Source organism: Lontra canadensis, unplaced genomic scaffold (assembly GCF_010015895.1).
Source record: "Lontra canadensis isolate GAN:19392208 unplaced genomic scaffold, GSC_riverotter_1.0 scaffold100, whole genome shotgun sequence".
In the NCBI taxonomy this organism is placed as follows: Eukaryota; Metazoa; Chordata; class Mammalia; order Carnivora; family Mustelidae; genus Lontra; species Lontra canadensis.
The window spans coordinates 2,699,913-2,988,270 of NW_022631094.1; the positions used below are offsets into that span (position 1 = coordinate 2,699,913).

The following is a 288,358-nucleotide window of genomic DNA, read 5'->3' on the forward strand; positions in this document are numbered from 1 at the left end:
ACAATGAATCATAATTATAGACAGGAGCTCTTGAAAGCAGCTAGGGCGAAGAAATTCCTTATGTACAGAGGAAAGCCCATCAGAATAACATCAGACCTGTCCACAGAAACCTGGCTTGCTTTTAAATGAATTTGTAATTATAACCCTTCTCACAAAGAAAATTCCAGGCTCAGACGGTTTCACAGGTTTTACATTTTTAAGGATGAAATAATACTCATGCTACACAAACTTCATCTGATAAAGGGTGTATATGAAATTATAACTACTATCACATTTAGTGATGAAAGACAATGTGTTGCCCCTAATATTGACAACAAGACAAAAATGTTCACTTTTTTAAAATTTTATTTTTATTTTTTGTGTGTGTTCCAAAATTCATTGTTTATGCATCACATCCAGTGCTCCATGCAATACATGCCCTCCTTAATACCCACCACCAGGCTCTTAATACATCTACTCAATATTAAATTGGAGTACCTAGCAAAGAATATTAAGCAACAAAAATAAATAAAATGCATATAGACAGTATGATTATCTTAGAGAAAAACCTATAAAATCTACCCAAAAAAGCTAACAGATACTTTAGCCAAGTGTCAAGAATAAAGGCCAATATACAAAATATAGGTGTTTACATTTGAAAATTAAAATTGAAAAACAATAACGTTTATAGTGGCATCAAAATGTATGAAGTACTTGGGGGAAAGACTTAACAAAATGTTTTCAAAATAAATGCACTAAAATCTATAAAACATTCTAAGAGGTATTAAAGATGACCCAAATATCATGAGATATCATGAGATATATCATGTTCATGGATCAGAAGATTTACCGTTAAGATATCAATTCTTGTGGCACCTGGGTGGTTCAGTCAGTTAAGCATCTACCTTCGGCTAAAGTCATGATCCCAGGGTTCTGAAATAGAGGCCTGAGTTAGGCTCCCTGCTCAGTGAGGAGTCTGCTTCTCCCTCTCCCTCTGCCTGCTGCTCCCCCCTTTTGTGCTCTCTCTTTCTCTGTCTTAAAAGAAAAAAAAAAAAAAAGATATCAATTCTCTCTGAATTAAGCTATCCAAGGCAATTCTAGTAAAATCCTGGAAGTCTTTTTTTTTTTTTTTTGGTAGAAATATATAAGCTGATTTCAATATTTATTTGGAGATGCAAAGGACCTGGAATAGCTCTAACATTTTTGAAAAAGAAAAAATATGTTCTCTATTTATAGGTTTGATTCTGTTTTTTGTTTGTTTATTTTTTTAAGATACTACGTATAAATGAAATATTATGGTATTTATTTTTTCAGTCTAACTTATTTCACTTAGCATAATATATACTAGGTTTATCCATGTTTTGCAAATGCCTCGATCTCATCCTTTTTTATGACTGTGCAATATATTGCCAGAGGGAAGGTGGGTGGAGGAATGGGGAAAATGGGTAAAGTGGAAGGGAGATTTAGGCTTCCAATTATGGGATGAATAAGTCACAGGAATAAAAGGCACAGCATAAGGGATATAGTCAATGATATTGTAATAGCATTGTATGGTGATAGAGGGCACTTATACTTGTGATATATAAACTTGTCAAATGTTGAACACCTGAAATTAATGAAATATTGTGTGTCAAATATATGGGGGGGTTGGGAGAAGCAGTTGAAAGAGTTCAACTACCTGACTTAAAGACTTACTATATAGCATATTAAAAAAGACAGTGTGGCGTTGACAAAGGATAAATATATATCAATCAATGAATGGGGACTCACAAAACTGACCTACACATCTATAGCCAATTAATTTAAGAAAAAGTAGTGAATTTAACCCAATGGAAAAATATAGGATTTTCAACAAATTGTGCTGAAACCATTGGACATCCATATGCAAGAAAATCAAACTTGACCCTTATATTACACCTTATACAAGCATTAACTTGAAATGAATCATATACCTAAATGTAGACCCAAAGGTAAAAAACTTCTAGAAGAAAATATAGGTCAAATGTTTATGACCCTGGGTTATGCTAAGACTTCTTAGGTAGTATATGAAAAGCAGAACTATAAGGAAATTCTTGAAAAATTAGACTTCACCAACTTTCACTTCTCAAAAGACAATGTTAAAAAAATTAAAAGGCAAGCCAGAAGCTGGGACAAATATTTATAAATCAGTTTATATCCAGAATATGTAAAGAACACAATGACAACTCACTAACAAAAAGATAAACCAGTTTAAAAAAAAAAAAAAGGAAACAACTGAATAGTGGCCTTACAAAAGAAAATATATAAATGATAAACAAGTGAAAATATGTTCAACATCATTAGTCACTAGGGAAAAGCAATTAAAACCACAATGAGATACTACTAATGACATGTCCACTAGAATGGCTAAAATTGAAAGTACTGAGCTCACTATAGAAGGCAGACTAATGGCCCCCAAAGATGTCCATGCTCTAATCCCTGGAACCTGAGACTATGTTACTATACATGGAAAATGGGCCTTTGCAGGTGCAATTAAGGGTTCAGATGTTAAGATGGGGAGATTTTGATGACTTTCTGGGTAGATCCAATCTAATCACATGGAGGGGAGAACATTTCCCTGTTTTGATCAGAGAGATGTAATAATGGAAGGTGGGTTAAAGAGATGTGATGTGATAAGGACTCTACTCACCACTGATACTTTGACTATGAGGAAGGGGGCCAGAAGCCAAGCCAAAATGAACGGGGAACAAAGAAACAGTTCCTCCCCAACAGCCTCATGAAAAGAACACAATCCTGCCAACACCTTAATCTTTAGTCTAATAAGACTTCATAGCCAACAAATTTGTATTGAAGATAGACTAAACTCCTGGTAAATTATCATCGGAGTACGCAGGTGTTGGTGAGAGTGTGGAACGGTTGGATCTCTCAATTGCTGATGAAAATTCAGAATGGTACAACCACCTTAGAAAACAGTTTGACAGCTTATTGTTAACATAAGCTTACTGTGCAACCCAGCAGTACCATTCCTTAGAGGATACCCCAACTGAAATAAAAACATATGTTTATAAAAAGACTTTTTGTGCCGCTCATTGCAGCTTTATTCATAATAGCTAAAAACTGGAAAAATCCAAATGTCCCTCAAGTGGTAAATAGGTAAAGCAAATGGAATACCTCTCACCAATAAAAAAGAAATGAACTACCCATACATACAAAGACATGGGTGAATCTTAAGGACCATTGTGCTAAGTGAAAAAAAAGCAGACAAAAAAAGAAAAAAAAAAAAAGAGTTCATGCTGTGATGCCATTTATATCCAATTCTAGAAAACTCAAGCTACAGTTATTGTAAGCAGATCACTAGTTACAAGGGTAGAAGAAGTGTATTAACTAAAAAGGCATAAAGGAAATTTTAGGGGGGATGGTCGTGTTCTGTTCTGTGATTGTGCTGATTGTACATCTCAAATTCTTCAAATTGTATACTTTAAGATTAGTTAATTTGTTGTCTATAATTTATGCATCAGTAGATGATTTAAAAAGTAAAGTTGATGAGCTTAAGTAAGTGAAAAATGAAAAAAACCTGGGGGCTTTCACATTTAACCCATTTAAATGTGTTGTGATTAGTGATATATTTGGATTTATTCTCACTATGTTATTTTATTAATTTTTATTTACCATGATTTGTTTTGGTTTCTTTTTCCCTTTGCCTGCCTTCTCTTGGTCTAATGAGATTTTCATTATTCTCCTTCCTCTCAACATATTCTAATTTTACTATTTTTGGTGTTTACTCTTAAAATTTTAACATATTGATTTAACAAGACCTAAAGCTGATTGATAGCTAACTTCCAGAGAAACAATACAAAAATCTTAAAATTCCTTAACTCTTAATGTCCCTATCCTGTCTCACTCATGACTGTGATCTACTGTTTCAATTCTTATCATTATAGTCCTCAAATATGTCATTACTATTGGTGTTCTTTTATACAGACAATATTTGTTCAGATCTGCCCGCATGTTTTCTGACTTATTTTCTCAACATTACTTCTCATAGCCTCCTTTCTTCCATCTATTTCCTTCTTACTTAGATACATTTTTTGGTGATTCTTTTAAGGAAGTTCTGTGAGAGGCAAATTCTCTACATTATTTGTCAACTGAACTGCCTTTATTTTTTCCCTGTCTTGATTAATATTATAATTCTAAGAAGATGTTATTATATTATCTTCTGATCTCTATTGTTGGTATTGAGAAATCTTGTCATTCTAACCCTTGTTACTAGGTATGCAGTCTCTTATCCCTCTTTGATTTGCAGATTTCCTCTTTTTACTTGGTGTTTAAATAGTTTCACTAAAAAATATCTAGGTGTGGATTTTTGTTTTTAGACTTACTTACCAGCTTGGGATTCCTTAGGATTCTTCCATTTGAGGGTTCATGACTTTAATCAGTTCAGAATTATCATCCATTTTCCTCTAAACTTTTCTCTCTATTATCTCTTTCTGGAACTCTTAATACCTTTGTGTTGGACTTTCTCATTATCATTATCTTGAACTCTTTTTCTTACTTTCTGTCTATCTCTGCTGTATTTTAGGTAAAATCCTCTAACATTTAGTTCAATCATTCTTTCTTGTAGTGTGCTAATGTATTGTGTAACCCATCAAAATGAGTTTTTCATTCAATGAATATATCTCTCATTTCTAGAAAGTTTATTTAGTTGTATTTCAACCTTCTTTTCTTTATTTAAAGTATCCTGATCTTTCCTCCAGAGTTTGATTCCTTCTATTATGTTTTAAAGCATTTTTAGCATACTTTCCCCTCTCTGATTGTTTCTCTGTTATCTCAAGTTCATGGGACTTGAATCTTACTGTTTGTTGTGTCTGCTGACTCTTGCTCACAGTGAATTATTTCACTGTATGTTTTTAATTTTTTAAACTCATGAGCTCATCTCTAATGGAGCTTATTTTCTGAGAAAATACAGTGAGGGCTGTGTTGCTGGAGAGTCACGTCAGGGTGATTCAGGATTACAGGCATTCCAGGGGTATCCACTCTGGGACAGATTGTTATGTTTATTTCTCTGCTAGGAGTTTCCTGAGACTTGCAGAGATATTTGCATGTTTTCTGGGTGCATTCAAGACATGTTTTGGACCCAAAATCCAAGGGTTAGCTTAGTGCTTAATTTTCTCTAGGGAGACTGTTTCCCTAGACTCAAGCTGAGACAGCTTCCTTGTCCTCTCCTTGTGCCAAGAGGTGGATTTTTTCTAATCTCCCTTCCCACTGAGAGTTCAGCTCTTCAGAAATCCTGATTTATACTTCTCGGTATTCCAAGTCCTTATCTCCAGTCCTCAAATAGGTGTTAAAACCCAAGCTCCTAGGTTTACTGGGACCAAAAGCAAGCTCCCAGGTCAATTCATGCACTTTTTGCTCTGATTTTCAGTTTCTTCCTCATTTCAGATATTCATGATCTCAGCTATGCAACTTTTAAGCATATATGTATCCAGCATTTCTGTGTGTTTGTGAGATTTCAAGTTTCTTAGTCCATCATCTTTCTGGAACTAGAGATCTCCTCCATCACTTATTCATGTGGCCACCTCCCAAGAAACATAATTTCAGAGTAATCTGTGACTGTTTACACAGCTCGAAAATATATTAGTTAAGTTGAAGTGTCCTGCCAATAATCCAGATGTTTTTGTCTATACAATGCAATGCCAGATAATCCAGATATGTGTATCCAATTCATCTGCTCTTTCAAAATATAACAAGCTGACATTATTAAGCACATTGCTATTTCACAAATTCAGGAATCCTGTGGGTAGAATCTTGTCCCTTATTTGCTGGGCCTAATTATATTAGAGTACATAACTTTTATAGTGCCACACAGATTTGCAATGCTGTGATTCTCTTCCTTGCTGTTATTTTTTATTTATTTATTTATTTATTTATTTATTTTGCAATACAGTATTGAGGTCAATAGGTATCTATTAACTCTTGGCTGAGGGTGAAAAGAATGAAAACCACTTTGTCCTTTGGGGATATTAGAATATAGTTATTTTTATTTATTCATTCCTTCATTCAAAACCTTCTTATTAAGCACACACCATGTTCCTGGGGAAACAGTGACAAACAAGAGAGCCCTGTCCTCATGAAGCAGATCATTTAGTGGGACACAAACAATGGGGTAACATATAATTACAATTGTAATAAACATTATGTAGAAAAGTAGGAGCACTATGATAGTCTATGGTACAGGGTCTCAATTTACTTTGGGTAAGTCAGGGAAGGCTCTGTTGGGAGTGACCTAAGCTAAGACCTAAAGGATACAAAGAATGAGGAACAGGAAGTTCCAGACAGGAACAGTGGGAAGGTGTGTGCCAGGGCCTGGAATGCAGGAACTCGAAAGTTTAAGGACACAAAGGTTGTCAGTGTGGGTGGGAGTGTCAGTAGGAGGCTGACAGGAAGGTAAGGCTGGAGAGGAAGCAGCTATCTCATCAGGTCTCAATAGGACAGAGTTTGGATTTTGGATTTCTTCTAAGTAGCAATAAATCACCATGAAACTATGGAGCAGAGGAATGATGTGGAAGGATGCCTGGCTGCTTGCTGGGAAATGGTGGGGAAGGGTGACCTGAAAGGAAGCAGGTAAGTTCAGGGGCTATTCTAGGTGAGAGGACATAATAGTGTACAGTGTGGCAGTGACAGGGGACATGGACAGAAATAGATGAACTCAAATGCTTTGGAACTGTTCTTTGGTGATGGAAATGGGTAGTGCGGGAGAGGAAAGTGTCAAGGTCTACCCTGATAAAAACAACTGGGGCCATTTACTCACATGGGAAGCCCTAAGAAAAACCACATTTCTGGGGAAAATTCACTTTTGGACCCTTTAACTTTGAGATATCTATGGGACATACAAGTAGAAATGTCAAATAAACAGTAGGATGTATATGTCTGGAGTAGAAAAATGTGTCAGCCAATGGCAGATAACTGGTATTTAAAACCATAGAACTGGTTAAGATTATGTGGGGAGAGGCTATAGACAGAAAGAAGGCAGATGAAAGAAGCTTTGTCCAAATGAAAGAGAAGGGATATATATATATCTTTTAAGATTTTTAAAATTTATTTGAGAGAAAGAGAGTGTGAGTGGGGGAGGGGCAGAGGGAGAGAGAGAATCTCAAGCAGATTCTACGTCTAGCCAAAGCATTTTGGGAAAGAGAAAGAGAAAGAAGCCAGAGCGAAATGGTTGAGAGTTATCCGTGGGAAATGAGAAGGTGGAAATAGAACGAGTGGTCTGCTCTCCCAGGGAAGGGCATGGGGAGGATAACAGAGATAAGACTCAATTCAGAAGACAGGAGCCGACAGAGTACAGGAGGAGTTTATCATTCCAAGTTTGGGGAAAGGAGATTGAAACAGGCTGGAACAGGTTGGGGAGAACTTCCTGATGAGATTCAGCCTTTGGGTAATGGGCAGGATTTGGATAAATAAAGGGAGGAGGTATTTGTGCCTGGGAACTAGTGTAAACAAAAGCACATGGACAAAGGTGGGCAGAGGACGAGGAGGACCAAAGAGGGACCAGTGTGAAGATGATGTATGTCTGAAGGAACTAAGAAACAAAGCTGGATGGGAAGAGCTGGATATATTTGTTTGTTTGTTTGTTTGTTTGTTTGTTTGAAATCTGCCCACTTCTGAGAAACACACTCCCCGCCTTTAGATAAACCTCCCCTGCATCCCATCTATGAGGTCGCCGGGGCCATCAGCTCCCCCACCCCCCGCTACTTACCAGGGATGCATCAGCCACGTCAGGCCAGCCAGGGGTCCCCATCCCCGCCCCAGGCACCCAGAGCCCTCGCTGGTGGAAGCCACAGAAATGTTCTAGTGGAGAGAAGGAAACAGGCCTTCAGAAAGCAGCAGAGACAAGAGGCAGTGGGCACACAGCCCCTGGCATCCGAGGCCCGCTGAGGCCCACCTGTACCACTGTCCTTGCTGTGATGTGAGTACAGGACACTCCCCAACACACTCTTCCCACTTATGCCCCAGCTGATTCTAACAAGTACTGGTCGCCACCAAGAGGGCCGAGAGCACACAGAGGAGATGGTGGCAGAGATCAGGAGGTTGAGTACAAGCTGGAAGGTAGCAGCCCACCGAGCCACCCAGGAGGCTAGAGGACCAGAAAGCACCCCAACACCCTACATCTCAGCAATAGGCAATCCTTGCTTGCTAGTAAACAACTTCTGAAATCTCTTGCTTCTGCATTCACAAATTCTAGTTAATTCCATTAGTATCATTTTGAAATGACATCAAAACCCTTTTCTCTGAAGCCCCAAGAGTTAGTTCGTATCAGAATCAAGACACCAAGTCTTGATGGTCTGATCTGAGCCAGCGCAAAAGCTCTTAAGAATGAGAGGAAGAGAGAGGTTGTGGATAAAATGAGCTCACCCATCTTTTATCCACAGGCTGGAGGTCTGGCTGCCAACAGCCCACAGAGGGAAATATGCTGCAGGTTCATGGTATGAGGGAGGTAAGAAGGTGGTGGAAAGAGCAGTTCCCTTGCCAAGGAAGTGACAAGTAAGCATTTCTCCGCCTCGCAGCTCTGTCACCCATTCTCGTCTTGGGTTTTGATGCCTTATTTGGATTGCAAATGTACACACACAGCAAAGGGTCCCCACAGGCTGAGATGTCAGGCAAGATTTGTTATTCCACTTTCACTTTTAGGAAGAAGCCGCAATAACTGGTTCTGATTTCGGGCCTCTGAAAGCTGCTTTCTTGCACGTGGGGCTCCCAGAGCCCACTCAAGCTCCCTGAATTCACAATATGCCCAAAGAGTAATCCCAGGGGCCAGGCCTCTTCAGAGGGCTTCCCTTTGCAGGGATGCCCCAAGGGTTGGATGATGGAGCCAGCTTCCGCTATAAAAGGATACAGTACCTCAAAGATTTCATAACTTGGAAAATGTTTATGAGATCGTATGTGAAGAATTCAGTATATAAAACTGTGTGTATAGAGCAATCCCATGTCTACAAACAAACACATGCATTTGTCTATATATGTGGGGTGTGTCTGTGTGTGTAGCTAAAAGATCCTGAAGTGATGCTCACCAACATGTTGACAATGGTCATCCTGAAGGAGAGAGAAAGGAGGCTTATCAGTAACTCCTTTCCTTTTCTTTATTTAACCATGTTTTCCCATATTTCTACAATAAACATATATTCCTTGGATTGTTTTTTAATATTATTTTTTAAATGAGCACTGGCAGGTTTCTTATAGACAAGTATTAAAAGCTTCCAATTGTAGGGTTCTGGTTTTTTGGGGGGAAGGGCTTGCTTTCCGTGGGCGGGGGGGCGGTTAGAGGAGGTTAGTTGTTGTTTATTCCTCTATTGCTTTACTGCAGTGTCCCAGTGGGACATGAGGTGCCCAACAGCGTCTGATAACACCGTATTACCCCTGCAAAACCACATAAAGTGTGGTTCTCTGGGTTGTCATTTTTCCTTGACTAACCATAAATAACCCCACTAGATAACAGCTCTCTGGTACTAGGGCACCTAATCCCAGCTGTTTTGTCCTTCAGGATCTTTGTAGATTCTACAAAATGGCCACCATGGGGGCCACCTAATCCCTCCCTATAAAATCAGTCTTTTATACTCAGTCCAGATAACTATATGCTCTCCACTTGCCATGGGAGTTTTGGGAGAAACCACTTAATCTCAAGGCTGCAACAGATCACCTTTCTGCCTTAGCAGGTGGAATCCCTGATTAAGTCAAGATGCCACATGTGCTCCAAATAGTGATTAGCATTTGTGAAAGGCCTTACATGCCCACCTCAACCTACTTGCTCTATCCTAAGACCCTCAGAACTGAAAAAAAACCTGAACAGATTTCTTTCTCAATCCAGCTCCATAACAGAAATCTATGCACAATCATCTATCTCTCAAGCAGAAACAAAAGTAAATGTATCTGCCTAACGCCTAAGAGCACGGATTTTGAAGTCAAATAGTCTTCAGTTGATTCACTTTACCTGCATGATCTTATTTATTACACTAACCCTACAAGGGCAGTAATATTATCTTCCACTTCACAGATGGGGAAATTGAGGCTCACAGAATTGAAGGAGCTTGCTCAAAGTCAGAGAATAAGTGAAAGATGGAAATTAGCCCAACATTTACCTGACTCCAGAGTCTGTTTTATTTTATTTTGTTTTGTTTTGTTTTTTCATCTCTTGCCATTGCTTCCACCACTCCTACAAATGTATGACTGTGAAAATGTGTACATCTTAAGGACCTATGTCACCAAGTCATTTGAGATAACTGGTTTTTCTTCCCAGCTAACTCCCTGAAGGACTGAACCAGACTGTCTCTTCCCTTTTTCTTGTATTTTCTCTCCCTCTGACTTCCTGCATGGGGTACACACACACACACACACACACACACACACACACACACACAGAGTCCTCCATAAATAACCATTTGGAATGAGACTAACGAGGGTTTCAGAACTCTCTCAGGCTGCAGGAGACCTCCTTCCAGGCAGCTGCAGAGAACTGGGCCCACTCACTGCTAGCAGTTATGAGTTAGTCTCCCCTCGAGAGTCTGATTTGAGGTCACTTCCTTCTTTGTTAGGATGGTCAATGGTTCAAAAGTCGTTCCTAAATCTCCTTGTAAACAACAGTTGGAGATGCCAACAGAGAGGCTGGAGGAGTGGCCATTTTTAAAGAGTCTCCAAGGAAACTCAAGTGAATTGACTTCCATGCTCTCAGTCTACTGCATAAAGTGGTTGTGAAACTCTCAGAAAGTTTCCAAGTATGTGGACAAAACAATGTGTGACACCTGCGGAGGTATACCTCTTGGTAGAAGCTCAACACAGTGGCGGCCATTTTCTAGAACCTGGCCCCTCTGGCAGCCATTTTGTAGAATCTACAAAGGTCCTGAAGGACAGAACAGCTGGAGCCCACAAACCTGGGGGAGAGTCCGCTGGGGGCGGCAGCACAGAGAACCTGGACGGGAATTCATAGGACATATATTTCCTCATCCGAAAAGTGGGGGTAATCATATTTGTGAGACTGCATCCAGGATAGGGCCTGACATATAATGAGCCTTCCAAGAATCTCTACTAGAGCAAATCTAACTTGATTTTTAAAAACTTAATATCAATCTCAAGAACCAAATATTAGCCTAGCCAGCTGCCCCTCCTGCCAGCAGGTTTGCTTGTACAAACAAATCATGTTCCCCCAGTAAGGAGGATCAAGCTGACACGTGCCATTGTTCAGAAGGCAATTATCGTAATGAGGGAAAGCAAACTGAATGGAGGGCTAATCCAGCGGCTATGTTGATAAAGCATTATAAAGGTGGCCGCTGCGGAGCGGGATGCTGAGTTAATTTGCACTTTTCGCCACAAGCCTGATGCTGCATACACCACAACCACTCTCATAACCAAACAGGAGCTAATTACTTGTGTTAATTACCCAGCCCTGGGTCAGATCCCAGGGCTGGTTAAAGGTGGCCAAGGGCTACGCGCATGGCTTCTTCCTCAGAGTGCTGCAGAGGCTAAATTTGGATGCCTCGATCTTCGGAATCAGTTCTCATGGCCTTTAAGATAGATTCTCTGCACAGATGAAAGTGATTCTGCAGAGGAGCCTGGCAACGTCCCCCACTCCCTCCTTCTTATCTTCTAGGATCCTGCGGAACCAGAACATTTTTCAGATTTTCTTTACTCTGGGCACGGACCACTGTATCCGTGAAAACTTTAGCAAAATTTAATACACCAATAATTAATAAACAAAAAAGACTACACATTTTATGGGATTCCATTCATATCACATTCTGAAAAAGGCAAAACTAGAGAGACAGAGGGCAAATCAGTGGTTGCCAGGGTGAGGCTGGAGGGAATCCAGGGGCTGATAGGGCTGTTTCCTAAAGATCGTGGTGATGGATGTATAATGCTATGCTTTTATCAAAACCCACACACCACAAGGAGCTAATTTTACTGTATTCTATTGTATATGATTTAAAAATACATTTAAAGGGCAGGCAATAAAACACGCACTCTTTCTCTCTGACAGTTTCTTGTTAATTTGTCTTTATTGCTAGAAATGGCTAAGATAACCTTTTCCTTGAAAAAGTGGAAATCTGTGAAACTCGAGCAAAAACCAGGAGAGGAGACACAACTGCTTGTTTCACTGCTTCGTAATAAGTTCCCTGTATCTATTGTTTTTGAAATGATTAAGCAGGTGTGGATATTTTTTCCCTGGGAATGCTCAACCCACGTCTACAAAAACAGAGTGTAGCAAAGGTTGGAACAATTTTCCAGTGAGATCAGTCAAGTCTTAATCTCCGTGACGCCAAAGTACTTGGCTGCAAAGTGGAAAGTTCAGTCAGTTACCCAGCTGTTTTGTCTCTGTGTGTCCCCCAATCTCTGTGACAACTCAGAGACCGGTTTCAGATTGTTCAGCCAATGCCAGGGAGACCCATCAGAGTTGGCGGCTTTCTTCCAGAACAGATTTTCTTTGCATTTCTCAACTCCCTTCACTCCCTTCAGCTACAGCCCGAAGTTCTTTGTCATGTCATTTCAACAACAGTTGCCTGGAAAAGACAAATTGGCGACTCGGAGATGTTGTAATCTGCATCTTGCTTTCTTCTTTTTTTTTTTTTTTCTCCTTGGAGCCCTCAGAGCGACTCTTCCGAAAAGGTTGATGGGAGTCTTAAATGTCACAAAGGTCATCCATTATCACAGCAACCTCAAAACTCACACCATTTCCAAAATAATCACACCAGCACTGATAGACAGTTTTGCATTCATTTGTAATGTTAAGTACTTAATCAACAAGTTAAATATTCTGCAGGTTCCCAAGAATGATGACAACCTCTGAATAGTTTTCGATCACTTAAGTGGGGTTTGTCTGATTAGGGCTGACAGATGTATATAAGAAAGCAAGGAGGTTTACCTACAGGCTTTTTTTTTCCTTGTTGGGAATATGATAATGTGATAAAATTAGATCTTCACATGCTTGCACATTTTTGCCTCGCAATTATACATGTACCTTTGTTGCAGAAACAAAAGCAGGACATGTAGTCTTAGAGATGGGGTCCTACTGCACCTGTTACCTGTCCGCAGTGGGAGGGGGGCCAACAGGGGAGTCATATCAGGGAGGTAGATGCTTAAATTCAATTTGTATAATCATAGACCTTCAGGTTAGTGGAGATAGTGGCTCTGATTAGCTTCTCTTGAGTGAGAGGACAAGAAAAATTGTAAAAAAAAAAAAAAATGCACAAAGCTGAAAAACTGTAAGGATCCAAGGCAGCTCTGAGGCCCAGTGTCTTAGCTTGTCTCTCTTGAGCCACAGGCTTTCCCTCTCAAGGTCTGTCTTTGCCTGTCTGTTCCCATGCTCCTTCCCAGCCCTATAAAAATGAATTCTTTTTAATTGCCTCACCCTTTCAACTTGCGCGTGGTCCTTTATGACTTTTCCAGCCTCTCCTTAACATCAAAACCATTGCAAACTCACTGGTTCACACCGTGTTTCTTAGTCTTAGAAGCTGAGAGAAAACATTTGATTGGTTCAGCAAATTTTTTCCATGCCAGGCCCAATTACGTGTTACTGCCACCCCGTGAACAGACAGCCCTGAGATCAGGTATCAACCCAAACTGCTCAGTCCAACATGGAGAAGCACAGTACAAAAAAGCCATCTTGGCAGCAGGGGTTCCGGGGGGGCTGTTCCCCCTAGAAGGGGATGTGGCAAAACTGTGGGGTCACTCTGCCCTTGTCTAAAAGTTGAGTTTCCTCTCCAATAGGGGTTTCAAATTCCAGTGCTGACAGTGGCCAGGAGATGATGGAACTGAGTTAAATCTCCTGGACGAGCACATGCGTTGTATGAGTGGGAAAGGTTTTGGGAAACTGGGAATACAGCCTGATATAAAGGGGAGGAGAAAAATAGCTCCTGTTGGTTGGCTGTCATGTAGAAAAAGAGGGTCCAGCATTGGCAGATCTTCTGATTCTTCAACAAAATCCAGACATTTAGTACTTTATTTTTTTAAGATTTTATTTATTTCTTTGAGAGAGAGTGAGAGAGAGAGAGCACAAGATGGGAGAGGGTCAGAGGGAGAAGCAGACTCCCTGCTGAGCTGGGATTCCCAATGAGGGACTTGATCCAGGGATTCTGGGATCACAAACTGAGCAGAAGGCTGACGCTTAACCCACTGAGCCACCTAGGGGCCCCAGACATTTGATACTTTGTTTAAAATCTCCCAAACTTTTATGTTCACCCAAACATTTTAAACAGTATGGGTCAACCAAAACATTCCCTTACCTCCTCTAACTTTCAGCCAACCATTGACCTTCAGTGTCCAGCTCCTCTCGAGGAGACACCACCATCTTTAAAGGAAGCCCATTCTGCTTTCCAACAGTTCTGCTCCTTTAAAATTCTTTGCTATATTTGAATCTAATTCTGTCTTCCCACAATCTGTCTTTTATGATGTGAAGGGAAAAACAACCAGAAAGCCCCTTCAACCTGGTAGCCCAAGACTTCCTTGAAGACAACTTCTGCAACACACCTACTTCTTCTCGTTCTTCTAAAGTACTTGGTGTGATTCACTTCTCCACCTCCCTGTTGGTGCTGCTCCAAACACACCCCATTGGTTAATGTCCCCCTAAGACTGTGGCAGTCAGACTAGAGCCCAGAACCCATTTGAGACTTTATACACCTCTTAAGATGACTGAATATTATTTTTGATGGCAAGTTCATACTAATAATTCATACTGCGTTTAAAGTAAACTTAAGTGTTTTACTGGTTGGTGGTTTTTCACATCAACACTTACTCAACCTGATTTTTATCACCCTGCCCTTATGAAGTTGGGTCTTGGGACCTGAGTAAATTCATTGTGCCTGTTGCATCTTATCTTGTTAGGTTTCTCCCAGTCCTTCAGCCTCTCCTTTATTTTTAGGCCTTTCTGTTGTTGTTGTTGTCGTCCAAACTATCAACTTACCTGTCTTTAACCATTATTTGTTATCTATACTCCAAAAAGAAATACCAAAAGGCATACTGGCATATCAGTCTATTTTTTAAATTTGCTTTTCTGTCTTTAAAATAATTTGTCATGAGAGGGAAATTCACTTTTTACAATAAAATTTCACTTTTACTCTGGGAGTCTTGATAATTCTGCACTTTTACTTAAACAGCCCTAGGAGTCTATATCTTTTCCTTGGAAGACTGAAATCTATATTGCTAAAGTCCAGGGCATAGAGCTGGCTATGCTCTGTACACCCCTTCCTAGGAGCCCTGCATAGTAAAAGACATCCAGGTCATTTCCTCCTCACATTCTCATCATTTCTGCATTTCCAACCAACTGTTCATTGTTGAACAGAATTAGGTCTGCTACAACAGTTTCCCTCATCCCTTCTTCTGGCTTCTGAGAATTAAAACAGTAAGCATGATCTGCTTCCAGCTATGATGGAATGGATGATATCAGATTAATCCCCCACTGAGAACAACTATAAAGCTGGATAAAATACAAAGGCCAACTGTTGTAAAGCATTGGAGAGCAACCAAGGCAACCAGGGCCCCAAAGGGGCCAAGAGCCTGAAGACACAGGAAATGCATTGATATGTGCCTAATATTTTGTGCATAATTTCCCCCAGAGGCATTTGCTGGCTTCTAAGTTGTGCTTATGTACAGGCCTAACATTGCAGGTTGGGTTCCCTAAAACAGAGATTAGTAAGCACAAAGCACACTAGAGTGTGTTTAGGATCAACATTTGTGATAAGGAGAAGAAGAAGGCAGGACTGTGTTGTAGGTACAGCCTCTGCTGATCCCACAGGGAGTTTTAGAATGAGAAGAAGCCTTCTCAGTTATCCTGAGTTGCTGAACAGGGTACAGCATGGAATGAGGTGGATCTTGGGGTGAATGAGTTTTCTTCAGAAGAGGCAATCCCCCAGGAAGGGTCACAATTGGAGGCTGCTTTCTCCTTTTTTTTTTCCTTTTAAGATTTATTTATTTGAGAGAAAGAGAGAGCATGTGCACGAGTTGGGGGAGAGGCAGAAGGAAAGACTCTTCAAGCTGACTCCCCACTGAGTAAGGAACCCCCCTGACATGGGCCTCGATCCCACAACCCATAAGATCATGACCTGTGCTGAAACCAAGAGTCAGAAACTCAACCAACTGAGCCACCCAAGCTGTCTTCTGATTAGACTCTAAGAAGTTGGGGGAATAAGTCTTTCATTCCTGAACGGTGACCTGGCCAGGGCATCACAGCATCCATAACATGTAGAGACTGAGAAACTAAGCAGAAATCAGCCCCTAAGAAGTTAAAAAGTCAAATATTAACTTCAGAGTCTTATAGTGCTAGAGACACAGAAATGAGTTCAGGATGAGGCAAGGAAAGAAAGTCACTGATAAACATCCAAGTGTTTAGTTGAGGACTTGGAAGAGCTAGCCCAGAGGAGTAAGAGAAAACCTGAAATAATCTCAAGGAGATAAGCAAATTATCAGCCTCTCAGAAGAAAAATAAATCTTAGGGTATCTGGGTGGCTCAGTTGGTTAAATGTCTGTCTTTGACTCAGGTCATGATCCCAGCATCCTGGGATCGAGCCCCACGCCGGGCTTCCTGCTCAAGGGGAGCCTGCTTCTCCCTTTCCTCACTTGTGCTCTCTCTTACTATCTCTGTCACTATCTATCTCTCTCTCAAACAAATAAATAAAAATAAAATCTTTAAAAAAAAAAAGAAAAGTAAATATTTTCTGAAGGAAGGTAACATCAGCCAAACTCTCCATGATTTTTTCTACATGATGTCTAACATCCAATTTAAAAATCACCTGACAGTCAGGAGATAGCAACAAATGGAGTGGGGTGAGGAGTGGGGCAGGGAGGGATAGAACCAGAGAGAGATGATCTAGATGCTAAACTTAACAAACATGGGTTTTAAATAGCTATGATCAACAGTTCAAAAAATAATGGAGAAGATGGGGAATTTCACCAGAGAACTGGAATCTCAAAGAAAGAACCAAATGGCACTTCCAGAACTGAAAACCACAATAATGGAAAATAAGAATCCAAGAGATTAAATGATGATAATACAGAGCAGGAGACAGTTTTTGTGACTTGGAAGACAGATGACTAAAAATATCTAGGATGAAGCAGTCAGGTGAAAAGATGCCTCTTTGAGCTTAACAAACTTAAGACAATCAGTAAAAATGTTTCAAATAAATGAAATTGGAGTCCTAAATGGACACAGAAGAGAAAATAGTAATATTTGAAGAAATAGAAGCTAAAAAAAAAATTGTCCAAACAGACATACTTGAGAATCTTGGGTTATTTCCCATTAGGAAATAACCCAAGATTATTGGGTGTTGAGTCCTACATTGCCTAGTAGCAAAGGGTCATTGATCTTCTAAGATGCCCACTCGGGAAAGCATGTAGATCCCTCCACGTCCTCTCCCACCTTCTCACCGCACTCTTATAACTGCATCGTCAACAGGGGTTCATTCCTCATCCAAGGTCACCAGCCTACAGTAGCTGGAACTCCAACCCTCTACCATTGACCTCTCTGCCATCCTCCTTGTAGTCATGCATTTATTAGTCCCTCTTCTAAAGTGTTGCTTGAATAATCCCAATAAACAAAATGAGAACTCTCGTAGGGTTGGGGAGGTTTGGGGGAGACAATTCTATGAATTCTGGAGTACAGGAATATCTGGCTAGGTGTTCCAAGGGCAGGCATGAAGCACAGGGAGGGTGACAGGTGAGGAAAGAGAGAACAGTAGATGGGAGAAGGTTCCAGAAGAAGAGATGGAAGCATATGCATTCAATCCTTTCAATATTTGGGGGGGGGGGTTGTTTTGTTTTTTTCCTGACAGTGGGTCTCATGCTGGGGAAGAATCAACTTTCCTGCATTCCCTTTGCTCTTGGATGACCTCCCCACCCCTCCAGGACACCAAACTCTGCTATGGTCTGGTTCAGTCATGTTAGGGGTTAAGTAGGCTTGTATGTGATGACCCAGCAGCCCACCCTCTGCTGCAAAGCAGTTTCTGTGGAAACATGTGTTCTGATTCCAACAGCACTTTCCATTGACCTGAGAACACAATTCATCCTAAACTGAGATAGGCCTGTACCTGAGAAGTTAACTAATGGCATCAAGTGAAGACTTAAGCCTCATCACAGAGTTGATTAATTATGATTAATTACCAAAAGAGCATGGGGAACCACAGGACATCCGGTTCTAAATACACAGAAAGAGAGAGACCTTTACAGTTTGCAGTGGGGTGGGGTGAGGGGTTTCCCTGGAGACGGGAGGCGTGTGGGATCCGCTTTGAAACCTAGGTGGACTTCTGACAACTGGATAAAGGAGAGCAAAGAAAAGCAGTTAAACAAGCTCCAGGACAGGTGGGAGAGGCAAGGAGCCTGCTTTCACTTTAGAGCCTCCCAGCAGTCCCCTCAGGCTGCTGGTCACTGTCGCTCTTGTTCAGGACCGAGTGTAAAGGGCGAAGTTCCCATGGCATTCGGGGTTCCGTGGGCAGCAGTTTGCTTTGCTGTGGGTCGGTGTTTGTGTCCCCTCCCCATCCCCCAGTGGACTTTTCTCTCCATTTCCCCAGAAACGCAGTGCAGGGCTTCAAGTCCCTGAGCCGGGAGACAGGTGGGCCCAGACAGAATCTAGTTTCTCCACCAGACATTTGACTTCAGGGTACTGCGCTTAGCAGTTCAGGCCAGTCCTGTCTAAACCTCCCCTTCCTCATCTTTAAGATGGAGATCAGAAAAATTATTTGACCATAGAGTTGAGGGTTCATATCTGGACTCTCTACTCTGTTCCATTTGTCTGCTATGTGTCTGTTTTTGATGCCCTTCAACAGATGAATGGATAAAGAAGACGGGACTGGAGGAGATTATGCTGCGTGAAATAAGTCAAGAAGAGAAAGTCAATTTCATATGGTTTCACCTACTTGTGAAACATAAGGAATAACATGGAGGACATTAGAATAAGGAAAGGAAAAGTGAATTGAGGTAAATCAGAGGGGAAGATGAAACATGAGAGACTATGGACTCTGAGAACAAAACTGAGGCTTTTGGAGGGGAGGGTGGGAGGGGATGGATGAGCCTGGTGGTGAGTATTAAGGAGGGCACATATTGCATGGAGCACTGGGTGTGGTGCATAAACAATGAATCTTGGAACACTGAAAAAATAATAATGAAAAAAAGAAAAGATGAAGATCACGATGCCATCAGTTCTGCCCCAATAGGGACATAGGTGTTCCTAAAAATTACTGTTCTGCAAAAATGCAAGATAGAAACCCCAAGGCTTATGGGGGAAAGGGGATTGGAGCACAACACCCAAACACTTAATCAATGATGCACAGAATAAGGTAATAACCTAAGGATCACAGTAGCACCATTTCACACATGCACATAATTTCTACAAATAAGTCTAGCACTCTCCCTTGCTGGAGACCTGGAGTTGTTGGCAGAAGTAGATATCTGTGTGTGAGTTCCCCTCACAGTGGAGGAAAGGCTACGGGGCACTGGGCAGAAAGTAAGGACACCAGAGGTGAGGGGGGCGTGGCCCCAGTGCAGGTGGACCCAGGTCAGTAGGAGGGGTTTGAGGTGCAGCTGGGTACAGGCTCTTGTATCCTGGTTTTGTCTGTGCGTGGGGACAAAATCAAACACAAAATTCACAGCATGATCACATTGCTCCCTAGTATATCAACTATGCGGAAACAAATTTTCATTTTTTAAAGCTAGTATGATAGCAAACCAGGCTGTGCTAAGTGCCTCAGGAGGGGATATTGTGAGGATGAAAGGAAATAATTCATAAAAGTGTTGAATCCAGTGCCTGAGACATGGTGAATCAGTGTGATGCTAGTGTGACGAATATACATCAGATGATTGTATTTCAAACAAATCCATAAATGAATCCGTGAATGCCAGAATGCCTATTGTGGAGTAGGAAGTGGTCATCTAGGGAGTGTGTGTTTGGGGAAGGGGAGGTGATAATTTATCTTGATGAAGAAAAAGGAGCAGGGGCACCTGGGTGGCTCAGTTGTTAAGCGCCTGCCTTCAGCTCAGGTCATTATCCCAAGGTCCTGGGATCGAGCCCCACATTGGGCTCCCTGCTCAGCGGGGAACCTCTTTCTCCCTCTGCTGCTCCTCCCCTTCCTTGTACTCTCTCTCTAATAAACAAATAAAATTTTAAAAAAGAGAGAGAGAAAGGAGCACATGATTGAGACACCCAGCAGCAAGCTACACTATGTCCTGCTGTCTTCATTAATATGAATCCGACCACAGGGACATGTTTTTCCACCCCCATATAGACCTTATCTCCTAGTACTTGCTTAATATTTTATAGACTAGGACCTGGGGCAAGGCTCAGCTGTGCGATTCTTCCGTTCCTCACGGTATCAACAGAAGTCATTCACTGTTACTCAGCTAGCAGGTGGGCTGGTCTGGGGAGTCCAAGAGAGCTTCATTCCTATGGCTGTGGCCTTAGCAAGGGTGGCTGGAAGGCTGGGCCCAGCTGGGACCATCAGTCAGAGTACCTGTTTGTCACCCCTCCAGGACTGTCAGACCACTTACAGGTTTCGAAAGCCAGCAAGTAAATGCAGCAAGACTTCTTATCTAGCGTTGGACATTCCAGAACATCACGTCTGCTGCATCCTATTGGTCAAGCAAGTTAGCCCATCCCAGATTCAAGGGCAGAAGAGGCAGAGGCTACTTCTCAGTGGGAGGAGGGGCAAAGACCTGCATCCATGGCTAATCGACCACACCGCCCTCAAAAACTCACTCCAGCATCATCACCAGAACACGGGACTGGAGCTTTCTGGTGTAGATGACCCTCCGGGGTGCCCCCACTATTTACTCTGCATACCTCCGCCCTAATCTGTGGCCTCCCGCCCTGTACACATTGGTTTATCCAATGTTGTCCTTGGGCTGCCAGCTTCTATGGAGTGGGGACTAGGTTTCATTCAGTTTGGGATCTGGGGTGTCCTTGAACCTGGCACCCAGAAGGCCCTAGTAAAGCTTGAGTGAACGAATGACCAACCTAATAACACAGGACCACCTCTACCCCTGTTGTTCCAACCCCTGATGCCTCAGGAGCAGGAACCATGGCTGTTCCTCGTGTAACCCCAGCACGTAACGCACTCCATGACACTTAGCTGATACTCAGTGCTTGTTGAAAACCCAAACACATATGCTTCCCCACGGGGCCCCCGGTGCAGCCCCAGCTGAGAGGCCTGGCGCTGGGGCCCAGCAGGTGAAGAGAGTATTTGCAGCTGTCGCCTGAGGCTGGGGCGGCGGGAGCTGAAAGCCAGCCCCGAGTGCTGGGACTTTGTGGCTGTGGTGGATGGGGCCGGGACTTAGCACAGGTGGCTATGGAGAGACAGACAAAAACTGGATGGGGACCAGGGGTGGGGAGGGGGATGCAAACGGGAACAGAAATGAGTTCTTCCGGGGCTGAAGCCTGTCTGTGAAGAGAGCCAGAGTGCACGGTCACACAGGGACCAACGTTCGTCACGCTGTTCTCCACAGACACGCTGACCACACCCAGCACAACAGAAAAACAGCTTCGGGTTCTTCGGAAAGTGGAGAACTGGGGAACCACGCTGAGTAACATGGGAGCTGTTGGCTACCAGATGCAGCAAACCAGGTCTTGACTGCGTGACTATTTTAAGTCTCATTTAATTTAGCACTTGGATTAGGTGAGTGCTATTTATAAGGAATGATCCCGACTGCGGCTTCGGTCCTGGAGCAGGTGGGGGTCCGGGAAGCCTTCGGATCTCCCGGGACAGGCCCTGTAGTTGGAGGCCCAGGGCCTGCCTCAGACAATTACTGGAGGCGAGCAGGCAGAAGCCTTCAGCCTCCAGATAATAGCTCGGCTTGAGCTCATGAATCAAGCGTGGAGGCCTCTGGATGACTACCACGGGAGGGGAAACCGTGGGCTTTGTCCTGCTCGGCCTCAGCCTCCAGGAAAGATGAGATGCGATGGTTCCTCCCAGCCGGGTGACCCCCTCCTCACACAGGCCTATGGTATCTTCCACTGGACACAAAGAAATGAGTCCATATGCCTCCGGGAACTGGAGAAGCCCAGGAGCCGAGATTTGAGACCGGCCCCAGCATTCCTGGAAGCCTGCGCTTTGGCAGCCCAGGCAGGCCCAGGTTGCCTGTGGGACTTTTTCCAGAACGAATGGAAGCTACACACCCTGACTTGAGAGGCAGCCATCGTGACCAGGGCCCAGCCATTCAGAGCCACCAGCCGGGCTGGAGGAGGGCCGAGGCCTGCGGAATCCCACCTGCTAGTAGCTGCCCATAAGGCAGCCAGGGGCAAACAGGCTAGTGGCAGCAGAGGACAGTTTCTTCAAACAAAACCAAATGACACAAAAATCAGGGCAGAACCTGCAAAAGAGTCAGCTTGGTGGCGGGAGTGGCAGTGTGGCATGGGAGCTGGGATCCAGAGGGGTCTGGCTGCACTAGATGCCAGTGGGGGGTTGGGAGGGGGGCGTGGGGGGGTCAGTCTTGAAGGCTTTCCCAGCTCTCCCGGTGCAGCAGTAAATCAGGTCAGCTCTGAGCCCATCCTCACCCCCACTCTGCAGGTAGAGACACCAGTCAGACACACCAACACAGTCCCTTCCAGAGGGAAATTGGCACCCCACCGCCCCCCCCCCCACTATGTTTGGTTTTGAGTAAGGCCAGCACCACAAGCGTCTGGAAAACAGCAGGGCCCACTACCTGGCAGGCAGCATATCATTTCCCGAGCCTCCCTGGCCCGGTGCCCTCCCCTCCCGTCAGCGCTGTCCCTCCCAGTCTGGGCATGGAGACAGTGACACATTTTAATTTGGAACTGTCCCTTTTCTGCGTGTGAGATGTCAGACTGTTCACAGGGGACCCAACCTTGCATTCTGTTTGGTGACGCAGTGACGAAGGTCTGCTGGACTTGTAGGCCCAGGTGGCCAGGGATCGATGGGACGGGGCCTCACTTTGGGGATTCCAGTGCCAGCTTCGGTTGTCCCAGGGCACGGGTGACAGAGGAGAAACAACTTTTCAGGGCAGAGCGGTTCTGACGGAAGCTTTCTTCTTGCCCAGGAGAAGGGCACGCCAGGGAGGTTTGTGTTGCCCTTGTCACCTTTAATTACATGGCGAAGATGCTTATATTTTTTGAAGAGCTTTTTATTTGTCCGTAAAGCATGGTAAGTGACACACCTTTCTGAGTACACACAAACAACACCGCATTGCCCCGCGGCACGGTTCCCAAAGTGGCACGTTGGCATGCCCAGGTCTTGCCCCCTGAGGGTCAGGGACACACTTCTTCTGTTTGGAAATGTTGGTCCGGTCTCCTTGGCTTCCCTTTTGTCCCCGTCCCTTCGGAAAAGGAGGTCTGGGAGGAAAGGCTGGGCATTCCAGAGCCTGCTGCCTTTCTCAGAAATGTTCCCTCACTGGAGACAGGCAAAACACCCTTTTGCTGTTACCTCATTTCTAGAGCCTACTTGTACCGGGGAAAGCAATCCTCTCTGCTTCTTGCAAGGGGGAGGTGGGAAAGGGTGGGCGGCCAAGAGCACACCCAAACTGGCCATTTCCTCCCTTCAGGAGAAGGGGGCTGCTGCCCTCCCAGCCAGCATTTACCTCTGGGGAAAATGTCCTTCCCATTCGCTTACATCCTTTTTCCTCCAGGCATGTGTGACAGTGTTTTCTAACACGTGATACACACACCTTACTCTTGGAGGATTTACAGAGCCCAGTGGCTTCTTCTTCCCCTCAGTGGGAATGGCTGGCCCAGAATGCTCTGTGTTGTTCCCATAAAACTGTGGGGACCTTCAGTGAACAATGGTCCTATATATCTGCAGGCCCCACCCCCTTCCTCCCATCCCTCTTCCCCAAAGAAAGCCTCTTTTCTCTCTTCCTCTCATCTTTTGAGTTAATACCTCAGGGGGGCTGTAACTGGGCCCCAGGCCCTGAGACATAGATCAATGGGAATCAGTGAATTCAGAGGAAGAGAGTGGAGTGTGTGTGTCTGTGTGTGTGTGTGTGTGTGTGTGTGTGCACTTGCACACAAGACAGACAACTACTCAGGGCTATTTGAACATTTATACCAAAAGAAAGAAAGAAAGAATAGATCCTTGCTAGCATTATATAATAATCATAATTTAACAAAAATGTGTACAAAAAAAAGGTCATTAACAAATGTCCTCAGGCAAGGAAAGAGAAAGGAAAGGAGAGGAGAGGAGAGGAAACGAGAGGAGAGGAGAGAAGAGGGCTCAGAACAACACTGGCGAACACGTATAGAGCTCACTTTGTGTCAGGAATTGTCCTGAGCACTTGATATACATGAGCATGTGTTAACTTCACCACAGTCCCTCAAATTTAGTACTGTTGGTATTTACTCCACTAAGGACGCTAGAGGAAGGTCTGAGATAAGACAGCAGATGGAGACTTCCAAATCTCTAAGAAACTAAGCTTTCAGGATCTCTGGGGACAATTTGGCAGAGCAGGATTGTCCTATTTGGGCTGTCTGAGTGGCCGCCATGTGCTGAGCTGAAGTTCTCATTTTTTCAAGGGTCCCAACTGATTGAAGCCCCCGGAACAAGGATGTGAACGGCTGCCATATTGTGTCTGACCAGAGAAAGATAGGGGAAGAGTGTAAGGGACACTTGCCAAAGGCCTGGCTCCAAAGTGGATTGTCCGAAGAAAAACAAGTTCTATGGTCAGTGAAGACTAGGAAATGCTGAGTTAAATAGATTGAAAGTTTCTTTATTATAGGTCTTCTCAGAGCTTTCCATGTACTAACATGCATTGTGACTCATATAACAGGAAACAGAAAATGGAGCATTTCTCTGACTTATTAAACCTCTTTCTGAGGAGATACTCATAACCAGAATTCATGAAATACACTTTGGGAAACCTTTGTGTCGACTTAATCAATCTCCCCACTTTTAAGGTTAATGTTGGCCTGATACATCTGGAACTTGCAATGTGTCTCTGATTGTCGGAAAGAGCCAAATGTCTGGAGATACCTAAAGAAGGATTTGGACCCTCCTTTTGGGAGACAGAGCAGCACAGGCAAGGGGGATCTCAGCACTGGCTGGGTCTGAGCAGATCTGCCCACACACAAACACCTACCTTTCGGCCTGAGTACCTAGAAAAGAGGTTCTGGTTATCAGTGATAACCCAGAAGGAAAGTGCCCCCACAAGCAAATGGATGACAAACTTACTGATTTTTTTTTTTTAATTAGGGGCCTCTATGATTCAAGAATTTCATGTGTTTACAGTCAAGCCTGGCTATATGGACACCAGCCGTGCCTCCCCACCAAGGAACAGAATATTTGGGGAAATTACCAGCCATGAACTTCAAGGTATGTCACTATTTCATTGGGAGGATCAGTCATGGAAGGCAGGCAGCATAACAGGGGGAGCCAGACCCCCCCTCACCCAGGAGCTATATCACTTTTCTGATCTAGCAGGAAGTAAATGAGGAGGTGCCATCTCACTGTCCAGAGCTCCAGAAAATAATTATATACACACATGTACTTTGAACCCCTCCTCTATAACCAGTCATTGAAGTTTTCCTTCAGAACCTTCTTCAGAATGCTCTCCACTAACCAATTTTTATTGCTCCTCCCAGGTACACAATTACTCCCTTCTCACTAAAGTAACTCATCTTCTTGCTTCTATCCTTGCTCACCTCCTAGTCTCCCTGCCAGATTAATCTTAAAACATTATTTTTACCGTGTTCACTTGTCTCCTCAAAAACTCTGGATGCCAATTGGGAAACAGCTTCAAGCTGTCCATCCTGTCTTCTTCCCACTCTCCCGAAGCACCGGTTGGGCCCCTGGTCCAACCAAACTGCATGTCCCCTGAAAATGCCAGGTGCATTCCCACTGAGTCAACTTTGTTCATTTCAATTTCCAGCCTCGAGTGTCCTTTCAAGAGCAATGGCAGAGGGAATGATGGAGTGAAGACCTCTGAAAATCCTCTCCTCGGTAAAAACAATGAGAACTGTAGCCAAAATCAGCAGAACCGACTTTCTCAGAACTCAGAAAATTAACCAAAGGGCAAGTGTTTGCTGGAGGAAAAAAATAGAAGTCAGAATCTCAGTAAGAACCTGAGCTTTATGGTGTTGTAATTTGTCGGATCTCGTCCTCCACTCCTCAGTTCCATAGTAGCCTTGAAAACCAGCAGCCTGCAATCTCAAAAAAGCCAGCAGCAGCCTGGCCCCATTCCCACACCTGACAGGTTCCCGGGAAGACCCCACTTGCAAGACTTGTCTTTGCTTGACCTGACAAGGAGCCCACCTAATGCAGTCTTCTCCTCTGCCTCCTTGGTGTTGAACGGATCAGGCACACTCTCATCTCAGGGCTGTCACCACTGCGTGGAGTGTCTTGGCCCTGGAATCCAAATGACCCCCTCCCTACCTGACTTGATACTCCTTCAAGTTCTTATTCAAATGTCACCTTCTCCATGAGGCTTTCTCTGACCCCGCTGTTGCAATGCAACCTGATCTACAGGCACTTCCCACTTCCTTTTCCTGCTTCATTTCCCTTCAGAACACTTATCATCTTCCAACGTGCGATATATCTCATTTATTTGTTACATTTGTCATATGTCTTCCTGGTAGAATGTTAGCCAGCATGAAGGCAGAGTTCTGTTTGTTTTCTTTGGTGCTGTATCTCCAGCACCTAGAACAGTGCCTGGCACAAAATACGTGTTCAGTAAATATTTGTTGAATGAGTAAAGGAATGATTGTTTAAAAAAGAAAACACTGGCAGAAATGCTGTACTTGTTAAATTTAGCCTGTAGGTGTTTGGTAACTAATTGTTATTTGCAAGTGAAGCTGGTCACTGAATCCTTAACAAACCTTCCAAGGTTAAAGCCAATGTTTTGCTTCCATCAATACAACACTTTTTTGTTGATTTATTAAAGCCCAGAGCCTGGCTTTTCTCCAGGAAGTTATAATAATACAGAAGCCCCCAGGAGTCCCTGTGACTCAGTGAAGGTAGAGGGGAGAGATTATGTCTGAAGGAAGGTGACTGGTTTCTGTTTGGTTTTGTTTGACAAACAATACCTTCAGAAGTGATACCCCAAATAAACAAGTTCTCTTGGAGGTCAGTGTGAACTCTAAGTACAGTGCTATAACTTTGCTTTTAGAAAAGTTTTCAAGGTCAGTAAGACTTTTTTTTTCTTTTAAATCTTACAATGGCAAATCTTCACTTTTAGAGGGGGGGGGGCTTGTTTCTGCAAAAAACAAAATCTAGAATAAAATGGCTGAACAGTTGAAAACATACTGAATGAATTGTACCAACATGAGTCGAAGGCTGAGAGCTCTCTGCTTAGCAAACAGTCTCTGCTCCCGTCTGGGTGGTCTGTCCATTGAGCTGCTGCTGCTGGGGCACTGACACTGGTCAAGACTAATCCTTCTCTTTGTGCTTTGGGATGGAGGGTTCTTTTCTTCTAAGATTAGATTTCCAGACCAAGATGGAGTATACACACTTTCTATGTTCCACCTGTTAAAAAAATATAAAAATCCTGGGGAAAATATATATTTATATTAATATATTTATATTTATATAAATAATAAATATATTTGTTTTGTATATTTATATACAAATATATAATATAAATGTAAATATATTTCCCTAGGTAAAGGAACAAGAAAAGGGACAACCTAGCAAGATGGAAAACTTTTAGACAATAGCCACTCCATCCCAGCCAAACACCAAGGAGAAAAATGTTGTCACACTGCCACTCCATTGGCACAGACAGGACAGGGAGCATCCATTTCCACCTGGCCTGCTGTAATGAGTGACCTTCCTTCTCCTGCCCACCAGTTTAGCATCAGAAAAGACTGAGTAGGGATCTGGAAACTTCAGTCTTACCCACCAGTTATAACCCTCTCCCTAGGGCCAGTGGAGACCCCGTGAGGAACCTGAACTTCCACATTCACCCAGTGGTAATGAGGTAGCACCTCCCCCTCCCCCAGAGTCAGAGGAAGGTGGGTGGGAAACCGCAATTTTCACCACCACACAGTGGGGCAGAGTCCTGCCTTGCCTTGACCCATGCAGTGTTAGTGGAAACTGCTAAAAAAGAAGATTTAAATAAAAGGCAGAGTCTTGTAACACAATATCCAGGTTCAGGATACAAACAAAAATGACTTACCACTCCAAGAAGCAGGAAAATCACAACAAGTGAGAAAAGACATTCAACAAACACCAACACCAAGACAACACAAATGTTAGAATTATATGACAAGGAATTTAAAAGAGCCATCATAAAAATGCTCCAACAGGCAATTACAAACCCTCTTACAAAAAAGAAAAATCTCTACCAAGAAACAGAAGATGCAAGGATGTAAATTCTCTAAATGGAAATTTCAGGACTAAAAAATAGATTATTACCAAAATTTTAAATACTTCATTGATGGGCTTGACAACAGAATGGAAAGGGCAAAGGAAAGGATAAATACAATTGAGCATAAAACAACAGAAACTCCCCAGTCTAAATAAGAAAGAAAATAGAATGAAAAAAAAAAAAAAATGAATGGAGCCTCAGGAACCTGTGGGTCTATCCTGTAAGATCTAACATTCATGTCATCAGAGTCCCAAAAGGAGAGGAAAAGGGCTGAAAAAGCATTAAAAGAAATATGGCTGGAAATTTCCAAAATTCAGCAAAAGACAAAAATTTATAGATCTGAGAAGCTGAATGGAACTAAACAGGATAAACACAGAGAAAACCATACCAAGACATATCATAGTAAAACGTCTAAAAACTAAAGACAAAAAAAAAATTATCTTTTCTAAAGATAGATAGATTTATTTATTTATTTATTTATTTATTTATTTATTTTAGAGAGGAAGAGAGTGCATGTGTGGTGGGGAGGGCAGAGGGTCAGGGAGAGAGAGAGAATCTCAAGCAGACTCCACACTGAACACAGAGCCTAAGATCATGACCTAAGCTGAAATCAAGAGTTAGATGCTTAACCAACTGAATCACTCAGGCATCCCCCACAAAAAAGTTCTTAGAAGCAGTCAGAGAGAAATAATACCTTAACTTGAGGGGGAAAACCATTTCAATAACAATGAATTTCTCATCAAAAACCACTGAGGCTGGGCTCCTGGATGGCTCACTTGTTAAGGGTCTGCCTTCAGCTCAAGTCATGATACTGAAGTCCTGGGATCAAGTTCCACATCGAGCTCCCTGCTCAATGGGGAATCTGCTTCTCCCTCTGACCTGTGCACTTTCTCTCTCTCAAATAAATAAAATCTTTCAAAAAAAATTGTCTAAAGAAAAGCACTGAGGCCAAATGGAAGTGGCACCACATTTTCCAAATGCCAAAAGAAAAGAACTGTTGACCCAGAGTCCTGTATCCAGTGAAAATATCCTTCATGAGTAAAGAGACATATTTTAAGATGAGTTAAACTGAGAGAAACTGTGGCCTGCAGACATAATCTAAAAGAGCTAAAGAAAATTCTTGAACAGCAAGAAATTTCTGGGAGGGAAAAAGAACAATGAGAAGAATATAAAAAAAATGAATACCATAGACTTCTTAAGTTTTCTGAATTGTTTGGTTGAAACAAAAATTACAACAGTATTCAATTGGTTCTAAATGCACGAAGAGGAAATACTTAAGGAAATTATATCATAAACAAGGGAGAGTAATAGGAACTGAAAAGGAGGGAGGTTTTCAGGGCTTTACTCAAACTGGTAAAATGCCAAGAGCCGTGGACTCTTACAAATTATGTCTGCATAATATAATACCTTAGCCGACCACTAAACCATCTATGCAAAGAGATACACTTGGAAACAGTATAGAAAAATCAAAATGGAATTCAGAAAAATGTTCCAGTAACCAACAGTAAGACAGAAAAACAAAAACAGAAGAAAGCAAAGGGAAAAAACAGAATACAAAATATGAAAAGGCCAACTTAGCCCCTAACATACCAACAGTTACATGAAAGGTAAATAGTCTATGCTTCTAGTTACATAACATTTTCAAATGACAAAATGAAAGAGATTGGTGGTGACCAGGGGATAGGAATGAGGAGGAAGAGGAGAAGGAGGGAGATCTTTGTCATGAGGAAAGAGTTCTGGATCTTGACTACGGTGCTGGTCACACAGACATGCACATGTAATAAAACAGCCTGATCTGTGACGCCACTGTACCAATGTCTGTCTTTCTCTTTGTTCTGTTTCTCTGTGAGATGTTACCTTTGGGGGGAAAGCTGGAGAAATTTTCCACAGGACATCTCTCTACTAACCTCACAACTTCTTGGGAATCTCTAACTACTTCAAAATAAAAAGTTGAAAGGAAAGAGATAAAGTCTGGTTCTAGGAGCCTGGTTTCTAATATCTGGTCTGACATTCTCTGTGGTCAGGATCTGTAGTGAAAGTCGGGGGTTGCCCTCTTTTCCCGTCCCCACGCCCCACACATGGCCTTGCCCACCACAGATTTGGTAGTTAGAAACTATCTCATTTTTACAGTTTTAGCCGTTTGGATCTTTCAAGGAGATACCAAGTCATCCTGGGACAAATGTTGCTTTCTCCTGAAGGAAAAAGAAAATCACCCTTATGGGCCAATGGTAGTAAAGAACCTGTTGAGAAACCTCAACATAGGAAAGTAGTGTGAAAAAGACCAGCAAGTTAAGGTTTCTCCTCAGTAGTGGGAATTCAGTGTATGTATTTATAATGAGGTTGTTTTCTCTGTATCACCTGGTGTTCTTAAGGTACTGGGTGTGTTCTGGAAGCAACTGTTTCCAAAAAGCATGGAGCTGAATGGAAAGGAGTTCAGGGAAGCCACAAAGACCTGTCATGGCTAAGTTACTAACATGTCTGTGCCTCAGTTTCCTCACCCATTAAATGGGAATAATAATAGTAACTCCCCCAGGCAGTTGTGAGCATTCAAAGAGTCACTCTTTGTACAGCACTTTGAATAGTGTCTGGCACCGAGCAGGCCTCAAGTAAGTTCTGCAATTTTATTATCATTCTAGTGTACTAGGAATGGCGGCCAAAGGACAAGAACACATCTTTGTGAGTGACCTGCGAAGATGTCAGTTTGGCGGTCAGAAATGAGACTGAAGTGTCTTCCTCTAGTTGAGGCCTCCTATCTGCTTTCCCTGGACCTATAGCATGGAGATTGCCATCTGGAAGTTTCCATGGTGAGGGCACAGAGAGCTAGGGTAAGAGGGGTTGGGAAAGGGGCCCCGGGGCCAGGTCTCAGTCTGTGGGCTCTAAGAGCAGTTCCTTCTTAGAGAAGTTGCAAGTTACTTTTTTGTTATGTGTCATTCCAATATTACTCGGGAAGCAGTTCTTTCTGCAACTGAAGGCTGGCTATTCCAAACCATAGAATATTCTGAGGACTGGGTGTTAACCTCCTCCCCCCACTTCCCCCTCATAGACTTTCTCTGGCACTGCAGGACTCCTGGCCTTTCTCCAGTGGCCACTCTTTCCACTCTCCTCCATCTGAGGGGCTTAGACCAGGAAAGAAGAAAGAATAGCCCCCTCCTATTTCCTAGGGCCACACAGTCCTATCGACCTAGGGCTGGCCGACGCCTGGGACTGCAATCCCTCTAAGAAATTCTCCACTGAACAATGGCAACAGTTCTAAAGGTAATATCTCTGGAGAAGGGACTTGGATTTTTCCTGTGCCTCACAGGGGAAGACACTTCACATTCTTACATCTTCATCAAGGGTCTCTTGAATATCTCTCCCCCACTGTTTCTTGGGCTCTGTGGCCCTGAGGTGCGTCGTTGGTCCAGCACGTGCTACCACATTTGTTTTACTTGGAGTTACCAGAGCAAATGAATGGCTCAGCCTGAATTCCTTCCGTGATCCTCCTGCGATGGATATCTGTTGCTTCTGTGTGTCGCATGTCTGTCCGTTCCCATCCCCTGGAATAGCCCCTAGGTCTTCTTCTGGGGACCCATCCTCGCCACAGGCTCATCCTCAACCTCGGGTCAATGAGAAGACTTCTAGAGAGTCGCAGGTGAGGTTTTGTGCTTTAAAAGATATATAAAGGGGGTGTCTGGGTGGCTCAGTGGGTTAAGTCTCTGCCTTCGGCTCAGGTCATGATCTCAGGGTCCTGGGATCGAGCCTCACAGCGGGCTCTCTGCTCAGTGAGGAGCCTGCTTCCCCCTCTTTCTCTGCCTGCCTCTCTGCCTACTTGTGATTTCATTCTCTCTGTCAAATAAATAAATAAAATCTTTAAAAAGAGAGAGAGAGAGAGAGAGAGATAAGAAAGAGCTTAAAGTCCTAACTTAAAGTCTTAGATCAGGTAGCCATTTCCCCTTTTTCAAAGTTATTTGGCTGTTCTAGTTCTCTGCATTTCTGTATGAATTTTATTTATTTATTTGTACTTGTTAAATTATTTTTTATTTTTTCAGCGTAACAGTATTCATTATTTTTGCACCGCACCCAGTGCTCCATGCAATCCGTGACCTCTCCAATACCCACCACATGGATCCCCCAATCTCCCAACCCCCACCCCTTCAAAACCCTCAGATTGTTTTTCAGAGTCCATAGTCTCTCATGGTTCACCTCCCCTTCCAATTTCCCTCAACTTCCTTCTCCTCTCCATCTCCCCTTGTCCTCCATGCTATTTGTTATGCTCCACAAATAAGTGAAACCATATGATAATTGACTTTCTCTGCTTGACTTATTTCACTCAGCATAATCTCTTCCAGCCCTGTCCATGTTGCTACAAAAGTTGGGTATTCATCCTTTCTGATGGATGCATAATACTCCATAGTGTATATGGACCACATCTTCCTTATCCATTCGTCCATTGAAGGGCATCTTGGTTCTTTCCATAGTCTGGCGACCATGGCCATTGCTGCTATAAACATTGGGGTACAGATGGCCCTTCTTTTCACTACATCTGTATCTTTGGGGTAAATACCCAGTAGTGCAATTGCAAGGTCATAGAGAAGCTCTATTTTTAATTTCTTGAGGAATCTCCACACTGTTCTCCAAAGTGGCTGCACCAACTTGCATTCCCACCAACAGTGTAAGAGGGTTCCCCTTTCTCCACATCCTCTCCAACACATATTGTTTCCTGTCTTGCTAATTTTGGCCATTCTAAGTGGTGTAAGGTGGTATCTCAATGTAGTTTTAATTTGAATCTCCCTGATAGCTAGTGATGATGAACATTTTTTCATGTGTCTGATAGCCATTTGTATGTCTTATACACTAACAATGAAAATACAGAAAGGGAAATTAGAGAATCGATTCCATTTACTATAGCACCAAGAACCATAAGATACCTGGGAATCAACCTAACCAAAGAGGTAAAGGAACTGTACTTGAGGAACTACAGAACACTCATGAAAGAAATTGAAGAAGACACAAAAAGATGGAAGACCATTCCATGCTCTTGGATCGGAAGAATAAACATTGTTAAAATGTCTATACTGCCTAGAGCAATCTATACTTTTAATGTCATTCCGATCAAAATTCCACCGGTATTTTTCAAAGAGATGGAGCAAATAATCCTAAAATTTGTATGGAATCAGAAGAGACCCTGAATTGCTAAGGAAATGTTGAAAAACAAAAATAAAACTGGGGGCATCACGTTACCTGATTTCAAGCTTTACTACAAAGCCGTGATCACCAAGACAGCATGGTACTGGCATAAAAACAGACACATAGACCAGTGGAACAGAGTAGAGATCCCAGATATGGACCCTCAACTCTATGGGCAAATAATCTTCGACAAAACAGGAAAAAATATATAGTGGAAAAAAGACAGTCTCTTCAATAAATGGTGCTGGGAAAACTGGACAGCTATATGCAGAAGAATGAAACTCGACCATTCTCTTACACCGTACACAGAGATAAACTCAAAATGGATAAAACACCTCAACGTGAGACAGGAATCCATCAGAATCCTAGAGGAGAACATAGGCAGTAACCTCTTCGATATCAGCCACAGCAACTTCTTTCAAGATATGTCTCCAAAGGCAAAGGAAACAAAAGCAAAGATGAACTTTTGGGACTTCATCAAGATCAAAAGCTTCTGCACAGCAAAGGAAACAGTCAAAAAAACAAAGAGGCAACCCACGGAATGGGAGAAGATATTTGCAAATGACAGTACAGACAAAAAGTTGATATCCAGGATCTATAAAGAACTCCTGAAACTCAACACACACAAAACAGACAATCATATCAAAAAATGGGCAGAAGAATTATGGACATTGGGGAGGGTATGTGCTATGGTGAGTGTGGTGAAGTGTGTAAACCTGGCGATTCACAGACTTGTACCCCTGGGGAAAAAAATATATGTTTATAAAAAATAAAATTTTAAAAAAATGGGCAGAAGATATGAACAGACACTTCTCCAATGAAGACATACAAATGGCTATCTGTATGAATTTTAGAATCAATTGACAGTTTCTACATTAAAACGACTGAGATTTTGGTAGGAATTGTGTTAAATCTAGTAATAGATCAATGTGGGGAGAACTGACATCTTAGCCATAGTGAGTCTGCTCACCCAGGACAAGGTATCTTTTCCATTTATTTAGGTCTTCTTCAACTTCCCTCAGCAATGATTCACAGTTTGCAGAGTACAGATCTTGCCTATCTCTTGTCAAATTTACTCCAATTTCATATTTTGGACGCTATTGTAAATGATATATTTTTTTCTTAATTCCAACTCCTGGTTGGTCATTGCCAGGATACAGAAATAAATGTGATTTGGGGGGGTTGGGCAGGTACCTAGATAGCTCAGTTGGTTAAGCATCTGCCTCTTGATTTCAGCTCAGGTCATGATCTCAGGGTTGTGAGACAGAGCAAAGCATCGTGCTCCAAGCTGGACATGGAGCCTGCTTAAGATTCCCTCTCTCCCTCTCCCTTGGCCCCTACCTTCTTTCTTCCTCTCTAAAAACAATACAGTGCAAAGCAAAACCAAGCCAAACCAAAAACAAGGAAAAAAGGATTTTTGGATATTGATACTGTACCCTGCAGGCTTGCAATAATCCACTTCTTAGTTGACCACTTTGATCATCGATGACCATATCGTCTGCAAGTTAAGAGAGCTTTGCTTCTCCCTTTCCATCTCAATGTCTCTTATGCCTTTATCTTTCCCAATTTCCTCAGTTAGTGCCTCCAGTACAATGTCAAACAGAAGCTGTAAAGCAGACATCTCTATTCCGGACCTTAGGGGAGGGAAAGGATTTAGTCTCCCACGGTCAGTTAGGATGTTAGTTATACACTTTCTGTAGATGCCTTTTAAGAAATAAAGGCTAGTTACTACTAGTTTTCTACATTGTGTGTGTGTGTGTGTGTGTGTTTATTCAGGAACAATGGTTGGACTTCGTAAGTGCTTTTTATATGGCTATTAAGATAATCATATAGGGCGCCTGGGTGGCTCAGTGGGTTAAGCCTCTGCCTTTGGCTCAGGTCATGATCTCGGGGTCCTGGGATCAAGCCCCGCATCAGGCTGTCTGCTCAGCAGGGAGCCTGCTTCCTCCTCTCTCTCTCTCTGCCTGCCTCTCTGCCTACTTGTGATCTCTCTCTGTCAAATAAATAAATAAAACTTTTAAAAAAAAATAATCATATAATTTCTTCTTTGACTCACTGGGTAGGCACCCACGTGCTGTTTAATTTACAATTATTTGGAGATTGTCCAAATATTGGCTATTGATTTGCAATTTACTCTCACCATGGCTAGAGGATGTACTTTATATGACTTGAATCTGCTTAAATATATTAAGACTTGTTTTATAGACCAGAGTATGAAGTAGTTCGTAAATCTTCTGTGTGTACTTGCAAAAAATGTGTGATCCACTCTTGCTGATGGAAGAGATCAATGAATGTCAATCAAGCCGAGTTCGTGGACAGTGTTGTCCCAGTCTTCTGTGTCCTTGCTAATCCTCAGCCCACCTGTTCTAGCAATTACGGAGAGATGGTATTGAAGTCTTGGACTGTAATTGTGGATTTGTCTATTTCCTCTTGCCGTTCTGTCAGTTTTTGCTTTGTGTACTTTGAAGGACTGTCACTCAGTACATAAACATTCAGAATTGTTACGTCCTCTTGATTAATTGATCCCTTTAAAATTACGAAATGACGATTCCCCCCCCACCAGAAATGCTGTTTGTTCTGTAATCTACTTTGTCTTAGATGAATATCCTCTCTCCGGTTTTCTTTTGATTAATGGTTAGCAGGGTGTATCTTTTTTCACCCTTTTTCGCTTAACTTACTTGTGTCTTATTAAAATCGCATTTCCGTAGGGGACATAGAGTCTGCTTCAGGTCACAGTCCTCGGCTTCCTCGCATTACAGAATGGTGAACCATCCTGTCAGTCTTGCTTCTCCCTAATGCCCAGGATCCTCCTTTGTCCTTGAAGATGGGGGGCAGGAGGGGCGGGGAAGAACATGGTGGGATGGAGCAGGGTTTACAGAGAGAAGGTCCAGTTCACCCTGCCACGAATACTATCTTATAGGTGAGGTCAAATTCCAGCCTACTCATCTCAGCTGTGTGACCTTGGGCACGTGCCCTCAGCACTCTGAGCCTCAGTTTCTCCATCAGTAAAATGAACTGACTAACATTGGCCTGGCAGGGTTATAAATAACCTCTGTCTAATTCCTCCCCTCCCCCCACCCCCCAGTCTGGAACTCATTTAGTGATAGACGCTCTCATCATTATTATTACTTTTCTATCAATGCATGTACCATACAAACGCATATATTTACATTACAAATCAACCTCTTAAGTGAGCACCAGGCAGCAATCATATTTTTTTTTTAATTAACTTGCTGTGCTAGGGAGGTAATAAAATGAATGAAATCAGCATTTTTTTTTCAACATGCCCATGATAAATTAAACATCTAGGTAAGTGCCTCTTTCCAAGGCTGCAAAGACTCTGGCCCTAGCCCCTGTTGGGGAGCAAGGCCAGATCGGGGGAGGCAGGGGGTAAATTCTCTGCTCCTCTGCCCCCGGACCTTCTCAGAGAGGAGCCTGCTCAGGGCACTCACCCCTTAGGTGTGTAATCGTGACTGTGCTTTGCAGGACCTTGACCAGGAGAAAGGTCCGGGACTTTTCGTTGAGGGCTGCCAGGGGGTCTTTTCCCTCTGATATATTGATTCCTGCCTCTTCCTGTAAAGAGAACTCGTGCCCCCTGGCAGCATTGCCGAATGCAGGAGGCCAGGCCGGGTTCAGGGACCTCCTGCAAACTTGGGCGGGGCTCCATTAATCCAGCCATCTAAAATGCATTCTTTAAGAGCCAAAGGTCTTTCCCATGAATAACCTGGCAAGTATTTGAGCTTCATTATAATTTCCCTCTAATGGAGTTTGGGGAAATGAAATGGGAGTTATTAGCCAGATTTATAAGACTGTCTCTTGAGAAAATAGGGTGGCTGGAGAGGGGCAGGCTTAGCAGATAAGGCATGGATTTAACTCCTTAGCCCAGGAAAAGGAGCAGACCCTCAGCTTGCAAAGATAAAAGTATTCCGACTCAACAGCCACTCTTTCTGCCCTTGGGCACTCTCAGTGGAGGGCTAGCGGTGCTCTGATAATCTGAGGCGGGGCAGTCCATGCAGTCCCCCCAGGGGCTCCCTCTCCCCGTCTTCAAAACCCTACCCTGAGATCCCAGGGCTGTGCATTCATCCTAAAGAACTAAAATCAAGATTTCGCACAGATGTTAGTGCTCTGGCCTTCGCTGCAGCATTATTCACGATAGCCCAGCTGTGGAACTAGCCTCATGTCCATCGACAGGTGAATGGATAACAAAAATTGGATGGATACATACCATGGAGTACTATTCCAACTTAACTGAAAGAAATTCTTTTTTTTTTTTTTGAAGATTTTATTTATATATTTGACACAGAGAAAGAGAAAGAGAGAGACAGCAGCAGAGGGAATACAAGCAGGAGGAATGGGAGAAGGAGAAGCAGGCTTTCCGCTGAGAAGGGAGCCAGATGCGGGGCTCGATCCCAGGACTCTGGGATCATGACCTGAACCAAAGGCAGATGCTTAACAACCTGAGCCACCAGGCACCCCATCAGGCTCCTATAAGACTGGTATCTTCATACAAAGAGATGGGGACCCAGACCCCCCAGAGGGGAGACCACACGAGGACCCCAAGTGAAGGATACCATCTACAAGCCCAACAGAGAGGCTTCAGAAGAAACCACTGAGCTCAGTGGGCAGTCTGCTTCTCCTTCTGCCCTGCCCCCCCAACCCCGTTCCCGTTCTCACTCTCAAAATAAATAAATAAATAAATAAATAAATAAGATGTTTAAAAAAAAAAAAACCCTGTGCCTACAAAACATCCAAGGGCCTGGGACCATGTCAATGAGTGCTGCATGTAAAAAGTCTGTTCCATAACAATACATGTAATATGAGCCCAGTCAAAGAAAGAGAAAAGAAAGAGAGACAAACCACAAGGGAAGGCGGCCAGTGGTAGGCCTCTGGCCACAGGACTGTGGGTGATACTAACGTTCCTCTTCTATCACCTACGTTTATTTCTTCTATTTCTCAAATGTGCTATAACGAGCACGTGGACAAGATGATCTCTGTGAGCAGAAAGGAAAGCAATAAATGTCATCAGAGAAAAATTAAACCGTGCTCCAATTCACTGATTCAGCCTGGATTCTGGAAGACTTCTCTGCGTGCATTCGGGGAGGCAAACAAAGGCAGCAGACAGAGTCTGTGAGGAAATCTACTGGAAACAACATCCTGAGTGAGAAAAGCGACAAAAGAACCACATCCCTAAAAGCGGCGCAAAGTGGCCGTTTAAATAGTAAAAATGACGCAGGGCTTTGAAAACAAAGTCCCGGCTTTCAGTCAGTTTCCTGAATCAGTGAAAACAGCAGGCGTGGAAGAGGAAGCCTGGGCTCCCCAGTGTCCCCAGGGGCCCTGTGGCTGCCACCTATGCCAAGACCCCTGAGAGCCCAGGGATCTCCATCTTGTCATTCCCAGGGTGTGGAGTTACCCCCAGGTCCCTCGTGATGGAGCAGAACCTGACCAATGCTCTGCTTCCCTCCCAGCAGCCTAGGGAGCCACCGCCACACTTTACTTTCTGGAAGCAGGGTGGCACTTGGAAGGGGACCCATGGTTGTCCAGGGAGGGGGCTGGGCACATGTCCCACCTCGGGCCACCTGCTTCCTGCCGGACTGAGCAGCCCGGAGCCAGCCAGGCAGACACAATGGGCAGGACCCACGTCAGATTCTTAGGGGAAGAAAATTACTCTTTGTGGACTGAGAGATCAGGACAGGATATCTATAACTGTTTAAAGAAAAGCCCGGTCTGCAACCCCCTCCCTCTTCAAGCACTTCCGAAATGGAGAGCAACACTCCCTGCTCTTTAAATATCCAAACCCAGAATAAATGTGCATGCAGCATTTCCCCCAGCAACTGGGTCCACGCGGCTGCCAGCTGAATCAGAGTCCGAAATGTTAGAGCGGGAGAGGTCCTTCCAGATCCACAAGTTCAGGCAGAGGCTAAGACGCCCACACACGGTGCCTTCGTCCCACATGTCACCTCTGGCTGTGGCTCCCTGCCCAGGACCGGCTCCCTGGGACTCAGTCTCCTGACCTCTGTGACCTCCGTATCCCGCTAAGTTGGCCATCTGGGTCACTCTGCTCTTTTGAGTGAGTGCAGAGCCTAAGGAGGTGAGAACTGGGACTGTTACCCAATGTGTTCACGGCACCCATGCCCACAACCTCCTCCTCTTCCCCTGGATGCTGGACATTTGGACGTGCTGGCTCTTTGCTGTGGGCTCCCTGTGATAACGCCCTGACTGCTCAGGAATGAAAGCCGTGGCATATGCTTCAGGACCCGTACAAATAGGTTTAGACAAGCATTCCTCTTAAGAGTTTTGGATTTTTACCCAGGACTCTATCTATGGTTTGATTTGGGTTTTCATTTAAAAAATAAAATTTAAAAAAAAAAAAAAAGGCCTCTAGTTGCCTTTGGCTTCTACCAGACCCCAAGGGGTGACACAGATATTAAGCAGACCTGATCTGGTGAAGTGGGGGCCCGAAGCTCCCTCAACCATGGCCCCTGCACCCTGGAGACAGGTCCGGGGGCTCAGGGCTTGGAGCGATGGCTTGGATGTTGGGGACTCATATACCTGAGAATCCCTGATTCACCTTTATGTGAGCCCAGATGTTGGTGGGAATGTCCTTCTTGTTCTACTCAATCCTTGTCTGCAGTCTACGAGCAAAGAAGGATGAGAAAAGACCTAACAGACGTGCCTGGATTTACTGCAAGTGGAGGCTAACAGTGAAATCTGGCAGACCTGAGCCCAGCACAAATCACCCACTCTTATTCGCGCAGCAGAAATTTACTGAGCATTTACTGTGGGCCATTCTGATTGCTAGGCACAGCAAATGATATACAGAAACATAATTCTGGTCTTTATCCTTAAGGAGGTTTGTGTTCTAACAAAATCTGACACATAAGCACAAAGAAATACTAAATACTCCAGATACAATTTTTTCCTGAGTCTTAGGAATAAGAACTAGCCTTTCTAGCAAGGGTGTCCATTAAAGGCTCAAGGAAGAAGTGGTACTTGACAATAGTGTAGTTTTGACCAGTGAAGCTGGGAGAGGAGGATGTCCTGGAATGAGGAAGCAGCATGTCCAAAGGCCCAGGGGCTCTCTGGTCCCATGGGCTGCACAACACCAAGAAGTACCCTCACAGAGTTTATTGGATAAGGGGCAAGCCCTGGACTCAGCCACATGGTGGCCCAGCTAGTAAGCTCAGATGTGGTCAGGAAATAGCCTGCCTGGGCCGTGGGAGAGATTTGTATAGGACAGTAGAGAGATCAGGTACAAAGTCAGGTTAGAATGGGAGTTTGGAGGGCCTAGCCTGGCAGGCAAGATGCTCTGTGACCCCGATGTGTGCACAGTGGGCAGTCAGTAAGGGGTTTTGAGCAGGAGTGACAGCAATGATGCTATGGGAAGCTGAGCCTAGCAGCATGTGGGAGGGAGCAATGGAAGGTGACGGGGACAATCTGGGACAGTGGTGGCAAGTTTCTGCCACAGTGAAAGGGACAGGTGATGGGGCCAACCGCATGGAGGCAGTGAGGATGGAGAACAGGAGATGGATGCCACAGATTAAAACGGCCCAGAAACATCAGCGGGACTTGGCAAAGCACAGACTTTGGAAGTCAAGGGAGAGGAATGTCAGAGGGGAGAGCAGACCAGGACCGGGTGCCTGCGCATACAGACGGTGGAGGCTTTTGTACATTTAGGGAAGTCGGAAGGGGCACCTGGGGCCGGGTGGGCACATGGGAAGTTTGATTTTAAGCCTGGAATGTTTGGGACGTTGGAGAGGGAGTTGGTTCAAATGACCAACTCCACCCCCACCCCAGTCCCCCCTCAATCCTGGCAAAAGCATGTACAGAAAATCCTGGTGGGATTGTGAAACAGGCCACGACTGCGGGAGAGTGATCAGCCCTGTAACACCCGCCCTGATACGCCTCTTCCATCTGACACTTTCCCCCTCCTCTACTCCTGGGAACACAAGGCTCCCACATGAAAAAAGCTGAAAAGACTCCCCCATGGCCAATATGGGCAACAATTACAAGAGCAAGAAAGGGGACGCCCCCCACCCCCCCCCCCGCGCCCTCGTGTTTTACAGCTGGACTGAGCTCGCCAGGATAAACAGCCACCAAAATAATCACAGTTGCTTGCCACTTGGAATATTATTATCTGAACAGTTGGTGGATATGAACTGTTTTTGAAACAAGCTATCAAAACAAAGCCGAGGAGAACATCTGCGAGGCCGGCCCGTGAGTCGCTGAGGAAGGAAGCCCGTAACCCATCCGCCTCTCCTCTCCATCGGGTGTCCTCCCGGCGCCTGGCAGGTCTCGGGGTGGGGTGGGGGGGAGAGCAGAAGCCTGGCAAGGGCATGGGAGGCTCTGGCGTGCGCCCGGACTCTGCAAGGTGCAGGGGCTCTGCCCCCAACGCCGGCGAGGCGTGGGGACCGGCCCTGAGCCAGCAAGGGGGGGACCCAGACGGCCACTTGTCCCGGCGCAGCCCTTCAGGGCCCGGGTAAACCCGGAGTGAAAACAGCGCAGGTTATTTATAGCCGTCGCTTCCAATCCGTGTTTTTTATTACGATGTTTATAAAAATAAATGGTAGGTGGCCTTTCCTTCCTTTGCCTCTCCAGCCCGGGTGTAGGCAGGTTTTTACGCGCAGACGTCTCCCCTTTGTGCGGCTTATTTTCCTTTTCTCAAAAAAATGTCACGAATGCGCGCAAGGATAACACATGTTTATTATTGAAGACCTGGGGCGAGGCCGAGGCACCTGAACTTCCCGGAGGGAAAGTCTGCGGCCAGAGGCGCTGGGTGCCGGTGTCCCACCGTCCCGCACAACCTTCTTTCCTTCACGGTGACCTGGGGCCGGGAGCAGCTTTCCAAAACAAAATTCTTCAGACGCTCTCACCAGGGTTTTGTCTGTAGTTTTCGTGAGGGGCGATTTTTTTTTTTTTTTTTTTTTTAGACTAGGAACAGGATTTCCACAGGCAGAATTTCTTCCTTCCCTTTGTTCCACTCCACTTATCCCCAAAATAAAACTTACGGGTGTTCCCCTGACTCTCTCTTCTTGCCTGCCGGCACCGGGTGCTGGTTGCTTGTGTGAAAACGAATTACTCTCTATGACTCAAGAATAAGGAGGAGGTTGGAAGTCTGGGGTGATGAGTTCAATTAAAGGAGGGAGTGGGAAATATTGGAAAGCTCTCCAATATCGGAGCTACCTCTTGGCTAGAGATCCATTCTCCCGGTAATACATAGGATATTTTGATCTTTAAACACACACACACACACACACACACACACACACACAATGAATCGCTCAGGGGTGAGTGTGCCAACTGCAGACTAGGGTGTTAACAAAGAGGACAGTGATTGGAAGCCTGGAGGGAAGCCTGTAATCCCGGATTCAGAGCCGGTGGCTCCAAAGTCGCCTTCCTGGTCTGCAGGCCTCTCCCAGAGGCTCTGCCTCTCCGTCTTGCTCTCCCAGCAATGAGAAACCCAAGGCTGGGGGCTTCCCAGGGGCCCAGCAAGGACAGAGCCCTCTCTAGCCAGAGTGGAGGGAATGGGCCGGGAGGGTGCTGAGGCCAGACGGCATCCTGAGGGACAAGGAGGCAGGAAGGCCTGTGAGGATTTCCTGGAAGCCTGGAGGCTTCCACTGTTTGGGGCCTCCCTGGCAGAGCAGAAGGGAAACCTCTTCTCTCAGGGAACACAGACTGTCGAGGTAACCCCGCCACCTTCAGGCAATGTTGCCAACGTGGGGAGGGATCTGGGGGCTGCCGGTGGGGGACGCAGAGATTGAGAGAGATGGAAATGGGGACCAGAAGAGGAGTCTTGGGTATTGTTTTGGGGGGAGGGGGGAACGGAGTGGAGTGTGGTTCTCAGAGTAGGGATGGAGTTACGCTGAGGGAAAGGTCTCAGAGGGGCAAGGGAGGACACGGACGAACAAGAGGATCCTGGAGAAGAGCTTTGCCAGAAAAAGCTCAGGAAATGGCGTCTGGAGGATGGTTCCCCTTCAGAAAACCTTGTGGCAGACAGGCCTCCGGCTCTGCCCAGACGCCCTCATACAGCCTGGAGCACTGATTCCTTGAGGGAGAAAAACCCAGGTCCAAACACCCTCCTCCAGGCGGCTGAGCAGGGCCCCATTCTCCTGGTGAAGAACGAGGAGGAAGTTTGGAGCACTTCAGGCCATCTCGGGGAAGCCAAGCAATTGAAAAAAATACAAGATGGTGCCTTTATTTTATTTACACCTTTTTTTTTTTTGACACCGTGGTAAGGATTTCCCACTAAATGGATAAAGGGTCTAAATTGCATGTGGAACAATGACAAGCAGCAACATGGCTGACTCTCACAGACATAATGCTGAAGGAAAGAAGCAAGACCATGAGCACCAGGGGCCTGCGTCCATTTACATGAAGTTCAAAAGCAAGCAAAAGGAAAACTAATCTCTGAGGACGGAAGAGTCCTCAGAGTGGTCAGAAGAGTGGTCACTCCTGGTGAGCTGACTGAGATGGACCACTAGAGAGGCTTCCGGGTGCTAGAACGTTCCATAGCTTGGTCTGGGGGATGGTTATACAGAGGATGATGTGTGGGAAGGCATGACGCTGTGTAAGGTAGACCCAGCCACTTCACTGCAGGTCGCCATACCTCAACAAAGATGTTTCAAGATAGAACGATATATAAGCCTCTCTGCTTCCTACTGCTGCTGTGACAAGTTACCACAAACTTAGTGGCTTAAAGCAACACAAATCTGTTATCTTGCAGGAGGTCAGAAGTTTACCACCAAAGCGTCAGCAGGGCTGAGCTCCTTCTGGAGGCTTCGGGGGAGAATCTGCTTCCTGTAGCTCTTGCAGCTTCTAGAAGCCACCTTCTCACATCATTCCAACCTCTTGCTTCTGTCATCATATTTCCTACTGTGGGGACTTTTACTCCCCAATCTCCCTCTGGTAAGAAACCTTGTGATAACTTTGGGCTCACCCAGATACTCCAGAATAAACTGAAAATCCTTGACTTAATCACATCTGCAAAGCCTCTTTTGCCATATAAGGTAACATTCACAATTCTGGGCATTAGGACATGGACATGGGGAGGCGGGGCATTACTGAGCCTATCACAATAACATGGAATGAAGGTCAAGTTCCTTAGGCAGGCAGGGTTCCCCTGTCCAGGTCAACAGATGTGATAGGATAATTAATGCTAGCTGCTGTTGGAACAGACTCCAAGGCTTTATATAATAAACAGTGGTTTGTTTTTTTTTTTTAAGATTTTATTTATTTAACAGAGGAGAGATCACAAGTAGGCAGAGAGAGGGAGAAGTAGGCTCCCTGCTGAGCAGAGAGCCCAATGTGGGGATCGATCCCAGGACCCTGAGATCATGGCCTGAGCCGAAGGCAGAGGTTTAACCCACTGAGCCACCCAGGCGCCCCAAATAGTGGTTCTTAACCTATGTCCAGCATCTCCAAAGGATCCTTAGAATTTAGGGGATCTGTGAACTTGGATAGGAAGAAAAGTACGTCTTTATTGTCTTTACAATTATCACTTTCTTCAATAATAAATGCAGTCAGTAATTCACATTAGTATTGACAGTACCTGTGATGTCTTCACCAATAGAAATCAAAGATCTTTTCAGTTGAATTTATATCAAAATATCACTTATACTCAGCAGTACTTCAAAAGCATGGTGGTTATGAAACCTTCCCCCTTATGATTTATTCTTATTATTTAGTAGTGGATTAATAGAATATGCATATGAAATTATTATTTTTATATTTTAATAACTGTATTTCAGTACAAATTTCAAACTAGTCTTTTATTTTATCCACTTAAAAACATTTCAAGGGACACCTGGGCGGCTCACACAGTTAAGTGTCTGCCTTCAGGTTGGGTCATGATCCCGGGGTCCTGGGATTGAGCCTTGCATCAGGGAAGGACAGACGAGTCTTCTTCTCCTTCTCTTTCTGCCCCTGCTTGTGAACTCTCCCTCTCTCTCCCTCTCTTTCTCCAATAAATAAATAAATAAAATCTTTACAAATAAAAAGCAAAAAATAAAATATCTTTACAAAGTAAAAAATCTTTAAAAAAAACTTTCCTAAGGAGTCTTGTTATAGGCTTTACCAAATTGACAAAGTGGTCCATAGCTCACACATACGCACACAAAAAACAGATTTTGCTTTATTTTTTTTAAAGAATTTTTCATTTATTTATTTGACACAGAGAGAAAGAGCAGGAGAGAGAGTACAAGCAGGAGGGGCAGAGGGAGAGGGAGAAGCAGACTCCCTGCTGAGCAAGGAAACGGAAGGTCCTGGGGCTTCCCTCGTCCTGCTTCTTCTTTATTCTTCCTTCACTCTCTCCCCCATCCTACCCAAATGGCCTTCCTCAACCATGCATTCTGCCCATGCTTCTGCCTTTGACCCCAAGATGCCCTTCCTTAGAGGAGGTGGCCCTGCCTTGTCTGGATATAGGTGCCCGTCCACTGGAGGGGAGAGAGGAGAGACCCCACCTGGACCACGCAGTGTTGTCCTTGGTTCTTCTCTCTTGTAGAGGCCCAAAGTCCTTCACAGGAAGCAGGAAAAGGCTTCGCTCCCACTCACAACCGTTGGCTCCAGGATCACAATGGTGTGAGCCATTCTGCTTTGCCCGAACTACCTCTTTGTCCCTTTTTTCTCCCCGGGAACCTGCTGCATCCAGTGCTCCATGGGGACGTGATGGAACCAGCCTCCCACCCTTGTCTGTGACACCCACCGGGGGAAGGAAGAATGACAGATTCTTAGGTGGATCCTGGCTGGCGCGTGACCCCCGAGCAGGTGAGCTGGCCATTGGTCTCCCTGCCCATAGGAGTGCCTGGAGCCCCCACCTCTCTGAGACCTCACTAATGGGCCCTCCTCAGCAACTCCCTCCCCCGTCTGGTGCCAGCTGCCCATCCCCGAGATGCTGCCCTTGACAGATGGTCTTTGGGGTAACTGCCGCTCCCCACTGGCAAGCTTATTGCCTCTAAAACCAGCATAAAATCCCTTCCTGCCTCCCAGCAGCACGGGTACCTGGAGATGAGTGGGCTCTGGAAGCAGAGCTGCCAGCACACATCTCCCCAACCCATTTCTCATCTGCTCCGGGTGCCCGACCTGTGGCGCGCTTGGACAACGCATTTGTTAGTGCCCTTGAAAACTCCCAGCTTTCCCGCCAGTCACCTTTCCCTCCTGTCCTCGAGCGGGGCTTTGAGGGACTTCCCCACCGAGATGTTTCCCACGACTTTGATGCGCTTTTCTGTGCATCTTCATCCTGGGAGGCGGAAACCAGAGGCGGGGCCAGGAACGCACAGCAGGCCACCTCCCACCCCCCACCCCACCCTGGGCAGCGGGTGGCACAGCTCCGAGGGAAAAACCAGACGACTGCGGGTCTCCCAGCTCACCACACTGGGAAGAGGGACAAGAAAACGGGTCCGGTTCCTACGGCTGCCCTTGCAAAGGACCACAAACTGGCTTAAAACAACAGCAAATTTCTCACCGCTCTAAGTCCGAAATCAAAGTGTGGGAAGGTTGCAGTCTTTTTTGGAGCTTTTTTGGAGGACTTGGTTCCATGCGCCCCAGCCTCTCGGGTGGTGGTGGGCCATCCTTGGCATTTCTCAGGGTAAAAGGTGTGCCCAACCTTTCCTCTCCTTGTAAGGACACCAGTCGTAATGGATTGAGGGCCATTCTAATGCCATGTGGCCTCGTCCTAACTGATGACATCTGTGAAAACTCCATTTCCAAATAAGGTCCTATTCACAGATTCTGGGTGGATATGAATTTGAGGAGTAGAGTAGGGGAAGGACCAGTACTCACCCCCATATAAGCAGGAAGGGATGGAGAGGAGTAGAAAGATAAAAAGAGAGAAGATGAGTGAGGGGCGGGGTGACGAGAAAGACAGAAGAAATGACACCAAGATGACAGAAAAGGTGCCAGGCAAAGGGAAAGAAATGGGGAACAGGAAAAACCATGGGAGAGAAAGAGAATGCACATTTATTCCATTTTTGCTGGTGTCCTGAGCCCGGACTCCCAAGTTGGGACCCTCAACTCATTCATGCGTCCATCAGGAAGCATTTCCTAGTGTCAGGCCCTGCTGTAAGCGGGCCACACAGCAAGACACAACCGAGAAAAATTTCTGTCTCCAGGGTCCTGGGCACGCTGTGCACTGGCACGTTCTGCTGGCACTCTCAGAAGACTGAGAATGCGGGACCCTTGCCTGAGGTCCCGGGGCCAGGAAGTGGCCGACAGAACATTCCAATGAGGGCTCCCCTGGTTTTACATCCAGGCCCAGTAAGAAAAGGAAAGCCTTGGGCTTTGAGAGGGTCATCATAGAAAGTGCTGCACGTTGTCATGTTACCTTACTGGAAGTGAGAAAATTCTTAGCCCTGGCCTGCAAAGAGCACACGGGCTGTGAGTGGCACACATCCCCCAGGTGGGCTCTCGGCTCCTCTCCAGCGGTGGGCGGGGCATCTCCCACAGGGTCCCTCCTGAAATAGGGACCCAGAGCCCAGGCCTTGGCTGTGGAGCTGACCTTGGGGTTTGGATGAACACGTGAGTGGATGCACATCCCCCCCACCCTAATCTGGCCCCCAACCTCTGCCCTCCACACACACCCTCCCCACCACCCCCACCAGCACCCTGCAGTATCTCTGTCCAAACCCAAGCCCAGAAGCAGGAGGGACCCAGAGCCATGGTTGTGAGGCCCATTCTGCTTCCCTTGGACCCCGCACCATCTGCCATCCTAGGCTGGCCCGCCCCTTGCTCCTCGCTGCTGCGGACCACTGGCTGTCCCCACTTTGCTCGCTTTTCTAGCTCTCTGGTTGGCTGCCTTCTCCTGGACTCGATGTGGAGGCTTCCTCCCCCGCCACGGGCACCTATCTCCTCCCTCTATGCTTGCTTCCTGTCCTTCCTCTCATCACTGCTGGGACATCTCCTTGTCTCCGGGGTCCTCATTGCCATGCTCTGCTTGGCCCTACTGCCCCTCAGAACCTGCGACTCAATGACATTGAACTCATCTCTTTTCCCTGGACCTGCGCTCCCGGTTCAGCACCTGATGAGGAGTCTAGATGTGGAGCCGGAAGCCTGAGGGTCCTGGTGGACTCCTGCCCTCCCCACGCTGCCCCCAGATGCTGGATGTCTCCAGCCCTGACTTCTGGATGTCTCTCTGCCTCCACTACCCCTCCCTGAGTCCCAGCAGCGCCTTGCCTTTCTTCCACACTCACTGCCTCATCAGTGTCCCTCCCACCCATCCCTGTACAACAGGCAGGATGAGCTTTTGGAAATACAGGTCTGATTATTACCTCCTAAAAGACTCTTATCTATTTAAGACATTAAAAACATTTTTCTAGGCTTCCCTTTGCCAATGGTCTTTTCATGGTCTGGTTCCAGCCCCTCTGTAAGCCTTGAGTCCTCTACTCCTCCACAGACCAGCTTCCACAGGCACACACACATGCACCTGCACTCACACTCACACACACGTGCACACACATGCACATGTGTACCTGCACACATGTGCACACATATACACACATGCACCTGCACAGTCGTGCACACATATACACACATGCACGCAAATGTGTACACACACCTGTACACTCATGCACACATGTACACTCACACACATGCACACTCACACACACGCACACCATGTTCTAGTCATGCCCAACTAGTCAATCATGTGCACAGTTATTTACAGAGTACCAACCATATGTGCTTGGGATACAACACAGACACTCGTACCATTTCTTAAACACATCACACCTATGTTTTCTATGCTTTTTCTATTACTCACGCTGTTGGAAATGTCTTCTTCCCTTCCAGCCTAATGTAGCCCTATCCCTTTTCTTTGAGATTTGGCTCAGTGGCCCCCTTTTGTGATATCGTGACTGCTTCCAGGTGGAGTGGATCCCCTGATGCATGTCTTATCCCCCTGGCTCAGTTAGAAATGACAGCCCGGCAGGTGGGGACCCGAGTCATTAATCGTGTGCATCCCAGGGCCTGCTATGAGGGTCCAGCACGCTTGCTGCATGAGCAAGTGAACACATGTCCCAGCGGCACTCGGAGTTCTCTCCATGTGTCTCTGTCATCCCTCCAAAGCTCTGGTTCCCAGAGCCACAAGTCGTGCACAGCCAGAGGTCGCATAGTCTTGATGTCCTTCGGGCCCAACAGCAGCTGGATGGTGTCCCCGGGAGAACAGGGGCTGTTTTGTCTTCTGCCACCACTGCATGGCAACTCAGCGGTCACTTATCCAAGGGAACTTGGCTTCCCTCCTAAATCCCTTACACTCAATTGGAGAAATGGTGAAAAAGCCAAAGTTAGGGACCAGCCTGAGGAAGTCCCTGGTAGGGGCATTGCCGAGGCCCCGCTTATCATCGGAGGCCACACGTGTCCCTCCCTGGTCCACCTTTCCTGGGGACAGATCATCGTGGCTCACTCCCGGTGAGTAACTGGACTTTCCTAGGGTGAGGGACAACGAATCAGAGCGTTGGGCATTTCGATTCTGGCCTGGGGGTTCTCACACTCTCCCTGTTTCCCTCTTGGAGGCAACATTGCAGTTAAATACTTAGGGACTTCTGCAAAAATGTAACGTGCAACCCGGGGAGCAATTCTGTTTCTTGGAATGAGTCTAGCTTGGCTTAGAGGGTTTGTTCTTTTTTTTTTCCTCCCAATTTAATGAACCAAGTATTTAGGAAATTAGCTCACAGAGTCATGCCACCAACACCAAATTAGAGCCATCTGTACAGATAAAACAGTTAGGAGGCTTTGTGCCACTGCGGGCTGAGATGTGTAGCTCATTCAGTCTCTGAGGACGCACTTTATCCCTGAGTTTCTTTTTTTTCCCCTTAACACAGAAGAAGCCTCAGTCAGCGCGTAGGAAACAGGAAGGAACCCGTTGTTTTAAATAGCAGGCAGCAGAGAATTGACTCATTATGGCCTGTTCATTCAGCTAGTGACAGCCAGAAGGCGGCCCTCTCAGTCCCCACATTCCCAAGATGCAGGTCAAGGGGCACGGCCCGGATTTTCTCAGATTCTGGAAGAAGCCAGGGTGAGCCCTTTCCAAGGGAATTGGTGAAGCCCGAGGTTTCTATCTGGCTACACTTCCCGCTTTACACGATGACTTTACAACAACTAATGTCTTAAAAAAAAAAAAAAAAAAGACAAAAACAAAAGCTCCAGTAAAATCCTACAAGAATACCTGGAAGTCAGACACCATCCTGTGTTTCCCTTCCCTATCCTGATTTACTCTGAATAAGGCAAACACGTTGTTCAAGCCTCCTTTCTGATCTTGACAACAGTCTATTTTCACTTTTCTGGGCTTTGGGCTGTGAGGCAGCAGGAGGGGGTGACTGCAGCAGGGACGGGGGACCCCATGTGAAGTCAGTCTTATGCAAGGAAAGGTGCCTCCCCCAAGGGCAATTGGGCCCAGGAGCTCAAGGCTTAATGTGCCGTGAATCCACCATTGTGACGGCCAAATGTACCCATTAGTCCAGCCCGAAGCTGTCCTGACCTCTGAATTTCCCCTTTTTTAAAGTGTGTTGTGTTGTTTCTGATATTCAGATTGGACCCCAGGTGTCACGATGGAACCTGAGGGAGAGGAGAGCGAGGCCATCCTGCACTACAGCCCATCCCTCCAGTGGCCCTTTCTTTTTGTTAGTATGGTCCCACATCACCTCCTTTCCAACAGATGAGCTGGGAGGCCTTGACACTGACCTACCTAAGTCCTTCTTCTAAGCCTCAAGGTTCATGTGGCTGTCCTCACCGAGCCCTTACCTGCCCTTTTCAGACAACTTCTTGTGCCCCAGAGGCGGGCCCGTGTATCACACCTCCTGACCGGTCATTATCTTTCCTAGCATAGAGCCATCTGACAAGAAACTGTTGTCATAGACAGAAGTGGTCCAAATGTCCTCTTCAGAGCATCGACATTGCTCCAACTGTTAGTATAACCCCGGACATTCGAGGTAGTGGAGTATGTAGCATCTTCAAGTGGAAATGTTTCCCTGCCATTGTCCTTTTCTGGAACATGCCAAACAATCAGCGTTCTCAGTATATGCAGGAGGTGGGCTAAAATCCTGGACATTGAGGATACAGAGTCTTCCACCTTTTCATTTTCTTCAAAGCCATTTTGCATCCTACAGGTGTCAGTATAAGCCAAAGAATGGGTCTCATGACAGATGAAAAGTTAGAGTACCCCATGATTTATTGTCAAAATCTGGACACTGTTGAGTGAAAAGGGGAGGTATTATGCCAAAACAACAAGTGTAGATGGTGACTGTCCCAGGAAAACTGGAACGTAGGGTCCCCCTATCAACTGTGAGTTCAAAGCTGGGGTCAGCTCCAAAACTAGACATTCACTTGGATCCAAGTGACTCTGGGCCCAACAGGGTAGAAGGGCTTGAGGAGGGGAAGGAAGGTGGCTGTCAGCAACCGTGACCATGACCAACTGAAACTATACAGGGGTGGGGAGTGGGGAAAGAAGGGATTAGTTCATCCCAGGGAAAGCAGGCTCAGCTGCAGACTTGAGGAAAGCCAGGCTCCTTTTCTTGTCTAAGCAGCTCACTACTCTCAGCAAAGTGACTGTGTTCTGCCAACTTCCTCTCCAAGGACAAAAGAGAGCAGATTCTTCAACAGTCCTGAGTTCAGAATTTCAAGCCCACTCTCCTCCCTCCAGCCTCTATGAACTCTATCCGAAGACAGACTCAGGTCGGCCATATTCATTCCTCTGTGGGTTCTAGGCAGAAGGAGCCGTGCTTTATCCATTCTAAACAGGCACAGTGACAGACCCACTGCTCCAGGTGCTTTCCCCACCCTGAACAAGGCTAGAGAGTCAGAAGCCATCTCCTTCTAGGTTCCCCACTTAGCCCAACCAGCCAGCAGTTTGGTAAGAAACAACTTCCCCTAGTTTCAAGGACAAAAGTATCTGGAGTAACCAAACTGTAACTATTCTCTCCTCAGACCCCAAAGAGGCAAAGTGTTCTTAACTATTTGATGGAAACTTCTTCATTCACTTAAAAAAGATTATTCCCTTCTAGAGTAGAAACTCAACTGGCCTACAAAATACTATTATACAATGGTGCTTATCCTGAACCTCTAGGCAAAAATTATATTGAAATTATATTGAAATATTGAGATGATCTGAAATGGCTACAAAGCTAAAATTTTCCTTCCAGAATCATGGTACACTGAGTAGAGGACTTAAGAAAACTCCTTTATATATCTAACATATCACTTGAAAGGGAAAAAAAAATCCTCTATGTAACCATAAAAAAGAACAAGGAACAAACATATATTTTGCATCCCTGTATAAATTCAACTAAATAACATAGAAGAACTGAAAATCCATTTTTCTTTAGAGTCAGTTCTCTCATTTCACTCTTTCATATTCCCTGGGTAAAATTATCAGTGGTAGTGGTGATCACTGTCTAGTAAAGACTGTGATCTCCCAAAAGGCAAAAATTTTGCTTCATTCACTTTTACCCCCTCCAAGAAGGTGTTAAACAAATATTTGTTAAATATGTAAATAAAAATTCATAATAAGCATCAAATTATGACAAAAAGTATAAATGGCTTCAATTTCTCCAAAGACTTGGATTAAGTTGTAAAACAAAATCTTAAAACTTTCCTGCTTGTAAGGTTATATCTAAAGCATAAAATAAATAAGATAAAGTGCTAAATATAAAAGGATTGTGGTAGTTAAAAATAAGAAACATGAGCAGAGAGAAAAGATTATTTAATATATAGTAGAAGTGGAATTTAAGACAAATCATTAAAACAACATAACAATTTCATATTGTAAAAGGTAAAATCAACTGAATCTGAGAGAACTATTTTTTTTGTGGGTTTTCATTTGTTTGTTTGTTTAGGGATATGCCAAAGAGCCATTTGGGGATTTATTTATTCAATACATTTCTTTCCTTACCAAGTATGGCAACAAATTATATAAAGTAATATATCTAGAAATACATAAAATAGTGACTGAAACAAAACTGCTATGGGATGTTTCAATGACTTTGTGATGTGCCAGTAGCAGATAAAAATGGAAGATTTGAACAGTGATTATAACAAATTATGTTATGTTGAGTTCTGCTTCTGATCAAGATGTAAAAAGTTGCAAGATATTCTCACTCTCATATTTACAACCAAAACAAACTAGATAAGTCACAAAAATCATAGCCTTTCAGAACCTATCAGAGAACTGAAAATGCAAAGTCACCTAAGTGGAGTCAACTACCAAAAGTGCCAGCCAATCTGTAGGAAATAAGATATCTGCAACTGTTCCTATGTCTGGTCTCCAGTAAAGTGGCAGGAGGAGGAAGAATCCTCCATAGTTGTGGAGAAACCAGCTGAAACTCCAAAAACTTTTAACAGCCATGTGTGGACTGGCATTCTAGGTAAGAGTTCCCCGGAATCCACAAAAATTCAGGCTATTCCCATCCACCAAGGATTTCCTACAGATTTTGCTGAATTTTCAGGAAGAGTATGCCAAAGGCTGAGAGGAAGAACGGAAGAGCTGAGATACTGCCTGAACTAACTATATGGGTTTTCCACCAAGTTCAAGGCAGCCAATCTATGAAGGTAGCAGAGCAAAATAGGAAAGCTGAGAAAAATCAATATGAGATACTCTGAACTTTTGACTGCCGCAAGATGAAGCAGGAAAGAATAGCTGAAGGAAATCGCTCCAGGAATTCTAGGCAGACAGGTACAGAAAATCTGGGGCAAGAGCAAAGAGAACTTGTCACCACTGAAAATGCTGGCAGTCCGGCTCCTAAGCCAAGTGACAGATCTCCTATGCCTCAGAAAGCTGTCAGCTCTCAGCCATAAAAACAAGTTCTCCAGAATCTTACTTACTCAGACCTCAAGATCCAGAAAAGGGAAAGTTCTGATTATACTCTCAAAACGTGTGTATCTACCAGTCCACCAAATCAAAATAAGGCTGCAATAAAATAGAGACCCAACTATACAAATTTTAACTCAGCTTCTCAATTCTAGTACCCCTTCCTGGAAGTAAATACTGTTTACTTCACCCGTCATTGTTCTTTTATGTGAAAGGGCTGGTAGCAATAAAAAAATTATAAGACACATAGAAAACCAAGAAAATATGATTTATGATCAAGAGAAGAAGTAACAAGAGCAGACAGATCATCTTTGGAATTATCAAGCAGGGAATTTTATGGTAACTATGACAGAAATGCTGAAGTGTCTCGTAGGGGGGTAGAAAATGTTCAGGGAATTTCAAGAGACATGGAAACTAGAACAGAATCAAATGGAAATGTTGGAAATGAAAAATGCAATATTACAAATAAAGGAGTCCATTGATGGCCTCTGTGGTAGACCGGACTCAGCAAAGGAAAGAATCAGTAAACTTACCTACAGAGCAATAGAAAATTCCCAAACTGAAACAAAGATAAAAGTGAATGAATGAAAAGAACAAAAGAAAGAATTTGAGATCTGTGAGACAATACTAAATATCAAACATTTTACTGTATGTGCAATTGGAGTCCCAGGGCAGAGGACAGAAAGAAATGGGCCAAAGAATATTTGAGCAGATAATGGCCAATAAATTTCCAGATCCAAAATCCAAAATCCAAAAAACTCGGCAAATCTCAAGCACAGGGAATTAAAAGAAAACCATACATGGCACAACATGATCAAACTACTGAAAATCAAATGCGAACATCAAATCTTAAAAGCAACCAGAAAAAAAGGATATGTTATCTCTTTTTTTTCTTTTTTAAAAATTATCATTTTTATTGTTTTAATTTAAATTCAATTAATTAATGTATAATGTATTATTAGTTTCAGAGGTAGAGGTCAAAGATTCATCCGTCTTAGATAATACCCAATGCTCATTATATTGAGTGCTCTCCTTTATGTCCATCACCCAGGTACCCCATACCCTCACCCCTTCCCATCTAGCAGCCCTCCTATGTTTCCTATGATTTGTTTGTTTGTTTGATATCTTTGTTTCTTATGATTAAGAGTCTCTTATGGTTTATCTCCCTCTCTGATTTCATCTTGTTTTATCTTATCCTCTCTTCCTCTATGATCCTGTTTTGTTTCTTAAATTCCACATATGAGTGAGATCATATGATAATTGTCTTTCTCTGATTGACTTATTTCACTTAGCATAATACCCTCTAGTTCCATCCATGTCATTGTAAATGGCAAGATTTCATTTTTTGGTGGCTGAATAGTATTCCATTGTGTGTATATATACATCACATCTTCTTTATTCATTCGGAAGGATATGTTATCTCTTGCCAGAAATAATGGAGAGCAAAGAGCAATAGAATGATATCTTTTTTAAAGTGCTGAAAGAAAAAAACAAATCCTTAACGTAAAATTCTATATTCAATACAAAGCTGCTTCAAAAATGAAGGCAACATGAAGATATGTTCAGACATACAAAAACTTATAGAAATCATTTCCAGCACACTGAATTACTACAAGAAGACATACAAGAAATGTTAAAAGGTTTTCCAGATTGAAAGAGTTATATGTTTCTGAGGAGAAACAACACAGCAGATGGAATACATGGAACATGCAATCTGCAGGGAGGGACAAAGAGCAATGGGAAGGGTGAATATCAGTGCAAACAATTAATATAAAAGATTTCATCTTTGTAGTTGCATGAGTGTATGTGTGTGTGTGTGTGTGTGTTCAAACGTGTATAATTTTTTAAAATAACTTAAAAAATATCACTGACCATTTAAATAAAAAATGATAATATGTATTGTGGGTTTCATAGTGTAAGACAATAACACAAAATACAAAATGGAGTAAAAGGAGTTCTTATACAGCTCAAGAAGTAGCATATTATTAGCAGGGAGATCATGAGCAGTCATTAAAAGAAATATCACAAAGAGATATAGTTAAAAAATCAATACAAGGGGAAAAATAGAAGACTAAAATATACACAGTTAACCTACCCACCCCTAAAAAAGACATGAAATAGGGGAAGGGACAAACAGGAAGATATTTGACAAAGAGTACAAGATGAGTTACATCCTAGAGATCTACTGTATAGCACAGAGCCTGTAGTTCACTGTTTCGTATTCTCCAAAATTTTCTAAGAGAGTAGATCTTGTGTTGAGTGTTCTTCACACACACACAGACACACATGAAGAAACAGAAGTAGAAGAAAAGAAGGTGGGAGGAAACTTTTGGAGGTGTTGAATAGCCCTATGACATAGATTGTAGTGATGGTTTCACAAATGTATACTTATCTCCAAATTCATCAAGTGTTGTATGCATTAAATACATACAGCCTTTTGTAGGTTAACAATACTTCAAAGGAGTGGGTTTTTTAAGTCAGGAAAGAAGAAACAAAGGAATACGGAGCTAATTAGATTAATAATAACCAGTTCACCTGGGAGACATAAATCTAATCATATAATAATTAAATTGAATGTAAATGAGACAAACATTCCAATTAAGGGTCAGAATTTGACAAACAGGATGCAAAAGCAAGATGAAATATATGCTGTTGTGTATAAAGACATGGGTTTAAAGCAAGGGGTAAGAAAAAATATATACCACGCAAGTTATAAGCATGAGAGAATTGGCATAGCTCTAATCAGTATCAAACGAAGTAGATTTTTAAGTCAAAGGATATTACTAGAGATAGAGGCTTACTTCCTAATTCATCAAGAGGACAGGCATATGCAACTCACAGCAGATCTTCAAAATACACTTAGAAAATTAAAAAAGCTAAAGGGAGAAATCAGGGTGCCTGGCTGGCTCAATCAGTGCAGCATGCAAATCCTGATCTCAGGGTGGGGAGCTGAAGCCTCACGGTGGGTGTGGAGCCCACATAAAATAAAATATTTTTTAAAAAAAAGAACTAATGGGAATGAGCTATGGTGACTGCTGTAAAGTGTGTAAACCTGGAGATTCACAGATCTGTACCCCTGGGGCTAATAATACATATTAATATTATTAATAAAAATATTATTAATAGAAAAATTTAAAAATTTTTTAAAAGAACTAATGGGAGAAATAGACAAAGCCACATATTTAGAGGAAGATTTCTTAACATCCATCTTTCAATAATCGATGGAAAAAATACTAGTGAAAATATAGAAGATGTGAACAAATAATCAACTAATTTTATCTACTTAACATTTATAGAAGAGCTCCCAACTTCGGAGTATATATTCTTTCTAAATGCACATGAACATTCGCCATAATAGACCACAGGCTGGGCAGTAAAATAAATCTCTGTGGATATCAAAGGACAGAAAACAATACATAGTATGTTTCCTGACCACAAGTTTGAATTATTTCATGGCTCCTAAAGAAACATTTAAGGTTATGTGAAACAGTTATAAAAATTGATGAAATGCAAATTAACAAAAGCAAATTTTCTCCCAATCAAATTTTGGCCAGAAATTTCTCAGCCCATGTTCTCTGATCTCAAATGGTAAAAACTGAAAATCAGGGACACCTGGGTGGCTCAGTCGGTTGAGTGTCCAACTCTTGATTTCAACTCGGGTCTTAGTCTTAGGATAGTGTGTTTAAAACCTGCATTGAACCCTGCTCTGGGTGTGGAGCCTACTTTAACGAAACAAATGAGAAAGAAAAACTAAAACTCAGTACTCTAGACAGAAACAATGATTTTTAAAATCCTAATCACTTGGATATTAAAAAACAGGAGTAATGATTTAAGAAAAAAATTAAGAATCTAGTGGTAGGCTGTTCTGAAAAAAAAACAAAACAATAAAATATGACCATTACTGAAACCAGCTGGGCACAAAGAAGAGTTAAAAGGGGAGAAGAGTGGAATGAATAGGAGGTGCACTGAGGATTCTTAGGGCCATGAAACTACTCTGTATGATACCATAATGGTGGAGACATGCCATCACAAACTTGTCCAAACCCATAGAATGAAGCCTTGGGGATGCCTAGATGCATAGCCTGTTAAGCATCCAGCTCTTGGTTTCAGCCCAGGTCGTGACCTCAGGGTCATGAAATCAAGCCCTGCATCAGGCTCTGCACTCAGCTTGGCATCTGCTTAAGACTCTCTCTCTCCATCTGCCCTTTCCCCCACATATTCTCTCTCTAAAATAATTAAATCTTAAAAAAAAAAAAAAGAAGAAGAAGACAGAAGCCTTAGGTAAGCTCTGGACTTCGGACAATTATGATAGATCAATGTAGGTTCACTGACTGTAACAAATGTACCAGTCTGGTGGAAGATTTTGATATGGGGGAGGCTGTGCACATGTGGAGGCAGGGAGTAGGGGTACCCCAATGTAGGTCTTTCATAAAAGCAAAATAGTAAAACATGAATTTCCAGAAAGCAGGGAGATACTCTGTTTTATGCCATTTTGCAGAAGTTTTCATGAAAACTCTTTACTTTTGGAGAGTAGGAGGAAATCATATATAGGAACTCTCTGTTGACCTTGCTGTCAGTTTTGCTGTCAACCTAAAACTGCTCTAAAAATTAAGTCTATTTTTTTAAAGAGCTAAACTCAAAGGAAATGTCATGGCCTTAAATGTTTTTATTTTTTAAAGTAGTAATAAAAAGAAATAAAAAGAAAGGAAATAAACTAAAATAAGTACATAAAAATAGAGAAAAATAAGTTAGTAGAAAAATGAATAAGTAAATTAAAAATCTAGTTCTTTGATGAGAGACAAAATTGCTTAACATTTGGCAAATATAATAAAGAAAACTGTTTTTATCCCTCCCCCCCAAAAAAGATGAGAAATGAGAAAATGATAAACATCAGACAAAAAGATCAAAACTATACATGATTTTATGGTCATAAATCTGGAGACCTTAAAAAAAATGCTTTTCCTTATAAATATAAATAGCCAAAATCAATGCAACCAGGTGTGGAAAGTTTGAAATCAACAAGATCTATAGACGTGAGGCAGGAACCACCTTCAAAGTAGACTTGGCACCTGATATTTCCCTGTGGATTTCTTTTTAAATTGTCAAGGTGACATTAACTCCTTTGTCACATACACCTTTTCAGAAGGTGTCAAAAAAGGAAAGAACGTTATCTAATTTATTTGACAAATCACATAACCCTGACACCAAAATCTGATGAGGATGGAAGGTGAAAGGGCAGAGAATCGTTGGCACAGGCCACGCCAGGTCAGAGAGAGCCAGGGGAACCATCCAGATCACTGATTTTTGGTGCTGGACGGAAAGAGCAAAAAATGCCAAGATAAAACCAGGAGGGTGGACCCAGGTAGACATGAGTCATTTCCATTTTTGAGCCTGTATGTGTGGAGATAAAAAAGAGAGAGAGAGAAATGACAAAACAATTTTTCAGATATAAAAACATTTAACAAAAACACTTTCAATACTTACAAAAATAAAGATAAAAACAACGGTGTTAGAGCATTATGTGGAGATTGGGCCATGCATGCATGTGAAGCTTATCAGGAAGGGAGACCCTGGGAGCCTGGGTGGCTCAGTCGGTTAAGCATCTGCCTTCAGCTCAGGTCATGATCCCAGAGTCCTGGGATTAAGGCCCACGTCGGGCTCCCTGTTCAGTGGAGAGTCTGCTTTTCCCTCTTCCTCTCCGCTTGCTTGTGTTCCCTCTCACTCACTCTCCTCTCAAATAACTAAACAAAATCTTTAAAAAAAAAAAAAAAAAAAGGAAGGAAGGAAGATCTTTCCAGCAACAGCCCCTACACACACCTTGTGTAGATCCCACTGAGGCCGAAAGCAAAGTAGATCCCACTGAGGCCGGGAGAGTAGAAACTGTAAATGTTCACGGAAACAACTCTTCCCATGTTTCTGCCTCCTGAGTGTAAGGCGCCATGCAGGGTGTGCCGGGGTTACCAACAGCATTACCATTTAGGATGAGAAAGTACCAGGACAAAGCAGTGTTTCTATTAGGTGCCATTACCTCCAAAGTTCCAAGCATGAACTCTGTGGAAGGAGACGTTGCTAACCTACCTTGATGACAGGCACCCGTCTCTGCCCGGGATTACCTGCCTCTCCTCAGTTTCTCCTTCCCAGGCTTGCAGAGGCCCAGGGCGAGGTTGAATGGGCCAAAGAGAGCCTTGCCTGGTGCGCATCCCAGAGCCCTCCTGCCTTCTTCCCCCAGGCCCTGTGCTTATTCTATCCCCCCTGCCCCTGACTCATTTGTCATTTACTGTAATTTTTATTCCCAGGGATCTCTTTTGTTTCATTTGGCAAACTGGCCACCTGGCTTCTTTGACAGCTTCTGGCCAATTCAATATTAACAGAAATAGTGTGTACAATTTCTAGATGTCATTAAAGGAAGAGGTAGGCCCTCGTCTTCTGTTTTTCTCCTTCCTGCCAGCTGGAATGCAGTCATGAGGGTAAAGCTGAGGCAGCCATCTTGGACCGTAAGGTAAACTGGAGGAACTGAGCCCAACACAGTGGAACAATAAAATATAAGGAGCAGAAGGAGCACCCCCAAAGGCTGTGTGACTCTGAAACACCAAAGAGAAGACACTGGCCCAGCACTGGCCTCCTCCTACCACCTAGGAGAGCTTGGGAGCCCAGCAGGATTGCATCCGTCTTTGCTAAGGAGGAAAGGCTGCCCATCTGAGCAAAGGCTGGGATGAGACACCGACCCTCCAAAGGTAGCACCATCAGCTGTCATTCTGCTCTGTATGGGCCAGAGTTCCTCACCACTTTCAACTTGCAGGAAGAAGCCAGAGAAATGATGCCAATGTTAAGCCAGGTAAAATTAGCACTCCTTCTTGCCTTTATCCCAGATTAGTTTAATAATTGTCTTTGTAGGGGCACCTGGGTGGCTCAGTGGGTCAAAGCCTCTGCCTTCGGCTCAGGTCATGATCCCAGGGTCCTGGGATCGAGCCCCGAATCGGGCTCTCTGCTCAGTGGGGAGTCTGCTTCCTCCTCTCTCTCTCTGCCTGCCTCTCTGCCTGCTTGTGATCTGTCTGTCAAATAAATAAAAATCTTTAATAAAAAAATAATAATAATAATTGTCTTTGTAGGTCTTATTCAGAGATCCGCACAATTGCTACCCAATAGCCCCTTTGGCTTTACACGCGAGAGAATCAAATACAACTAAGCCTCAGGAGCCCCAGTGGGAATTATCAACGGTGGATGGATGCGCCATGAGCTCCTTTTAGACCAAGGATTCAGTTTCAGAGAACTACATTGGTGTAGCGACCTCCCAACTCACACCCTCAGGACCACATCCTCCCAGCTGTGGACACCTAAATCTTATTCTCCACTCTCTCTCAGGGGGTCCCTCTAAGGGCAGAAGCTCTCTCTTCCATCCAGAGCTGGAAGGGGAATGGGACGCCACTCCTTCTCCCCCAGCTGGCGGGCTGGTCTGGGGAAGACTTGAGGGGCCATGGCTACACAGATCTCCCCCAAACCTTGATGGACTCCTGGAAGGGAGCAAGAAGAACCAGACAAGTGCAGAGAGATGAGGAGGAATGAGGCCAACTTAACAACACCCAAGGGAGGCTCCTGTGAGTCTTCTCTGAACATTCCTCAAAGCTGTATGTCCCGCTCTGCGGTAAGTGGGCAACACAGTTATAACCCACATGTCGGCTACATCTTCTGGACACTTAAAAATCTAGATGAGGTTGGCTCACACTTCTTTCCCAAGACTTGTGAGCATCCAAAGCGTTCCTCAAGATTTCACATATTCATTTGGGGACTTGAGTTATATGGTCATATCTGCCTCTGCGTTACGGCCTGGGTTCACGTTATGCTGACCAACATGTGAAAGTTACACCCTCCTTGATTTGCACACACCCAGGGAGACACTAGGAACATTTACCCATTGGGGCACCTGGGTGGCTCAGTCGGTTAAGTGTTGGACTCTTGATTTCGGCTCAGGTCATGATCTCAGTGTCGTGAGAGCCAGCTCCACATAGGGCTACACACTGGGTGCAGAGCCTGCTTAGGACTCTCTCTCTGCCCCTCCCCTGCCTCTCCCTCTCTAAAGAAAAAGCAAAACCAAAACACCTCATTTGGCTACACCTCCATCACCTCTTCACTTCTCCTCACCATTTGTTGTCTAACTAACAGCCGTCTTCTGCTTTCTCCCTGCTAATGAAAACTCATTTTATTCAACCATTGGGTCCATGCTTTCCAAAGGCGAGCCCTCCAACAGGACCAGAGGGTGAACTATGAGGTGCCCGTGGGATCATGACAACCCCATCGCCCTCTGCTGGGCCAAGTCTAGGTGTGGACACCTGAAATCAGAAATATCAGATTTGTGCAGGGGTCTGAAGGGAGGTGTCCTAGAAGCACCTGGAAAATATTTTCCTTCTTAGTAAAAATAAAATGATATGAAAGGAAAGCCTCTTGCTCCCTTCCCACCCTGCCTTTGAGGGCAGTCTCGTGAGGGCCTGTGTCCAGCGTTACACAGATGTGTCAAAACCAGAAGAGTGACAAAGAGAGGTGGGAGGAGCCGGGCCTAATGCAGAACCCCAGTCCTTGGGACCCCTCCTCACAATCTCCCATGGTTCCAGCCACTTCCTGAGAGCGCTTCTGCCTCTTCTGGTCAAAAGTTTGACCCCAAACAGCCTCTCCCCATCTGACAATCCTCTCATCTCCTCTCTCTGTTCCTTTCATTTGAAGATAAAAATTCTCCTCATTTTCTGCTGAAAGGCAGTTTAAACAGCTCTTCTCCTTGCTTGGGTCCCCGCCAAAACCACGCCTTCCACAGTCTCTTCTTGTATCCCAAAGAGCTCAGTCAAGATACTTTCTCCATCAAAGAAAATTCCCTCTCTAGGAATACTCTAAGAACATTCTTGTTTCTCTAGCTGTATTCTGAGAATACAGTATATAAGACATAGAACATACAAAATATGTGTTGATTGACAGTTTATCAGCGAAGCTTCCAGTCAGCAATAGGCTATTAGGAGTTAGGTGTTTGGGAAGTCCAAAGTTATACTCAGATTTTCACATGTTCAGTGCCCCAACCGCCATGTTGTTCAAGGGTGAGCTGTAATCAAAATAGGGAGTGATGTGTGTACTTAACTATACCTGAAAAAGAAAAGAAAGGAAGGACTGGAAGGAGGGGAGAATGATGGATAGAAAGAGGGAAAATGTCTTTATTTACCCCACTAAACTTTCCTATCCAACAGTATTTTCTCCCACTGGCCCAGGGAAAGTAGTCACAGCTGAATTGCAAAGAGGAATACAAATAGTTAATTCTCAGTTTCTGAGATTCTGGTGGCCTTGATGGATTAAGGCTGACTTAAAGGATTTTTTTAAGATTAATTTTACCTATACTCAGTTTTGGCTTTACACTTTGATTTTAAAGCTTAACCCCAGCTTCAGATGCAACTTCATTATACATAGATTGATGTACAAAGATATTAACTGAAGCAGTGTATATAACGGTGCAAAGATACTAGAAAAAAAAATCTAACCTAATTGTCCAAAAAGCATGTATTGATTAAGTAAACAATGCAGCCATTAAAGATGATGTTTACAAAGAGTTTTTAATGATCTGGAACAATACTCACCATATAATGTTGAGGCTGGAAAAAGGCAAGATGCAAAATTACATATATGGTATGATCTAGATCATATAAAAATGTGTAGGATAAAAGCTGGAGCAAAACATACCATTTAAAAATCTGCCTGAATTACGGAAACTTGGTGATGTTTCCTCCTTCATACTCATTTATATTTTCAGTTTCCAAAACGAGTAAATATTGCTTCCACGATCCAGGAAGGGAAAGCAGGTGTGTGCGTCGGGGGCATATCGAAGGGCAATGGGAAACCTTGAGTCCCCGCATCCCAGTCCGTGAGACCGCACCTGCAGAGTCCTGCCAATGTGGCTCTGTTCCCCTACAAAGTGACCTGCCAGGACTGTCCTGACTCATGAGTTGGTGTGTCAGTTGTCTACCTTCAACAAACGTCTGACAGCTTGGGTGAAATCCAGACCAGCCCCTCTCTCGATAAACTGGACAGTGTAGAAAATTATAAGGAAGCCTGGAGGGTGTCTGGCATGTCACTGGCTCAAGTTATCCTTGCAACAGCATCCCAGGGGCATGGGCTCTGGAATCCAATGGGCACTCCCTAGGTATATGTTGGCCTTCGAGGAATGATGGCCCCCCCAAAGTTGTTCACGTCCTAACCCCCAGAATCTGTAAATGTATTGCCTGACATGGCCAAAGTGACTTTGCAGCAGTGATTAGATTAAGGATGCCCAGGATGATTCAGAAGGACCAATGTAGCAAAGGGAGGCAGGAGGGTTGGAGGCAGAGGAGAAGGTGTGACAATAGACAAGAACCAAAAGTCTGTGAGAGTGAGAGACTGGTGGGGTCAGGAGGGTGGGGGGGCGGATTTGAAGATGCTGCAGCATGTGTTTGAAGAAGGGGCCCAAGCCAAGCACACCGGCAGTCTTCAGAAGCTGGAAAAGGCAAGGAAACAGATTGTCCCCCAGAGCTTCCAGAAGGAACACAGCCCTGCCGACGCCTTGATTTTAGGACTTTTGACATCCAGAACAAATATGAATGAATGAATGAATGAATGAATGAATGAATCTGAGCCACTACATTTGTGCTAGTTTGTTAGTGCAGCAATAGGAAATGGATACAACAGGACAAGCGCATTTCCTCATCTGTAAGGAGAAGCATGTCATTTGTGTCTCTCTGTGTCCCTACGAGCGTCAAACCAAATACTGCACATGCCACACTTACTGATAGGCATAAGGAGCATGCAGTAAGCTGTAGTTATTCTTTCTCACCTCTTGGGATATCTCCTGACACCTGAAGAACCCTTTAGAGCTCATTTAAGAAATATACAACATGGAATAAACTAACCAGTGACGTAGGGAAGGTAGCAGGCATGGAATGTCACCACTTCACACACGACACCGTCAGGGCTCAGGAAAGTCAAGGACATTGTCAGCGATCACACAGCTATTAGGTGGCAAATGGAATCAAAAGGTTTCACTCTTGACTTTTAGTTTGGGGCGCCATTTATTCCTCTTGTGCTTCTTGAACCCAGGAGCTCTGCGAAATACACAGGTGTCCCCAAGAATCTGCATGTTTCTCAAGCCCCGGAGTTACTTTGATCCAGGATGGCCCAGTGACCTGGGCTGAGCAGTGTTGCCCCACCCCGTGTTGCCAAACAGCTGTTCAGCTCCCGAACGCTTCCACCTGCTTCCACTTCTTTGAGGAAATGGGAGGCCAAACAGGTGCCCCATCATGTCATTGACTTTATATTTTGGAAAAATTTTGAACATAGCAAAGAAAGAGTAAATCTTTGACCACTCGTATACCCACCACCTAGATGAAAGAACTGCTAGCATTTGCCCCATCTCCTGCACCTCTGTGGGTCCACATATTTTCCTTTTTGGCTGAAGCATCTTAAAGTATATTACAGGCACCGTGCCCTTTTTTAAAACCGCATTTTTAGAATAAGGACAATTTCCTATCATCCACAAGAAATGATCCCACTTAATAATTTTTGGACATGGCTGAATATCAATTCTTATATTCAAATTTCCCCAATATTCCCTCCAACATGTTTAGTAGGTGACTTTTTTTTTCCCCCCAAATCAGGAAGTGTGCTCTATCAATTTTCATGTGGCTGGTCTACACCGCGCTCGAGGATTTCCAGGGTGATGTGCTGATGGGAGTCCCCTAGGTTTTCTGTTCCCAGATAAACACATGGGTGAGAGGCTGGTTTTCCCCTGGAGTCCAGACCTGATAACCCTGCAGCTTTCCCCTCCCAGCTCTTGCCCTTTAGGGCTGAGGATTGACAGTAAAGCCTTCTTCTTCCCAAGGTCCCATAGCCTCTTCTGTGCCTTCTTCCTACAACTACAGCTCCCTCTCCAGGTTCTAGTAACAACTCAGATAAGACTAGGGATCTCAGCTCTTTCCAACCCAAGAGTGCTATACCATAACCTTGTTGATTTGCCTTAAAGCTGCTCACAACTTTGTAAATATCTTTGTTAAACTCTCTGCAATCACCCTACTTCAGTGTGTCATCCCTTTCCCATTGGAACCTTGAGTGCTGAAGTAATGGTACCAGGGACGGCCCTACAGGAAAGTAACCCTCTGATAAGATTCTAGGATTGGATTGCTCACATACTTGAGATGCATGGCCCGGGACATAGAATGCAGGGAATCTGTAAAATATAGTGGCATCATAGTTGTTCTAATTATCATCATTTGTGACATTAAAAGAATGCAGATGAAAGATACAATGTTGGCAGATCCAGGAGCTTAGCCACGCTGACGATGGTGATTGCTGTGGTGTGGGGTGGCTTATAGAGAGGAGGGACAAATTGGAGGTCCTGAATATTTGGAACATGGATGGAAATGCAGAAAGCCTTGATGGTAGCTTTGAGAAAGTCACAGATCTCCTACTGGACAGCTATGCCCAGGGACTGATTATAAAATTGAGTCACCAGCAGAGTCAATTAAATAAATGTTCCATCCCACTAGAATTCGTATGCTTTCTACTGGTTGCAAAAGTGGGATCCTGATTCATAGATTGTGCATTTGAGCAGACACAGATGTAGCAAAGTCACCTCAGGACCTTGTTCCATAGCCCTCGTTATCTCCAGGCCAACAGCGAGGGTTATGTTCTAGTGTAGCCCATGATGGAGAAGGACAACGCCTGGTACAAGGACGGAGAGGCTATGCATCCGAAGGACACATAGCAGGAGTCCGTGCAGCATATATGGGGGGAGTTGTAAGGACATCGAATGGGAGAATTTAATGACACAGGATGTTCAGTCAAGACTCAGGACTTCGTGTGCTGGCTGGAGCAGCCGGGAGCGGCAGTTACAACCGGACCAGCCAACAGGAGCCTGGACTCAACGGTGGCTGGCCATTAATGAGGACTTTTCTAGCATTCTGAGGAGAGGGAAACTGAAGATTCAGGAGGTTTGGAATGTTGGAGGGGATCTATTCTGCACAACATGCACGGCCACACCTTAACCACATTCCCCAGGAGGCCAGAGGATACTCTCTTCCCAAGGCCAGAAGAATTCCATTGTGAAGTGTTCACAGACCTCCTTGAAAAGCTTTTGGCTGTTTTCTGTGAGCAGGAAATGACAATGGGAGAGGTTGCAGTGAAATTAGACTCCCTGATTTTAATGGGGAAAAAATGGGATCCCAGTGTTGCAGAGGCCAGGGGCCTCAAAGCCACAGTGGACACAATTACCATAATGAGCTGTAAAGCTGGAGTGCTAATTGGAATGCGTGAGCCTGTAGCGATCTCTGGCCCTGGCAACTCTTCATGGGGTCCCTAGGACTGCACTAGATGTACAAAGTCTTAAGGTGCTGCTTGACATAGACAAGCAGGAAAATTCTGGGTCTAATGGGAAAAATCACGGTGGAGAATTAGAATTATCCAGTGTTGGGGCCCAGAGGCCCAGAATTCCTTGAGTTGGGGGTGGGAGTGGAGGGAGGTCTCAGCAAGCACCTGAAATGTGGCCGAAATCTAGGCTGTGAATCTTCTCCAATCTTTCCCCCAGAAAGACCAGAGACCGTTAAACAGAATTGGGAAAGGGAACTATCCTGAACTTCCAGGGACCGTTAAATTCTGTTTCTGAACTCATGCTAACCACGGGAGACTCACATTGGTACAGCAACCCACAAGTCAGAGGGTGAGCTCATGGAGATCAGGTGATAAATGGAACAGTGGTCCAAGCCTGACTTACAGCAGGTCCAAGGGGACTGAGGAGCCATGCTCTTGTGACTTTCCCAGTCCCAGAATGTGTAGCAGTAAATATTACTAACTCACAGAAGCTCACACTGGCCCCCAAGCCATTGAATGAAAGCCATGATAGCAATTCCAAGTGGGAACTGTCCCCTTCCATTTGGAATGATTTGGAAAGTCCCTCTCCCCCACTGCCAAGATAGTGAACCCAAAGAAATAGCATATCCCAGGGGGTAACTCACAGATCAGTGTGTAATTGTCAACTACTTAAAAGATGCAGGAGTGGTAATTCCTACCACATTAACATTTAACTCATGCTTGGCTGAAACCAGATGGATGGTCAAGAATGACTAGAGACTATAGAGAATTCAGTCACATAGTGATGCCAATTGCAGCTATAATTCCAGATGCGTATCTTAACCAGAACAAATAAAAACACGCTTGACACCTGCTACACAGCTATTGGCCTAGAAAAGCCTTTCTTTCTTTTTTTTTTTTTTTCAATTCCCAGCAGCAAAGCTGGTTGTCTTCACGTGGCAGGGACCCCAGTACACTTTTCCCAGAAGCTTTAGGTCAAGGCTTTGTAGACTATCTTGTTCTCTATTGCACTGCAAACCACAGAACTTCATCACTTTGATATCATTTTAAAAAATCACTGTACTTCATTGGTGACATTGTGCTAGTTGGACCTGGTGAGTAGCCAGTGGCAAATATTTTAGGTGCCTTAATAAGAAACCTGCATTTCAGGGGGTGAGAGATAAACCCCACGAAAGTTTAGAGGTATTCCATATTGTGATGTTTTTAGGAACCCCCGGAGGGGTCTAAAAGACACCAGGAATGAATGAAAAATTGCTACATCTTGCACTTCCTACCACAATATGTGGCAGAACAGTGGGTTTTCAGGGTTAACATATACCACCCTTGTATATGCTGCTCCGGCCCATTCAAGGTGCCGGCTTTGAGGGATGCCAGTTCCAGAAATACTCTGTTCACCGTGTAAGATGCTCTGCGTCTGGGACTCCACGAGGAAGCAGACCCAGTCCTAGAGAAGATTCAGACATATAAAATGCTGTCGATAGGCTCAGGAGATCTCTAAGGTGGGCATGTATAGCCTCTTGCTGACAACTATTCTCCGTTTGCAAAGCAGTTCCCCGCCTGCCAGTAGGTTCTGATAGACCCTGAGTCCCTGGTCATCTGATACCAAGTGACCATGTGACCAGCGTCACCATCAGGAGCTGAGCGTTATCTTATCTACCAATTCAGGCACAAGTAAATGACATGAGCAGTGTGATGCTTAATTTATGTATCAACTTAGCCCGGCCACTGTACCCTGATAGTCAGTCAAACACTATTCTTGAAGTTTCTGTGAGGGCAAATTGGTGACAAGGAAGAATGGGGAGGGGGTTATGGATAGACTTCACTGAATGGGCCATGGTTGTGAAAAGATTTATGTGCCCAAGGGCAGACTGGGACTAAATCACTGGGACCATGTACAGAATAGCTTACCGCACCCCTTTCTGAGATGGAAACTGTGCTCCTCTCAACAACACAGACTCTACCTCACCAGGGTTCGCCCAAGCAGTACCACCACCGAACACCCTTGCTGCCATCAGCAGAGGTCATCGCTGAGTTCCCAGTGTGGTATTATTCCCTGAGCTGAATAGCCAGCCACCTAGTGACAGGCTGATGACACTGAATCCCTTCCAGCATGGGGGAAGGGGGGGGCCGCGGGGAGGGGTCACAGTGGTTCGTTCTTATATGAATAGATACATACTTCACATTTGTTTTCACTTTGTCTGCTCATAACACTCTACAAGCACCATCATTCCCTGCAGAATGCCTTATTCCTCACTAGAGATCACAGTGCCTATGACCAGGAGACCCATTTGGCAGAAGTGCAAAGAAAGTGCAATAGAGGGTTTATTCCAATTAAATTCTTTCCACATGCCCTGTCACCCAGAAATAGATGACTTCAGATCCCAGTGGAATAGTCCCTCAGGGACTCAGTTAGTGTGCCTTCTGGAAGACAACAGTCTGCAAAATTTGGGTGCTAGCCAGTAGGCTACGACATGGTACATTCCTTAACCCATCAGCCAATATGCAGTGCTGGCTCATAACCAGGACGCTCAAGTCCGGGAATCAAGTGTAGACGTAGGAGTGGCCCCTCACTATTGTACCCTCTTAAGGGATGTTTGCTTCTGATCCCAGCAACCTTGAGCTCAGTGGCCTCAGTGGAGGTCCTTGTGTGCAAGGGAAGAACCCGAAAAACGTGGCTGAGGTTCTGTTAAGACAGAAGCTGATTCTGCCTTCTAACCATTTTCATCTTCTCATTCTACTGATCCAACAGTCAGAAAAGAGGGTCATGTTACTCACCAAGGTGTTTGATCTGATTACCAAGGAGAAGCCGGTTTGCCACAATGAGGCTGGGAGGACTAGATGCGGAATCCAAGAATTCACAGGCCACTAGTGAGTATTCTCTTACTAGCTTAGTGGCCAGCGGGGAACTGAGGCAAACCAAAAAAGATAGTGCCACCGAGGACACAGATCATGAAGAAATGAGGGGAAGGAACCCGATGAGTTGAAGTGCTAGCAAAGAGTTAGGGAATGTGTGATGGGTGGTAGAAGAGGGAGGCCACCGTTATCAACTTGGGGCTCATGACCAGGTATAGAAGTGAGGATTATAGCAGCTTTTATGCTAATTAGATTCTTTCCCTCAATTTTACCCCTTACATGAAGAGCATTATGACTAACATTTTGGGTTTCAGGCGGGAGTATGATATCCTTTGGTATCTAATGATATTTTATACATCCTGGTGTTGGGGACTTGACGTCCTCATCTGGACAAGGTGGATGGTGAAGGGCAAAAGGTGTGAAAAGTACTGGATATTCTCTTTCCTCCACTCTGTGCTCTGTGCCAGAGAGCTGACCTCTGCACACCACACCTATGGGCTCCTTTGTCTTCAGCATCCTCTTGGGTTGGTGGGCTCTGGCTGCAGACTGGAGGCAGGAGGACAGTGAGGTCATAGCACATTTCCATCAGCTCCTTCTCATCCCATCACAGGTTGTCACGGGCCACATTCTTTTACCAAAGGTTATAGCCTCTGCTGCGTGGCTCTTTGGGCTCCAGGTTCTGGTACCCACCCCTCTTCCCCCTCTCTTTGGCCAAAAGGGTGTAATGGCATCTACTCCCAAGTTGATTCACTCACTGCTGCTCATTTCCCTTAATCCTGTCAATACACTTAATAAAGTCCCTTTATTAAATTCTTAGTTATTCCATCTGAATAACTGGGGCGCCTTGGTAGCTCAGTCGGTTGGGCATCTGACTCTTGATTTCAGCTCAGGTCATAATCTCAGGGTCCTAGGATCAGGCCCCACACCAGGGTGGGCTCTGTGCTCAGCCAGGAATCTGCTTGAGATCCTTGCTCCCTCTACCTCTGCTCCTTACCACCCCTGCCCCCCTTGCGTGCACTGTGCACTCGTGCTCGTGACTTCTCTCTCTCTCTCTCTCTCTCAAATAAATAAATCTTTGAGTAATCTATCATAACGCTCTGTGATACAGCCCAGTTTAGTCAGGCTGAATTTAGAATGGATATTTTCCCTCAGACCCAGAGTCAGTCCTCACCTGTTCTGCATGGGTCTGATTCGTAGCCCTTAAGCCTGTGATTAGCTTGTCCTTATCCTGTATAGAAGCCTTCAGCGCTACACACATGCAGACACAATTCACCAGCCTTCTCAAGAGATAATCAAGATGTCCAACGGGGCTTTCCTGGTCTCTCCTGCTGCAACCAGCTTGCTTGGCGGAGGGGGGCCATGGACTGAATGTTTGTGTCTCCCCAAATTTGTATGTTGAAATCCTAACCCCCATTGTGATGGTGTAAGGAGGTGAGACTTTGGGAGGTAAGTAGGTGATGACGGTGGAACCCCCGTGAATGGGATTAGTGACCTTAAAAAAAAAAAGGACCACAGAGACTGCCTTCTCTCTGTGGAGACTAGAGTGATAGAGAATAGAGAATAGAATCTGAGGATACAGTGAGAAGTCATCAGTCTACAACCGGCAAGAGGTCCTCACCAGAACCTGGCCATGCTGGCACCCTGACCTCAGACTTCCGGCCTCCAAACCTGGGAGAAATGCGTGTCTCCTGTTTAGAAGGCACCCAGCCTCCCGTACTTTGTGATAGCAGTCCAATGGACTAAGGCGATGGTTCTAGAGCATCGGGCTAACACATCTGTCATTAACACATCTTAGGAAGAGTGTCCCAAATGGTGAGCCAGATGGAAGGCCGCAGACGAGTTCCAGAAATGCCATGGGAGATGATCCCCTCACCATTCAGGGCAGCTGAGTGGGGTCCGAACAGCTGGAGCAGCCCCACTTCCGGCTCCTGGGAGGGCAGCCTGGGAGAGTGGCGTCTGATGGCAGCACGCACAATGAGAAACACCCCACACCTGTAGTTTGCCTCCACCACCTGGCCATGGCCTCCGCGGCCTGCCACAGTCTGCAGCTGCTGTTCATGAGCAAGGAGTCCATGAGCTGCCGCAGGACTTTCGGTTCCAGGTGCCCACGGGTGTGTCCCATGTTGGGGTGACAGCAGCTCCCCCAGGCTCAGCTCTATCTCCAGCTTTCTGCATATTGGATACTTTCATTGAGATTTTGGTTGATATGCATTTTAGTGGTGCCCAAGCCGGTTGAAAACAATGCATATTTATTCTGCAAATTAGAATGTCTTTGTTCTGAAGTAGACCATATGAAATAAATAAGTTTGGATTTGAAATTCTATTTACATCATCAAACATGCACAAATCAACATTACATATGACACAAAGAAAAGGAAGAGCTATTAGAGTCCTTCAATATAAATATATACAACAAATACATGTATTATATATTTACTCAATATATTTAAATATGTTATAGATTTAAATATAAAATATATACATAAATGGAACTGTTTTAAGTATCTGAATGGTGGAAAACATGGTCTCATGTTTTGTCACCCATTATACAAAACTGTGTTCTCCACTGACCCCGGTTTGCCATACAAATGTCATTTCCGTGGTACCACTTTGTGACAAAGGCTGGGGAGTCTTAGCTCTAAGATATCAGCCCCTGTGACTTCCCCACCTCCCATACCTGTCACACCCACAGCATATTATCACAAACCACAACTAGGGATTAAAGGCTGAATTGAACATCTGAGTTAAAGTCTTCTCTAAACAAAGACACAACTCTCCATAATCTTTTCCCTCATAAACACAGAAGTCACTCCCCATAGGGCTACTGCAGAAACACACACACACACACACACACACACACACACAGTGTCCTGAGATTACCCCAAAAAGAGTGCGAATTGACGTGGGGAGGAGAGTGTTGATTCTGAGGAGTAAAAGGGACAAAATAACCGGTAAATGGTTCAAGTAAAATTCTAACTCCGAGCCTGGCATGTCACAGGGAGTATGTTACTTTGCTGCAGTCCACACTGATAGGCCCGTGCTCGAAATGCCCTGGTTCTCAGGCCCCAAGATCCTTCTAGGCCTCCTAATGAAAAAGGAAAGTTTGATAGAGGACAGTGGAAGTGAATGAACCAACACGAGTGAACCAGACACAAAATAGTGCACACTCTGGGATTGTGTTTTATAAAGAATAAAAACAGGCTACCTTAATCTATGGTATTAGCAATCAAGGTAGTGGTTAAGGGAGGGGGGTGGGGCCAATGGTGGTAAAGCCACACAGAGAGACTTCCTCTCTTGCTTCATCCGAATGTTGGTTACATGGGCTGCAATTGTGAAATGTATCAAGTTCTGTGTGTGTTTATTATGCTTCAGAGGAAACATGCTAAATAGAATGGCAGAGGGCTCCTACTAACACAAAAATACTTGGTAGTTCAACGCAGGTGCAGAAAACAGAAAACCATAACAAAAATCCAGAGGCCCTTTCTGACCACAAGCTGAACATGAAATAACAAGTTAGGGCTATTAAACATTTATTATTTATTTATTTATTTGAGAGAGAGAGAGAGCACAAGCACACACACAAATGGGGACAAGGGGCAGAGGGAGAGAGAGAAAGAATCTCAAGGAGACTCCCCTGCTGAGTGCAGAGCCCAACTGAGGACTTGATCTCATAACCCATGAGATCATGACCCATGAGCACATGACCTGAGCTGAAATCACGAGCTGGATGATAACACACTGAGCCACTCAGGTGCCCCCAAAAGTTGGGCTTATTAGAAGTGAAGGAAGAGCGACACCTGATCACTTGGGCTATGATAAAGGATACTTGTCTAACTTACTGAGATTGGAAAGTGATTTCTCTAGGATACAGTGTAGCTACTTGAGTCCTGATCAGAATAATGGGTACTTCTGATTAACATCCCTTGAAAAGGACATTGAAAACTAGAAAGGATTCAGAGAAGAGCAATAGAGATGATTAAAGGAAACAGACCCTCGAAAAAGGTTAAAAGTAGTGCATTTTTTGAAAAGTTGGGTGCTGGATCTCTTCTCCTGATCAAGGGTCCCATGACTCGCCAGCTCTCTCCTCTAATGTTTTGCTCCTCTTCCTCTTCTTTATAGGTGAGTGGACTTCTAAAAGCCAAATAAGTGAGCCGATGGTACTTTCTTGAGCAGATATGTTAATGTCATTGTAAAAGAAAAAAAATATATTCGGTCATTATGTAGCCACAGTTGGAATAATTGGGGTTGCTCCACGTGAGGAAGAGAAGCCTTGATCAGCCGTGAAACAGCCAGAGATTTGTGAGAAGGGCGTCTCTGTGCCGTTCTTCACCTCCGATGCACTGAAAGCAAATGATCTTCAAATAAAGCAAAGATTTCAGCAGACCAGAAAGACTCATTATACGAATGAATCACTAGGCGGGGACACCGACACTCAAGAACAGAATTAAGATACTCTGACTCGACCAGGTTCTTTCTCAACATCCTAATTTTTATTATCTCCCGAATAATGAGTTGATTTTATTTGCAGCAACAGTACCTTACATTTGTAATGCCTCAGAGTTCTCCCGGGACACTCTGAGCCCGTTTGCCTCAACTTAGAACCCTGCTTTTGTATTGAGGCTGCTGGAGGGAAATGCTTGGCTGAAAGGAGGCCCCTGGGGCAGCCGGTGGGCAGGCCCCAAGGTCCCGAGTCTCCCTGGGGGCTGGAGGCTGGGGCCTGGCTGCGGGGTGGAGGCAGGGGCTGCCAGCTGTCACCAGTCACCATGGTGACCTCCCAGCGGCAGCTGCTCTCCCCACCATCTGAAGATGTCTGAAGGGTTTGGGAGGCAGGTCCGGGCGGTGGGCGGTCCCAGGAGTGGCCAGGCCTGGGGAAGTCCTGGCCACTGGCTCAGAATCGCCTCTTCCGGGGCTCCCAGCAGAGTTCAGGGTCAGCTTCAGAGCAGGCTGTGCCAGAACAGCCCGAGAAATGTCTCCTGGCACTTAAGTGCTCCTTCCTCCACCACTCGCTGCCCTGGGAAAGTCTGAGGCCTGGAAAGGAGACCTTGACTGGAGGCCATTTTTTTTTCCAAGAGAAAACAGAATCGCGTGGGATCTTCGGTTTGGGCCAAGACTGGATGGGCTTGTCCAACCAGTACTTTGTCCATCCTGTAGGCCTGTCCAGCTATAGGCTGGTGGAAGACCTTCGCGAGAGGCTCTAGGTTTGAATCCCCAACAGGCAGCTGCCCTTCCTCTCAACAACCTGCTGCCCGTCCCCGCCCCAGCAGCCCCTTATCACCGACACCCCCTCCACCCCCTCCCTGCGCACCCCCGCCCCTAGACTCAAGCTGTAGGGGGCAGCACCCTGCATGGCACCTGCCGCCTGGCACACACGAGGCAGGGCCAGGGCCAGCGCCCGAGGGAGCCAACAGCTGGCAGGCCATCTCTCAGCCTGGCGCCCGCCCTGCTGCGCTTCAGGGAGGAGGGGAGGCCCAGGGCGGCGGATGGGGGGGGGTTGTTCTTGATGGGGGTCGCTCCGGCAAGACATCTGCTCCCCTGGCCACGAGATCTGAAGGGCGGATGCAAGAGATCCGAGGGGGCGGGGTGTCGAAGCGGCCCCTAGCCCGCAGCTGTGCCAAGCCCCGGCTCCCACTCTCCGTGGCCACAGTCTGTCCTTTTCAAGCCTGGTTCTGCTCCCCTCCCCCCCTCAGCTGGCGTCTGGGGAAATAGAAGTATCACAAGCAAACTGCCACGGAGAAACAAAGCTGTCTGCTGGCGGCTGTCCCAGGCTGCCCGGGCTCCCCTGCCTCCCCCCACTCCCCACCCCCGCTCCGGCCCCTTCCTGACACAGGGCTCCCTCCGGCCCCAGAGGCTCTGGGCCCCCGGCCAGGGCAGTGCAGGACACCTCCTGGTTCTCGGGTCTGGTCCGATGCCCCTGTCAAATGCTGGGAGGAGTGCTGGGCTGCAGGACTCGGGGCACGGGGCCCTCGGGGACAGAAGTGACAGATGAACAAGGGGACTTCTTCTCACTAATCACCAGGCTGGAGCCTCCCTGGCGGCTCTTGGAAGGGCAGCCCCTCCACCCCTGTCGTAGGCTTTTCTATCTCCCTTGGCCAAAGCTCCTGGACTGGATGGGGCGGGGGGGGGGGGGGGGGCCTTCAGGCCAGTGAGCCGGGGGAGTTGGCTTTTGGGCAAAAGCTCTATCACGGACCCAACGCCAGTTCTACCACCCCCTTTGGAAGCAAAGAAAGAGCCTGTCATCACACCTTGATTAGCATACGGATTTAAAAACCAACAAACAAGCGGTTCTGCCCTCCGCCTTGCCAGAGAGAACGGTTTACAGACTGACTAAGGGGCCCAGACATTTATGTTGCCCAAGAATTTCAGGCAACCTGGGGTTTCCTTTTCTCTGGGCACACTGCTGATTGCGCCCAGAATACGAAGCAGAGATCACAGAGGAGGCGACAGGAATGGGACCTCCAGGCCCAGTCACCGTGGGAAACTTCTCCCCAGCTCCTAGTGGAATCTTCTCTGCAGGAAGGGACTCTCCTGCTGGCCCAAGTGATCCAAGGAGGCTCCTTTTTGGAAGTCCCCAAGTCAGAATACAACAGCAGAGTGACAAGATGGTCGTACACAAGCCCCACACAGGCCACCCTTTGATGGTTTGTGATCGGTGTCCACTTGCTTCTGGTTTCTGCTTCTTGCAGATTGGGTGTTAACTTTCCTTCCCAAGGTCCTGGTGACTCAGAGATGCATCTGAAAACTCATAGGCAGTTGAGCTTGCCTTCTAGGTGGCCACAGGCCAGGGAGCCCTGTGACAAGTTAGCCCCATGTCGTTTCTCCCCACTGGTCATCAGCCACCTGCAGCATACTGGTCTCAGCACCTTGGGGCTGGCTGAGGGCTGGCAGGCAGCCTGGAAATTCTGGGGCTCCCACAGAGATCCCATGGAGAATGCAGACCAGAACATGCACTGTGCCTCACAAGAGCCAGTGTGTGTGCATGCACACACACACATATACACAACAGTGTGTGCATGCGCACCCGGACAGGAATAACCAGCACTCCCAGCCAACTCCTTCTTTAGCCCCCAGCTCCCTCCCCCTTCCCTTTCAGTGGCCCCATTTCTCCAGCCCTTAGCACAGCCTTGCTGTGCACCTTCTCCACCACCCTGCTCACAGCACTGTCCTGGTATCATCCTTTCATCTGACTGTTTCCCTCTCTAGCTCCATATAATGACAGAAGTGACTGTGGCTTGTCTGTGGCCTAGGACTGCAAGCACCCCAGTGTTTGTGGAATGAATCGACTCCTCCAGAGCGTTCTCTAATTCCCAGCTCGGCCATCCACCCCCTCAGACTCTGCTCCCCCAGGCCCCTCGACAAGAGTCTGGTCTCCTTGGCTCCTCAGCCATCTCGCCATCCACACCCAAGCAATGGAACATGGATTCTTAATAAATTAGGCAAGTCCCATGCTTGTAATGGGGGCCAAAAAGGGAAAAACATTGAACTGTATACACAGAATAGACTTTATTCCCCCAGGAGCCCCATTAGAGAATAGAATGTAAGAAGTGATCAAACAACAACAAAAGCTGAAAAAAGAAGAAGAAAAAGAAAGGGAAGGGAAGGAAGGAATGAAAAGAAAGAAAGAAAGAAAGAAGAAAGAAAGAAAGAAAGATAGAAAAAGGAAGGAAGGAAGGAAAGAAGGAAAAAAGGGAAAAGAAAAGAAAGGAAAGGAAAGGAAAAGAAAAGAAAAAGAAAAAGAAAAAGAGAAAAGGAAGGAAGGAAGGAGGGGGGAGGGACGGAGGGAGACACAGAATCTCTCTTTGCACCCTCCCTTGCCAGCTTTCAGCCCTGCTCAGATATTGCACCCAAGTTCTGGGAAGCCAAGGACACAGAGTGTGCACAGCAGGTGCCCAGTGCACCTGCATAAAGAATATTATTCTGGGTGCCAGAAAATCTGGGTGCCAATCATGACATCCTGGTATACACCATTTAACTTCTCTGAACTCGGGCTTTCCTGCAAAATAATGATAAACAGGCCCTGCCTGCTTCATAGGAGGTTGTGAGGAATAAATGAGATCAGAACCACGAGAGGGAGAGCCCAGTGCTCTCTTCCAAGGAAAGCGTGGAGGCGGTGAGCCTGCAGAGGCCAGTGCAGAGACAGGCCAGCTGGGCCCTGGGGCAAGCCTGGAAACAGGAAACACTGCCCCTCATTCCCCTCCTCTTCTCCACACTGCCCCTGTGTGTTCATGCTATGGAATCAATCATGTCCCCCAAAATTCATCTGTTGAAACCCTAACCCCTGGTACCTCAGAATGTGGGGTTATCTGGAGACAGGATCTTTACAGAGGTAATCAAGTTACAATGTGGTCATCAGGGTAGGCCGCAATCCAATATGACTGGTGCCCTTTGAAGAAGAGGAGATTGGGGCACAGCCCCATAGGAAGGGAAGATCGTGCTAAAACACTGGAAGGAGGCAGACAGCTACAAGCCGAGAGAGAGGTCTCAGTAGAAACCAACCCTGCTGACTCCCACCTCCAGAACTGTGAGGAAATAGGTTTGTGTTGTTTAAGCTACTCAGCATGTCGTACTTGGTGATGGCAGCCCGAGTGAACTCACACAGCCTCTTCCTGCCTTTATCCTCATCCTCTTGCCCTACGGGGTGGTGTCCCACAAAGAGCCGCTCCCCCAGTTGGCCTAGCAAAGCGCCAGAGAAGCAAGTCACAACGCCTGGTCACTGTGCTCACATCTGTGGGGGGCGGGACCTGTCAACTGAGCGACACTTTCAGTCAAGATGTCGCCTCCAGGGTTCCTGGGTGGCTCAGTGGGTTAAACCTCTGCCTTTGGCTCAGATCATGGTCTCAGGGTCCTGAGATCAAGCCCCGAATTGGGCTCTCTGCTCAGCAGGGAGCCTGCTTCCCCCTCTCTCTCTGCCTGCCTCTCTGGCTCCCTGTGATCTCTGTCTGTCAAATAAATAAATAAAACCTTAAAAAAAAATTCCCCTTCTGTCATCACACTGTGAAGACATTAAGGAGAATGTGTGTCCTGTCCATTTCACAGCCTACATGACAGGAGATCACCTACTCCAGTGGGTCCTTATATAGCTATCAGTATCCCCTAGGGAAACTGATAAAAATATGGGCGCCTGAGCTTGCCCACAGAGATTTAAACCAATAGGCATGAGGTGAGGCCTGAGAATCTACTTTTAGGTGAACCTGAAGCCCAGCCAGTCTCAAGACTCACTGATCCGGCAGCCACTGTGTGAGCGATGTGCCTGTTTCCTTTGCCAGACTGAGGCCGGGTCCTCTGTGTGAGGGACCATGCACTTAGGATTTCAGCAGAGCTCCTCGAAGTTCGCTGTGTGCTAACACCCAAACGCCCACCAGCTCTGGAGAAGGCCTCGGAGAAGGCCGCTGGCGAAGTCTGATGGGCCCTTGCCTCCTATTTCCTCCCTTCGGTGGAGCCCAATTAAAACCCATCTTTGCCCTGAGCCCCTCATGACAGAATCCTGGAGGTGGGAGGCACCGCAGGGGTCGTGGAGTTCAAGTTCCTCCATTTTCCTACAGAGACTGCTGTGGGGAGTGGAGAAGCCTGCCCAGGACACAGAACCAGCGGAAGCCCGAGCCCAGAGCAGCTTCTTAGATTCCCTGTCGCGGACTTGCTTTCACGAGTGCACTGTTAAACACCATCCCAGCTTCTGAATGTGACTCTGGCAGAATAGAAAATAGGGATCTGATGGGACTTCTTCAGCGCCTGGATGCTGGGCACTTCATATATTATGGCATTACTTCCCCCAACTGCCTGCTCTCATTAGACCTCATTTTTTACCCTTTTTATTAAAGAGACCTTCTCAATATCACACGCAGAGTAAAGTTAGCGTCAGGACTCATCTCAGGCCTGTGTAACTCCAAGTCCCAGATAGCCCATAATCTGGGGTCAAGAAGCCTGTACTTTTCTAAAAATAAATTTGACATATGAAACTGCATAAGTTTAAGGCATACAGCCCGTTTCTTTGATACATTTTATCTATTTTAATAGGCTTGCCAATGTAGCAATATTTATTACACTAAATAATTATGGTATAATTTTATTGTCTAGATTCATTATATTGTACACTAGATTTCTATGGCTTATTTACTACATACTACCAGTATGTACCTTAAATACCCACTCTCTGTACCACCACCAGCCACCAACCACCCCGCCTCAGTCCCCAGGAAACCATTTTACTCTGTTTTTTTACAGGCTTAACTTTTTTAGATTCAAAACATTAGTGAGATCGTATCATACTTGTCTTTCTGTCTGACTTATCTCACTTGGCATCATGTGCTGATGAGCCATCCTTGTCGTCTCTAAGGACAGGCTATCCTCCTTTCTCATAGCTGAATAATATTCCATTCTGTGTATGCACCATGTCTTTTCTACCTATTCATTCACTGATAAGCATTTGGTTTGTTTCCGGACCTTAAGCTTATACTTTCTAAACTACTGCCAAGAGCTAGAAGCATACTAGGATTCTCCTGCTGGGCCCCGAGATCTTACCTGGCAGGTCTCAGGTGACACCCCTGATGAGGTGGGCAGGGCAGCAACACCTGTGCCAGGAGCCAGGGTAGCCCCACCAGAGGAGAGACACTTCCTGCCCTGATGCCATGGCATCTGGTTTCCACAAGACTCCTTGGCTTTCTCCTGGCCTCGTGCTCCTTAAGATGGAGCCCCTTCATACCAGCTCAACAGTTGAAGTTACATTCCACACACTGAAGTTTCTGACGTATCTCATTCTATTCCTAAGTCTCCAGGAGTGCTTCCTGTGGGACTCCCCAAGCTGATACCAGGTGCTAGGGCCCCATCACAATGACCCAGTAGATAATGGAGGAGAGGGGGTAGGTGACACAGAAGGAGATGTCCCTTAATGACATCCATCTTTGCTCTCATCTTTCCATATGGCCTCCTTCATGTCTCCTCCAACCGCCCTCCTCTCCTCACCCTTCCCCCATCCTCCTGTCCTATCAAAGGTTCTAGCTCCTTCTGAAGACATGGGATAAATTGCAGGACTCATTCATTCGTCTGTTTGTTCAGCAAATATTTGTTAAGTTCATAACATGTGCCAGCCCGTGTTCCAGGCACAGGGAATACAGCAGTGAATTAAAGAAACCAACCAAACAACACAGACAGAAACCCCTGCCCTCATGGAGCTTCCACTCTAGCTAGGGAGAGAGAAAGCAAATAAGAAAAATAAGAAAGTATAAAGTAAGGAAGCGATAAGGAGAAAAAGAAGACAAAAGGAAGATATGAGGTGTGAGGGGTGGTTTAAATTTCAGAGAAGGGGGCCAGGGAAACCTTACTCAAGTTACTTTTTAGTAAAAACATGAAGAGGTGAGGAAACAACCATGTGGCTACGGGGGATGGGGGTATGATTCTAGTTGGAGAGAAGAGCAAATGCCAAGTCTTTGAGGCAGGAGCAGAGGGAGCGACAAAGACAGTGGTAGAAGATGAGATCAGTCAGGTGGGGAGGGGGAAGGAGACAATTCACGTAGAGGAAATCCTGGAGGATTTGGCAGAGGAATGACCCAATCTGATTCTAACTGGATGTCTGTGGCAGCGTTGTTGAACTCAGATTAAAGGAGGGTAAGGATGAGAGCACAAGACGGACTCTGGGGCCTCAGCAGTCCTGGGGAGGTTTCACAGTGGCTCAACTACAGTACTGAGGTGATAGAGAGTGATTGAAAACGAGGATAGTACCAATATCAACTGTCAACTGCCTGGGGCCTGAGCAAAGGAGACTTGTTTCATTGCCTTCCCCACCCCATGGCAGGCCACCGGGTACTTATAAGCACAGATAAGCCCCCACATCCCCACACTCCTTTCTTCCTGACGGAGCCCAACAGTCCACAACTCTTCTGACTCCTCTCCCATCCCCAAAGCTTGCATGTCCTGTCAAGGTAGGTCGAATTCAACTGACACCTCCCAGCAGAATGACATTGTGCTAGTTATTTTACCCTCTTTGGCTCCCTCTCCCTCTGAAAAATAGAAATAAGGATTATATACCCCACCCCACCCCCCAATCCCAGCCAGGGTTGTTGTGGGGTTAAGCAAGAAACTATAAAGGCAAAGTACACGGAAAGCACTCCATCATGGCTAATCACTCTTCCTGCGATGGGCCTACCCTACCACATTTGCCTCCCAGTCACCCCCACGCGGCCCAAGCCACTGCCCAGTATGCTCTGGTCAGGAACCAGGAGCTGGGTGCTCAGCCCCCATGGGAAACAGAAACGGGCTCAGGCCCGGGGACGAATTCACTTCGCCGCCTTCCTAGATCGCCAGAGAGGGGACCAGCCGCACATCAGAGAGCCCAGGGAGCAAGGCCGGCGGCGGGAGAATCCGCAGCTGTGAGGCCCTTGGAGCATCGGTCACAGGGAGGGGGCGATGGAGCCCAGATCCTGGCCACCGCCCAAAGCCCCACGCTCAGCCACCACTGGGAAGCTGTGTGGCCTTGAGTAGGATACTTAACCCTCCCAGCCTCCCGTTTTTCTTCCATTAGAGGGCGAAGATCGCCCATTGGAGCAGTCAGGGGGATAAAATGAAAATGAAATAAAATATAAAATAAAATAATAAAATGAAATGAAATAAAAATGAAACTCTGCATACAAAGCACTGGGGCCAGAGTCTGTCTCTGGTAAAAGCTCAAATGATGGATGGCTTTGTTAGAATGAGTATAATGTAGGCTAGCAGGACTTACCACCCATATTCTATAAACAAAATCAGTATGAAAATGAAAAAAATCCTATCCTCTTTATCACCAAATAAATGTTGACTAAGTTTGCGTCCTGTACCTTCAGCTCCGAGTTTCCAGCCTTCTCAAGACAGCAGGCGCTTTTTCGGTAATGAATACCTTCGGATGAGAAAGAGACAAACTCTCAAGGACACTATTTTAAACTCCCCCTTCATTTGGGGTCTGCAACAGACTCTGCCCAGATGCATTCAGGGGAGACCTTCCTCCTCTCTGCTGAGGACCTGCCTCCCACCAGCCTCCCTGAGTTTCCCTTCACCACAGGCAGCGCAGTCCTTCCAGAAGCAGGTGAGGACGGGTGACGACTCCCCCTTATCCCTGGCTGGGTATTCACAAGTCTTCGAGCCAAGGGGCTGTCTCGGGGCTGTCTGGGTGGGCGCCAGAGGATGGGTGAGACAATAGAGAACAAGCGCTGGGGCCATTTTCTTTTCTGAAAAGATCTTCATTTCCACGCTAATTGCAATTTCTGGCCTGCCTCAGTTTCAGACTCGGCCTTATTTGCTGAGTTGTCTGGCAGATGAAATGGCTCCTGGCGTGCTTCCTCCACCTCCTTTTTCTTGGCCAGACAGGGCCAGTCATAAATTGACAGGGAAAAACACAGCTCTCCAAATTATTTTAGTGTCTTGTCTAGGGTTATTATGGAGCTTGGGACAAATCCCAAACAGGTCTCAGCTGCCACGGATACTGACCTCAACTTTCCTAGCTCACCTGCATTCCTCTTTGCTGACCACAGATGAATTCCCTCTTCCTCAAACCTTCCCACGCTGCTCCACAAACCAAAGACCACATGAATGCTAGAACCAGGCCCTGTGGAAACCAGCAGCCTCTTACCCAAAACCGGACTAACCCTCCCATTTGAAAGCCCCTTGTTCTGATACTTAACGAGGACACAAAAGCACTGAAGGCCTGAACTGCGGGACGACATGGAGATGGGGAATTTGCAGGTGGAGTTAGAGGCATGAAAGGAAGGTGTTCTGGAAAGGGCAAAGCCGGAAAGTAGGAACTACTTCAGCAGTCAGGCTGGTTTCATGAGATCTGTAGCTCCAGGCCTCAGACTATAGAGGGCAGAGGTTGTTTTTAGTACAATTAGGTCAAAATCAGGAGTCATCTCGCGTTTTTGAGCATGGAAATAAGGATAAAGCACATATTTTTCACAGGTAGGAATGAGAGTAGGTTCAGTGTACTGAAAGGCTCACTTTATCTGAAACAAAGGGACCCCACAGGTGTACCTTCCTGTCCCTCCAGCCCCTTCATCCTCGAACCTACTCTAACCTCTCACAAAATGTAAGATTACAAATTGATGTATTTCAAATGGATCTCCTTTTTTAAGATTGATTGATTGATTGATTGATTGGACACAGAGAGAAAGTACAAGCAGGGGGATTGGCAGGCAGAGGGAGAGGGAGAAGCAGGCTCCCAGCTGAGTAGAGAACATGGCGTGGGTCTCCACCCCAGGACCCTGAGATCATGACCTGAGCCCAACGAAGACACTTAACAGTCTGAGCTACCCAGGAGCACCAAATGGGTCCATTATCTACCTGGTGCAATTCATTAGGTGGTCTGTGTCTTGGTAACTAGCAGAGAAAAAAAGGAAATTATTTAAAATGATGAGGGAGACAAGCCTGGAATGCAAGGGATGTAGACAACTCATTTCATGAAGAATTGTGCTCACTTAAGAGTGACCTCTACATTCTAATAAAAAGAGTTCATTTTTATCGTCAGCTTTTTATTCTTTCCGCTGAGGGAAAGTCACATTTAGTGCTGACTGCCACGTTTTGTCCTGAGAACAAGGATTGTGAAGTCTGTCAATGATCTTGGGAAATGGGCATTACCTTGACCTTTAGAGATGACAGTATCCTGACCGGCTAGCTGCGCTGCCCTCGCCCCGCGGGTCAGCAGGGTCATAAATGCAGAAGAAATAGGGAAGCAGGTGATCAAACAAGCTCACCGCAGCCGCAGCTCCGGGCGCTGGATCCCGGCGGGGGCTGGGGGGGGAGGAACGGTGGGGGAGGTGCGGGGGAAGGAGGGAGCTTGGGTTTGGGTTGCATGGGTCAGTCGGCCCGCCTACCAGGGGGAACGTTGTCCCCGCTAGGGGGTGCTTTGGGGGTGGGAGGCCGCTGGAGCAGGACAGTGCGCGCAGGCCCGCGTGCGTGAGACAGGGCGTGGCCGTGGAGCGGCCCTGGCCTTCCCTGTGCACGCGTTTGTGTCCCCACCGCTCGTGGGTAGGACAGTGGGGACGGGGGACGGCTGGCTGGGGCAGAAGAGTCTGGGTATCCCAATGGGGCTCTACGTGCGTCCCCGGAAGGAAGCCACTCCCCAGCACCCCTGGCCTGGGGCAGATTTCTGGGGGAGGTGGCGCATGTGTCTCCGTGGCCGTCCACCTGGGCCATGACGGGCCGTCACACAAGAAACGATGTTTCTGTTCCATGAAGGACCACCCAAGCCCTTGCATCAGGTCCAGGCGGGCACAGTGGGGCTCGTCCATCGAGGCCTCCGGGGGAAGCCCTTCTCTGCCCGGGAGAGCAGCTTCCCTCCGGGCAACATCCATCAAAGTCCAGTCGGGAAACCTTGCACGTAATGCTAATGCGCTCGGACAGATTCGAGGACAGGAGCGGTACAGTTAAAAACCGTACCAAAGTGCCGGAGTGGGACTGAGGTGTTTTCAGTCTCCGACACGCCGCCCCGGCACCTGGGGGGCGGGCATAATTAGTGTTTACTGATCAACCGCAGCCGGGGTGCCGTAACCACGGCGACCGCGCGGGCCCTCGCGCCGCCCCCAGCCCGTCTGCCCGCAGTTCCGCGGCTCCGCCCCACCCCGGACTCCCCGCCTCCTCGCGCTTCCTATTGGTGGCCGGCTGCGGCGCTCCCCGAACCCACCAGTCACCGCACGCGTCTCCTTACAAAGGGTGGAGAGACACTTCCTTCCCTCAACCACGCTCTGTACGGGAAAGCTAGGCTGATGGCTTAATTGAGATTAACGTAAACTCCAATCAGAGAGGCAAAACGCCGGCAGGATTATCTAATCGTATTTACATAAAGGACCAATACGAGAGGCCGAACTGGCCCCGATAGCCGGCCTTGGAAGGGTGTCTGGAGCGAAGAGCCATCAGATTGCGCTCATCCTGTATGCACACCTGTGTAGGTTCGAGTTTGGGTTCCATCCCTAACTACTTCTATGTCACATCCCATCTGGGTATCTCTGTTTCCTCAATTTAGAGAGGACTGGATAGTCTGTCGGGACCCTTCCAATTCCAAATTTCCAGGAGCTGTGGAAGCTGAGTCACCCTCTCGGAGCCAATGCTGTTTAGCATTCAGGCCTGAACAGAAAATCATCGAATGGGAGTCTGGCTTGACTTTGTTTTTCTCTTTCCTTCTGTCTGCAGAGGAAGAAATAGCTGTCTCATTCCCTTTTGCCAGAGGGGGGAAAAATCAATAGGTGTTTAATCTGCAAGGGAGATGAATTTCCCATCCAACCCAAGGAGATGCGGACTGGCTCTGGGATGAGGATTGACTGAAGTGTCAGGTATCAAAGCCGGAAGGGGCGATAAACAATCTCCTTCAGCAACCCCTTGCTTTACAGATAACAAGTCTGAGGCCCAAACAGGCTAGGGTACTTGTCCAAGGCAGCCAAGCTTTCAGAGCAGAAATACTATGTCTTTTTTGCCCCACCATGCTGGACATCTCAGATCATTTGCTTCCCCCCTGGGGACTCTGGTTTTCTGTGCCTTCCTCCTCTTTTTCACCCTCTCATACTGTCCAATAATAATTGGCAACGTACAAATCCAGCCCTTAAAAACTGGAGTCAAGGACCAAGCTGAGTTTTCTGATACTAGCCAAGGTTGATGCCTTGAAAAAAGGAGCTGCCTTTAACTTGGCCACAATCTAAACTCTGAAGCATTCCAGTGATTCTGCAACACATAGGCTTTGACTCTGCAAGACTTGCAGATGATTTGACAAGCTTTCCAAATCTCCAAAGGCAGAGTGATGAAGCATTATAGTCAGCAGTATAGTGGCTAATGGCTGGATTCTCTTATTCCCCAAATATCCCAAACCCACAACACCAAATCAGTTGGATTTGGGACCTGTGAAGTCTTGCGGTCATCCAAGGATAGACTTCCTCATTTTACCAAACCCCCCTCACCTCATTCCCTGTACCTACATCTTCGACCACCTGCTGTAACCTCAGCAGCAGGCATTTACTGAGCTCCCCTACAAACTCATCAAACAATAAAGCTTTTGTGAGGCATGGGAAGAATCTCAGAAGCATTCCTCTGGCCTATCCTTGCCTGGCTGTCTCTGCCCACCGTCTGCCCCAGGATGCAGCTACCTGCCTCCCCCACCATGTGTACCCATTCAAAACAGCTTTCAGACTCCCCATAATTTTCTTGTAGTTTTCTTCTAGTTTAACTCCTAAAACCTAACTTTTCCTAATTTCTCCCACACTGTTCTGGTTAACCATCTGCACAGAAATTGGAAGTTCGTGGTGATGTCTAACCAAAGGAGGAAGGAGAAGGAGGAGGGAGAGAAGGGGGAGGGAGAGGGGGAGGAGGGGGAGGAGGAGAAAAGAAGAGAAAGGGCTAAAATGCATCTTTTCCCACCCTACAGAGCAGGGTTCAAAAATCTTTTCCACCATATTCAAAGCAGAGGCTACCCAGTTGGTAGTTGGTACGACTCATTCATTTAACGAACACTTTGAGACCTACTCCGTGCGGGCACTGGGGGTATACTGGCGAACAAGACAGACAAGGAAAGCCCTTGCCCCTAGAGCAAATCGGCTCCAAGCTACAGTGGGAGCTGCTGGCAGAGGTTCCCAGTGCAGGGATAATGTGAGAAATTCAGCTGGATCCCGAGGGAAAAGAAAGGAGGGCGGATGGCGGGGGCCAAGTGCTCAGAGGTAGGGGGTAGGAGATGGAGTTGGAAGGGGCCAGAGCTTGCAGAACTTTGTGCTCCTATGTAAGGAGCTGGAATTTTATTTTAAGCCCAATGAAAAACAATTGCAGGGTTTTAAGCAGGGGAGAAGCATGAGCTGGTTTACACTTGTAAACACCACTCTGGCTGCTCTGTGGCTAATGGAGCGTAGCATTATCTAGAGAGGAATCTTCTTGGCATGGAGAAAAGCAATGCATTCACTTATCTTGAGTCTACATTCCCATTCTGGACTTGAATTTGCCCCAGGAGGGAACACTGGTATTAGTTATCCCACCCAATCTAGCTTGGGGTACAACTGGGTTTTGGCCATTAGATTTACAAATCCAACTCTTATGGCTTCTTTGGAATGGACTTCTGCCAAGTGATCAAAAATTGGTTTCTAGACATGCACAGCTCTGAATTAGATTCTGTCCAAAGTCCTGCCGACCTGCGAGGTCGTATGAACGGTGGGTCAGAGCCTGCAAACCCGTCTCAGCGGCAACCATGTGCTTCAAAACACGCTCATGTTTATGGACTGAAGGAATGAGTGAATGAATGAACAAGTGAAAAAACAAATGGCTGGCTGATTGGCTGGAATGGGTGGACGGAAAGAACCTCCATGTGTGTGTACACATACATGCGTGGAGAGAGAGAGAGAAAGTTTGGACAAATTGGAGACAGACAGGGTAAGGTCTCGGAGGACAAGGAGAAGATGGATCAAGAGGCCCAGTAGAGAAGTTATTCTGGCCTCTAAAGCCACCTCCTATGTATTCTGGAAGATTCCCTCAATAAGCCTTCCAGTGTCTTTGGCTGCCTGGATGCCTACACAAATGACATGAAGGAGGGGGACACCATCTCCCCAAGTCCTTTGCTCCTGGAGGGCAAGTTCAATTACCATCTCTTCAGACCCCACAGCTGCATTCACCCCTCCGTGGGTCCACAAACTTCCCACCCCCCCAACCCCCCCCGCCCAAGCTCTGGGTAGGGTGAGGAGGAACCAGGAAGAAAGAAAAGGGAATGGGACTGCTGAGACCCCAGGTTAGGGTTCCCTGTGGAGCCAGAGAAAGATAGAAGCAGAGCCTTCCCACCCCCAGTGCAAGGCTGGTCCTCTGGCTCCCAAAGACCCCCCTGCACAAAGGTGGGGCACAAAGGTGGTGCCAGTGTGGTAAGAGGCAGAACCAAAGAGCTTCATCTGACCAAGTCATTGTTCCCCACTCCCAATCTGTGCCTCAGGAACGGAATCTAAGACCAACACACTAATGCCATCTGTGAGGTTAACACCTTCAGCTAGAATGGACTCTGTCTGAGCCTCCGGACAGAGAGAAAAGCTTCATACTGAACAACATGCTGGCTTAACGGGACCAGGAAACAGAACAAAATGCCACCATTTTGCTGTGAGCCCACCCTGCTGGGAAAATCTGGCTTCTCTGATTCCAGCGGGAAGTCCCACTCTGCTAAACGCTGAGACCAGTAACAAGAAGACACAGGGCCTTGAAAGCATTCTGCAAGATTTGCTTTTATTCTCCTGCAAGGCTTCCAGCAGGAGAGAAATGCTTTCCACATGGCTTGAGAGTGGAGGAGGCTTCTTTCCACCTGCTTTTGATCCTTAGACACCGTAGCACATAAACAATCATCATCCCACAGACAGTTTCCAGAAACAGAGCCTCACTCAGTGACCTCCTTTACCCACCTCTGAGTTGGGACAACCAAGTTCCCACACCATTCTGCATCCCACCCGGCTGACGACCCAAGATCCATGCCACTTCGTCCCCAGGGAGTTCATCATCCAGCGAGAACAGGCTGGAAGCAGAGGGTGCCCTTGATGGCCATTGTTTGTGGTCACTTGGGCTCCCTGCCCCAAAACTGTCTTCCCCAGAGCCCCTGGGCTCCCTGACTGCCCTGAGACAGACCACAGCCCACCCCTCCTACTAGCATGAAACCAGATTCCAACAAACCCAAGGATGGGGCATAAACATTCTCATTGATGACAGTGGACACATCAATTATTACAGATTTACTTGCTTCTGCTTTTCAATTTGTAATACATAAATATAAAAATATTCCCTTAAAATGAACATTGTCTTTGATTCAGCACTTCCAATTCTAGGAATCTATCCCAGAAAATAAGCAGGAATGTGACAAAAGGAAAACATTAGAAATAATTTAAGTGCCCAACAATAGAGGGTTGTCTCTTGTACTTTGAGTCAAACTTATGTACTCTTATCAGACAGAATTTTTGAGTTCACATCCTGCTAAGTGAAAACGTATTTGTTTATAATAAGTTATACATAGGTACTACTGAACTGAAAATGGTATGTGCACTACAAAACCTACAACATGGAAATTTTAACCAATACTCTACATTTTTTTATTTTTCTCATTAATACTACAGAAATATTTTGGCTTGGAGCAACATGGTATTGGACATGGGCCATTATTCCTTAAAATCTTATCTTAACTCTTGGTGATATAACAATTGAAAGGTCAATATATTTTTATACTTGGTTACAAGAGTCACCATAATTGGAAACAATCTTTTATAAAGACACAGATACAAATAGAAGAAAGGCATAAATGGGCACATTTCTTAATTAAGAAGTTAATTTTTCATCCTCATATGCTAAATATAGAGAGATTTTTATTGAAATTAGGCTAAGCAAATTTTCTACTGCTATAATATCAATCCATAGATCTTACATTTCTTACACTTTAAATGAATTGTATCCAAAACACTAAAAATTTCACTGGAAGATCTTTAAACAAGTTAATTAATTTGGTTTCTGCATTTTAAAGATGGTATAGGAGAATTTTTATATATAACCACACTTTTTACCAGCAATAGAGTCATATAAACATTGGAAATCAAAATGCTCCATTTCTTTCAAAAAGCTTTATGTTTTATTCATTTTTTAAAATACCCCCTTAGGGGTGCCTGGGTGGCTCAGTGAGTTAAAGCCTTTTCCTTTGGCTCAGGTCATGATCCCAGGGTCCTGGGATCGAGCCCCACATCATCATCATCATCATCATCATCATCATCGGGCTCTCTGCTCAGCAGGGAGCCTGCTTCCCTTCCCCTCTCTCTCTGTCTGCCTCTCTGCGTACTTGTGATCTCTGTCTGTCAAATAAATGAATAAAATCCTTAAAAAAAATTTAAAAATAATAAAAAAATAAAATATCACCTTAATTTGATGAGACAAATTCCATGTAATTATTTATATATTTTAAAAGTTAAATAACAGGAATGGGAAGTCATAAAAATTTCTAACTCATTTTTATATTTATTAACTCTTAAGTAATTTGCTACACAGTATGCATCTAACCCTTGTGTACATGAGAGATTTTTTTGCTCATCCTGCATCAGGCTCCCCGCTCAGTGGGGAGTCTGCTTTTCCCACTGCCCCTCCCCCTGGTCATGTTCTCTCTCTCACGTTCTCTCTCAAATAAATAAATAAAATCTTTAAAAAAAAAGAGTTTTTACTCATTCTCTATGTTCTTAATATTGTAACATATGATAAGTATTTGATATTATATAAACAGTATATATTATACAAATGATATATATTTATATAATCATGAACTACCATATGAAATATTATAAAGATTCTATTATATATTAAAAGTTTCATTTATTAACTGAACCATATCACTGATACTCAGTGTAGAACTTCCAGCTTCAAATTATTTGCTGTAATAGTTTGTAGGTAAATTTCAAATGTGGTATAAATTATCAGCTGATGTTTGTTGAGCACTTCTGATGTGTCCAGCATAGTTTAAGCACCCTACATACATGACTTCATTTGCTTTTTGCAACTCCCTGTCATGTAGATACAGTTTTTATCCCCATTTTACAGAGGAGGAAACTGAGCCACAGGGAGGTTAGGTAACTTGCAGAAGGTCACACAGCTAACAGGCAGCAGCACTGGATTTTGAACTGTGACATCCAGGATCCAGGGACAGTGCTATTCTATTCCCCACCATGCTAGACCATTATCTGTGCAATGATGCTCAAGAATCTTGTTGGGGCACCTGGGTGGTTCAGTCAGTTAAGCAGCTGACTCTCGATTTCAGTTCAGGTCATGATCTCAAGGTCATGGGATTGAGGTCTGCACCCGGCTCTGTGCTTAGCATGGAGTCTGCTTGACATTCTCTCTTCCTTTCCCTCTACCCCACCCCCCAAGATAGATAAATAAACAAGCAAATAAATAAACAAATAAAACCTTAATAAAAAAAGAATCCTATTGAAGTCAAAGCAGGTGCCCTATCTGTATCATTTTGTTGTTTTAACCATTACTGAAGACCTCATTTAATATTGAGAATTCATGTCTTTCAATTATCCTTCCTACAGTGGCTTACAGAAACATAATTCATGTTTTGTTTTTGAAGCAGAACTTGGCAACCACCACGACTAAATCATGTTGGAAACATATGGAGTTTCCTCCAACTCTGGGGGCAACACACCCACACCGCATTTAGTATTCTCACACTTATTTCTTCAAACATCCAGCAGTTGCTTTCCTTGCACCTTCCAGCATATTTTCTGACAAAATACTACATTTCAGTTCATCCCTACATCTTCGTCCATGTGTTTTTCTGGCCAGTTTTGCCATGGTATGTGGCTTTTAAGCTTCTAAACATTTGTTAATAGTAGTTTAGCAAAAATGTTTCAGTACCAGAATATTGTATGACTTTATTTTTTAAAGATTTTATTTATTTATTTGTCAGAGAGAGAGAGAGAGAGAGAGTACAAGCAGGCAGGGAGCCAGGCAGAGGAGGCAGAGAGAGAAGCAGGCTCCCCACTGAGTAAGGAAGCCAATGCGGACTCGATCCTAGGACACTGGGATCATGACCTGAGCCGAAGGCACCTACTTAACAGACTGAGCCAGCCAGGTGTCCCAAAATATTGTATGACTTTAAACATTGGGGTAATGTTGGGACTCACCCTTATATTCTCGATGTCTGTGTTTTCACATCTTGCCTGTGGTGATAATCTCATTAGCTACTATCTCTGTATATAATATACAATTAAGGTAAGGCCATCATGAATGAAATCACTATATATCCATTATTCACATAGTCTTCTCAAGATCTTAATACACTTTGGGCTGACTTTTCAGATCTGATGATATTGGGTTTTTTTTTTTTTTTCTTTCACATCTAGTAAGAATTATGATGAGCTCATGCTGGAAGTTGAAGAAGAACCGCTCTGCTAATTTCTCGTTCTCTTCTCATGCTCTACATTTGGTTTGCAGGAAGATTTTCAGGCCACCTGTTCATTTATGAAGGTTATTAGTTCAAAGAATATAATCTGGAAAAATCACCTTGACCTAGACTCACAACCTGCAGTAAACTGCAATTTACTCAAAGCAAACAATGCGGCGATGGGGGGCGGGGTGCTGTGGCCCACCTCCCAGGACCTGCTGGTGCCCCGGGTGGTTCTTTCTTAGGTTTGGATAAAAGCACCAATGAAAGGAAATTGCAGTATTTTCTTCCCTCAGCGGATTGTCTTGCTTGCATCCCGCCTTGGGGACCACAAGGGACAACTTTGAAGTTATTAAAAATTATGTGTTGGCAGATCATATATAAAGACATGAGAAAATAGTCACCACATACTGAATGGTAAAGGTTTCAAAAAGAGGATATATAGGATAATTTAATCTCATAAAAGTGGATACGCACGCATATGACAGTTATTCACGTACATGGCCAGAAGCAAATCAACATGTTTGTCTTCTACACCTGTGCCAAGCTGTACCCTTCTGGGTGAAGTGGGTGGGAAAGGCACACATCACCCTGGAAAAGAGTGAGCGAACACGCCTGACCATCAGCACGAACCCTCCAGCCGAGATAAGCTCCTGCGGTTGGGGGATGGATGGTGGAGGGCCGGAGTCAGGGCTCAGCTTTATGGGAGCAGCCCAGGTGAGCCATGGGCCGCCTGAGAATGAGACGGGCACCAGGTGCTGGGGCGGACAGAGCGGGAGGAGGAAGTGTGAGTGTGAGCCGGCGGCCCATTTCCCTGCTCCCAGCTCGGTCCTGGGGCTTTCTGTCTGTCGGCACGGCCTTAAGGAATGACCTGGGTCATTGTAACATGGTTCTTCCAAGGAACCTCAGGAGACTTCATGGCTTGTCCTAACACGCCAGACAACATGAGCTGGTATCCTCACATCAAGAGGAGAGACTTGCTCTTGACGTGCTGAACCAAAATGGAGTATCCAGCATCTGGGCAACATGAAGCCTTTGGTCCAAGGCAGTGGGGTCCCAGACTCCGTGTTCCTACAGGTTCTGCTTGGCACTCCCATCGCAGAGGTCCCTCATCTCCAGTCTTCCCTCCTCTGAAGGCAGGGGCTTGGTCTGGGGTCTTGCTAAGGCTGACACCAAATGGCTGGTTAGTGCGCCTGGCCTCTCTAGGCCTATTTCGCAGGTCTTCTAGGCCTGATGGGAGACCAGGGCAGATATCTGAGGTGACCCGGGACTGAGCGCCCACCCGTGGCGTCAGCCAGTCAGACTCCCACCTGTCTTCCTGTGCTCATCACAGAGGAGGGCTAGATCCCAGACCAAGACACACCAGCGCCAACGGGGAGCACGAGGAGCCCAAGAGAGTTAAGGAAGGCGCCAGAAGCCAGCCCCAAAGCTTTTCCTGGCCCTGCTGCTGAAATCAGTCCTGGGTCTGTCAGCCTCTGTGGCCCACTGCTGTTTCCTCTTCCCAGGACCAAAGCCTTGAGCCAAAGAGACAATAAAATAATAATAGTACTTATTAGAGCTGCCTTGTATCGAGCCCCAGTAAAACAATGGGCCCTTTACACACACTTTCTTTTAATCCTATTAGCAGCCCCTAGAGGGTAGTTTCTTTCATCTTCATTTTTTATAGATAAGGAAGCTGAGGCTCAGAGGTTAAATCATAATTTATACAAGGTCTCACGGCCAGGACCTGGCGAGCCCAGGTGCGTCTGTCTGGGAACCCCACCTTCCTTCCTCCAGGCAGCCCTGCCTATGTTCAGACCTGTCAGCAGGGGACTTTAGCTCCTGTCTCAAGACCCACTCCGTGGCCTCCAAGCACAGGACAGACTGGTGTGGCACTTGGTGACCCGCAGCTGGCAGCCCTCAGAGACACCTGCCACTGACCAACTCAGTGGGATTTCACTCTACAAGCCCAGCAGGGTTTACACCACGAGTGTCCCTGGACGAGGCCTTATCAAGTGATACCAGATGTTCTCCGAGAGGGGGTAGGGGACTAAGGAGATGGCCGGAGGTTGAAAAGTAGACAAGGAGCCATCCTGGAGGGAAAGAGGAGCCATTTGTGCATGTCTGCGGCCCACACACCAGCTGCCCAGGCCCTGATGCTCAGCCCACTGTGATATGGGACTTTGGATGCTGGCCAGGGACTGTGTGTGTGTGTGTGTGTGTGTGCGCGCGCGCGCGTGTGTGTTGTGTACGCGCGTGTGCAAGTGCATGGGGGAGAATGCATGAGTGTTCGTGTGTGAGTGAAAATGTATGCACGTGTGTTTGAGGGGCACAGAGATTCTCACCCGCCCAAACTGGGGGTCGTCCTCTCATTGGAGGCACCAAAGGCCAAACATGTGCTCTGTGCACTTGCCAACCCCAGGGCCTCTGTCTAAAGTAGCCTATTTTATGGATGAGAAGAAAAGCCCCACACACATTTAAGAGGCCACCAGGAGAGCTGATTATGATTTTTAAGAGCTAATGCTACCACCCACGACTCACTGTTTATGGACGACCTTTGCTCACTGTCGCTATCGTAAACTGTGTGTAAGACACTGTATATTCACGAGCCGACGGAAGCACTTGGCCAGGCTGAGACAGCCAGGACTAATCAAGGTGCCGGGAGGAGCAAGGGCCCCATGGCTGCTGGATGAGATGAGCGCGGAGACCAAACAAAGGCAGAGAAGCCTGCGGCCCCTGCGCACAGCTGTGTGGCATGCTATTGGAGGTGACAGATCCCCTTAAGTTATGCAGCCCGGCGCACACGGAGGAGCCCCGTCTCGGTAAATCAACAGCAGGCCCGCATCTCTGGGAAGGCTCCTGCAAGCCTGGGGGGTCTGAACAGGCCCACTGCCTGGGTAAAAAGGAAAAAAAAAATAATAAAGGAAGAGTGGGGAGGTCTGTGGCTATCCTACAACTCTGAAAGCCAGGCTTTGAGCACCAGGGGTGGGGCAAGAGCCCCAGGGATCCCCCGATCTACCAGTCCAGGGCCCCTGGGAGAATCTCTGGTCCTGGGGCTGCCGACTGGAGCCCAAGTCTGCCCCACCTGGTGCAAACAGGCCTGCAGTCTGGAGGGGACCCGAGTGTGCCCCGCGCTCTGCCTCGGCTGAAAGGCACTTCTCCCAGGACAGCCACAATCAACACGTCTGCAAAATGGGGCACCACATTGGCTCCGTCCGGTCCTCCCAGCGTTATCCATTCTGATTTCAAGACTGTGCAGAGCATGGGGGTGACATTTCTGCTAGAATGGTGGAAGAAAGGTGGTCCCACCACAGCAAGGAGCTGAGCCCACCATCTCTGTCACTTTGCAGAAGAGGACACTAGTCCCAGAGAAGTCACAGACAGGCCCAAGGTTGACGATGGAGCTGAGAGCAGAGCCCAGGCCCCTTGCTGGCCAGCCCAGGACTCAGTGCAACAAGCGAAGCAGGTCGGGTCTCCGCTTTGTGGCGGCAACATTTCCGAAATGGTACCTGCTCTGAGACGATGGCCCCGAGATAAAACCTCTAATAGGGCTAATTGCTTTAAAATGTGTTGTTTGGTAAAATAAATAAATAAATGCCTACATCAGGCCTTCAGCTCCAGCTCCTCAGTTTGCTTTGGCTCCCCTCCCCCCACCCCTGTCACCTGCTGCAGACAAAGGCAGGAATTAATCACTATTATTCACAGAGCAGGACTGTTCCTGCAGACACCATCCAAGAGGCTGGTGCCTTAGGGAGGAGGTGAACCACCTCAGTGGTATTGACTTCCAATACTATGGAAGCAAAGGGAAGAGGGAAGTGAGGAGAGAAGGGAAAGTAGACGAAGGAGGAAGGCAGGAGAAGGGAGAAGAGCTGTGGCTCCCCCGCTCTCTTCAAAAGCCCAGGGTCTGCCTTGTGGTGTGTACCTATTCCGTTTGTAATGCTGTGCACAGTCATGAAAAATCACGTACACTGGGGAGCATTCCGCTTCCCTAAGGGAAAACTCTTTTTGGCATTTAGAAAGGCAAAATCTCTCTTGCGATATTTTCAAAACTAATGTGAAAGTTGCACAATGCTGCAAATGTCCTAACGGTGCTGAGCCATACAATTAAAGATGGCTAAAATGATTGAGTTTATATTATTCCACCACAATTCCACCACAATTGTTAAAAAGGAAGAAAAACCTAATGGGAACAAAAGAGAAAAGTGCTCAATTGTTTCCAGATCTAGCCTCTGGAAAGACTGTCCAAGCCCACCGGTGCTCATCGGAGTAAGGAAAAGCATTCAGGCCAGCGCGAGCTCCCAGCCTTGGCCAGTGACTGGCACCCACCAGGATCACGCCCCGGCGTGGGGTTCCTGCTCCAGGTGGACCTGCCCGCAAACTTCCAATCCTCAGCCTTAGAAACCAGGGCAGAGCCGAGGCTCCTTTGTCCACAGGAGGTGGCTGAGCTCCGAGCCCTGGGGCCAAGCTGCTTCGACACTCAGTCCAGATGAAAGGAACTGAATCTCACAGGCTGCGTTCCAAGACCACAACCCTCGGAAGGGCAGAGGGTAAAAACACTCATCGAAGGGAATCCATTCAGCATGCCAGGCACGGTGCTGGACACAGACATGGACAGCCCCGTGAGATGCACAGAAATACTGATCTCTGTGGTCACCCGCCCGGCATGGGAGTTTTAGGAGCTTACGGGTAGGATGCTATCTTTGAGAAGCTCAGGTTTGAAGACCTATGCTGGGAGGGCCCCAGGGCATAAAGTTTATGTCATAAAAAGTGACTTGAAAAAATACATTATTGGTTCCTCCAAAAGTTAAACACAGCTGTGTCATATGACCCAGCTACTCCTGGGTATGTGCCCCAAAGAGCTGAAAGCAGGGGCTAGGACCCCTGTGCCTTAGTGTACACGGCGGCATCATCCACAAGGGCCTACAGGTGGAAATGAGCCAAGTGTCCATCAACAGAGGGAGGGACAAACAGAATGCGTATATACATGCTTAGTATTATTCAGCCATAAAATGGAAAGTTCTGACAAGCTACAAATGAACATGGATGAACCTCGGAAACATCATACTAAGCGAAATAAGCCAGACACAAAAGGATAGATATTGTATGATTCCACTTCAATGAGGTGCCTAGAAGAGTTACATTCATAGAGACAGTAGATTAGAGGTTAATAGGGGCTGGGGGTGGGGGCAATGGGAGGCGTGGCTTACTGGGCATAAAATTTCTGTTTGGAATGATGAAAAAGTTCTCGTGATGGCTGCCCAACATGGTACATGTGCTTAATGCCACTGAATTATACAATTAAAATGGTTAAGATGGTAAATTTTATGTTGTGTCTATTTTTCCATAATAACAAAAAGTTCTTCAGTTACTTAACTCCTCACGGGGGGCAAAAACCCATCTCACCCTCAGATTACAAAAGGCTTCCACGGGCTGAGAGAGAAGATGCCAGTAATAAGTGGACTTTTGGATTCCTTCAACAGCACACCGGATTTTCAGACCAAGCTGCCCACTGGGGGGAAAAAATACTGGATAAAATAGAAGCAAACTCCTTAAAAGCATCCCTAAGCTGACCAGATGGTAACCAGCAGGCTAGTCTCTAAGGGAGAATGGGAAACCAGAGAGGTAGCAGAACATCAGAGGATCTCAGGGCTTTTACGTGGAGGGGCTGTTGCTAAAAAGGGCAAACGAAACGGGTTTTGCTTTAACAGACTTTGGGGGCAAGGAAACGGAAACCAACGTCTGAGACTCCACCAAGACAGGGAATCCAACAGGACACCCTTCCCACATGGAAGCCTCCATAGGGGCCCAAACCCACCCTCCCCGCCCCACATGCACACACAGCTCAGGGGTCACAGGCAAGAGAGCTCTGCAGCTAGCAAGCAAGGCAAGGAAGACAACCAAAGAACAGCCTGTGCCTGGCCACTGGCCCTCAGATAGATTCGCAGCCGGGAAGTTTATGGTCCGACTATGGTAGAAGGTGGTCCCAGATGCGCCCAGCCTAGCTGGCAAGCACAGTCGGTGAGTGTTAGCAGCCACCATTACCGCCTGCCCAGTCTCTGCCTTCTCACCGCCTTCTGCGTCCTCCAGCTGCACTTTCCTGGAGGCTCCCACGCTCTCCTGCCCCTGGCCCTTCCCCGGGGGCTCTGCTTTCTCCCGGTGACCAGCTAACCTCTGCTCATCCTTTTGACCTTGGCTCCATGGACATTTCCTCGGGGAAGCTAGCTCGGCCCCTACGTCTCAGTCAGACCCCTTTATAAACATACCTTTTTAAAATTTCTTTCCTTGCTTAAATCAGTTTTGAATTAGACATTTATTAGTGGGATTATTGGATTAATATCTCTGTCCCTCACAAGTCTATAAACACATTGGTAGCAAGAAATCTATTTGGTAATATTCATCATAAATTCTAGCATTCGGCACATAGGAAATACTCACAATTATTTTTGAACAGCTGAATTGCAGGAGGTCGGAACGCAGAGTTGTCCCGACTTTGCCACTTGTCTTGTGCCCTTGGTCAGGCACTGATCTTTCTAAAATTTAGTTTCTCCTCTTATATAATGGAATAATGAGACCTAGCCACCACTTCCCAGGTAAGGTCCAAAGAAAACAATACATGAACAACGTAAGGAATGTTATTAGAGGACTGCAGCTGGAGCTGTATCAGAGTATGCACTTCTTGGGTCCTTACTATAAACCAGGCACTATGCAAAATGCTCCAAATACATCATCTCTTTTAAAAACTGCGAAGATGATACTAAGGTCTTTATTCTACAAACAAAGAACCTGAAGTCCTCAGAGGTCCAAGAAATTTGCTTCAACTCCAACTGAGAAATTTGGGATCTGAACTCAGGTATCTCTGAGCCCAGTGCCTGCACACTCTTAACCCCCATGCCTCCGTGTCCTCCCAGAGCCCCGCGTGGCCCAGCATGGCTCAGAGGCAGCGATGTCCGCCCTGGAGTTGGCTGGCTGGCTGGCTGGCTGGCTAGGAATCAAGGAGTGGACATCTGGGGTCCTCTCCTATTATTCATGTCCTTCCCAAATTCACTAGAACAAATGTGCCAGAGCATGGCACTCCCCAGTATAAAGAGCCTGGGTCTGCCGGGGACCCCCAGTTCTGCCTCCTGCCACCTTACAGAGGTGTTCCCATCACTTTGGCGATGGTACCCCTTGCCTCATCTCGTCCAACATCTGCCTGGTTCTTGATGGCTTTCCCCCTGCCCTCCGCTCACACACACACAGTTCAAACAGTCCTTGAGCTCCAAAAGATCATGGGAAGAGAGGCTGACACTAAAGAAAGTTCTTTCTCATTTAATGAAAGGTTTTTAAAAACAATCTTTCAACCTTAAGACAAAAAACAGCTTTAAATTTTTGCCACTTGGATCCAGATCCAAAAGTACCGTCTCCTAAGTCTTTGAAGAGAATTACACTCCAGTCCACTTTGGAATGAGTTTACAGTTTCCATTTTGTTTTTTTGGAAGACCTTCATGTAGTTATGACAAAGTTGCCTTCAACTTCAGTCACAGAAGGAGCGGGAAAACCCACTCTGTCCAGTGCCTCACATGGTGTGTGTACAGGTATGCCTTTAAAATCCCTCTGGGTAGTAAAGATGAAGAGTGACAACTGGAAGGGTTTCCACTGTTGTTTTCTAAGACCCTGAGATTAATTAATATAAACAAGAAAAATCCAAAACAGTAAGAGCTCGATGATTATATTTTGAACATCTAAACTAGGTTATGAGTAGATAGCTATTTTATTTTAAACATGCACACTAAGTTTACTTTCTGCAAAGAGGCATTTCCAGCTCCTACTCTAAGCTCAAGGAAATTAAAACAACACACACACACACATGAACGCACCATCTCAGACGTATTTTCACCAAAGATAATGAACAGAGCAGACAAATCAGTCTGACAGGTAATTTACCATTAACGGTTTGATTTCATCAGTCTAGCCACAATGCATTATGAACTTGGAAAATTAGACAAGTCAAGGGGATGATAGTATCAGTGTTTAATGTTTATTTTCCATTACCTGGCAGCACAATTATTCTCAATAAAATATAACCATTCTCTAAAAGAAAAAACTTGAAGCAGTTCGGCTCATAAAATAGTACTATTAAAGTTTCAAGCAGACTCAGCTACTTGGAGAAAGAGACCATGTGCCTTTTATTGATGACCAGTGTGACAAGCAGAAAACTATGTAGATTGATCTCTCTGTTTAGGTGAAATGAAGGGAGACAGGGCAGTCTCTGGATAAATGAGTTCCATATTCATTAAGTGAAAGATGTTTTTCCCCTTCCTTTTTGAATGTCATGCAAAATGTAGTCATTTTCAAAATGAGTTGACAGTTCTGGGTTGTTTATCCCAACCAAAAGCAATGTAGGACAGAGATCTTGAAATCTTATGTCAATACAGACTAGATCAATAAATATCACACATGCTCTGATGCCTTAAGCTTAGGTATAAACTCATCCAAAAGTGACTGAGATGAGGGTCTTAATAGATCTCACTGCCTATCAAACTTTCCAGAAATTGAGTTTTCAAAAATAGATAAGTTGTTTGAAATTAGCCTCAGATACCAATATCTCTGTCATATGGGGATGTTCTTCTTCCTAAAGATCTGTTTTGAAAAGAAGAGTGAAATACTGTTTGGAAAAAAAGAAATTTAGATTCCTTACATTTCGAGTGTAATTTTAATGTTCCTGGGACACCTGGGTGGCTCAGTGGGTTAAGCGTCTGCCTTTGGCTCAGGTCGTGATCACAGGGTCCTGGGATAGAGTTCCGCATTGGGTTCCTTGTTCAGCGGGGAGCTCTCCCTCTGCCTGCCGCCCCCCCAGCTTGTGCTCTCTGACAAATTTTTAAAAATCTTAAAAATAAATAAATAAATAAATATTCCAAATTTTACTCTTGTGTCCCCTTTAACCAATTACCAGCTGAGAATCCAAGAAGACTTCGAAGATAGCATCTTCTTGGGAGTGGAAGGAATTACAAGAACACCAAAGCAGAGTGTGGATAAAACAGTTACGAAGGTTCGGTAAGGTCAGTCTGGCTCCTTCTACCAGAAGAAGAGTAAATTGAGGGCTGATATGTAAGAAAAGCAGCGCAGTAGTAATAATAATAGAGCTGTAGCAAGGACTCCAGTCTGCAGAAACCAAAGCATTTATGGTGGGAATGACTGAGAGAAGAGCGTGGTGTGTATCCCGTTTCTCGTGTCTCTCTCACTCCCTGGTGTAGCACCCACTAATAATTAATCACTTATTACTTTCATGATTGCTATTCCCTTCCTTCATTTATGCTTCTACTGGCTTGCTGGTCTTCCACTTATGAATTTCTAAGTGCTCTTTAAATATTGGGGAGATTAGCCCTTTGTCTATGAGAGTCTCTCCTTTCTACTTCTTTTGTGTCAGTCTTGGGAAGTTATTTTTTTCCCTGGAATTTGTCCATGTTTTATAAATTTTCAATCTTATTGCCATTGTTCCATAAAATCCTTTTTTTTGATATTTTAAAAATTTTATTTGTACTTATTTTTGAGAGAGAGAGTGCACATGTGCACACAAGTGGGGGTGGGGCAGAAGGAGGGGGAGGCTGTCCAGCAGCTCCCCACCCAACTTGGAGCCTGATAACGGGCTCCAACTCACCACCCACAGATCATGACCTGAGCTGAAACCAAGAATCAGATGCTTAAACGACTAAACCACTTAGGCGTCCCTTCATAAAATCCCTATTATTTTTTGGATATCTCTAGAATTGTAATGGTACCCACCTCCCATTTTTGTGCTTGATATGGGCTATTTACTTTCTCACTCATCAGTTTTATTAGTTTTTTTTTTATGACTATTTTTTGGCTTTTTTAATCCTTACTCTTGTATACTATTTTTTTCTTTTAACGTTATGACTTCCGTCCTCCTACTTCTGTGGGTTTAATTTGCTATCTTTTGCTTATTTATAGGAGGTGAACCATCATGTTTTCAGTAACATTCAGTTATAATATTTTTAAATTTCTGTTGTAATTTCTTCTTGGACCTCTGGGTTATTTAAAAGTGTATGACTTAAACCCTGGAAAACAGCATAGAGGTTGCTCAAAAAGTTGAAAATAGAGCTACCTTATGACCCAGCAATCGCACTACTGGGTATTTAGCCTAAAGATACAAATGCAGTGATCTGAAGGGGCATGTGCCGAATGTTTTTAGCAACAATGTCCACAATAGCCACACTATGGAAAGAACCTAGATGTCCATCAACAGAGGAATGGAAAAAGATGTGGTATATATGTACAATGGAATACTATGCAACCATCAAAAGAAATGAAATCTTGCCATTTGCAATGACGTGAATGGAACTAGAGGGTATTATGCTGAGTGAAATAAGTCAATCAGAGAAAGACAATTACCATATGATCCCTCTGAGATGAGGAATTTGAGAGCCAGGGAGGGGGGTTGTGGGGAGGTAGGGAAGGAAAAAATGAAACAAGATGGGATCGGGAGGGAGACAAACCATAAGAGACTTTTAATCTCAAAAAACAAACTGAGGGTTGCTGCGGGGAGAGGGGTGTGGAGAGGGTGGTTGGGTTATGGACATTGGGAAGGGTATGTGCTATGGTGAGTGCTGTGAAATGTGTAAGTCTGACGATTCACAAACCTGTACCCCTGGGGCAAATAATATGCTACATGTTAATAAAAATCATTTTTTAAATGTCAAAAAAAAAGTGTATGGCTTAATTTTCAAACACATGTGACTTTTATTGTTCCCTTTGATGCCGATCTCTTGCTCAACTCCACACTAGTCAGAGAGCACTCTCTATACAAGTCCACTGAAAGTTGAATTTTTCTTTACTGCCCAGCATATAGTCAATATTGGTAAATATTCCATGTGCACTTCAAATGAACACACACTTCAACGTTGTGGGTGCAGTGTTCTACACAGGTCAATCAGAGCAAATGAATGGTGTTGTTTACTTTTCTAATATGCTTGCTGTTACATCAGTTATTAAGGGAGGTGTATTAAAGTTTCTTTTTCTTTCAGTTCTAGCTTTCCATAGTTTGAAGCTATGTAAGTAACTGGATGATGATATTTAGCCTTTTTAGACCTTTCTGGTACACTGGCTCTTTTATCAATATGAATATCTTTATCTCTGGTAATGCTTTTTTGCCTTAGGTCTAATTATAACTCCAACAGCTTCATTTTGTTAATGTTTACATGGTATATCTTTGCCATTCTTTTAGACTTTTTTGTATATTTGCACAACTCCTATAAATAGTATATTTGTAAGTTTTGGTTTTGTTTGGTCCAGTATAATAAACTTTTAAGTAAAGCATTTAATCTGTTTACATTTTCTGTATTGTTTCAATTTACCATTTAGTTTTCTATTTTTCCCACCTATCCTACATTACCATTTCTCTTGCCCCTTTTTTTTTAATCTTGTGGTTTCCAGTATTTCACTTCCTTTACTATAGCTTATTAGCTGTATATTCTTTTACTACTCTTTTGATTACGAGAGATCAGAGATTATAGCAAGTCTCTTGATTTATTAAATCTGATATAAATTAGTACTTTCACCACTTCCTAAACAATGTCAATACCTCAGAACATCTTGGCTCTATTTGACTCTCATCATTTGTATTATTATTGTAATATATTTTAGCCATGTGAGTACACACACGTATACACATGCATGCAAGCCCTACAAATCATACCTACATACTTAACTTTTTACACATTTTATTTCTTCCTTAGTCTCCATGGTTTCATTTGGATTTTTTTTGTTGTTGTTGTTCTGCTATTGCAATCAGTTATCATCTTATTTATCAAGAAAATACTAGTGACAAATTCTCTCCATTTTCATTCTTCTGAAAGTTGTCTTTATTTTTCCTCCTCTGTGAACAATATTATTATTAAGGGGGTTCTGGACACAAGTCCAATATATGGGACCAGGGGGGAGGGTTCCCTCACAGTAACAAACAATTCTTGGACACCAATGGGGTGTCCTACAGTTCAATTCAATTCTGACACTACTTATCAGGAGATCGTGTCAGATCCCATATATAAAGGGCTCAATCCTCCAAGACTCCCCACACTCCCAACTTTAAATGCCAGTTGGCAAGTCGAGGGTATCACCTGGGCTTCTGACAGACTGGCTATCAACTGGAGGTTCCAATGACCACCCTCTTCCTTTGGTTTAATTTGCTAGAGCAGCTCACAGATCTCTTGAGAAGCATTTTACTGGTTTATTTTAAAAGGATAGAAGTCAAGAACAGCTGGATGGAGGAGATGCGTAGGGCAGGGTATATGGGAGGGGACACAAAGCTTCCATGCCCTCTTCCTGGTGTGCCTCCGTCCCATCACCTCTACCTGTTCACCAACCTGGGAACTCCCCAAACCCAGCCTGCCCTTTTGGGTGGTTTTTTTTTTTTTTTTAATATTTTATTTATTTGACAGAGAGAGAGAGAGATCACAAGTAGGCAGAGAGGCAGGCAGAGAGGGAGGGGGGAAGCAGGCTCCCTGCTGAGCAGAGAGCCCGACGTAGGGCTCGATCCCAGGACCCTGAGATCATGACCCTGAGCCAAAGGCAGAGGCTTAACCCACTGAGCCACCCAGGCGCCCCTGCCCTTTTGGGTTTTTATGAAGGTGTCATTGCATAGGCATGAATGATCAAATCACTGGCCATTGGTGACTGATTTAACCTCCAACTCCTCTCCCCTCCGTGGAAATGAGGGTGGTGGGACTGAAAGTTCCAAACTTCTAATCACATGGTTGTTTCCCTTGGTAACCAGCCCCGTGCTCCAAAAGTCAATTCATTAACATAAACCCAGTTGTAGAGGAACTTCTTGCCATGAAGACCTCCATTTCACCTTTATGGCTCTGAAGCGATTGCAGGAACTGAGGACAAAAGACCAAATATTGTAACAACAAATGTTCCCATTGTTCAAGAAATCCCAAGGATTTTGGGAACCGTAAGCCAGGAATTGTAGGCAAAACCCAAATACACATGAGAAATATACATTTGATCCCTCAAATGACCAAACATATATTTCTCATATGTCACAAGTATAGAATTCTAGATTGGCAGTTTACTTCTAGCACTTTATAATTTTTATTGAGAAGTCCACAACCAATTTTACTATTGCTCATTTGGAAGTAATATGTCCTTTTTCTTTTCTTTTTAATTTCTGGCAGTTTCTCCTCAATGCTCTAAGATGCAGTTTTGTGTTTATTCAGTTTGTTTGTAGAGATTCCTCCATCTATGGGATTCCAATCTCTTTAATCTCTTCAAATAATTCTTCTACTATATCCTCTCTCACCTTGCCTGGAAATCCTACATGTATGCTAAACTTTTTTCACCATGTCCTGTATAACCCTTTTGCTCAATTTTTTATCTTCTATCCTTTTCTGAGTTTCAGTCTGGATATGTTCTTTTGACATATCTTCTGGTACAATTCTTTCTTTAGTTGTGTCTAATATATAAGCTTGCCTTTGAGCTCTTGATTTCAGTTTCTATATTTTTCAGTCCCAGAATTTCCATTTGAATCTTAGTAATTTCTAGTTCTATACTGAAATGCTGTATCTTTTCATTTAATGTCTTGAACTTGCTAATCACAGCTTATGTAAAGAAGGACAATGGCAGTATCTGGAACTCACATGTAACTGCTTCTATTATCTATTTTTTCTATTGATTTTCATCAATTACTGCTTTATTTTCTATTTTTAAGTTGAATGCCAAACATTGCTTCTGAAAATTGTGAAGTGGATATTCTGGATGATTCTATAGTCCAGCAAAGAGACTAAATTACTTTTAAAATAATAAACACATTCTTGCCCTTTTTAAAAAATTTTTTAATTTTTTATAAACATATAATGTATTAGCCCCAGGGGTACAGGTCTGTGAATTGCCAGGTTTACACACTTCACAGCACTCACCATAGCACATACCCTCCCCAATGTCCATAACCCCACCTCCCTCTCCCGACCCCCCTCCCCCCAGCAACCCCCAGTTTGTTTTGTGAGATTAAGAGTCTCTTATGGTTTGTTTCCCTCCCGATCCCATCTTGTTTCATTTCTTTTCCTACCCCTCAAACCCCCCATATTGCATCTCCACTTCCTCATATCAGGGAGATCATGATAGTTGTCCAACTGACTTATTTCGCTAAGCATAATACCTTCTAGTTCCATCCACATTGTCGCAAATCTTGCCCTCTTTTCTTATTGTGGCTTAATTTGCATACAGGGAAATTCAAAGACCTTAATAGTTTGAGGAACTTTGACAAATACATAACCCATGCCCCTATAAAAATATGGCACATTTTATCACTTCTTGTGTCTCCTTCCGAATAATTTCCCACTCCATGGAAAATAAATTCCAAGAGATGAATGAATAAACAAATTGTGGTTTAGACACACAACGGAACACTACTCAGCAATAAAAAGACTGTGGCACACACATCATAGGTTCTGGGTGAATCACAAAACATTCTGCTGAATCAAAGAAGATGAACAGAAAAGAGTGAATTAGTATGGTTATATTTACATGACTCAGGAAAAGTCAAATCTCATCTATAGTTATAGAAAGCCCATCAGTGTTTGCTTGGAGGCACATGGAATCTCTGGGAAAGAAGAAAACTGTGGTAGTGGTTTACACGGGTATATGCATTTGCCAAAACTAATCAAACTGTACACTTAAAGTGGGTGTGTTTTATTGTATGTAAATTATACTCCAGTAATATTTAAAAAGGTTATCCAGCTTTTCTAGTTGTTCTCAGCTGGAAGGTTCATCTGATGAAAGTTAATCTGTCATAGCAGCCAAAGCTTAAGTGTATTAATATAGTTTTGCATATTATGTCAGCCATACTGCTTAATATTCTCAGTTCTGTATTATCTACAGGTTTTAATGCCTAAGTCATTAACAGAAAATTTTTAACAACATGGTATTAAGACAACGTCTTAGGTCACTCAAAAGCATTCTGGTTGTCTATCACCAAGCTACTTTATTAGTACTCTCACTATGCAATGGCTGGATATTTCCCTAAAAATAATGGAAGATAACTTATTTTTATCTCTCTATCCCCAGGACATAGTGTACAATTTCACCAAAGTCTTTGCTGAATTCAAGATTATACTTACAGCATTCTTTTCATCAACCATTTTTTAACTTCAGAAAAAATTGTCCATTTTGAGACTTATGAATATTTTCTCTATTATCTATCAAACATCACTGACATATGTTCTTGGACTCCATCTGCAACTTCTTCAAGAACCAGAAGCATACTGGGATATAGCTGGCCTGGTCCTGGGGATAGAGTCATTTAAAACTTTTCATGGCTTTTCTTTGTTCTGCAATCATAACTCTATTTATTTAATACTTTCCTATTTAAAGACCATTTTGTTTACTGGAGATGTAGGCCTTGTATGTCGTAATCTGAATATAGCTTATAAGGCACTTTTAGCAGACGTCAGGACAGTTGAAGGCCTTAATTCAATGGATTATTTCTTGGTGTTATATAATTTGTATTAAGCAGACATCAAATTTTCTAAATAGGTAAGTGGCATCATGTAAATTATACTAAAGTGCTGCACATATCCTTTTATTTTCTCTTACTTTTCATCATGCTTCTAATTCTTAGATTCACATATTCCCTTACAAATAAATGCCTTATTTAGGTATCACACAACTTGCCTTTCCTATTCAATCTATTTCACTTGAATTGAATCAATATATTTCTCCATTTTCATCTGGTATAATGTGTTACTTTTGAAAATTCTGATAATCAAATAAAAATCAATGCCCTTTTTAAACAGATACCCAAAGGATTTGCTTTTTGTTATAGTCTAATAATTTCACTAGCCTATGTCTTGGTATTGGCTAATTTAGGTCAATATTAATTATTTGCTGCACTTTTCCAAAATGGGATTTCAATTCTTTCCTAATTTCAGGTTTCTTGAAATTTTTGTCTTTTACTTGTCTTGATTTTAGTTAATTCCATGTTTGATCTTCTTTGCCTATCTTCAACGACACTTTTTAATCTTTAAAAAACCTTTTCTTAAGTCTTTAAGGAAAATTTTTTAAGAAAAATTTTTTTAAAAAACAAAATTTTTTTTATACCTTCTGTTCCTTTTAGGGTATTGTTTTCTTTATATGCTCTTATGTTTCTATTTACAACTCTGAAATATTTCCTTCTATTTCTAATTCTTTTCTGAGTTGTCAAGCTATTTCTTTTAATTGTTTGTTGTTCTTTCATGTCTTATGTCATTTCTTAAAAACTTCGAGTTCTTTTTGCAATGATAGGTTACAGTTTTCTTTTGCGGGCATGTTTTCTGGCATGCTTCCATTTTCCACACAGATGTTATTCTGCTCTTTACTCTTTTTTCTTATAATTTTCTTTGGGATTTGGCCTTGATACTATTATTTTGCTCATTTTTGCATAAAATTAATTTTCTTGAACTTTTGAAATAGGATTCAGAAAAGCTTCATTAACAGATTCATTCTTGTGTTGTTTTGCTTTGTGTTAAAAAAAATAAATAAACATGAAAGCTTGATTTCTGGGATTTCCTAGCTTTACTTTCTTTCCACACTTGGAACGAGACAATCTTTTTGGTCTATTGTCCTAATCCTGTTCAATTTTGAGTCTACTCTCAGCAACTTTTCTTCAATGTGACTTGTCCTGGAAGAAAGCTCAGGCAAGTTGGTTTTGAGAATTCCCAAGGCCTAGAATGTTTTAGCCCCTTAAGTCCTGATGGTTATATTGTGGTTTTCCTGTTCTCAGTCCTAACAGATGCTACCCTGTTGCTTCTTTCTTGTTCCTCCCTCTGAGATACCAATATCATTGGAAATCTTGGTGGTGTTGGTGCTTTAATCCCACCCACTAGTATCTGGAGGGTTGTGAAGATACCTCATTACTTTGTTTTACTATCAATGTGATTATGTTGTTCTTTTAATGTGTGAACTGAAAAACTATGCTGTTGCCTCCACCATCTTCCCAGAATCCTCTCCATGTATTTAATTTTATACAGAAGTAGGGTGTGGATTTTTTGTGGAACCACTGTTGTCATTAAATCCATGCTTTTCCTAACACTTTCATTGAGAATGTTCCACTTCACATCTTATTGTTTCATGCCAAGATAATCCGTTTGTTTAAAACCAGGCCTCATCAATTCAAACAATGCTTCATCAAGGCCTTCAACACTTCTTATATTTGACAAACTCACCTTACTTCACCTCAACAAGTACTCAAGAATTATGTCACTCTTAACATGCTACCCAATTATGCAGCAATAATCTTAGCTCAATCTCAACAGACTGGCATGACCACAACACAAATAGCCAATGTGGAAGACACACTAATAAAACTACTTGAGATTGGTCATTTTGAAAGCACCTACTCAAACAGGTATATGTCAGAATTAAATATATACCAGTTGTCAGATTACCAATCTCAAAACTATAAACATAAAAGCAGGGATTCCATTGGTTTTGTTTACCATTTTATCCCCAAAGGTTAACACTGTGCTTAAACATCTTAAAAAAATACACTGAATCTGTTGAATGAATAAATGGGCTCTTAGCAGATTGTTGTATTAACTCTCTTCCCAACTTCAGTTGTTTCCGTTTAAAACAGCAATTGCATATTGTCTGCTACTGGCTTTGTAGAACCATTCATGCGAACTGAATACACAACAGTCCTTTAGAGTCAGAAGATGGGTAAAGAAGGTTGTCACTGTTTTGGCAATGCTCAGACAATCAATTTGGCTAATATAACAAGTCAGGAGACAAGGACATGATCAGAGAGGGCAGTCATAAGATGCAGCCGGATGTCAGGAATGTTACATCAGATCTGGTCATCTAACATAATGGGTTGAATTCCGGGAACCTCGCAGAACTAGGTCATCCAGAGACACTGAGATCGCTCCTTATAAAAGGTTTAGTTTCCTCCTTGACACAGCTGCGTTGGCTTCCCTAGAGGCCTTTGATTCCTCTTTAAGTCTAACTCTCCTCCAGGAAACCTGAACACTTTGGACACAAGAGCCTCAAATAAGTCTCAAAACAGCCTCTGTGAGTAGCCACTCATCTGATCGTCTAAAGCAAACAGCAACTACTGAGACAGAGGAGGGGAGGGACGAGAAAAGAAAGGCAGAAAACACAGAAAGAAGCATTTCATATTCCAATGTACTTCTTAATGAACAGATAGGAGGGCAGTTTTGTTAATTTTACTAGAATGGCAAAGCTTCTTCACCCTCTGATTTGCTTAAGTCTGAAGGGAAGCATTCTGTCAATGGGCTGCGTTAATGAAAATAAGTAACCGACTATTAAACTCACTACCTAGAAATACTAAGATACTTATTAACAGAAACCCTTCACAACAGGTTGAAAATACAACAGTAGCATCTTCTTCAACCAGGGCATTATATATGTCAACTATGCATAAAAGTACCATCTTTAAGAGAATCTGGCCTGGGACCCTTAAACATTTTGATAAAGACAAAAATGAAAAATGCTAATTACCATCTAGTCTATGGAATCTATGTACCATGTCACTGTCCATGCATGAGTAAGCATCTGGTGAAATCATGTGCAGATCGACTTACTCTCAGACTATCAAAAATTTCCCTATATCCACAGCTAGATGTCACTCTCATTTAAAGAGAAATTTTGTACACAGGCTCTTTAAGATCTCCATATCCCATAAAGGGCACTATTAAAAATCAAAAGTAGGGATACCTGAGTGGCTCAGTTGGCTAAGCATCTGCCTTTGGCTCAGGTCATGGTCCCAGGGTTCTGGGATGAAGTCCCCTATCAGGCTGGCTCCTGGCTCAGCTGGGAGCCTGCTTCTCTCTCAGCCTGCCACGACGCCCCCACCCCCTGCCACTTCTGCCGTCTCAAATAAATGGTAAAGAAAAAAAAAAGGTAAATACGAGGTGAAGGAACTTGGATCTCAAGGGAATGCACTAATTAGAACCATTTCTTTCATCAGTTATTCAGTCCCTAAAATATGATTTCAGAAAATCTTACCCAAGGTGAAAATTCCCAAAATCTCAGTAAGAATACTGTGACATAACCTCAGAAATATTATCTCAGTATAGCATTCCTACACTTCCCAGAGAACACTGTCACCTCAGGCTTTCCTTAAACTGCAGTTTCAAACAGACTTTTACCAAATTGCAAGCATTTTAATGGAGCTGTAATAGAAGTCAAATCACATTTACCACCTTTCCAGACACCCTCATGAGAGCATATTATGGGACAAATATTCAAAGTTTGGCAGACCTTTATAAAAATGTTCTTTGATTTTAAACTCTTCTGGTGTCATGTACTTGAGATAAGCATGCAGGAGAATTATGAAATATAATGTTTTAGAGCACATATTTTTTGAAAGAACTTTGTATTTTTAAGTTTCAATATGCCATACAAATAAAAATTAACTTAGCTTGAAAACAGATGCTTCCAATATGCAGAGAAGTTACTAGTTTCTTCCTCAAATGGTATTATTTGAACATGCCAGGATAGGCTTTACTTAAATCGATCACAAACTTTAGAGAGACATAATGTAACTAATCAAGATATTTCTTCCCTTCAGTTTTAGCCTTAACACTTTCTGCTTCCATTAAGTAAGGCTGTGAATGTGCGGGTCCCTATTGGTTCTGTCCTGCTTTATCAATCAATGAGACTCAGTTTTACTTGAGTGTCTAAGAGTCCCATTTCTCTTCCCTAAATATAAACAATCTCTCAAAATGCCAGGAGGAGAAAGAAGGCCTTGAATGTTATGCCGAATGCTCACTGGTCACTCCACAGTGAGCTTACGGAGTTTGAGGTCTACCTCTGCAAAGGCCCTGTTGATAAGAGCTTCCACAGCCTCTTTTGTTGCTCCGATGTCACCAGGAATTTTATCAACATTACAAGATCCATGACGTTGCAAGTTTCAATGCTACTTGCAGCGGGAGCCACTACCAATAGAACTATGTGATGTAGGAACCAGCATTAATAATTTTAAAATCTTTACCAGAAACAGTTTTTCTGAAAACATAGAGAGGAAGTAAAACAAAGCCGGGGGTGGGGAGGGGTGGATTGATGAGGGGGGAAAAAAAAGAAATCAAACTTTAGATTCTAAATACATTTTGTAGTGATTTGTTAAACAGTTACCTTGTTCCACAAGTGCTCTGTTTATGAGAGTACCATGAAAGTGCTTTTTTTTTTTCTTTCCTTTTTTTCCTGTGGGAGAAGGGAAGCAATGAAGGAAATGAAAGAGTTCATTTAAGTGCCATATTCACATAAGGCTAATTTGTAAAAACTCAATCCAGCTGAATATATTTACAGCCACCACTGGCCCACAAAACTGCAGTTGAGAAGACTAATTGAGATTCTTCAGGAGACGTCCCTTGTCTTTAGTAGTTACAGAATGTCTCATTAGGCATTCTGTGCCTCCCCCTTCTCTAGAATACGGAGTCTAACTCTGCTTGGCCTGGGTCTGCGGATTGTGAATTTCCAGTAGATTCTAATTCACCATTATTATAAGGCTGTTGATTTTGTTTTGCGGCCCCCTTTGCTTTCTGGTTTTTGGGGGATTTCTTGTTGTTGGTTTTTTGTTTTTTGGGGTTTTTTTTTAGTTTAAAATTGAAGTTTCATTTAAAAGAACTGTATTACTTATATTCCAATACTATTTAAAAAAACAAAAACAAAAACAGAACTGTGCCCCACATCCAGGAATGTAACATACAGGCTACAGTCCCTATTAAACACCATCTCTAGTCTTGTACTGGAAACGTGCTTCCTATAAAAGAGGATCATTAGAGCTGATGGCTAGAGTTCAGAGAGACTAGCAAAGTCCATAAAATCTTATTTTCTACCCATTTTCAATTCTCTATATAGATGCGATCTTTGAGCATTTGGCTTTTATTAGGCCAGCGAGAACATGACGCCCATGTGACTATTTTTATTTTCCTTGTTACTAAAATGACATGTTGTAGACTCCTCTGTGCTGCTTAAAGATGTTGGAGAAATTAATGTCATGGGAAACCACGTGTCTGCTTTAAATATTTAATTAGAGGGTCTCTCCCATAAGCTGGAAAAGAATCTCTTAGCAAAATTACGGAGTAACTCTTTTCCCTCTCACTGCTATCTTAACATCTAGTATCACAGGCTGACAAAGAAGCCTGGATGGAGCCGAACTAGCCCGAAGGTCTCCAGGTATCTGCCATCATGACTATTCTTCAGTTTTCACCGGTACGTTAAGCAGTGACTCACACGCACACATTTACATACACATCCACATGTACATGTACATACCCATCTGCCTAAGTCCAGTTTAGCTGAATTATTCCATTTGTGTTTTTCCCATAAGAAAAAAAAAAACTGCAGATTTGCTTCTAACTGAAAAGTAATGTCATTTTTCCAGAGTAAAGGTAAAATTCCCTACAGTTGTAAAATTTAAATAAGTGTTTTTCTTCTAATTAAATGTAATTACATATTTGAATATACTATTTCTTTTAATTTCTAACTACTTTTCTAAAATGACATTCTGAAGGAAGGTCTATTAGTAAATGAAACTCCACTGCCAATTTATTTCAGCCTTTAATATATTGTCTACTAAAAATCAAGTTGTCAAGACACGAAAATATTACTGGTTTTGTTATTACAAAAAAAAAGTGAGAATTTTTAATTCACAAAGGATGAAAACACAAGACATTGATCTCACTGTACATACAATATTACAATAAACTAATTAGCTGCAGACTAATAAAACATTTAAGACTCCACATACATACATATGTACTTTGAAACAAGAAACACAGGACAATTTTAATCTTTGTTATGTCCACAGCTACCAAGAGAAAGAGCATCACTGGTTTGAGTCTAATGGTTTTGCTGGCATACAATCACTATATAGGCCAGTTCTAAAGCATATTGTATTGTTCAGGACATTATTAGGCAAATATAAACGTTCTCATTTTGGGGCTTTTTCTCCCTGCCCAAAACAATCTGCTTTCCATAGCTATCAAGTAGCTTGGTTTGTTACCAATTCAATAAGACCACAACAACAAACAATATTTTTACCACAAAATTCACAAGAGATTTTTAGGCAGACTGTACAAAAACTACTTGTTCCCAAGGAAGGCAACCTGTTAATTACAAATGCAATTCTAAGAAAAGGAGTCTTGGTCACAAATCATTCACTTCCAAATATTGATGAAGAAATAAAAACTGGAGGGGGGAGAGTGGAGGAGGTATTGGCATGGCAGGGAGTAGAAAAGGTATGAAAAATGAAGAAAATATATTTACCACAAGAAATCTTGGATTCAGTTGATTTTTAAAAAATGAGGTATAAGAGTATGCCAGTAAATGCAAAAACAAGAAAAAAATTAAAAACCAAAATGCACATTTCCAATGAAAAATCTCTAAACCTCTTATAGTTTTCTTTATTCAGATTAGACATTTCATATACATCAGTTAATCTAGAAAAATACATCTTAAAATATCTTCAACAGACCATGCTCTCTGTAACAAAACCTTCCAAACCCTGTTTTATTATACAAATCAATCTACATTAGTAATGTAAAAAGAAATTCTCAAATTTAGCAATGTCATTTTCCATTTGACATCCATCTAATTTACATATGGGTTTCCACTATTCATACTGCAGTTAGAATTTTGTAATAAATTTTTTTCTAATGTATTCTGTACATATTAAATTATCTAAAAGGTTCCTCTTGTAGTGCATTTACCATTTAGCAAGTCTATTCAGTATTTTTCCAGTACCATTTGCATTACAGTGATTTGCCTGTAAATGTAATTAAAAATCTAAAAGTGCACACAGTTAAGTTTCTCAAATAACAGCCTATTTCTGGAGGAACCTAATATTCACGGAAAAGATTACCAATATCATGATTCGAAATGTCAGGTTAGGATGTACTCTGAGACTATACAACAAAATTATATACATAAGCTAAAGGACATTAAGTCTTTAGCTTATATTTACATCAAATAATGTCTATTTCCACAGGGTCATACCAAGAACTCAGTATGGCACTAGATATAATTAGGATTGTTAGCTACAAATCAGGGTAGCACAGACAGCCCCAAAATACCCTGAACTGACTTATGCTAAATTAAACTCCAGTATATCACAGTGTGTTAAGTAATATTAGTGTGCTGCCCAAACAAGCGACTAAGACACCCATCCAATACGGACAGTGTGCAACACAGTGAAGGTGGCAAGCCTTCGCCAAGGAATTACATCTGGTTATGATGAACTATAGTACTTAAGACTGCCACTGCATGCAGAACCTCTGAAAAAGAAATACACAGGTCTCAAAAAGGATATACTTCATTTTGTTTAGAATGCCCAAGAGCGTCTTCAAAATAACGGATAGTGAGTACTATTCTATCAAGTGATGAATCTAACAAATGATGAGAAGAAATTCTACGTTATCCAGTTCGAGAAAAAAAAACATGTTTTTCTTACCAAATTATCCAGTGTATATGACTGGTTAGAATTGCAAGTTTCAATTTTTACTGAAATTCAGAGTATGAAATGCAAACATTCAGGATAAAATTAATTCAAAATTACACACAGTTATATCAACTTGCAACAAAGCAGCAAATATGAGGGCCTAATACACATCTTGACTCCCATTCCCTTCTGATCCCTCAAAAAAGTGCAAAATCAAAGAGTCACTGCTTGGTCCAAAAATAAAATACATCATGTTTAAGGGCTTGAAATCTGATGGAATCCAGCTTCTATTCCACAGGTTGTCTTCTGTAAGAATCAACGCCCGAAGATGGAATTTATTTCCAGCAGAATTAATTCTACAATCTGATTTTGATAGACAGTATGAACTGCTATATTACCAGTCTCTTTCTCTGGCTTTAACAGAGTGGGACCAAAAACAATTGCTATACTCTGATAAGTCATTCGGTTTTTTTCTCCATTTTCTATAACTCTAAGGGGGGAAAAATAAATTGTTAAAGAGAATATAAAACATACAACAGGAAAAATTCTTCAAATTGCATTATAAACATAAACAGTTTGCACTTAGAAATGAGAAATAGTGCTCATCTTCCTAAGATACATTCAAGCTACTTAAAACCAAGTAGAATTCAGTCCAAACGTCATATGAAGGCTTCTCTTGGATAAACACAGCTGAAAGATGTAATTATATCCACTCTAACAAACTTTGTACGTGTAATATTTCAGCTTAGTGTTTAAAGTAAGACACAGACTTAAGTCTGAACTACAATTCAGGTTACAATAATTACTCCACTAGGGTGATGGGGGAAAATTTCATTAGTATACAGATTAAATTTTCATTTTACTAATTCTATATTTGTTTGATTTTCAATCTCCTTCACTGGCATAATTTGCTATTCTATTGTTCTGTCAGAAGGCAAAAATCAGTTATTTAAATGGCCATGTCACCTGAAAGCCATGATGGCTTTTTTTCCAAGGTAATTTAATAGTCCTCATTTCATAACCAAAATCTTATTTTCAGGTTAAGTTAAACAACAATTTCTGAACCCTTACATGCCAGGCATTATGTAAATGCCTTGCATATAATATTTACTTTAAGTATTTTTCATACCAGACCATTTTACCTATGAAGAACAAGGCCCAAAGGAATTCTCTTTCTCAAGCTACAAAGACAGCAAGTAGCACAGCTGGAATGTGAACCAGTGTCTGAGGGACCCTGGCTCATGACTACTATACCACACCTCATAACTGTGCACTTCTCTTACCTGTTTCTTTTTTTCTCCCTAATTACTATTTCTTTTCTGTGGTGAACCTCTTACCTTTTGAGATGTCTAAAAAGAATCTGCATTGTATCTTGATTTGGCTTTGGCAACTGTCTGATGAGGTCCTTAACAGCAGTAACTCGCTGTCTTGGTTCTTGTTCTTTTTAAAAAAAAAAAAAAGAGAGAGAGAGAGAGAGATAATGAGAGATTATGCATGAAATTGAAAACAGTGACATAGTCTAGAACCTAACATTTGGTAATACACAGTGACATCTGGTGGCCACATTTAAAACTTCTGAAGTAAAACAATCCTTTGAAGTAATTTAAAAGAAAGGATCAAACAATGTAGTTGCTTAATCGGTACAGAGGACTTTCAGCACATAGAAAAAACACTGAGTATAATGACATACTTACTAATTGCATTAACAAAATCATTAAAATGGTTAAATGTAAAAAGAGGTTCTGGTAATTCTCGAAAAAACATTTTGAGTGCTCCAGTAATAACATGAATATCTTCCCATTTACTATCATTCAAGTCCAATTTCTCATCTGAAAAACAGAACAGGAAATTTTTCTTAATAACTTTAAACCAATTCTAAAAGTTAAGAGTGCCCTTTTTTTTTGGACATAACAGGGAGTAAGATCTTACCATGATTGACAGCAAATCTCAGTTTCTGGATCACAGCAAGGTTGCCACTTACTCTGTATATCCCATCAATATCCAAACCTAAGAGAAAATTACAGTATTTTTGTGTTTAAAGTCGGTCTTTGCCTCTTCTAAAGATGCCTGCATGTTTCAGAATCCTTATTCATTAACATAAGCCTAAAATCAAATGGACAAATACTCTTTTCCTCTAACTGGCTTTTTTATAGATGCTTGGCAGAGGGAGAGGGGGTGGAGATACACTCTGAATTCTATTTAATAAACAGGAACAATTCTACTTTGTTTACCATGTAGACTATGGATCATCTCAAAAAAAATCATCCCATTAAACTTGAAATACTAACAATTTAAGATAAACTTCTAAACCTGGGGATAGTTCAGAAAGTAAAGGAAACAAAGATAAAACTATTCCATCCATTTTTGGGCACATTTCATAATGTAAATGTACATATTCAAACACACTCTTTTAAAAATGGTTGTCCTATTAAGTGCTTGTAATAAATAAACTTAATAATGAATTAAAATAAAAACTGATAAAAAAAATAAAATAAAAACTGATAATTTGATGTAGTTTACTCATTTTTTTTTAATATGTGGAACAGAATCATGTGGAATTCACCCACATAAGCCTAAAAAATCAAAATATTCATTAAATGATAATGCTGTACACATTTAAGAAAGCACATTATCTGATTTGCTATTCACAGAAATTCAAATAAAGGCACAGTATCTCCATTGTCATGTTGACAAGAAAGTCAAAGACAAGATCTGAAATTGACAGAAACTACAAATTATGCAAATGTTTTAATTTTATAAGATGTTTTTGATGATGCACAAGTTAATGTGATTCCCATCATGATAGTTATTTTCTAGTACAAATATTAGGTTAAGATCAACCAAAATATAAATTGATTTGTCTTACTTAAAAGGAAATGACATACGAAGGTTTGTCTCTTTAGACGTTTTATAGTTGATGTAACAAGTTTTAAAATGTCATCTCATTTTTATTATAAAGAGAAGCAATTTGCTCTTGGTAAGTAAACACAATCGCCTATTTTCTACACTGTCAAATCACTTTCTAATAAACTCAGTTTCATAATCACCACCTTCTTCATTTTAAGCAAAGGCCAACTCCAAGTGGCTTCAAAGAATACACTTAATCAGATGGAAGTGCTGAGTTTTAACAGGTGCCTGAAAAGGTCTTCATTTAAAACAGATATACGTAATCATTAAAACATGTAAGTTTTGCAAACGATGCCTTTCTTAACATCTACGACTCAAAATCATAAAAATCCCAAAGATTTTGATGGCAAAACAATGGGTTAGTGTGCGTAACATAAAAAAAAAAAAAAAATTCAATTCCTTACCATACGCTTCAACATGTTCAATGCATAACTTCACAAATTTTGGCACTGTGCCATTTTCTCTCTGACAAAGATTAGCAAGATTGGCTCCAAATACCTGATCTGAAAAGAGATTTTATTTTTTAAAATCAACCACCCTGCTAAAATTGAGTTTGCAAAACGGCAATCACTATTCACAGTGCTACAGAAGACATACAATGCACCCTGACGTGGTCTACTGTGACTCATGCCTTCTGTGAGCTGTCTACCCATTCCAATTCCACTTCAAACAATTTTCCTCCTTTACTCAACTCCACAAACACCCCATTTTCACCTGAAAGCCTTTTAGTTTTCTACACCTTTTGCAGAGATCCATCCTCTCCCCCCAAACTTAGCTCCTTTTATCACTCCCACCCTCAGCCAAATTGTCATCTCCTTAGAAAAACCTTATGATCAGCCTAAGGTAACCCAGTTACAGCCACTCCCTATTTCATTACCATGGTAGACTGTTCATAGTAGTCATAATTATCTGGTCTGTCTCTTATTCTTATGGAAAAGTTTCATGAGGGCAGGGACCTCGTAATTCTCAAACCAAAAGGTATTCATGGCACGCAGGCTCACACTCAGTACTTAGTAAACACCTAAATATTTTTTAAACTATTAAAACAAGCATGGTGCAAACCCGTCATGTGCCAACCCTTGATTTCACAAAGTATATTCCAAAGGCTGTTCTATTAATCTTTCAACCCAACACTTCTGAAATGCCACATTAGTGCTAACTATTCAGGAAAACAAAGTTTTTGAAGTCCTGAACAAATAAAAATAAATAAATAAAGCAGCAACAGTTCATATTTCTCAACAAAAGGCCTGGTAAAAACTTAATAGCAATTTCTATTCACTGATTTGTCAGTTGTTTTTTTTTTTTTTTAAGTTCAAAACATAATATCCTAAATTCTTACGTGTTATCTGGACATCCCTATTTACCTCTAACTCTTAAGGCTGTTAATCTGAATCACTTAATTAGCCAAACTCTACTGAGAAGTTTTAAATATCTTTTTAATGAAACCCATTTGCGTATTTTAATTTAGATGCTTTGCAAACAGATGTTCCAGCGATGGTCTTTTTTAGAAACTTTGAGGATATATTTATATATATGTTATATATTATTACCCTTATGTATGTCTTCATTTACTAATTAATGTCACTGAGTCCTTTATTAGAAAATTTCATCATTGAAATTAAAAGTGCTTGTAAAAACTAAAGGTATACAGGAAATGAGAGATGCTGGGGAGGATGCGGAGAAAGGGGAACCCTCCTAAACTGTTGGTGGGAATGCAAGCTGGTACAACCACTCTGGAAAACAGCATGGAGGTTCCTCAAAAAGTTGAAAGTAGAGCTACCTTATGACCCAGCAATTGCACTACTGGGTATTTACCCTAAAGATACAAACGTAGTGATCCGAAGGGGCACGTGCACCTGAATGTTTATAGCAGCAATGTCCAAAATAGCCAAACTATGGAAAGAACCTAGCTGTCCATCAACAGATGAATGGATAAAGAAGATGTGGCACATATACACAATGGAATACTATGCACCCATCAAAAGAAATGAAATCTTGCCATTTGCGACAACGTGGATGGAACTAGAGGGTATTATGCTTAGCGAAGTAAGTCAATCAGAGAAAGACAACTATCATATGATCTCCCTGATATGAGGAATTGGAGATGCAACATGGGGGGTTTGGGTGGTAGGAAAAGAATAAATGAAACAAGATGGGATCAGGAGGGAGATAAACCATAAGAGACTCTTATCTCACAAAACAAACTGAGGGTTGCTGGGGGGAGGGGAGCCGGGAGAGGGGGCTGGGGTTATGAACATTGGGGAGGGTATGTGCTATGGTGAGTGCTGTGAAGTGTGTAAACCTGGCGATTCACAGACCTGTACCCCTGGGGATAAAAATACATTATATGTTTATAAAAAAAATAAAATTTAATTAAAAAAAATAGACTATCTGCTCTGAAAAGCTGGGGGGGGAAAGGAACTAAAGGTATATACAAGTATATGTGATTTTAAAGAAGACTCTGCTATTAAGATCCTGTTAGTGCATTATTGCTATTGTTGCTTATAAATGAAATAATAAATATAAAAAATAATTAGGAAAAAACACCTTATACTAATTTTAGAATCATCTGGAATGAGAACTGAAGGCAAACAATCAAGATAAAATTGTTCATAGTTAAACTTTCTGTGTGCACTGAAAAATCAATTTTAATCATTCAAATGTATTTTAAACAAATGAACCTGGTAACTTCAAAGAATGAAAACATTTTTACCGTTAGAAATTTGTCAGTTTTTAATTTAAAATGTCTAACTTCTTATTTTGGTCAAAGTTCATTATTATAAACATCACTTCTACCTACCTTTAATGTAACCTTTTTCACGAACAGCTTGCAAAGTGGGGCGCCGTGTAAGAAACTTCTTCAAGTTTTTCTTGGTTTTTTTCTGTTCTGAAGAATCTATGCTAGACACTTTCGTGGCTTAAGACAAACGGATATTAAGCATTTCATAAAATAAAAACTTAACTGATGAAAATTGTTCCACCTAGCACTCAAAAATATTAATTTCATATGTAAAAATCAGTTATAAACTTATTCTAACTTTAATATAGTTTAAGAGTAGTATGTCAAGAATCAAGTTAACAAAGACCTAATTTCAAAGGGATAAACCATTATCACCAAACACTGAATACAAACTGTACCTTCTTTGATTTATGTGGTAAGACACTGGTTATTCTAATTTATAATCATTATTTCATAAATGATACTATTTATCTCCTTTGACTCTCCATCAGTTTTAGAAAGTAAAATGATGAGGGAAAAAAAAATGTCCATAAAACATAAAGAAGTCTATCCTGAAGTATCCTTACGGGACTAGGAGTCTAGAGATATATATATATCCATCACTATTATTTGTACTTTAAGTTAAACACACCTCATCATAATTACCTCCAAACTAAGAATGGGACCATCTGAAAAATTTCCTACATTGCCATAACTCTGATTTCTTTTTTGGTTCCAAAAAAAAAAAAAAAAAAAAAAAACCCAAAAAGTAAATTTCTTGAAAAGAACCATATTTGAAGAAAGTTGAGAGCATAAAGAATATATTAGTTAAGCATTAAAATAATCAAATTTTCATGTGTTTACACTGTTATATGTCAATGACAATGTCTGTTAATAGGCCTAACCTTCATTACAATGTGGAAGAACAAAAGTAGAAATGATTTTCTAATCATTCAGTTAATCCAAAAGTCAATTCAAGGTCAAAAATTCTCAGTTAAATGTGGACTTGTTAAAATATTTTTAACAAGTTCAGAGCCACAGCTAATTTCCTATTTAAACAATGTAATTCACAAGGGGCCTGCATCAGAAAATGCTATTCTCAAATATGCTGGCTTTAGCATACATATACACACACACACATACATATATATGAATGATCTGGGGATATGAATGCAGGCAGCTGCTCCTGCACACTCCTATCCTAGCCCAGAGATGGGTGCCCAGTGTCCTGTGTGTACTATGTATGGTACATGGCCCATGACTTTTGACGTCTTAAAGTATAAGATTCTATCTAGATCTTAAACAGTAATTATATATTTTTAAATCAATATAGTTCAGCTTCCTGGATACCTCAATAGAAGTGCATTCTAATACACTTTTTTTTCTCTTAAAGAATCACAACATCTTAAGATTAGTAAGATGCTGTATGGGTGCACACGATGAGGCTGAAAAGTAACAAGGAGTTAACAAGGAAGAGAGTACTCCTAAAACACTAAGATTGCAAATACCTGACCTTGGGATTTCCTGGTAACACTGGAGATTCCACTCAGCCTTTATATATTTAAAATACTCGAAAAGTAAGAGAAAATGCTCAAACAACTAACAAAACAGGTAAAGAATAACTTACAACGAAGTTTCTTAGGATCCTTATGGTCCTTCTCTTTATCATGCTTTTCTATTCCTGGGGAATCTGGTATCTCCTCTTCGATTGCTTCATCGGTTTCTGTCTATTGATTAGAGATTTCCCAAACACGTATTACTTTTGAGATTTATTTTAGCTGTAATAGCACAATTCTCAATATAATCAGTAACTGATCCTCCCAACTGATTTTAGGCACCCAATCAGTACATAGTATATATGATATGATTTAGATACTTGGTAAATCTTTAAAAATATTCTTTTTCCCCCTAAATAGGGGGAATTAATTCTGAATTCCAAAAAAGAAAAAAATGCTGATTTTTCACAGGATAGTGGGTTTATATACTGATGATGAGGCTATCTTCCCTCATGTAGATCAAACGCTTAAGAATGACAGTAACAAGGGATGCCTGGGTGGCTCAGTTGGTTGGACGACTGCCTTCGGCTCAGGTCATGATCCCGGAGTCCTGGGATCGAGTCCCGCATAGGGCTCCCAGCTCCATGGGGAGTCTGCTTCTCCCTCTGACCTTCTCCTTGCTCATGCTCTCTCTCACTGTCTCTCTCTCAAATAAATAAATAAAATCTTAAAAAAAAAAAAAAAAAAGAATGACAGTAACAAGAGTTAAAAGGTTCTGACCTACAAGCTATGGGGAGAGAACATGATGAAGCCCCATTCTGTGCTAACAGTACAAGGCTAACTAGCCAATGGCACATTAATTTTTCACACTAACTAGCTTTTCAAATTATATTTTGTATCAACAGCTAGTAATCGCACTCACAGATTTACGGATGTTAGGCACTGAAAGAAATCCTAGAGCTCATGTACAGCCTAACCGAAGTCTCTTCTGCAGGTTAAAAAATTGAAGTAAGTTCTCAAAGCTAAAATTATTGCTTTGCCTTTCACACTGATGTCTTTGCTCCACTCAGCACTTATTTTTGTGTGTAGTGTTAAGAAAGGTTCTAATTTCTTCCTGGATATCCAGTTGACCCAGCACCACTTAAAGTTTATTCTTCCTTACTTTTCTACAGTGCTACATCTGGCATGAAGTGTCCAAAGTAATGCTGGTTTCTAGGCTCTTTATTGTGCTCCACAGGTCTGTAGATCTCCCCTGATATGGAGAGCATGTTGTATTAATTAATACAGCTATAGAAGTCTTGACATCTGACAGAATAAGTCCTTACAGGTTCTTCTTCAAGAGTGTCCTGGATATTTTTACCCTTTATATTCTGATACGAATTTTAGAATAAGCTTACCAAGCTCCACCAGAAAACCTACTAGGATTTTGAAAGAGATTCAAGAATCTCAAGTCTATAAATTTAAAAATCATTTGGAAGAATATTTTATCTTTACACTATTGAATCATTTAATCCATGATATACTTCTCATCTAATTAGATTTTCTTTAGTGTTTTTCAATAAAGTTTTGCAATCTTCCCTGCGGAAGTCTCATGCATCTTTCTGCATTTATTGTGCATATTTCTACTGAATCTTTTGCTACTCTGTAAACAGTAAATGTTTTAAATTTCATAGTAATATGTTACTCTCTTTTCACGTGGGCTTATTCTCTGATCCTATGGGCTTCAATTAAAAACAAAACAAAACATACTTTCTCTGCAAAGCCTTCCTGGACCCCTAACACTAGGTTAGCCCCTACCTAAGTAGTAAGTCGTATACCCCTCACCATCATTAAACTCATCACATTTCATTGTATTAACTGCTCAGTTGTCTGTCTCCAGTCATCTTTTGCCTTTGGCTGTAAACTCCATGCAGAAAGGTATAGCACCTGGTTGCATGCTGCTCTATCTCCAGGGCAAAGCACTCCCACATGTGTTAAATGAATGCAGCCATACTTGCTTTCAAGGGACTGGGAACAGATTACAGTGACTAGAGTGGAAAGCCCATATTAGGTAGAACAGAAGATACATTTGAAAAGATAGATCAGGCTCAGGTTGTTGAATTTTAATGAGAGTCACAGAAGCTTTGCTGAGCAGGAGAGGATTATAAAGTTAACATAAGGAAGTTTCATATAGCAATGCTATTAGGAATAGACTGGTGGGGGATGAAATAAGAAAAACCATTTAGGAAGTGACTCTTGTCTAACATATAAAGTCCTGATGATGGTTTCAGGAATAAATGGAAAGGAAGAGACAAGATTCAGAAATACACAATATTACAAACTGCAAAAGAAGAATATTTACATAGATGGGTAAATAATGGGCTAGAAGAGTTAAAAAAGGAGGAAGAGTTGACACTCAAGATTCCAAATCTGGTTGTTCTGAACTGAGTACACCATAAGAATTTTGGAGTTTAAAAGGATACTTGGGAAAAAATCAAACCCAACGTTTCTATTTTGTAAGTGAAAACACGAAACCCACAGAGGTAGAATACTTCAGTAAGATCACAAACCTCATCCTAAGATTTCACCTATAGTCTCTGAAAGACCTCTCACTCTCCAGTAAAGCCTGTGATTCCCAACTTTTCTTCAATCTATTTAGTTTAAAATCATAACACGCTCCTGTAAGTATTCATTTTCCTTTTTGTCACTGACATAAGATCCTTAGGAGTCATGTCCCCCTATAGTGAGGGACAAGAAAATAGTCTCAAAAAGTATAGCCCTTATCTGTTTCTTCCTGCTCTTACTAACAGCAGAATAGCAGAATATAAGTTAGAGGTTCTTTTTGGTTGTTATACATATACACTACATATATTATATAACATATTCTGTATCTACTACATATACATATATATACACATTATACACACACATGTAAGAGGTTAATTTACCAGGAACATGAGGGTACTGAACACCTCCCCTGGCTGGGGGACAGGACAGAACTAGAACACCTCCAGAGGTAGCTAAAGAGCTGTCACAAGGAAAGAAAATGTGCTCATGAAGAAACTACAGCTTCATTCATTTCCTACCTTTACCTAGGACCTGTCTCCACCAAATAGTACTGTTCCCAACTCATTAGTCATTGAATAAATACTATGTACTAGGAATGGTTTGTCCCTCTTCTTGAATTACTTCTTTTTAGACCAATGCCTCATGGGAAAATTATTTAAAATCCACTACTAGCAAGTATTATATAACTGAGAATATTAAATCATTCACCAGCCCCTAGGAATTGCTAAACCACCATTGCCTTTCCCACCTCTTGTCAAAATACATATAAAAGAAGTGTTTATCACATACAAACTGAAACCAGATATGCAATAACCAATTAGAATGCAGAAAAGAAAAACAGCTCTGAAGGAAAAAAAATTTACATAACTCAAACACATACCTGATTACTGATAGTACTACTAAGAACTTTAAACCAATCGTTAATAACAGTGTCATTGTCAGACTGAATTAGCAGTTCTGTTCCTTGACGGGTCTTCAGCTTTAGAGAGAAAGAGAAAAAAAAAAAGAGGATGGTCAGTGCTTTCAACCAAATAAATGAAATTTATGTATTTTTAAGATTTTATTTTTAAGTAATCTCTACACCCAGCGTGGAGTTTGAACTCACAATCCCGAGATCAAGAGTTGTATGTTCCACTGACTGAGCCAGCCAGGAGCCCCTAAATAAACGAATATATTCAAGCCAAAGTCCACAAAACCACCGGCAGAAGACTAGATGCCATATTATATTGAGATGAAAGATTAATGCGCAGCAATGGAATACCTTTTAATATAAAATAATCCCAGAGGAATTATTTTATAAAACATGAAGTTTTCCTCACAAAAAATTCTCAGTGAAAATCTAATAATTTAAGGGTCCCAAATTCCAACACATAAATGCCATAAAACTGCTGAAATCTAGCATCCTGTATCATTAAAAAATTAGTTCAAGTAACAAAGCTGTGCATTTTCCATTAGAACTGAAACAAAATTCATTTGTAAAGAAATAAAATCTGTGATATTTTTATGTAAATCTGAGTGTTTTTCTCTCTCTAGTTAAAATTAAATATAGAAAAAATATATGATAGTGTTAAAACTTTCATTATTTCCTACTTAATAGGCAAATAAATATAACAGCCTAATACAAAGAGAAGGCCCAGACAATAAATGTTACATCACTTTTGGGCAGAAAGTACTAAATTGTGTCAAATCATGAGCTAACTCATGTAGCGTTGTACATAATACTCATGTATTATTCTATATGAGGGCAGAAACTAATTTATGTATAATTTCTTTGGTTCAAAGTTTCTTACATTGGATTGAGGAAAAATTCTGAGGTATTAAGAGAAAGCATTCCTCCTATTTTCTGGCTGGTAACTGTTTATTTTTCTTCCTTGTGGAACATATGGCAATGTTTCCCAAACAACATTCTCAGACATATGCCTCAAACATAGTTTCTAAAGTAATGTTTAAAAAAGGTATTCCACCAAAAAAAAAAAAAGAAAAAAAAAAGGAAAAAAACAGTTATATGATATTTATTTGGGAAATACTAGATTAAAGAAAGCTAAACACGATTCTCTTCTTCAAAATGTCTCAGGGCTTTGATATTCCAGGGTGCTCTGATTTTTTAAGGAAAGAAAAACATCTATACCACTACCTACATTTATTTGACCATGGATTTGTTTTCACTCTGAAATCATGTATTGAAACTGCAAGGCTAATTCAGGAAACACTGACTTCCTTTCTTGTACTTCTTTTAAGAGAGTGAGTCAAGCCAGTCAACCAATACTAAATATTCACTGCACATAAGATAATCTTGGTTAGAGGTTCTTCCTTAAAGATAAAGAAAAATACAGTCTCTCTGCTTAAAAAAAAAAAAATCATCTAGTGGGACAAGTAATTTACAGATGATGGTAATATAAAGTACACTAAATTAAATGCTATTTTAAAAGCATAAATAAAAAGGCAGCACCGGTGTTGTCGTAGCATTTCTGATGGGTCTTGGAAGATAGGTAACACTTGACAAGCAGAGACTGCCATGGGTCAGTACTAATGAAGAATAAAAAACACAGCAGGAAAACCTAGGTTTCACTTGGGAACCAGCAACTCATGAACAAGACGGGAAAGGATGGACACGTGAGGTTATAAAGGAAGGCTGGGTTCTGGAAGACTGTTTGCAAAGACAGTCTGAGTAATTCCTCCCATCTCCATATACACACCCTTCCGCAGCATGCCTTTACTGCGCCCCCATCAACAGGAGGGCTCTATTTCCCCACAGACCTGAATACTCAGCTGACCTTCTGACTGCTTTAGCCAACGGAATACAATGATGTGTGACTTTCTAAATCTAAGCCTCGGGAAGTGTCGTAGCTTCCACTCTCATCCTCTTGGAAGCCTGGCACTGCCTTGTGAAGAAGCCTGAAGCAGAATCCTTGAGGGAGAGATCTTATAAAGAAGGAGGCCTAGCAAACTGCTGGCACCGATATCAGACACGTGAACTAGACCATCCAGATCCGGGTGAGCCACGAAATGACTGAAGCCTCATGAATGGTCCCACGTTGAGATCAGAATCACTCAGCTCAGCACAAGCCAAGCGGAACAACAGAACGGCTCTTTTCCTAAGCTACTAAACCCTGAGGTAGTCTGATATGCTGCAATAAACAACTGATACAGAATCCTGTATTACAGGGAGAAGGAGGGGGACTGTATTATTTATTTATTTATTTTTATTTATTTGAGACAGACAACAGAGAGGGCACGAGGGAGCACAAGCAGAGGGGAGAGCAGAGGGAAGAGCCCACTCCCTGCTGAGCAGGCAGCCAGACACAGGGCTTGATCACAGGACCCCGAAATCATTACCTGAGCCAAAGATAGCCCCTTAACAGACTGAGCCACCCAGGTGCCCCTACGGTGGGGGGGGGGTGTTAATGACAAAATGGAAAGGGCTCAATTTATTTTCCAATATTAGATTTGGCGGTAAAGGAAACCCCCCCCCACCATTTTAAGATTTTATCTACTTGTCAGAGAGAGAGAGAGAGAGCACACTAAGGGGGAACAGAGAGAGCGAGAGGCAGACTCCCCACTGAGTAAGGAGCCTGATGTGGGGCTCAATCCCAGGACTCTGGGATCATGACCTAAGATGAGGTCAGACACTTAAGTGACTGAGCCACCCAGAAGATCCAAACGAAACCATACCCTTGTTATTGTCGGTAGGGAAAGGCGAGATTATGGAACAAAGGCTCTTCATCTAATAGTCTGAGATCCAATGACTTAAGCAAATGAAGCCAAACTCTTCATGCTAGCTTCTTCTTAAATTATGATACCAAACTGGCTTAATGACCACCTTTCCTTTAATCAGTCACATTGAAATACAACTCAAAAGAATTCAAAAAGAAGAACATCCAATTAGTATGGTTAAGAATGTGAGTCATACTTAGAAAACAAACGTATTACCTCAAATACATTCTTTTTGCTGGATTTATCCTTCGAAGCCATCTCCACTGTCGCCCCCTTTAGGTCCACTGTGAACTCTGGCTTGGACTGATTACTTCCAAACTTCATTTTAGAAAAAAGGAAAAACCTTTGTGATGTTCATGTACATGTGCATATCAAAAAGATTTAAGACCAATTATTAACAATAAACCAAATAGGTGATTACCCCAAATTTGTCTTTATTATAAAATAACAATTCCTACTTTAAAATTGAAATGTCTGTAAGACATGAATATACTGTTCATAGAAACGGAAATAAAATGGCTCAACTTCCATCTTAATAAGAAAAACATAAAATAAAGCCACACAAATCTTTTTTCACCCATCAGTATAGAAAAAAAAATTCCAGAAGTTAGATGAAAAACTCTGTTTTCAATGATGTACTATATACTGGCTAATTGAACATAATAATAATAAAAAAATCTATGTTTTTTCATACAGTATGGGGCCTTCACAGGCTGTAATAAAGCCTAGAGAGGGAAAATGGGTAATACTGTATTTGCAAATTTACAAACACAGGTATTGTTTGGTTTTAGCAATTTTACTTCTTAGAATTGATCCTAGACTATATATGACTATATGAAATAGTCATATACCTAATAAAATAAGTAAAATGATGTGTTCAAAAAGGCAAGGCAATATTCTTACATATGTATAAATGATATCTGGATTTGCCATATTTATGGATTATGCCACAAAACAAAAAATCTGGATATCTGCAGATATCAAGTGCTTTTCCACCTAATAAACATTCTCTAAACCTGATTCTGTGCTTTCAAGAGTTATTTCCTTATCGACTATTTATGTTGTCAACAACAGTAACTTGTAAAAACAGAAAACTCTAAGATCCATATTCTTTTATTCAGCCTTTCTTAGAAATTATAACTAAAGCCAGATGCTAATAAAGCCTCACCAATTTAATAAGGAACTGTGAAAAGAATAGGAAGGGAGCGGACATGGGCGGTTTGAAAAGAAAAAGCACTTAGCAAGCTATTACATTTTGTTAACCAGATAAGGAAAAGATTAGCAAGTAGCAGAAAATTATGTTAAATATAGACTTACTCTGTATCTTGCCATCGTTAAGTTAAATTTTTGTTTAGTCTCTTCACTAAGAATAGAAAATAGCATTCCTTTTTACTGAACGGTTTAGAGGTTTTAAGATCTTAAAGGGTTAATGAATTGTAACCTTAATGTCAAAGATTTATTTTAGGAAATTTCATTTCTTAAAGTATTTTCAAGTAAAATTGTGTTTGTCATTGAAAATGGATCTTACCCATCAACCTGGTGAAATCTTATGCACTATTTATAATGTCAATAACGACTCAGTAGCTTCGCATTTAATAAATGGTTCGACTTCCTCTGTTCCCTCTTACTTCATCTTTTCGGCTAGCAACGTGGTCTTAAATAATGTATTTGTTGTAACAAAACAACATTTAGGATATTATACTGAATTTATTAGTGAAATCAAAACAAAGTTTAGGATATTATATTAAATTTTCATTAGTGGAATCATAATAACAATCACAAAAATTTTAACTATTCTACAAAGTCTTGGCCTTTTTAAGTACTTTTGTCATTCAAAAGACATTTAATTAACCATAAAGCTACAATGGGCAAAGGTAAGTTTTTGAGTAAAAATGACATATCTCAAAAGTTATAAACCTCAAATGTGCACATTTAACGGAACTGAACTTGCCATCACATGCTCTGACAATGGTTAGCTATAAGCTAAGATACGAACAACTAACCAAGTATGACGGAGCAACCAAATATAAGTACAATGATAGGGCATGGAATGCTGATGAAAAATGCATTCAATAAGGTTGGCAAAATTTTGTGTTTGTTATTCATCCTTTTTCAAACTTTAGTCCCACTCTATCATACACCCTCCAACGTATTCAAGGCAAAAAAAAATGGAATTATTGTGGCAAGGGGCATGCAACAAGAACACATACAGTGACAGCTGAAACAGGAGCAGATTTTACATATGCAGGCCGTCGACTGACAGAATTTTTCCAAGAAGAAAGCAGTGAAAGCAAGAGCTCAGAGACTGAGCCCTGTTGGCAGAATGACTTGATGGAAAAAGGGAAGAAAATGATGTCATAATAATGCACAATGGCAAAATGACACACAAGAGAAAAGCATATGGAACCAAATGGGACACAAATACAATTCTACAAGCAGACACAACACAAAGCTTAACTTCCAAATATTTTTATAAAGGCCCTCGCATTTATATCTCAAAATATCTTCTGACTCTTAGTACATAAATTCATATTTGATTTTTAAGGTGAATGTTTTTTAGAAATTACATTAAACAGACTTGCCTTAGCCTATAATCACAACAGAAGACATGAGGGTTAATAGGGAGAATCATATCGGGCCCACTGCCACCTTGCTCAGCCCACTACTCAGAAAACCCTGAGCTTCCTCCTTGTGACCTGCCAGGCAATGTCCTCTGGTATCCCTTTCTAAGTTCTCTCTGGGGAGTGGCCCTACCATCCAATTTGCCTTCCCCTTCCTCTAGGACAGTGGTTCTCAACCACGGGCAATTTTGTCCTCTAGAGGCCATCTGACAATGTCTGGTGACATTTGTAGTTGTCACAACTGGAGGTGGGAATGCTTCTATCTCCCGCTAAATACCATACCATTTATAGGAGAGCCCCCAGAAGAAAGAATTATCTGACCCAAAAAGGAGACAAATTTTAGAAATTTTGAAGTACGTATTAGTAAACTTGAATAACTAGTGATATTTGTGAGGTGATTTTTGTAATACTCAAGGTATATGATGAATGATACCTGAAAGGGAGCACAATATATGTCGTGTCCTATTGTCACCATGCACTTGTCGGTCTTCCCCATTCCAGTGTATAAGTCATGAAGACAGAGACCATGTTACTTACTTCTAAACTTCCAAACTTAACACAATGCCTAGAACAAAACAGGCTTTTACGTCTGTTAAACAAACTGGTGAAATGAAGTAAGAAAAAAAGCAAGTATAATTTATGCTATTAATACCACAATCTAGTAGATAATATTACATAGAAAACCACTGGAATGTAACCAGCCTAAAGGAGAAAGACCGGCTCATGGGATGATACAGCATCTATGTAAAATGTATCTTACGTGCTCGAGTTGCACACTGCATATGTACATTTTGTTTACCTAATGTTAACTACCCATGGAACCAAACCTAAAATACAAAGCATGAATTATTTAAAAACAAAAACAACTTCAAATAGTGTGGATGCTTTTGCTCAGTCTTCAATGAATATATGAATATATGCTCTGGAGTGAGCAAAAGATTTGAACCCGCTCTTTTTTCAAGTGGACCAAGGTGTAGGTTTTGTACTACATATGAAAAATAATTTTTAAAGAACCAAACTTCTGCAACATGTCCCCTTAACATATACCAAACTCAAACTAATAATAATGATGATAATAACAACAACAACAGAAACCAAACTCAACTGGAGGAAAAGCAATCTCTTCCAACCTCAAAGGTAAAAAATGGCTCTGCTACAGATCAACTTCTAACTAACACCTTCCTAAGAGATACTCAAGGACAATTTTCACTTACAGGTGATTTCTGGGTTTTTTGGCTTTGATACCAGCCTTTAGAATCTCATCCTCAGGTGTGATTTCACTATACAAACAGGATACATTTTACCTACAATAAATATACTTGGTGACTGAGCAAAGAAACAAAACTATGATCTTCTTCCAAAATCCTTTTTAATAATCGTAATTACAGAGTTAATTAAGAAGTCTCTCACATATTTCATCAATTTTTAATATTTATGAATGTTGTATAATGCCAAAATACATTAGATACATTCATATACATTTTATTTGAATAATCTTACTTGCTTTTACTTAGACCATTTAAATTAGTTTTCATTCCCTTCATAATGTTACATATGGAAAGAAAAAGCAAGAAAGTCTGATCTTTAAATATGTCATAAAACAAAAATTAAGAATTGACTGCAATAACCAAACATTTTTTCACCTCTCACATTTGTTCAGTTTTTATTGAGACTATAAACACAGTATGACTATATTTTATTTATACTAATCTGAAATAATATATTGTATGATTCACAATATATTAATAAAATTTCATTTAAAGGCAAAAATTCAAATACTGTATGAATCTCCAAAATTAAAAATGCATTAAGAATTCTACAATTTCCAAATTGGCTAACTCAGTGAATTTTAAACTCTGCTTCCCTACTGCCACATGGCAACAAAGTGACACAACTCTGGCTGATGAACAGACATACCACACACCCTTTGTCAGGATCAGATTTAATTGTGAGTTCTCAATTATGTAAAACCCTCAAGAGTGAAAACCTTAAACAAAATGCAACCAGCCTCTACTAACAATCAACATCTTCACATTTAAAAAGAAGTTTCCATTTTCTTTTAAAAGCATACAAACCTGCCTACCTAAATGATGCCTCTTACCATAATGCTCTACTTTATCTGTACATACCACAACCTCCAATCTTTAAGTATCAGAAATTATCATATCAATGCCCATTATCCAACTTTCTTTAGGTACTTTTTTAAATTTATTAATCTCTAACTGTTCTCCATTCTTCTTCTTTCATTCATTTCCTGCACTCAATTCCAAACAGAAGTTGAGCCATAAGTAGGAAGAAATAATTACATAACCCTGTAGGAATGCATTAACACAAATGAAAGTACCATATGTTTTACCTCAAGGGGAAAAAAGGAGAAACATATAATTATCAATTTACTTTAAGATAAGTGAAACCAAAATTTCAATCTTTAAATATGGAAAGCATATTACAGGTCAGTTCCACTGTACTGGCTTAACAATGAAGCAAATCAAAGGTAAAGTAAAACAGAAGAATCATTCCAGAATGTTCATTTTAGTGCCCAACCCAGAGAATTTGGGGGCTGCCACATCAAAGTATTTGTGGACTAACATGCTCTGTGGCCTTCCTGGTTCAGAAGAATGTTAAATGGTTGCATTATAAATGCAGATGAGTAGAATTTGCTTGAATTTTATAAATAGATTTTTTCATCAAATGTAAGATCCGTAGGTCCTGTTAATTTTAAAGCAACTCAGTAAATGTAAGAAAATATTGGTTAAGGTAGGATATAAAGCAAGTTAAAGACATTAGATTGATTTCACTTTAAATTTTACTTAAGCACTGACCTTTCAAACTCAATTATCAAAAATTTTTTTTAAATATCCAGAGCATGGACTCTGGAGACAAAATACTACCTAGATCTGCCACTTAGTACTAGCTATACAAAATTCAGCAAGCTCCTTAACTGTTTTATACCTCATTCTCTCAACTACAAAAGGGGAACAGGGGATGATAAACAGTAGCTATATAGACTTAAGAGGGTAATATATACCTAATCTTCTGCCCTTAGAACAGTACCTGATACATGAAGCATTCAAAAAGTGTTAGCTGTTACATGTCACAAATTATAGTTTTTAATATTTGTTTTACAAATTAACCAAAGAGTAATAATAGTAAACATTCAGATACACAAAAACCTTCAAAATCCCATGAGTAATGGGACATTTACTTACTCTTCTAAAAGCGGGCTGACATTATCTACAAATACAGACACTGGAATCACCGACGGGTCTCCAAAGATCAGATCACAATTCAAGGTGGGGCTTGACATATTTCTTTGCTTATTTTCTAACTAAATAGCTGAATTAGCCAAGTCACAAGCACAAGAAAGCTTTATAGGTATCCCCTGCTTTTCGAAAGTTCGCATCACACCACTTTGCTTCTACAAAACACTGACATTATTGTTTTTGCTAGCCAAAACAAATCTGATGAGTATTTTCATTTTCATTAAAAAAGGTGAAAAGTGAAAACAGTGTTCAGCATTTGCTGTGCTGCGAGCAATTATGGAGCCAGCACATACCCTGAACAGTGAAAGTGGTCCACCAAGCTCCTTTTCAGGAAACCACACTCAGCATGTTAGCACCACAGTTTTAACTGTGTGAGTATCTGTGTTTTAAACTCCTTTGGTGCATCGGTTAGCAAGATATATCCTAAGGTATCAGAAAAGCCTAAAAGAGTTTTTTTTTTGGGGGGGGGTCTGGGAATGCTCAAAAATTTTCCCATATAGATTAATGATAACTGCTTCTTTGCTTCACAAAGGTTTCAGAAGAGCACCCTGCTTTCGGACAGCAGGGGAAACCTGTAATACCCTGGAGCTTATTCAAGAGATCTATTTTGTTCTCTAATGTCCAAGTAGTAACCCCATCTTTCAGTTCAATGGATAAAATAGACTTCGTTGATTTTAATAATACAACTAATCAAACTTCCAACTAGCCTTCCTCTTTTGTTTCAAGTCGAAGTGCATCTTTTAAAAAACTTCATTTACTTTTATTTGCATACCAGTTGTAGCTAGCTAGGACTCTGAAATACTTTGTGAAATTCAGGTACGATACCATCCACGCAGTTTAAACGTGTAAAGCCTTCAGAGAGAAGAAATACTTACCCAACTTGTGCTGCTTCCTTGCGTTTTGGTAAAGAGTAAAGATGAACCTTGCAACACGGCCCAAGAAGACAACCAGTTCTTTCTGTAATTATAAAGAGAACCAACTAGAGCTTTGCTATTCAGTTTTTCCAACCAAATTTAAAATATTACAATCTAGTTATCAATGTTGCCTACAATTTACATTCATTATTGACATTCTAATTGTTTTTATTGACGATATACTGCTAATGAAATTACATTCATTTTATGGTCCCAAACGGACCATAAAGGCCCCCAAACAAATGAAGGTAATAGAGACACCTTATCAAAATAACTATAGACCTAATTATGTTCACGTGGTAATCCAGCACACTTGTCATTAAAGGTACCAAACTACTTTGAAGGAACATGAATTGAACTCTGTATTTGGCAAGAATTATTCATGATTACAAATCAGGCAAATGTGTCCACCTCACCTAATTCTTTATAGATAGAGATTATTTTATATTTCTTGGATATCTCCCTTCCCCTAATAAGGCTATACCAGGTAAGTGGGAGATACTAGGCACCTAAGTAGATTGTAGGTATAATAAATTACATACATACTCATTGATCAGAGGTCACTAAGATGACGTTTCTTTTCTAATTTTGTATTTTTTGTTTTACGTTTTATATTTATATATGTTTATATATTTGTTTATAACAACATACACAAATTGATTTTTATTTATATTTATTTTTATATTTCTTGGTTATCACCCTTCCCCTGATAAGGTTATACTATGTAAATGGGAGATACTAGGTATAATAAATTACATACTCACTGATGATGAGGTTACTAAGCTGAGGGTTTAATTGTCTAAGTTATAAAAAAAAAAATCAAAACTCTAAATATAAAAATGTATAAAAAGGAAGGCCCCATTTCTTCTCCTTCAATTCACATTGTAGAAACAATCAATATTTACTTTATAAGGGAATTCAATTGTTGGAAGGCTAAAATGAATGTCAAATATATATATGCATACCTTACTGCCAAACATACTGACAGTTTTATGAAAACTCTATGGGCACTCAAAAGGAGCTCTCCACTTTCAGAATGTAGAATTCAGTAACTATCAATTAGACCTACTTTGTTATTTTTTATGTATACTTGAACTTCATGCATTAAAAGTGAAATAAAGTTCACTACTATTGAGTATTTTTCCTTTTACTTCCTGTTGGTTTTGCTTTTGGTTGTTAATGCTACTTATTTGGTGAATGGCTATTCTTAATGAATAGATCTTTACTATAGATTTATTCGTGGTTTTGACATGCCTGGTTTCTTTTTTTTAACTTCCCTGAATCTTTTAAGATTTTATTTATTGGACAGAGAGAGACACAGCAAGAGAGGGAACACAAAGAGGGGGAGTGGGAGAGGGAGAAGCAGGCTTCCCACTGAGCAGGGAGCCTGATGTGGGGCTGGATCCCAGGACCCTGAGATCATGACCTGAGCCGCAGGCAGATAATTAACAACTGAGCCACCCAGGTGCCACTGAATCATTTTTCTGATGTCTTTTTTTTAATATATATAATATTTAGGTGGGTTTTCTTTTGTGCTTCAATCTGAACATCTTTATCTTTCAACAGAGGAAGAGAGTCCATTTACATTTATTGACATTGATAAATGCTTGGGCCTTGTGTTATCATTTTGTTACATCTTCCTCTTATTATTTTGTTTCGTGTGGATCTTAAGATATTTAGAAGGGATTTATTTTTATTTGTAAGTTTATTTTATACTCAATCTTCTATTTCTATACAGAACATCTACTAACTCCCTCCTCTGAAAAATGCTAAAATAAGTATATTTCCACTTTAAATGAACTTTTTGAATTTAATTTTCAAAATTAAGAAAACTGTAGAACTAGTCAATGTATCTAAAAATACTGGATATTTGAATACTGAATTAACAACAGCTGCCTCAAAGACTGAAGTTCTTGTGTACCTGAGTTGCAAGCAGAATTAGTCACATTTTTTCCTGGAAAAAAATAAAAATGACTGACGGCCACACTATGGTTATTCAGACTTGTGTATCTGGCAGGTAGACATTATCTCAAAAATAAATGAAGTGAGTCTGTCATTTAAATGATAGTATTTGTTGACAAAAAATTGAAGCTTTCAAAGGGAAAACAGAATTTTGGAAAACTTGGCATATCTGCCACTGTGAGGTTGACAATTTTCCAATATCTAATGACTCTTCTGATGATGTTACTGATTTGTGATTCTTCGATATTGTAAAATATGTCAACATTTGAAAAATCAACAAACTTAGTGAACCAGTGTTTTCCAAATGATCTCCAAGATGCTACAAAATTATGTACAGGTAGAGATAGTAAAATGCACCACAGACCAATGGATTTTTTTTTTTTTTTAAGATTTTATGTATTTATTTGAGAGAGAGAGCACGAAAGCACAAGAGCAGGTGTGGGGCAGAGGGAGAAGCAGACTCTCTGCTGAGCAGGGAGCCCAATGTGGGGCTCAATCCTGGGATTCCAGGTGCCAAAAGCAGACATTTAACTGACTCAGCCACCCAGGCGCCCCAGACCAACGGATTTTGAGGTAACTAAGTATGAAAAGTTCAATAACGGTTTTTCTCAGTCTTAACTTGTGGCATTTTAGTGTAACAGAAAAATATATGCACTTATCTAAGAAGAGTATTAAAACACTCCTCCCTTTTCCAACTTTATATATGAAAGGGGGGATTCTCTTCATATACACTTCAGCCAAAATAATGTGTCACAGAAACTGACTGCCAGCAGAGATGAGGCTCCAGCTGTTTTCCATTAAGCTAAATATTAAAGATTAGCAAAAATGTGAAACAATGCCACACCTCTCATGGAAAATTTCTGTATTGGAAATACAGGGGTTTTTCTTCATAAAAATTTTACTTGCGTTAACATATAATGGGTTATCAGTTTTAAGAATTAAAAAACTTGAAATTTCTCAGTTTTATCTTCTCAAATCTACAGCTATAAACTATACACACAAAAGTTCTTTGCAAGGGGCTCCTGGGAGGCTCAGTGGGTTAAGCCTGTGCCTTCGGCCCAGGTCATGATATCAGGGTCCTGGGATCAAGCCCTGCTTCGGGCTCTCTGCTCAGTGGGGAGCCTGCTTCCCCCTTGCTCTCTGCCTGCCTCTCTGCCTACTTGTGGTATCTCTCTCTCTGTCCAATAAAAGTAAATAAAATCTTTAAAAAAAAAAAGTTCTTTGCAATAATCCAAATGAAACAAGATGGGATCGGGAGGGAGACAAACCATAAGAGACTCTTAATCTCACAAAACAAACGGAGGGTTGCTGGGGGTGCGGGGTTACGGAGAGGGTGATGGGGTTATGGACAGTGGGGAGGGTATGTGCTATGGTGAGTGCTGTAAACCTGGCGATTCACAGACCTGTATCCCTAGGGCTAATAATACATTATATGTTTATAGAAAAATAAAAATTATTTTTTAAAAAAAATTTTTAAAAAAGTTCTTCGCATTCTGCAAAAATTAATCAATAATTTTTAAGAGTTTTTTAATGGGGTCCTCAGATCAAAATGTTTAAGAACCACTAATAGGAAACTAAAAAACTGGTTTGCTCAACTCTACATAAATAAATTTAAAGATGATGAAATGGATGATATTCTTAGGAAAACATAAATCACCGAAAGTTTTCCAAATGAAGTAGAAAATCTAAAGGACTAATTACCACAGGAAAAACGACAACAATGAAAACAGAGAAAGTGGCCAAAGAACTATCTGCACTACAAATGCCCAAAAGGAAAAGAGAAGGAAAAACACACTCCATTCACAAATGACTTCAACCATAGAACAATTTAAGGAACAAATAACTGCAGTATTTGTAAAGGTATTCCAGAGCACTTAAAAGAAAAAATTTCCAAGTACTAAAATGTGACAAAGACAGTTCAGTTAAAGAAAATCTTAAAAACTATATGTAAATTTCAAACTCTTCTTTACACAACAGGCTGATCTCTGTTGACTATAAAATCATAGCATTTTGGCAGTTCTTAAAAACTGGGGAAAATGCAACTTGCTTACAATTTCCTTTTTTTTTTTTTTTTTAAGATTTTATTTATTTATTTGACAGAGATCACACGTAGGCAGAAAAGCAGGCAGCGAGAGAGGGGGAAGCAGGCTTCCTGCTGAGGAGAGACCCTGATATGGGGCTCGATCCCAGGAGCCTGAGCAGAAGGCAGAGGCTTAACTCACTGAGCCACCCAGGCAACCCACAGAGTTAATTTCCTTAATTCATCATGAGGTACCACACGTTAACCAAAAAAGCCAACAACACAACAGACAAACAGATAAAAGGGATGAACTGACAATTCACCAACAAAAAAAGACACACAAATGTCTTGGGATACTCTACCACACTGCAAAGTAATACAAATTAAAAATATCATTCTCTAATCTCTATTAGCAAAGGTAACAAAAGCAGACAACATATTGAACTGGCAAAGGTGTGGAGAAATCCACTGCTTCTGAAAGTATGAACTGATTCAGTGCCTTAGAGCATAATTTAGAACACTATCAAAATGACTGCTGCATATAGCTTAGCAATTCCACTTTTGTAAAATCTATTCAACAGGGATATTTATATACTTGCAAATGAACTATGTAAGATCTAAGTATAATACTGTTTGCAACAGCAAAAGAATGTAAACATTCTAAATGTCTAGCAACAGACAGGCATATTTACCTACCATATGGCTAAATAACTAGGACGCAGCTACACGGTATATAACCACGGAGCAGTTAGAAACAATGTGGCGGCTCCACATGCAACAAAATAGAACCATCTCCAAAATAAAACTGTTCAAAGACTATGTTTAAAAAATTAATCTATGCAGGGGTGCCTGCTTGGCTCAGCTATTTGAGCACTGGATCCTTGCTTTCGGCTCAGGTCACGACCTCAAGGCTGTGAGAGCTAGCCCTGTGTTGGGACTGGCACTCAGCTAAGAATCCACTCAAGATTCTCTCTCCCTCCCCATCTACTCTTCCCTCCAATGTGCACGCTCGCACTCTTTCTCTCAAATAAATAAAATCTTTAAAATATATATATAAAAAAATTAACCATGCATCTAGAAATATATATATCGCCTATCTCAAGGAAAACACTACATCTCATTCACTTAACTAGTTACCTCTGGATAATGGAAATCATGGTTGGGTGACTGATTTTTGGCTAAATATTTTGTATATTTTATTAAGTGTACACTTAATGCTTACTGAAACAAATTATTTATTTTTTATTTTAAATATTTCATTTATTTGAGAGACAGAGTATGACGATAAGCACGGGGAGGGGCAGAGAGAGAGGGAAAAGCAAAGAACCCCACTGAGCAAACAGCCTGATGTGGGGTTCAACCCCAGGACACTGGGATCACAACCTGAGCCAGAGGTAGACACCCAACCGACTGAGCCACACAAGCACCCCTGAAAAAATTTTTTCAAATAAAGCTAATGCTTGCTCAGAATCCTCTACTTTATCCCCCCTGCATTTAATATTACCTTAAAAAATATGTCAAGACAAAGACTTTCATATGTTTTATGACAATACTACATACATTTTAGAAAATTTGAAATTTGAAAATTATTTGACTTTTTATGAAACTTGCAATCATTTCTACTAGAATATAACATACTCATAATATATAACATACTCATAGCTTTTATTTATTTCAATCAAATAAAACATGCCAGAACGTTAATGGTTTTCGTACTTACCGAACCTTTTTCCCATTTTCAGTAATTTTTGTTACATTTAATAATCCGTATTTTTCTTGACCCTATGGAACAGAGTAATACCGTTTATAAATCATTCATATAGATAATGAGGTCCAAATTCTTATATATGATGGAATCAAAATGATCTGGTACTCTAAAAATTAGCTTGGAAAAAAAGATTAGTCACTAGGTAATATGATTAGTTCTAAAGTATATTAGGAATACAATTTCCTAATACTTCTATATAGTTATTTTCAGTAATTTTACAATTAGATCTTTCCTCTTCTCAAGTCCTGACAGCCATAAGGTACTCTGCTATCAACTCAAATTTCCACATGAATACCACTAATCAGCAGTAGAAAAATGATTTATGACTTCCTGCTCAAAGAAAGTAATATAATACCATAATGACAAATACCATAAAAAGCAATTACCTACTTTGCTGTTATTTTACAGCAATACAGTCTCGAAATTCTTTACGATGCTAACCTGCTTTGTCAAATGTAGAAATAACTAGATAGAACAAATGCAATAACTACATTAATAAGTTACTCAAAAGTAAATGTTATTATGCATAGAACTGGCCTTAGGGTGGCATTAAAAATTCAATAATGCTTCATTAAATGTATTATCAGATGTACAATGGGGCTCTGCATAAACCAGATACACTAGTTTGCTGATATCAAACACAGTGACACAGCTTTATCATCAAACCCCACATGAGGCACTTTGCTGAGGTTAACGGTCATCTTAAAATTCCTCCAGGTAGAAGAAAGGAAACACTTTCTCACTGCTTTAGCTTCTGACATGCAACTGAATGTAATCAAAATGAGTCGGTATCTACAGCAATCACCAATATCAGTAAGTACTGTGTGTACATGAAAGAGCAATTTTACTTCAACTGAAACACACAAACACACATACACACAGCACATAGAAAAAAATATCCCCAATTCAGAATTTATTTTTATTTAATCCATACCTCAGCTATTTTCTCAATGTATGTGCTTATGTGAGCTAAGGAGCATGGAAATTAAAAGAGCAGAAGAGTGGGAATCAAGTCTACAGAAAATGCCGAAGCTAGAATTGAACAGGACAAAAGAACTGAGGCATGAAGGGAATATAGAAGAAAAATGGAAGGGATAGCAGTAGTGACAGATAAGCTTAAGGATGAGAGAGACATTCTAAATCAGGGATTCTTACCTGAGTCAATGGATGGACTGAAACTGGTACAAAATTGTGCGTGGATAGTATACACATTGTTCAAGGGTCCAGAACGCTCATGAAATTCTCACAGGGATCAAGACCCCAGTACTACTGCTCTAAGTACTAAGCACTCTAATTGGAACATAAAATAAGGACAAAATTTGCCACATTCAAAATGTACAAACACAAAAATACTTAGCATACAACATGGTAAGTGTTATGAGAAAGGTGTATCTAACTTCACCCAAGAGACAGAGGGAGTGAAGAAGGTGGCTTCCTGGAGACTCCTGAGCTAAGGAATGGGGGTTAGCTAGATGATGACAGTAGGAGATGAAAACAACAAAGTACAAAGGTACAGAAGTGAAAGTGAGCCAATCATATCTGAGGGTCTTTAAGTTCCCTCAAAGTAACGGGTGAGGTGAAGTAGCAAATGAGGCAGTATAAAGAATGAACTAAGAAAGAGTGGAAAGACTGGGAACCAACCAGAATACATTCTAGTAATTACCACAGGAGATGGTGAAGGCCTGAGCTAGGGCAGTACCCAAAAGCAAGTGATGAGGAGCCAAATTTGAGAGATCTAGAAGACAGAATTAACTGGGACTGGGTAGGAGGATAAGAGGGAAGCTCTGAGGAAAACTCCCAAGCTTGAACAACTAGACAGATGGTGGTATCTCAGTTTTAATGAGACTTTTTTAGAGAAGTTTTCCCAGACCACTCTTAAGTGGGAGCTCCTCTACCCCTCCCATTATTTACCACTGCCCCCAATTTGGTTCCTTCATCGTTCTTAATGCAAAGTACAATTAGGTATCTTTTATTTTCTATTTCATAGGGCTATACACTGGGACCACATCTGCTGTGTTCATCGATGTATGACCAGTATCTACATCATGTAGTTGATGTTCAACACGATACATAGCTGTTAAAGTAATTAACCAACCTATTAGCAGTGCTATTCCAAGAAAGGAATACAAAAGAGTGCTACTCAGTGATGGAGAAAATAAAGCTTTAACTTTTAAACACTGAAGTTTCTGAATTTGATATAAAAAGTGCTGAATAGGCAGATGAATAATAGAGGTTTGGCTATACAGGTGAGAGATTTGGGGAAAAATTCAGACAGATTTTGAACATACTATTTGGTGTACTTTCACTACTTAATATGATTCAAAATCAACCAATGTTTTTGTGTTGCTTACTAAAAAAACTCCAAATATCTTGTTAAATCTTACAAAAAATGCCCGTATTTACACATGAATATTTCTTAGTCTAAATACATTTGCTACTCCAAAGGAAACTTCATACTGAAAATTAGCAGAAACGTTTTAATAAGGACTAGCAAAATATGGTCAAATTTTAATCAAAATGACTGTACTTAGATTACCCTATCCTAACAGGGTAAGAAAACAGTAAGATGTTAGTTCTATTAAGTAATCTGAGAAAACTTCTACAGGCTCATAATAACTTTGCAGGTTCTAGAATTTTTTTTTTTCAATGTGAGGCTTGGACTCATGACCCTGAGAGATCAAGACCTGAGCTGAGATCAAGAGTCGGCTGCTTAACCAACTGAGCCACCCAGGCGCCCCTGCAGATTCCAGAATTTCTAATCAATGTTGCATACATTTAGTAAAACAGGAATTTTCCCAATTTGGCTAACAATTATTATATACCAACATCAATGCAATCGAAATTCTTATCTTCAGTTAATCATGCAATCAATATTTTTTTTTTTAATAAAGAGTAAGAAACTTCGCACGGTGATATCATCTGAAGAACCACCAGGTGAAGAAACTTCCAGAAAACTTCAAGAACAGGTAAGTTGGCAGGGAGAGAAGACAAACTAGTGGCTGCCAGGGGAGAAGAAAAGGTGATAGGGAAATGTGGGGTGAATGCTTAATGGATATCGGTTGCCCTCTCAGGTAATGAAAATGTCCTGAAGCCAGGTAGAAGTGATCGCCGCACACCTTGTAAATATACTGTATGTCACTTGAATGTATACTTTAAAATGGTTAAAGCTAATTTTCCATTATAAGGATTTCACCCCAATAAAAAACATATATTTTAGGGGCACCTAGGTGGCTCAGTCAGTGAAGCATGTGGCTCCTGAATTAGGTTCAGACCATGATCTCAGAGTCATGAGATTCAGCCCTGTGTCAGGCTCTGTGCTGAGCGTGGAGCCTGCTTAAGATTCTGTCTCCCTTTCCCTCTCTCTCTACCCACCTCTTCTTTCTCTCTCTCTCTCCTCTCTAAAAAAAATAATTAAAAATAATATACTTTAAAGAACTAGTCTTTTAAAAAATTAGATGTTTAAATCACATTTTTAAAGAAGCCTTATAATGGTACTATTCAATGAAAAAAAATTAGCAAATATGTCCACACTTTTGCTAAAGGAAGTGTTAAAACATTCTTTTCTCCGATGCGTTTTTTTCTCTCCAATGCATTTTAATACCATAATTGGGGAATACAGGGTCAAAAACTCAAGTTTCCAAATTATATATTCTAAAATTTTATTCGGTATTCAATGACTAGAAGCTTCAAAATGCACATTTATCACGAGTATTACTCAGCCATAAAAAAAGAATGAAATCTTGCCATTTCCAAGGACACAGATGGAGCTAGAGAGTATGATGCTAAGCAAAATAAGTCAGAGGAAGACAAATACCATATGATTTCACTCATGTGAAGTTTAACAAAATAAAACAAAGGGGAAAAGAGAAAGGCAAACAAAGAAACAGACTCAACTGTAGAGAACTGATGGTTAGCAGAAGAGAGATAGGTGGGGAGATGGGTGAAACAGGTGATGGGGATGAAGGAGGGCACTTGTAATGAGCACCAGTGATGTATGGAAGTGTGGAATCACTATACTGCACACCTGAAACTAATATTACACTGTATGTTAACTGGAACTTAAAAACTTTAAAAAGATAAAATAAGATGCACATCTGTCACAGACACACTGGAACAAACGGAGACCAGGTTCTTAGATCAGTCCACAAAATCCTATTTAACCCACAGTATGCTCATACTGTACATAAATAGAACAATGAGCTTTTTAAAAAGTATATGCTGGGTATTTCAAAAAAGGATTTGAAGGGGCCATGAAAAATAACAATAATGCATCTGAAAACTGCAAATGAAACCAAAAAAATGAACATGTTTAAAATGTATGTTAAGGGACGAAATTTTAAATCTGGCTTGATTAGAAGAGATTACATGAAAACATCATGCTAAATGAACAAAGTCTGTCAAAAAAGACCACATATTATAGGATTCTATTCTCATGAAATGTCTAGAACAGGCAAATCTAGTGAGACAGAAAGTAGATTCCCGGTTGTTCAGGGTTTGGTGAGACATGGAGGTTAGGTGATACCAAACAGAATGTGGCTTCTTCCTGAGGCGATGAAAGTATTCTGAAATTGACTGTGATGATGGCTGCACGTATCTGAATATACCCACAACCATTTAACTGTACACTTACGTGGGTAAATCATACAGTATATGAATTACATTTCAATAAAGATTTTCATAAAAACAAAACAGAAAAGACTGAAGAGGCAGATGGGCAATTCGCAGAGATTTTAAGATGGCATCAGATAGTTAACACGGATTACACTATTTTTTTTTAATGACAGCCTTTTTGGACCTTTTTTTTTTTTTTTTTAAAGATTTTATTTATTTATTTGACAGAGAGACCACAAGCAGGCAGAGAGGCAGGAGGAAGCAGGCTCCCCACTGAGCAGAGAGCCCGATGCGGGGCTGGATCCCAGGACCCTGAGATCATGACCTGAGCCGAAGGTAGAGGCTTTAACCCATTGAGCCACCCAGGTGCCCCCGGATTACACTATTTTTATTCCTAAATTTGTAGCTTCCTTTTTCTTACCATGAAGGCTTAGGATCTTAACGCACAAAGAGGGAAAAGATATCTCCTTGTATTAACTGGGTAAGAGTGAGAAAAACAGGTGAGACTCGGGAAACACAGTACAAGTTGAGAAGAGGGAGAAGAGGGCCAAGAGAGGGAAAAGTCAAGGAGGGAAAAAGCCTCAACATGGAGGGGCAAGACAGCAGGGAAGAGGTGCCCTCTGCAGTGGGAAAGCAGAGTTGTATATTTATGTGAAAAAAAGAATGGACTCAGGTAGAATGAACAAAAGCTGTTTCATCTTTTCACTCTAAGACAAAAGAATCAAAGATACTGGTTAGGCAGTTCCCTGTGGTGGCCAGCAGGGGGTATCGTGAATCCAGGATGGTCTAGTTACTGTCAAATTTGAGAAAAGGGGTAAATGGTTTGGGAAATAAATTGCAAATTGTCTTTTTAACTCCATGTGGAACATCTGCAAATTCATGTTTCTAGGCGAACCTAGAGATTCCTTTTTACTGAAATGTAAATAAGTTATAAAAGTTTTCTTTTAGCAATTACGTATTACCTGTATTTAAAATACGCTGGAGAGGGTTTCTTCTTTTTTCTAGATGCACTGATAGAATATTGCAGTAACACCACCTTAGACTGATACAATTGTTGACAGCACCACTAAAAACATGTTCACTTTTATGTTTAATGTCTTTGTACCCAAAACAGTGTTAAATAATGCAAAAGACAAAAAAGAGAAAAAGAGTCACTATCTATCCTTTAGTAGGAGTTTAAAGCCTTAGGAGGGAGAAGAGGAGTCCCTGAGGTAACATTTACACTATCTGATAAGTGACTTAGAAACACAGGAAAAGGGGGTGCCTGCATGGCTCAGTGGGTTAAGCCTCTGCCTTCGGCTCAGGTCATGATCTCAGGGTCCTGGGATCCAGCTCCGCATCAGGCTCTCTGCTCGGCGGGGAGCCTGCTTCCCCCGCCCCCTCTGCCTGCCTCTCTGTCTACTTGTGATCTCTCTGTTAAATAAACAAATAAAAGCTTAAAAAAGAAAAAAAGAAAGAAATTCAGGAAAAGAAGAAGAGATCATTATTATGCTAAGGTTAGTCTGGCAAGGCCTCTTAAAGAATCAGTCTTAAAAACTTTTCTAACTTTGGGGTAGTTGGTGCCTCAGTCAGTTAAATGTCTGCCTTTAGCTCAGGTCCTCATCCCAGGGTCCTGGGATAGGGCCCTGCATTAGGCTCTCTGCTTAATGGGGATCCTACTTCTCCCTCTTCGTCTCCCTCTCCCTACTGCTCCCTCCTGCTTATACTCTGTGTCAAATATTAAAGAAATCTTTAAAAAAAATTTTTTTCTGAGTTTAAGTGTAGAAAAGCCAAGGACAATTGTAGACAGGGGGAACCACCTGAGCAATGTCAGAAGGAAATGTGTAAAACATGTGATATGAACCATAAAAGATCTGATTATGTTAGGGAAAGGACAGAGAGAAAAATAAAATGACTTCTGTGAAAACCTTTGCCTCTAAAAAAATCAGAAGTATCTCATAAATAACTCTATTACAGTTTTATAAAATGAGGAAGTAACAATAGAAGTTTGTCTTTTAAAAACCTTTAAAAGTTTCATTTATTCATTCAATATTTACTGAACAGCTAACATATGGTACACAGTAGTTATGGAGATTATTCCTGCTCTAATGAAGCTTTTCTTTGTCTAGTAGGGAAGACTGACACAAATAGAGGGTTTGAGGTTTCCACAAGAAATAAAAAATGAAAAGTGTTATTCTATTTCATATAATCAAGTAACATATAATTATATGCTATGAAGAGCGTTACAGAGAAAACTGACCAAATCTAGAAGATTCGAATAAAATTCTCTGGGGAAGCAAAGTCTGCACCGAACTCTAACGAACGAACAGAAGTTAACAGGCAAAGACGTGGGAGAGAAATGGTTCAGTGGGCAGAGGAATGACATGTGCCAGGACCTTGAGCTGAAAAGTAGGCTCTTTTGAGGAAAGAGATACAGTGTGGCTGGAGGAAAACAAGCAGGGAGGCAAGAAGAGGACACAAGAAGTACGAGGTGAGGCTGGAGAGGCAGTCGAGAGCCAGCGCATGCTCAGTCTTATAGTCCTCTTTAAAAATTCTGGCCTTCATTCTGAAAGAAAAGGAAAGCCACTGAGGGGGTATAGCAGAATCAGCCAACTATAGGAAAGATGCGAGGGACTACAAAGACACCAATCAAGTAAAGTTTCACCCAAGTTAAACCAGGTTTCTGAAGAGAAGTCAACTGGAGATTTTCAGTTTAGGGCAAACTTAGAGCTGAGCTACAGATCTCTAATATTCACCTGGCATGGACTGGGTACTGTATTTTAAAGTACAGAACAAAAGTGGTGCCATGGTCATTAGGAAGGAGGGAAACTGCTTACCTTTGGACTGCGGGCCTGAGGAAAAAAGATTAAAGTATAATATGATAGCATTTTCCAGGGATTTTATGTTTATTTTTAAAAACCAAATATGAATGTCACTTACAAATATGGTATATAAATTAATCACAGAGATACTTTATTTTGCATAAAAAGGGGCTTTTAAGTCTCTAAAACTGATTAAATTCTTAATTTAAACCTATCTTAATTGTTATTATTATCTGGAAAACCAATGAAAGTTAATAGAAGCCCAAGAAATATTTAAACATTACATTTAGAGAAAATTAACTTATTGAAACTGATTGAAATAACTGGACTATATTATACTATAGGCTATCATACTAACTGTATCTTGGTGCTTTGGTGAAGAGGGAGAAGACTCATTTTCAGGAAAGCAGGGTTTTGAGGCAGTTGGAGATTCCTACAAGAAATAAGTAATGAAAAATGTTACTCTATTTTATATCATTATAGTTCTCCCTCTAGTCACAGTGGGAGAGCTTAATAAGGGAAGCTCCAAAAATTTTTTCCCTAAATATTTCCTTTCAATATTAAGCTCTGAAACTATTATGGTACAGATTTGCAAACTACAGGTGTCTGAAGGTTTATGAAATATGGCGTATTTTACACTCATTATAGTTTAATTTAAATACTGCATACAGAATTACTCAACAAAAATAAGGCATGTTGCCTTAAAACCATGACGTTTTATCCTTGAACTGACAACATTTAAATGGGTAAAATCTAAACATTCAGGGATAAAAATGTAATGGTCACCATACGAACTGGGCTCTTGGTGTAGTATGAACACCAGGGACTAGGTAAGCCAACAGTCACGGAAATGACAGGCAACCACCAGAATGAGAACTTCATTTAAGTCAATGGCTAGGTAAGACACTTAATTAAATTGCTATTAATATTTAAAGTAATTTACAGATAACTTTCCAATTATTAGAAAAAGTGAGATTTTTTTCAAATGCGAAGAAGAAACTTTAAAGATTAATAAGTCACCAGAAAAAAAAAAAATCTTTATAGGAGCAAATCATTAATGTGTTTTTTAAAAGCAATTCTACCTTGTCAATATTAAAACACACTATGTGATTTCTACCAGATGTTTGTAAGATTCTTTATAAAGGACAAGGCTGAAAAAACACATTTTTGGCACCAACAGCCAAATCTTTTCCATTCCCCTAAATGCTTTGAATAATCTCATGAAAAGAGAATTAGAACAATCATAGGCCAACACCATTATTTTCTTATAAAACCAAATAATGTCTTTGCATATTCATCTCCACATCTTTATCAATCTACTCTACCATACTTATGAAACTGGACATGGTACTGTTAACAAATCTGGGTATTCATACTATATCACAATATACAAGCCATTAACACATCCATTCACTGGGAAAAAAGTCTTCAGGTTTATACGAATATAAAATTTGTAAACACAAAAACTAGATAGTAGTGCAAGTTTACTGGGAAATCCTTGAAGGTAAAACCTTACAAATCAAACATCCAAGGCCTATACTACTAGTGAAGAAAACATTAAAATCATATCAAATTATATCTTTACCAAAAAAATTATACATAATATCCAAATCTAGTATACCCTCATTTAAGTATTTTTTTTCTGACCACTTCAGATGTTTCACTTTTCAATTTCTTGACTTCTAAAAGTGCCTAATATTAAACGTTTGGAAAAAAGATGAAAGAAAGATTTGATGACCCACAAAGCAGAAAATAAGTGAATGGTAATCACAATTTATTTTTCATGGGATCATCAGTCCTACAGAAATAAAAACCACAGCAAATAGAGAATAATGCATGTACAATAATTATAATTACTATAAACAAAGATTTTACACATATATTTATGTATACTTATAATTGTATATGGATATATATCTTAAATGCCTACAACTAGCATATTTTAGTAAAAACAATACCTAGGCAGAAACAGATGCACCCACACATCTACACACACACACACACACACACACACACACACACACAGATACACACATCTACCTCCTCCAGTGTAGTCTGACAACTGAACTAGGACTTAGATAATCAGAACAATATTTGTTACATAGTATTAGGCTTATTACATTTCAAGGCACACACTCTTTAACCTTTATCATACATTAGTCAGCTAGTTTGTTCAGGTACAGTCCCTCTTTCATACCTCAAATCTTAAAAACATATATAGTAGGTGGTGATAATAAACAGAAAAGCTTGCTTGGTGAATAATCACCTAGGATTCCATTAAGGTTAAGGCACAGGTTTAAAAAAAAAAGAAAAAAGAAAAAAAGATATTTCTACCAAAAATAAGTAGAACTCTGGTCTCAAGAAAATCATGCTCTCATAACTCTGACTCAGATTTTTAAAAAAAAGGTCATGAGAACTTCAGGCAACTTATTCTAATAACACACTGAAAATAAATCTCAAAAAAGATTTTAAAAGAGTAAGAAATTTTAAGTCTACATCAGCAAAATAATCATCCTTTTTGTTCCAAAATGAAGAGGCAGTGGAATTAGAGTGGAATTTGCATTAGAACATTATATAGGACATTTACAAGCCTTCTGCATGCACTGAATTGTAATTTTGTTCTTGGAGTTAAATGAATTTTCTGTTAAAATCTCTAGGAATCTTAGCTACTCATGTTATTCTTAATGCTAAAATATTTTCAAGTTTTCTTCAATGTCAGATTCCAGAATTTATTTTCTTTGATATGCCCTCTACGTTCAAATCACAAAATATCCTTACAAAATATAAATTACAAACTGGTCTACTACTTTCATTGTTGTTCTATTAGTCTATCTCATATGTATAGATGGTTTCTACAGCTGCACAAAAAGTCTTCTATTTAATTTCACGAAAACCAACATTACAATCACTAAAAAACAAAACAAACTTGTTTTGACTATTTGAGATAATTTACAAAGGAATTTATAACTCAAAGTACCCAAACACAGAGAAATATGCCCTAAGAAAGTTCATTCTGTTTTCACTAACACCTGAAAATGCAAGAAACCTGCTCATTATGCCAGAAGAGAAGTCTGATGGTAAAACAAAGAGTCCCCAGTGACAGATATCTTTTTAAAATATACTTTTTAGAGCCACCGACCTCAAATTTTTACATATTAGTATGGCTAATGTTCTACAAATTCATACGAATTTCCTACTCCATCCCCCAAAATGAAGCTACAACATAAAGAAAAAACTCATAAGGAAGGTAAAAACTTTATGGGTTTTCCATTCTGATCTTTGCATCAAAATCTATCCCTTATTTGAAACAGAGAACATTACTTCTCAGATTCATAAAAGAAGTCCTTTGTGCAGAGAACAATTAAGGAAACAGAGGATTGGGATTCCAATTCTCCCACAGGATGAAGAAATTAATTAAATGTCTTTATTATTAAAACCTCCCAGAGGCCAAACAACAACAGATACAGAACTTTAAAACAGGGTTATCAAAAATATCTATCACCAGCTAGGCTCAAACATATACATTATCAAACCACAGATGAGTCAGTCCACTGTGCAAAACTCAATGAACTACAAAACCAAAACCCATTCCAGGACAAACTGATGCTACACACAATAAAACAATAGTTACCAAAGTATGGGATGCAGCTAAGGAAAAAATAAAAGCATAAAGAATAAAAAGAACTTCCGATATTCTTAGAAGATTTTCTCAAAAAGACCTACCTTGTCATTGGTGTCCAACACAATGGTGCTATGTCTCCACTTCGTTAATACAATTGGTTCTTGCAGCCGCCTGTCCAGGCTCCTACTTTTAATTATTTCTCTTTGCTGCTGGGATGAAGCATTATACTTTAAAAAAAAAAAATTACACCTTATAAATAATAGAAACGAAAGTGGAATCTAAACATGACATACGATGTTCTGCAAAGTTCATCACAGGAATTTTTCTGGCCTTGATATTCTCATCTTTGACCACACTGTGGCCCAACTGAGATGATCAAAGATTTTGGTGTTTGAGAGACCAAGTTAACATAACTTTGGCAAAATATTTAGTCTCCCTATGTCTGTTTCCTCAACTGTAAAACAGACATAACAGAAAAATCCTTTCATTCACAGACATATTAATAATTAATAATAACGTATTAATAAAACATATAACATATAATGTATTAATAATTAAGCAGTATAAAATGTCAATACTGCCCTAATAGTAGGTTCTCAATAGAATATTACTACCATAATTTCTAAAATTGGACAAACTTTTTTTAAGGTTCCTTCTACCTTGAAAATCTACATGAGTTCAATTTTTGATTTAGTTTTTAAAAATGATGATTACATATACAACAGTATCTTCACTTATTTAAAGGGTTGTTTGTTTTTGGTTTTGCTTTCATTTATAGGCCAAACACACTATTATTTGTTTCTCTGAAGTTGTAAAACATAACCATGTCCGAAGGGAGAGACAGTACTAGTTTGAAAAACCAATCCTGAATATATCAGTTGTGTACAAAGAATAGATAATAACTGCCCCTGAAAATAACATATAAAATTAAGAACAAATTATCAATAAGGTATTAAATCATACATTTGAAATTCAAGTAGATCACCAAGCACAAACATTTCAGCAATGTGAGATTTAACAGTTATGCTGTTCTATACAATTTTAATAAATTATAAATAAAATAATATTAAATGACAAAAGAAAATTAAAGGCTCTATTCTTCTGAAAGCAAAGGATACCTAATACCTATCTACCTCTCCCACTCCTAAAACGCCCAGTAAATCTTAAAATTTTAATGGTTCATGGGGTGCCTGGGTGGCTCAGTGGGTTTAAAGCCTCTGCCTTCAGCTCTGGTCGTGATTCCCAGAGTCCTGTGATCAAGCCTGGCAGGCTCTCTGCTCAGCAGGGAGCCTGCTTCCCCCTCTCTCTCTCTCCCCGCCTGCCTCTCTGCCTACTTGTGATCTCTGTCAAATAAATTTTAAAAATCTTAAAAAAAAATTTAATGATTCATTATACTTTCAGTAAAATTATAAGAATGTTTTTAATATTAAAAAAATTTTCCAACATCTTTCTCCACAATATGCCATTTCTTTACTCCCCAAAATGAGCCTGCACACACACCCCAACTATCTCCCAAATCTGTTACTTCATTCTTCACATTAAAATTTGCCAAAGCAAGGCAATCACATATGGCATCTGCTTTTAAATCACTGCTGCTTAACAAATAGCAATCTAAAAATTTGTCACAGAAGTTCACAGAGGGATCATTTCTAGGATGAACAAAGATGAAACTTAAAGACTATCCCCAAAAAAATTCTCTGCCAGAAAACTCTAAGAAAAGAGACCTAAACAGAGCTATACTTTCAACAGAATCATTAGCAATAATTAAAATGTATAGTTGTGTAAAAGCATGTGCATGAACTTTAACAGATACAACTACCTTTAGCTTATGAGCTTTGTAACTACTTCAATTGTTTAGAAATCCTTTCAATGAGGCAACAAAAATAATGTGAAACTAAACTGGGCAATAATCACAACTATAAATGTGCTGGTAGTTTTACCGGACAACAGTATGTTCACAAAAACAAAACATAAATAAAATGTCGATATAAAATATAGTCTAGTTAACAAGATGGCTAAGTTTAAAACTTTTCTAATCCCCCTGCAAAGAAACCAAACTTTTCTAATCCCTTTAAAAATACCTTTTTTAAGAATTTTAGATGAAAACATATACAAAAGAATAAGGACTATAATGAAAACCCACCAACAAGGTTTAACATATCTAATATAAAACAATAGCTTTAGGTAATATATATATATATATTATATATATATATATATTATATATATATATATATAATAAAATAAAAAGAGGGGCACCTGGGTGGCTCAGTGGGTTAAAGCCTCTGCCTTCAGCTCAGGTCGTGATCCCAGGGTGGGTTAAAGCCTCTGCCTTCAGCTCAGGTCGTGATCCCAGGGTCCTGGGATCCAGCTCCGCATCAGGCTCTCTGCTCAGCAGGGAGCCTACTTTCCCTCCCCCCACCCCTGCCTGTCTCTCTGCCTACTTGTGATCTCTCTGTCGAATAAATAATAAAATCTTTAAAAAAAAAAAAAAAACATAGACACATTAGATCCCCTCTGAATACATCTTCCAGATTCCATTCCTCTCCCTCTTTCCCCAGCAGCACCACACAACTCAGTGTTCATCACTGTAATCACACTTTGATACATACTTATTTATCTATAAATACACATACTTGTGGAGTTTTAAAAGTTATATAAATGGAGTCCTACCACATGCATCATTTTTCAACTTGCTTCTTGCATTCAATAAGTTAATTAAAAAACATATTCCATGCTGATGAGTATGCAGTTCTAACTCATATTTTCACTGCTATATATATTACATTGTAAATAGATGTAATTTAATAATTTTGCTATAAATGGACATGTCTAAGGTGGTTGTACTAATTTACATTTCTACCAGCAGAACAGATTGGTTTGCACAATCCTAGTTGGTACTGTTGAATTTACATGCATTCGAGTATATAAAATCTTAAGTACACACACATTAAAAAAAAAAAAAATGTGAGAAGTGAAATGTTAGCTCGTTGTTTTAATTTACGTTTTCTGATTACCTGTAAATTTGTACATTTTCTCATATACTTATTTCATGTATTTCCTCTTCTGGTTATTGCTTAGTCACGTATTTTACACAACTTCAACTGGGCTTTCTTCTAGTCTTACAGAAAGGACCAGGAAGTTCTTAATGTATTTTAACTTCAAAGCCTTTTTGTAAGCTACATGAGTTAAATATACCTTTTCCTAGTCTGTAGCTCAGCTTTTCCCCTTTGTGATGGTACTTTTTATATTAGAAAGTGTTTTATTTGATGTAATCACATCTGTCAATCTTTCCTTTTATAGTTTTTCCTGATTATAGTTTTAAGAAATCCTTCTCACTCTGAAGTCAATGATATTTTTTATATATCCTTCTGTAAACATTAAAGTTTGCTTATTACATTTATATCTCTCATCTACCTGGAATTAATCATTAAGTGGGAAGTGAGGTCAAGAGCTACACTTCATTTTTTTCATGTGAATAATAAATAATCTTAGCAACATTTATTGCAAACTCCAGACTCCATGCTTAACCCACTGATATGTAATGCTACATGTGAGCTTTCTATTCTGGTTTATTTCTCAACTAGTTTATTTCTCTGTACGTCTGCTCTTACTACCCCATCTTAATCACCATAGCAAGAACCCCACCCCCCACACACCCCACCTCCCATTTTCAGGAATACTTTAGTTCTTCATAGACCTTTGTTTACAAATAAAATTTAGCATCAGTTCCCAAAAACAAGGAGAAGGAGAAAGTAAATGGAAATGCAGTGAATTTATAGATTAATGCGGACACTGTTATAACACTGAGCCTCCCAATCCAAGATCATAATGGTATATTGCACCATTATTAAGGTTTTACATCCTTCAATTCTGCTCTGAAATTTTCTTAAGATCTTACAAACCGGGGTACCTGGGTGGCTCAGTCGGTTAAGTACTGGCCTTCAGTTCAGGTAATGATTTCAGGCTCCTTGCTCAGGGGGGAGTCTGCTTCTCTCTCTCCTTCTGCCCCTCACCCGACTCACGCTCGCAAGCATGAGCTCGCTCTCTCTTGCTAATAAATAAAATCTTTGGGGGAAAAAAAAAAGATCTTACAAACCTTTAACAGGCATATTCTTAGTTATACTTCTTCCTGTTGCTACTCCTGGTAATGAAAAGGAGATCTTTATTTCTGTCACAGCTCAAATCTGACTTTTTACTAGAGAGATGGGTAGTTTTTTGTTGTTGTTTTTTTAACATTTTATTTATTTGAGAGAGAGAAAGAGTGAGTGAGAGAGTACAAGCCAAGCAGAGAGGCAGAGAGAGAAACAAACTCCCCACTGAGCAGGGAGCCCAACATGGGGCTTGATCCCAGAACCTCGGGATCATGATCCGAGCTGAAAGCAGACACTTAGCAACTAAACCACCCACGTACCCCAAGAAATGGGTAGTTTTTATGCAGATTTTATATCCAGCAACTCAACAGCTTTGAGTTTGTAGATTCTCTTGATTTTTCTAATAATTAAAAGAACTGTACCTTTCCTCTCGACTTTTTTTTTACTTTATTGTTGAACAGAAGCAGTGATTTTAAAAAGTTCAAATCTAGTTTCTAATTCTAATGAGAAAGCTCCTATAATCCCACAATTAAGTATGAAATTTACTGTAGATGTGACAAATAACCTTGAGCATGATATAAGATCACATTACATTTGAAGTGATTTTCTTATGGAAGCAAATTGTTGGGTCATGGTTTTTTATGGTTTCTGAAAAAATTTTAACAGGTGCGTTTAGACCATTTATATTTAATGTAATTATATATGTTAGGATTCACGTCTGCCATTTTGTTTTCTAACCTATTATTCATTTGAGTTTCTCTTTTCCTGCCTTCCTGTGGGCTATTTGAAAAGTTTTTACTATTATATTTTATCTATAGTTTCTTGAGTCTTTTGTTGGCTTGTTAGTACTTGTTCTAGGGATTAAATTCACATGCTTAATTTATCACAGTTTACTAGTATCAATATTTCACTATTTCAAGTGAAATGCAGAAATCTTACCAACAATTATATCACTCTCCCCTCTTTATGGTATACAGCTGTTGAAAGTATCATCTCTACCTACAGTGAGTTATTTCAGAAATGTTTCAATTTTTGTTTTGAATGTCAAACATAATTTTTAAAACTCAAGACAAGTGTCCTCAGATATTCACCCTTTCCATTGTACTTTCTTCATTCCTAATGTTTTACCATTTCTCTTCTGTGTGAAGGACTTCCTATAGCAAGTCTTTGAAAATATGATGCTGGTAATAAATCTCTTAGTTTACTTTCATTTGAGAAGGTCTTTATTTACTTTCATTCCTGAGGGACATTTTTGTTGGATGTACAATTAATTATAGGTTTAGAGTTTTTTCTTTCAGCATTTGAAAAATGTTATACCACTTCCTTCTGGCTTCATGGTTTCTGGTAAGACATCCACTGCCATTCAAATCATTATCACCCTATAGGTACTTTCAAGATAGCTGCTTTCAAGATTTAGGGGGGAACGAAAGGGGAAGTCTTTACTTCTCAGAAATCTGACTACTATGTGTCAAGATGTGGATTTCTTTAGGTCTATCCTGTTTTTTAGGTGTTGCTCAACTTCTTGATTTTTGTTGGTCTTTTGCCAAATTTGGGATGTTTTCAAACATTGTTTTCTGCAAGTATTTTTCAACCTCACACTCTTTCTTCTCTTCCTCTAACAACTCCAATGAAATGTTAGATCTTCTGTATTTTCCCAAAGATCTCTGAGGCTCTGTTCATTTTTAAATTTTTAATTACATTTTTTGGTGCACATGCCCATTTCAATACTATACTTTGTGATACATTTACTAACAAATCATCAGGGAAAAGCAAGTCATTATGACTGAACTCAGGTAACAGCAGAATATACCCCCACACACAGTGGAAGGCCTCTACAAAGGTAAACATCAAAGAGCACTGATACAGGAATGGCTAAAGAATGGACCCAATGATGCAATCTACCACTGCAGGAAATCTGGTGTTTTACCCTTGTTAGCTGTTATAATTGTCTCCCTATAATGAAGTTCTGCACATCCAGGAAAATTTGTCAACATATAAATTTAATTTATCCTGCTCAGTATTTAATTTTTTTGTTGTTGTTATTTATTTGATAGACAGAGATCACAAGTAGGCAGAGAGGCAGGCAGAGAGAGAGAGAGAGAGAGAGAGAAAGGAGGAAGCAGGCTCCCCGCTGAACAGAGAGCCTGACTTGGGGCTCGATCCCAGAACCCTGGGATCATCACCTGAGCCAAAGGCAAAGGCTTTAACCCACTGAGCCTCCCAGGCACCTATCCTGGTCAGTATTTAAGGCATCTTTTCCAGTTATATGCTCATGCCTTCCTTCAATTTTAGAAAATTCCTAGAAATCACATTTTTAGATATTATTTCCCCATCTTTCCTCCATTCTTCTCTTCTGGAAATCCTAGTTTATGAATACAGGAAACTTCCCACCCATCTTCCATTTCTTTTAACTATGCTTTAGAGTATTAGTTATCTTTCTGCCCTTCTGTCTATAGTTTACACTACTGACTATACTTGATAATTCCAATGACTAGCTTTTTCATCTGAAATATTTCTATTTTTTATCATATTCACCTATTCAGATATCACTCGTTTTTATTTTTCATAATTTCTTGTTCTTTTTATTTTTCATTTATTTTTTTTGGTGCACAGCAAAGCAAAGTTTACTGAGTGATAGCACAAAGCTCCCAAAGAGGGAGGGTACCAGAGAGGGTTGCCCTTCTTGTTCTTTCTAAATGAAAGCCTTCATTTAACTCCAGACATCTACAACATTATTTAAAATCTGTATTAAGTTATTAACAAAATTAATTTCAACTGGAATACAATGTTCTGATTCTTAGATTTTTTCATGTTTATATTAGCATTGGGTTCTTCATATGTTTTACTTGGATTTTGAATACCAGATTCATTTTGAGTGGGAGATATTTTGTTTTGTTCTCTTTTCATTCATCCTTATCCCCTCCCCCCTACCCGCCCCAGTGCTTCCTCTAGTCCAGTTTTATGGTTCCCTTCACCTATAGCCAGGTATGCATAAATGTATATGTGTACATATTTTGTCTCACTTAGCTGTCACATATATACATGCTTCTGCTTTCCAGATTTATAGCAAACTCCTTGAGGATAAAGACCAAGCCCTGTGCATTTGATTTCATGACAATATCTATACAGTGCTGACCACCAAAGATGTACTCAAAAAACAATCGCTAAGTTTCTAATATTTGCACTGGGAGTTACAAAACCATCTGAGAGACTTATTTTGCACTTACTAAGTAGAGGTTCTAAAACATTTTGCCTTATTTCCTCATTCCCACTATACCCAAATCCAACCTTCTCCTCACATTCAGTTTAATTAGAAATTCAAAAAACTACCCATTCTGCCTTTATCCTAAGTGGCAAATCATGGCAAAAAATGAGATAATACCACCAAATGGCTCAACAATGATCATAATCAGCACCCATTCCCACTTTTGTGGAACTACCCTGAAAGGTTTTGATATGACTCAGTCCCCTCCCTTTCTTCTTTCTTTCACCCAGGACATCTCCACCAGTAGGTATTTTAATGTTGAACCTATAATTTTTCTGACCAGGGAAAGTATAGGAGTTAATACAAAAACAAATAGAGTATTAAGCTATGAGTTAAGTATAGATTCCAAATTACTCCTTGTATTGGGTCATCTGGGAAGCCTCTTCTTTCAGTGGACCCCGACCTGGGACAAATGGCTCAAAAGAAGTCTTATGTTCGATCCCATTACTCCAGGCAATCAGAAACTACTATGAAGGAAGATGCAATACAACAAAAGATTCCTCTATAACTCAAATGGTGAGGAACTGACAAGAGCTACAATTGGAATTTGTCAACTGTTAGAAAAATGTAGTATGTTTAAATTATGTAATTATTATATTAATAAAATATTTTTCTATAGTCTAAATCATTTTCAGTGACCTAAGCCTTCAGCAGATATATCCTTTGGTATCTTTTTTTTTAAAGATTTTATTATTTGTCAGAGAGAGAGAGCGCACAAGCAGGCAGAGTGGCAGGCAGAGGCAGAGAGAGAAGCAGGCTCTTTGCCGAGCAAGGAACCCGATGCAGGACTCAATCCCTGGACCCCGGGATCATGACCTGAGCTGAAGGCAGTGGCTTGTGCTCGCTTCGGCAGCACATATACTAAAATTGAAGGCAGTGGCTTAACCGACTGAGCCATCCAGAAGTCCCTCCTTTGGTATCTTTAAGTCGAAATCAGATTTCATATTTTGTAAGCCCAATAGCTCTGTCAATGTCACACAGTTTTCAATATTGAACAGTTATATACCAAAAACATACTCCTTTCCCAGCACATAGGTATTACGTATTTTGGCTCCCACTACCCATAAGATTTTTCTTTCCAATTTAATCACTAAATAGGATTTTATTTGTAAATGGTATCAGTTTTGAAAAACAAGAGCCGATGTAATCTATTTCTTCCCAGTACATTTACAAATACAAATATTGTTAATCTTATTAACAATAAGATTAACTAAAAGTTGATAATAATCATATTAAACTTGGAATATTATTTCCCACTAAAACATTTTATTAAAAGACACTTAGGGAAACTTAAGCCATTTCATATCTAATTCTTTGTAAAACAATCAACCCCCTCCCAAAAAACCCACAATGAAACAAAGCTAAACAAACACCTTACAAACAAAAAAACCCTAACTGTTACTACAGTATCATTCAACTGCCATTCTCTGGTTTATAAAATACTATAGGATTCCAAGGGGTTGGTACAACTTCAAAGTTTAAAAGGTAAATATGGTTTTATCTGAAGAATCAGATTCCAAAAGTACTAATTAATGATGAAAATGGAAAAAAAAACATGAATGTTTTACTGAATTATATTTCATAATTTTAAAGAGTGATAATAGAAAACTTCTACCCATGAAATATGTGAGGAGCAATTTATGGCATTTTTAATATATTTTTATTTGGATCTTTACTTATTCTCAGTACTATTTTAGATATATATTTTTAGATATATATATACTTAAATATATATATATTTAGATAAATATTATCTATGGTTAATTTTAAATAAAAACCATGTGACAGGGCACCTGGGTGGCTCAGTCAGTTAAGCCTCTGCCTTCAGCTCAGGTCATGATCCCAAGGTCCTGGGATCAAGCCCCACATCGGGCTCTCTGCTCAGTGGGAGCCTGCTTCTCCCTTTCCTTCTGCCTGCCACACTCCCCCTGCTTGTGCTCTCTATCGAATAAATAAATAAAATCTTTAAAAAAAAAAACAAAAACCAGAATGTGACATAACCATGAAGACAACAGAAAGATCAGCAGCTGCCAGGGGCTGAGGGAGGTAGTGAACAGAGGATCTTCAGGGCATTGAAAATACTTTGTATGATATTATAATGAAAGACATGTCAGTATACTTTTGTCCAAATCCACAGAATATACAACACCAAGAATGAACCCTAAGGTAGACTATGGACTTCAGGTGATTATGATTTGTCAATGCAGGTTCATCCTTAGTAAAGAATATACCACCCTGGGGGAGTGATGTTGATAATGAGGGAGGTTGCACATGTGTAGGAACCAGGGATATATGAGAAATCTCTATACCTTCCTCTCACTTTTATTAACTGTTCTAAAAAAAATTAAGCCTTAAAAAAAGAAAGCCCACAATGTGATAATGTCTTCATAATTCTTTGTATGTTGAGTTTTGAAATTAAAATATAGAAGTTATCATCATTAACACTAATGTTATGTTGCAAACAGCATTATTTTCAAAAAACAATCCTATTGTCTATATGTAAATTTTAATACAACTTCTCATTTTGAAAGTGTTAAAAATAGTTTCTTCTGCTGAGCTGGGTAAAAGAGAAAGTACTTGTGTAAAATACATGCTAAAATACATGTAAAATATGTAAATACAAATGCTTATTTGAAGATCTGACAAGGCTTTTTTTTTTTTTTTTTTAAAGACTATTTATGTATTTATTTATTTATTTCTTTGACAGACAGAGATCACAAGTAGGCAGAGAGGCAGGCAGAGAGAAAGGAAGGGAAGCAGGCTCCCTGCCAAGCAGAGAGCCTGATGCAGGGCTCTATCCCAGGACCCTGGGATCATGACCTGAGCCGAAAGCAGAGGCTTTAACCTACTGAGCCACCCAGGTGCCCCCTGACAAGGCTTTTTTAACACAAGAAAATTCTGGGGCTGTACCTGATAGCTAAATTAACTAAAAGAATTATTATTTCCTTTATCCTCACCCCTTACCCCCGAACCCTGAGTCAAGTTTGTATTATAGCCCTACATTATAGCCCTACATTGTTCCTTGATATCTTGGCATTTTAAAAGCTGTCAGATTTATAATGGAGTTCTTATGCTACTAGCTCAAGACAGGTCACAAAGGTGTTCTTAATAATCAAGTACTCACTGTATAGCTTATTACACTTATGTAATACACTTATTACACTATCAAACCTTATAATTTATTAAATAGAGGTCAGGTAACATTCACATAAGAAGAAACCACAATTATTACTTTACTAGACAGTGTTTTCCAACCTTCAAGTTATTAACATCCAGTGGTTTTTTTCTATATCCATGTATCTTTATAACAGCACTTTTCTTTAAATTGGTTTACTTTGGCAAAAAGACAAATTTCTTTAAAAATTAAAGTCTATCTAACACTACAGATATGTCTGCTAACATTGTCATTTTCTAAAACATCAAAATTAACTACCAATTAAAATTTAAACTTTTGCTCAGATATCATTTAAAATTATCTCAATAACTAATAGTGTGACAAGCACATGACCACTCTAAAGCCCACTGCCTTAAGATCAACTGAGCCCTGATGTACTCATCTGAAAAAAGACAGACCCAGTGAGACCCTAGAAGATTTTATCAGCACATGCTGCTAATGACTGACACAATTACAACACATATTCACATATGAGAATAAACGAATACTGAGTCACTTTTTTCTCTTAAAAAAAAAAAAAAGATTAAATGTTAAGACCAACCTCAAAAATTCAATATATGCAAGATGACTAGATATAAGATGGCTTTATTGGCACTGAAGGAAATTCTTATTTCCAGGAATGATGGAAAAACTGATTTCAACCAAAAGAACTTCTGAATAGGAATTATCAGTATTATATAGCAAAGATCATACACATCTTAGAGTATTTTGGCCAAAGGATTCTCAATGAATTCCGAAAAAAAAGTTCTGCTTTTTAAAAGTTGAATAAAAATTTTGAAGTAAATCTGCTGAGACTATTTTCAGATATTATTATATCTACTATTTCAAAATATAAATTCAATGTTAAGGTTTATTACCTTTGGCAATTCCCATTCTGAACGAGATCCATCTGCACTGTAGTAATACTGTCTACCTTGATCATCAACATGCTTGAGCCACTATAAAAACAAAACACGTGTAAAATAACAACAACAAAAAACAAAAAAAGTTTTATTTTTTTAATTTAAGTAAAAGTGAGTTTAAGCTTATACAACTGGAGATACTAGATGTTTTTCTTATGAACTTTACTCTACATCCTCAAGAACACCGCAAAAAAAAATTTACAAACTTAAACTAATAGATTTGTATTTTAAGTTTGGTAAAAGTAAATACACTCAATATTAAATGTGAATTTATTTCCTCCCTCTTCCAGTATCAAGCTAGTTCCAATGTGAGGCACCACTTAACACAAGAAAATGTAACATAAAGACACACAGATATACATATATACTGGACACAGGGTCACACTCACTTGAAAACAGGTTGGGAAAAGAACAAAAGAGAATATGTTTTAAATCTTCAAATATAAAACTACTGAACAATGTAAGCCAAACTTTGTGCAAACCCTTAGGAATTACCTCCTGTAGCCAACACATTCCTCATTCAATATCATTTAAGTAACACTAATAATAAAACTTCATATGATATAATATAGGGACTACTGAGGAGCAAAAGACTAAGTACTGCTAATTTAATATATGATCTTAATTGTGAAAAACTAATGTGTCATGTTCAAGTGTGAAGTAATTAAAGCAAGCACAACCAATCAGTTATCTTCTCTGATGATACCAGATGTTAATACATAAAATTTCAATATGCATTCCCCAACTAATTAATCATAAAGTACTAGATTCATGGTTTTTATTTTACATAACTTGATTATAAAAGAAAAAGGAGTATAGAAAGTGAGGTGGTATATCATAGTGACACATGCTGAGAAAACTATTCCTTAAAAACCATTCCTTAAGGAAAATATAAAGTAATATGTTTACTGACGAAGTCTTAACAGAATGACACTCAACAGGTCTACTCTTAAAAAGTTGTCTTAGATGGTTTTGACACCACAGAAATCACTGTAATTATAAGCAATTTAAAACCATGAATCAGTAGTTATATAATGAGTTTTCATGTTGTTGATTGGCATGATTTCAGAATTACAATAAAGAATATTTTCATGCGTTTTTCAACTACTACTAAAACTTCAGAGCACGACTATTTTATGCAAGGATTCTGCCCCAAAAAACTAGATGAGAAAAAAAAATGTACCTTTTCATTAGTATAGTCACTGGTATATAAGGTATGCCCACGTTCATCCAACTCTTCTGACCAACCCCTTGGAGGAGAACCACACTGACTATCTGACTGGCTGTAACAAATGCTGTGGTAGTTTTCTTCTGATGAAAGAAGCTATAAATAGTCAGAAACATAAGGATTTTTCTTCTTTGAATATATATATATACACACACATATGCAGCCGTTGCAAATCTAAACAATAAACTGTAATAGCTATAAGCACACTAAGATATCTTGACTATATCTGAAAATTTAATTCACAAATTGTTAGTCTTTCAAATGGTACAATGTTACGTGGTAAGGGGAAATTAATAATAGTTATTTTATCACAATGATGTAACCCTGGAAAAATTCACCATAATAAAATTGAAAACAATGTTTTCAGACTGAGAGATAAAATGCTACCTTCTATTATTTAATTCTGCTTTTGCACTGAAATCAGGTTAAAAACTGACAGAGGAGTGTGTATGGATATACACATCCATGTGTAAGCAAAATACAGGATGACTGTACTTCCTCAGACTGAGTTTCTTGAAAATTCTCATGCCTGGCAAACAACAGTGCTCAATAAATAGAATTATTATTTTTTTAATGTGTGGAACTGGGGGGGGGTCACTAGTCTTGTAATACTGTATTTTATGTTCTCATTTATTGCTTTTATTTGTCTAATTTATTTCCTCAATCACATGTTTATTAAAGATAGTTGGAAACTAAACTTCAAAACAGGAAAAATAATATTGAAAAAATTCAAACGATAGAGAGGTGAAAAATTCAGTATGGAAGTAACTTAGGTATGTTTTACTTTTAAAAGCATGACAAAATCCAGACATACAAGAGAAGCAAATAAGATGACAAAAGTCAATTTCTGCTTTTTCAAACAATAGGCACCATAATGTGAGTAAGCAGCAATTTGCTTACTGCACTTAAACTTCATTCACGAATATTTACGAGATTAGAGTTCTTGTAAATGACCCCTCCAGGATCACTTCTAGGTAAAATACTTCCTGCAATTAAATCTGACTCAAACTATATCTTCTATCATCATAATTTGGTCTAAAACACTTAACTGTGTAGATTCTCAATGTTGTAGGAAAAAGACAGAAACATACTAATAGTAACATGTTCACAAAAACTGACATAGACAACTTTACAGAAACCCTGAGTAAAGTGACCTACATACATTTTGTAAGAGTAATGTTAATGATGGAAAACCTATTTTAAAAATCAAGACTTGTTTTTAAATTTAGACCACTTAAGTACAGTACCATAAAATCTTCTAGAAACAGAGAAAAGAAATCTATACAATGGAATATTATTCAGCCATAAAAAAGAACAAAATTTTACCATTGGCAACGACACAGATGGCCACTACAGCCATTATGCTAAGTCAAATAAGTCAGAGAAAAACAAATACCATATGATCCCACTTATGGAATCTTCCAAACAGAACAAGCTAATAGATACAGAGAACAGACTGGTGGTTGCCAGAGGTGAGGGAGAAGGCAGGTTCACCCATTGGGAAAGGGGACAAAAAGCACAAACTTCCAGTTATAAAATAAGTAAGTCATGGGGATATAGATATAAAGTACTGCATGGAAAACACAATTAATAATACTGTATTACATATGTGAAAGTTGCTAAAAGAGTGGATCTTAAAACTTCTCACATGACAAAAAAATTCTTTACTAGACTTAATGTGATCATTTCACAATATACACAAATATAGAATCATTACATTGTACACCTGAAACTAACACGCCTTTATAATGGTAAAACTAATTTAGGAAACAAAGTCACTAAATCAGTATTTTCATAAACATGACTTTCTAGCTAATGAAATGCTCCCATAATTTCCCAATTTTTGTGCAGTAAGATGTTCCTTTTTTTCTTTTTAAGATTCCATTTATTTATTTGGCAGAGAGAGAGAGAGATTTCACAAGTAAGCAGAGAGAGAAAGGGAAGCAGGCTCCCCGCTGAGCAGAGAGCCCAACGCAGGGCTTGATCCCAAGACCTGAGATCATGACCTAAGCTGAAGGCAGTGGCTTTACCCACTGAGCCACCCAGGCACCCCAAGATGTTCCTTTTGTGCATGAAGAGAAACCTCTGTTATCTCAACATGTTTTATTATTTTATAGAACCAGAGGTACTGGGATGCTTGGATTGCTCAGTCAGTTGGGCATCTGCCTTCAACTTGGGTCATGACCCCACGGTCCTAGGATCCCACATCAGGCTCCTCATTCTTTTGGATGCCTGCTTCTTCCTCTACCTCTGCCTGCCTATGCTCACTCACGCACGCTCTCTCTCTCTCTGACAAATAAATAAATCTTTTTTTTTTTTTTTAAGGTAGAGGTACCTCTAAAATCTTGGTATATACAACTAGAAAAGAGCTATTTAGTGGCAATTAAATAAAATTAAGATTATTTTTGGTAAGCATTCTCTAAATGTTAGCTGTGCTATACTCATAACTCCATTCAGCAGGGTACTTGGCTCGGTAATTTTGGGGTATATATTTTGCAGCAAATATAGCCTTATAGAGTGGGCTACAGAGGTGTTCCATTTACAGGACAATGACACGTAGGTACTGAAATGACCACCTGGATTAAAACAATAATATATTACATAAATTTTTTAAGAATCATCAAGAAGCAAAAGGCTAAGAAATACTCAGAGGTCAAAAACTAAGTAGAATGTAATGACCAGCTTTCTCTTTGAAGGCATGTGTCAAACCTCAAACTAGAACATTAGTTTTCAAGGCATCAAGTACTGGGGAACAGGAATTGAGACTACCAAAAGTACAGAGTGTAACTGGATTTCCCCCGATAAAGAACTGATACCCCAAAGTAGTATACCCTCAGATTACCAGTGAGGCAGAAATAAGTCTTGTCCTTTTATTCCACACAATGGAAATAACAGGAATCTTCCCAGATAAGTGGGGGGAAATGGGAGAATCCCCAACCGCAAACCAGGCTTCACGCGATCAAAATTACTACTACTTAGATGGCCTAAAAAACTAAAGCTGAAAATTCAGTTTCAAATGTTTACAGGATGCTAGCTTCCTGGCAGAAACAAAAGCAAATCCTCTCTGACAGAACAAGCTTTCAACCCCAGCATTAAAGACTTCCTATATATAAAAATTTCTAAGCACTATATATAGTCACATATTAAAACACACATACAGGGACACCTGAGCGGCTCAGTCAAGTGTCTGCCTTCAGCTCAGGTCATGATCCCACGGTCTTGGGATCAAGTTCCACATTGGGCTCCCTGTTCAGCGGGAAACATGCTTTTCCCTCTGCCTGCTGTTCCCCCCTGCTTATGCACTCTCTCTCTTCCTCTCTCTGACAAATAAATAAAACCTTTAAAAATAAATAAATAAAACATATGTGGACATTATGTGAAACAAAACACCATGATTAAGAGTCACCAGAAAAGCAGAATAATTCAACTCTTAAAGACCTTATGTACTAGAATTATAAATATATATATATATATATATATATACACACACACACACATACACACACACACACGCCCAAGTGGCTCAGGTCACGATCTCAGGGTCCTGGGACTGAGTCCCACATCGGGCTTCCTACTCAGCACGGAGTCTGCTTCTCTCCCTCTGCCCAAAACAGCTCACCCTCTCCCCGACTCATGGGCTCTCTTGCTAATAAATAAAATATTTAAAAATAAATTAAATTAAATTAAATACAAAATAAGATAAAGAAAGATATGAAATACATTATCCTTCACTGGGTCTTTCAGTGCAGGAAAAAAAACTGTAAGGGACATTACTTGACAAGTGAGAAACACTGAATATTAACTGTGTATTAAATAACATATCAATATTAAACTTCTTGGGCATGATAATTTTTCACTAAAAACTGACAACAGTTTTGCTGGAAAACATCCTTATACTTAGACAACAAAATATTATGTTGCCTTAATCCAAATGGTTTAGAAAAGAAATTACTAGGAGGCAGAAGGAGGAAGAGAAGCAGCAAATGTGGCAAAATGTTAAAACAGTTAAATCTTAGATGAAGGTCTACCTAGTATGTGGATGTTCACTATACTGTTTTTTAGGTTTAAAACTTTTCAAAGTAATAAGATGAGAAGCTCTCCCAAATAAATAAAAACTAAGATGTTTTTAAAATTTAAGGACTGGGGTGCCTGGGTGGCTCAGTGGGTTAAGTCTCTGCCTTCAGCTCAGGTCATGATCTCAGGGTCCCTCATTGGGCTCTCTGCTCAGCGGGGAGCCTGCTTCTCCCTCTCTCTCTGCCTGCTTCTCTCACTACTTGTGATTTCTCTGTGTGTGTGTCAAATAAATAAATAAAATCTTAAAAAAAATAAAATAAAATTTAAGGACTGGTTTAATAATAAAGATGAAAAATAATGAACAACAACTACATCAAAAATCATTGAGAATGAAGCACAAAGAGAAACAGAGATAAAATTCACAAATAAAGGGAAATCAAAAGACATGACCAATGCAAGCAGATTAAATATTCATCTAATCAAAGTTCCAGAATGAGAGGAAACAGAAAGTGGGACAGAGGCTATATATAGACAAGTAGGAATTTTCTAGAACTAATCAAAGATAGGACTCCTCAAGTTCAAGAATCCCAACAAAAGGGGCACCTGGTGGCTCAACCGCTTAAGAGACTGCCTTCAGGGGGCGCCTGGGTGGCTCAGTGGGTTAAAGCCTCTGCCTTCGGCTCAGGTCATGATCCCAGGGTCCTGGGATCGAGCCCCACATCGGGCTCTCTGCTCAGCGGGGAGCCTGCTTCCTCCTCTCTCTCTGCCTGCCTCTCTGCCTCCTTGTGATTTCTGTCTGTCAAATAAATAAATAAATCTTTAAAAAAAAAAAAAAAGAGTCTGCCTTCAGTTCAGATCATGATGGGGGTGGGAGCGTGGTCCTTGGTTGGGCTCCTTGCTCAGTGGGGAGCCTGCTTCTCCCTGTCCTTTGGCCCCTCCCCCTGCTTGTGCTCTCTCACTCTCTCTCTCAAATAAATAAAATCTTAAAAAAAAAAAAAAAAAAAGAAAAGAACCCCAACAAAACCCTGGGCAGGAAATAAGATACCTTCACCTAATCATGTTATAGAAAAATTACAGATACAAGATCTTAAAAGCTGCCAGCCAGAAGGGACAAGATGTTCTTCAAGGAATGAAAAATCAAACTGAGCTGATTTCCAACATCAACAACGGAAGCCTGAAAACAGGAGAATAAAATCTTCAGTGAACCAGGAAAAAACAAACAAGTAAGCAGTCAACTTATAACTGTATATCAAGGGGCGCCTAGGTGGCTTAGCTGGTTGACTGACTCCCTTCAGCTCAGGTCATGATCCCAGGGTCCTGGGTTGGGCTCCTTGCTCATTGGGGAATCTGTTTCTCCCTCTCCCTGTTTGTGCTCTGTCAGATAAATAAGTTTTTAAAAATCCTTTAAAAAAGAACTGTATATCAAGTAAAGATATTCTTCAAAAATAAGGAAAAATAAATTTCTAGACAAAAACTAAGATTCTATCACTAACATCATCACTAAATTTTAAACTAAGATTCTATCACTAACAAATCCTCACTAAAAAAATTTAAAAGTATGTGCTTAAGACAGTAGTTATCCAAGATAAAAGTTATCCAAAATAATCTGATTTGCATAAAGGAGTGTGAGGGGGGAAAAAAGTACCAAATAGGAGGATGAATTTAAGAATCACCATGTACAACAATAAGGGGGCTAAAAACAGAAATAAAAGACAACAATAGCAAATGGCACATACAGTTCTCACTTGGCTCTAAAGAGCGAGAGGACACTGACTAGGCTCTGGTGAGTATGCACGTTAACAATTCTATGGCAGGGTTTGCAACAGCAGCACTACTGACATTTAGGGCCAGATGAGTCTTTGTTGTGGGAGCGATCTTGTGTATCGCAGGATGTGGAACAGCATCTCTGGCTTCTACCCATGAGATGCCAGTGGCCCTCCTTGAGTTTAACAACAAAAAAATGTCCCCATTGTCTAATGTCCCCCAGGAGGCAAAACTGTACCCAGTTGAGAACCATTGCTCTAGGATAACCACTAAGATAATAAGCTCTGAATTAGATGGAAGAGTTAACACTTATTCCCCTTCTCAAACCCCACTAAAAGTACTGAAATATGTTTTAAAAGGCTTATACTACCAAGAATAGGGAGAACGCAAGATGTGAGCAATCACAAAACTCTGGAAGCTGAGAAGCAAATGAACAAAAGACTAACTCATCTACAAAGAAAGCGGATTCTAAAATGGCGGAGGGAGGCTGTGGAGTTGGAGAGGGAAGTGAAATCTAACCACTTTACAGAGCAGAATCTTCAAATGGCTCAGGAAGTGACAGTATTAGGTCCTAGGGGTGAAGGCAGGGATACTGCAATGAGGACTAAAACTGCCAGAATCCCTTTCCTTCAGGCCTGCTTGCTAGGTGTGCACCCTTCCCTTTTCCCAGTTGAAGTAGAGGAATTCATTAAATCTTACGAGAGAAAAACAGTAAGATTCTGATTTGGAAGACAAGAGGCACAACTGGGACACAAGGTACCAAACAGAAACGAGGAGACTGAGGGACTATAAGCAAAACTAATACTGACTACCAACAGTCTGCAGCCCTGACTTTCCCGGCAGATTTTAAGACTTCTGTGAAGAGTGAAGACTGAGTAGTCTAAAAGAAAGACCTAATGGTCTTGACACTGGAGACTCCTGGCAAGCAGCTGATCTGTATCGCCATACACGGAAGTTCAAAATGCCCTCCAACTGTGAGGAAAAAGATATTTCCAACCTAGAACTCTATACTCAGCAAGCTACCAATTAAATGTAAGTGCAGAATATAAACATTTTTCACATAAAAAGTCTCAGTACCACCTCCTATATGCAACCTTTCTCAAGAAATTATTAGAAAATGTGCTCTAGCCACTTTGTAATTTTTTTTTTTAAAGATTTTATTTATTTATGAGAGAGAGAGAGAGAGAGCACAGGCAGACAGAATGGCAGGCAGAGGCAGAGGGAGAAGCAGGCTCCCTGCAGAGCAAGGAGCCCGATGTGGGACTCGATCCCAGGATGCTGGGATCATGACCTGAGCCGAAGGCAGCTGCTTAACCAACTGAGCCACCCAGGCGTCCCTGTAATTAACTATTTTTAAACAATGTGTGCAGAGGCCAAGTAAGCAGAGATTCTGATATACAAATCACTCTCATCTATTTATTAATATGGAAAGCCAAAAAGCATGCTTAAAGTTGCTGTACTTTAAATTTCCTTAAATTATTCTATAATTGAACTCTCTCTAGTTCTTCCAAATTATTAGATTTTTACTTTATTATTCACATACAATGTAATTTGATATCTTTCTAGATCTACAATTCAAATAACTTTCTCAACATTTTTCTTATTATAGTAACACAGGAACAAATTTCTCTCACTACTCTCGATTTCATTCTTGAACACTAAAAGTACAAGTTATCACCAAACCAAAGCTATAAATAACCAACTGAAAAATAGGACAAGAGGAGTCATTAACTACAAAAAGCTTTTTGATTCTGCTAAATACAGGATGCGCCACCTGATTTTTCCAGCTCCTACCTAACTGGAATTGTTTTTATTCCACATGCTTTCTGTAAGAGCAGTGTGTCCTATGCAGGCATAGGGGCCTCCCTCTATTAAACAGCAGGATTTAATTCCATTCTGTCAGTTCTACCCAAGCCTCTCCTGCATGTCCAAATGGTCCCAAGGAATCTCTCCAGACCTCTGACATGACTGTCTCTCAAAATATAGCTGGCCAAGTTCACTGCACCACCCTCTAAGAGGTGCAGGTAAAGGTGAAACAAAGGTTGGGGCGGGGTGGGGGGGGGAGTAGTAGTATGAACACTAGATACAGAAAATAATGATTTTAGACTGAACAGTCATACTTTACAAGATGGCCCATTTATAGCAAAGGAATTACATTATACTTATTTTCCTTACATATAAATAAAAAGTGATCTTGCACCTCTGACTGAAACACTGAAAAGCATCTCAGTAGTCACAGCAAACCAATACAGAAAAGTGTCTATTTTAACTAGTTCATAACTTTGTTTTTATTTATGTGGCTAAGTCACATCATATATTTTCTTTCCTTTTTCTAAAAAACATCCCTGATTTGGCAATAACTGTAACTATATTGGTATCTTCTATAATGTGAGGAAAGCCACTGGTACTAAGCAATTTTAAATTACTTAATTCAGGAACTAGTAAACACATTATAAGGTTAGCTACTGTCTATTAGTTAGATATTAGAATTAGCATTAATATAATGAAACTGGGAAAGAACATTTAATAGCTTAGAGATTTCAAGTGTTCTATCATATTAATACCAAGAAACAAACCTACTCACTTCCTTGGCCTTGAATAACGAAAAGAGAGAAAGTTTGGTAAGCCACTGTTGATTCCTTAATTATTCATACCTCTTGGTCTCCTGGACTCTGGAACTCTCCCTTGCTTATGCTTGTATCCCGAGTCCAACGAGGCGGTTTCCAGGTTCTTTCCTGGGTTCCTCTGTTATAGTAATAACAACGCCCTGAACTATCTTTATGAGTCTCCCATTCCCCATTAATCTGAATTGCTGGGCTCCCAGGAAGCGGAGGGAGAGCAGACTGGGATATTTTCAGTTCTTGTAGATTAGCATAGACAGGAGAATCTGGACGTCCTTGATTTGGAGGTGTTGTTGCCTACGAAAAATGTGAAATATTCATGCTTAAACTGGCATAACATTTACAAATAAAAATTAAATGAAACATGAGACATAAAGAATACATATAAGCTTATTTTAAAACACATATACAGGTATATATATTCTCTCTAAAGAAAAAACAATTTCACAGTATTAAAATTCATGATTTGGTTGAAGAAAACATAAAAGCTTCAAACACAATCCAAAGTATACTTAATAACTTTCCCTCACCCTGAAAGAATAGTCCACTAGAAGTCAGGAACTGTGAGCTCCAGTTCAAGATCTGGCACTAACAAGTTGTAGGACATTGGATTAGATCACCTCATTCTTCCTGAAATTGAATTTTAAATCTCTATAAATGAGGGAATCAGATTAAACCACAAAGGTCTTCTTTGTCTCTGAAAGTCTATGATTTTAGGCAATTTTTTTAAAACACGAAAAGTCTTACACATGCGTAATTCAACATGTATTCAGAAAACTATCAAAAGAAAGATTTTGATAGAAAACTATCAAATCAGGAATGTAAAAGTGAAAGATAAAGGAGATAAAACATTTCAGCTAAGAATTTACTACATTCCATTCTTTCTCAGCTAGAATTTCTCAATACCAATAAATCATATAATCTCCTCCTAGGTTCCTTATTTGTGAATTTCCTAACAGTGGAAAAATAAGAATCAGCAGTAACTGATTTAAATGCTTAATCTCAATCTACAGCTTTACTTATTATTTTTATATGTCTCACTAGATGTCAGTCAAGAGCAGAATATTCTTCATACACTTTGTATTCTCAACCTTCACACGGATAACATTTTGGGTCAGATAATTCTTTACTGCAGGGGGCTATTTTGTGTGTTTTAGAATGTTTACTAGCATCTCTACCCACTATATGTTAGTTGCATTTCCACTGTGCCTATTAAGAAGTATCCAGATGTTGGGGCGCCTGGGTGGCTCAGTGGTTTAAAGCCTCTGCCTTCGGCTCAGGTCATGAAATCAAGGTCCTGGGATCGAGCCCCGCATCGGGCTCTCTGCTCGGCAGTGAGCCTGCTTCCTCCTCTCTCCCTCTCGGCCTGCCTCTCTGCCTACTTGTGATCTCTGTCAAATAAATAAATAAAATCTTAAAAAAAAAAAAAAAAAAAAAGAAGTATCCAGATGTTGCCAAACATCCTCTGGGGACATAGCTGACCCTGGGCTGCTTTACTATATAAATCCTAGGGTTATATTCAGAAATTTAATTACTTCTATAATGTACCCAAGAGTTTTATGAATGCTTAAAAATACGGAATTTAAAAAAGGAAATGCGGATGGATACACTGAATCAGTCTTAATAAAATTAAAGTACTTAAACTTCCAAAATATTATTTTGTCTGTAAATAATTATAATGGATATAAATCACAGAATAAGATTTAAAAGAGAACACATTAAAAATAACTCCAAACATGAATACGTATGTAAAATGATTACATTCAGTCTTTTTACACATGGTAATTACCCAACTACTGTATTCAATGATACAAATGAGATGGTTTTCCTTGAAATGTTAGCTTTGAAATTAGACTACCACCAAGGAGCACCTTTCTATGAAGAAAATCTATCTAGGAAGACAGATTTCCATGTAGTATTCCTCTTCCAGACTAATTCCATATCCTGGTGAATTAGCCAAGGTAACAATGTTTCTCTTACTACAATGAAGTCTTTTAATATAACAAACAATTCTATACAGCAAATCATTTCCCAGAACCTTAACTAGAGAATATTTATTCAACAAGTGTTAAAAGAAGTTCTTACTTTGATCCTGATACTTTACTAGACTTGGAGAAATAAAGACACCAAGAAACGCCATTTTCTAAAAGCTGTTTATGGAAAATTATATTAAATCTTTAAGAAACAACCAATTTCTATTATTTAAACAGTTCAGTTTTTCTAATTTAAAAAACTGAAATGCTTCAACACAGTTTATGAGGCTAGCATAATTCTAAAACAAAACTGGAGAAGAATTAAATGAAAAAAATTATAAACCAACCTCACTTATAAATATAAATGAAAACATATGAAGTAAAACATTAGCAATCAAATCCAGCACTGCATTAAGTAATTCAGGAAAGAAGTAGAAATATTAAGAAAGTCTGTCTAAGCAAATAAAGCCTAAACCCAGCAGGGGAAGAGAAATAAAGATCAGAGCAGAAATCAATGAAATAGAAACCAAAAGAACAGTAGAACAGATCAACGAAACTAGGAGCTGGTTCTTTGAAAGAAATTAATAAGATTGATAAACCCCTGACCAGATTATCAAAAAGAAAAGAGAAAGGACCCAAGTTTAATAAAATCATGAATGAAAGAGGAAAGATCACAACCAACACCAAAGAAATAAAAACAATTTTAAGAACATACTATAAGCAACTATATGCCAGCAAATTAGATAATCTGGAAGAAATATATGCATTCCTAGAGACATATAAACTACCAGAACTGAACCAGGAAGATAGAGAAAACCTGAACAGACCCATAACCAGTAAGGAAACTGAAGCAGTCATCAAAAATCTCCCAAAAAAACAAGAGCCCATGGCCAACAGACACATGAAAAAGTGCTCATCAGCATCAACCGCATCACGGAAATACAAGTCAAAACCACAATGAGATACTGCCTCACGCCAGACAGAATGGCTAAAATTAACACGTTAGGAAACAACAGGTGTTGGCAAGGATGCAGAGAAAGTGGAACCCTTCTACACTGTTGGCGGAATGCAAGCTGGTGCAGCCACTTTGGAAAACAGTATGGAGGTTCCTCAAAAAGTTGAAAATAGAGCTACCCGACAACCCAGCAATTGCACTACTGGGTATTTACCCCAAAGATGCAAATGTAGTGATCTGAAGGGGCATGAGCACCCCAATGTTTATAGCAGCAATGTCCACAATAGCCAAACTATGGAGAGAGCCGAGATGTCCACCAACACAAGAATGAATGAAGATGTGATACACACGCAAGAATATTATGCAGCCATCAAAAATGAAATCTTGCCATTTGCAGTGATGTAGATGGAACTAGAGGGTATTATGCTAAGCGAAATAAGTCAATCAGAGAAAGTTACATATGATCTCACTGATATGTGGAATTTGAGAAACAAAACAGAGGATCATCGGGGAAGAGAAAAAGACAAGACGAAACCTGCTAGGGACACAAACCATAAGAAATTCTTAATCATAGGAAACAAACTGAGGGTTGCTGGAGGGAAGAGGGAGATGAAGGAGTGGGGTAACTAGGGGACAGCCATTAAGAAGGGCATGTGATGTAATGAGCACTGGATATTATATAAAGCTGATGAATCACAGAGCTGTACCTCTGAAACCAATAATACATGATATGTTAATTTTTTTTAATTAAGTAAAAAAAGAAACCATCTAAACATCCAGAAACAGGAATGGTTAAGTAAACAATGATATATGAGGCAATTTATATATATTTTTGAGTGGCAATAAAAATGGTGATGATTTTTAATAACATTATAAAAAATTATGAGCTTAATGGGAATAACAGAATATAAAACTGCTTCTAACTTCCAAATAAACTCCAACTAAAAATTTAAAAGTATGGAGAAAAACCAACTAAAACATTATCAGTCTTCTCTGGATAATGGGGTTATGTATAATTTTTTTTCTATGTGCTTTATTTCCCAATTTTATTGTTCCCAATTTTACAGTGAGAATTACTACCTTTAGAGTTTGATGAAGATAAGAATCCAGGGCACTTGCTCAGTCCAGGAGACTATATAAAAGTGACAATAAGAGTATTAACATGTAGTGTTGTTATGACTAGTCTTTCTTAACAGGTGGTCAGTGGATCATCTATATCAGACTCAGGAATGTTTTTCTTTAAACTTAAAATTCTTGAGTCATATCCCAGAGTCACTGGGGGTGGAAAATGGTGAAGGGTGATAGTCAAGAATCTGTATTTTTAAGTATTCTATGGGATCCTTATGTACACTATTATTTGGAACACACTGATAAAATTACATCTTGAATGCACTCCGAGCAAACTAGTCCCTCTGGTCCAATAAACTTCTATTATAAAAATCAAAGTACTTATAGACAATTCTGTTCATACCACCAGTTGTTTCTCTGCAGATAACTAAAAGAATTAAAATAATAACAGCCACTTTCAACATATGAATCACATAAAAATTAATTTTGGAAAATTTTTAAGACTTAAGTATTGTGCACTTAAACTGAACAAAGCACCTTGTTCATGAACTGTAGACAAGAGTAAGTGTTTTTTCAGACAAAAAAAAATTTTAAAAGGAGAGCACAGAAACAAAGTTAATTTTATGGGCCATATCTGTCATTAATTAACAACTGAATTGGGACTAGTACCTCTCCACATGACCCAATTTTATATTTAAAAAAAGCCCTGGCCTGTTCCACTTTATCTATACAGAGACTAAAATAGTCCTCCCACTATCCACAGAAAGAAAAAATTGGGGAACCATATATATAAGAAGGTAACTTTATTTTTTTTTTTTATCTTTTTAATTTTTGGAGGACATCAGGAAAAGGAAGGGAAAAATCAAGGGGGGGAAATCAGAGGAGGAAGATGAACCACGAGACTGTGGACTCCAAGAAACAAACTGAGGGTTTTAGAGGGGAGGGGCATGGGGGGATGGGTTGGGTTAGCCTGGTGATGGTAATTAAGGAGGGCACGTATTGCATGGAGCACTAGGTGTTATACATAAACAACGAATCTTGGAACACTACATTAAAAACTAATGACGTACCGTATGGTGACTAACATAATAAAAAATAATTAAAAAAAAATAACTCTAAACTTAGACTCTCCCTGAATCCCTACTTAATACCAAAAACACTGAGATTTGTCCTCTTTTTTCTTTAACATTAGTTCAAGAACTGCTTCTAAAATAAACATCAGAGAATAGCAGAATACATATTAACTAAGGAGCTAAGCCTACTGTTTCTTAAATAGCATATGCTACTCAGTATTAATACTCAGGTACCTACCTTTATAATAACCATTAAAAAAACAGTGACAATGATGAATTATATTTACATAAATATGTTTATGTTTATGTTACTGAATAATCACTTTAAGTCCCTGCAGCCTATAATCATATCTTTGATTTAGTTTACGGGTAAACAAACAAAGCAATTACCAAATATCAGACTCCAAAACAAAATTTAAATTATTTCTTAACTCTATTTTAATTCATGTGGAAAGAAGACATTTATGTGCCTTTGGTAATTTACATGCTTAAACTCTGCCTTACCATAATTGCTAATTATAACACTGGACCAGTTAACAGAATAGAGGACAAAATAATAACCAACAAGCCAATATTCAGTTAACAACACTAAAATTTGTTTTACTTTCACAACTGAAAATCATGTATCAATTTTAACTGGAAAATAGAACTTTTCAAAAGAAATCTTTTCGCTTAAGACGAAATTTTAGGGACAAAAACACATTAAAAAACAAACACCTTATTTGACAATTTTACAATATAAATTCTAATGTTTACGTCTTAAAGCATGACCGCACTAAGATTTCAGGGTCTGCAGAGCACAAGGACGTTTTCTCTGATTTTACTTACTTAGCTAACATATGAGAACTAATTTCGAGCTGTGCGGGAGATGTAAGTAAGACAGTTCCTGTCCTTAACGGCCAGCAACCCAAAAGAGAGAGACAGATAATAAAACGATTCCAATGGCATGACTACGTGCTGCAGAGAGCTGCAAGTACAGGACACTGTAGGGGCACAAAAAAGTGGCAATAAACAAGAAGACTGAGATGTGATGTGGAGGAAAGGTTCACAGCAGAGGTTTAACTGGATCTGTAAACGGAAGCAGGAGGAAGCCAAGGAAGTCCAATGGAAGTGGTGAAGGGCGCTTCAAGTACATTCAAATCTGTTTTTAGCTGACATAACACAAAGAAATAAAAAGCAGCCTTCCCATAATGAAACATAACTGGTGGTGAAGGAAAGTCAGCACTGTGAAAAGCTTTAATAAATATTATTTTCACGGTAAAAAAAGAACAACAACCCAAAAAAAAACCCTTTTTTTCTGTAGTTTTTCTATTTATTGCACTTGAGGTTGCTCAATTCCTATTGGGTTTGATACACCTTATATTCATATACTAAAACTTTTTCAGCCCCTCATCTTTCATCTTGTTTCTGTCCTCTTCCCCTCCTCTTTGATCACCTTGACCAACAATTGAACAACCCCTTTACATCGTCAGAGATGTGCCACCATTTCTGCCTCTCCCCTGACAGACAAGAAGGCAGGCCCCAAGTAGGAAAGCTGTGAGGTAACAAATGCTTATTTCTAGGAAGCCATGAACAAACATACCGATCAAGTCATTTCTGTGCTACCAACCTGCAAAATCAGATGCCAGCTGACAATACTGCAATCATGCCATGCTGTAAACTAGATTTACTGGAAGGTAAAGACCGTCTGTACCTAGAGGGTGTACAGGTAAGAGCTGACAGACACCACAGTGAAAAGACCCATGTAAAAGGGACCTATACATACATAGTCACGAGGGTGTGCACAATTAGGAAGTTTATCATAGGTACAAAGACTTGCCAAAGAAAGAAAAAAAGACAAACTTCCCCTTAAAGATTAAGCCCACACCCACGTCCTCCAGTAATTTTCTGTTGTGCCCTTACATGCACCTCTTCCTATAGCCTCACGATGCTGCAGCTTACTGTGGTACTTATTACACTGTACTGTAATCTCAGATTTACTCATCTGGCTTTTCTTCTAGAACTTGACTATCTTTAAGGTAGAAATGTTTGCCTCGTTTATCTCTTCATCTACAGTGCCTAGTATAGCACCTGCACATGGTAAACACAACACATCCCCGGATGAAAACTACTCTCATATAAACTAAGACGCTATCATGGAATTCATATACTGAATTTAATTCCTTACTCCTGTTTTATTGGGCCATGAATTTGAGCCCTCCAACATCCACCTCTCTCCCTTAAATGATGGACATGTATTTTGAAAGACCTACTAGAGAGGATCCTTCGCACACTCCTCAAATTCCTTATATCCTCAGACTGAACAACCATAAACAGCTGGTTCACCTTTTTGAAGTCACCTTCTCTTTGAGACGCTCTTCTCTATTCCTCAGTGTAGAATTCCCATCTATCTAGGGCAGCACCGACACAAATATAATGTGAGCCAGGTATGACATGTAAAATTTTCTAGTGGGGGCACCAGGGCGGCTCCGTCAGTTAAGCATCTGACTCCTGATCTCAGCTCAAGTCTTGATCTCAGGGTTTTGAGTTCAAGCACAACACTGGGCTCCATGCTAGGCATGGGGCCTACTTAAAAAAGAAGTTTCTAGTAGCCACATTAAAAAGGTAAAAAGAAGGAGGTGAATTGAATTCTAATAATATATTCGCTTAACCCAATACATCTAAAATATTAGCATTTTACTACATAATCAATATAAAAATTACAAGTCTTTAAAATCCAATGTATCCTTTATAGTGTATTTCAATTCAAATCCTAAAATTTTCATTGAAGTACTTGATCTATATTTAGATTTCATAAAATTTACAACTGAAAAAACAAATTCACATACTCAAATTATTCTTTAGCAGTTTTTAAATTTAACTTAAAATAACTGAACTAAAATAAATTCAGTTCTTCAGTCTATCAGCCACACATTCAAGTGCTTGATAACCACAAATGGCAACCGGCTGCTATACTGGACAGCATCAATCTATAGTATTTTGTGTTTACGTATTTCCCCTCATACTAAATTATGTTCAGTTGTTACTTTTCAGTCTCTCCAAAGAAACTCAAAGCCCAAGAGTTTAGAGCAAGATCATGTCTTAAACACACTGTATTTTCAAAGTCTAGAAACGAATAAACTGAAGATCTCTTCTCAAGCCCTGACTCAGATTCTGAAAAATTTTCCCAGAAACTACTTTCCCAATCCGTAGAAAATTTTTGAAAAAAGAAAGATAAATGCAACAGCTGACAGGAACTAATAATTTACTGATGAAACCTCATTGTTAAACGTGTACTGAAAGTATTCAACAAGATGTGCTTGTCCTTGGTCAGTTAAGCAAACAAAATTCTCCAATAGGACATTATGCTGAAAGAGCAAGACTTAGCTACAGTTTTATACTGATGAAGCAACATGCAATGGCCTGGTCCACTGCCATTCATTATCACAAATCTCTCTCCCTCTAGGAACCTGAATGCTAACTGTATGATCAGCATTCAGAGGATGACTAAATAATACTCTATGGCTTCTGAAAGTTCTAGAGACTAACAAGTTTATGGCACAATCACGAATGAAAAGAATGAATCTGTGTTTACTTGTTGAAAGCACATAGTACACGCAGAAGTCTAAGCTTAGACATTGAGGTTTCTGGTTACAGCCAAAAATAGAATAAACTTTAAAAAAAAAAAAAGTACACGGTACACATTTAATTGACTGATATACCATCCTTTCTGTCATTTTCTGAAAAAAAAAAAAAAAAAAACCATTCTTCTCTGTTTTTTGGGAAATATGATTCTGAAGTAAAATATTCTGAAAAAACTATCTAAGGAAAATATAAATAAAGAACCAAATAAATGGATTTCTAACTTACCACATGTACCAATTTGTTAACAAGCCCGCATGACAACACTGTAATAGTTGCTTGAATAACCTAATAAATTACAAACTCAGTGCATAATTTATAGTTTAAAGTATGATATCCTTAAAGCTGTACAGAAACCTTTTACCTATACAAAGCAAATATAAAATAGATGATTTTCCATCACTTTAATGGCCACTTTATACTAACAAAGAAATATTTAAGCCCTGAATTCCTTAAAAGATATTCAGAAAAGGTATTTAGACACATATAGATGAACCTAATATAAAAATATGTGTGTACATTCACCCATATATATGCAAGAAAAAAATCAAAAGACTATATATAAGTTCTTATAACTTGTTTCATGAAATTATGGCTGATTTGTTTACTTGTATTCTCTTATTTATTCTGAAGTGAGATTTAAAAAAAAAAATTGTAGAAGAGAAAAAGGCCATTAGTTTTTAACCTATGTAACTATTCTGAAATGAAATTCTACAGCCTAAGCTATAAAGGCAAGAACACACTGATGATACCCATGGAAGTCAATATCTAAAACTTTTAAGTTTACCTAGAAAATCTAGAGCAGGCAAGGAGAATGGGCTAGTTCACGTCATGAATACACTGGGTTCACTCTAAAATCAGAAATGTAGTCACTGTGCTTAGAACTAAAAGCCTCATAAGCCACAATGAGAATACGGTTCCCAATTAAAGCAAGTTCACCAAGTTGCCAAAGGACAAAACAGGACAGGGTAGAGAAAATAAAGGTAAAATGCATGAGGTAGAAGGAGGCTGTTTGTAACAACAGTGATCAAAAGTCTAACACCTGTCCAAATGAGCAGTTCATCCTCAAGTTTCACAAACTAAGGCCTGTCTAAACACTGGGTAATCTCTCTGCAACCATCAGCACCATCCATTTCCAGAACTTTTTTCATCTCATAAAACTGAAACTCTGTACACATCACACGGTAACTCTCCATTCCTGCACTCCTCAGCCCCCAGCAACCATTTCCATTTTCTGTCTATAATGAACCTTACCATGCTAGGTACTTCATGTAAGCAAAATCATACAATATTTGCCTTTTTGTGACTGGTTTATTTCATTGTATGTATTGTTCTCAAGATTTCATCCACGCTGTGGCATGTGTCAGAATGTCCTTTTTAAGGCTGCATAGTATCCCACGGATACTGTGGACAGCAGATTTGGGACTTTTCAGCCTCCATGATTGCATGAGACAAGTTCTATAAGTCTCTTACAAAGTGTATTTATAGATACCCTATTGGTTCTTTTTCTCTTGAGAAACCTAATAAGAGCCCTTTTCTCTTCAAACACCTCAAATAAAATTTACCATTAACTCTAAAAGTCATCATTCAAAAAAATAACCCTGATACCTTACATATTTTCCACATCTTGACATCTTACATATACATGGAAGACTATTAATCCAAAAGAGGGGGAAAAAATCAGCACCTAAGTTTAAAAGTAATTTTGTTTCTCTAGACCTCCTCATATATCCTTACTGCCAAGGAGAAAAATACAAAACATTCTACTTATATTTCAAAGTACATGAAATAAAACTCATCTATTAAGTACACTCGAAATCTACAGAGATAATGCTATCGAAAACTGCGGTTTATTTCCCAAATCCTCAGTCTCCTCTTAGGGCTCTTCAAAACTAGTTCAACTACAGTTTAGAAATTTTTTTAAAAGGCTCTTAGATACAATAAATATGGGGCGCCTGGGTGTCTCAGTTAAGTGTGTGCCTTCAGCTCAGGTCACGATCTCAGGATTCTGGCATCAAGTCCCACATCAAGCTCTCTGCTAAGCAGTGAGTCTGCTTCTCCCTCTCTCTCTCCATCTGCTCCCCCGCTCCCCGCTTGTGCTCTCTCTTTCAAATAAATAAATATTTTAAAAATATGTTTTTAAATAAATAAATACAAAAGATACGTTCCCCTAAGTCAAATTAACTACTGGCCCTCATCTAAAGACTCAGAATTACGCTATCCTGTCCTAATCCTGTTGGTCTCCTCTGATTCCAAATCGCTTATTTATACATGCTTGCAGCTTTTCATTAGGTATCTGAACATTCAAGAAGAAATAAAAAGGTTTTCATCCAGGGTTCAGAAGTCTCTGTGTGTAAAAACAAATGAGAAAATCTGTGATAGAGACCTAAATTAAGATTTACTAACTTCTTGTTTACTGTGTCTGTTTAGGATACTGTTGCTCTTCAGGATGAGACACACTGAACATGGCATAAAGATGCTTTGCTCCTTTTAACAAAGTGCTAACCATCGGAAGGAACAAGTCTGGTTATCACCGTTTTCAATCTTCATACTCTCTTTCAGTGAATGCACTAACATGAAAACTACTACGTAACAATAGTGATACAGCACAGGAAGTGACTACTATAAAAGTATCCGTATTTTTCTATTTATATTTAGTTACTAGAGGAACATTAAAATTTATTAATTCCCACTTCAATCATTAAATCTGTAGCTGAAAGTTTAAAAGATCACATTCTTTCCCACTTGATTATACCTAAAGAAAAGCTAGTTACTTAGTTGTTATAACTGATAAACACTATTTTTCCTTAACTCATTTAAATTACAGTAACAGAACTGTCAATGAAGAAAAAAAAATACTTGAAATATGAAATAGATGGTCTTTCTGTAAAAACAATCTAATCTTTAGGTATATGTTACATTACTGGACTGTTTAACAATACCACTGACATGACACGGGTGCTTAATAATTTTTTTTTAAGATTTATTTACTTGAGGGGACGCCTGGGTGGCTCAGTTGGTTGGGCAGCTGCCTTCGGCTCAGGTCATGATCCCAGCGTCCTGGGATCGAGTCCCACATCGGGCTCCTTGCTCTGCGGGGAGCCTGCTTCTCCCTCTGCCTACCACTCTGTCTGCCTGTGCTCATGCTCGCGCGCGCTCTCTCTCTCTCTCTCTCTCTAACAAGTAAATAAATAAAATCTTTAAAAAAAAAAAAAAGATTTATTTACTTGAGAAAGAGACAGTACTAGCAGGGGAAGCAGTAGAGGGAGATGACCGGGATCATGACCTGAGCTCAAGTCAGACGCTTAACCAACTGAGCCACCCAGGCACCCCAGCGCTTTTCAATAATAAGCATGACAAATCAAGTGAAGGAAAATCTGGCATACCTGAGAGAGATGTTTTATTAAACATCTTACTTACTAAACATATTACTTACTAATATGTTACTAACATATTACTTACTAAACTAAGTAATAGAACTTTAGTTTTACCATACTTTGCTGGCTAGAAAAGGGATGAACTAAGCTGAACAAAGTATTAGACTCTTTTTTAAATTATGAAATATAGTTACAAAAGGCAAAAAGAAAAGTAAACTATCTTCTAACAAAAAAGGAATTTTTCTGAAAACAGAAAATAGGATTAAAAAGAAAAAAATACCACAAAACAAAACTTCAGCAATCTACTACTCCAGTAGAACCCCTGTTGATGTCTTAAGTGAAGTTGTGAACACGTCACTTAAAATTTTTAACCTTCAAACATCTTGTACTTCTATAATTTCAAAATGAAACCCCTAAGCGTCCTTTAATACAAAAATCTGGACAGTCTTAAACCAGCTGATAAAGTTCTTGAGCAATCAAATAAGAGCAAAAGTTCTGTTTCAGATATTATCTGTAGGATAATGTTTCTGCAATTTTTATGAGCATTTTATTGTATTTCACACTTATTAGTGAGCCAAAAAAATAAAAACAGAAAAAAGTAGTACAGCACTCCCCTATATTTGATATAGAGACAACCAATCTATAGTCCAAATCCAGCTTGCAACACATTTTTGTAAATGAAGTTTTATTGAAACATAGCCATACAGTTTCCATATGGTCGATGGCTGCTTTTATGCTACAATGAGAGTTGGATACTTAACAGAAACCACATAAGCTCACAAAACCTAAAATATTTACTATCTGGTTCTTTATAGAAGAACTCAACAACTCCTATAAAGATGCCCTCCCCATATTCAGCTAGAGTTTACTAAAACCAAGTACATAAGAATTAGATGTATTATGTATTTCACTGCATTCTTCCTCAAATAAATACCTCAAATAAATTACAAAATTTAGGGGCGCCTGGGTGGCTCAGTGGGTTAAACCACTGCCTTCGGCTCAGGTCATGATCCCGGGGTACTGGGATCGAGCCCCGCATCGAGCCCCGCATCGGGTTCTCTGCACAGCAGGGAGCCTGCTTCCCTTCCTCTCTCTGCCTGCCTCTCTGCCTACTTGTGATCTCTGCCTGTCAAATAAATAAATAAAATCTTTAAAAAAAAAAAATTACAAAATTTACATCCATTCAGCATTGACATTCTCCTATAAATTTCAGAAAGGAGTAGCAGAAAATTCAATCCAGCTTTTACATTAATACTGAGTTTCAAACAACTTTCTTAATTCACACATAAGTTTTAATTCACACACAATAGTTTAAAAGACAAGAATAGTTCTCTTAACTACAGACTTAGTTAGGTATCACAAAGATCTTTAGAGACTGCCTTTAAAAGAATTTTATTTTAAAATAAAACTTCAGGGATACCTGAGTGGCTCAGTTGGTTAAGTGTCTGCCTTCAGCTCCAGTCATGATCCTGGAGGCCCAGGACTGAGCCCCATGTCTGGCTCTCTGCTCAGCCGGGAGTTTGCATCTCCCTCTCCCTCTGCCCTTCCCCCTGTGTGTGTGTGTGTGTGTGTGTATACACACACACACACACACACACACACACACACACACACAACTTTATTAGTAGCTAGCCAACTTCAAACAGACATACAATTAAATGCAGAATCTCTAGCTTTAAAAATTAACTTACTCGGGCCACCAGGGTTACTTAGTACATTAAGCTCTGCCTGCGGCTCAGGTCATGATCCCAGGGTCCTGGGACTGAGCCCTGCATCAGGCTCCCTGTTCAGTGGGGAGCCTGCTTCTCCCTCTCCCGCTCCCCCTGCTTATGTCCCGCTCCCCCTGCTTATGTGCCCTCTCTAATAAACCTAAAAAAAAAAAAAAAAAAAAAAAAAAAATTTTTAACTTATTTAACTTATTCTTCCCCACATATTTTCCCTCTGACCTCACAGGTCATCCTATTCATTGCCTTATCCTACTTATTACCTGCATTTCAACAAATCACCTAACATGCTCACACTTGGTTCTAGTTTAAAAAAATAAAGAAAAGAAAAAGTCAATACAGATTAATAGACTGATACTATAGGTTAGCAGGGTGTTTTCCTAGCTTATTTACTAAAATTATATTAAATGATATTGTTTATATTTCTTATGTGAAGTACATTAAAGACTAAATTGGAAAATCAAGAAAAGGACTTGTGCCAGAGAATAAAAGAACATTTCTGTTTGACAATGTATATATTAATTGGGAAATTAAACTGAGAAGTCCTACTCTACAATGTCCAGGTCTTTTGATTTCACTAGTAGCCTTTTATGCTCTTTCATTCACTTACTCATTCAACAAATGTTCAACACATCCCTAACTGATAGGATAGAAAAAGGTAACAGACAAATTGCTGCCCTTGAGAAGAGTGCCAACCCAGGAATAGGAAGCAAGACTCATAGCAGTTGAGTGTCCTTCCCAGACTTTACGTCTTAAGTTCCTCAAAAAAATGTATCATTATCAGTTTTCTAAAAGAATATTAAAATTGACAAAAGATTATCAAATGTAAGTGTAGTAAGCAATATTATGTTAAAAAAATAATAAAAACATGCCAAAAGTAGTAACATTGTCCATGTAGGTGAAAAACAAGAATGCATGCCCCGGGCCCACTGATACACTGCAAGAGGCCCAATACAGTACACAAAATACGTAAGTACAAACTCCAAATCAATTCTAAACTATAAATTTAAGAATTTTTGCTTGCCTCAGAAAAGCTCTTTTGAACTTTGTTTGAGCTTCTCAAACGGAAATCCACAAAGCTTCCAACGTTCTTTTTTTCCCCATAAACTTTTCCTTAAGCAGGAACAAAAATAATACATAGCAATTAATATTTATTAAGCATAAATTCCATTCACAGCACTTGACTTATCTGTTAATCTTCTCAACACCCAGGAGTTTAATTATTCCTCCTCATGAGGAAGTTGCTGAACTCAGATCAAAACTAGGGCTATTTGATTTCAAAGTCCGGGCTGTTACTCAGTACCTAGATTCTTGCTACCGAGAAGAAGTAAAACAAATCATTTCTTGGAGCTATGTTTAATAAACACTTTCACTACCACAGTGTAAAATATTTTAAAATTTAATAACTGGAACACTGTCTCTCCCTGAAACTACAAACAGAAAAACAACATCAAGAAATACTAAGTGCTTAAAAAAAAATTAAAAATAATTAAAAATTAAGTGCTAAGTTATTCAACTTTAATTCCAGTTTGCCTATCTTTTAATGAAAGGTCTGAATTTCATTACTGTTCCATACTTTCGAAAACACGCCTAGCATAGCATAAGTAATCAATAAAGAGTTTAAATAATTAAGTAATACTCTCCTGTCTATGAGCATGGCAACCATACAGTTCAGTTCAGATTTCAGTGCCTCCTGCTGTCCCCAGAAGTACATTCTCCACTTCCCATACATGGTCACAAGAAGTATGGGACAGACTTTGGTTCTGAAGTATGGTTGCCAGATCGACACCATCAAAAATACAAGCTCAAAAATTTTTTTCAACTGTCCAACTAATTTTCCTATGCACAATAAAAGTAGAATAATTAACAATGCAAAGTGTATCCCACTAGTAAACAGATTACTACTTTATTCAATACACAGAGTCATCCAACTTATTGAGTGCCTTTAAGTATGGTGCATGAGGTAGTTTTAAGCAGGAAAAGACAATTCTGAAAATTTATTTTCATGGCTCTGCAGTACTTTGGAAATTATAAAATAATGGTCATGACATAACAATTTATCAAAATAAGTTTCAAATACATTTCTATTTCTTTTAAGATTTTATTTATGTATTTGACGGAGAGAGACACAGTGAGAGAGGGAACACAAGCAGGGGGAGTGGGAGAGGGAGAAGCAGGCTTCCTGATGAGCAGGGAGCCCAATATGGGGCTCAATCCCAGGACCCTGGGATCATGACTTGAGCTGAAGGCAGACACTTAACAACTGAACCACCCAGGTACCCCTCAAATACATTTCTGACTGCAGCACCATACCTCTGTCTACTCTCCCAAAGTAAGGGACTGGATACCTTCCCACTCCATTAATTTCTCAATAGAGAAAGGGAGGCAAAACAATTCCCCATTGTGAACCATTCAGGTAGATTATGTGTGCAGGTACTTATGAGATTTTAACTAACGTCACCTATGGTCTTCATCTGTGGAAAAGTTACTAGATACAAAAACGAAGAAGGCCAGATGTATATATACTCTGGGCTCTAACTAAGAGGCAAAAAATGATTAGGCAGAATTGTGAGGATAGAGTCTCCAAAAATAAGACTCAGTCTACATCTATAGGACTTTAAATGAATGTCAGAAATAATAAACACACAAATGCATGCAGTAGGAGAAGTAAGTGTTCCAAACTTAGAGAGTAAGGGAAACAAGGTTTTTGTTTAGATTTTTTTTTTAAATCAGACAGAAAGCTGAATATCTACATTGAAAAAATTATAGTAATCACAGCCTACAGTAAACAAAACTATTACCTAGAATTTTTCAGCATTTTCATTTTAGGTTAATTAGGCAAATGATATCTAATAGCACAATTTTTTCCCCCCAAAAATTACACTGAGTATGTCCTGGAGAGACACTACAAACTAGCAAACTACTATAAAGACAACTAATAGTAATAATTATGAAGACTATAAAAGTCTTGGTCTCTTTAGAGAAAGGTACAATAATCTTTCAAATACTGTAAATAATGCTGGAGCATGGATTAAAATACATTTAAAAAAACTGCATATTATGCTTAAGGAAGAACCAATATAGTAGGCAGACTTTTTTTTTTTTTTTGGTGAGTTTTCCATTTTCTAACTTCAGCACAAAAGATATTTAAAGCAGTCTGATTCCTTCCTCTTTTCCATCCTTACTAGAGACGTAAGTCTTTCACTTCTTGTCATTTCTATTTTTGCATATTCAAGGTTTTCAGATCTTGAAACTGAGTATTTTCATATTGCACTTTCCTTGTGGGAATGTGACTTTATGCACAACAATTTTTGATTCAAGTATAAACTACTTCTAAGGCAAGAAATTTCCCAACACTTTAGTATTACTATAATTCATTATAGTTTATATGGGTTTACAACAAAAAAATTAATTTAATTCTATGTATTGTTAAAAGACCACTGAATATATGCTTTCTGATTGAACCAACACAGATTTTAACAAATCATTCACCTAATCAGTTGTCAAACTGAAAGAGTTTAGGAACGTCTGGGTGGCTCAGTTGGTTAAGCGACTGCCTTCGGCTCAGGTCATGATCCTGGAGTCCCGGGATCGAGTCCCACATCAGGCTCCCTGCTCAGCAGGGAGTCTGCTTCTCCCTCTGATCCTCCCACTTCTCATGCTCTCTTCTCGCTCACTCTCATTCTTTCTCTCTCAAATAAATAAATAAAATCTTAAAAAAAAAAAAAAACTGAAAGAGTTTAGCCAAAAAGTATATAGCCAACTTTTAAAATATTTTATCAAAAACTTTTATCATCGTGGGCACCTGGGTGGCTCAGCTGGTTGAGCGACTGCCTTCAGCTCAGGTCATGATCCTAGAGTCCAGGGATCCAGTCCTCCATCAGGCTCCCTACTCAGCAGACAGTCTGCTCCTGCCTCTGAGGAGCTCTCTCTTCTCGTGCTCTCTCTCTCTCTCCATCTCTTCTCTCACTCTCTCAAATAAATAAATAAATCTTTAAAAAAAATTTTTTATCATCATCAACCACAAACCACTAACACATACCATTTACCTACTACACAAAGGAGTACATTCCAAGGGGAAGAATCCTGCAATGCCTCAATCAAATGCCATTGTCACACAGCCAGATGTACACTTTCACCAAAACAGCAATTCTCAATCTGAACATTACTTGAGAGCACCAAAGAGCTTTTGTTCAAGTATGTTCCATCAATTGCTACCTAGTCATTACAAATTAAGGAAATTTTAAAATTATTTGTTCGCCTCATTTAAAAATAAGCCCATTATATGTTAGCATAAATATCTATTAATGAAAACTAATAATAGTCTCCCCAAAAACATTAATGAGAAAGATGACATTGTTGAACATTTACAATCTCTTTGTCCAGACTCACAAATCTACTTCAACATTAAGTCTTTTGTAATATGTTGTTTTGAACTACATAAAGGGAAAACGGTCTTATGAAGATATGCAGATAGAAAAGGGAGAAGTATTTTAATAGCCCTTCCAGATAATTGTGGACATTGTTCTGACATTCTACCAAAACTCAAAAAGTGGTAGTTTCTTCTCTTCCAAATATTAAAACATTTCATTAGGCAATATCAAAGACAAAGAACAAAACAAAATACTCAATATTACCAATGTTTCATCAGAAAAGTCTTAAGACTAAGAAGTTTGGGGGGGGGAAGACTAAGAAGTATAAGCTCAAGGTGGTAGCTATAAATTTTTAAAATTCTAATTTGTACTTTAAAGCTTGAATTTTAGCATTGCAACAAACACTGTTTTACTTAAAGCGATGTTTTACTTACTTTGTTCATATCTGAGAAAATATCTAACAAATGCCCTAGTTTCTCAAGCACTCCCTTAGGTAAAACTCGTGTTCTGTGGAAAGCAACTGGTTCAACTCCTAACTCAAGAATGTCAAATTTTTTATTTTGTCATATTTAAGTATTTTTGAAAAGATACAAGCACTCCCCCCGACTTTGCAAACTGAGAATATAGAATTGTTTCTTCAGTGTAATAAGAAAATCATCTCTACCTACCTTACATAGCCTGGGTGAAGCAACCACATACGTGAGCATCTCTTCTGGTGCCTGACACACGGAAATGCTCAGCAACAGCTAGTTGCCATTCACCTTCCTCTCCAGTTGTGGTTATTTTCATGAGTCCCCTCTAGTTATTTTTGTATCTCTCATCAGAAATCAAGTTGTTGGCCACTTTCCAACCACGTTCAAGTTATCGAATTTTACACTGCTATGAGTCAGAAAAGCAGGCAAATAAAGCAGTATTCAACCACAGGTTCCAGAAAGAGGGCTTAAGAAGTCACATATCTTGCAGAAAGGCCCTGAGACAAAAATTTCTCTGATTCAGAAGCCTATTCTGCACCTCCTTCCTTAATGTACCAAGTTACATTCATGGTTTTCCAGAAATCTGAGCTTATGTGTTACTATACCATACTTCAAAGTAATTATGGTGATAAAATTATTTGTTAGTCATTCTGAGTCTAAACCATCTGTCTGGCATTTACTGAAGCAATTGCTAAAGATAGTCTATGCATACAGATGAGATTTTTCTGAAGAAAAATGCAAAAATGTTTCCACATCTGTTGTTTTTGTTGATATGTCACCTAGATTAGCAAATTCTTTCCTAGGGTGAAAACATAGAATATTTATAATGTACACATTTTTTAATGACTCTATTATGTTATTTTTTCAACCATATTTTCTGTTACTACTCTACTATGATCCTACTACCATTATATATGTGTGTGTGTATACACATACATACATATATCAAGAGACAGAGAAATTTCCAATATCCCAAGTTAACTGATGCAGTGACTTTAAACATAATGTCTGACTTTTTTACATCATAGATTAGAATATTCATGCATTTAAAGTCTAACAGAATTTACCTACATATGTGAAAAAATTTGTGTGTAACTGACCTTACTGAGTATCCAAAAATTCTTAAACATATTAACTCCATATTCCAAAGGATAGATATATCCCAAGGTATAGCAATAACTGTGCTATATGAACATTCATTGTTTCTTATTGTCTAGCATTCTCCTTTTCACATACTAGCACTACCCCCCATTCCTTTCTTTGGTTATCTGCCCTCCCCCAAATGATGTGATTCTGATAGGACTGCTAATTACATTACCCCACTCACCTCACACCTTCTTTGTGAAGAGACTGGAAAAAATGCAGTTCTGACAAATCAGAGTACTCAACCTACCTAACAGAGTAATTGGCCCAGAGATGAGCACAAGACTTAATCAAGCTAGGCTAAGATGACCCTGCAAAGGATTTTTTTTTTTAGATTTTATTTATTTATTTGACAGAGAGCAGAGCAGAAGGAGCACCAGGCTGAGGGAGAGGGAGAAGCAGGCTCCTGCTGAGCAGGGAGCTCAATGCAGGGCTTGATCCCAGGACCCTGGCATCATGACCTGAGCCGAAGGCAGACACTTAACCAACTGAGCCACCCAGGAACCCCCGGCAAAGGATTTTACATATGAACTTCAGGTCTTCCTTTTGGATCTAACTGTGATGATAAAGACTGGAGTAGACAGTTACACATCCTGTGTAGTCGTCAGGGTTCTCCAGTGAAACAGATCCAACAGGATGTATGTGTATATATAGAGAGAAAGAGAAAGTAAATTATTTTAAGGAACTGGCTCATGCAATTGTGGAGGCTTGGCAAATCCAAAATCTGTGGAGTAGGCTGGAAGGCTGGAGACAAAGGGGAGAGTAGCAGTTTAGGTTCAAAGGCAGTCTGCAGGCAGAATTCCTTCTCGCTGAGGGGAAGGTCTATTCTGTACTCTATTAGTCTTTCTAATGAGACCCATCCACATTATGGAGAGAGTATCTGCTTTACTCAAAGTCCATCGACTTACATGTTAATCACATCCAAAATACACCTTCACAGAAACATTCAGAATAATATTTGACCAAATATCTGGGCTCCATGGTCCAGCCAAGTTGACATACAAAATTCAGTTCTTCATCACAAGTTCACCTCTCGTCATCTACAGGCATATCATATTAAGTGGTGTTTTCTTTTAAGTCAGTATTGTCTTCACTATACAGATTATTTACTAAATTATTTGCTGTCAGAAGTTTACTGGCATAAATAGAACATAATCTTGGGCTTTCAAGACTACATTCTGAAAAGGCCAAGATATGCACAAAAGGGAATATTACTTTGCTGTTCTAATTTTATAGCACAAAGAATCCTCTCTACTTGAAATCTGGATCTTCAAACCTTTCTTTGCTGAACTAGAATCAGTCTGGCGTTCCAACCTTGCCAGCTTCCTCTCTGGCCTTCAGAGCAGCTGGTGTCAATGAATGACTTGGTACAGAGAGGTATAATGTGGGAAGACCTCGAGAATCAATCTCAAAAACAGAGGATATGGTTGGTTAAGTACTATTTTGTCTCCCTGACATTTCTCCCTTATTCTGGGAACAGCACACTTACAATTTCTCTGGGGGAACAGTTTCTCTAAAATAAATTCCAAATATGCAGTTTGGGTACGGCCCAATCATGCCCCTCGCCATAAGTGTAAGCATGTCACAAGCTAAGCCCAATTCCTTCTCTGAGATATTCTGAATTAGAACTAAGGGAAGAAAATAAAATACCCTAATACAAAAACGAAGGACGTGAGCCTAGTAGTTACTAGCAACTCATCTATAGCCATGTGGAAGAAGTCTGTTGGGAAGTATAACAAAATCATGGAGACATAATCAGAGACAAGAGTCAAAAGCAATAAAAGGAATCCTGACAGTAAACCAGACCCTAGCTCCAATGAATAAACCCTTCCTGTAGTCTGGTTATATGAGCCAATAAATTCCCTTTTCCCTCACCACGGCACAGTTGGTTTCTGGCGCTTACAGCTAAGTTCTGATTAATCACCGGGCTTAAAGCAGAAAAAAGTAAGTGAAAGTAAAATAAAATAAGGCCAAATGCATTAGGAATCATAAAGGAAAGGATAGGTAACCTTTAGAAGAAAGTTAAAAGAGACTCTAGTTGTCTTAGAAAATGCAAAGGTGAGAAAAGGTCAGGTAAGAGGTAAAAGGAAGGTGGACATAAAAGGAGTTCTACATGGACAGTGAGCCCAATGCAACTGTAGGCACTGATGCAATGTAGGTCCCTTCTTGGTTAGACAGTTCATGGCTTTCACTAGATCCTCAAAAAGATCACAACCAAAAACAATTGAAGAGGAAGCGGCCTGATAAGCAGGTCAATACTAAAATAAAGCAGGTTCTTAGTTCCAGAAAGAACCTAGTAATACCAGTTATTCTAAAAGACCTCACTCAATTTTGCCTTTGGGATTAACCCAAATATAATTTCAAGCTGATCTAGCTCCTCTACCAAATTTCCATCTACCTAGACATTCATGCCTAAACTGGTAAAAGATTTATCAATCTTTACTCCTAATTACTCTGCCAAAAACTTTCACTTCAAGAATCTAGGTTTCTGGGGGCACCTTGGGCGACTCAGTCAGTTAAGTGTCCAGCTCTTGGTTTTGGCTCAGGTCACGACTGTGACATTTTGAGACTGAGCCCCACACAGGGCTGCAGGCTGGGTATGGAGCCTGCTTAAGATTCTCTCTCCCCCTCTGCCTCTCCACTCTTGTTTATGCTCTAAAAAACTAAAACCGGGGGGGGGGGGGGGGGGGGGGGGGGGAAAAGAAGAATCTAGGTTTCTGGATACCTTGAAATTTTAACAAAATTTGGTGCAAATGTGCATTTCTTGAGAAAAGGGTTGGTATTTTTCATCAAGTAGTCAATCAAATAAAACCAAATTTTTTAAAACTATTATTCTTTCCTGTTTTGGTTAAGGATAAAGATGTGATGGGAAGATAATCTTGGGAAGCAGAAACATAAGATGGAGCTTCCCAGATGTCATTCAGGGAGGAAAGTACAAAGGAAAGTTAAGGACACTGAATAGTTTTAAAACTTCAACATTTTGCCTAAATGTGGCTAAATAATGACTGCACTCGTTCCAGCAGTGTGACAAGGGGAGGACTTAACAAAAAGATACACTGAGCAAGGATTTGGATGACAGGGGACATTATTAGTTGTTGCTACGCAAAGCTAATTTATATCTGTTTTTAGATTCAGCACCATCTATGTGGAAACAGATTTAAGTAAATCTCTAACAAACACTGAAACCTTTTATACCTAATCTGTATTAGCCAGAAAATCCAATTAGCCTGAAAAATTACATCCCTCAAGCATTCTTCTTAGTATAACAGGTATAAGGCATAATTTTTAAAATGTTCCCTACAGTGAAATTGCACATACAGTATGATTTTTACTTTGTAAATATATATGTATGTATGTATGTATAGTTTAATTTTTATTTTTAAATACAATAAACATCTATACTAGCAGTCGACACAATTTCGGATTAAGGAAAGACTAAAAATAAATATTTAAATGCTTTTCAATTAGAAACAAAGTGTAAATCTGTAACAAATTAGGAAATTGATTTCATGAACCCAGTATAGAAGAGTAGTACCTTGAAATGCAGATGAACTATTCCATACATAAAATTTTCCCGATTAATTTAAGATTAGGTTCCAAATGCCAGAAATGCATCAGTTTATCATTATCAATGAAGATATTCTTTCTATAAATGTATCTACCACCTAAAAATCTAGAACTTAATTTTATACATTTCTAGATTTATGGCCATCATAAATATTCATATTATATTTTAAAATAATGATTCTAGGCATTAAAGTTGTTTGGCCTTCCTAAATTTATGTCAGGTTGTCAGTCCTCTAACTGACCTCTCTGTCTGGCGTTTTGTCAGGCTTATAGACAAAGATCTACCATACCATTTCTACTCTCCAGTTTTAGACAATACTTTCTAGTAATTATATGTAACTGAGAAACTCGATACTCAAGCCTGGTAAAATATGTATTAAAGTAGCATTAGTGAGATCATGAGAAGCAAACAGAGCATCAGGAGCAAAGTGTGTGGTATTTAAGGCTTTTTTTTTTTTTTTTTTAAGATTTTCTATTTATTTATTTATTTGAGAGAGAGACTAAGTGCATGAGCCGGGAGTTGGGGGGGTGAGGGGGGCCGAGGGCAGAGGGAGAGAGAAAAACAGACTCCCTGCTGTGCACAGACTGATATAGGGCTTGATGCCAGGATCCTGAGATCATGACCTGAGCTGAAGTCAACAGCTTAACTGAGCCACCAGGTGCCCCTTTTTTAAGGCTGTTTAAAGGTTTAGAGCTCTGAACTAACATACTGATTTTCAAAGTTTCATATTCTTTGCAACCATTAGTATGAACTTTGAAATGACCTAAAACTGTTGCTCTAAGGAAGACAATAAAATTATGTATCCATTTTACTGGGAGTGAAGGGCCAAACTCAATTTTATAATTTTTGACTCAAATTTTGGAATCTCTGCATTGAATTAGAACTTTTTACCTCCGACTCCATCTCCCTAATATTCTTTGATATGCCTGTAGGCAAGGATCACAGCACTTCTAGGTTACTGTTTTTCAAAAAGAAATATGCGTCTTTACCAGGACATTAACCTAGGTTTCCCTTTCCCCTTTAACTTGAAGTATTTGTTGCTAAACACTGGTCATCATTCCAGAAGCCTTTAGCCTATCTACTATATGCCAGGTACTATACTAAGTACTCGATATGCAGAAACAGACAAAGGCATGATAACTAGTATGGCTTGGAGATTACAGACTGACTAGCAAGAAGGAAGAAAATAATCATAAATGTGGTGAGCACAATGGAGGAGCACAGGATGTGATGAAAGCTTACGATGAGAGGATATCCCATAGGTGACCAGACTAACAACACTGTTAAAAGGTCAAGAAAATTAATACTTAAAAAGTACCACGAAAACTTATCAATCACTTCCAATTCTGGATAAAAGGAATATATGTAACATTCCCTATTCCTCAGACTAACTACAAATAAAAACACTGGACATAATACAAAGCAAAGAAAACATCTGTCCATCAGTAGATGAAAGGATAAAGAACATGTGGTACACACACACTGGACTATTACTCAGCCATAAGAAAGAGACTTGCCATTTATGACAATATGGATGAACCTAGAGGTTATAATGATAGGTGAAATAAACCAAGCACAGAAAGACAAATACCATATAACTTCACTTATATGTGGAATTTGAAAACCAAAACAAATGAATGAACAAATAAACCAGAAACAGACTCATAAATACAGACAACAAACTGGTTGTTCCAGAGGGGAGAGGGTAGGGGGATGGGTGAAATAGGTGAAAGTGATCACGAATTATTATTATTAAATAATTAAAACATACATACACACACACACACACACACACACACACACACACATATGAAGTCTCTGAAAGGTAAAGAGAAGGTAGACCAACTAGTGACCTCAGGACCCAATGAACAACAACATGGCGGATGAGTTTCCTATATTTAATTTTGGCTTCATATATCCCAGATTTAAAGGGGGAAGTCAGCAAAAACCAGAAACACTAACAGACACAGACCAAAAAGCCCCAACAAATTCCTGCTCTGTCTAGCAAAAGGACCAGAAAAGGGGAAGACTGAGCAAGACTGAAAACTTTTTTACATAACCACTCTACAACAGCCAAATGCTACAGAAAAAAAAAAACCCAACAGTCCTACCACATATCTCCAGCAATGGCAAACAGGTAACTTAGATTTACACACTTTCCAGGCTGTTACAGGGCACCCCAAAACCCCCATGAGAGTGGTGTCAGAAAAGGCAAAGAGAAAAGGACAGTCATTGCCAGACAGTAACAAGAAACCTTCAACCCCCAACACACACACACACACACAGCCTACTGGGAAAGTCAGAACTTTCACTACTGCCAAGTGGCAAGGAAGCCATCCTCTAAATGGTGTTAGTGGAAGCTATGTGGACCAAGTAATGAGGTACTTCACCCCTCCCTGACAGGGAGAGAACAAGGAGACCTAGTGGGGAACCACACATTAATGAGAAACTCTTAGAAAAGCCCCCAAACATGGGTATTTGAGAAATTTAAAGCCTCTGGTACCTAAAATCACAGCAAACAAACACAATTCAACTTCCTGCCAGATTAGTCTAACACCTCACACTAGTGGTCTATTCACTTTAGTTCCCGTTACCCAATAACACATGTCTGACTTCGACAAAAAAATCAGAAGATATGGCAAAAGGCACGAAAACATCTGAAGAGATAAAGAAAGTAAGACATAAAGAAAGAGATAAAGCACTGATGTTAGAATTATCAGGGAATTTAAATAATTATGTGTTAAGAACTATGAAAGAAAGACAACATTCAAAAACAATGTAGGCAGGCAGATGGAAAAGCTAAGACAGAATCAAAAAGAAATTCTAGAAATTAAAACACTATAACAAAAATAGAAAATGTCTTTGATATTTTTGATATTTGATCACTAAATATGCTGGGAAAGAATCAACAGCACAAAGATATGTCAAAAAAAGGTCCCAAAATGAAAACAAAATAAACATTTTCAAAACCTACAGAAAAGCAATTATACACAAACTGCAAAAAACCAAAGATGCAGAGAAAAGCTTGAAGAAGCCACAGGAAAAGACATCTGAACTATTGAAGTAAAGAGTAAGAAAGAAGTACATTTTCATGAGGAACCATGCAAACAAAAAGAGTGGGTAAAATACTTAAAAGTGTTGAAAGAAAAAAAAAATCAACAAAAATAATCAGTCTAAAGCCATGTGAGCACAATGCTCCATAATCTTTAGCAAAAGGTTTGTGGAAAAAGTGGGGGAAAGCAGATCTGAAGAGACTGCCCTTGGATAAGAGAGGCAATGCTTGCACTGTACGAGTGGGAAAGGGGACTGCTGATACAGGTGTACTTACAGATTTGATGGGGGAAATAACATTAGAAACGACGACAACAGCTCTTTGTAAGTAAATACTGAATACTTACTATGCTAGCCAGCCCCAAGATGGCCCCCAGTGATCCTCCTCTCCTGACATTCGTATCCCTATGTTGTCTCCTCCCACATGGAATACGGCTAAAACGTATAACCAAAAGGAAACGATAGTGTGCGACTTTCAAGACTCTGGCTTTTAAGACAATGCCTTGTCCCATCTTGGACTGCTCCCTCTGAGGGAAAGCTGGTCTACATTATTCCAGCACCTGTGAGGCGGCACAGCTAGCTCCCTGTGAACCAGATGGAACCAGAAGCAGCTTCTCCAGGCCCACCCAAGCCTTTGTAAGACCATACCCTCGTGAGCCCGAAGCCTCTAAAAGCACTCAATTAACTTGCTTCTGAGTTACTGAGCGCAGAAACTGAGATCATGTTTACTGTTTTAAGCCACCAGACTTAACAGTAATGTATCAAGGAGCAATAGATATGTAATGTATTTATGGTATATTAGCTACAGTGGCCCACATAACCCTCAACAACTCTGGGATCCCCATCTTAAGAGAAGGAAACTCTTCAGATGGAAACTCTCAAGAAACTCTGAGCCACACGGAGGTTAAGTACTTTGCCGCAGTTATGGCGCAGCTGGTAAGTGGTATGGAACCATATCCAAATCTAAAGCCAGCACTATCAACTGCTGTGCAATACTTCCTCCCCAAAACCAAAAATTTTTATCCCAAAGCTTTTATTTAGGCTGTGAGTAGAAGGTAAGGTTATCTGAGATAAGAGAGCAGGGAAAAACAGGTGAATGAGAGAGAACTGAAAAAAATGAAAAAGTTTTAAAACACTTGCAGTGAAGAGGTAGGAAAAGGACCGGCTAGAGAGATCTAATAGGATTTCCAAACAGTGTTAGGGGCTCAGGAGAGGCTAGGAGGCACGAACTTCCATGCAGTGAATTTACAATGAGCATGATGAAGAGAATCCAGGACTGCTAGCATGCCTAAAAATAAAACATAACCTGAAGCGCACAGTAACAATGATGGTTATCGGCAACAGAAAACATGTCCTTCCCAGGTCCCGCTCGTTCAATAAGGAGCACGAACAAGAAAAAATCCAAGAAACATTACATATCTTATGTCAAAGTATCACATAAAGACTATAAAGAAATAGAAGCCTGAAAGACACATGATAGTGAACTGGTAGTGCTACCTCATGTAACTGCCTTGATCTTAAACATCAGAAGTTTCTCTAAAGAATCTTTCCTTTTCCTTACTTTCATTCAAAATGTCACAAGAAAATTTAAAAGCTACAGGAAAAACAAACTGGTTCTATCACAATTAGACCACACCTACGAGCAGCCTCACAAATACTGACTCAACTGGATGACTAAATCTTACAACAGAGCTTTAGGCCAGAAATTTATCAATTTTCAATTTCACTTAAAATTAGACTTACCCAAATACATTCAAGTTCAACTTCCTGCATTTGCTTTTAAAATTATTTCACTTGACTTGACAAACTGGTAAAAACTAATCTCAAAATGAAGTTAGGTAAGGGAGAAAAAAAAAATAAAATCATGGACACAAAATTTTTTTCATGCTACTGTTCTAGGCAAGAACACTTAGACACTTAGGACACAAAGTGCAAGAATGAAGGTAGAGATTTAAATAAATATTCAAGGTCAATAAACCAGTTTCAAAAAACAAGTAGCTAACATTCCAGGGGTATCTTTCCTCAAATGCCCATTATTACCTGAAAACTTAATGGAAACAAGTCAAAATAAGTACAGTTAGAAAACAAATTTTGTCTAGTCAAAGAAATATCATCACTGGATAAGTTAAGTAAATTCAATAGAAAAGAAAAAAAACTTTTTCCACACATAAAGCCCCATAAAGGCATAAAAAGTATGGAAACCAAAGTCAACCTTTATGAACTTGACAATTTGTTATACATTCTCCATCTCATTAAATCAGGACAGAACCCGTGTAGTCTAAAAACAAAGCAAACAAACAATTCCTAACTCCTACAAAGATTTTGATTAAAATCTGTAGTATTTTTGTTATGATGGTATAAGTGTTGCATCATTCTACTTTTCATCTTACCCTTATTTGTTCAGTGGAGCTGCTGCTAAGTTCATCGCCAGACTCCGAATCCTGATGTACTCTTTCAGAGCCTTCTCCTGCTGAATCACAAGACTGCTCCTGGGAGAAGCTAGTTTTCTCTACATCCAAGAACTCTGGACCGGGAAAGTGACCAAATAAGCGCGTCCTATTCTGGCCAGAAACTTTAGGAGAATGTGAGTCACTGTTCAACTTTCCGTTATTATGGGTCAGGTCCAAGCTTAGGGTCACAGTCTGACCTGGATTATAGTTCGGTCCAAAATTCTGATTTGCATCACGAATAAGACCTGTTCCTTGAACAGACGATGATGGCTTTCCAAAACTTGAAAGCTCAGGCAATTTGTTCACATTTTCTGTTGACCTCTGAAGATGGAGACTCTGTATCATTTTCACAGAATTATTTGGCAGTCCAACTGCCTGTTTAACAGGCGGCATGAGAGCTTTGCGGGTGACCTCCTTAACATACTGGGCTGGCACATAAAACGCCTTGGAATTCTCATCGGGTTTGACTTGCCACCAATCATCATTGGTCTTCTTCACCAAGATGTATCGTTCCCCTTGTTTTATCACAATTTTTCTGTCCTTAGCTTCATATTCATAATCATATTCCACTTCAATATACACTTGTCCTGGAATAATCTTCCCACTTCTGTCCGCCATTTTTATTCAACAATGTTCACCTCTCAAACAGGATGGTATGCCACATTATGGCTTTAAAGCTTGTTGTATTAATAGAGCTATTTTTATTTAAGTGGAGGAAAAGAATGAAGAAAACGTTAACATAGCCTAGATTTTTTAAGATTTATTCATAAGCATCATATAATATAGGCCCTTAAAGAATATTACCTTCAAATCTCAAACCCCAGAAACTAAACATGTGTCTAGTATCATATGTATTGTCCTATATTAAAAACACTAATTCTAACTGTAATCTACATTCTCTAGTCATTTATGAACAAAAGCAAATCAATTATTGGAATAGTAAATACCCTAACCAGCCAGAGAGAAAAAAATTCAAAAATTAGAAGTGAGGGGCGCCTGGGTGGCTCAGTGGGTTAAAACCTCTGCCTTCGGCTCGGGTCATGATCCCAGGGTCCTGGGATCGAGTCCCGCATCGGGGTCTCTGCTCAGCAGGCAGCCTGCTTCCTCCTCTCTCTCTGCCTGCCTCTCTGCCTACTTGTGATCTTTGTCTGTCAAATAAATAAATAAAATCTTAAAAAAAAAAATTAGAAGTGAAAACTTTCCTTCTTTTCATGACTACCTCAAACCTCCTTCACTTTCTTAGAAAGGCTCACTAAATATGTCTCAGGCACTTACCAAGGGCCAGGCGCTGAGCTAGGTTCACTTACCTAAGAACTTTTTTGAAAGTGGAGCTGAATTTCAATAACCCTGTACCCCTTATTTTCTAAAATGATCAAGAGTACTAATGAGCTTTAAAAAAGCCAATTATACAAGTTTCCTTTCCTAACATAAACAGATAAAAAGGACAGTATTGTTATAGTTGGGCAAAGTACGCACACAAAGAAAAGAAACTCCTAGCTTACTTTGCTTCCCTCTTATGTCTACCTCAGGAGGGCCACAATTCTTGTCAGACTGAATCCCACAAATGCAAAGAAATAACGAGTCTTTATATCTGGATATGTTAAAAATTCTCACCCCCTCTGCCAAAGTCTGAAATAGATATAAGCTCTAAACTGGCTTGAGAAATCCAGGGATTCATTTTTATTTCTGTATCAATTCCAAAATAGTTCAGTACCTCAGAGAGAGTACTCAAGCCTCCAAGTGATCACAGCATCTCGATATTGCTACAACTCAAGTCAAATCCCAACCACGAATGTGTTGTGCTGAATTGTGTTTCCCAAAAAAGTATGTTCAAGTCCTAACCTCAGGACCTGTGAATGTGACCTTATTTGGAAATAGGATCTTTGCAGATGTAATCAATTTAAGTGAGGTCATACATGATTAGGGTGGGGCCAAAACCCAATGACTGGTGTTTTTATAAAGAGAAGGGGATTGGAAGCAGGGAGAGAAGACACACAGAGGAAAAAAGGCTACGTGACAGCAGAGGCAGAAACTAGAGTGAAGCAGCTTTAAGGACTGCCAACCGCTAGCTTGGCAAAGCTAGATCGCTTCCCAAAGCCTTCATAAAGGGAGGAGAACCCTGCCAATGTCTTTTATTTTGGACATCTAGCCTCCAGAACTGGGAGAGGATAAGTTTCTATTGTTTTAAGCCACCCAGTGTGTGGCACTTTGTTACAGCAGCCCTAGGAAACTAATATTCAACCCAGAGCTCAAGGCTCCCAAGGGAAACCTAAGCAATTCTGAATACTGAGATATACCAGACCTGTGTAAACCTAAGGTGCCGTGACAACCTACCAATCTTCAGCAGCCAACTGTTGGGCATCATATTGCGGAGTGCTATATGTGCAGTTAATCATTCCCCTCAAGACAATTTTTTCTCTGTAATAGACAAAGCCCATAAGCCCAGATGACAAATAAATTATTGATTCAATTTCAGTAACAGAAATTTACTTCCTAGACAAACTACCTGGATAACAAATTTAATATAGTAATGTTTCAAAAAAAAAGAAAGAAAGAAAGAAAGAAAGAAAGAAAAAGAAAAAACTTACCTTAAAAGAAATAAATATCCAGTATTACACTTAAACCTATAAAAAAAATAAAGTTCATTAATTTCAAGCAGGATTGCTTTAAAAAGGCTAATAATGTAACATTGCTCTTGCTTTAGAATAGCTGTAATGGATTGCTCACATTTTTATAATAGCTCCAATGTTATAGATCACAACTGTGTTGCATGCCATCCTCCAAACCGTACCCCCAAAAAAGGTATGCTTCAACACTACCCCCTTCTACTTCACTTACACGTAATTTCAACTTCATTTCTGCCCTTTATTTTTTATTCTAACAAATATCTTTTAAATTTTCTAGTAATATGAGAAACAACTTTTGTAAAATTGTTAAAGTGATGGAATACGTTTTCAAGTTTATGGTACTGAGCAGATAGACTGAAAACAAATACTAAAAGCTACTGGGAGTCATAACATATTTCCCCACAGACTATTTACTAATTATAAATAGAGGAATATGCCCCAAGTAAGAGAAATGCAGCAGTCATGAGCTTAACCAAGTGACAAACTTAATTACACCAACAGTGGAACAACCTGGATGATATATGCTTCCTAATGTGATGTACACAGTGTCACCTAAGTTGTACTCTTGTCAAAAACATTTTAGGGGCGCCTGGGTGGCTCAGCGGGTTAAAGCCTCTGCCTTCAGCTCAGGTCATGATCCCAAAGTCCTCGGATCGAGCCCCGCATTGGGCTCTCCGCTCAGCGGGGAGCCTGCTTCCTCCTCTCTCTCTGCCTGCCTCTCTGCCTACTTGTGATCTCTGTCAAATAAACAAATAAAATCTTAAAAAAACAAAAACAAAAACAAAACACTTTAAAGCTAAGCTAATTATTAGAAAACAATTCCAAAGTGTAAGACATCCTATTAGATAACAAATGTGAACTCCCCAAAAAATTCAATTTCATAAAAAATGAAAAAGGGAGGAAGATTCTTCTACATTAAAAGAGACCAATGGGGGCATCTGGGTGGCTCAGTAGGTTAAAGCCTCTGCCTTCGGCTCAGGTCATGATCCCAGGGTCCTGGGATAGAGCCCGGCATCGACTCTCTGCCCAGTGGGGAGCCTGCTTCCCTTTCTCTCTCTGCCTGCCTCTTTGCCTACTTGTGATCTCTGTCAAATAAATAAATAAAATCCTTTAATAAATAAATAAATAAAATAAAAAATAAAAGAGACCAATGAACCACAGAAACCAAATCCACCTAGTGTTCTACAAGGTACCTAAAACTTACCATATCCAAAAGCTACTTTCTGTCTTTAGTCCACCCGGGGCCCCGCCAAGTCTGCATGGTCTCCCATGGCATAGCAGTAATACAGATTCTAACCTTCCAAATGTTCAGCCTCTACTTTCGTTTCCAGGATGTCAATCACAATGTGCTTATGTGCACTACGTGCTTTTACCCAAATAAAAGTTTTTCGCTACAACTTTTCAAAATTCCACACTGAAGTACTTATCCTCAGGTGATTTTTTTCTTTTTCTTTTTCTTTCCAGGAAGTAATAAAATAACTTAAGCAACATCTCTGAGCTCAGACGTACTATAATTAGTCAGATATTTACCCACATGAATGGAGAAAAGGAAAGTATGAAGAATAACAAGAAAACCGTAAGTCACACTAGGAGCAGAGAAGCTAGGCAGTGGGGAGCAATGACAGGTTAAAAGGCAGTCTGAGTTCAGCCTCTTTCACTGCCAGGCTTTATGACTATACCTTGCCCAGTGACTAAAAAGCTAAGTATGAAGGAGGAGTTAGGGGGAAAGATAAGTCAATTCACTATGTTCAACATGAGACACGTAATCTAAAGCTTTAAAGAAAATGAGACTGGAAGGACAAGGAAAATGGAGACGTAGACAAAAACGTCTATACAGAAAAGGCAGCTGGGTATTAAGGCAAGCGATATGAGCAAGAGTGGACACAATGGGATAAGAATAGGAGAACTGGAGCCAAGATCATTTTCTAGTTATAATACTGGGGTGGTGAGATGGGGAATGAAACTGGGAAGCCCCTAGGAGACACTATTAAAATTATAAACTTCTAAAAAAATCACACAGCAGGAATTATGTATCACAACCCAAGATCTGGGAAAAGTTACATAAAACAAGAAAAAAGCCTTATTATAAGCTATGGGTTCAAAGAAAATTAAAATTGTGGGGTAGTTCTAGAAACTGAGATCTAAGTGAAAATCATCTGCAAATATCTAAGTTATGTTACCTAATTTTATTTAAAAATATAAGCTATATTAAAAAAATTTTTACCTTTTTAACTTTTCGTTTTTTTTTTTTTTTAACTTTTCATTTGTTTGTTTCTCTATTTTCCAAACTTGTGGAAACTAGTCCTCTCTTTAGACTAGGTTAACACTGTTTATCCTGATATCTTACCCTCTCAAGTATTTTGGTTAGATTCCTTACTGATCCAACTATAATGCTCTGAAGGCAACTCTCCTCCAGTTGAAATATGTTCTATACTCATCACCACACTCCTTTATCCATCTTCATCACGAGGTCACTTACAACTAATTACCCAAACACCAATACATATAAATTTTCTCATACCTACTGCCCAGTACCAACCACGGGTCTACTTGGGAGTTTCATAAATAGCCATGAAGGCTTTCCATGTCTCCTACCAGTCTACTCCTTCCTCATGTTTCAACAAGAACAGATATACACAGAGATAAACACACACACAACTGCTTACATCTTTTACTTCTCTTCCCCCACATCTGATTCAGAACTTCCTACCAGGCTATTTTAAAATCTAATGGCCTCCTCCTTTTTCTGCCATTTTTTCTCCTTTTCTTTCCTACCACAAATTACATAGCTCAGCACATGTTATCTTCCTCCCCCAGGACATCTGTTTTAATCAAGTACATCTCTCAGCATGATGTCCTTACTAGGTATATCCAAAAAGTAAACAAGTAAACACAATCTTAAGAGACATATAGTAAATGCACCCATAATTAATAAGTCTACAATTTTTTTGGAATGAATCTACACATTAAGCCTAATACACAGATGTACAACCAATTTAACAATTCTAGTGCTATTAGCAACAAAATATTAATATAGCCTCACACATAAATATTAACCAACTTAAAAATACAATTTAAGCCATTATTCTTGACATGAAGTTCTCCAAGAAGATTTAAAAGTACTTGTTTAAGGGGCGCCTGAGTGGCTCAGTGGGTTAAAGCCTCTGCCTTCGGCTCAGGTCATGATCCCAGGGTCCTGGGATAGAGCCCCGCATCGGGCTCTATGCTCAGCAGGGAGCCAACTTCCCCCTCTCTCTCTGCCTGCCTCTCTGCCTGGTGATCTCCGTCTGTCAAATAAATAAATAAAAAGTGAAATCTTTAAAAAAAAAAAAAAAAAAGCACTTGTTTAAAACGAAGAATCCCTCAACAGGCCTCTACTAAAGAAATCAATTAAACTTAATGAGCACAACAAATAGTTAAGGACAATTCCAGTATTAAGTTTCAGAATAAGAAATTACACTAAATAATTTTGTAAACCGTATCTTGTACAACAAGAAATCATAGGCCACTAGTGAGCACTTAGTTTTTCATCATGCATGATCCCTATTTTCTAAAAATAAAATAGTACAGAATATAAGACATTTATTAGGTCTAAAGAACAAAAGAAAAATACAGTAACTGATATTATCAACTATTCTAGACATAAGGAAATAGCAAAAATGGGGACAGCAGAGGGATACAGGAAATAATTGGGTAACTAGAAAGCAGGACAGAACACAAACATAAACTTACAAGGAAATTCAAAACCAAGATTTAAATCTGAAACAAAAATGAGGAAACAACAAAAGAAGCATTTGGGGAAGCAAGCATATTCTACTAAAAACGATATTTGTATGGGGTATTTTAAGGCAATTTGTGCCATGAAGTCTTAGTCAGAAATGAGGGTGGACATGACGACTTTTTTTTTAGTTGTTACAAGAATGGAGAAACTATTCTTATTTAAAGGAGAAGAAATATGACCTTGGGTTTGACAATGAGTTTCAAGATAAACCACCACACAATCCATTAAAAAAAAAAAAAAAAAAGGGGACGCCTGGGTGGCTCAAATGGTTAAGCATCTGCCTTCAGCTCAGGTCTTGATCCCAGGGTCCTGGGACTGAGTCCTGAATCAGGCTCCTGGCTCAGCAGGGAGTCCGTTTCTCCCTCTCCCCTTGCTCAAGCTCGCTCGCTCTCGCTCGTGCTCTCTCTCTCTGTCTCAAATAAATAAATAAAAAATCTTTTTAAAAAATTAGAACTTTATTAAAATTAAAAACTATTGCTTTGTGGAAGACACTGCTAAGAGAATGAAAACATCAACCACACCCAAGGAGAAGATACTTCCAAAGCACTTATCTGGCTAAGGATTTGTATACCAAGTAAACAAAGAACTCTTAAAAGTCAACAAAAAGAACTCAATATGGAATAGGTTCTGAATGGAATGGAAAAAGGATATGAAAAGATACCATGAAAGAAAACACAGATGGCAAATAAGCGCATGAAAAAGTGCTCAACATTATGTCATTAGGGAATTACAAATTAAAACAAGACACACAGCACACACCTATTATAATGGCTACAATCCAAAAAACTGACAACACCAAGTGCAAGTGAGGATGTAGAACAGAACTTCCATTCATAGCCTGTAGGAATGCAAAATGGTTCAGCCACTTTGAAGACAGCTGAGCAACTTCTTACAAAGCTAAACATGGTCTTCCCATCTGATCTAGCGGTCACCCTCCAAGGTATTTACCCAAATAAGTTGAAAATTTATGTTCACAAAAGGCCCTGCATGCAAATGTTTACAGTTGTTTTATTTATAACTACCAAAAACTGGAAGCAACCAAAATGTCCTTCAATAGGAGAAAAGATAAACTGTGAGACATCCATACAATGGAATATTATTCAGTGATAAAAAATAAGGTATCAAACTAAGAAAAGATACAAATTAATCTTAGATATATTTTGCAAAGTGAAAAAGGCCAGTCTGAAAATGCTACACACTGAATGACTTCAAGTGTATCACATTCTGGGGAAGTCAAAACCACAGAAAGAGTGATTGCCAGAATGGGAGTATGGGAAGGAGCATTCCGTAAGCGAAGCACAGGAGATTTTTTAGATCAATAAAACTATCTTGTATGATCCTGTAATGGTGGATATATGACACTGTACATTGTGAAAACCCATTAATCTTTATAACACAAAGCACGAACTTCCATGTACGCAAATTTTAAATTCAGGAGGTTGGGGGAATCACAGGATTTCCCAAGAAAGCAGGTGAGACAAGATAGTCTAACAATACGACAAATACATGGAACAACCTCTGGAGAAGGATGCTGGAATTATCTTGGAAATAAGTGAGGTCTATAAGAATATAGGCAAAAGAACACAAATACTCTATTCTAAGCTGATAAAAACATTTCCTATGGGGGTATAAGTCAAAAACTCTGGTACTGCCATATATGTACACTAAAATCAAATAATTAATTAAATGGAATTCGGATGATGGGAGTCAGGTTTCTCGATGATTGAGTGGGAATTTATAATCCCGTGGAAAAGATTAGAATGATCCATGGATTAGATTTGGAGACATCAATATGAACTCATTTTTAGCTTACTACAGATAAAGTTACATAAAGGTGATTTCATAAAGAAATATTACAGAGGGGTGGGAAGAAGGGGTAACAGGATGATGGGTATTAAGGAGGTCATGTGTTGTGATGAGCACTGGGTGTTATAAATAACTAATGAATCACCGAACACTACATCGAAAACTGATGATGTATAACTGAACATAATAAACAACAACAACAACAAAAAAAAGGAATATTACAGATATATATACCTCTATATATTGCTTAGTATACACATGCATATTTCCTTTCTGTCAGCAAAAATGACAGCCTAGCAGCAATAAGTATACCTAGCACCCAGATACAGTTTCTAATATCATTCCCCAAGGAACCAAGGCTCTTGGAGAAATGGCTGATCCAAGTACTGTGGAAGAAAATACACAAGATAAGCCCAGAGCACCTTATAATGACACACTGACCCTTCCCCTCTGGATTTTAAGGATTCGATTTAAATCCAAATTAAAAGTGATACCATGCATATTTTATACTCCTATTAAAATACCTTACATTATGCCGACATATGTTTGAATAATTTAAATAAACTCATGCTTCTTTAGTTACTTTATCACATTGCATTTATGGAGAATCTATGCCTGGTTTTCTTATCAAAACATGAATTACAATTATTTAACAGGTAGTAGGATTCTCTATTATCAATGGTTATTATATTTTCAAAATCACTCTAAAATAATCTCTATGTGGAGAATAAATACTGATCTAGCTGATATATGACAGTAGAAAGCTAGGAGCCTACTGTATTAAAAATTTCACACACACAGTACTTGAGTATAGCACCCTGATCAAGCCCTTTCAGACCAAAAAGGACTAAAGATTAAACTGGAATTTATTCCCTTCAGATCCATTTGCACACACTAAGAGTTTTAATGTGGTGGTGCAGGATACCAGGAAGATAGCCTATAAGGTAAAAACAAACAAACAGAACTTGTAAAGTCTAAGGAACAAAAAGGTTTTCTTGAGCCAGTAAGTTAACTTCCTCTCCCTTCAGATTCTCCTACTTCATAAGCACCTATATTGATAATGGTTCCATACTAACCTTTAAAACCACCCTTCTTTGATGATCAATTCTGCTTCCATATTTTTCAGTTTTGTTTTGTTTTTACTCTCTTCTAAATGCACTCCAACCAATGGATTCTTCTATACCCTCAACACCTGAGTCCCATTTTTTAAATTTCTTACTAAGTACTTTCAAAAATAATCATTTTTAATCGAAAATAAAAAACAAACAAAGATGGGCACATGCATGGCTCAGTTAACCATCTGCGTTCAGCTCAGATCATGACTGGGATCAAGCCCCATGTGGGGCTCTCTGCTCAGGGGGACCCTGCCTCTCTCTCTGCCTGCTGCTCCCCCTGAGTGTGCTCTCTCTTTCCCTACCAAATAAATAAAATCTTTAGGGAAAAAAAAAGAAAGAAAGAAAGAAATTAACTTTTTTTACAGTTCACATAAATTTGATCTTGCCTCTGTGGCATCTCACCTGCCCACATCTTTAGTAAGAACACCTTGATTTTCCTTTGGGGAAGCACCCACACTCATGATCTCAGACCATACCATTACACAAGTTGTCATACATTAATCAGAAAATCATAACCTTGGTCTTTATAAAGCTTAATAGGATTTCTAGCCCTCTAATAACTTACTCTAGAAGAAAAAGTTCATTTTCTTCACAACCCATTCAGATATTCCTCCAAAACTATACACATTACCCTCTTAAAGAAAATCTTTGAAATGACTATTTACATTCAATTACTTTCAAATGTTTACCAAATCCTTTGCTTTAAAAAAAGATATAATCTACAAAACAGAGGCAAATACAATTGTAGGGATTTAACATCTGGCCATTGCAAAGTTCTAGTCAGACATCAGTAACTTAAAATTTAAAAAAAGGAAAAAAAAACTATTCTTTTTAATGCTTAAATGATGCCAACCTACTCCAAATTAACAATGTGATAAGAGCCACTATAGGTAAAGGACTTGAATAGATATTTTTCCAAAGATGATACACAAATGGCCAATAAATACAAGGAAAGATGCTCAATGTCACTATCATTAGGGAAATGCAAATCAAAACTTCAATGACACCACTTCATACCAATCAGGATGGCTATTGTAAAGAACAAACAAAACAAAACAACAACCAAGGGGCACCTGGGTGGCTCAGTGGATTAAAGCCTCTGCCTTCAGCTCAGGTCATGATCCCGGGGCCCTGGGATCTAGCCCCAGCGTCGTCCTCGTCGTGTCGTGTCGTCGGGCTCTCTGCTCAGCAGGGAGCCTGCTTCCCTTCTTCTCTCTCCGCCTGCCTCTCTGCCTACTTGTGATTTCTATCTGTCAAATAAATAAATAAAATCTTTAAAAACAAAACAGACAAACAAACAAACAAAAAAAAAAACCAAAGTAAGTGTTGATGAGGATGTGGAGAAATTGCCCTTTAAAAAAAAAATTATTTATTAGAGAGAGCGAGCGCGCACGCACAGGAGAGAGAGAAGCAAATTCCCTGGTGAGCAAGGAGTCCAATGCAGGGCTCAATCCCAGGACCCCAGGATCATGACCGAGCCGAAGGCAGACGCTTAACTGACTGAGCCACCCAGGTGCCCCGGAAATTGCCATTCTTGTGCATTGCTGGTAGGAATGTAAAATGGTACAGTAACAGGGGTAAACAGTACAGTGGTTTTTCAAAACACCCAACAATTCCACTTTGGGTACACATCCAAAAGAACAGAAAGCAGGAACTTGAAAAGATGTATGTACATCCATGTTAACAGCAGCACTAATCACAACAGCCAAAAGGCGGAAGCAAACCAAATGCCCATAGATAAATGCCTAATCAAAATGTGGTATATACATACAATACTTTTGTCTATATATTACCAAAATAGTCACTACAGACTACAATTTAAATCACCTTATACCTGTCTACCCAAAAACCACAAAAGTCAATAAATCCTCACATAGGTTTTACAGATCCTCTTTCAAAGTAAATTTTAAAAGGCAAACATTCAAACTTTTAGAAAACCGAAAAGTAGCACTTATGTAGCACACAAATGATGACCTACTACTACTATCAATGCCTCAGAGCTTTCTGTCCTCTCCTGGGAAAGAAAACACACCATGATTCTTAATTTGTACTAAAATTTAAGTTATTTTACAAAACACTGAAAATCCAATAATGCAAGTTAAATCAAAACAAGATATCACATACCTACCACAATAAAGTTATTTTTACAAAACAAGACAATACAAAGTGCTGATACCAACAACTGGAACACTCATACAGTGCTAATGCAAGTGCTAAAAACGGGACAGCCAGTTCAGTAGTCTCCTACAAACATACATTTTCTGGGCCATGAGCCAAATCTCAATAAATTTAAAAGAACTGAAATCATACCAAGGTATATTCTCTAACAACTGAATTAAGTTATAAATTAACAAAACATAGCTTAAAGCCCACAAATTTGTTGGAATCTAAACAACATACTTCTAATTATCTCACAAGGAAAAGAAGAAATCAAATAGGAAATCTGAACTGAAATGTAAACGAAAACATGACATCTCAAAACTTGTGGGACGCAGCTAAAGTAGTGCTCAGAGAAAATTCATAGCACTAAATACCCACATTAGAAAAGAAAGGTCTCAAATCATTAATGTACACTTCCACTCTAAGAAACTAGATGAAGAGCAAATTAAACCCCAAATAAGCAGAAGAAAAGACATGATAAAGAGCAGAGAAAAAATCAATAAAAAAAAAAAGAGAGAAAAATGTTAGATGAAATCAGAAACTGGTTCTTAAAGAAGATCAATAATACTGATAACCCTCTAGTCAAACTGATCCAGAATAGAAGGGAAAAAAACACAAATTACCAATATCAGGAATGAGACAGGGGATATAACTATAGATCTAAAGACATCAAAAGGAAGATAAGAGAATATTATGAACAACTTTAAGCCAGTAAATCTAACAACTTAGATGACCAGACAAATTTCCTGAAAGACAAATTACCAGAACTTCAGAAGAAACTGATAACCTAAGTAGCCCTGTATCTAATAAAAAAATTGATCTGTCTTTAGAAATCTTTAAGATCTTCCCACAGGGCACCTGGGTGGGTCACCTGGTTAGGCATCGGCCTTCGGCTCAGGTCATGGTCCCTAGGTCCTGGGATCAAGCTGGACGGGGAGTCAAGCTCCCTGCTCCCTCTCCCTCTGTTGCTCCCCTGCTGTGTGCTCTCAAGCATGCACTCTCATGTTCTCTAATAAACAAAATCTTTAAAAATAAATAATAAATAATTTTCCCACAAAGTCCTGGCCCAGATGGCTTCACTAGAGAGTTTTACCAAAAATATAAGGAAGATAATACCTGTTACACAAAGCTTTTGAAGAAAATTGAAACAGAAGAAAAACATCCCAATTCATTCTATCTGGACACCATTATCCTCATACTAAAACCAGACAAAGACATAAGAAAAACTAAAGACCTACATCCCTCATAAATATAGACACAAACTTATCTTCAACAAAGGACTCATATTTAAATATACAGAGAACTGTACAAGTCAATAACACAACTCAATAAAAAATGGGCAAAAGATATGAACACTTATCCAAAGATCTACAGATGGTAAGACCATTAGAAGATGCCCAATATCTTTAGTTATTAGAGAAATGCAAACTGAAGTCACAAAGAAAAAACACTATGCATCCACTAGAAAAACTAATATTTAAGACTGACAATACACCAGTGTTTTCTAGAATGTGGAGCAATCAAAACTCTCACACACTGCTAGTGGACATATAAAATGGTAAAACCACTTAGGAAAAAGTTTGGCAGGTTCTTAAAATTTTAAATATATATCTACCATAGGACCCAGGGAATCTACCCTTGGTAGATTCAAGAGAAATGAAAGCATGTATCCATGCAAAGACATGTAGTTGAATGTTCACAGCAGCTTTATTTCTAATAACCCCAAATTGGAAACAATCCAAATGACCATCAAGAGGTGAATGGATAAACTAATTGTGGTATATCCACACAATGGGATATCACTCAGCAACAAAGAGGAATTAACTACTAATACACACAACAAACTGGAAAAATCTCACAATAATTTTCCTGAGTAGGAAAAAAAAAAAAAAAATCCAGACAAGAAAGTGCATACTATATGGTTCCATCTACACACAATTCTACGAAATGCAAACAAATCTATAGTGCTGGAAAGCACATCAAAATTGACCAGAAAACAAGGTGATGAATTACCCTTAAGCTTAAGGAAATTTGGAGGGCAAGGTGGGAGTTAGATACGTTCAAATTATACATTTAAAATATATGCAGCTTATTACACAGCAATTACACCTCAATAATACGGTTTTTAAAAAACCCTAATGATATAAATTCAAAGCACCAACTATCACTCCCACATACACACTAGAATGGCTTTAAATACATAAAAATACATAAAAATGATGTTTCATGTGGTAAGGACGCCAGCGACTGGGATTCTCGTTCACTGCTTGTGGAAATGCAGAATGTTAAAGCCACTTTGGAAAACATTTTGGCAGTTTCTTATAAAGTTATTAAGCATGCATTTACCTTACGATCTAGCCATTGCTTTTCAATACCTCTAGGTATTTACCCAAGAAAAATGAAAGCATAAGTCCACGCAAAGGCCTAATATGAACATTCACAACAGCTTTATTCATAAGTGCTAGAAATCAACTCAACTGGAATCAACTCAAAGGCTTATCAGCTAATGAATGCCTAAACTAATCGTACATCCATCTGTAAAACAGGAAAGAATACAAATCCTAAGAGATCCTGGGAAAGGGTTGGAGGGGGATGGGCAAAACGTAAGGTTAAGGGGACTGGGAGATACAAGCTTCCAGTTACGGAATGAATAGGTCATGGGAATAAAAGGCACAGTATAAGGAATATAATCAATGATATCGCAATAGTGTGTATGGTGACAGATGGTAGCTACACTTGTGGTGAGCAAAGCATAAGGAATAGAGAATGTTGATGGGCGCCTGGGTGGCTCAGTTGGTTGAGTGTCTGCCTTCGGCTCAGGTCATGATCCTGGTATCCTGGGATAGAGTCTCATCTTGGGCTCCCTGCTCAGCGGGGAGCCTGCTTCTCCCTCTCCCATTCCCCCTGCTTATATGCTCTCTGTCAAATAAATAAATAAAATCTTTTAAAAAGAGAGAGAGAGAGAGAGAAAGAATGTTGAAATGCTATGTTGTACACCTGAAACTAACATGACATTGCATGTCAATTATACTAAAAATAATTTTTTTAAGAGACACCCTTGTGAGAACAGATAGAGAAAATGTGAAAAAGTACTTAGTAAACTATAAAGCATGACACAGAGCATCTCATTAATCACTGCTTACTAAAGGAAGTAATGTGGTGATAGGAAAGTACCCACAAATACCATACCATATGAACCTTCTACATCTGGCTTATTTCACTTAGAACAACACTTTTGAGAGTCATCCATGTTGCTGTATGTAGCTGTAGTTCACTCCTTTCTATTACTGAGTATTACTCTATGTTAGTATACACATATTATAACTCAATAAAACTGATTTTTTTTAACAGATCAGTAATATGTAGCAAGATATTGGTATTTTAAAGATACCACTCGAACTGCAAAATGTAATCTAAATTCTTCTGTAGCAAAATAGCACAGAACTCAGGGTTAGGGACCTGAAATTTAAATCTAGGATTTGCCATTTCTTGGCGCTCAGATGCTGAGCCCCTTAACTTACCTGTAAAACAAAACAATATAAATCTCCAAAGATTCTTGTGAAAATGGAAAAGAGAAAAAGTATTCTGTAAACTGTAAGGCACAACACAGAGTATCCACACTAATCACTGCTTAACTCATAAAGGGGCACCTGGGTGGCAAAGTCATTTAGCATCCAATTCTTGGTTTCAGCTCGGGTCATGATTTCAGGGTTGTGAGATCGAGCCCCATGATGGGCTTCACACTCAGTGTAGAGTCTGCTTCAGACTCTCTCCCTCTGCCCCTCCCCACTGCATGCGTGCTCATTCTTGCCCCCTCTAAAATAAATCTTTAAAAAAAAAAAAAAGTTGTGAGTAGAAAAATAGTGACAAATTAACTAATGGCTTAAAAAAACAGTCCCTCCTCAAATGCACATGCCTTTGCCTCTTCCTAGCTATGTGATCTAAGACAAGTTACTAAACCTCTCTGAGCCTTGTTTTCTTCCATTTGTGAAACGGAGCTTATTAACAGCAGATACCACATATTGAGAGAATCAAATGAGTAAATACGTGTAAAGCACCTGGTATAATGCTTTACAGATTTTTAGATCTTCTTAGAAAATACTATTATTTCTATGCTACCAAATCTAAACTTAGCAGCCATCCTACCCATCCAAAGTACAATAGTGTAGGTAGTATTAGTGATCTAGATCAGGGCTTCTGAAACGTCTAGTGAGCAGAATCACCTGGAGAGCTTCTCTTTAAAAAAACAAAAAAGGGGAGCCTGGGTGGCTCAGTGGGTTAAAGCCTCTGCCTTCAGCTCAGGTCATGATTTCAGGGTCCTGGGATCGAACCCCGCATCGAGCCCCACATCGGGCTCTCTGCTCAGCGGGAGCCTGCTTCCCCCTCTCTCTCTCCACCTGCCTCTGCCTGCTTGTGATCTCTGTCAAATAAATAAAATCTTTAAAATAAATAAATAAATAAATAAAAATTTAAAAAAAAAAAAACTTTTTTAGATTAGTTCTAGACTTAGAAAATTATGCAAAAATAGTACAGAGAGTTCCCATATATCCTATACACAATTTCTCCTACCATTAACATCTTATGTTAGTATGGTACATTTATCATATTCAGTGATATATATGAACATATTATATATAGTAACATCCATGTTCTATTCAGTCTTCCTTAGTTTTCCCCTATGTTAGTATGGTACATTTATCATATTCAGTGATATATATGAACATATTATATATAGTAACATCCATGTTCTATTCAGTCTTCCTTAGTTTTCCCCTAATGGACTTCTTCTGTTCTAGGATCCCATCCAGAATAGCACATACACATTTTGTAGTCATCATCTGTAGTTTTTAAAACACAAGTTACTGAAACCCAGACATTCCTAATGAGAGCACTATTAGGTGGGGCCCAAAAATTTGCATTTCTAATAAGTTCCCAAAGGATGCTGATGTGGCCAATCTAAAAATACATGGAGAATAGCTCTGGTCTAGATTCTAGACTCCAGAAGTGATGCTCAATATAGTAGCCACTAGCCAAATGTGGCTACTGAGCACATTAAGTGTGTCTAATCTAAACTGAAATGCCCCGTATATGTAAAATACACCAAGGATTTGAAGACTTAGTCTGAATAAAAGAATCATGTTGATTACATGATGAGATGATAAAAAAAAAACTTATTTCACTTGGGTTTTTTCCCCCTATTTTTAATTTTTACCATATGAGTACTAAAAAGCTTGAAAATTACCCGAGTGAGGGGCACTTGGCTGGCTCAGTTGGAGGAACATGCAATTCTTGATCTCTGGGTTGAGTTCAAAACCCATGCTGGGTGTAGAGATTACTTAAATAAAAATAAAAATAAAATAAGGTTACACAGGTGACTGGCATTATATTTCTATCGGACTGCAGCGTAGTTTGTGGTCTGGGCAGTAGAGCACCAAGGGTATCACCTGGGGACTTGTTAGAAGTTCAGGTGATTCCCATGCACATTAAAGTTTGAGAAGCACTAATTATCAACAGGGGAGGGATACTTAGACACGTCAGCATTTGGCAGTCTGGTTCAAATAAAAAGCTAATCAACTGCAAACTGAAACTGCATGATATTTGTTAAGTCAATAGAAGTAATAGGGAAATGGCTGAATCACAGCAAAGGCATCCACAACTAAGGATGTGGCATAATTAGACCAGTTAACAACTGAAGAAAAGAAAAACCACAAAGATAGTGACCCAATGGGTTCCTCAAAAGAGGATGATATGAAAAGCATGATTTGAAATACAATGATGATATGTGATACCATCATACTTTTTCATGTCTGACTCATTCCACAAAACAGTGCATATTTGCAATTAAAACTAAAAATGTAAATACAAGAGAAAATAAAAGTTTAATTTCACTTTTCTCTCCCACTACTAGAGAACTGGAATGTCCATTTTGGGCAGATTCACCTGTTACCTTTTCTTAGTACCAATTTTCTCTGGTAAGCAAAATACTGGTAGTGCCACAAAGTAATTTTACACATCACTGTATTCAGTTTTATTTCAGTCAACTTCGAATTTTTATTACCCTATTATTCTCAGGAATGTCAACTGCACAACTTCAAGTACATAAATTTGTAAAGCCCACGGTCTATCCACCTATTTTTAAAAAGCACCAAACAGAAACTTTCTAAATGAAATGATAACCAAATGATTAACTACAAATAAGCAGCTATTCTTCTACAGCATTTATAGTACGTATTTTCACTTGTGCCTCACAACTGGTACAGAAAGTAAAAAATAAATAAACACCTAAAGATACATAATTGACTATATACGGATAACTAATCTTTACCAATAGCACCTTAAGAATCAACGAGTTATCGACCTTTTCCAACTTTTATGGCTGATAAAGTACGAACAGAAACCTATCAACAGATACCAGGCATACACATACACACATACTATCTGTTTCATTGCACTTAATTGTTTTTCCCCAAGAACAAACACCTCCAAAGCAGAAAGCTACATGCAACCACGGGTCACATATATGCATCCAAGTTGTCTGGCTCTTCAGGGTGTATGGCTCAAAGTTAACTCTTCAGATCCTGCGTTTAAGCACTCTGCTGGGCTCCCAATCCCTATTCTGAAACGTTTCCAAGGCATTTCAAAACAGAGCAAAAGAGAAAACTAATAGCACCAGTAGCCTAATGTCCACTCAGACAAGAAAAGGTACAGAAAGATGACCCATTCTGTAACACACCTTCCTATTGATCAGGTAAGGAACACCGGACACGGACAAATAACCGCTCTAGGCCACTGTTTCCCAAGTTTTCGGATGAAACAGGCGTGGCTAGGGGCTAAATACTTTTTAACAACCTTTCACTGAGTCTTCCGAGATCTCAGCTTCGAAAGTGTGGCAGAATCTCAACCAGAAGCCGAGCTTTCCTCCACATTTCCTTCCCTTTTGGAATATGTGCATAAATATTCGATAAAAGCTGCTCTCGTGTGTCATAACTAACCATAAAGCAATTCGAGTGTTAGCTGACTTTACCCATCATAAACACTTCACTTGGAATGACATCCGAACTTTCCTAAAGGTATGCTTTAAACATTTTGCTTTAACCTTTGCAAATGCATTGAAAACTGCTGCTACACTCAGAAGGAAAACATCACAAGCCTCTGAAACTGAAGGCTCTGCATTTTTCTGTAATGATGACCCTGCAGACATTTCTTCTCAGAGGGTCTGTAGTAACTAAAGATACAACACGTAAAGGACAGCCATTCTTGGAAGACAATCAACTACGCTGAAATGGGAGGAGGGCAGCACGCTTGTAAAGAGTTTTTTTGTTTGTTTTGTTTTTTAATTCAAGGACTTTGAGGAGATTGCTCCCAGAAGAGCTAGAGTAGCAAGTGTCCATTCAATGGGGCAGGGCACTTCTAAAGACTGCAGAGACAAAAGTACCCGTTTAAGGTCAGCAGTCCTCGAGGGGAGGCCTCAGGTAGGCTCCCTGGGGGGGCGGAGGTTTACACACCCAACAGCAGTTAGTGAGCGGGCACACGCAGCTGCAGAAGGCGAGGAAAGAGGGCGGCACCAGCCTGCCTTTTACACACACGCACACACACACACACACACACACACAAACACACTCCTTCCTAGGGGCGGGGCGGGCGGGCGCTGCCCTCACACAGGAAGTCAGGAAACCCGGGGGGCAGAGGAGCCACAACTTCGAGCCATTTAAACCCTCTCGCCCACGTCAGTCAATGGGCTGGCAACGGCTCCCCTTCCCCCCGCGCCCACCCTGCGCCCTGCGCCCCACCCCTCCCGAGACGCTCCCGGCCGCACCTCGCGCGCACCTCGGCGGCGACGCGCCTCCCGCACACACCTCCCCCTAACTCCGCCGCCCTCGGCGGGCACAGCCCCGACCGCTGACGCCTTTGTGCAGCACCTCACCAACCTGCCCTCTGTCCACGGGAACCCGCGTCCCGCCACCTTACCGAGAGCACGGCGGCCTCGCAGGAGGCAGCTCCCTCTTGTATTAGCACTGGGTCTGCGGGACGCCGAGGCGAGCCTGAAGGGCGCTCACACCGCGGCGGCTGCGGCCAGCCCGTCCCCGCAGGCTGGTCTCCGAGGGAGGGTAAGTTCCAGGGCACGTCGGAGCGCGCCGGCGCGGGGGCGGGGCGGGCCTGGCGGTTCACGTGACGGTAGGGGGCGGGACGAGGCGAGGTTCACGTGACTAACCGGGCGGGCGCCGGGTGAATCGGCGGGGGTGGATCCGGGAGGAGGGGAGGCAGGGGGCGGGGCGGAGGGACTGGATTAGGGACTCTGGCTGGCGAGGTTGCTGCCCGCCAAGTGGGCGTAAGCACTTTGTAAACATGAAGTGGGAAACGTTGAGAGAAAACGCTCAGGAGAAAACAAGTGAAAGGCATAGGGGAAACGGACCCAACAGTAGGATGGCAGGAATGGAGCCCAGGGAAAGAGGGGCGGTGGGCATTGCCTGCACCCTTTCTTGGCCCGCTGGCCTGCTGGGAGCTGCTGCCAGACAAGGTCAGTCAGTTGTTCACTGCCCCGGAAATCCCGCGGGGAGACTCGGAAAAAGTGTCACACGCCACTTCAAGGGGACGAAATGGAACTCTGGAGGCACTGAGTCCATTTAGTGGGGTCATGCGGAGCTGTCCTGCGCTGGGGCTACCAGGGCAGATTGCTTCACCAGCTGTGCACACTCAAGGATGACGGAGGCCCTGGGGATCCAGGAGTCGGCCGCTCCATGATCAGGCTGGTCCAAAGCAACATAACCACTCATTAAGCTGCCCACGGGGCCTGCTGTGTGTAAGCCCCAGGGCCACAGTGTCGTTGGCCAAAGTCATCACAGATCGCAGCGTTTGCAGTTTGGCAGCACAGAATCCAGAAGTCAGAGGCATTAAAGGTTTTTCATGTGGGGGTGAGCCTATGGCAGCAGTAGTACTGGACTGGGAATTTGGAAAAGACACCTAGCATCTGCCTTTGTCACTTCTTGACCTCAGCTGTCAACGGAGTGTTTTGACTGAGCGAAAAAGCTCCTCCTTCTTCTAGCCCCAAATTTAATGACTGTGAGGAAAACTAACTCATAAGTATTAGGTCCTAAGAAACCAGTCATTTAGTAATCAATTGTTGAGTGTGTCTGTTATGGTGCTGGATGAAATTTTAATGATACCAGATTTAAAAAAAAAAAAAAAAAGGCAAGGTATGGTTGGGGAGGCACTCTCCGGAATTGGCCCTTTTCTGTTCTTATCTCATACTTAAAGATGCCATTTGTGTCTGGTGTCCTCATAAGCTGAATTTCCTGTTGTTTTTTAATGACTGCAAAGAACCCACTGGGTTACTGGCAAGATTTTAAGAGCTGTAGTTTTCCACATTCTTATTAAATTAAATCTGAGGGGGGATAGTGCTTAAATTTAAAATATTTCCCTTTTAGAAAGGAAAGATACAAAAAAAAAAAAAAAAAAAGCCAAGACCATACTGTCTCTGTTATTGCACTCGCTTTATCACCCTTTCCTTGGCACTGATTTTTTTTTCCTGTGTTCCTCAGTTTCTACATGTTCTCTTTTCTATGCCCTTGTTCACGGTATGGAGTAGTGCTCCTGTATGCTTCTGAAACTATTTGCCATAGAATCCCTTGTGATCTCTTTCTAGAACCAAAACAAGGAAGACTGTGAAAAGTAAACTGTGCCTTGATGGGAATGTGCTGATAACTTTATCTTCCCTACTCCTCAACCCTGAACTTGGTTTCGGGAATAGATAGAACTGAACAGTTTGCACATACTTGCTGATCTGCCTGTGACTCTACTTCCTATTTCACAACATAATCTCAGATGATACCACAATGCCCACAGTATGCTGATCACTACCAACAGCAGATGGAGTCGGATAAAAAGAGCTCTCACCCATGTGTGTTGTTTGAAAAGGACCTGATGGAGAGCTATGCAATCATTTGCAACACTGCCTCTAGTTAGTTTTTAAATAACACCAGTAGCATATGTCTGGCGCCTGTGCTCAGGATCGCAACAGATCATTTTCAGGATATTGACATTTAACTGGCTCCTAATGAGGTAGCATAGAGTTCCAAAATGTAGAATTCAAATGTAAGCTCCACAAAGGCAGAGGTTTGCGTTTGATTTGTGTGTATGTATGAGTGTATGTGTCTCCAAAGTGCCTGAAACATAATACATTTCTGTTGAATGTATTTTTGAGTGAAAATGTACTCTGTAAATTGCTAGATATGCCCTGCTTTCTAATTCTTTAATAGGTAAACCTGCTTTTCATTGTGTATTTCTAAATGAAAAGGCATGAAATTATATCTGGCATCCCTGCTTTGGCTAGGCTCTAGAGGAAGGGAATTTGGCAGTATCTACCAGAATTACAAATGCATACATATTCTGAATTTACTTCTAGGGATTTATCCCGCAGATGTATTTCCACACATGAGAAATGATAAGGTATTTCTTATAGTATTGTTGAGAATACCAAATGATTGGGAAGAACCTTAATATCCATCCTCAGGACCCCTGGTTAAATTAGGATAAATCCATACATTCAAATGTGGCTAACAAAAGAAGCAAAGATCTCTATGTTTTAATATTATAATCTCCAATTTTTTTTGTTAAATGAGAAAATGGTGCAGAGTAATGTATTGGCTTGTATATGCATTAAACTAGGACAAACTAACTGTTGAGGTATAAGAAATCTGTGGATGGAAGTCATGGGAAAGAGCCTTTATTGTATTTGTATCTAAAGTTTTTGATACTCAAACCATGAGAGTGCTTTATCTAGTCAAAAAGTTAAGGGGCGCCTGGGTGGCTCAGTGGGTTAAAGCCTCTGCCTTTGGTTCAGGTCATGGTTTCGGGGTCCTGGGATTGAGTCCCGCATCAGGCTCTCTGCTCAGCAGGGAGCCTGCTTCCCCCTCTCTCTCTGCCTGCCTCTCTGCCTACTTGTGATCTCTGTCAAGTAAATAAATAAAATCCTAAAAAAAAAAGTTAAATAAAATATTTTATTTAAATTTTTCTGGTATCTTTATTTTGTTATTAAAACATCCAGGCTTCATCTATTTATCAAAGTTTACCTAATCAGAATAAGTATATCAAGTAAACTGGTACATACATCAAATAAACTTTTTAAAGATTCAGTTATTTTCATTAACTTCCGATTGAACAATAAATACTCCTTCTGAAATAATTTAAGATCCAGGTCCTACCCTTAGTTTGAAGCTTGGTATACAACATATCAAATATATGTACATTTTCAAAAGTACTTTATTTTTCTTGAAGTAGAGCCTGACTTGAACAAATTATAATGACTTGGATCCTCTGATTTAAGTAATAAAACTAGAATTTTATGGACCCTCTGTTCATCTCCTAATTAAGGTCAAGAAAAATATATTTGGGATAGAACCCTGAAGGCATATCTTTCTGTGTGTATCTGTTAACTCGCCCACTTTGGAATATCAACTGTCTCCTGTCTTCCACAGTTCACCGAGATGCCCTGGAAATTATTTTGCCTATGTTTCAGCATTTTACATATTTCTAGACTTAATTCCCAGAAATTTAAAATGAATTATAATTACAAACTACAGTAGCATTCAAATTTACATAACACCATCTACTTAAGGATTTCAAGGGCTTGTAAATATTTTCTTGTGAAATCTCAGTTTTCACCATATAAACTTATATGAACAGTGTTTTTACACTCTTGTGAAAGACAAATGCAAGCATAAATAATTAGGACTAAACGGCGAATTGCCACCTGGAAATTTTTCCAAAATTCCATAGGCTGCCTGATACCAGAAAATTCATAATGGGCTTTACAATTTAAACTATGTAACCAGTCAATCAATAATTAAAGACCTATTTTAATTTCTTCTGCTTATATCCTTTAAATTAAATATGAACTCTTTTAAGCTTTATATATAACTCAGATATAAGAAATGACCCTAAAGTTAATAAAAATCAATGATGAATAACTCATCATCTAAAACTCATGAAAAACCTTTGGTATTGTCACAAGTAAGCAGTAGAACAATGTTTCAACATGAAACACAGCTATGATAGAAATATTTCTTGCTTTAAAAACGAAGATACTTCTCTAACTTTGGGAATTAGGCAAAAATGTCTGCTTTCACCATTCCTAGTTAACATTGTACTGGTGGTTCAACCAAGTATCTGGCAATAAGTAAATTTGTAGATAAAACTTTATGTACATTTATATAATTTCGTACAGTAGATAAAACACACAAATCACGTTACTAAAATCCATGTGATTGGGCAAGGGGGATTAAATAATATAATATATATATATATAATATATATATAATATATATATATATAATATATATATGATAAAAGTACCTACCCCAAACCTGGCATTTGGTAGGTGGTCAGCAATGATAAACTTGAAGGTTTTTTTTTTTAAGATTTTATTTATTTATTTGACAGAGATCACAAGTAGGCAGAGAGGCAGGCAGAGAGAGAGGAAGGGGAGCAGACTCTCTGCTGAACAGAGAGCCCGATGCAGGGCTCGATCCCAGGACCCCGAGATCATGACCTGAGCCCAAGGGAGAGGCTTTAACACACTGCACCACCCAGGCGTCGTAAACTTGAAGTTCTGTGGAGTTTTTCAACTCTGCGAAAGAGTCATTTGTTCTAAAGTAGTGGAAGACAGACCTTTACAGGTTTACACAGGCAAGGGATGAAAATAGACTTCTTTCTGGGGTGCCTGGGTGGCTCAGTCGGTTAGTGCCTGACTCTTGGTTTCAGCTCAGGTCATGATCTCATGGGTCCTGATCTCATGCGTCGTGAGATCAAGCCCCACATCAGGCTCCACACTCCGCAGCAGTCCACTTGGGATTCTTTCTCTCTCCCTCCCCTTTTCCTCTCCCCCCACCGGCACTCTCTTTTTCTCTCAAATAAATGAATGAATAAATAAAATCTTTTAAAAAAGAAAAGCTATCTCTTTCTTAGTCTGGGCTTATCCAGAAGCTGATCTTGAGGCAAGGATTAAAGAGCAGAACGTTGATTTGGATGTGAGGGAAGGAGATAGAGAAGAGAGGAATTGGTAAAGAATGTCTGTGGTGGGCAGTTGGAGGTTAACCCCACCAGGGAAACTCTGGGAGCAGAGTGAGAATAACTTCTATTTTCAAATAAAACTGATAGCAGTCCTGAGCTCAAACACAAACTTCAGTTTGTGAGTTTTCTTTAAGATATACACAAGATGGAACCAGCCGCCATAATCCCATTTTCCTAACGATGCTGGCTGAAGCCTCCTCCTCCATGATGCAGGGGCCTTGGCTCCTTTTAGGTGAGTGTGTGAACTTTGCATTGCTTGCAGTGTATGTGCTGCCAATTCACTCTTATAATTGTGTATAGTATTGGTTTGAAGAGTCAGTCCTGGAGAATTTTCTCTGTTCCACGGTTAGGAAGAAACATTTGTTTTTGTGTGGCCAGAATTATGTTAAAAATACTAGAACATTAAAATGCATGTTGTCGGGACAGCTGGGGGGCTCATTCGTTAAGCGTCTGCCTTTGGCTCAGGTCATGATCCGAGGGTCCTGGGATCAAGCCCCACATCGGGATCCCTGCTCAGTTGGAAGCCTGCTTCTCCCTCTCCCACTCTGCCTGCTTGTGTTCCCTCTCTTGGCTGTGTCTCTCTCTGTCAAATTAAGTAAAATCTTTTAAAAAATAATAAAATGCATATTGTCCTCTTTACCGTTACATAAATTAGAACCCTATCATTTTCCGGAATCAATCCAAGTGTGATGCTATGACTACAAAACTCGAAGTCAGATCAACTATAAATCAGTTACTTGGCCATATATACTCCAAATAGCTGAGAACCAAGGAATTTTTTATTTTTTATTTTTTATTTATTTATTATTTTTTTTCCCAAGAAATTTTTTAAAAGCAGGGACACTGGTACATGCAACAGAATTCATGCACAAAACTTACCCAATTCGAAATTCTGAGTTCAATGGGCTGGTTATTCTCCTTACTAACCACCATCCCCAGATTCATTCTGTGCCCTTCTCTGTCCCGCTTTATGCCCTGGAAGCCAGTCCCTCGGAATTGTATCCAAACCAAGGCTTCCTTGTCCTGTTGGTTTTGGGTTGGGAAGCACTGACAAAGATAGAAGGTGCAAAGAGAGGAAGGTCTGGTGTTTCTTACCCCCATTCCCTGTCTTGCCAAGGTTCTGGTAGTAAGGTAGATGCTCACCTCCACAAATGCAGTTCCCTTTAGGCAGCTCTCCTCTCATGGTTCCTGCTCTCTCCAGGCGCGGGACCACGGACTGGTCTGTCCTGTCACACCTAGAGGTCAGGATGCTTTGAATGATTCTTGATTGTTCTAATCCTGGAGTGCCTAATCACCCACCCTCTTGTTGGCTCCTTTAACCCTACCCACACCTCTGTGAATGGTCCCATCATTAAATTTTCTTCCACTAAATTCATTTAAGTGGACCTTTTCCTGATTGGTCCCTGCCTGACATATTGGATTGACTGTGTTCCTAATCAGGAGCAGCTTAGTCGTTGATAAATTGTGATGATTTTTTCTGCCACTGAAATTAAAAGGATTCCAAAGACACCTCAGCAAAATAATAATAATAATAACAACAACAACAACAACAACAACATCAACGCCCCGAGGGCAGATGAAATGAAAGGAGAAAAACACTATCAAAAGCAGCAGCAAATGCTCAAGCCCAATTTTGAAAGCATTTAGTAAAGGCATTTCAAGAACCCTCAAGGTCATTGAACTTACTCTGATGTTCATTTTAATGACTCTAAGTGCTCCTAGTAATTGGGGCTTCATGGTAATCCTAAAAGATATTGTGAACCTCCCCAAAATTAAGATCTTTGAAATAAAAATAGGAACCTCTGCTCCTGTTTCTCTGTTCTTATTAATGGTTTAATCACTGGAACAGAGGGAAGGAGGGACAGAACATCTACCTAGCAAATACAAACCCTCCACAGGCAGGTTCTTACATGATATAATTTACATAAAAAGCTGGCACACATAAAAAAGAGTCCGTTACCACAAGATGCTGGCTAATGTTTAAGGTATTCAGATTTGTTTTTGTAAATTTGAGTTCCTAGACTTAAAGAAAATTGATAAAACTTTATTTTTATTTCACTTTAATATTCATTCCAATTTCTAAAAATACGATAGGCAACATCGTTTATCAATCACCACTCACTAGGAGAAATACTTTTTTTTTTTTTAAGATTTTATTTATTTATTTGACAGACAGAGATCACAAGCAGGCAGAGAGGCAGGCAGAGAGAGAGGAGGAAGCAGGCTCCCTGCTGAGCAGAGAGCCCGATCGGGGCTTGATCCCAGGACCCTGAGATCATGACCTGAGCCGAAGGCAGCGGCTTAACCCACTGAGCAACCCAGGCGCCCCGAAATACTTTTTTTTTTTTAAAGATTTATTTATTTGAGAGAGAGAGCACACAAGCATGAGTGTGGGGGAGGGCCAGAGGGAGAGAATCTCAAGCAGAATCTCCACTGAGTGCAGAGCCCCACAGAGGGCTTGATCCCATGACCCTGAGCTCATGACCTGAGCAGAAGCCAAGAGTCTGACGCTTAACCGATTGAGTCACCCAGGCGCCTCAGGAGAAGTAAATTTTAAGTAAAGAGATGAGTTGTATCTTAATACAGCAACCTATCTAGTTAAGTAAAGGATTTTACTGGGATGCCTGGGTGGCTCAGTCAGTTGGGCATCTGCCTTTGGCTCAGGTCATGATCCCAGGGTCCTGGGACTGAGTCCCGCATCAGGCTCCTTGCTCAGTGGAGAGCCTGCTGCTCCCTATGCGTGCCGCTCCCCCAGCTTGTACACTCTCTGTCTCTCTTTCTCTCTCTCTCTCTCTCTCTCACTCTGATGCATAAATAAACTCTTTTTTTAAAAAAAGAGATTTTACTAATTCTTTAGATCAACTTTGCATAGTTATTAAAGAACTTCAATGATTAAAATTACTGAAGTTTTGGAAGGGGAAAAATTCAGCTTTCAGGGAACACTGTACTACATCTGTTGATATTATCATGACAGCATTTAGGTAATTGTCATGGCAACCACAATTTAATCCTCCATTAGTGTCTTGGAACACTCAGGCACCCCGGGAAGTGAGGAGGGTGATTCAGCAGGCAGCACACTCCTGTCCTTGTGAGTCAGGAAAATACCAATGTTCTCACTCAGCATAGGAGATAGAAGATACAGCCACTACATGATCTGTGACAGTTTCCATAACCGCAAGGTACTGGTTTCCTTAAATATTCTTAATCATATTCTATGTTCATGGATTTTGAGACAGACTTTTCACTTTGGCTAATGTGCACCCTTTATTTGTCTTCCTTTCGTTTTCAGGCAATTCAAAACATATTCTTCACTTTTTTGGGGTGCAAGCTCGGTGGAAAGTGAAACAGTTCTTTTTACTGCCTTACCAGTTTTGTTTCAAAGTGAGAAAAGAGGGGCGCCTGGGTGGCACAGTATGTTAAGTGTCCAACTCTTGGTTTCAGCTCAGGTCATGATCTCAGGGTTGTAAACCCAGGGTTGTGGAATCAAACCCCCCTTTGGGCTCCCTGCTCAGCATCAAGTCGGCTTGAGATTCTCTCTCCCTCTGCCCCTCCCACTTGTACGCGTGTGTTCTCTCAGTCTCTCCCTAAAATAAACAAATAAATCTTTAAAAAAAAAAGTGAGTAAAGAGATTGAATTTAATGGTTAAAATGAGATAGTTTTTGTCTTCATTTCCTGGCACACCATCACAGAATCTCAAATTGTCAGGACTACTGAATTCAAATCCAGAATTGTGGTAAAGCTCCTATGTTTGTGTATTCAGTGAGATCTGCGAAATTAGAGCAAGTTATTTAATGAATCTTAAACATCAAGTATCCACAGCATGCTAAGTGGTAAAAAGAGGTTCTTTTTAAGATTTTCTTTATTTATTTGTCAGAAAGAGAGAGCGCACAAGCAGGGGAAGCAGCAGGCAGAGGGAGAGGCAAACTCCCTGCTGAGCTATGAGCCAGATATGGGACTCAATCCCAGGACCCTGGGATTATGGCCTGAGCCGAAGGCAGATGCTTAACCAACTGAGCCACCTAGGTATCCCTAAGTAGTAAAAGATTTACTTTAACAGTAAGAATAAAAGTAGGTAAATAATATGGCTACTTTGAAAAAAGCATCACAAAAGTTCTTGCCATGTAGAACTTCCTGGGTTTTTTTTCTGTCTGATTAACTCATAACATTTCACGTGTGTATGTATGTGCACACACAGAATGAAAGAGGAGAGATTCTTTTATATCTAAATATATATTAAATCCTACTTGGGTTGGGAGAAAATATATAAAAGAAAACAAAAGTTCCTTAACAGTTAAAGAAATTGGGGGGAAAAAGAGATTCTCTCTTGATTTGACAGTGTGTCTCCCCTCTCCATCTAAGCACCACTTATGATTACATGTCTGAATTTTTTTTTTTTTTAATTTGACAGAGAGAGAGACAGCAAGAGAGGGAACACAAGCAGGGGGAGTGAGAGAGGGAGAAGCAGGCTTCACGCCAAACAGGGAGCCCAATGCAGGGCTCGGTGCCAGGACCCCAGGATCATGACCGGAGCCCAAGGCAGATGCTTAACAGCTGAGCCATCCAGGCGCCCCAACATGTTTGAATTCTTGATCATTAGAAAGTATCTACTGGTATGATTGATTCCCCTTAGCCTCACACAAATAAATCAACTTGCGGCCTGTTTTCCCCGTCTTTGATGAAGAGGGTTCTCTGATGTATTGATACTTGATTTCCTCATTACAATCCACATCAATTCCATAGAGAGTTCGCACATTCCCTTATCTGATTAGCCGGAAAGAGGGGCATATACTGTTGAATCACAAAAATTCTGAAGCCCTCTTCCTTAGTGTAACAAATTTGTTTCTTTTGCTATTAATCAAACTGTTGAAACCGGATTGCAGGCTCTCTGTCAAACTGGTTCCACTTCATTTCTGTGACCTTTGTCCTCTTGTGTTTGCAGCTCTGCCCCAGCTGATAGACAATGGTATTGCATTGCAAGTGTAAGTTTAAAAAGATGCTTCTGTTGATTAAAACCTGCTCTTTGATGCCTATTTCTTAAACTTTCAGACATACAGTATTTTATGTTTCAATAAACACACATTCTTTGTCAGAAAACTTTACATACATATTTTAGCCTATTTTAAATAATCTTTTTTTTTTTTTTTTTTTTTTTTTAAGTAGGCTCTCCACCCAACATGGGGCTCGACTTACAACCCTGGGATCCAGAGTTGCATGCTCTACCGACTAAACCAGCCAGGTGCCCCTGAAATAATCATTTTTACTGTGAACAGAAATAAAGCTCTCACAATAAAGAAGGAGCTGGAAACAGTTCCTGTCAAAGATCACCAGGAAATAAAACAGAATTCTTTACTCAGTGGTGCTTTTAAGTTTTTACACACTGGATGAGGGGAGAGAGGCAGGACTAGCATGCTAGCTCTGACAGGAATTAGCAGCATCACTGTGGAGGCTGAGAAAAATCAAGGCCATCCCACCTCAGGTTTAGCCTTAGCATAGGTACAGCCATCTTAGCTCCGGCAGCCATCTCAGACCCCTGTGCCCAAGGGCTGAACTTTTTCCCACCCTGCTTTAGTAACTCCCACCCTGTTTTGGTTCCAGGAAGCCCCACCCTGCTTTGGTTCCAGAGACCCCCACCCTGCTTTAGTAACAGGAACCCATAAATACCCCTGCCTTAACTAAGTTCGGGGTCCAAGTCCTTATTCCCCTGTGCCGGGTATACTTGGGCCCAAGCTTAAGCTTGTCGAATAAACCCTCGTGTGATTGCATCGGTGCTTGGCTCCTTGGTGGTCTCTTGGACGCGAAAACTCAGGCATAACATCACTTTATACAAGTGTAATTTTGGATGAAACCTCTCAGAGCCTCAGTTTCTTCTGTCAGACAAGAGAATTCACTCTGATGATTCCATGATCCTTAATTCTCTTTATTGATCTCAGGATATTTGAGAGGAGAGACCATTTTTGAGTCTTGACTTATGTTAAAAAAATAACATTTATTGGGGCGTCTGGGAGGCTCAGTCATTCAGTGTGTGCCTTCAGCTCAGGTCATGATCCCAGGTCCTGGGATGGAGCCCTGCATAGGGCTCCCTGCTCAGCAGGAAGCCTACTTCTCCCTCTCCCACTCCCCCTGCTTGTGTTCCCTCTCTTGCTGTTTCTCTGTCAAATAAATAAAATCTTTTAAAAATAAGTAAATAAAATAAAAATAAAAATAACATTTACTACAATGTAATAAACACTTAATGCTAGTTCTTTCAACCTCAAAGATTTTTCTCTTATAATGTGATCTTCAAAATATCCATTGGATAAGAGGAGGAACTATGATTACCTGCATATTTCAGGTTGGGAATTTAGGGAGTTTCAAGTGCCTATCAGTATCCGAGCCCTGTTTATCTTGAGCCCCGTCATTGCCCATAGGAGGAATGTTCTCTGAGCCCGGGTCTGGATAGTTACCTGTGCAGAGAACAGTTCAGCATCACTTCTGGGCTAGGAGTCCGCATTTATGCCCCTTTCTGTACTTGCTCTAGTTGTATCCATGTAAGAAAAATGATACATGGAAGTGCCAGCCTCCCAGGAAGGGCTAGAGAATAAAGAATGACACTCCAAGTTAAATTAAATTAAATTATAGCTAATTAGATCATTTTAAAAGATGACCCTGGAATGGCAACATGTGTGGAACAGCCATGGCCCCACCGTGACTCATACTGACATATATTTCTGGTGTTATATAATACAGAACGTGACATTTGAAAAGTGGTCAAAACTTACTAGAACGCAGTTTTCAAGTGAGAGCTGGGTTCAGCAAAGGAACAGAATATTTTCACCATGGCAATGTGATCTTTTTTATTTCATTTGTACAGCAGAGGGAAATATATCTTTCCTACCCTTACTGGTTTCCCCCTCACAGTGCTATTCTGATGCTGCCTCTGACAAGACTTGAAAGACAAAGACTTGAGGCTCCTGGGTGGCTCAGTCGTCAAGTGTCTGCCTTTGGCTCAGGTCATGATCTCAGGGTCCTGGAATCAAGTTCCACATAGGGCTCCCTGCTTGTGTTTCCTCTCTCACTGTCAAATAAATAAACAAAATCTTAAAAAAAAAAAAAAAAGACTTGAAAGGGGAAGAATTCCACGGCATTGCATACAGAAGGCCTTTCTCTGGATGGGGCTTGGTAGTTCTCTTTGTAAATGGGGATTACAAAGACCCCGAGAGATGAAAAGACAAAGGGCATAAGTAAACAATTCATAAAAGAGGAAATTCAACTGTTTAACAAACAGTGGGAATAGGTTCCATCTCACTAGTAATCAAAGACATGCAAATGAAAGCACCAGTAAGAGGCCATTTAGCAAACTGTTCGGTTGCTTTTTTATCAGAATACACAGCAATGGCATCAGTGTGAAAGCTACATTCTGCACATTGTTATTAGCAGTGTAAACTGATTTGGCTCCATTAAAAAGAAAATTGACAGTGATAGAACTCAAAATTAAAGCATTAAAATATTTTATGCTTTTTGAATTAGTGATTCCAAGCTTGGGAATCCATTTTAAGAAAGTCTAAATAAATGTGGACAGTATTTTGAATACACCAATGTGTTCATCACTGTGCCATTTGTTGAACAAAAAAGGAGAAACAAAATCAATGTCCAGCAATAGGTTAATTAAAGCACAGCTTTATCTGGTAAGCTGGTAAGCTCAATCCTTACCAAAACATTATGAAGCAATTGAAATTATTTTATTGTTTCTAATCACATAGGAAAATACATATGTTATCATGAAATGTAAGAAATCAGGTCGTAAAAAGCATGAAATAATCAAGAAAACAAAGCTTTTCAAAAGATAAAAGGAAACTTATTTCTAGAAAAAAACTGTGGGAGAAAATATGCTAAAATGTTAATAGCAGTTGTCTTCAGATTGGTAACACTTTTCTGTTACCAGAATTTCAGGATTTCTATCCTTTCTTCTTCTTCTTCTTTTTTTTTTTTTTAGAATTTCAGGATTTCAATTTTTTCTATTGATCACTTATAATGAAGACAAAAACATATTTTAGAAAGGATAAAAGCTTTATCACAGCTCCCTTTATAAAAACATTGTCTAAAGGAAAAACAGAATTCCCTAGATTACATCTCTTCTCACTGTTGTCTTTTTTTCCCCCTTTATACTTTACCTGCATTAAATAGATAATTGTTCTGTTTAACAAAACAAAAGAAAAAAATGTTCCTAGCTGTTTCGTAAAAGTTTTGTATCATTGTGCTCTAATAAACAACTTCTTTTTGATTCTTTCCAGTTTCTTTTGAACTCTATTTAAAATTGTAACCTTTATCTCATAAGCTAGAGCTTCTTTTTAAAATTTGGGTGACTGTATTGTTATTTTTCAAAACAAAAGAAAGGAAAATGGTAAAAACAATGATAAAGGATAGTACTATTTAGTCTTCAGAAAGAACAGCCTGGCTGTTATCACAGGAATATTCAGTACTTAGAAAAAAGAACCCAGAGGAGGAGAAAATGACACATACCCAGTGAGAGAAAATTCCTTTCCCATGTAACCTGCCAAGGTATAGAACTGTACAGGAATTTTGCACTATAGCACCCTGGAAATTATATGCATAAGATAGTGTAGCAAAGCATTGGATTTGCATGCTTCCACCTAAAATCAAAAACAAGTAGGTATGCTCAATTAAACAGAGTTTGAAAGACTGGTGAAGAAATATCAGCAACTGGTTGCCTGGGTGGCTCAGTCAGCTAAGCGTCTGCCTTGGGCTCAGATCGTGATCTCGAGGTTCTGGGATCCAGCCTCTCATCATGCTATACCTTCTCCCTCTGCCACTCCCCCTGCTTGTGCAGCCGCTCCCCCTGCTTGTGCTTTCTCTCTCTCCCTCGCCAAATGGATAAATAAAATCTTGGAAGGAAGGAATGAAGGAAGGAAGGAAGGCAGGCAGGCAGACTGAAATGTTTAAAAAAAAAAAAAAGAGGGGTGCCTGAGTGGCTCAGTTGTTAAGCATCTGCCTTTGGCTCAGGTCATGATCCCACGGTCCTGGGATCGAGCTCCTCATGGAGCCCCACATGGGCTCCCTGCTTGGCGAGAAGACTGCTTCTCCCTCCTCCGCTCCTCCTGCCTGTATTCCCTCTCTCACTGTGTCTCTCTCTCTGTTACGTAAGTAAATAAAATCCTAAAAAAAAAAAAAAAGAAAGAAAAAGAAAAAAAGAAATGTCAGCAGTATTCCTCTTCAAGTCATGGTGGCAGGGAAGAGAAATGGCCTCCAGGTTTCAAGAGCAGTTCCTAAAGATTCCTGTCCTCTATCCTCTTCTGCAAATACTCTGAATTTGTGACTTTTGTTTTAAATGAAGGTAATGTTTAATTTATTTTTTAAGTAAACTCTATACCCAACGTGAGACTCAAACTCACCAACCCAAGATCAAGAGTCTCACGCTCTACTGACTGAGCCAGCCAGACACCCCTGAATTTGTGCCTTCAGTTAGGAATATACGGTGTCTTTTGGGTGCTGAATCTGATAAACCCTACTTGAAAATCAACAGCTTCTCCACTCTATTAGCTTGCCTTCCTATGTGATTCTGAAAACAAACAAAAAAGTAACAATGGTACAGCTTGCTGTATTCTTAAATTTTATACCGATAAAGATGAACGATGTGATTCCTTTTATGATGGCTGTGATGGCTGTGATGCCAGATTTAGCAACCCATTATTTATCGTCTTCTCCCGGGACTCATCATTTTTCCTACATTACCACATTGCAAGCTCATAGCCTCTGATGCTCACGCCCTTGTGTACATTCCATTCTGCCTGCTCGGCCGTTATGGATTATTGCCATCTGGTGGAAAAACAGGGTGGACTACCAGATGGTAGTTTTGAAATACCCGGAAGTTTTCATCAGGGGAAAATATGCATTTGTTTCTCTCATGCATATTCTGGGGTTCTGAAAAAGCAAGCATTTTCCTCTTCCATTTCATTTTGGGGGAGTATACAATATGTTCTGTGGCTGAGTAGACAAAAGATCTGACTTTCTATAACAATCACACAAGAACAGTGCTTGTGAAAAAGTTGGGCCACATTTTTAACCCTAGTACTATAAAACAAAAATGACAAGATGAAGCTAAAATGTCTCAAGTGCCTTTGCCTTTGCCAGGGAGGAATGCAGTATTAGATGTTTTCTACTTCTAATTTCTGTAATAGCATACTTGAGTCGTTGAGCAATTTTCAAGGATATTAGTGCTTAAAATGAGATTTATTCATATTCAAAATTTAGCATAGTCTTCAAAGTGATAGGATGAATATAATTCTAAAATAATGAGGAGTTTCTCTTTCCCAAATTGTCATAAAATTTACTAACACTATCACAATTTTTAAAGATCTAAATTGAGTAAGAGAGCAGGCCTGAGCTCCTCAAAAGTGTCAACATTATAAATAACAACAAATAGCAGGGGGTTTGTTTCAGAGAAAAAGAGATTAATAACACACAGTAACCAAATGCAGTAATTGTCAATTGGATTGTGATTCTGGAAAGAGAAAAGGATAATTAAAGAAATTTGAATGTGGGCTATGTAATAGATAATATTCTTGTATCAGTTTTAAATTCCTTAGGTAGAATAATGCTATTGTGGTTATGTAAGAGAATATCCTTTCGTTGGAAGTTGAAGGATAAATATTTCAGTGTGAAACTGACTTTCAATCAATTAAAAATATATGGAGATAAAGCATATGTAGTAAAATACTAATTTGTCAATCTAGATGGAAGGCTACGGATTTTCATTGTTCAATTTTTTCATATTCTCCAAAGCCTTCACATTTTTCAAAATCAAAAATTGGGAGAGAAAACACCCCAAACTGAGGAGAATAGTCTTTTAAAAAAACCTTAACGGGGAGGGTGCTTCTTTTTTTTTTTTTCAAGATTTTATTTATTTATTGGACAGACGGTGATCACTAGGCAGAGAGAGAGGGGGAAGCAGGCTCCCCACTGAGCAGAGAGCCCGATGCGGGGCTCTATCCCAGGACCCTGGAATCATGACCTGAGCCGAAGGCAGAGGCTTTAACCCACTGAGTCACCCAGGCGCCCGGGGAGTGCTTCTTTGTCAGCACATAATACTAAATGCCACTGATACACAGTGGATATTTGAGTGAGTGTTTTACTCTCATTATTAGGCTTATTTCTCTTATCACTAGATCTCAGACCATGAGTAAAGTCATTTAATAAAACCAAAACCATCAAGTGGTTATTTCTTTCAACTGTAATGGAATAGAAATTGGATTTATCTTCCCATCTTAAATAAGAAATTGGACAAAGCCTATGAAACATCCGTTCACTGACATTGGATAACAGAAAGCTTCCCCCTGGGAAGGAAAACAATTGAGGTGAGCACTACCATTGTCCCAGTTTACTGTCTACAGTTTCCAGACTATAGCTCAAAGATGGGGGAAACCAAGCAGAGCCTATGTTGAGGAAACAGTTGGAAATTATAGAATTGAGGTGAAGGTGGTTAGAATTTGGGGGGAGAGGGGTGGAGTACTGGACAGGAAGGAGCTGTATAGAAAGAGAGCTATGGGAGCTACAGGGTGTTCCCCTCAGGTTTCCAGTTGAGTTTTGATCAGTATATACCTGTAAGGAAACTACTTGAGGCTAGAGAAAGGACCACCAGAAGGGAAGAGGCAGAATGATCCTCAGAGATCAAACAGGGTTGGGAATGGCTATTGTTCCCACCAGCCAGAATGAAAACCTTGTAATTATTAGACATTAAATAGACATTATTAGACATTAATTCAGGTAAAGGGTCAAATCAGCTTTAGAGTAAAGCTAATTTTTGTTCTACCTCCTAAAGTATAAAAGTAAGCCTTGACAAGATCAGTTTCCAAGTGACTTGATTGTATCCAAGGGCAAAGTTCAAAAGATATTTATAGGCATTAAAAAAAAAAATCCAATACCTAACAATGTAAAATTCACAAAGTCTGGCATCTAAACAAAATCAAAGCATAAAAAGAAACAGGGAAATACAACCTATAGTGAGAGAAAAAATCAATCAATAGAAGCAGACCCACCTATGGAACATATGATAAAATTGGGAGACAAAGTTATTAAGACAGTTATTATAGGGGCACCTGGTTATCTCAGCTGGTTAAGTCTTGATCTCAGCTCAGGTCTTGATCTCAGAGTCATGAATTTAGGCCCCATTTTTTAAAAATATTTTTAAAAACAGTTATTATAAATATTCTCCATGTGCTAAAGAAGCATGGCAAAGAAACTATATAGAAGATATAACCCACATAAACTTCTTAATGTGGGAAAAAAAGGGGGGGGATTAACAGCAGATCAGACACCAGAGAAGAAACAATTAGTGAATTTGAAGACAAAGCAATAAAACCTATCCAAAATGAAAAACAAAGAGAAGAAAGATTGGATGTGAAAATGAACATTGTTCAGTGAGCTATGCGACAACATCAAGCAACCTAATATATGTGTGATTAGAGTTCCAAAGGGAGAGAATGTGGAATGGGTGAGTGGAAGTAGAAAGTCTACTTAAACAATAACGACCAAAAATTTTCCATATTTGATGAAAAGTATATACCCACAAGATCCATGTAGCTCAATGAACCCTAAGAACAAGAAAAATGATACAATTTATAATATAGACTTTATAACCAAATTGCTTAAAACTGTTAATAGAGAAAAAAAATCTTAAAAGCACAGAGAAATGACATTTAGTACACAAGCATCTCACTGAAAATAATGCAAACCAGAAAAGAGTAAAGTGATATCCTTAAAGTAATTAAATTAAAAAACAGCCAACCTAGAATACTTTAATTGCTAAAAATATCTTTCACAATTAAGGTAAAATAAAGACATTTGGAGGCATATAAATGCTGAAAGAATTCATCAGACCTTTGACCAACACCTCAAGGTAGGTGAAAGTCCTTCAGGCAGAGGGAAGTGAAACCAGATGGAAATCATCTGGATGTCAAAGGAATGAAGAGTACAGGCTATGGTAAATATGGGAATAACTACTTTCTACTCTTTAAAGAAAACATAGTGCTAATAATTTTGACGGTTTAATACATATTTGCATATACAATGAATAACTGCAATAGTGGAAAGACTAAGAAGAAAAAATGTAGGTAAATTCTAAGAGTCTTTAACTTCTATGAAATTCTATTTGGCAGTAGATTGTGATAACTGAAAGATGTAAATTGCAGCCCCTAATAGAAAACAGTAAACATATTTTTAGATCTGTTATATATTTTCTAATATTCCTTGTGATTTCTTCTTTGACCCATTGGTTGTTTAAGGGTGTGTTGTTGGGAGCCTGGGTAGCTGAGTAGGTTAATTATCAGACTCTTGCTTTCGGCTCAGGTCATGATCTCAGGGTAATGTGAGATCCGAGCCCCGCATCAGGCCCCATGCTGGGTGTGGAGCCTGCTTAAGATTCTCTCTCTTCCTCTCCCTCTGCCTCTACCCCCTGCTCACATGCTCCCTCACTCTTGCTCTTAAAGAAAAAAAAAATACTGTATTGTTAAATTCCCAAATCTTTGTAAATTTTCCCATTTTCTTTGGGCTCTTGATTTCTAGTTTTATTCTCTTGTATGCAGAAAACATACTTTGTGCAACTTCAGAATTCTTAAATTTTTTAAGACTTCTTTTGTGTCCTAACATGTGGTCTGTTCTGGAGAATACTCCATGTATACTTGAGAAGATGTATTCTGTTGTTGTTGGATGGATTATGTATATCCAGTATATATCTGTTCTTCACACTTGGTTTATAGTGTCATTCAAGTCCTCTGTTTTGTTATTTCTCTTCTGCCTGGTTTTTGCATCCATTATTAAAAATTAGGTATTGAAAAATCCTACTACTTTTATGTTGCTGTCTATTACTCCTTCTAATTCTGTCACTGTTTGCTTCTTATATTTAAGAGCTCCTCCTCTCTAACAAATAATATTTATTACAGAAAGAAAGAGCATGAGAGCAGGGGGAGCAGCCGGCAGAGGAAGAGGGAGAGAGAGAAGCAGGCTTCCCACCTAGCAGGAAGCCCGATGTGGGGCTCAATTCCGGGACCCCTGGATCATGACCTGAGCTGAAGGCAGATGCTTACTTGACTGAGCCACCCAGGCACCCCAATAAATAAAATCTTTAAAAAATTTGTTATATCCTCCTGGTGAATTGACCCTTTTATCACTATATAATGTGCTTTGTCTCTTGTGAGTTTTTACTTAAATTGTATTTTGTCTAATGTAACCACACTACCCCTGCTGTCTTTTGGTTACTATTTGCATGTAATATCTTTTTTCCATTCTTTCACTTTCATCCTATGTATCCTTAGATCTAAAGTGAGTCTCTCATGTAATTTTTTTTATCCATTTAGCCAATATATGTCATTTGATTGGGATTCAATACTTTCACATTTAAATAGTTACTGATAGACAAAGACTTAATATTGCCATTTTGTCAATTGTTCTATCTATGTCTGAAGCTATCCCTCTTTTATTGCCTGACTTTGTGTTGCATTGATTTTTTTCGCAGTCACATGCTTTGTCATTTTTGTTCTTTTTTATTTGTTTGGAAGGGGGTTAGATTTTTATGAAGTTTTTTAGGCTATGCTTTTATTTATTAAAAACTTTAATTTTTAGAGCATTTTTAGGTTCAGAGCAAAATTGAGTGGAAAGTACAGAGCATCCCCATATACTCCTGTCCGCACACAGGCTAAGTGCCCCTGCTATTGACATCCTGCACCACCATGATACATTGTTTATGACTGGTAAACCTACACTGATATTTTATCATCCAAAGTCCATAGTTTACATTAAGGCTCATTATTGGTTTTGCACATTCTGAGTTTTTTTTTTTTTTAAGATTTTATTTATTTATTTGAGAGAGAGACAGTGAGAGAGAGCATGAGCAAGGAGAAGGTCAGAGAGAGAAGCAGACTCCCTGCGGAGCCGGGAGCCCGATGCGGGACTCGATCCCGGGACTCCAGGATCATGACCTGAGCCGAAGGCAGTCATCCAACCAACTGAGCCACCCAGGCGTCCCGCACATTCTGAGTTTTGACAAGAGTATAATGATACCAATTTAGTGTCATCAGGAATAGTTTCACTGCCCTAGAAATCCTCTATTCTCTCTCTCTTCATTCCACTCTCTCCACACCCCTCCCTACCAGCTCTCAGTTACCACCAATCTTTTCACTGACTCCATACTATGGCCTTTTCCAGAATGTCATATACATGGAATCATATAGTTTGTAGTCTTTTAAAACTGGCTTCTTATATTTAGTATTATGCACTTAAGTTTCTTCCATATCTTATAAAGGCTTGAGAGCTCATTTCTTTTCAGCATTGAGTAATAGTCCATTGTCTGGATATACCACAGGTAGCTTATCTTTTCACGTACTGAAGGACAATCTTGGTTGCTTTTAAGTTTTGGCAATTATAAATAAAGTTGCTATAAATACCTGCGTGCAGGTTTTTGTGTGGACATACAATTTCAATACCAAAGAGCATGACTGCTGTATCATATGGTAAGAGTATATGTAGTTTTGTAGGAAACTCCCAAACTGTCTTCCAAAGTGGCCGCTCCACTTTGCATTCCCATCAGCAATAAATGAGAGCCCCTGTTTCTCCACATCTTTGTCAGCATAGGGTGGTGTCAGGTTTTTTTGCGGGGGGGAGTGGCCATTCTAACAGAAATGTAGTGGTGTCTCGTTGGGCTTTGGATTTTTTTTTTTTTATTTGTCTTTTAGAGGGGGAGGAGGGGCAGAGGGAGAAGGAAAGAGAATTTTAAGCAGGCGCCATGCCCAGTGTGGACCCGCATGCTGGGCTTGATCTCATGACCCTGAGATCATGACCTGAGCTGAAATCAAGAGTCAAACACTTAATTGACTGAGCCACCAAAGCATCCCGTACTGTTGTTTTAATTTTAATTCCCTAATGAGGTATAATGTTGAACATCTTTTCATATTCTTACCTGACATCTGTTTATCTTCTTTGATAGGTGTCTATTCAGGTCTTTAGCCTATTTTTTAAATCAAGTTTTTTTTTTTTTGTTCCCTATTATTGAGTTTTTAAGAGTTCTTTGTATATTTTGGATAATAGTACTTGATCTGATATGCCTTTTGCGAATATTTTTTTCCCAGTCTGTCCCTCATTTTCTTTTTCTCTTGGTGTTATGTTACAAAGTGCAGAAGTTTTTAATTTTAGTGAAGTCAGTTGTTTCTTTCACAGATTGTGTTTTTGCTGTTGCATTTGAAAAGTCACAAAGAAAATCATCTAGATTTTCTATGTTATCTTCCAGGAGTTTGATAGTTCTGGATTTTACATTTAGTTCTATGATCCGTATTGGATCATAGTTCTTATGAAGGGTGTGAGGCCTGTCTAGATTCTTTTATTTGCATGCAGATATCCAGTTTTTCCAGCTCCAATCGTTGAAAAAGACTGTTTTTGTCCATTGTATTACCTTTGCCCCTTAGTCAAAGATTAGTTAACTATATTGATGTGAGTCCACCTCTGGACTCTCCATTCTATTTCACGGATCTATTTGTCTATTCTTTCCCCAAATCTATACCATCTGGATTACTACAGCTTTTTAGTAAGTCTTGAAGTGTCAGTCCTTTGTTCTTCTCTCTCAGTATTGAGTTAGCTATTTTGGTTGGGGTATTTTTTTGTTGTTTGTTTGTTTGTTTGTTTGCTTCTCCACATAAACTTCAGAATTACTTTGTCAATAGTCACAGAATAATTTTCCTGGACTTTGGTTGCACTGAATCTTTGGATCAAGCTGGGAAGAACAGCCTGACAAGTTGAGGTTTCCTATCCAAGGATGTGGAATATCTTCCGATTTATTTAGTTCTCCTTTTGGTATCTGTTATGGATTGAATTATCCCACCGAAATTCATATGTTAAAGTTCTAATTGCCAACGTAGAGACATTAGGAGGTGGGGTCTTTGGGAGGTAATTAGGTTTAGATGACATCATGAGTTTGGAGCCTCATGAAGAGATTGGTGCCCTATAAGAAGAAACAGAAAATCAGACCTTTCTCTTTTTTGCATATGAGGATACAGCCAGAAGGCAGCTGGGAAAGCTGCCATCTGCAAACCAAGAAAAGGGCTCTTACCAAGAATCAAATCTGTTGGCACCTTGATGTTGGACTTCACATCTTCCAGAACTGTGAGAAATAAATCTGTTCACTTCTGATAGAGGCGTGCTAGACTCTCCAACAATAATAGTGGATTTATCTGTTTCTCTTTGTGCTTCTATCAGTTTTTGCCTCGCTTATTTTGATACTTTGTTGGTAGACATGTACAGGTTAAGGATATTTATGTATGTCTTCTTTAAGTACGGATCTCTTTATCATTATGTAGTGGTCTTCTTTATGCCTGATAACTTACCTTGCTCTGAAGTCTACTGTCTGAAATCAATGTTGTTACTCCCACTATCTTTTGATTAGTGTTAGCATAGTATATTTTTCTCCATACTTTTCTTTTTTTTTTTTGTTTCAAGTTTTTATTTAGATCCTAGTTAGTTAACATATAGTGTAATATTAGTTTCAGGAGTAGAATTTAGTGATTCTCACTTACATATAATACCCAGTGCTCATCACAACAAATGCTCTCCTTAATAATCATCCCCCATTTAGCCTATCCACCTGCCTACCTCCTCTCCAGCAGCCCTCAGTTTGTTCGGTCAAGAGTCTGTTTTATGGTTTGCCTCTCTTTTTTTTTTCCTCCTGTGGTCATCTGTGTTGTTTCTTAAATTCCACATATGATTTCAATCATATGGTTATCCCTTTCCTTTTAATCTATATGTGTCTTTATATTTAAAGTAGGTTTCTTGTAGACAACATATAGCTGGGTCTTGCTTTTTGACCCACTTCAACAATCTCAGTCTTTTTTTTTTTAAGATTTATTTATTTATTTGAGAAAGACAGAGAAAGAGAGCCGGGGTGGGGGGATCATAGGGAGGGAGAGAGGGAGAGAAGCTCAATCAGACTCCCTGCTGAGTGCAGAGCCCAACGCGGGGCTGAATCTCACGACCTTGACATAATGACCTGAGCTGAAGTCAAGAGTCAGATGCCTAACCGACTGAGCCCCCCAGGTGACTCTCCGTTGGTAATCTTAAAGAAGCTCCCTTACCTGTGACAAACCATTTTTCTCTTGGTAATTTTGGGATTTTCTTTTTGTGATCTTTGGCAGTTTCTTTTTTTTATTTTAATAATAATACTGCTAACACCGTGGAGGAAACTAACAGAAGAAAATCAGTGATTCTTACTTTTTTTTCTTACAAGTTTTTATTAAATTCCAGTTAGTTAACACACAGTGTAATATTGTGTCAGTTATATAATATAGTGATTCAGCACTTCCTTACATCACCCGGTGCTCATCACGAGTGCACTCCTTAATCCCCATCACCTATTTAACTCATCCCCCTGCCTCCCTGCCTCTTGCAACCATCATTTTGTTCTCTATACTTAATAATCTGTTTCTTGGTTTCCTTTCTTTTTCCCCCTTCTTTGTTCCTTTGTTTTGCTTCTTAAATTCCACATATGAATGAAATTGTATGGTATTTGTGTTTCTCTGACTGACTTATGTGGCTTAGCTTAATACTTTCTAGCTCCATCCATGTTGTTGCAAGTGACAAGATTTCATTCTTTTTAATGGCTTAATTCTCTTTATGTGACATCCCACCCCGGCAACTAAAAATGTCTGCCATCTTCAAAGGCAACAGCATGGCCATCCAGGAGCTGTTCAAGTGCATCTCGGAACAGTTCACTGCCATGTTCCAGCGCAAGGCCTTCCTTGTACATGGTACACGGGTGAGGGCAAGGATGAGATGGAGTTCACCAAGGCAGAGAGCAACATGAACATCCTGGTGTCCAAGTACCAACAGTACCAGGACACCGCAGCCAAGGATGAGGGCAAGTTTGAGGAGAAAGCTGTGTGAACTCTTTATTCAATTGCAACTTGTTCTCTGTGTGCACTTGTACTCCTTCCTGTCTTAATGTCACATGAGGTACAGATGCCACGATTAAAGAATTTTCATAGTGAAAAAAATTCATCAGTTGATAGACTTTGGGGCTCTTTAAATAATTTGGTTATAATTGATTATGCTACTATAAACATTGGGCTGCTTGTATCCCTTTAAGGCAGTATTTTTCTTTATCCTTTGGGTAAATACCCAATAGTGCAATTGTTGAGTTGTAGAATAGTTCTATTTTTAACTTTTTGAAGAACCTCCATACTGTTTCCCACAGTGGCTGCTCCTGTTTGTATTCCCACCAACAGTGTAAGAGTTCTTCCCTTTCTCTGCATCCTCACCAACATCTGTTGTTTCCTGAGTTGTTAATTTCAGCCATTCTGACAGATGTGAGTGATATCTCATTGTAGTTTTGATTTGTGTTTCCCTGAGGATGACTGATATGGAGCATCTTTTCATGTGTCCGTTGGCCATCTGTATGTCTGTTCATGTCTTCTGCCCATTTTTTAACTGCATTATTTGATTTTTGGGTGTTGAGCTTCATAAGTTCTTTATATATTTTGGAAACTAACCCTTTACCAAATAAGTCATTTGCAAATATCTTCTCCCATTCTGTAGGATACCTTTTAGTTTTGTTGATTGTTTCCTTTCTGTAGAGAAGCTTTTTTTTTTTTTTTATGAAGTCCCAATAGTTTTTTGGTTTTTTTTGTTTTGCTTTGCTTTTGTCTCCCTTGCCTCAGGAGACATATCTAATAAGAAGTTGCTCTGGTTGATGTCAAAGAGGTTACTGATGTTTTCTTCTCTCAGATTTCAATGGTTTCAAGTCTCACATTTAGGTGTTTCATCCATTTTTATTTTATTTTTGTGTATGTTGTAAGAAAGTGGTCCAGTTTCATTCTTTTGCATGTTGCTATCCAGTTTTATCCATACCTCTTATTGAAGAGACTGTCTTTTTCCCATGGGATATTCTTTCCTATTTCGTTGATTAGTTGACTATAAAGTTTTGGTTCCGTTTCTGGGTTTTCTATTCTGTTCTATTGATTTATGTGTCTATTTATGTGCCAGTGCCACACTTTCATGATCACTACAGCTTTGTAATATAACTTGAAGCCCAGAATTGTGATGTCTCCAGCTTTGTTTTTCTTTTTCAAGATTGCTTTTGTTATTGGGGTCTTTTGTGGTTAAATACAAATTCTAGGATTTTTTGTTCTAGCTCTGTGAAAAATACTGTTGGCCTTTTGATAGGGATTGCATTAAATGTGTAGATTGTTTTGTTAAAAATATTTATTATTCCAATCCATGACATGGAATGTTTTTCCATTTCTTTGTGTCATCTTCAATTTCTTTCATCAAAGTTTTATAGTTCTCAGAGTACAGATCTTTTACCTCTTTGGTTGGGTTTATTCCTAAGTATCTTACAGTTTTTGGTGCATTCATAAATGGGATCAATTCCTTGATTTCTCTCTGCTCCTTCATTTTTGGTGTACAGGGCTGCAACAGATATCTATACATTAATTTTTTATCCTGTGACTTTACTGTATTCATGTGTCTGTTCTAGTAATTTTTTGGTGGGTCTTTTGGGTTTTCTACATAGAGTATCATGTCATCTGCAAAAGTAAAAGTTTGACTTCTTTCTTACCAGTTTGGATGCATTTTATTTCTTTGTCTTTTCTGACTGCTGTGGCTAAGACTTCCAGTACTATCTTAAATAACAGTGTTGTGAGTGGTAGTTCCTGTCCTGTTCCTGACTGTAGAGGAAAAGCTCTCAGTTTTTCCCCATTAAGGATGATGTTAGGTGTGCGTTTTTCATATATAGCCTTTATTATGTTGAAGTATGTTCCCTCTAACCCTACTTTGTTGAGGGATTTTATCATGAATATGATAATGTCAAATTTGTCAAATGCTTTTTCTGCCACTATTGAAAGGATCATGTATTTCTTGTCCTTCTTTTATTAATGTGGTGTTATAGGTGGATTGACTTGAGAATATTGAACCATCCTTGCAGTCCAGGAATGAATCCCACTTGATTGTGATGAATGATTCTTTTAATGTACTGTTGAATTCAATTTTCTAGTATTTTATTGAGAATTTTTGCTTCCATGTTCATCAGGGATATTGGCCTGCAGTTCTCTTTTTTAGTGGAGTTTTTATCTCGTTTTGGTATTAAGGTAAGGCTGGCTCATAAAATGAATATGGAAGTTTTCCTTCCTCTTCTATTTTTTGGAATAGTTTGAGAAGAATAGGTATTAACTCTTCTTGAAATGTGTGGCAGAATTTCCCTGTGAAGCCATCTGGCCTTGAATTCTTGTTTTATTGGGAGATTTTTGATTACTAATTCAATTTCTTTGCTGATGATCAATCTGTTTAAGTTTTCTATTTCTTCCTGTTTCAATTTTGTTAGTTTATATGTTTCTCAGAATTTATCCATTTCTTCTAGGTTGTCCAATTTATGGGTATATCCTTTTTCATAATATTCTCTTACAATCATTTGTATTTCTGTGGTGTTGGTTGTTATTTCTCCTCTCTCATTTGTGGTTTTATTTATTTGGGTCTTTTTTCTTTTTGATAAATCGGGTCATGGGCTTACTAATATCATTATTTTTTTCAAAGAACTAGCTTCTGGTTTTATTGATCTGTTCTACTGGATTTGTTGCTGCTGCTGTTGTTGTTGTTTCTATAGCATTTATTTCTGCTTTAATCTTTATTATTTCTCTTCTTCTGCTGGCTTTAGGCTTTGTTTGTTGTTCTTTTTCTAACTCCTTTAGGTATAAGGTTAGGTTGTTTATTTGAGATTTTTCTTGCTACTTGAAGTAGGCTTGGATTGCTATATACTCCCTTTTAGGACCACTTTTGTTGCATCCCGAAGGTTTTATACCATTTTGATTTCATTTTCATTTGTTTCCATATATTTAAAAAAATTTATTCTTTGATTTCCTGGTTGACCCATTCATTGTTTAGTAGTACATTATTTAATCTCTATGTATTTGTGGTCTTTCCAAATTTTTTCTTGTGGTTGACTTCAAGTTCCATAGCATTGTGGTCAGAAAATACCCATGGTATGATCTTAGTCTTTTTGTACTTGTTGAGGCCTGATTTGTGACCTAGTATGTAATCTGTTCTGGAGAATAGCCCATGTGAACTTAAAAAGAATGTGTATGAACTGCTTTAGGATGGAATGTTCTGTTAAGTTCATCTGGTCCAGTGTGTCATGCAAAGTCATTGTTTCCTTGTTGATTTTCTGCTTAGATGATCTGTCCATTAAAATAAGTTGCATGTTAAAATCCCTTACTATTATTGTATTATTATCAATTAGTTCCTTTATGTTTGTTATGAATTGTTTATATTTGGGTGCTCCCATCTTGGGGGCGTAAATATTTACAATTGTTAGAGCTTCTTATTGGATAGTCCTATTTGTTATATACAGTGCCCTTCTTGTCTCTTGTTACAGTCTTTGCTTTAAAATCTAGTTTGGTGGATATAAGGATTGCAACTCTGGCCTTCTTTTGACTTCCATTTGCATGATAAATGTTTCTCCATCCCCACACTTTCTGGGTCTAAAATGAGTTTCATTTTAAAAAACAAGATGGGTCTTGGGGTTTTTTTAATCCATTCTGACACCCTATATCTTTTGATTAGAGTGTTTAGTCCATTTACATTCAGAGTAATTATTGATATATATGTATTTAGTGCCATTTTCTTACCTGTTTTATTGTTGTTCCTGGAGATTTTCTCTGTTCCTTTCTCATCTTTGTCACTTTTGGTCTTTCTTTTCCACTGAAAGTGTCCCCTTTAATATTTCTTGCAGGTCTGGTTTAGTGATCATGAACTCCTTTAGTTTTTGTTTGTCTGAGAAACTCTTTATCTCTCCTATTCTGAATGATAGCCTTGCTGGATAGAGAATTGTGGGCTATAGATTTTCCCATATAGCACTTTGAGTATATCATGACACTCTCTTCTGGCTTGCCCAAGTTTCTGTGGAGAGATCTACAGGTAGCCTTATGGGTCTTCCCTTGTAAGTTACAGACTTCCTTTGTCCTGCTTCTTTTAGGATTTTTCTTTATTACTGTATTTTGCAAATTTAATTACAATATGTCTTGACCTGCTTTTGTTGATTTTGGTGGGAGTTCTCTGTGCCTCCTTGATCTAGATGCCTGTTTCTTTCCCCAGATTAGGGAAGTTTTTAGCTATGATTTCCTCAAATAAATTTACTGCCCATTTTTCTCTCTTCTTCTTCTGGGTCTCTTATCATATGAATATTACTGTGTTTGATGGGGTCACTGAGTTCCCTAAGTCTATTTTTGTGTTCCATAATTCTTCTTTCTTTTGTTGGGCTTCATTATTTTCCATTCTTCTATCTTCTATATCATGTATTTGTTCCTCTGCTTTTTCCATCCTGGTGCTCATTGCATCCAGTCTTTTTTGTATATGTGCTGCCAAAGTGAGCACACATCCAGTCTTTTTTGAATCTCAGTTATTGTATTTTTCATTTTGGACTAATTGTTTTTATCTCTTTTATCTCTGTGGTAAGGGCTTCCTGAAGTCTTCCATTCTTTTCTCAAGCCCAGCAAGTATCCTTTTGATTGTTGCTTTAAATTCTCCATCAGGCATATTCCTTATATCTGTTTTGATTAGATCTCTGGACATGACCTTCTCTTGTTCTTTCCTTTGGGAAGAATTTCTTTGTCTTGGCATTTTGTCTAAAGTCTCTGTCTTCACCTTTGTGTTACAAGAGTCCATTACATTTCCTCCTCCTGAAAGTAATGACTTTATGAAGAAGACGTCATAGAGTGTCCAGGGCCTGGCACTTCCAGGAGTTTCTCTGGTGTGTACTGTGTGCACTGTGCTATTGTGTTTTTACTGCTCTATCCCTCAGGTCAGTCAGCTGCAGAGACGCTCCTTGCCTGCAGTGAGCAGTATTTGGTTCTTAGCCACAATGTAGTAAGTTTTAACTAGGTTTCCTCTGGTCTGCTTGTTAAATGAGACCTGATGTTACTTCCACTTGAACCAAATCCTTGCCAAACTTTCCGGTCAGGAGACATGGTCTGGTCAGTGGATTTCTGCTAGTCTTCTGGGAAAGGGGCTTGCTGCACTGAGACTGAGGTACACTTGACCAGCAGTGCCAGTAGAGCACAAGGGAGTGGGACCCAGTGTAAGCAGATTAGGCAGCATGTGTCAGTGCTGTGCTGTTTACTGAAGGTGTTTCCACATTTATGTTGAGAGAGGCCAGGGAGGGAAATGGTGCCAGCCAACTCCTTTGTCCCTGGAGAGGGGTCTTTATGTTTACTGCTCTGCATCTATGCTGAGATGTGCAGGAGGGAAATTAATGGCACCACCAGCTCTTTTGTCTCCAGAGAGGTATCTCTGTGAATGCCACATCTCACAGATATGTTCCAAGAAGAAAGAACAATATCCCACTCATGTGCCACAGGCATTCCTCAGATCGTGCTATCTGTCCCCTGGGTTGTCTGCTTACCTTCTTTCCAGGAATAGGGCAGTGAACTTGGTGCTCTATCCCAACCAAGCCCGCTAACTTTTAAAACTCAAGTTTTTGAGCTCTGCAAGTTGCAGAAACTCACAAAAATCATCCCCTCTTCTTTTCCCAGTCAATAACTTTAGGGATGTAGTCTCCTTGTGTGTATCCCAATATGCTCCACTCTCTCTTGCTTTTCTCCTCAACTATGGCTCCCAACCCTCCACAACACCTGCAATCTGTTTCTTCCCTAAATCACATCTCTGCACTTCCCACCCTCCTTGATGTGACCTCCTCTCTTCTTCTAGTTATGCAGTTTGTTCTGTCAGTCCTCAGGTTGATTTCTTGAGTATTCCAAATGATCTGATAGTTATCAGGTTGTGTTCAAGGGATGAGATAAACCTAGGGTCCTCTTACTATGGACTTTGGACAGTTTTATTATAATGTGCCTCATAGGTATCCTTGGGTTTTTCTTAGTTGAAATTGTTTGAGCTTCTTTAATTTGCATGTTCATTTTTTCCTCAAATTTGAGAAATTTCTGGCTATTTTTTTCTTGAGAAAAAAATCTTTTTTTCTTCTTCTTCTTCTTGAGAAAAAAATCTTTTTCTCAAAGAAAAAAATTTCTTTTTCTGACCTTTCTCTCTCTCTCTTCTCCTTCCAGGTCTCCAAAAATGCATATATTAGTCTGCTTATTGGTGCTCTATAAGTCCCCTAGGTTATCTTTACTTTTCTTCCTTTTTTTTTCTTTTTGCTCTTTTCACTCAATGATTTCAACATCTTCAAGTTCACAGATTCTTCCTTCTGCTTTTATGAAGTCTTCTGTTAAACCTCTCTAGTGAATTTTTCAATTTGGTTATTGTATTTTTCAGTTTAAGAATTTATATTCGGGTTCTTTCTTATACTTTCTATCTCTTTATTGATATTCTCATTTTTGTTTATGAATCCTTTTCCTGATTTTGTTGGTTGTCTGTTCTCTTTTACATTATTAAGCATCTTTAAAATGGTTATTTTGAATTCTTTGTCAGGTATTGTATTAATCTCTGATTATTTGGGATCAATTTCTGGAGATTTATTTTGGTCTTTTGATTCGACCATGTTTCCCTATTTTTTTGTGTACCTTGTAATCTTTTGTTGAGATTTTGGCATTTGAAAAAAACAGTCACCTCTTCCAGTCTTTATAGATTGCCTTCACGTAGGGGAAGACCATGACCAACCAGCCCAGCTGGAGATTCTGGGACCTCTCAAAATTTCTCTGGAGATATGTCTTCTTTGAGTTTGTGCATGTGATTGTCCAGTTAAGAAGTCTTGTTCCAGGGCACCTGGGTGGCTCAGTTGGCTGGTCATCTATCTGCCTTTGGCTCAGGTCATGATCTCAGGGTCCTGGGATCAAGCCCAACATTGGGCTTCCTGCTCAGCAGAGGATCTGCGCCTCCCCCTGCCTCTGCTCCTCCTCTCACTTTGCTCTCTCTCTCTAATGCTCTCTCTCAAATAAATAAAATCTTAAAAAAAAGAAAAGAAAGAAATATTGTTTCTATTTCTTTTCATGAGTCTATAATCTCTTTCTCTTGCTGCTATTTTCCTGAGGTAGTGCGGTCTCCCTAGTGCTGCAACATCTTGATGCTTGCCTTTCTTCTCAGTGGCTTCCAATCTGTCAAACAAATATGCCACTAGTTCGCATCAGCACTTAGTCAAGTGAAACAGTATATTCCCTCAAGGAGCCCTATAAAATCTTCAGACATATGTTCCAATATTCTCTTTCCTTCCTGAAGGAAAAACTAGACATTGGGAATTTTCTCCCAATTGCACCATGCTGTGGGATGAATGTGGTGGGTAGGGAGGAAGCTAGGGCAGGCAAAATGCAACAAACTTTCCTACACACTTCAGTGTGGTTCTCTGGGCTTTGTATTAGCCCAGGAGCTGCAGCCTCTTAACTTAGCTTTCTGGAGATCTGACAAAAGCAATTTGATCTGTATATTGTTGTTAAGTTGCTGTCTCTGTGGGAACAAAGGCCTCGGGCTTCCTATTTTGCCATCTTATTTTTGTCCCACCCTCTAGAGCTTTATTTTGAAGTATAATACAATATGCTTTTTTTCTGGACTGAGACTAATTTTGCTCACTTTGATGCAACCAAAAATTTACTCACCATTTCAGTTGCAAATAAGTGATCGAATTGGGGTGTTGTCATTCAGCTTCACAAATACAATGAGAAATCATTATTTTGAGAAGATACATAAAGAAAATTCCCAGACAACAGAGTATTTATTTTATGTCTATGTTTGTTGCTGCTGTTGCTTTACAGTCATATAAACTTGTGAGCACAGACTATCTGGATTCTCTCTCTCTCTCTCTCTCTCTTTTTTTAGGATTTATTTATTTATTTGAGAGAAAGAGAACAAACATGAGCAGGAGGAGGGTAGATAGACAAGGAGAGAGAGAATCCCAAGCAGACACTACACGGAGCACTGAGCCTGATATGGGACTCAATCTCACAACCCCAAGATAATGACCTGAGCCAAAATCAAGAGTTGGACATTTAACCACTTGAGCTACCCAGGCACCCCAGACTTCTAGACTCTTTCCCAAGCTCTACCACTTACTAGTTGAATATTCCTGAGCAGATCATGTAATCTTTCTTGCTATGGCCTCCTCATCTATAAAATGATAATAATAAAATACCTGTTTTATAAGGTTGAGGATTAAATTTTATGCTTTGGAAAGTACCTGGCAGAGGATAAATGCCATGTAAGTACAGTTAGTTGACCTCTAAACAATGTGAGGGTTAGGGGTGCCAACCCCCTACACAGTCAAAACTCCTGACTCCCCCAAAACTTAACTACTAATTACCTACCATTGACCAGAAGCCTTATTGATAACATAGAAAATCAATTAACACATATTTTGTATATTATATATGTCATATGTTATATTCTTACAATAAAGTAGTCTAAAGAATGTTATCAAGAGGGGCATCTGGGTGGCTCAGCCATTGGGCATCTGCCTTCGACCCGGGTCACCATACCAAAGTCCTGGGATCAAGCCCTACATCAGGCTCCTTGCTCTGCAGGAAGCCTGATTCTCCCTCTCCCACTCCCCCTTCTTGTGTTCCCTCACTCATTATCTCTTGCTGTCAAATAAAATCTTTTTTAAAAAGAATGTTATTAAGAAAAGCATAAGAGGAAATACATTTATAGTACTATACTATATTTATTTTTAAAAATCCACATATAATTGGACTTTGGCAGTTCAAACCCATGCTATTCAAGGGTCAATTATACTTTCTATTGTTCTTATTACTGTTCTGATTCACACAGAAAAAAAATAGTACCTGAAAAAGTGAATTTAAAAATTGCTTTTTAACTTGGGGAGAAGGAAACTGAGAATCTGTGACATCCATTGTGTTCTTTTCTCAAGAGTGCTTTTAATTTTAAAGTAATCTCTACACCCAACATGGGACTTGAACTCATGACCCAAAGATCAAGAGTCACATGCTCTATGCACTGAGCCAGCCAGGTGCCCCTTTGCTCATGAATTCTTAATTTTTTATTTACATTAAAGAAAAGAATGTAAGTATAAATCAAAAAGTGAGACAACTGTATATATCCAGTTTTATTTTATGTAAGCTAATCTTGAAATCAGTTTACTTTGCTTAGTATAAGTTAGTGGAATAGATTCACCAAGAATAATATGCAGCAAGGAAGGAGAAGAATGGGTCATATGGTATGAAAATGTGGTTACAATTGGTAGATATTAATAATATTGTTAAATTCACTAGGCATTCTTTGAGTGTCAATCATTCTTCTAGGTACTTGTGGTTAGTCTTTCAGTGTGACCACACATTTAGGAGTATATAGTAGTATTATCTCTATTTTGCAGATGAAAGAACTGAGGTCCTATGTGTATAAACTCTCTGCCCAAGATCATACAAGTCACTGGCAGAACCAGAAAAATCAAAGTATGGATCATTGAGAATTAACTTCTACGTGGTGAAGAAAACAAGAATGTCATTAATTAGGAAAAAAAAATCTGAATTTGAAGAAATTTAAATGTAATCTAACCAAATCACTAAGATATTGGTGTCTATTTGATTATAGATATTTTTCTTTTTTTTAAAGATTTTTTTATTTATTTGACGAATAGAAATCACAAGTAGGCAGAAGTAGGCAGAGAGGCAGGCAGAGAGAGGGGAGGGATCAGGCTCCCTGCCAAGCAGAGAGCCTGATGCGGGACTCGATCCCAGGACCCTGGGATCATGACCTGGGCTGAAGGCAGAGGCTTAACCCACTGAGCCACCCAGGCGCCCCATGATTATAGATATTTTTCTTAAAGTTCAAGTACATAAATAACTGGATGCATAAAATTAATGCCTTATTTCAAAAGGGCTGGGTTTTTTTACACGGCATGGGTCTTTCTAGTTTTCAGGATGCAGTTAATATTGTCAAGATAACTTGACACTTTTCTGCAAACTGAGGTAAATACTCCTTAAACTAATCTTTCCTTTTCTTTTAATTTTTATGTGCTCATTTATTTTTTTAAGCTGTTTATGTATTTATTTTAAAGTAAGCCCTATGCTCAACATGTGGCTGAAACTCATGACGCTGAGATCAAGGGTAGCGGGCCATACCAGCAGAGCTAGTCAGAAGCCCCAATAATCTTTCCTTTGAATGGATGTGTTGCTAGTAATATGTCATTTGAGTCATCTGCCCTTTTTTAAGGAGTCCTTGTAGTTGTTTCAGAACAATCCTGACTTCGTGTAGGTATGGGAATGTGTGTACATGTGCGATGTGTGTCTGTGTGTGTGACAGAGAGAGTGAGAGAGAAAGTCCTTCTCACCTGAAGGCAACCCCCCATCCAGGGGATATTTGGCAATGTCTGAAGACATTTTTGAGTGTCACAACTTGGTGGAGAGTGTTCTTTGTCAAGAACCATGGTAGACACTAGAGGTGGACATCATTCCTGCCATCGTGGAACTTAGTATATCTTTCCCAAGATCTGAATGTTGATGCTTTTATCTGGCTAGAACGCACTATCTCTAAGATTGATATTTTTCCCCAAAAGGGGGGAAGAAAATTGGCTGTAGACTGCCTCAAGATACAAATGTAAAATGGAATGAAATCACTTAATCTGCTCATTGTTGGCTTCAGTAGGTTGTTGGAAAAAATTGGAAATGTCAAGCCATTGATTTTTCTTTTTTCCTTTAGGTAGTAAAGTTTCACAGATATCATTGCTGTTACTAAAAGCAGCTGTCTCTTAGGACATAGTGGGACATTTACATTTGGAATTTTAAAAATGGTCTCTGCCGTTTTAATTTAGTGACAGTGTTATTGTGACTAATAACATGGCAGAGTTAGCCTTATGCATGAATGAATTGAGTATAGGAACTTAAAAACACTCAAAGTATCTATTGCCATCATGCCTGAAATTCCAGCACTTGAGAGTAATACCTTTATGTTAGACATTATGCCTTTAGCAGTTTTTCTTTTATTAAAATGCAGGTGCTCCAGAAAAAAAGAGGGTAGGAGAGAGAAGGTAACAAAGAGTAATGTTTGTAAAAGATTTTAAGTTTCACTGCTTTGGGGAATTAAAAAAGATATTCATTGTCTTGAAAAGATATGAGGGGATGAAAAGCAGATTACCATTTACGAAGCGGTGGGTACAATATAAAATATATAATGCGTATAATGTCTATATATGTATACAGTATGTATAATATATGGTATGTAGTACATCCTGACTGGCATGATTATAGGTGATATTTATTATTTGCTCATACACAAATATTTTGTTTCATTTACAGATATTACTTGGCTATATTTGTCAGGTTTTTTTTTTATAAAGTTAACATTTCAGGTCAAAAAAAGAAAGCACCGAGGCCTCACATAGTTTAGGCTCAGAATGCTCTGGAGATTTGGGGAGAGTGGAGTGGGGAGAGGTGTCACATTTTAGCAAAAGAGAGCACATGTGGCCCAGGAAGGGCCTATCACAGAATCTCAGAGATCTAACTCTTGACAAATCTAATGTAAAGTTTTACATCTATTTGCACAGAGCAGACCATGGAACTTACAAAGGATATAGCACACTGTTAGAGATTGTGATGTGACTGTCTGGAGTTTGGAGTCAGAGGTTTTGCTACATGAGATGCAAATAACGAGATTGTATGTTGAGCAGCCTTTGGTGGCATTCTGCTCAGCATGAGCTGTAAATACACAAACCCTTTTTCAGAACACACTGAAAAGATTTCATGCTCCGTATATGCAACCAAACCAAATGCACAGACATGTGCCAAACGTAATCTCCAACCCTCCTCAAAGAAAGGCTACAAATAGACACACTTCTCACTAGACCGCTTTTGTTGAGAAGCATCTGTCTAATGGCTCACAATTTTGCTAATGGCATACTTGATTCAAAGAAATGTAACATCAGAACTTCAGAATATAGCTATGTTTAAATGATAGCCCATTTTTCAGGTAACAGCTTATAACTTCTCTGAAGTAAATCGTGAGGATCGTTCTCTGTTTTGGTGTCATTGTATATGATGTTTTATGTATTTTGCCAGGCGTATGTGGAGCACCTGCTATGTTTCAGCTATGCTAAGTTAAAAGATATAAGATGAATAAGTGATGATCTGTGGACACAGGACGTAGAGTTTCATGAGGGGAACCAACCTGTATGGAGTGCTGGTGATGCTGTGGAGCCCAGAAGAGGGATGTTGGACACAAAAGAGCCCAGGCTTCTAAAAAACTGCTAATAGTTCTAAAAGATCGAATTGGACTTTGGCTTCTGACCAAGATGGATTGAGAAGGGGGTGAATATTCCTTCCTTGCATCGCAAACAACTTTAAAAACAGGAAGAATATAAAAAAAGAACTGTTCTCAGTCCCTGCGTGTCAGGCAACAGAGGACAGTGATCCCTGAGATTGGGAAAATAAATGAGGAGAGCCCTGTGATTGTCCTAGCTTACTGCCTGGAGAGAGTTGTCAGGGTACAGTTAAGAGAGTGGGAGTCTATGTGGGCCATGGGTGTCCAGGGAGGCTCTGGCACCTTGAGTTCTCAGGCGGAGTAGCAGGGAGAAGAGTGTTGCACAGGAAGAAAGTTCCAAAGACCTCCTGAAGGTCCCCAAGAGTCCTCAGCTGAGTACTGATCAGCACGTGTGTATGGAGAAACTACTTAAGGATAGGAGCGGAGGGAATAATCCTTGAATGAAAAGCCTTGTAATTTACAGGGCATTAGGGAGAGTATCCAAAAGAGCATTACCTCAAGTAATGTGGCAAAATTAGCTGAAATTAAAGCTGCTCCTCCTGCCTAACAAAGCCTTGAAAACATCAAATGATTTCCAAGTGATTTAACCGCTTCCTAGAATAAAGCTCAAGGAAATATTTATAGAGATTTAAAAAAAAAAACACCTAAGCAGGTAAAATTCGCAATTCTGGCATCCAGTGAAAAAGGATCAGGCATGCAAATAAGCAGGAAAATACAATGAATAAGGAGGAAAATAAATCAATCAATAGAAACAAACCCAGAAATGAGGCAGATATAAAAATATACAAAGATAAAATTAGTAGACAGAGACATTAAAGCTGTTATTATAACTTTATTCCGTAAGTACAAGAATCTAAAGGAAAGATTGAGCATGTTGAGTAGAGATATGGAAGGTATTCAGAAAAAAACTGGAACTTGAAAAATACATCTATGGTGAAAAATATACTGAATCAGATTGATGACAGATTAGACAACAGAAGAAAAGAGTAGTTAAATTGAATACATAGCGATAGAAACTATCGAAAATGAAGCAAATAGAGAAAAAGTGTTAAAGGGAAAATAACCAGAGCATCAGTGAGTTATGGGACAACTTCAAGCTTCATACATTATAACTCTGTACCTGAGGCCAACGTTGATTGATTTATGGGTGGACACCTTAACGAAGGACTTTCTGCCTTGGAATTTTGGATTTAGAACCCAAAGAAAATCAAGCCAGTCTCATTCTGCAGGACTGAAATAAGAACATAGAAATCTTCATTGTTTCTCACCAGGTAGACTGAGAAGCAGAAGTTAGTCTGTAACAAGGGTAAAAAGAGACTTACAGAGGAAAGTAGAGGTATAGCCTGGAGAGAGAAATCATCAGGTTTTCCAGGTCCTAGGTCCAGTAGTTTCTGAGTCTAGTTGTATCCCTATCTGTTCAGCTGCTTCTTAGATTCCATGAGATATGTTTTTGTCACATATAATGAAAAAAGTTCTTAAAATATAGAGAGATGATGCATTTGATTTTGGACATGTTGAAATGTTATTTGATTTGTGGGTGCATGTTTGGAGTATCTATGGAATATTGATGTGAAATATCAACAAGGCAGGTGAATAGACTTTTTCTGAAGCTCCAAGAAGAAGCATGTGCCCCGAATTTACATTTTGATTCTATAGAATAAATAGAGCACCTAAATCTATAAGAGTTTACCTGAATCCTAAGGATTATATGAAATCAGGAATGGAGAATATATAGAGGAGAACACAAAACCAATGATGGAACCTGGAAAACAAGCATATTAAAAAGACAAAAAGAGTTTCCAGGGAAAGACTCTGAGAAAGAATGTTTACCAAGTTAAGGTAAGACCTTGATGTTGAGAGAATCTAAAGAAGGGAGAATCTAAAGAAGGGAGAAATAAGTAACACTGTCAATTTCCCAAAGGACCTATAACATTCCTGACCTTTGGTTGGCTTCCTACATTTCTAAGCTTACTTCCTTTTTTCTGCCCATATTTACCACATATGAGTCCATATTTCCCTGTTTCTGACCTCAACATGCTAACTTAACCATAGTTATGAATCTCTTTGGGATAGTTTTTTTTTAATTAATAAATTTTATTTTTTTAACATATAATATATTTTTATCCCCAGGGGTACAGGTCTGTGAATCGCCAGGTTTACACACTTCACAGCACTCACCATAGCGCATACCCTCCCCAGTGTCCATAACCTCACCCCCCCCAACCCCCTCCCCCCATCAACCCTCGGTTTGTTTTGTGAGATTAAGAGTCACTTATGGTTTGTCTCCCTCCCAATCCCATCTTGTTTCATTTACTCTTCTCCTACCCCCTTAACCCCCCATGTTGCATCTCCACTTCCTCATATCAGGGAGATCATATGATAATTGTCTTTCTCTGATTGACTTACTTCGCTAAGCATGATACCCTCTAGTTCCATCCACGTCGTCGCAAATGGCAAGATTTCATTTCTTTTGATGGCTGCATAGTATTCCATTGTGTATATATGCCACATCTTCTTTGGGATAGCTTGATTTGGGCTATCTTAACACTACATTATTCCACAGCACCTAATAAGGATTAAAAACTCAGTCAGAACATACCAACAGAAAAGCTTTTCCTTCCAAAAGACAATTGTATGGCAATGACTGGGGGGGGCAAGGAAGGAGCTGGAGAAAAATGTATGGTTTTCATAAGTGGAAATGAGGCCTCATCAGTTTATTAAAGTTCTTGGAGGAGGGCACAAACGCACATGGACAAAGCTCATGAATGACGTCTATTTAGATTTTCAAAAAGCCTTTCACAAAGTTCCACACAAAAGGCTATTTTAAAAATTGATTCATCGTGGTATGATGGAGACTGGTGTAATGCACAGGGAAGTTGCTTAGAGACAAGAAACAAAGGTTTAGGATAAAAGGGTGCTTCTTGGAGGAAGAAGTGTAAACATTGCATTCTCCTCTAACTTGCTTTGTTTAATATTTCTATTCGTTATTTGGAGGAGGGAAGGCATAATGACACTAAGTTCTTCACAGTATGAAAAGTTTAAGTATGTGGGGATAACCTGAAGTTAGTATGAGGCTATGTGAGTAGGCTGAAAATGTTGAATTGAATGGACAAAAATAAAGAATTGGACTTAGGTCAAAATACTCTAAATTGTACTGAGAAGATTCATGTACTCATTCACTCATTAAATAGTTAATTGAGGATCGATTATGTGGCCAGATATTATGCCACAATTTGGGGAGGAAATTAATAATTAAGAAGGCACCTCTCGGGGCAGCTGGGTGGTACAGTGGGTTGAAGCCTCTGCCTTCGGCTCAGGTCATGATCCCAGGGTCCTGGGATCGAGCCCCGCATTGGGTTCTCTGCTCAGCAGGGAGCCTGCTTCCTCCTCTCTCTCTCTCTGCCTGCCTCTCTGCCTACCTGTGATCTCTGCCTGTCAAATAAGTGAATAAAATCTTAAAAAAAAAAAAAAAGATGAAGGCACCTCTCCCTGCTTTTAGAAAACCTAAATACAGTAAAAAGATTTTTCCTGAATCTTGAGAAAAGTAAATTTAGGGTGAATAAATGAAGTAGTTCACATAACAGAAAACACATGGAGCTTAGGTTTCTAACAGTTAAGCTGACAAGATTGAAAAATTTAAAGTCTCAATATTTAGATAATTTCATAAAAGGCACTGCTCTGTTGGTATTGTTAAGGTAACTTGGGATATTTGGAGCTCCAACAGTAACATCTGGGTATATTAGTGTATTAGGACCATTTTTGTTGGAAGTGACAAAATTCAAATCAAAACTAACTTAAAAAAAAAAGGTAAACTGGGCTTTAGGGGTAGCTGGGTATAGAGAGGCAGGAGATGTCAGGAAAACTTGGTGTAGCTCATTCATTTTTTTGCCTCTCAGCTCTGTTTTTCCTGTCTGATTTCATTCTAAGAATATTTTCTCTTGGAACAAAGGTAGCCTGTGTATAAGTATGGGAGATGGAAGAAATTCCAGTTTTCAATGTTCTGCACCTATGATGTTAAGAAACCCTTTTTCTCCCAGCCCCCATGTCAGTTCCTGAAAAGACATACCAAATGGCCCATCCTTGAACCACTCACTGCGGCCAAGAATTTGAAGTATTCTTACTGGCCAGGCCAGGGCACCACGGTGCCTCCCACAAAACTTAGGGTGAAGGGGAGTAGTCAGACTTTCAGAGCCACACAGACTGAGAATGAGGAAGAAGTCATTTCCCAAAAAGATGGTAGGCAGACAAAAAACAAGTGAGAACATCTACCCAGTTCTCTAAAAGATCATCGTAGACTGATTACAGTTATAACAGGAGCTTTAAAGCTACTCCCTCTGCCATGATCCTCACCTTCTGGTGTGCATGCACACTTGTAATCCCCTCTCTTTCAAATGTAGGCTAGATTTAGTGACTCACTTCTAAATAAAAGAGTATGATCGAAGTGATCGTATGTCACTTCTGAGTTAGGTTATAAAAGACTGCAGGTTCCATCTTGGATGTTCTGACTCTTTCTAGCTTTTTCTTGGATTGCTCACCTTGTGGGGAAACCAGTCACCATGTTGTGAGGCAGTCCCGTGGAGAAACTCATGTAAGTGAGCTTGGAAGTGGGTTTTCTTGATAATAACCAGGTGTGCAAGCTTGGAAGTGGATCCTTCTCTAGTCTAGCCTCTCTACCTGAGACAATAGACCTGGCTGACAGCTCAACTGCAACCTCATGAGACCTAGAGCCAGAGGCACCCAGCTAAGTGGTGCCCAGATGCCTGACCCACGGAAATGGAGAGATCATAAATTTCTGTTCTTAGAAGCCACAAAGTTTGGATGCAATTGTTAAACAGAAATAGTTAAGAAATACACTGGGGTTGGTATAAGAAGGTAATATTTATGGTCTTAGGTACAAATGACCAAAAATAGATAAATACATACAGGACAAGGTCAAAGAAAACCTGTTAAAATGTCAAATGTTATTTCTGTCATGTTTGAATATTTTCTATGTTAAATGTGAAGAAAACTAACTTTCTGCCCCTAGAAGAAACTATCAGGGGGGCGCCTGGGTGGCTCAGTGGGTTAAGCCGCTGCCTTTGGCTCGGGTCATGATCTCAGGGTCCTGGGATCGAGCTCCGCATCGGGCTCTCTGCTCAGCAGGGGGCCTGCTTCCTCCTCTCTCTCTGCCTGCCTCTCTGCCTGCTTTGTGATCTCTCTCTGTCAAATAAATAAATAAAATCTTAAAAAAAAAAAAAAGAAACTATCAGGGATTATTTGTATCCATGAACAGACTGAATACATAGTAGCTGCATTACAGCTTATTTATAAAATTTATTTTTTAAGTAATTTCTACACCCAATGTGAGGCTCAAATTCATGACTCTGAGATCAAGAGTTGCATGCTCTCACAGGCCAGTCAGAGACCCCTAAATTTAAGTCTTAAATGGAGATACAGCAATTATAGCATTCTGTTAAGTAGGTAAAGTCTAGATTTCATTATTTGTCTATGTTCTTTGCTGTTTTTCTAATTTTTTAGTCATTCAAATGAAGCTTTCAATTGCAATCTGAGATTAAAAAAAACCATTTTGCCAAGTCTCCTTTGACTCATTGTTTGTAAAAGATTTGAAATAAATCATCACGAAGTTAAGAACCATATAAGGTCAAAGTGACTTTGTCTTTGAGCTCTGTTTATGTCTTCATGTTTGTAGGTTACCTAAGTACCTCTCTCCCTGATGAAAAGTCTAAAAAAAAAAAAAAACAAACAAACAAAAAACCCTCCAAGTGAAAAAGAAGACTAAGTCGAATATCAAAAGGATGTTTATTCAGTTTGAAGTTTCCTCAAAAAGTTGAAAATAGGGACGCCTGAGTGGTGCAGTGGGTTAAGCCTCTGCCTTCGGTTCAGGTCATGATCCCAGGGTCCAGGGAGCCTGCTTCCACTTTTCTCTGCCTGCCTCTCTGCCTACTTGTGATCTCTGCCTGTCAAATAAATAAATAAAATCTAAAAAAAAAAAGTTGAAAATAGAATGACCGTACAATCTAGTAATTGCACTACTAGGTATTTACCCAAAGGATAAAAAATACAGGTTCAAAGGGGTACATGCACCCCAATGTTTATAGCAGGATATCAGCAGTAGCCAAACTATGGAGAGAGCCCAAATGTCCATCGACTGATGAATAGATAAAGAGGATATGGTATAAATATACATATGGATTGGAATATTACTCAGCCATCAAAAAAAAGAAATCTTGCTATTTATAACAATGTGGACAGAGCTCGAGTGTATTATGCTGAGTGAAATAAGTCAGCCAGAGAAAGTCAAATACCATATGATCTCACTCATATGTGGAAGTTATGGCAGAAAACAGATGGACATTAGGGAAGGGGATAAAGAAAAAAAGAGAGGTCAATAAACCATAAGAGACTCCTAATGATAGAAAACAAACAGGGTTGATGGAAGGTGATGGGTGGGGGATGGGCTAGATGGGTGATGGGTATTAAAGATGGCATTTGTGATGAGTACTGGGTATTGTGTAAGTGTATGTAAGTGATGAATCACTGAATTCCACTCCAGAAACCAATATCACACTGTATGTTAACTAAGTAAAATTTAAATTTAAAAAAGATGTTTATTAAAGCCAATTTTCATTAGCAGCAGCTTTACAATAAAATAAAAGATATTTTAAAGTATATGTGTCTATAAACCTGGGTATGAACACCAGACTGATGTAGCCAAATAAAAAGTATCAAGTTGTAACCTCTGAAAACTGAGTTGATAATGGAAATGTTGATTCCCCCCAACTGAAGTACTTACACCTGCTGCTATTTTCAGATGTTACTAGCTACCCTGGGGCATTTTTAACTTACATGTAATGTTGAGTGGAATTTTCCTACGATGATTGCCCTAATGTTTCAGAAATTCTAATTAGTAACTAATTACCATGCTACCCTGTCATCACACAGCCCCCACACTGCTGCTGTAACTTCATTTCTTCAAATATGACAGACAGAGGCTCCAACAACTTCTGGTAATTATGTAACGCAGGTAACAACACAACCTTTGCTATTATTTCTGTAAGATACACCTGTATCCAGATAATAGGATGCTCAATGTAGAACCCAAAACAAGGTTGATTTGATTATATGTTTTGCAATATCATTGTCTCAAAAGTGAGCCTAAAATATGCCTCCCATCTTCTTATAGGCTATGCGTTATCTTTTTTTTTTTTTTTTTTAAGATTTTGTTTACTTATTTGACAGAGAGAGACAGATCCCAAGTAGGCAGAGAGGCAGGTAGAGAGAGATGGGGAAGCAGGCTCTCTGCTGAGCAGACAACCCAACATGGAGCTCCATCCCAGGACCCTGAGATCATGACCTGAGCGGAAGGCAGATGCTTAACCTGCTAAGCCACGCAGGTGTCCCTATCTTTTTTTCTTTTTAATTGAGGTATAATTGCTATATAACCTTATGTTAGTTGGGGTGAACAACATAATGATTTAATATTTGTATGCATGACAAAAATGAATGCCACAATAAATCTAGTTACCATCCATCACTATACGATTGACCCCCTAAACCCATTTCACCCACCCACCCCCGCCCCTCTCTTCTCGGATAACCACCAGGTTCCACATATAAGTGAAATGTCTTTCTTTGTCTTACTTATTTCACTTAACATAATGCCCTCAAGGTCCATCCATGTTGTTGCAAATGGCAAGATTTCCTTCATTTTTATGATTGGGTAGTAGTCCACACACACACACACACACACACACACACAATGGATTAGTACTTACTGCATATACAAAAAATCATATATATATGTATATATATAATCTTTACCCATTCACCCATTAATGTACATTGAAGTTATTTTTTAAAAATATTTTATTTATTTATTTGCCAGAGAGAGGGAGAACACAAGCAGAGAGAGCTGCAGGCAGAGGGAGAAGCAGGCTCCCTGCTGAGTGAGGAACCCAATGCGGGACGTACGTTTACATTATTTCCACTGGCTATTGCAAATAATGCCGCGATGAACTTAGGGGTGCCTAGATCTCTTCAAATTAGTGTTTTCATTCACTTCGGATACTCAGAAGTGAAATAGGTAGATCATATGGTAGTTCTATTATTAATTTTTTCCCGTGCTGTTTTCCACAATGGCTGTGCCAATTTACATTCCCGCTAAGAATGTGCAAGTGTTCTCTTTTCTCCACATCCTTGTCAACACTTATTTATTGTCTTTTTGATAATAGTCATTCTAACAGTTGCGAGGTGATATCTCATTGTAATTTGGGTTTGCATTTCCCTGATGATTAGTGATATTGAATATCTGTTTATGTTCTTGTTGACCATCTTTATATCTTCTTTGGAAAAATGTCTAGTTAAATCCTCTGCCCATTTTTTAATTGGATTGTTCAGTTTTTTTGCTATTGAGTCGTTTGAGTTCTTTATATATTTTGTATATTAACCCCTTATTGGATTTATGAAATGCCAATATTTTCTCCCATCCAGTAGGTTTCCTTCTCATTTTGTTGATGGTTTCCTTTGCTGTGAAGAAGTTTTTAGTTTAGTGTAGACCCTTTTGTTTATTTTTGCTTTCATTGTCTTTGCTTTTGGAGTCAGATCCAAACGTTAATGCCAATACCACTATGTCAAAGAGTTTACTGCCTATTTTTTCTTTTAGGAGTTTTATGGTTTCAGGTCTTGCACTTAAGTCTTTGATTTGTTTTGAGTTAATTTTTGTATGTGGCATAGCATTTTTTTGCATGTGACTGTCCAATTTCCCTAATATGATTTATTGACTATTTTATCCCCATTGTATATTCTAGGATCCTTGGTGACAAATTAATTTACCATACATGTGTGGGTTTATTTTTGGCTCTCTTGTCTGTTAATCCATGTGTCTGTTTTTATATCAATACAATACTGTTTTGATTACTATAACTTTGTATTATAGTTTGAAATCAGGGAGCATGATACTTCCAGCTTTGTTCTTCTTTCCCAAGATTGTGTTAGCTATCAGGATTACTTGTGGTTCCATACAAATTTTAGAATTATTTTAGTTCCATGCAGAATGCTATTGGAATTTTAGTTGGGATTTCATAGAATTTGTAAATTGCTTTTGGCAGTATGGACATTTTAACAATATTATTTCTTCCAGTCCATGAGGAATATCTTTACACTATTTGTGCTCTTCTATTTCTTTTTTTTTAAAGATTTTATTTATTTATTTCACAGACAGAGATCACAAGTAGGCAGAGAGGCAGGAAGAGAGAGAGAGAGATAGGAGAAAGCAGGCTCCCTGCTGAGCAGAGAGCCTGATGTGGGTCTTGATCCCAAGACCCTGAGATCATGACCTGAGCCTAAGGCAGAGGCTTTAACCCACAGAGCCACCCAGGTGCCCCTGTGTTCTTTTATTTCTTTCATCAGTGTTTTTCACTTACATGAGTCTTTCACTTCTTTGGTTAAACTTATTCCTAGGTATTAACTCTTTTTTTTCTTATTAAGTAATCTCTACACCCAATGAGGAGCTAAAACTCATGACCCATGAGAGACTGTGGACTCTGAAAAAGTATCTGAGGGTTTTGGGGGGTGGTGGGAGGTTGGGTGAGCCTGGTGGTGGGTATTAAGGAGGGCACGTATTGCATGGAGCACTGGGTGTGGTGTGTAAACAATGAACTGTAACACTGAAAAGAAATTTAAAAAATAAATAAAAATTTAAAATAAAATAAAATAAAACTCATGACCCCAAGACCAAGAGAGTCTCATGCTCCACCAACTGAGCCAGCCAGGTATCTTGGTATTGTTTTTGATGCAATTATAGATGGGATTGTTTTCTTAATTTCTCTTTCTGCTGGCTCATTATTAGTGTATAGAAATGCAACAGATTTTTGCATACTGATTTTGTATCCTGCAATTTTATTGAATTCATTTATTCTAACAATTTTTTGGTGGAATCTTTAGGGTTTTCTATATATATAGTATCATGTCATATGCATAAAGTGATAGTTTTACTTCTTCTTTCCTAATTTGGATGCTTTTTTTTCTTTTCCTTGCCTAATTGCTACAGCTAGGGCTTCTAATACTGTGATAAATAAAAGTGGCAAGAGTGAGCATCCTTATCTTATTCTTGGTTTTAGAGAAAAGGTTTCAGTATTTTATCACTGAGTATGATGTTAGTTGTGGGCTTGTCTTTTCCCCTTTATTATTCATTGACATGATCATATGATTTTTATCCTTCATTTTGTTAATATGGTGTATCATGTTGAACGATTTGTGGGTATTGATCAAGCCTTGCATCCCTGGAATAAATCTCACTTGATCATTGTGTATAATCCTTTTAAGAATGTATTGTTGAATTAAGTTTCTAATACTTTGTTGAAGAATTTTTCAACTGTGCTCATCAGGGATATTGGCCTGTAATTAATTAATTAATTAATTAATTAATTATTGTGGTATCCTTGTCTAGATTTGGTATCAAAGTAATGCTGACCTTATATTGAGTTTGGAAGCCTTCCTTCTTCTTCAATTTTTGGTGGAGTTTGAGAAGGATAGGTATTAAATCTCCTTTGAATGTTTGATAAATTTCACTCAGTGAACCATCTGATCCTGGACTTCTGGATATTGGGAGGTTTTTGATTACAGATTCAATCTCCATACTAGTAACCAGTTTATTCATATTTTCTGCATCATGACCTTGTCTTGGAATATTATCTGTTTTTAGGAATTTATCCATTTATTCTATGCTGTTGAGTTTGTGGGCATATAATTGTGTATAATAGTCTTGTGATCCTTTGTATTTCAGTGGTATCAGTTGCTACTTCTCCTTAATTTATAATTTTACTTATTTGAGCTTTCTCACTTTTTTCTTAGTGAATCTAGCTAAAAGTTTGTCAATTTTATCTTTTCAAAGAACCAGCTCTGAGTTTCCTTGATCTTTTCTATTTTTTTTAGTCTCTATTTCATTTTTTTTTTTTGCTCATATCTTTGTTATTTCCTTCCTTCTCCTGATGTTGGATTTCATTTGTTCTTCTTTTGTAGTTCCTTTGAGTGTAAAGGTAGGTTGTTCATTTGAGATTTTTCTTGTTTCCTGAGGTAGTCCTGTATCACTATGAACTTTCCTCTTTGAACCGCTTTTCCTGCATCTCACAGATTTGGGATTGTTGTATTTCCATTTCCATTTGTCTCAAACTATTTTTTAATTTCCTCTTCTATTTCTTCATTGACTCATTGTCCAGTAGCATATTGCTTATTCTGCAGATATTTGTCTTTTTTTTTTTTTTTTTCAGTTTTCTTCTTGTAATCAATCCTTAGTTTTACACTATTGTGGTCAGGAAAAATGTTTGATATCTGCTAGTTTGTTATTAGTGTATAGAAATGCAACAGATTTTTGCATATTGATTTTATGGCCTAACATGTGATCTATTTTGGAGAATATTTCATATACAGTTGAGAAGGTGTGTTTTGCTGCTTTTGGATGAAATGTCCTGTATACATGTATTAAGTGGATCTGATCTACTGTGTCTTTTAAGGCTAATGTTTCCTTATTGATTTTATGTCTAGATAGTCTATCCCATTAATGAAGGTGAGGTATGAAAATCATCCACTATATTGGTGTCATCTTCTCCCTTTAGGTATGTTAATACTTGTTCTATATAATTTAGGTGCTCCTATATTGGGTACATACCTATTTACAAATGCTATATCCTCTTGCTAGATTGATTCCTTTATCATTATGTAATGACCTTCTTTGTATTGTTTAAAGGTATATTTTGTCTACACCAGGTTTCTTGCATGAAATATCTTTCTACATCATCATTTCCAGTTTGACTGTCCTTAGATCTAAAATGAGTCTCTTGTATGCAACATATAGATGGGTCTTGATTTTTATCTATTTTGACACTTTGTCTTTTGATTGAAAAATTTAGCCCATTTACATTTAAAGTATAATTATTGATAGGTAGGTACTTACTGTCATTTTGTTCGTTCTGGCTGTTTTTGTAGTTCCTCTCTGTTCCTTTTTTCTTCTCTTGCTCTCTTCTCTTGTGGTTTGATTATCTTCTTTAGTGTTATACTTAGATTCTTTTCTCTTTGTCTTCTGTGTACTTTCTGTAGGCTTTTGCTTTAAAGTTCATAAATAACAGCCTATGCATATAACACTCTATTTTAAATTGATAGTATCTTAAATTTGAATGCATTCTGAAAACTCTACATTTTTACTCCCCCAACCCACATTTTGTGTATTTTATGTCATATTTTACATATTTTTATTTTGTGTATCCCTTAACTAATAATTGTTGTTGTAGTTAATTTTCTACTTTTGACTTTTAACCATCATACTAGATTTAAAAGGAGTTAATCCAAAACCTTTATTGTATATTCTCCTTTACCCATGAGATTTTTATTTTCATGTATTTTCCTGTTAGTGCCTTTTCAGCTTAAAGAAATCCATTTAAGTGCCTGGTTGGCTCAGTCAGGTAAGCAGCTGACTCTCGATTTTGACTCAGATATAAAGGTCCTGGGATTAAGCCCTGTGTTGGGCTACACAGTCAGCAGGAAATATGCTTGAGGATTCTCTCTCTCCCTCTCCCCTTGTCCCTCTCCACTTTTGTGTGCTCTTTCTCTCTCTCTTTCTTTCGCTGTCTCTCTAAAATAAATAAATAAATCTTTAAAAAAAAAAGTCTCTTTAACATTTTTTGTAGGGCCAGTTTCATGGTGATGAACACCTTTAGCTTTTGCTTGTCTGGAAAACTCTATCTCTCCTTTAATTCTGAATGATAACATTGCCAGGTAGAGTATTTTTGCTTGGAAATAGTCTCCTTTCAGCACTTTGAGTATATGCCACTCTCTTCTGGCTGGCTGTTTCTGCTAAAAAATCGGCTGATAGTCTTTTGGGATTCCCTTGTAAATAACAAGTTGTTTTTCTTTCTTGCTGCTTTAATTTTTTTTTTTATTTATGTATGTGTCAGAGAGAGAGAGAGTGACATAAGCATGGGGAGTGGCAGGCAGGGGGAGAAGCAGGCTCCCCACTGAGCAAGGAGCCCAATGGGGGACATGATTCCAGAACCCTGGGATCACAACTTGAGCTGAAGAGAGATGCTTAACTGAGACACCCAGGGGTGCATTTTCTTGCTGCTTGTAAGATTCTTTTTATCTCTTTAATTTTTCACATTTTAATTATAACATGTCTCTGTATGTATCTCTTTCGGTTCATCTTACTTGGAACTGTCTTTGTTTCCAGACCTGGATGTCTGTTTCCTTCCCTTGGTTAGGAAAAATTTCAGTCATTAATTCTTCAAATAAGATTCTGCCCCTTTCTCCCTTCTCTTTCTGGTACCCCTATAATGCAAACCATATTCTGCCCGATGTTGCCATAGAGGTCCCTTAAGCTATCCTCATGTTTTTATTCTTTTTCTTTTTAGTCTTCTCTTTGGGTGAGTGTGGCTACCTTGTCTTCCAGGTCACCAATTTGTTCTTCTGCTTCATCTAGTCTGCTCCTGAACTGCTCTAGTGTATTTCTCAGCTCAGTTATTGTATTCTTCAGCTCTGTGACTACTTTCTGTTTCTTTGGGAAGGTCTCACTGTGTTCATCCTTTTTTCTCCTGAGTTCAATGACTATATCTATGATCATTACTTTGGACACTTTATCAGGTATATTTTTTATTTTTATTTCATTAAGGTCTTCTGTTTTGTCTTGTTCTTTCATTTGGAACAAGGGAGGGATCAACGATGGTGTTTTCCTGCCTATGTTCCCTGAGCATGCCTCTGTAGCCTCTAATGTGGGGCAGACTTGAAGGTTGTCCCTCCAAATGAAACTCCAGGGTAGATGGGCCTTTTTACTCCAAGTAGATGGGCCTTTTTCTCAGGCACACTGAGAGTACATTTCAGCTTGCTATCTGTGCAGTGCCCTAGGTATTATTGCCTGTCCAGAACCATCTTTCTAACTGGCATAGTCTTGTGGGACCCAGAAACAAGAGTTCCTCAGGCCACCAGGGCCAAGCGATCAAGGGGCATCCCCTATTTGGACTACACTCATACACTGGCTTTGAGAGGGCTGCATGAGTGTGCTGAGGGCCAGGCATGTCCACAGCTTTAAAGATGTGGGAGCACTGGGCGTGGAGCTTGTCCTGTGGCTTTAGTGAGGCTGTGTCCATACACATCTTTCAGTGCTGGCAAGGTAGAGGGAGAGTGCAAAAATGGCACTAGCCAGTGCCTCCATCCCCAAAGAATGTCCCCACTCATCCTTGCCCCTCTGGCAGATCCTTTATAGTTAGCAAATGAATGTCCTTCACATGAAATCCAGTTGCCTCTCAAGATGCTGTCTCTGCACTGGTTCCTGGGATGAGGGAGTCTGCACGCAAGCCCCTTATAAGGAATATCTCAGATCTCCCCAGACTCCCCAGTTGTTTCCCCAGTTGTAAGCCCCTTGGATTTCCAAAGTCAGATATTTTGAGGGTCTCATCTCTGGTACAGATCCCAAGGGTTGGGGTGCTTGATATGGGGCATGAACCTCTCACTCTTCAGGAAGAGGCTCCAGACCTGTGAGATCCCTCCCTATTGTGGGTTGCTGCACGGGGATGTGGGTTTTGGTGAGATTGTTTCTGCCCCTTCTATCTATCTCAGTGTGGGCCTTTTATCCCTTGTTGTGGAGAGAACTGTCCAGCCAGGTTTCCATTCTCTTGGAATTATCCCATACACAGCTGTATATTTGCTGTCTGTGGAAAGAGGCGAGTTCAGAGTCTTCCTTGGCTGCCATCTTCAGGCTCCAGGTTTTCTCCCAAGGGACTGAAAACAGAACACTTTATTTGGAATTCATTGGAATTCAGTGAATACTTTGAATTCACTATTTGCTACCTGTTAACTCATTGGATGGTACAAATTCATTCATCCTAAGCAATTCTCAATCACGTGCATAGAAAATTCTGTTTTAACATATATTACATTTGGTTGAGGTTTTTTTCTTTCTTATATAACTTTCCATTACTGTAGAGAACTGTTTTAAAGTTATTTAAGTCTTACTGTTGTTTTCAGTCCTTTGAAGCTTTATGAGGAAAACTGTATGAATATACACATGTTCATACAGACATACCTTCTAATTGCCTATACTGTTAAAAACAAAATTTGACTGAGTAAGTTTGATGATCTAACTGGCTTTATTCAATGATTCATGAATTCTATTTAGCAAATAGAAAGGACCTCCAAGGGGCTATACAAAATGGAAGGCTTTTGTAGTCAGAAGAGGGAAAAGAGTGGATTGTTTCAGGCACAGTTAATTTCCTTTAGGAGACAAAATGGATCCACCAGGTAAATTACCTCACTAGTACTGATCAGGACATTCTAGACTGACTGGTTAAGATTACATCCTTGTGGTGGGGGCTGGGGGCACCTGAGTAGCTCAGTCAGTTAAGTGTCTGACTCTTAGTTTCAGCTCAGGCCGATATCCAGGTTGTGAGATCAAGCCCCACATTGGGCTCTGCACTCCATGGGGAGTCTGCTTGAGATTCTCTCTCCCCCTCTCCCTCTGCCCTTCCTTCCACTAGAACACGTTTGCTCTCTCTTTCTAAAATAAACAACAACAAAAAAATCTAAAAACAAACAAAGAAACTACATCCTGGGAGGGGCTGAAACTGCTTTTAGGTAAGGTTTTAACTCTTTTTGGCTTGCTGATGTGGGGTTTAGCACAAGTGGTTCCATTTTGGAATCCTAATGTTTCTTTTTTAACACACACAAAGTTACTGAGTACAGGTAGTGTTTGTGATGATAGATGCTTTTCAGAGAGCATACTACCTGTCTGTAGGATCTGGAGAAGAAACAGAACTGATGCTCCCATCTTCTCTCCCAGAGTAAAGAACTTTGACATCTGTAGTCCCTTGGGTGTTTTAGATTGCCCTGGGGCAGTCACAAAGTTAATCCAGTTAATTCCAGCAATTAATCCTGTTACAGGGAACTAGAGGGATTCTGTGCACCACCATCTTGACTTCATGTTGAAAAGCCAGGGTTTTTATTCTACATCCACATCATTCCATCAAGAAATGGTTATTATGTATGAGTATTAACCTACTTAAAGTAGAAAAGACTTCTATATATAATAGCAAAGAAAGAACATAAAGGGGAAAACTGATAGATTTTGCTACAAAAAAGGGAACATATTTACAAGTTAAAAAAACTATAAATAAAACTAAAAGGCAAAAAAAAAATAATGGAAGGTATTTGCAAACTGTATGACAAAGGATTAGAGCTAATGTTTTTAATACATGGAGAGTTCTTTCCAACCTCTATAAATAAATCTTTTTCCCTTTTGGAGATAATCTAGAGGCATTTAAATGGTCCAGCATTTGACATACCCCATAAGCTATTTTACAATACGGTGTCCAACAAAACTAGGCTGCCCTGAACCCCTGGCATTAGAATTGTTTACCTTTATAGCAAGAAAGTGGGACAGTACTAAATCCACCTGTGGCATGTGCCCAGGTCAACTTCAAGGGGTTTGTACCTTGAGAGCCAAAGTTCTTATGAGATTGTCTAAAACCAAAAAACAGGTCATCCAAGCCTGTGGTGCTTCCATGGTTGCAAAACGTATCCATGGCAGGATCAAGAGTACTTTTCTTATTGAGGGGCAGAAAATAATTGTGAAAGTGTTGAAGGCACAAGTATGGAATCAGAAAGCTAGATTTAAAGATGGATCTTTTCTATATATTTTAAAAAATATTTTATTTATTTGAGAACAAGCAGAGGGAGAGGGAGAAGCAGACTTCCCACTGAGCAGGGAGCTTGATATGGGGCTTGATCCCAAGACCCTGGGATCATGACCTGAGCCAAAGGCAGACGCTTAACCAACCGAGCCACCCAGTCACCCCAAAAATGGACCTTTCCTAAATAATAAAAAAAAAAATCAGAAAACTCCTACAAAAATTAAGTTTCTTCCTTTACTACATCATGGAAAATGAATGGGCATATTTTCAACAAGTTTGGAGAGATTTGGAGTGATTTGACTTAAAATACAACTCATGTATCGTACAAGGAATCCATTTGGGGAGAAACCAAGGGAGTTGGGCAGTCCTACTTTAGAGCACCTGAACTGGTTTAAAGCAAGGCCTTAGGAGTGCCTATTGGGTCAGACATACTAGCAAAAGTATTACTAGTATAAATACTAGCTAAGACATCGAGTGTCATGAGATCTAAATGAGGCAACCCACGTAAGGGGCTGAACTCAATGCCTGGCACACTCATTTATTTTTTTACTCCAAAAATCTTTGAGTGACTGCTGTGTACCAGGCACCCTGTGTGGTGCTAGGGATAAGGCAATAAACAAGACGACAGCTGTCTTTACCCTCTTGGAGGGTGCATTTGACTGACACATAGTAAAAAATCATAAAACAAAGCTAACATTATAATATAATACAACACACACAAAATTTAAAAACCAAGATATCTTTGTTCACCTGGTAGATTGACAAAGGTCCTCTGATAAAGGTAAACCTAGAGGTGTGGCCCAAGGGTGTGGGAAAATAGGCCCTTTAATCTCTCTCTGGGGGCTGTATGAATTGGTGCCCTCAGGAGAGCAGCTGACAGTACTATCAAAAGCCTTTACTCCTTCAATTCCACTTCTCTTTATTTATTATCATAAGGAAATATTTATGGATTACCCAACAATTTCTACATAAGAGGAAAGTTAAGAGGTTCAGAGGCTGAGCAGTAGGTTTACAGGCTTGTTCCATCATCTGCTAGCTGTGACCGTCAGGTTAATTAGTGACTATCCGTCGCTGTGCCATCTTGGGCAAGTTTTTTATAACTTTCAAGCAACATGTTCCTCCTCTGTAAAATGGTGATAATGATAGGATTTACCACTGTTGGGTCTGTTATCAAAGGAATGAGACTGAGACAAAGTGAAAGTTATGCAAAGCCTTATTCTACACCAAGCATACCCGCCAGGGGCACGAGGCTGAGACAAAGTGAAAGTTATGTAAAGTTTTATTCTATGCCAAGCATTAGAAGTCAGACTGACCGGCCAGGGCCGCCTCCGAAGACAGCGACCCCCCTTTGGTCTTACAGGCTAGTTTTATAGGACACAACTGCAGACCTCTACGTATGTGGCTTTGGCTGATTGGATGTCTCTTACCTGTGTGTTTTAGTAACGGTTACCCGGAACCGATACTAGTAACTGCTGAGGTGTTTATTAAAAAACAAAATGGCCTCGTTTTAGGTATGTGTTTTAGTAACGGTTACCTGGAACTGGTATCAGTAACTGCTGAGGCATTTATTAAACAACAAAATGGCTACCTAGGCAACGTGGAGTCACTATGGCTAAGTAGGCCCAGGCAGGCCCTAGGGGTTTAACAGGTTTTAACGTGGAATCGGCCCCAACACCACACAGGGCACTGTGGGGAGTCAATGAGAAAACGCACATGAAACACTTAGCATAGCCCCTGATACATGGTAAGCCTTCAATCTACTTCAGCAAAAGAGAGAGAGAGAAAAAAAAGAAGTATATGCTCAGTGCAGCATTATTTACAATGGTAAAAGGTAAAATAGAAACCACCTCTGAGGGACGCCTGGGTGGCTCAATTGGTTAAGCGTCTGTCTTTGGCTCAGGTCATGATCCTGGGGTCCTGGGATCAAGTCCTGCATTGGGTACCTTGCTCAGTGGGGAGCCTGCTTCTCCTTCTGCCTTTGCTGCTCCCCTTGCTTGTGCACCATCTCTGACAAATAAGTTAATAAAATCTCAAAAAAAATTTACCTAAGTGATTAAAATATAAGCAGAGAAGACATACAATACAAATATTGAAAACCAAAATTGAGAGGGAGACAAACTGTAAAAGATTCTTAATCCTGGGAAACAAACTGAGGGTTGCTAGAGGGGATGGGGTGGAGGGTTGGGGTAACTGGGTGATGGACATTAGGGAGGGTATATGTTGTAATGAGCACTGAGTATTATATAAGATGGATGAATCACAGACCTGTAACTCTGAAACAAAGAATACATTATATGTTAATTAAATGAATTTAAATTTTTAAAATACAGATTAAAAAGAGAAAAAAGAAAGAAAACCAAAATTGAAAAGCAGATGAATAATTGTATGACATTGGAAAATGATCACAACATGTTGGGAGAAAAAAAGTTGGTTATAAATAGTACATTCAATAACAATTCCAATTTCGGAAAAATTGTAGAAAGACAATACTATGTATTTTACATGATGAACATGCATCATTTTATAATTTAAACAAGCCCTATATATTTATAGCAGACATATATACGATTTTGGATGCCCAGCATCATCCCACTTCTTATAATATCCCAGTTTTCTTGTGGGAAAGAATCTCCCTCCGTGAGGAATCCTGACGGGAGGGCAAGTTTTAGCTCACCCACCTGGCACTTACGGAAGCCAGGAGGACTTTGACCTAGGATGCCGTGTGACAAGAATGGGAGATCTTTTGGAGAACAGTCTTAGTGTGGTGGTAGCACTGCCAGTCTTGGAAGTCTTTGACCCCTGCCCCTTTCCCAAGTCAGGAACTCCTCCTCTTAGTGTGCTCATTGAGCCCCTATTAGTCTTTCAATAAATCCCTTTTTTGCTTACATTAGCCAGAATATGTTTCTGTTGCTTGCAACCAAGAACCCTTACTTATACATTGTTTTTCATAACTGGAAAGTGAACCAAGCAAACCTCACTTAATGCAAAGGGCTGTTCTTTATAGGAATAGTCTAAACACAGATGAGTTTGACCGGGTTAAGAGGAAATGCTAAATGACCTGGCTCTGGTCACAGAATGCCAAATATCTGGTTGGAAACTGGAAAAACTAATTTAAAAATTTTACATGTTCCCAAATATCCAATTATTTGACATGTGACAACAGATGATTATTATTCACTGATCTTTGTGATTTGCATAGACTTAAAATTTAGAACACTATGAATGAATGAAATGTTTAAACTTCGCTAAACAAACACCTTAGACATACCGATAATTAACCTCATAGATGAACAGAAACAAAACCTATACCCTATATGTTGATTGCATTATGAAACCATAGACTTTTAGCTAATACACTTTTAAAAGCTGACCCCAGGAGAATGCTATGAATTACAGCTTTGTTGTTATACTTTAACAATAGCAAACATCTGCATATGTTCATCTACATTTAATTTTGGTAGCATGACACCATCTGTTTTCAAAAGTTTTCCTTATGTCATCTGCTATTAAAATGATTGCTGCCCTTGGCATGAGTAAGTTTGCTAGGTATTAGTCACACATCCTTAGTCCTCATCTTTACATTTCGGGAGTGCTGGTTTCCAGAAATCCTTTGATTTGCCTCAATTATTTAGTCCGTTTCTCTATCTCTTGTGGAGAAAATACCCTGCAGCTGTGAGTCAGACCCAAGATTTGGACAAGTTCTAACACCTAGACAATATGGCCCATTAACAGAGAACAATTACCTAGCTTTCTGGGAACAATTACTTTAAACACAATTTTAGCTCAGTATGCAGTTTTTCATAATTTGTAATCGGTGTTGTTAAAAGCAGTAGGAAAAATTACATGTTACACAATTTTGCTTTAAATCAATACTTCTCACATTTTAATATGCATATGAATTATTCTTTTTAAGATTTATTTATCTAGAAGAGAGAATGTATGCATGTGCAAGTGGGGGAGGGGCAAAGGAAGAGCATCCTCAAGCAAATTCCATGCTGAGTGCAGAGCCTGATGCAGGGCTCGATCTTGACCCATGAGATCATGACCTGAGCTGAAACCAAGAGTCACATAAGCTTAGCTGACTGAGCCATCCAGGCACCTCAGTATGCATATGAATTATTGAGGGGTGTTGTTAAAATGATTCAGTGGGTATTCTGGTTATCTGTTGCACGGCAGAGCATCCCAAATTTAGGGTTTAAAACAGCCATTGAATGATTACTCATTTATTTTGCCCACAAAGCTGCAATTTGAGCAGGGCCTGGTAAGGATAGTTTGTCTCCATACCTGCTTAGATGGTTGGATTCTGAGGGTAACTTAATGGCTGGGAGCTGAAACCATCAGAGTCTGATGGTTGATGCTGGCTGTTGACTGAGATCCTAGATGGGTCTCTTGACCAGAAAGCTCATATGTATCCCTTCCAAATAGAGCGTGGCTTCCTTACAGCATGGTAGCTGGGTTTCACCAAGTGTCCCAACAAAGCAAGGTGAAAGTGCATGGCATTTTTATGACATCACCTCAGAAGTCACATAGTGTCATTTCTACCATAATCTACTGGTAGAGGCAGTTGTAAAGGTCTTCCCAAATTTTAGGGAAGAGACATTGTCCCCACCATTTGATGGGAGAAGGGTCAACTTCACAAAATGTGGAATGGAACATATTGTAGAGGCTATATTTGGAAAATATCTGTGTGGTGGGTCTGGTGGGGCCTGAAACTTTTCATTTCTAACTTCCAGGAAATATCAGAGCTGCTGATACAAGCCCGTGCTTCAAGTAGCAAGTGTCTAGACTACTTCATGAAGCCAAATTTTATTATGTAGATTCTTTGGGTTGTTTTAGAAGTAGACAGAAAACACATACAAGCATACATGAATATTTTGGATATTCTTGAGAGATGACATACAATTTTTCCTTATTATTATTTTGGTTTCATCTTTTTTTCTTACAACATTCTTTTGGCCTAATCTCATTTACTCTTCTTTCTCCATAATACCCTTAAAGAAAGAAGAATTGCTTCATAAAGCTTTGGTTAGGTAGACCTATCTCTCACATGTAGAATTTTGTACACATATTTCATAAAGGGTGGTTGGCATTGTATTATAGTGTTTTTTATTTAATGTTTATAGAAATAAATATTTATTATAGAAAGTCACAATCTGTTTCTTAATGGCAAAATTTGTGAGTTTTAAAGCTAATTAGTTTTATACAAGAAGCAACAGATGTTGGCAAGCATGAGGAAAAAGGGGAATCTCTTACAATGTTGGTGGGAATGCAAACTAGTGAGGCCACTGTGGAAAGCAGTATGGTTCCTCAAAAGTTTAAAAGTAGAACCACCCCATGATATAGCAATTGCACCATAGGTATTTATCCAAAGGATACAAAAATACTGATTTGAAGGGGCACATGCACCCCGATATTTATAGCAACATTACCAACTATAGCCAAATTATGGGAAAAGTCCAAATGTCCATTGACTGATGAATGGATAAAGAATGTGCAGTAAACACACACACACACACACACACACACACACACACACACAAAGGGGTATTACTCAGCCATCAAAAAGAATGAAATCTTGCCATTTGCAATGATGTGGATAGAACTAGAATGTATTACACTAAGTGAAATAAGTCAGTCAGAGAAAGAAAAATACCAAATGATTTTATTCAAGTAAAATATGTGAAATTTTTGAAAACAAACAAACAAACTGATGACTATATGGGAAGAGAAAAAAAGAGAGAAGTAAACCATAAGAGATTCTTAATGATAGAGAACAAACTGAGGGTTGATGGCAGGAGGCGGGTAGGTGATGGGCTGAATGGGTGATGGGTATTAAGGAGGGCTCTTGTTGTGGTGAGTACTGGGTGTTGTATATAAGTGATGAATCACAAAATTCTATTCCTGAAGCCAATATTACACTATATGTTAACTAACTAGAATTTAAGTAAAAACTTGAAAACAACACTAGTTAATTTTAAATTAATTTATCTTTAGGACATCAACTTTTTAAATCCTGGGAAAATAATTTAATGTAGTCTCAAGGTCATATAGATCCATGAACCACTCCCATGAAATGAGAAGATAACTTTATGGGATGCCTCTCTTACAGAATCACTGAAGTGCATTCATTGAGCCAGTGATTATTGAGAACCTTCAATGAGCTAGACCCTGTTCCAGGTGCAAGAGATACAAGAGGAACAATGTTCCTCCTCCTATGAAGCTTAGTTTCTGGAGGGGACGGTTGGGAGGAGCAAACTATAAACATGTAAATAAATAAATCATCACTTCCAAAATTGTGGTCCATGGGCTTTTGAGAATCACTAAGACTTTTTCAGGCGTCTGCAAGATCAATATTACACATGGGTGAAATATCCATCCAAAGTACAAATGAACAGTGCATTTTTTTTAAGATTTTGTTTATTTATTTGACAGAGAGAGACACAGTGAGAGAGGGAACACAAGCAGGAGGAAGCGGGAGAGGGAGAAGCAGGTTTCCCGCCGAGCAGGGAGCCTGATGAGGGGCTTGATCCCAGGATCCTGGGATCATGACCTGAGTCAAAGGCAGATGCTTAACAACTGAGCCATCCAGGTGCCCCTGAACAATGGATTTTAACATAACAGAGGACAAAGAGCTCATTGATATGGTTTCAGATTCCACACTGCAGCTAACCTTTCAGAAACTAATACTTGTCAAGTTTTGGTGTAGTATCAAAGAAGAACATCCAGTTATCTGAAAATGCTGTGTCTACCTTTTCCAACTACACTCTGTATGAAGCAGATTAGCTTCCTAAAGTTAAACCAAAACAAGATGCTGCAATAAATTGAATGCAGAAGCAGTTAGGAGAATTGAGCTTTCTGTTAAGCCAGGTTTTAAAGAGACCTGCCAATGTGTAAAGCAATACCACTCTTCTTGCTTATTTTTTTTGTCTGGAAAAGATATTTGTTTTTGTATAAAATATGCGATTTGTGTTTGCATATAATGAATGAGTTTTTATTGATGTCTAAAATCAATTGACAAATACTTCGAAGTTTTCTCATTTTTAATTTTGAACATGAGAAATACGGATAGTTGTAAACCATGTCAAGAAAAGCTTTTAGAAATACTCCGTAGGGCAAACATTCCCCATGGGGTGTTAACCTTCACACTTCAAAGTTGCATCGCCTGTCCTCTTGTGTGGCCATTTGGGATGTCAGAACCCAATACTCTGCCATGTGGCCTCATCTGAGTCCAGAAGGAGCAGGAGCATGTGGAAACTCTGGGCATGTGGTTTTCCTGTTCACGTAGTGGCAGCAAGAGAGAGCCTTACTGTTCTAGGTGCAGGACTATGTTGGGCCCTGCTGGTGGAACTACACACTGAGGTAGAACAGGAAGCTGAGGTCTGACAGGCGGCTGGAGCCAAGGGAGCTGGGAAGGCATATGTTGGTGTGTCTGATACAAGTATATCTTGGTCATCTTTTCATGGCAGTATATATAGGCCTACTCATTCTTCGAAACAGACATACGACTTTATATTATAAGGATATAACTTTTTAAACCAGTTCCCATCATCAGGCATTTTGGTTGTTTCCAACTTTCGATTTATAAATGATGCTGAAATGACCAGCTGATGAAATAAACACTGAAAAAAATGAACAAGGTAATTGCTGTAGTGATTAGTGCTTTGGAAACAGTCACCAGAATATAAGCCTCGTAGGAGTAAGGATTTTTTAAAAGATTTTATTTATTTGAGTGTGTGTGTGTGTGTGAGAGAGAGAGAGAGAGATAGCATGGGTGGGGGGAGGAGTAGGGGGCAGGAGAGGGAGAGAGAGTCTCAAGCAGAGCCTGAGCTGAGTGCAAGCCTTACATGGGGCTTGATCCCATGATCCTGAGATCATGACCTAAGCTGAAATGAAGAGTTGGACACTTAACTGACTGAGCCACCCAGGCACTCCAGAAGTAAGGATTTTAGCGTATTTTTCACCACTCTATCCCCAGCAGTTAGAATAGAGCCTGTCATGTAGTAGGTGCTCAAGAAGTATTTGTGAAAAGTTCAGAACAAGATATGATAATGATTGGGAGCAGCACTCAGGAAACACCTGCATTTAAGCAAGACCTGAGTGAGGGGAGAGAGCCAGCCTTGGGAAGGATAGGGGTTTCCAGGGGTTTTCAGGCAGAGGGAAGAGGCTGTGCGAAGGCTGAGATATGGAACCTCTTGGCATATTTGAAAAACAGAAAGGTTCATATGCTGGAGGGTTGTGAGCAAGGGGAGAGTGTCAGAGATGAGGTTGGAGAAGAGGGCCATACGCTTAAAAATGGTTAAAATGGAAAATTTTATGTTAGGTATAATTTACCCCAATTCTAGATGTGTTCTCAATAAAAGTTTGTAGAGGGGCATGACTGGTTGTCCCATCAGTACCCCTCCTTCTTCCTGACGGTATCTGCTTTCTCCTCTCTCCTTCCTAGCAGATTACCACTTAGTGTACGTTTCCACTCCCTCTCCTAACAGCTGGAAGCTCTAGGAGAAAATGACCCAGCCCCTCCTTTGGTGATAAGGCAGAGCGGTTCCTAATATGCAGCCAGAGACCTGGGGTTTCTGAGACCCTTTTCAGGGGTCTGTGAGTTTCTCCCTTTTCTGGCTACATATCTGAATGAGGCTGGATTTTTTTTTTTAAATACTTCTACCAACAGATTCCAACAGATTGAATGAATGCAAAAGCATGTATGAGAATCCAGCTGTCTTAACACTAAGCCAAATAGTAAGGTATTTGCAAAAATGGAAAGCAAGGCCACTGTTCTCATTCAGTGCTTTTGCTACGGCTAACGACAGAACTTCCATATGATCCAGCAATTCCTCTTCTGGATATAACACCCCCAAAAATGAAATCAGTATCTTGAAGAGATATGTGCAATCCCCTGTTCACTGCAGCATTATTCACAAGAGCCAAGACATGGAATCAACCTAAGTTTTTGTCAACGGATGAATTGATAAAGAAATTGTGGTATGTACATTCAATGGAAGATTCTCCAGCCTTAAAAAAAAAAAAAAAAAAAGGAAACTTTGCCATTTGTGACAACATGGATGAACCTGGAGCACATTATGCAAAGTGAAATAAGTCAGACAAAAAACTGCATGATCTCACTTCTATGTTGACTCTTAAAAAAAGTCAAATACATAGAAGCAGAGAATCGAAAGGTGGTTTCCAGGGGCTAGAGTGGGGGAAATGGGGAGATGTTGGCCAAAGGGTACAAAGTTGCAGTTATATAGGATGAGTAAGTCTAGATCTAACGTACAACATGACTACAGTTGAAAATACTGTATTGAATACTGGAAATTTGTTGAGAAAACAGGTTCCAGGTGCTCTCATCGCACACACGGTAACTATGTGAGGACTAGTAATGAGTGTGATTGTAGTAAGCACTTACGTGTATATCAAATCACCATGCTGTACACCTTAAATACACACACTTTTTATTTTAAAAATGCTTTTGCTTTGGAAAATATAGCTATGTTAACTTATGTTAACATTCAGTGGGTTTATTGTTGTTTTTAAATTAATAATTATTTAGAAATTTTAGTAATAGATACAACCCATAATAATAAAAACCCTTTGAAATGCTTAATTTTTAAGTACCTGAGTTGGTCCCAAGATAAAAAATGTTTGAGAACCACTGACCTGGAGTAATGTCATTCCCTTTGCTGGGGATTGGTATGGGAAGGTTTCCTGGACCCCAGAAATGTCCAGTGAGAACAGAGAAGTCTACTGGGAATCTTCCAGGAAAAGTTTTTCTAGTCCTAGAAGTGAGCCCCAGAAAGCCATTCTCTTCTTCCCCTGGATGTTTATGTGTCTGGATGTGTTGCCTGGGTCTGCCGTGGTCACCTTCCTACCAGCTTGAGGAGAAACAAACCACCAAAGATGGCAGTGATGTTTCCAAATTTCATGATTACAGTAATTCAACAAACATCTTTCTATATAATATAACTTTGAGTATTATGGTGTAATTCTTAGAATTGGAGGGCTGGATATCATTAAAATATACACATTTGAAATTTTAATATCGATTGTTGGTAAGTGGTCTTCCCCTGAGTTTTTACCAATAAAAATGTCTACCAATATTTATTTAACAAGAACTTACGTGAAGTTTACTATGTGCTAGGCAACTGTTCTAAGGTCTTTACAAATATTAACTCACTTATAGTATATGCGAATGCATATTTCTCCATACTTCTGCTAAATTATTATTTATTCCTCCTTATCTGAGAAGCAGGAAATATCTCACAATTTCAAGTTGCATATCTTTGCAACTTGCAATTAGTATGGTTGAACATTTTAAAAAATGCTATCTTTAAATGATCTATTCATGTCCTTGGTCCAATTTCCTTCTGGGTTTCATCTCTCTTTTTCTTATTAATTTCTAAGAGCTCTGTGTATATTAGGGATAATTGCCCTTCAATGTCATATGTGTGACATATAAAATTCAATAATCACTCATTCACAATTCCAACATCTACGAAGCTCTTAAGTTTCTTGTCAATTTGGTGCAAACTCATTTGATAACAAAATGTAACCTCAGCTGACATAAGACTATTTTAGCTTTTATATATTCCACTTAATGGAAACAGTGGTACATTTTGCTGAAGAAAAAAACTGATTCTAAGGCACCGGCCTAGACCTCACTGGTGGTGATATTTTTGTACTATGTATTACCTTTTCTAAGTTTGGTAAAACTCAAAATTCCATGAAACAGTTGTCCCCAGAGATTTCAAGTCAAAAGATTAGGCAGTTTATTTACACACATAACGTATGAGGGTTTTTTAGTGCCTGGGAGGTCTTCCACTGGATAAGGTCTGCATGCTGTTGGATATAGGAGTTAAAATTCAAGACAAAGATCAGGGTTAGAGAGGGAGATTTTGGATTTATCAGCATATGGATGATGATTGCATTAGAATCATGAAAGCACATGTCAGAAACCATGCTTTGCCAGAAAAGCAATGGGGGCATCTGTGTTTAAGGGTTGAATGAAGAAGCATGAAGAAGCAAGCAGGAATTGGACAGAGCAGAGGTGCGATCATTCTGGAATGTGACCAACAACGGTGACCATGTAAGATAGTGCAGTTTCTTTCCTCACTTCATAGTCTCAGTGGAGTTATTGTTGGGTGTCAGAGTGAACTTAGCCTTTTGGAGACTGTGTGGGGTGGATGGGGCAGGAAGGGCTCGTGGTTGCCTCTGTGTCCAGGCTCAGCGATCTGGCCTCAACTTTCCTAACAACCCAGTATCGTTCCATCAGTCTTCTTAAGAAGGGTTACACAGGCTTCCTCTCCCATAAATGTTCTGTGAAAAGGTCTGCAGCACTTTCCCAGCCCCATTAGCTCCTTGTGGGCCCCATTCTCTGTGGCTCAGACCTTAACATGAGCGAGCTATTGCGATAGTGGCCGTGGGAAGATGTTGGTCCTTGACACTAATACTGGGCCAGAGAGACCAGAAGGAGGTTCCATTTTTTCCTGTTTTTTCTTTCAGATAGGCCTTGTCATCAACCTTGGCAGGAGCAGTTAGAAAATACTTGCTGATGGGGTGCCACTTTTAAAGACAGGACAGCTGGAACCTTCTAACCTGCCCACTGCACATCAGTCTGCAAACCAGTTATGTCTTATGGAAGAAAATTCCATTTTTCCTTTTCAGTTGAATGTTCTCAGCCTTCAAATGTGTGCCTTTTGTTCATTCTAATTCGCCTACATCTGCATAAAACAAAAGTTCATTTTCAGAGCAGTGTGGAGAGGGACTGTGCACAATTCCAGTTATTGTATAGAAAAGCTGTGTGGCTAACTTTTTATTCAGCGAGAAAATAATATATCCAAGATGTTAATGTGGGTGTTTTCTGTAGCTCATACTGGTGATGTCTTGTCTCTCTCTCTCTCAAGAAACAATGGGCATTTATTTGGGATTGCTTAGATTTAGTTACATTACTTTTTTTTTTTTTTCAAATGGCTCCCAACTGTTAAGTGGGTGAAAAAAATGAATTAATTTCTTGAATATTTTAAATAGTTGTCATCTAATCTTACCTACAGTGGAAACATTTGAAAGTTTATAATGTTAACTTTATTTTATGAAGCTAACATAAAATGAGCAACACTAAATAAATATTTTGGTATAGAACATGACACAATTCCAATCCTGAGCTAATTTTTACATACATTTTCTTTAAAAAGCACTTCTCTTCCAACACCGCTGAATCGTACACCTAAAAATGATTTAAATGGTAAATTTTATGTATGTTTTACAATAAAAAAAAAACTTCTAAATTTTTAAAATTTGGAAGCATTTATTTAATAAGGAAGTACTTTCAATAAATGTTTACTTCCATTTGAGAGAACTTGTGGATTTGTTTTTGTAGATATAGTCCATGATTATGAAGGCTTAAT

The 288,358-nt window shown here is 40.0% G+C and overlaps 2 protein-coding genes and 1 pseudogene across 6 annotated transcripts; 2 read left to right on the plus strand and 1 right to left on the minus strand.

The window, feature by feature from the left end:
• Positions 1 to 114,784: 114,784 nt before the first annotated feature.
• Positions 114,785 to 223,127, minus strand: ARHGAP12 (Rho GTPase activating protein 12). Of its 5 annotated transcripts, XM_032837894.1 has the most exons (19): positions 223,017 to 223,127; positions 206,148 to 206,183; positions 203,500 to 204,254; positions 174,744 to 175,007; positions 166,267 to 166,407; positions 165,039 to 165,119; positions 153,749 to 153,874; positions 150,384 to 150,458; positions 142,566 to 142,627; positions 136,825 to 136,906; positions 130,282 to 130,383; positions 127,232 to 127,330; positions 123,936 to 124,035; positions 122,390 to 122,506; positions 119,994 to 120,092; positions 118,612 to 118,689; positions 118,377 to 118,511; positions 118,020 to 118,122; positions 114,785 to 117,172 (listed from the first exon to the last, which is right to left on the minus strand). In XM_032837894.1, the coding sequence occupies exons 3-19, from the start codon at positions 204,175 to 204,177 to the stop codon at positions 116,998 to 117,000; spliced, it is 2,517 nt and encodes an 838-aa protein (XP_032693785.1). In that variant the 5' UTR covers positions 204,178 to 204,254; positions 206,148 to 206,183; positions 223,017 to 223,127; the 3' UTR covers positions 114,785 to 116,997. The 5 variants fall into 5 exon arrangements, with proteins under 5 accessions (XP_032693785.1, XP_032693788.1, XP_032693787.1 ...); XM_032837897.1 differs by lacking the exon at positions 166,267 to 166,407; XM_032837896.1 differs by lacking the exon at positions 153,749 to 153,874.
• Positions 223,128 to 246,763: 23,636 nt separating this feature from the next.
• On the plus strand, positions 246,764 to 247,032 carry LOC116855281 (tubulin beta chain-like). The gene is given in 2 exon segments (XM_032837885.1): positions 246,764 to 246,889; positions 246,892 to 247,032. Coding segments are annotated over 2 exon segments (240 nt in total). The 5' UTR covers positions 246,764 to 246,790.
• Positions 247,033 to 275,591: 28,559 nt separating this feature from the next.
• LOC116855282 lies at positions 275,592 to 287,492 on the plus strand (annotated as a pseudogene).
• The last annotated feature ends 866 nt before the right edge of the window (positions 287,493 to 288,358 follow it).

Excerpts from the sequence above, each read along its gene's own strand:
- ARHGAP12 (XM_032837894.1), bottom strand. The coding sequence starts at position 204,177 with ATGGCGGACAGAAGTGGGAAGATTATTCCAGGACAAGTGTATATTGAA. Across the intron at positions 175,008-203,499 it reads GCTCCACTGAACAAATAAGG|GCAACAACACCTCCAAATCA; the intron begins GTAAGATGAAAA and ends CATTTTTCGTAG. Across the intron at positions 118,123-118,376 it reads TGATTTTGTTAATGCAATTA|AACAAGAACCAAGACAGCGA; the intron begins GTAAGTATGTCA and ends TTTTTTAAAAAG.